Source organism: Corvus kubaryi, unplaced genomic scaffold (assembly GCF_017639235.1).
Source record: "Corvus kubaryi isolate FWS band 111438036 unplaced genomic scaffold, C.kubaryi_AGA036_p1.0 split3-73, whole genome shotgun sequence".
NCBI classification, from domain to species: Eukaryota; Metazoa; Chordata; class Aves; order Passeriformes; family Corvidae; genus Corvus; species Corvus kubaryi.
In genome coordinates this window covers 43,396,514-43,616,810 of record NW_024582091.1, presented here as the reverse complement: position 1 = coordinate 43,616,810, position 220,297 = coordinate 43,396,514, and the positions used below count along the sequence as shown (strand labels likewise).

The 220,297-nt window shown below is 41.9% G+C and overlaps 1 protein-coding gene across 13 annotated transcripts; it reads right to left on the bottom strand.

The window, feature by feature from the left end:
- Window positions 1–18,790: 18,790 nt before the first annotated feature.
- On the bottom strand, window positions 18,791–204,586 carry NHSL1 (NHS like 1). 13 transcript variants are annotated; one of them, XM_042017209.1, is made up of 10 exons: window positions 204,301–204,586; window positions 203,238–203,677; window positions 73,998–74,150; window positions 57,116–57,243; window positions 53,934–54,005; window positions 47,781–47,973; window positions 42,761–42,892; window positions 30,613–34,023; window positions 29,954–30,083; window positions 18,791–26,487 (listed from the first exon to the last, which is right to left on the bottom strand). In XM_042017209.1, exons 2-10 carry the CDS (start codon window positions 203,593–203,595, stop codon window positions 25,764–25,766), a joined length of 5,301 nt encoding a protein of 1,766 aa, XP_041873143.1. In that variant the 5' UTR covers window positions 203,596–203,677; window positions 204,301–204,586; the 3' UTR covers window positions 18,791–25,763. The 13 variants fall into 13 exon arrangements, with proteins under 13 accessions (XP_041873143.1, XP_041873142.1, XP_041873144.1 ...); XM_042017221.1 differs by lacking the exon at window positions 204,301–204,586 and adding an exon at window positions 29,490–29,541 and having other exon boundaries at window positions 26,062–26,487; window positions 203,238–204,245; XM_042017208.1 differs by lacking the exon at window positions 204,301–204,586 and having other exon boundaries at window positions 203,238–204,242.
- Window positions 204,587–220,297: the final 15,711 nt, after the last annotated feature.

The window sequence follows — 220,297 nt, the reverse complement described above, 5'->3', positions numbered from 1 at the left end:
GTCCAGTCATTAATTCTGAATAGCTTTAAGGGCTCTAACATTCTGCATAACATTCTGACTCCATAACATAAGAAACTTGAAATTCACTCTCTGAAATTCAGTCTCTGCTTGTAGAAGGACCAGGCTGATGGTCAACATCTTGGTCACCATCAGAGGGATCATTCGATGAATGATCTGCATTCTGGTCATCATTTGAAGGTTGCCTTGGAGGTTGCCTGTTCTGCCTCTGGTGCTGCAGGTCAGGGTGAACACATCTTGCAGGTAGCCATCGCACCCCAGTATCTGTGGAAACGCAAGCATACCCACGACCCCAAGCAATAAGCTCATGCGGGCCTTCCCACTTCTCAGTGAGGAGGTCCCGTACCCAGACTTTCGCTCGAGGCAGGTGCGTCTCGCCTGCAGACTGCAATGAGAGAAAATGATTCAAAATAACAGGATTGTTTGAATTTAGTGGCACTGTAAGATGATTAATTGTATATAAAGCTTTTTCTAGTCGGCTCTGTGGGGTTTCTCCATGCATTCCCCCTTTTTGTTTCTCCAGAACACACTTCAAAGTACCATGAACGTGTTCAACAATGGCTTGGCCAGTAGGAGAATAAGGAATACCCAAGGTATGATCTACATCCCACAGGTGCAGAAACTGTCGTGTCTTCTGATAGACATAGGCAGGGCCATTATCGGTTTTCACAGAAGAAGGCACGCCCAAAATCACGAAAGTGAGTTTCCTATGGGCGATAACATCATGGCCTTTCTCTCCAGTATGAGCAGATGCCCACATAGCTGAGGAGAATGTGTCAATAGACACATGCACATGCTTAAATCTGCCAAATTCAGGAATGTGTGTTACATCCGAACAGCCAAAGCTGCAAGGCCTGTAGGCCTCTAGGGTTTACCCCTGATGGTGGAGGTGCAGCGAGCCCGTGACCGTCAGCACAAGCACTGACAATGTCCCGAGCCTCAGCTGGCGTCAAATGAAACTGTTTCTGCAGGGTATGCGCACTTTGATGGAAGAAATTGTGCGATGCTTTAGCTTGTGCAATTTTGTCAGGCTGAGGCGCTACTCAGGCAGGGTTAGCTAACCTGTCAGCCCTGGCATTGCCTTCTGTTGTGAAACCTGGCAAATTAGTGTGGCTTTGAATATGCAAAATGTAATATGGATGCACTCGAGCTTGAATTGCACTCCACAAGGCCTTCAATAGTGAAAACAGAGCTGCATTATTCACTTCCTTCAAAAGTGAGCAATCTAAGCACTGAGTTATGTCTGCTACAGAGGCAGAGTCAGTGACCAAATTCAAAGGAACCTGAGAAAACTGCTGAAAAGCCATGGCAACAGCCCTCAGTTCAACCAGCTGGGCTGAGCCTGACTCATGACCTTCCAGCACCTGCCACTCAGATTCTTCCCTCCGGCTAACAACAGGTCTCCCAGTTTTCCCAGACCCATTGGTGAAGGCGGTGGGCCCTTTCACTGGCACCCGACTATTTTTTGGTCGTAAGGTGAAGCTGGTCAATTTTGCCATTCGCAGTATTTTATGGCTGGGTGGATGCTGAGCAATCTGTCCCGAAAAGTTTTGCAGCGCACTTTGCAAAGGAGCACTGTTAGTAAGGCTCCACTCAAAGTGTTCCTGCTGTATCGGAAGAACAATTGTTGCAGGATCCGCTGCCGTTAATTGCAGACACTGTTGGCGGCGTTTGATTATCAAACAAGCAATCAATTCAAACAATGTGGTGCTGTCTCTTTTGGCTGATGTGGCAAGAAGACCCATTCTAGGATATGTAAAGGGTCGGGCCACTCTTTATTCCATTGGCCAATGATACCTGTGGGATGAAGATCTGGAGTGGTAATGAAAACGGTGATATCAATGGAGGGATCCACTCAATGAACCCGATGAGCAGAAACAGCCTGTTGCACCTCCTCCAGCGCTCGTCGCGCTTCAGGAGTCAATTTTAGAGGTGAATTCAACTCAGGGTCCCCCTTTAAAATATTAAAAAGCAGGGCAAGCTGGGCCGTGGTTAGCCCTAAATAAGGACATGACCAATTAATGATACCCAGCAATTTCTGAGCATCATTCAAAGTCTTAATAGAATCCGAGAATTGCACCTCCTGATGTTGTATGGTCTGATCCAGAATTTTGACTCCTAAGTATTTCCAAGGAGGTTGCCGTTGAACTTTCTCCAGAGCCACCTGCAATCCATAAGAATGCAGAGCAGCAAACAGCCGAGGCTGAATCCTCAGCATCTCGTCCTGGGTGGATGCTGCCACCAGGATACCGTTCATGTACTGGTAGCAGTATGCCCCAGGAAACTGCTCACGGACTCCGGACAAAGCTTGAGCGACATACCATTGGCAAATAGTTGGGCTGTTCTTCATGCCCTGAGGTAGAACCTTCCATTGATACCTCTGCGCAGGTAACCGCAGGCATTGTTAACTGCAGGCACAGTAAAAGCAAATTTTGGCTTATCATTAGGATGTAAAGGAATAGTGAAAAAACTATCCTTCAAATCAATGATCAGGATTTCCCACCCTGTTGGGATCATGGTGGGTAAGGGCATACCAGCCTGCAATGCCCCCATACTTTCCATCACTTCATTGACTTCTCGGAGATCCTGTAACAATCTCCATTTCCCTGATTTTTTCTTGATTACAAAACAGGAGTGTTCCAGGGACTAGTAGAAGGCTCAAGATGCCCCTGTTGTAATTGTTCCTGGACTAACTGGCGAAGGGCAACTAATTTCTCTTTTGGTAGGGGCCACTGATGAATCCAGATAGACTTGTGTACTAGCCACCACAAAGGCAGCGTAGGATATACTGCGTCCTTCAGTACAGTAGCCCCCATCAAAAATTTGTCCCAATCCGTACCCCCCAAGCTGCCAACACATCCTGCCCCCAGAGGTTAAGTGGAGCTGTAGTGACATAGGGCCGAACTGTAGCTGTTTGCCCCTCTGCATTTTTCACCAGCACAGGTTGCTCGCTTAAATAGCTCTGTGTGGTTCCTCCCAACCCTGCGATGGCTGACCCCACAGGGGCCAGAGGCCACGTGAGAGGCCATGCAGAGAAGGAGATAATTGTCACATCAGCGCCCATGTCGATCAAACCTCGGAGATGGATCTGGGGTGGATGGGCATTTGGCAGGATTAGGGTACACGTCATCTGAGGCTTTTGGCTGGAGATGTCTGCAGTCCAGAAGACCTGCGGAAGTCCCGTAGAGCCAAAGCTACCATCTCCACGACTTCGTTGTTCTGCCCTAGGAACACAAGACTTAAAAGGGACAAGTTGAGCAATTCTAGTCTTTTCAGGAATAGTAACAGGGGGGGTGGATGTGGAAACCATAGCACAAATCTGGCCTGTAAAATCAGCATCAATAACTCCTGGGTGTACAAAGATCCCCTGAATGGTAACACTAGATCTACCCACAAGCAGTGCGCTGAAGCCTTGACCTAGGGGTCCATAAGCATCAAAGGGAACCTTATAAACACGACTGGAGTCTAAGACAACTGTTACTGCGGTGTACACATCCACCCCGGCTGATCCCCGGGTGCTGGCTGAAAGCCGGCTGAGTAGGCCTGTGTCAGAGGAGCCTGGGGAAACATTTGTATCTGGGCGCAATTCCCCTGTGTGCCCCTCAGCCCATTTTTTCCCAGGCATATCAGGGATTGACCATTGACATGGTAGATAGATTGACAGTAGTCTGAGCTGTTGTTTTATCTCGTGCAAATCTGCCAAGATTTGTTCCCCGAGAGAGTCAGATATTGGGGAGCATGGCCACTGCTGCTTCCTCCCCTGAGCCGAAAAATCCCCAACTGTTGGGACATGTGTATGATAACCAAGGGCTACAGGGCTCGGAGTGGGACAAGAGGACACCGAACACGTGAGTGCGGGTGACCAAGGGTGCTGCACTGAGCCCAGGTACAGGGCTGATGGCGCGGGAGCCGCTTGTGGTGCCAGCGTGGCCGGTTGCACCATCGTAGGCAGCAGTGCCGAGGCGGCAGTCGCCACGACCCCCACCGCCGCTTCCATGGATGGCAACGGCAGGGCCGCAGGGAGGGCAGATCCCACCGTGGCAACTGAAGCAGGGGCTAAAGAGAGGGGGCACCCCGATCCTCCTACGGGTGAGGGATGGATATATTTCCGGGGACAGGGGTACACACCCTTTGTCTTCCTGTGGGAGGGTATCGGGAGCTGGATGACCGAACTTCCCACACTACTCGGGGTCCCAGGGAGGGCAGATCCCACTGCGGTAACTGAAGCAGGGGCTAAAGAGGGGGGGTACCCCGATCCTCCTACCAGTGAGGGATGGATATATTTCAGGGGGCAGGGGTACGCACCTTTCGTCTTCTCCCGAGAAGGTATCGGGAGCTCGACGACCGAACTTCCCGTGCTACTCGGGGTCCCGCCACCCTCAGAGAATTCACCATCCCCATCTGAGCTAGGGAAGCCCCCAGACTCAGATTCATCTGATCCTGGGTTGACTTTTCTGTCTCTGCTTTTTGTCCATTTTTCCATTGCTTCATGTAAAGTCCCCCAGGTACGTATCAAATCAGCTACCCCTGCGTCGCCAGCTGAAAATTCATGGATTAGGGCATCCCCCAGTCCCCTCCAGGTGTCTGGGTTCAAAACATTATCAAAGTCTGCAAAATATCCATGTCCGATGGACCAGGTAGATAACGCAGCGAGCTCCTCCTCGCTTATATTAACTCCTGCGATCTGTATCACAGACTTGAAGGCAGAAAATACCTTGCTTTCTTTGAAGGATTTATGCTCCATGTCTCAGTCTATAGTTTCGTGCAGCCCCAGAGGGGGGCCGGTCGCGGTCTGGCACGTACCTTCTTAGGGGCCGCGGTTGCAGTACACGTCGCGGGGTCACCAGATGTTGCTGTTGTCCGCAGGGACAGCACGAAGAACGACACGGAATTCAGGTCCAGGATAGAATGGAATTATTTAATTAATTACCACTGCATTTATATAACTTGATTCACAAGAGTGGCATAACAACATTGGGTGCTTGACCATCCACCTCCCAGAGTGATTGGCTGAACAGTATAACACCTATTTCAAAATACTTTCTTCAGTGTACCATAACAAGGCCATGCAAAACAAGTTTGCACCTGTGAGATAAAGTCTTGGTTTACAAAATAGCAAACCATTTCTCAGCTAGTTTGCGTGAGAACAAAGACTTTCACAGGAGGCAAGCAGGAAAATTTCTCTGCTAGCTTTTTTAGCATCCATAGTCTGTATTTCAAAATGGCATTATAATCCTTTCCCCCACATCACTAGGGCAAGGTGAGGCTAATTCAAGTGTGTTGGTGGCAGTGGTTCAGAGGGTTTGCATATGCATACTTTCAGACAATGATGTATGCTATCTTTAACTCTTTCTTACAGGGTAGCATTTTCCCTATGTTAATAGATGCTCTTGTTACAGAAGGTGGTTACTACAGATCCTGACAGCCTCAAAAGTTATGTTGGCAAGCCACAGACAAATGCAGTGTCATGGAATAGCTGACACCTGCAAGGAAGAAACTGTCGTAGCAGCTTGTGTGGTCTTGGTGTAACTTACAAACCCAAACGCTGTCCTGACTTGCACGTGGTGATTTCAACAACTGTCAAGAGGCATCAACACCAGCCAGTCCTACTTTATGAACCTAGCACATTCCTTAAAAAAAACCAACAAAAACAACAGAAAGAAAAAATCATCACTGTACAGCAGAAGAAAGGCCACTTTAGAGCTGCAAGGTGGTTAAATTTTGTGTTATGTCAACAGTGACACAATCACAGTAACCAAACAGTTCACATCAAAACTGATGCTCCTATTCATATGTTTCTCTTACAACAAGAAAAGAATATGCCTTTTTTAATTCAGAAAAGGGGCTATTTTCTTGAACTACAAATTTGAGATCATTCTTTTTCTAATGCTCCATTTGGGTTGTCAAACTGAAGCAGCAGATGTTTTGGAAAACTCCAAATTCAATCAACCATTTTTCTTTTCAGATCTGATCTGGGAACCATTCCCAGTATTTGCTCATGTGTTTGAAAGTACCATATTCTACTGCCTCCTTGCATTTTCTTTATCTTCTTAATATTTGGTACATGCAGTTATTTCCAAGGAAAGCTGGAAAAATACAAGAGCCCCAAACAACATAACTGATTACAAAGGTGCAAAGGTTTGAGGTTCAAAGATAAACCACTTCTGCCTCTGGTGTTTGTATATTCCACTAACTTCAGCGGAATTGTATGGATATGCTTGAAAACTCAGACATTGTCATATCAAGCTGGTATATTTTGCCTTAAGAAACCTTAAGAGATCTGCTGTGTTCTGAAATGAGTTATGCTGTTCTTCAGCACAATCTCTTGTTTACCCTTTGCCTGGGTAGAGCCTGATACTCAGCCACTGGGCTCATCATTCTAAACTGCTCTCCAGTTACCTTAGTTAACTACTTAGTAGCAGGTTTTCTTAGTTTTAAGAAAAATTTTGACTGGTATTTCTTGTGATCAAGACTGATATACTTCTATCACTAGTTGGGAATTGTTATTCTCTGCAAGAATATAGAGTCATTGTGTTTCACACAGTATTTATTGGACAACCCTCACAGCCGGCTTTAGACAAATGGTTTCTGACTGTTAGCATTGCTATAGACAATTAAAAACAGACACTTGCTCAACCCAAATTAACGGAAACGGTGCCATGACTTAAATTCTTCTTTCTAGTAAACTGCTTTTTAATCCATCTGGAATTAGTATCCCTTATCTCATTCCAACACAGATTTGCCTAGACTTGTATGTTAATAGTCCCTAGTGGGTTTCAACATAACCAGCATCTCCACTCTTAAATCTCCACCCCAAAGAGAAGGTCCACTAAAAAAAATAGAGGATATTTCTCATGCAAACATACTGAAATTAAATCTCCATTGCCTAGAAGCTGCCTCTGATCCTGTCAGGCTGCAGTGACACACCTCTCAGCAGGCACCGTGTTACTGATGTTAGTGCTACTGATTGTGGAGCAGCTGTCAGGTCCTCTGGGCAAACACCTTGTGCATCAAAGCAGAGAGCTCATGACCTGAAAGGAATTCGTGCCTGGCAATAGAGCAACCACAAACGTAATGGGAAGATCTTTCATTTTCTTAGCTGCAGTAATCTGAAAGGTAAAAGTTTAGAGCACCCCATCAAAAAGGAAGATGTTGGAGTTGAGACCACAAACAAAAAGACTGAGGAGAGACATTAAGTTTTCAATAACATAAATGGTAACTGCAAATAAAGTAAAATAAGGATCCCCCATGCCTGCACCAATCTGAACTGGTACTAGTGATTTTAATCTTGAAGAAAGATTCAATCAGAAAAGAAATTTCTAAAAGTGAAGTGCAATCTGAAAAGGCAGTGAAGCAGTGGCAACACCATCTCTGGACACATTGAAAAGGTAGACAAACATCTGTCTAGAGTGATAAAGGCTCCTGATTGGAGCAGAAAATGGATTAGATGTCTTCTCTGTGTCCTTTTCTGTTCCTACGCCCTAAAGTTATATAAAAGTAAATTTTGTTCATTGTTTCCAAATTGTATGAAATCAGATGTCTGTTTCTTTGAAAATCTCGTACTATGAGATTTCATGTGCATCCAGAAATCACTGTAATATTGGCAGTGGACTTTATAGCCACAAGGTTCTCTTTCTTTTTTGTTTAAATCTTGTATCTGCTAGTACACATACAAAGTCTTACAAATTATGAACTTTGATGTGAAGGGTAATTGCGTTTCAGTTTTCTATTAGGAAAATACTGAGGAACCACAATGAGATTAATTATGTATACACTACCCCTTGTTTCTATTTAGTAGGAAACTATGGAACAATACAGGCCCCCTCATTAAGGAGGCTTCACCAGCGTAGAGGGCAATCTCTGTGCTTGTCTTCCCTGTGAGAGCTGCAGAGTCCCTCACTGACATGGGTCCATTGTTCTGCAGACCCACATGAATACACGTCTTGCACACATGGCAGATTCTTGATCAAAAGACATTTAATGGAAAACAACACAGGTAATTTATACAAAATAGCTCTTCTAAATATCCACTGAAAGTATTCAGCACGCATCTCCAATAATGATACAGTGGTTTCACCTTAATAGAATAGCCTGTCTCTCTCATTTTAGCTGAAGGAAGAAAAGATGACACAGCTCTTTGCAACTACTATGGGAGCTCAGAAACTAACATCTTGGATAAAATTGATTCATGCTTGTGCATAGATTGAGCATCTGGCACCTGATCTTTGCTGAACTTAAAACTAACTCATGACTCACTGGCTTGCACTTGCCAGTGATAAAATGTGTTTTATGAAACAGAATAGTCATTGCTTGGCCTTATGAAGTAACCCTTGGTCTAGGAAAGGCAGAATAAGTGTTTCAGTGCAGATATTTCACTTCAGAGAGATGCTGACCTGCAACGAGTATCTTGACTAGAAATTTAGATCCTGTACTAAAGTGGAAAAAACTTTAAAAAAAAACCAAACACACCCTGACATCAAGTCAGAATATCTTTATGGAAGTTCAATAATATCACAGTGGTCAAGAAAGAACTGCTCCCAAAATAAAACTTCGCTTAACCCATGCTTACAAGGATTTTACTTGGATCCCTATGCCAGCAAAGCCTCCAAATACAGACACACAACTACTTTCACTAGTACAAACTCCACTGGCATGAACTATATATGCTCCAGTAGTGAAAACTCTTACAAATGTAGGTTTTATCAGTATGAGAAAGTGAGTGGGCAGTCTTTTTCTGGCTAGGAGAGTAATTTTATTTGGGTGTGGGGTTTTTTGTTGTTATTGTTTTTTGTTGGGTTTTTTTTACACATTTTCAAGAAGGAACATTGCACAAAAACATCAGATAAGGATGAGCTGAATGCTTATGGCAAATAAATTATTCACCGACTCCTCTCTCAAAAACTGTCATAAGTGAAACAGTTATGAATTTTTAATAATGGAATTTCTTAATTACAGTCTGTTAGTAAATGATCATGTCATGTCATGACTTCCGTTACCAAGTAGCTCTATTCATCACTTGGATAACGAGGTCTTCTGCAGAACAGGAAAGGCATGTGAGTGTGGGGCCTAAGGAAGGTGTCCTCCGTAGTAAAGACAGCCTGCCATTCTCAGCGGTATGGCTAGCAAGGCTGGGCACAGCCAATAAATCAATGCTGCAGATGCATGGCTGCTGATGAAGACAGCAAAACCTCACTGAAGACTCTTGGATACATGACTAGGCTGACAGGAGTGTAAGTGTAGTTTCACACTTTCACAAGCTTTTCATTAAAAAGGTAAAAAAAATGCCAATGTCTTTCATGTTTGTTGAGGGTATGAAAGAATCAAACTTGTCCGTGACTTTGGCTCCATCAGTGGTTTCACTTCTGATTATTCACAGGAATATCGTGTCTATGAGAGTTACCTGTCAGAAATTAAGTTTAAGGAAGAAGCAGCAATCAAAACTGTAGTACTCAGAATTTCATAGAAACAAATCATAGAATCATTGAGGTTGGAAAAGGCCTCTAAGATAAAGCCCAACTTTTAACCCAGCATTGCCATGTTCACTGCTAAACCATGTCTGTAAATGACATATCTACATATTTTTTTAACTCTTCCAGGGATGGTGACACCACCACTTTCCTGGACAGCCTGTTTCAATGTTTGATAACCCTTTCAGTGAAGAAATTTTTCCTAATATCCAATTTAAACCTTCCCTAGTGCAATTTTCCCTCTCTTCTTGTCACTTTTTACTTGGGAGAAGAGACCAACCCTTAGCTCACGACAAACATCCTTTCAAACCAGTTGTGACATTAATACCAGGTTATCTTCTCCAGCCCCTTCTATATTCATTTGTCCCTATAATGTCAGCATTATTTTATTCTCGAATGCTTATTCTTGTTATTTTTTTTCTTGAATGCTTACCTTAGAACTTTTCAAACATTTCCAGCTGTGACAAAAATAAATATTTCAAAGCAAGAGAGCATGGACAGGCAATCCTCTCTAGTCATGTCAAGCACCTTCATAGGTTTATCTTTTATTTTGTAGTGTTTTCGTGTTGGGGTTTTAGTTCTTCTTCTGCTTTTCTTTTTCTCTTAAAGGAATTTTCCCCATACATGTTGCCAAGGGGACAAATTACTGGGTGCTTAAGGAAAACAAAGGACCTGGCCATAGGGGGAGGGGTGCATCTCTTTCACCTGGGTTTGTGGGCAGTCAGTTCCTGGCGTTTGGACAGAGAGAGAGGCTGCTTCTTCGGCTGCCTTCTGTTGGGGAGGATGAAACAGGAAAACCTTGGAAATATGATTGCCTGACAAAAGATTTTGGGAATATGAAAACTACAGGCAACATCGAAATGAAAGCCACTTTTGAAATACCAGGTCTTAGTTACTGAACAACTAGAAAACAATGGTATGGCCACTGAAGTAATCCCCTCTTGATGAAACAATACCCTCTGCTTGCAAACAGGTCCAAGGGTCAGAGCAGACCCTACTAGCTCAGCAGAAGGGGTCCAAAGAGTAGTTTTTAGAAGTTAAGATGTAACACTCTATGGTAATATAAGAACTCTTATAGGCTGTATGTAAATGCTATAGGATTTGTATCTTGTATTAGATTGGTTAGTGACAATTAGAATATTCAGTACAGAAGATGATTTATTGTATTGTAACCAGGACTTCAGACACTTCTCTATTCCTCTCTTCCACTTCTACTCTTACTTCCACTCTTGCTCTTACACCCTCTCTCTCTCTCTCACCTGCTTACTCTCTTGGGCCTGCTCAGAGCTGAGTCTAGCAGCTCTGAGCAGTGCCCCAATACCCACGCCCTTTACAATAAACCGACTGTGTCCCAAGACCTGCCTATAGAGATCTCTCCATCCGTCTCCGTCCCGACCGAACCCGCCCGTAACCTACACCTTCCTTCTACCAGAGAAACCCCAGGATCCCAAACCCGCCTTCCCTGCCCCGCTGGGAGCCGGGCCGTGGCCGGCCTGCCCCCACTGTTGCTTTGAGCCTTCGCTGCTCTGCAGCCCCGCCGTGCCCTGCCCGCCAAGATCTCCGGGGGGTTCCCACCACAGCTCCACAGTTTGGATACATCTCATCTGCCACCCGGGATTTGTGCTCGTCCCTGCTGTTCCAGCCTGCTGTTCCCGAGGGTCCGGCCGGACACCGGGATTGGCTGCCCAGGGGTTTATGAGGCCTTTGTTCCATCCCTTCCCGGGATCCCAGGGCACCGGTGCCGCGTGCTCCCCGAGCTCGCTCCGGAGCGCCCCCTGCAGCCGCGGGGGAACCATCGCACCTGCCCTGCTCACCGGGAGCCGCCAGCGCCCCTGCCGGCTGCGAGCGGAACTGCACCCGAGGGGAAAGTGCCCGACAGCCGAGAAGGCTGGCACTGGGTTTGTGATTGTTTGCTGTTACTGCCATGGTTATTGCTGTTTGTTTGACTGGTTATACACATATAGATATATAATAGTAAAGAACTGTTATTCCTATTCCCCATATCTTTGCCTAAAAGCCCCTTGATTTCAAAATTACAATAATTCGAAGGGAAGGGGAGTTGCATCTGCTGTTCCAAGGGAGGCTCCTGCCTTCCTTAGCAGACACCTGTCTTTCAAACCAAGACATTTGGTTTCTTGTTTTGGTTTGTTTTTTCCAGGTTCAAACTAGGAGAACTGAATGCATGTTGTTTTGGTTCTTTGAGTGCTAATGAACTGAATTGCTTTAGTGGCCTTCCAAGCACAGAGGGCAGGAAGAAAAGCCATACTTTTCCTGCCCTACCTCATCAAGTATCCTAAAGGGAAAGGAATGTGAAAAAGATCATAAATCAGGATGAAAAAAGGTAAGAGAAATGCCCATCCAGAAATAAGCCTCTCACAAATTTGCTTTCTCCTCCCCGACTTCCTATTTTTCACTTTCCTCTCCTTTAGCTTAATTTCAATTTTCTGCCAGCTATAAAAAAGACAACACAGAAAGGAAAACTACCTCCACAGACTGACCCACAGCTGTAAAAAGCAAAACTAAGTGTCATTTATTATGGTCTATTAGTAATCTGGAATATCTTTTTGTCATTATAAAGTGCTTTTTTTTTTTTAAGTGGAAGTCAGTTTCCACTACAGGTAAACCAGACAAATTCAGACATTTCTACAAACACATTTCCCTGGTTATTATTATTTAAATTATTTAAACAGCACAATTAAAAACTCAGTATGTGTTTCAGTTCTGTGGCATTTTTTCTCTCTCTTTTTCTTCCATTTTGGAAAACTCGCAGTTGACAACAGTCTCAGAGGTTAGTACGGCCTAAGGTTCTTCAGAAAGACTGTACACTTATGTTTTAGAAAAATAAATAAACTTGAAGGGAATTAGCTTGTTTATAAACCCTATCTTCAACTAACACTCACCCTTTCTCAATTCTGTTAATGATGCAGAACCTAAACATTTCTATAAATAGCTGATTTCTAGTAGTTTCTAGCAGCAAAACATTGTGGTCATCAGAAACTAAAAAATGCTGCTGTCATATGCAACGAAAGGAAAAAAAAAAAGCAGATCCATTAGCACAACCCTTCAGTGTTTGGCTGCATCAGGAAGATCAAAGCAAACAGAGGACATTAGTTTGGAGACAGAAGAAGCCACGTAAATACAGTCCTGTCTAGCACAATTCTGAAACTATCACAGTGGTTCTTCTCCACAGCATTACCAGAAATCATCACCTGGAGAAGAAGCACAGTGCTGCATGACAGAGGAGCATGGTGCCCTGATGCATGACTGGTGACACCTGAGGCATTGTCATCAATGGGCCCACGTGGTGCCACGCTCCACCATGAGGTCCTGCATCTCTCCAGCAGCCCCAGTCCTGACACTCCCACCCATGAAAAAGAAAGGCTGACTGGTCTCAACCTGCCCAGTAAGACCTCTACTGGAACCAAAATAAAATAATCAAGTTTTAGACCCTTAGAGCATATTTTTATTACAAAAGTAGCAAGTTAATACCCTGCTAACATCTAGACCTTGTGCCAGTTGTTATGGCAGACTCTATAAAATACAGACACAAATTCTACTTTCTTTACCTAAAAGCATGACCTAACATAAACTAGAGCACACGGAAAGAACTAATGTTTGATATTGCATTTTATGCTTTGCAGATCATCCTGCAAGTCAGAGGGCTTATTTTCTAATCTATTATTCTTCATCTAGTTTATGCATACCTTATTTTAAATAAGGTTAATAGATAGTGTAGGGATGGCAGGCAAGCTAAACTATAAGCATGAAGTATGCCTGGATACTGTATCCGAGAGCTCCACATGAACAACTCTCTCTCTTTAGCTAACATCACTCCAAAAAATTATCACCTCCTATGTATTTTCAGTTATCTGGACTCCTTCCACATGCCCACTCCATCTACCAACTGACCACACAGTTGTTGGAAACATTTATGACTTTGGTTTGTCCAGTCTTATTAAATAACAGGTTTTCTGTTTTAGCTGGGACTGAGTTTCAGGAAATATTTAGACTACATGCATTAACTTCCAGTAAATATAATTTTCTAGTTTTGTTAGAAGACAACGAATATTTCCAGAATGGCTTGCATTTAGAGCAATTATACTGATTTTTAAAGAGCTGAAAAGAAATTTTTATGAGAATGACAACCTGCTTCCCTGACCCAAGGTGTGCTGGGCACCACTCCCAGCTACCAGAAGAGGGGAGATCAGCAAGGCCTTCTCTCCATTAGGTAGCTTGCCATCATGTTTAACAGACACTAAGATTAAATTCCCAATTTTTCCAGGCTTCTTTGGTGGAACTGGATACCACCACATCCAACAGCTACTCCAAGGGAGGTTGGATTTCACTGCTGGTGGGCCTTAGAGAGTTTCCAGTGACTCCTGTTCACTGGGGGCCTCTTGCCCCCAGTGCTGTATCAGCCCTTTTAAAAGTTGTATGCCTTTATTTAGTACTTCTCATAAATTACCACAATGGTACCCAACAACACAGACTACTCCAAATGGTATTTTTCCTGCTAACACTGTTTTGAACAATAAATTTTGACAAAATATGTATTATTCTTAACCCTGGGCTTTAGTTCTCAACTGCCTCGCTCCCGGTTTGTGACAGCTGCACAGTAAAGGTTCCTTTCTGCTCATGTCTGCCCAAAGCAGCAAAACAGTTGTCAGTGCCTAAATAATGCCTAGTTCCTTGGGCTGGTACAGGATCAACTGCCCTGAATGGCACCAGGGCTTCTGATGGAGCCTGTCAGGAGACGTTTCCCTGCATCCTCCAAGTTTCTGGAAATAAGAGGGAACTGCCAAAGCTGGACCAAGTGGCAGCTTCATCCAGAGACCCCAGTGACAGTTCAATAGCTCTGCATCGAACCATTAAGTGTCTGGCAAATCAGCACAGTTGTAAATATTTAATACCAGATAGTCTGCTCAGAGTAGACCTGCACTTACTCATATCTGTCTCAGTTTCCTTCCCTAGGCACTCTGCACAGAGAGGACAGACAGATGGCCTCCAAGCCCCATCAGTGTTTGCTCCTGTGTCCCCCTGCCTGCACACTTTCCTCGGGGGGGTGTCTGTGACTGGCAGATACCCTGATGAGGTAACAGCCCGAGCAGGTACAAGGCCTTAACAGATGGAAAAGGGTGAGTAAAGTACATATAGGAGGATTAGGAGTGCTTTTTCTGACACCAAGGGAAGAGCCTGGACACCCTGCCAGATTCCTAGTAAGGGTCACCAAGTACCTGCTGAATTATGAAGGTTGCTTCACATGCACAAGGATCCATCAGCACAAATTACTTTAATTCGCTAAACACAAAACTGCAGCAACCCAGAAGGAGACTCACAGTTCTGGCTTTAGAGCCTTACAGAGAGTGGTAATTGGCAAATATGACACATACTGCTGCCCAATTTTAACCCACATCCTCCATACCTCTGCCAGTCAGGGCACCCTTAATCTAGCTGCTGGTTCGATCAAGGGCGCAGAAGCTAATGGGTAGTAGCAGTCCTTACAGCAGTCAGCTTAAGAACTAGAATGAAAAGCAAAGGCTTTAAAGTCATACCCTGTTCACCAGAAGTGTTTTACATAGCTCCTTCTACTGTCCAACTTCTTCCTCTTAAAGAGGAAGTTTTGCATCCTCTGGTTCCACTACTCACCACTCAGAAAGTTATAATTTCAGATTAAATGCAATTTGTATCAAAGAATAAAAAATGATATGACAATTTCTATACTGTTTAAGGCAATTGAAAATTTGACCTACATTGAAATACTTGATTACAACCATTTTGAGAGGATTTAAATAGCTGTTTTCCATTCTGTACACAGGCTTTCTTCAGTTTTGATATAGCTCCCTGAACAACAAATTTTTCCTGATATGGTATTATGAAGGCAAGGATACTTTCAACAGAGGGAATTCTGTTCTGGGTAACAGTCAATAAAACAGCAATAAATCTTTTAACTCAGTGCATTTAAAAGTATTTAAAAGTACCTATAGCAAACACTGTTGATAAGCCATGGGAAAGCAAGACACAGCCTTACAGACGACTTCAGGTGCAACTACCTCTTTCATTGTGCTTTTCAAAGCTCCCCCCCAAATTAACTTTAACTTGCAATCAGATTTCACCTGTGGCTTGTTTCCTGCAGAGCAATCAAGGGGTTCTCAGGACTTAAAGGAACCCTTAAGAAATCATTATGCAGCCAAAATTTAACTTTCTTGGTTAGTCTGGCTAGCTTCAAATAGGTGCTAGTGCTGCTCCAGACTTTGACTTGGGTGCTACAACCTGGCCTAGTCTTCCCAATCCCACAGGCAGCTGTGGTCTTTTCTTGTGCCCACCCCTGACTAACTTAACACTTTCCAGTTCTCAGTGAGGAGAAAACGACTGAGCTGAATAAAGACCACTTAGGGGTAGGAACATTTGTTTTGTCAGGTCTGCAAAGTGCATGGCCCACAGAGAGCTGCCTCCATTCCCAGCAGGCTTGCTGCAAAACAGTGTTCAGGATTAGTAGTGGTGCTTCAGATGTACTTCCTTGGGAGCTGAGGAAAAAGGGTGTGCTGGGTAGCAAGGTTTCCTCAGAACACTAGTCTAATGTAATGTGATTATGCTGCATGGGTTCTGAGTCTATTCTCTTACTGGCTTTTCTGCCCTGTTAAGGCCTCTCTGTGAAATCTGTATGAAGTCAGGTAATTTCAAAAATATGAAGTTTCTTCAAGTTTCATGGAAACTCAAATTTCAAGGAAAGTGTCTACAACAATGACCTCACTATGGGAAGGACTGTAGTATTCATCTCTTGTAAGACACTGAGGAAAACCCACGTAGAAGAAAGCCTCTGTATATATGGTAAAAATGTTATTGCAGTGAGCCCTCTGCAATGCAGCAGAGAATCCAACAAGTTGTAAAGGTACAGAAAAACTGGCATTTGTACTTTGTTGCCCTCAGAACTACAGCAGAACAACAAAGTTATATTAGATTTATTTGCAGAATTAAAGGAGCAAATGAAGCCACTGAGACAGATGCTTTCTTGAACTCCATGCTCTTTAGCTGATCTGCCTGAGTTTCTGTGCCATTGAGCTGTTTTCACTTACCTGATCTTCTGAAGGGATGAAAATATTGATGGTGCCCCAAGTGAGCCTGGTGCACATCCACTCTGCATCCGCCTTTGCAGTCTTCTCTTAATGCCATTCAAACACAGGATAATGGAATTAATCTCTTGGAATTGGGTATCTTTGCTGAAGAAAGAGGAGAAACATGTGGGTCTGCCAGGTGTGGATTAATTTGTGTGGAGCTGTAAAATGGTTTGTGTCCCTACAATCCAAAGGGAATCTCCAGAATAATAAATTTGGAAAAGGACCTACTTTCCTGCATTAGGGAACTAAGTTTTCATTTTCATCAACCAAATCATGTGCTGCCTGGAGACAAAACCTGGTCTGAATTAGCCTGTAGTACAGGAAGTCATTACCCTCTTACCATAGGCATTCACTGCCTATGAATTCAATTCTCACACAAAAACCTCACATTTTCCTTTTATTCATCTTACGAAGGCCACAAGTTATGCAGATTCTGTCTCACCAGATTATGTATTACTTTCTATAATCACATGCTTTCCCTGCTTGATTGCGTGAGTCAGCACAGGCGAGACACAGGAGCAACCACAAAAACACAAAGATGATGTTCATTTCCCTTACCTCATTGACCAGGAGATCCCCAAAGCAGCACCCAGGCAGAGGCACACAAGTGGGACACAGGCACCACAGAGCTTGGTTCATGCCAGAGGATCACCAAACCTGCTGTCCTTGCCTGTTTGTCAGGGATTCACACAGGTATTTCGCCACTGTGCTTTGATCTTTCCTGAAGCAGAGCAGGAATCTCAAGCATGTCTGATAGGGTGCCTGTAAGTCTCTCACAGGCTTATGTTATCTAAACACAGATGTTCTACTTGTCAAACACACAAGGCTAAACAGCAATTAGTATGATGTATGTGTTTTTCTACACCCCAGCTGCAAGTCACTTCAGTGTGTTTATAATCCTACTCACCAGTCTTCTGCTATTATCCCAAGCCGGTTGTTCATATCACAATAAAAACATTGTGCCACCAGGAGCTAGGGAGGGAGGAAAAACTTGAACACTCTGCAAATGTGAAGGAAACAAATTGAATCCACATTCCAGTATCTCCTCAGAGTTACAGACTGCTAAAAAATGGAATTGAAGACTACCAGGTAAAATTTAAGATTAATTTCTAGTGTTCCCAATTAGGCCCTATTTGATGGAATTCTACTTTTGAGGTAGAGTGTCTCAGGACATCAGGTTCTTAAGAAATGTGAATCAAGATGTGCAGCCAGTTATCTTACCAGTTTACATCACCAGTTTGTTCATTGAAAAGTTGCTTAATATTTGCCATCTTCTGTTCAAAGGCATTTTGGAAACCCAAACATTTGCAGGTGAGGAGAGGCCAGTAAAATAGACTGTAGGCACGAGTCTTGCAAGGTTTAGGCTAACAGACTGCAGGAGAGACCCCCACACTGTGGGCACAAACCACAGCCTGATGTTGGGCGCTGAGAGCAGAGACACCTCCCTCACCACGAGCGCACAGCCAGGAGAGCCTGCCTGTACTGTTACTGCTGGAGTGGTGCCACTGCTGTCTGCAGGCCTTTCATGGCTGCAGGGATGAGGTGGAGTGGCTGAGGACACAGACCTGAGCTTCTCGTTAGAGGGACATGGGTGTGAAATGGGACAGTGAGCGAGAGCTTGGAGGTCAGTGCCAGTCTCTGGAGCTCTGCTGGAGCAGAATGAAAAGGTGGCACCTGGGGCTGGCATTAAGGAAAGCAGGCATTCCAAGAGGCATGTCAAAGATTTGGCAGGTCATGCTAGAAAATGTCAGAGTACCTGCAGGAAACTCTTCTCTGAATCCACAGTTTAGCAAAAAGGTTTTGGCTGTCTGTACCAGCTGAAGAGCCAACAAGGCTGGAGGCCCCTGTGCTGTCAGGTATGCATGTGGACTGGCACAAAAGCAGGAGTTGCTTTGCCTGATGGCATTTTCCCAGAAAGATGAACTTTGGGAAGTCCATGGTCTACAGACTAGGGCATAAAGGACAATCAAGCTCAGATTCCCTTAATATTTATTATTCTTGGCAGGCCTTCCAAAAGATGTATCAATATCACATAGAAAGACTCTTGATGCTAGCAAGATGTTTCAAGCAGGATGAGGAAATACCTGTTGAAAGAGTACTGCTAAGGCACTCTACAGGAATTAATAGATGACATGAGATTTGGCTTATCCAAAGAAGGAAAAGTCCAACAAACAAGAGTAACAACCAGAATGACTTTTGAGAAAGACATTTCAGTTTATTGTCAAGACACTTTCTTCCCTCTTTTCTCAGCAAGTATTCTAGATAATTTCTAACATGGACTTTTAGTTCAAAGAGGTCACTACAATTTCCCAGACACTGGTGATCATTTGAGAGAGCAAGCTTGTGGCACAGAAAATAATTTTTTAGATTCTTTGTTCCCAAAATACAACAGGGCTCCACATGAGGTTGTCACATCATGCAAGAAACTCATCCCATGAATTTGATGACTAAATTGTTGCAGTCAGTCCTGGACTTCAAAGCTGCACTTCAGAAAAAGTTTGCTTGCCTTGGGTTGTGCTTAAGTCTAAAACCAGAGTACTGCTTGTGGTTTTTTAAACTCAGAAATAACCTATCAACTACTTTTCATGTTTCCGCAAGTCACAATCTTAAATTCTGACAAATTTTGCAAGGCAATGCAGTGAATATAGAAATCAGTCTTAGTGTTTGTTGGAATAAATAAAGGGCTGTCTCTTGAATATGACATTGAGGTACACTTTTTTCCTGTATATCACATCACAAGAGACCTTTCTGTGTAATTTAAGTTTGTTTGATGTTTGCCCTAAAGATCCAAGTGTGCTGTGTATGGGGATATGCCAACCTCCTTTGGGATCACCAGTGGTTTGATACTCTGCATCCATGACTTGCAAATAGACTTAAGCTACCTTAGACCCAAACCTTGACTTCTGTGCAACTGCACGACCTCTGCTCACAGCCACATGCTCCCTGTGCACACGTTTCCCTTAAGATCTCCTTTCTGAAATGTACTTGTGTTTTGTATTAGGACTCTATAAAAAAAGTACATACATTAAAATCATTATCACTCCATAGTCTGTGATGGCTGTACTTCCAGGCAGCACACTACAACATCCCGATGAAGGCAAAAAGGATGGGACCATCTTCTACTAAGGCAGCTTCTCAGCTGGTGACCCTGCACTGGGCACCGAATTCTTGTGTCATGGTAATGCTCTTTCACCTGTTTTAAATTGACCTAGAAATCAGGATTTTTTTCCAAATTTAACTCCTAAAGGCAGGAATTTCTGTGTCCATTTTCTGCAACCCAGTGTGAAAGGACTGTCAGAAACAGACAGTAATTTCATTTGGAAAAAGTAAACTGAGTTGATATTTGACTGACTTTTGAAGAAGACATTAGTGCACTACCGAGATGCACATGAGTAACATTCCTCTCCAGATGACAGACAGGTCACTTAGTTTCTTTTATTTCTTCTTTGTTTGTAGGATTTAATCTTGTGGTGTTTTGGGGTTTTGGATTTTTTTGCAGGGTTTTGTTTTGGGTTTGGTTTTGTTTTTGTAATTTACACATTTTGTTCCTCCCAAATTAGTTTTTACTATCCAAACATGGAACTTAAATTTTTACCGTTTTTTTCCAAAGATAGTGAAAATGCAGGAACTTCTGCTACCTTATGTGTCCTGACAGATTTTTTTTTTTTTTCCTTCAGTAGCTAACAATTCTGGTTTTATACTGAAGGTTGGTGCACAAACAGAGCAGTATACTACAGACAGAAGCAACTCATGTACATTTGGATTGGACTTTCTTCTCTATATACCTCCCCCCATGCTTATACACATACATTTTGGATTCACTACTAACAGACAATTTCCTACTAAAAATCGATGACATTTTCCATTAGCATTGTTGGGAGAAGCATTGATTGGCCCTTAAAAGGTTGGTTGCACATTATGTGAAAGAACCCAACTGCAAAGAGCTAAATTTGCAACATAAAATGTACCCAACATTCTGCAGGGGAAGCATTATCAAGGCTTTTACCAAGTTTTTCAGGATAAGATATGACACAGCACATCTTTATCAAACATTGCTGTATTTTTACTCTGTTGAGTGTTAATTAATTCACACCAGTGTAGCCACAGTTACAACCCAGCACTGAATGGTTGCAAGATTTTAATCCTGCACTCTGATTTAAGTTGATAACACCTCTTTAGAAGCAAGAAAATTATCAATTTTGTCAGAAGACTTTTCTAGTCTTAACTATGCAAGAAATCCCTTCTGAAAGTTACTCAGAAAATAAGGTGTAAGGGGGGGAACTCATAAAGCTACCAAGGGCATTATGTGTTCCCTTTGGTGAGTACTGAAGTTATTTTAAATAAAACAGATAAAATGATTCCTCATTGCCACTGTAAGTTACGGAACACACGGTTTTACCGTTGAAGTCCATCCTTTTAATTCTCCCCTATAAAAGCAAACAATGCATCATTTTGAATCACTCAAATGTACTGTGGCAACAGCTTTGTTTGAACAGTAACTGCTGCTATGAATGGCTTTTCCAGAATTTTGGGGTATCCAAAGAATACCTGACAAGATTTATTAACACATTCATCCCTGTGCTGCATGCATCAGTGGCCTCTCTTTGCTTCAGGAAATGACTGAAGGTTTAGCAGGTTATCCCAGTGCAGGTGTCTGGAGATCTGTAGCCAGTCCATTGGGACCAATGGATGCAGAGTTCTTGGTAGAAATTAGACAAGATCAGTCTGAGCTTTGATCTTCCCAATCCCCTTTACTTTTTCTAGACTTCAGGCCTGGTGTTTCTACAGAACTCTCCCAAGAGCCACCTATCCAGTGCTGCCTGAGGTCTCCTAGAGCATTCCTCACTCCAGCCTGTTACTGCTCCTCTAAGCTCACCCAATTTTGCATTTTCCTCCTCTAAATTGTTAGGAGTTTTGGTTTTGGCTTTTTTCCCCTCCATGTTTGACTGTCTTCAGACTTCTGCACCCTTTGAATTAGAATGAAACACACAGACTAAACTTTCCTTTTCCCCTTGCTGTGTTATTCCATTGTTCCTTCACCTTTTTCTCTCTTCTGTACTTGCTGAAACTTCTTTATCATCTAGAATCTGCAGTAGCCTGCCCACCCCATACCTTTTTCTGTGCATTCACTGTACTTCTCAGTAATCTCCTTGCTTCACCTTTTCTGCCAGTGCCTTCTTTCAGGCAGAGCCTTATGCATGAACCAGCATCCCAGTCCTGGTTTCTCAAAATCCTGTCTCCATCATAACCCACTTCTTTCCCAATTCTTTTAACTGATATCCAGTAGCCTTCCAAACCTCCGCTCACCAAGCTATTGCTCCTTGCATAACCTCCATCATTTCAATTAAGGTATTAAGTTCTCCTTTCCAGTATACAAACAGTAGCTGAAGGCTTGTAAATGCCCCAGAGCCTTGTGAACATATTAACAGAATAACTGGAGAGCTCCAATTCACAGGGGGACTGGGGCTGCCTACATCTGACAGCAGAACTTTGAACATAAAGGAATGAAACAAGTTAATATAGGGCAAAATTTAGAAAAAGACTGAAGTTGAAAACCATTCCAAATAAAAGGAAAACCAGAAACTGATCTCACATCGAGCTTCAATAAAGATTCTTGTTTCAGAGGCACACTGCAGACCAGCTGTAAACTCCGAACAAGCCCTGTAACAGTATGATGCATTAAGCATCAGGATGACAAGTCTGCTTTTTCTCTTCAGCACAGCCAAGTTTGCAAGTGTCCTCTCTCCTGCTCTGGATGTCTTTAGCAGAGATTTGCTAAACTTAATCTACAATTGTAGACCAATAAAACCACAACTGCAAAACCTCCCTATGGAGAAACCTTACTGTCTAAGAAAGTAACTTTGAAGTTGTAAGAGTGACAAAATAATTAACCAGTTCTGCCTGCAGGGAGATGACACGGTGACACCTCCGTGAGAAAGTTTCATCACCTACCTAAGTAAATATTATAAGCACCATTAAACACATTTCAGCACATTTACAGTATTTCACTACATCTTGTACTGTGCAAAATGTAGTCATGCAGCAACATCAGTAGGGCTGCATAAACACTGCCTTCTGCATTATCAGCCAAAGCTTGAGCTTCAGCCCAAGTTCACCTTTTATCAGATGGGGGTGTTAGAGGAGCAGACCAGAGGAGCAGGCCAGAGAGGGAGAGAGGAAATTCAGCCCCTGCAACACTCAAGTTTAATCTCATGTATCTGCACTGACAAAATGGTGTGCATTTAGCCTGGCTTTTCCAGAGAGTTCCCCACATAGCCCATAAAAACAACAGGCAGCATCAGCTGGCCAGCACCAGGGAATAAACTGGCTATGCTCCCTCCTACAGGCACTTGATGCATAATGCTGAAAAAGGCTGCAGAAGTTGCAGTCACCAGAGCTATAATTTTCCCCAGTGCATCAATTTTTCACTTAGATGATTTTCCCATTTGTAAACAATAACATAAAGCCTGAGTATTTTTTATTACACATTATCCTGTCAGGATGGTGGCATGAGGACTGGCTAGCATTTAGCATGGCTTTTAAAGGAACAGTACCTGCTGTGAAAAGGACGTAGTCCTTTCATGTTTCATATGATCAGCTGTGGGAGACAGACCAAAGCAACATTCACAAGATGTTTAGCGCAAAACATTCTGCCACTGCTACTCTTTGTAACAGAACATAGTTCAGATCAGTATTAATAATATCTGAAACAACCTACTTTATCCAATTACGTTGTATTTTCATTTTAAAAATCCAATGGTTCTTTAAATATCATTGGCATATAAAAATGGTAGAAAGTTCACTGCGCACCAGTTAATCCCACCCTTGTTCCACTGAGTGCAGCTGCATTCAACTTGTCCATTTCACTTCTCACTCACTCTGCTTATAATCTGGTTCTCCAAGAATTTTAGTTTTCTGGGACAGGTTGCAAGCAGGAGAGAAGTAGTAGAAACACTCACCCGACACTGGAAAAAGCTTAGGATTATTTCAACTTTTTTAGTCTCAGAATTGAGATACCAAAATGGGATGGATGTGTAAGTACACTTTAGTTGTCTCTAAAGTGCATTAGCAAATTTTGCAATGAAGGCTGGAGATTAGTAGCGAGATGTATGGATTATGGCATTCAGTGGGTTGCCATATGCTGTGGGACACATCTTTTGAAGGAGATTTTAATCGACTCAAAAGACAATATGGCAACTGGCAGGCTTTTTCTTTATTGAAGCAAAGTCACAGCATTTTCAGCACTATTCCCCTCTTGTGAAGGGAAGAGTTAAACGAAGGCCCCTGAAATTTACATAACTAACAAGTAAAGGACTGAAGAAAGAGATTACAAGCGTATTTCTCTAAAATAAATAATCTACAAAGAGTGCTTTTTCTTCTTAAAAGCAATCTAAAAATGTAAAAATTCTACGGTAAGGAGATCAAAAGATATTTTAACAACTTTCAATATTTACAAACAATACAAAAACTGCACATGCCATCAAATGATGCAAAATTCATATTAAAAATTAAAAGGTTCATTCCTACCAAGAACCAAAAACTCCAGCCAATATTTCAGTTCTAATTAAATGGTCTTCTTTACAATTGGAAAACCCTTAAATGTTTTTATTATCTGTAAAATATACAATAAAAATGAACCTCACTAAATTATTAAGGTTAAAAAAGAAGACCAATACTGCAGGCAAATCAGAAAGGAAAGTAACTGTAACTTATTCTTTGGTAACCAAAAGTTAGCAAGTATCTGTATTTCAAGTGATGAAAAGTAATAGTCTCCCCATTTTGACAAATGAAAGACAGATTTCTGGCAAAACACAACTCCCAAGTTTCAGTTTTGAAGATGGGCTCCACCTACAGCTTTGTAGTGCAAGTCAACTTTCTAATTCAGAAACACAACTGTCCTGGTTCCGGCCAGGACAGGATTCATTTTTTGCAGTAGCCAGGAGGGGCTGTGGCCAGGACACAGAGGTTATTCTACACCACCTCACAACACTGCTGGGAACAAGGAAGTGGGGCAGCAGGTCACACATTACCGGGCTCTGCTCTGTGTGGTGAGCAGTCACATGTGAACCATTTCTCTTATGTGTGCACTGTAACTATTGTTGCTGTTACTGTCCATTTTCTTATTTCACTGTTGTTTCCAGTAGATTTTTCTTCTATCAGCTCCCAAACTTCACCTTTTGTGCCTCCAACTCTCCTCTCCAGTCACCCGCAGAGGTAAGAGCAGAGGGGAGTGAGTGAGCGGAACATGGCTTGGAGTGTTTTGGTGGGAACACTAAATTGGGGAATACCATTCCTAAACCATGACAGGAACCCTTCCAAATTCTGGCAGTACACTGCTTCATTCATCTCCCATTTTCCTGTTGTCTGCTTGCATCCTCCGCACACATCCAGCTGTTCTAGTTCTCTAAGGGAATACTCCAGCCAAGGAAGCAAATCACTTGGAAATGAGTGTTTCACCAAGCGTATGTGTGTGGCTGCATAGCAGCTAGTAGTGTGTTATAAAATCAGCTCCCTTTTCCACATCAACTACATAGTTCATTTTCCCTCAGGAAAAAGAATTAAAAGTACAGTACCCTGGACCAATCCATAACCTGGTGAGCTCATTGCTCGAGCAGGACACAGTTCATCAAACACGGGGTCATACCCACTAAGGAGCCATGTAATCCCAGCACCAACCCTACCAGCTTCTCTCAGAGGTGAATGTGCCTCATTATGCCTCTCTCTGCTTAACAAATGCACTACACTGCATAACTACAATGCTTCTGAACCAAATGTCCAGCTTGTACCACAGGAGCTTTCCCACTTCAGGCTTATTCCTAAATTTTGCTTGCACAATTGCAGTCTCAAGAAAAAGAAAAACTTCACACCCTGACAGACTCTGAGAAAACTTCCCCACCCCACCCCACAAGAGGACTTCTAAGGCTTTACACAAAAAATTCAACCGTTAACTTTCCTTAAGCCACAGACCACTCATCCAAAGCAAGTGCTCCCCACCCCAACCCAACCATGCAAAACCATCATTGCTTCAGCATTTAAACATACACATGCAGTTCGTGAAATAAATGCTCAGCAAAGTAACCTTGTCCTGGTCTGGGCTTTCTTCTGGAATCTAGTCCCTGTGATTTTCTAGACTAATATCCAAAGCCTTTAGTCACACTGCCTTTTAACTTTCTTCAGCTGAAGAGTTTAGACACTTCCTTGAAGCACCTGGTTGAGTCATTAAGTCTACATGGGCTGGATCCAAGGTCTCCTTGCAGCTTGCCTCCTCAGCATACGGAAAGTCATTCATGTCCATTTCATCACTGTTAAACATATCAAGCTGCCTCTCTTGCTGCTCTTCCAAAGTCCTCCGGACCCTGCCCTCTGACTGTTCCACCACTTCCCCATCTCCTTCACTAATGACAGTCATGGGGCTGCTCTGGATGCGGTTGCGGACATTGTACTTGCTGCTGGCAGCAGATGGGGGTGTCCGTGACCGGCCGTACCTCGTGCCAGAGAAGGACATGCTCCTTGGCATCAGGCCCTCACTCTTGGCCCACTCTTCCTGGGCCCGTTTGCTCTTGCTGGGTGAGCAGCTGGCAGGGATGTCGGAAAGGTCAGGGGAGGCATCTGTCTTTGTCCGGTGGAACCTCGGGTCCGTGTTCTTCAACATCTCTGCTGCGGACATACGGGAACTGGTGTCACAGCGGCTCCCTTTCTTCAGCAGCAGGGCTTTGAAGTTGTCATTGCTGGTGCTGCTCTTGCGAACGCTTCTCTGAATAGATCCGGCTTGTTTGAGGGTAGCTAAATTTGGGGAAGCACCAGTGGGAGTTACGGGGGGCGATGGAGAATGGTTGCGGGTACGGTCGTCTTCAGAATCTTTACGGCCAAGGACTTTCCTTTTGGATCTGAGTTTGAAACACACACAAAAAAGAGGACAACACAAAAATGAAACATTTTACCTCCCCTAAGTAAACTCAGTTTAGAGGGATGACAATGAATTAAGCTAAAGCAGAGACAGGGAAAAGGGAGAAGTGATCTAAATCTAAAGCATGAGTAAGAACACCACCAGAACTGCACAGGCACTAATGCAGGTATTGGAGATATAAGTTTATTACTCTTTTTCTGCAAATCTGGAACAATGAAACTACCAAAACTGGCAATACTGATGTTCAAAACACTTCTGCAAATTTGGTGAATCGGGTTTTCTGGAGTCAGTATTCAACTGCTCAGACTAATGCGCTATAAAGATTTATACACCATGCTGTTCCTCTGTTACTTTGGGGACTTGATTCAAAGTATGTCATCTAGAGTATATGGGTTGTTTTGTTTCATTTTATGATTTCATTTGATACTCTCTGGAGAATTAGAGGTGTCGTTTAGTGCACTTTCCTTTAGAGAAAAGGACGCAGCAATGCACTGCTGCTGAAGATGAAGAAATGGGTGCCACATGTAACAATTCCAGATTAAATGATTTTAAAAAAGAACCTCCCTAATCCAAATATTAAATAAATAGCCAAAAAAACTTCTCCAGCTCCTCTCAAGATGCACAGACAAAATTCACAGTTATGTTGGTGCTCTGTCATTGCAATTTTTGACTAAATGAAGGAGAGACCAACTTCCTGACAAGAAAGTTATCTTTCCAAATGAAAAAGCAGAGTGTTTATCTATTTAAATGCAAAGTGCAGGGATAACACATAAAAAAAAAAATTAAGAAATAACCATGGAACTGGGAATAAGTGGAAACTGGACTTTCATTGCCTCATTTTCACATTACTAGAAATCTTAAAGAAATGTCCATGCCTGGGATCTGCAGCACAGCTGCTTTGTTTCTTTGCTGAGCAAGAATTAATTAAAAAAGATTGTATAAAGCCTAATATGATATTTTTGCACAAACTTGAAACAAGTCGACGGACTTCTTAGAAATATAAAATTATAATGCTATAAAACTCCATATTAATTTTTATCAAGCATGTGTTCAATCCAGACCATTCCCCTTGTAAAACAGATTTCTACTTAATGTGATCTTTAGCTTTACTTTCTTAAAAGCCTTGAGATTCTGCCAAGGCAAGCTCAAATGTGTTCATGCATCACAGCCTACTGATAATTTAAAAACCCCCAAAAACAAAGAAGCAAGATCCATCAGCTGAGTAGATGGCAGCAATGGACACTGCCATAGGCTGTGCCAAGACCTTGGAGTGATCCCATCTCTCCTAAGTGGTGCAGTTTATACATAGCTCACTTGTGATACCCCCAAAGGCAGCTGTACCAGCTGTTATTTACAGCAGCTGCTGCTGCCTCCACCTGTCTTTCTGGAATAAGAATGTAATACCAATGCCCATTCAGCCTGAGGATGAATGGACACCAGAAGACAGCAAAGGGATAAAATGATGACTTCAGAAGAGGCCAATGTACGAACCTCATCTAGATTTAACTGTGTTAGTGTGTAGGCAGCAGATAATTTTGGTGCTTGGATCCTCTGCGAGTCTGTATGTGAACATTTGTGCATTTGTTACAGGGAAAAGATTTTCCTTCCTTAGGGTTTTGGCTACCTATGGCTATCTTTAAACACTGCAATGCTGGGGTTGTATTGCTAGCAAACCCGTAATTAAACTGGAAAAAAAAATTCAATTGCAAAGATCTGCAGGGAAAGGCTTTGTGATCCTAACTTGGAGTGATCCAATAAGACTGCGAATGCAGGGCAGAGCAGTCAGTTTGCTGTCAGCACCTAGCCAGCTTTCCTCAGTATATATTAATTATGGAAGAAACTTGAAATTAAGAACCAAATTTGGTTTCGGTGGCTTTTAAGACACAGACAGGGTATATGTTCAAACAAAACTGTGACTTAAAATTGAGAACTGTTCTTCCTGTCCTTAATGTACATACCACTAAATTTCTTATCTTGCTCCAAAGCACATATTCAAGAGTGCCAATTACTGAAATAATACCTCTTAGGAACAGTGGGGGCAAAACAAAGCCTTTTTTATTAATTAACAACCCAGGAAGATATTGGTTTAAGTCAAAAGCCAGCAAAAGCAAGGTCTTAATAAAAAATGCGTCAAGTCTGTCACATCCAGTTCCACTGTCCATTTCCCTACAGATTCATGAATTAGAGGTATGTGCATATACACAGAGATCCACTCTGTATCTGCATACATAAAGGAGAAAGGCTACTGGCCAGAATATCTCATTCTAAAACCAGATTTGCCACAGTTCTAGCAAGTGCCATGCAACATGAATGCAACAGACCATTTTCAGAATGGCTCCTACAGGTCAAGTCCTAAGGGGTAACAGTAAATTATAAAAAGTCAGTATCACATATATTAAATTTTTGTATTGTCTGGAACGGACTTGTTTTCAAAGACGGAAAAAAAATAGCATTTACATCCAAAATGCTGCAGCCTCCCAGCTTCCAGCTGCTCTCTTCCCGTCCGTCCCTCCCGATGCAGACCTCGGGCAGAGCCGTGCGAACTGACGGCACACCGGGATAAGCCCCGGCTCGCCGGCAGGGAGGCGGCCCCTCTGCGGGTTGCAGTGCGCGGCGCAGCCACGCGATGGCGCCCGCGCCACGCCCAGCCCGGCCCGGGGCGGCTCCGGCCGCGCTGCGGGAGCGCTGCTCGAGGGCAGCGCGCGTTCCCTGCTCTGCCTCTGGGTGCTCCTTTCCTTGGGGCTTTCTTGGGTTTTTTGCTTTTTGACACCTAACGTGAACAACACGTTATCTAGCTGCCATTCGGGACGATTTTGTTTTCAAGGGAAATGAATGATGTCATTAATAATAGGGCCAGTATTGCAGATTTCATTCACGAATCAGTTTGACACAAAACACCCGACCTCAGGCTGGATTATGGCAAACTATAATCCAGCGTTTGCCATATGTTTTGCCATATGACTGACATGTTGTGTTACTTGCCAGTTTCAGCCACGCTTGCCATGAAGCATTAGCGTTGAGCCTCTGTCCCAAACTGCACCATATAAGCAGCGAAGAGAGTAAAAAGAGATGGAGAAGAACGAGAATGAAAACGAAAAGATACACAGAAAAAGCAACAGTAGAGTTAATAGGGCAGATTGAGAACAGTACAATAAATACTAGACGTAACTTGATATTTTAAAGGGCAAGGTATTTATAATATAATTTACATCCATTTAATCAGGTTGGTTTTAGTTCAGAATGGACTAAATACATTTGTAAAACAATAAAATGTAAGTTCTTTTCCTCATCTTTTTCACATATAGGCTTAGTAGAAAGTTGATAAATATATGCTTTCTCTTAAAGCAATGACTGTTGTAATTGGGTGTTTTAGTAAAACAATGTTAAATTTATTTTTCCGAGACCTACCGGACATCACAGTACAGGAAAGGCAGTTTCTGCAGTACCTGTGAATGGCTGCAAAAAGATCCTCAGTAGTCCTTGGTCTCGCTGGTGTTGCCACTCCATCTGTCTCTTCCCCATAGCCACTGCTCGGCAGGAATGAACTGTTGGCTGTGTCTGATTCAAACACCTCCACTGTGCAAACAGAATGAACAACGCAGTCAGTCTGTCATGCTAACGCCACGGGCATGTAATCCTGAAACCAGCCCTCACTGCCACTAAGGAGAAGCATCCAATGGACTGAGTGCAGCGCTGTCATTATGGTGATTTCAGATCAACGCTCGCTTAGGGAACTGCAGTGCATGAAATGCCTGTGCTTGCTCACACACAACAGGCGGAGAACAGTAACAAAAGAAAACTTGTATGGTTTCCACTAAAATACAAAACCAAAATTAACGAATTGTTTTCATAGCATGCTTTAATACTAGCACGGGTAAATAAAGCATCATTTTCTTTCTGTGTCTGCAACAATGCAAAGTCAGAAAAGAACTGCAAGAAAACTCATTAAATATAATCAGATCCCTGCGACGTTTTAGTTGTAAAAATCACAAGAGGTTCTGCCCTCTACAGAATCCCACCTCAATGCTAGGATGGCTATTTCTCACTCCCCACCTTCTCTGAAATAGCTACTGCTACATCTGAGTTAGTCAGGAAAGAGACTCACCACTTTCATTCTCTTGAGATAGGTGCCCGTCAGTGTTACTGCCACTGTCTTGGCTGCTCCCTGAACTGCTTCCTTCATCAAAAGCAGACTGCTCCTCCTGCCTGGGTTCTTCTTGAACTGGTGATGCAGCAGGCTGTACCACAAAGGCATTCGCTCCCACTGTCTCAGAGAAGGTGAATCCAGCAGCTCCTCCCTCAGGAACCAGGCTGCCAGAGTCCATCTCGCTAGAACCGAGTCCATCTGTAAGACAATTTCTCGCCTCCTCACAGTGTGCAAGCACAGCGTCTCTCTTAGTTGGGCTTCTGGCAGTTTCACTCACTTCAGCTGCTTTCTCCACTGTAAGGTCTAACTGTGGAGGTGGTACCAGAAGGAACAGCTTGGGTTTCTTTGATATAGGAGGTGGTTTCTTGCTTGGCAATACAACCAGAGTCTTGTCAGGAGATGTTGGTGACCCCTGAAGTGACACGCCAGAAAGGAGGTCTTCACTCTGCACTGAGGACTCAGGTGTGTCATCAGTGGCTGACCCCAGAGCATCAGCTTCAGGAGACTTCTTCAGACCTACTGCACTCACAGGCTTTTGATCACAGTCAAGTACACGTGTGTTATCAGAGAGAAGGAGAGGAGAACCCCGAGACAGTGTTTGAACTACATTTTTAAATGAAGTGCCTGGAGTTTTCATTTCCTCGTCGCCTAAGCTGCTACTGAGTTTTAGTGAGAGAGATGGCTTTAGCGAAGACTGTGATGATGAATTTGCAGTACCCTTTTCCTGAGAAGTGGTTTCAGAAGCAGATTCAGCTGATGGCTCACCTTCTGTTGATTTTTTCACAGACCTCAACTGCACCATTTGCAGTGCTTTGGTGGTTACTAATGGCATCACAGGTCTCGATGCATCTTGCTTAGTGAGTGGCTGTTTCACTGGACTGTAGCAAGAATCGTCCTGGTTGCGTTTCTTAAAAGAAAACTGCGGGTATATTGTTGCACCTTTTGTTATTTTGGGATCAAGTGGTGGTGCTGGTGGCAGGACAGCTATGGAGCAAGAAGGAGGAGGAGGAACAGGCGAAGAGAATGAACTGATGGAGGCTTCTTGAGGAAACCATGGAACAGTCTGAGCAAAGGAAGAATTTACACTGGCTTCTGGTGGAGGAGGGGGAAACGTGGGAGAGGCAGACAATGGTGACAGATCCATGACTTCTGCTGGAGGAGGAGGAGGGGGAGGAGAAAGTTCAGGGCAATGTGGAGGTGTTGGAAGAGGAGGTGGTGGAGGAGGCGCACCAGAATCCGGAGGAGGGCTCAGAGCAGGGTCCAGTTTCTTCACACTCACACTCCCTTCAGTAGATGTATTTGAAGAAAGAGAAGTGGATGATGAAGACATGGAGACTGAAGACAGAAGAGAGGACTTCCTTTCAGGCACTTTAGGCTTCAGCTTGGATTTCCCACTTCCTGATGATGCAGATTTTACAAGTACAGGCACTGGAGTAAGCGCAGTGGGTGTATTGGACTGGCTGGAGTACCCACTTGATGGTGATGTGACTCGGTGGGATTTCTCTGGAGAAGCACTCTTTGGTTTGGCCAGTCCACTGGGCACTTGTGGCACAGAAGCCCTTGAGCCATCACTGAAGTGGCTGATGCTGTAATCGCTCAGAGCAGATGATGTACTGGCAGAATGGGTCACCGGAGATTTCACCTGGTCGTCTGCCACTGTGGCATAGTCGCTGTAGTAACCCCACTGGTCAGCGTACTCCGACTTTATGCTACTTGTCTCACTCTGGGAGGGAGTGACTGTGCAGATGGAGTACAGGTTTGGAGCAGTGGTGGACATCATGCTGCTGCTCGCACTGACCGAGCTTTGGCTGCGGGAGCGCAACACCCAGGGATCCTCATAATCACTGCAGGGGCTCTGGGAAGGGGAGCTGCCATTTTTGCACTTAAGATTCAGCTGCAGAGAATGCTGGAGCGTGGCAATGAGTGTTTCATCAAGTACCTGTCCATTGGATTGGGCTTTTTTCTTAGGTATCCTTCTGAGTGAGTCTGTTCTGGATGGTGGCAAAGGTGGCTTCTTTGCCTTTTTCAGTGAGATGTTTCTTGCAAGGGATTTGTCACCTTGGCCTGACTGGTCATCCTGATGTTTCTTCTCCTTTCCTTCAAAGACATTTACCACGTTGTCTCTGGGGTTCTCAAAACCATTAGTACTGTTGCATGGAATGTCTGACTTCAGTCTGGAGTCCATATGCATGGGGCCGTAATAGCCATCGTGGTCCAAAGAATACAGGGAAGTCGAATCGTCCCTGACCGACGTCCTCTCCAGGCTGCTGCTGCTCAGGTTGCTGCCGGGCGTGGCACAGCCTGGTGTGGTACAAACCACCTTGCGTGAAGGGGTCTCACTGTTTTCTGAAGACTTGTACAACCAATGCTCTGTGCTGCTCACTGCTGCGTGTGCTCTCTCTCCAGAATAGCTGGATTCACTCCGACAATCGCTGTCCTGGGAAGGGCTTGCTAAAGCAGCAGTGTTCCTACAGCTGTAGCTCATGCTCTGAGACCCAGCCTCTGCATTCCCAGGAGTGCTAAGAGAGACAGCAGAGTCACCAAGAGAAAGCATCATGACAGTGTTAGATGGGATGGTATCTGAAGTCTGTGAGTGACGTGTGGAGCTACTCTCACTCCAGTTACCACTTGAAGAATGGTGATCTTCTTTCCCACTTATTGCACTGCTGGCAGCAGGATTGTCTCTTGGATTTGGGTAGGCAGTGGAGCTGCTAATTTTACTATCCAATGATCCAACACTCTGGGCAGCGTGAATAAGGATAACTTCTGAGGAGGATGACAGTGTTGCATTGGGTATGATGCTCGTTGAGTAGGTGGCATGAGGAGAGACCACACATGCTGGGCTTGAGGACTTCTCGCTATCACAGCTTCTCACCTCTTGGGACTTTGGCCTTGACAGGGTCCCCATCGTGGGATTATTCCTCAGATGCACAACACTATCATCCACTTGCAATTTACTTATCTGGTGGGGTAAAGTGCCAGCAATGTCTTCTGTCTGCCTCAACATCATGCTCTGTGTCTGATCTAGGGACTGCAGAGACACTCTCGCACCAACCCGAGGCAAGCTGTGAAAACCTATGTCGTCGTTTTGGCGGGAAGCAAAAACTGCAGCAGAGTCACTCATCACCGACATGTTTCCAGATGAGCTGGAGAACTGAGACATCTGGGCTGCAATGCCTTGTCCTTTCTGTGCTCGTATTCTTCTCATTGAAGGGGGCACAACTTTAACTTCCTCCGTCTGGCAGCTGGTGTCCTTGGTTTCGGAGCGCTGCATAGCAGAGCGATAGCTGTCTAGTCTCCCTAGCGTGGAACAGTGATCTGGGACATACATCGAATGCCCTCGGAAATCACTTTGGCCAGTACCAACTGCTGGAGTCAAAATAAAATAATTATTTCTTGAAGTGCAAATTCACATTTATCTTCTCACTCATTCAAAAAAAACCCAACCCAGCAAACTGCTCGATCCCCTGCTCCTTCTGAAGAAGAAGAATCTGCAACAATGGATTTTTCAGAGGCATCATCTGTTTTCTGCATTTCTCTTCCCTTTTTCCATATTACCAGGAACCTCCTGCTTACAGAATCGTCTGCGTTCCTGCCGCACATTCGACACATGAAATCCTCTGTTTATGACATGGCAATAATTTCCATAGTAATCAGTTGTGTCAGAAACCAAGTAGTACTATTTGACTTCCAGTAGGCAACGCAGCAGGAACAGACAAAAGCCTGAGAAACGTGAAGTGTGTTCCCATGCTAATGCCTCATGCAATAAAGAAAAGGGGAAGGAAATCTGGAGACTAATACGAATAAAAAATTCTGCTTTTTACAAGCATTACATTTCAGAAAAAAATATTTCAGGAGACACAGATAGCTCTCCAAGTCCTGCAGCTTGTCTGAAAGAATGCTACCACATGGAAACGTGAATTGTTTTACCACAAATAATACATACTTATAACAGCATTTATATAAACATTATCCGACACTGCAAAGAAAACTATTAGATAACGTTTCTCCATACAACTCTATTTTCTATTTACCATAAAGGAAAAATTCTAAGAACTGGGGAAAAGAAACAGCTGGTATTGATGGTTGTGTCATCCTCAGCACCATCAGGAAATAAAAAAATAACCACTTTTTCTAAAAGAAGGAATAATCACATTGGCATAACTCTCCCCACCCCCAACTTTGAAGATAATGGAAAACCAGTTTTAGTTCAAAATATAGTTATCATTGGGTCAACAGAAAGGATTCTAGGGCTCTTTTGTATTTACAGTTTTATTGGTAGTTGCCTTTTAAAATCACAAACCAGAGGACTGCTTTAAAATTAGTCGGTGTAAGGCTGTTGCTTTTGAATTCAGTTGCGTTGCTGTATAAATAGCAAGAGAGAGGCAGGCGTGCTGCTGGAGATGCTGGTAAGGATGCCACACATATGTCACTGTGGGGGAAAACTGGTTATTTCAAGTCTCCGCCTTAGCGAGTCTCAGGAGCAATGAAGTAGCACGCCTGAAAGGAATGTTCTCCTTTCATATTTACTATATGAAACTGCATTGGGAGGATAGGTATTCTTATCATGCAGCTTTAAACACCACTTAAAGGACATTTAATCATCCTGCTGCTTGGCAGGCAAAAGAGGCATTTAGGGTAAGGAAAACAGGGCTCTGAAAAGGCTACAGTTAAAGCAGCACACACAAAAAAGATTGTTTACTTCTTTTCCTCAGGCATGTAAGCAGTCTTTCAGCAGCTTGAAGCCTAGTTAGTTTGCTTTGTGTAAATTCTCTTGCTCTCACAAAAATGCAGCCTCTTTCTGCTTCTGGTAGAGGTTTGCTGCAAAGCTAGATACTCAGATGCTGGCAAATGTCTTGGATAATCGAATACGAGATACTGTCAGAACAGATGGACTACTGCAGCCAACCAAGAGAGGGATTTGCATATTCCGTATACAGTTATTAAGAACTGTACAGTAAGAAAAATAATCTTCCTTTCCAGGTATATTTTTTCTATGTAATCAGTGCACCCCTTTGGTTAAGACAGAGAAAAACAGCAAAGTAGACATTACGAATGTTTCTGGAACCATGACATCACTGATATTAACTGCTGGTCAGTTAAAAATACCTGGTAATAAAGGTCTGCATGCTAAGATATGTAAATAACCAAAGAGAGGGGGTATTTTTCTTCTTCTGCCTCTGTGAAATACACACGTGCACACAAATTCACACACGCAGATGAGACAAAAGGATGGTGCTGGTGGAGAATGAAGCTGGCAGCACTACAGCAAGTATCTAATACTGTCACATACTGACCTGTGGCTGAGAGCACTTCATTTCAGTATGTGGCATGTCTGTATTGTATTCACAGAGGAAGCTAAATGCACCCTTTTTCACAAGTACTGAAATGCAGATGGGTGTTTTATGTCTGTTCAAAATGTTACTGCTAGAGAAGGTAAATGGCAAAGCAGACCAATGCTGGACTTGCTAACCCCACCTTTTCCTTCTTCCAAAACAAGGACTGTTAGAATGCATTTATTGGGACATACAGCTCATGGTAAATGCACAGTGATGTCTGAAACAGAAAATTAATGGCACGGAATAAAGGAGGCCACTGAATAAAAGTGGCCACTGATGGCTATACCAAAATGCCTGGCACGGCAGCTCCTGTCCCATCCCTTGGCACACACACCCCAGCAGAGCCTGGGCACCGCCGGCTGTCCCAGCCAGAACAGTGCCAGAGCAGCACACTAACAAGAGGGCAGCATCAACAACCAACTGCAGGATGCTGCTGAGAACCAGGGCTTACCCTGGGTTTGTTACCAGAATAGATGTAATTTAGGGTCCAGCCTAATATGCTCTGGGAAACCACATAAATTGACTCAACAGCAGTAAATGTTCACAACCTCAATACTGCAGGGAAGCCCATCAGGGCAAGTCTTTGCACTAGGTGTGAGGCCTCTTCTAGTCAGAATGATTCAGAGCCCAAATAAACACAGGATTATGGAGGGCAAGACAGCACAGCTTCAGAAATACAAACTACAGGGCTACATCCTTCAATCATTCTATGGGATATGGTCAGAGAAGGATTTTTTCATGGGTGTTACTATTACAGGAATATAGCTTTGAGGTTTTAAATACTTTTTTTTTGTAGAAATGCAGCATATTCTGAAATTCTTTCCGCTTCGGTTTTGGCTTTACATGTATGGACAATATCATGCAAAGCTGTGAGGATTTACTCATTTTATAGTTCTGTTTTCTGAAGAGGGACGACAGAAATCTGCAGGGAAAATGGTTCAAAAAACCAACCAGAGGAACATTTAAGACTCAGGTATACTGGTAAAATGCTGAGGTGTTTATGATTCTGGTGAAATTCAGAGGAGGGTAGCGAGGAGTATTTTATTTGCAATCTACAAATGCCCTGTAAAACTTGCACCCACTTCTAGAGTAATACTGAAAAGTAAGGATTTTCAAACCCCCTTAAAATCTTTGTTGGTAATGCAGCTAGAAGACAAACAATCCCATTCTAAGGGACAGCTCACACCTTTGACTACTACACTGATAATGCTAGGTTTCTCAGAAAACATCTACTTAAATAAGTAGCAGTCAGAAGATACCTTCTGCCTGCAACACAAAAATTCTTAAACTGAATCAGATCTTTTAAAGAATACCATCCACAAGCCCATCTAGTTGCAGGGACAATGTGTGAGCAGAGGCAAAAAATGTTGCAGAACCAGACATCAGGTTACAGATGCTGAATATCACGAAGTCAGAAGCAGCTGCAAACTGGGTGTGTGATAAATGTGGCTGAAAGTAATGATTGTCCTTTCTGCCTTTTATATTATCCTGTGTCCAGCAGTACTGCCATCAGTGCTATGTCCACCATAGGAGACCTGTATCTACCCTCTTTTCTTCTTCATTACCCTACTATGCTGAAAGTCTCTCTTAGGGCAAATGCTCTTCTCTAACTCACATGTTTAGAGCAGGCTCCAGCAGCAAGTAAAGAACACCCATTCTGTGGACTCTGATAGTCACTGGTGTTGCTCATTAGAGAGGACAGGGATTGAGAATGACAAATTTGGCAAATTTGATGGGGAAGAAAGTGTGTCTGTACATCATCCCTGAGCCCAGGTACTGGCTACTAGCAGTCCCCCTGTGACTCTAGCTGATGTGGTGGCACCAGCAGAGAATCAGATGAAAGGTCCTCTGCATTGAAATGAGCATGGAAAACCGAGGGTCTGAAAAGATAAACAGAGTTTGTGCTGGTGTCACAAAGTACATGCTTGTTTCAACTAGAACAAAGAAGTAGTGTCTCTTACCTTCTGACTAACCAATTCTAATGCAAGCACTTGTCTCTTATGCCATAGGCACATTCCTAAGGTGTGGTACTCTCATTGCATCCTCATGCCTCACCTAGCAATCCTCCTGCCAACCTACTAAACTGGCTAAGTCGCTGTGCAGGCACCACAATTTAGTGTTTCAAAAAATCCCCAGAGACTCTTAATCTGTTTTACCCCAGCACTTACATACTGAGTGATTTTTAACAGACACTCAACAAGAAACAGACAAGTACATTGGGCTTATGACAATTTAAAGGAATTTTCACCGTGCTTCATAAAGAATCTGTAATCTCTCAGAAGGGAGTAAAAATATTGCAGTGAATCCTGTGAAATTTTTCAGTACTGCCAGCTGAAAAATACCCTGAAATATCCTTGCATATATCACTGCCACCCTGAGAGGGAGATTTCTGATGTAAATATTGGGAATTCAAGTTTTGTTGATTCTGTTCATTTCCGTAAACAACCGACCTCTGGTGAAGTTTATATTCCTGCCATCTGTCTTTCCTCCTCCCAGTATCAAAAAAGCAGATTACACCCGCTTTCTAGCACCTGATTTATGGATGGATAGCACTGGAAATGTACAATGTTAAAAAACTACAGGTATAAACCCAGTACTAGTCAAAAGGCACAGTAACTCTGAAACAGAGATATTCTCTCCAAAGAGTGCTAAAGTTGCAAACAGAAGCAGGTGCAGAATTACTTGGCTGGAACAGCTAGGTATTTGTGTGGCATTTCTGTAGGACCAATGGGTATCTGGGACTCTTCTTACCCATGGGACCTGTAACTTGAGTGATTGCTAGCTCTGGAGGGACTAACTGGAGAAGAGTATCAGTTAAGAGGAGTCTTTAATAGAACAGTTGAGTTTCCAGAGATCAGAAGGACTTATCTGCGCCCACGTTGCTGAGATGGAATTGTTTCCTCTCCGGCATGTCAAAGGAGAGCTTCAACAGTCCCAAATAATACCTGAGACACCAAATGGTACCACCAGGGGTCTGAGCTGTCTGGCAAGAAAGCAAATGAAGGACTGACAGTTCAGGTGTCAGTCATACCCATCCCTATGACTGACACGACATCCTACAGGTGACAACTCCTTGTGAGCTACTGAAAAAATACACTTTTCAAAGTATTTTCCCTTTTCAAAGGTAAATAAGCTGAAAAAATGGTACGAGGTCATTCTAACCCTTTCAACCCTTAGGTCAGGAAGGGGGAAAAAATGTACATGGGGCAAAAAAAAATCACAGAACCAAAAAGATGATGACTTTCATCTATAAGATGGGAAAAAAAGCATTTAAATAATCCAAAGGAAGTACACACAAAGCATAAAATCAAAAGACACTTTTGGAGACCAAGAGGACAGAAACTTTCTGTTGGAATTAAAAAAACCATCAAAATGCTTGTCAGAAGAAGGAGGAATCAAAAGGTGGAAAAGTTGAAGATGTTTTCCTCTCCCCTGTTTTGGTGAGGTATGTTTATTAGCAACTGTGGTGGAACTGATACTCAGGTCTGGGACCTGCTCCTCCTGAAAGACAGGGAGGGAGTCTGGGACACCAGAAGCTGCCCACTGGTGTCTGGTGCTGAGCTCTGGAGAAACACTCACAACCAGGTAACTTGGAACCTCCACAAAAACAAATTTAGTCTGAGTCAGACCCTAGAGCACTGACACAAGAAAGGACCATGGAAAGGTGGAAAGCATTTTGCTGCCTTTATTTCATCTGGAGAGTTGGAACACGTGAAGGAAGCTGATGATAACCAAGAGCCAAGAAATGAGCAAGGCCAGTGACAGGTTCTTCTAGAGAGGTGCTCATCTCAACCAAACTTCTCTTTGGGAATCACCTTCTTGTCTGACAGGGGGGAATATAGGTTTGCATCTAAGGTACCATCTGAAGAAAACATCTAGACACAATGGATAATGGCAACACAGAGCAGAGAAACTGAGAGCACTTGAAGTAAAACATTTCCAAGTTTCTTCTCTTTCTGCAGTTTTGATCCAACACTGACTCCCATTAAATATGTATGTAATATTTATGTTCTGTAAGACAAGGAAGGTAATTCAGAAGTATGCAGAACTAATTTTTTTCATTGCTGTGTTTGGCAGAGAGAAGAATGCTTTGCCTTCTCCTATTACTTTGGTGTCACTCTGCTAAATAGTACTGAAAGGGTCCTGCTGTTAAAAAACAACTTCAAAAAGTAACTCCTATCTCTAAACTGGTAGACACCTCACATTCTTACTCTTTCTCAGAATCCCATCTATGATGTTGCATTTTATTTATGCAGAATTTTCTATGCAGAATTTTCCAGTCTACACAGAGAGACTGGTTCATTACTGGAAGACACCTGTGAAAACACAATAGCATTTCAATGCTAAAACGCAGCAATGTTTAAAGATAGCTTAAGCACATGGGTGCAGTTAATGTTTCCTTTCAGTATGTCTGGCTGAATTCTATGAGGGTACCACATCCGCTGAGCTCAGGCCAGAAGCCAGTGCAGGCTTTCTCTTCTGCTTGGTCCCTTATGTTCCAAAGGGCCCGAAGCAGCCAGAGGAGAACCCCAGCAGCCTGGCCCGGCAGAAGTTCTTCCAGGCTCTCTCACAAGAAATGAAAATAGTCCAAAGCCTGGTTGAAGCTTTGAGGTTCTCTCAAGTTTCTGCTTCCTTCTGAAGGATAAACAAGACGTTACAAGAATCTGCTGTATATGTTAGTTATTTAGCCTGCACGCAGCAACTTTGGTGTACCAAGGGATTTTAATCTTTGTGTAAATATTATAGCCATTCACAGCAATGCTTTAGGGGAGAAACAAAGAGATTTATTCAGCTGAAACCACAGGGAGAATGTCAATAGGCATAATGCAATTGCTTGATTTGGAGTTTAGTCCAGATACTTGTTCTGATCAAATGAACTGTGGAATGTTTTAAAACAACTCCTTGCTTGTTTTGGGACAGCGTAAGAGAAATAGGGAATGGACTGCTACAGAAATATTTGGGGAGTGACAGGGGGGGAGGGAGGGGAGAAAAGGCAGAAAGAGCACTGAACAGGGATGGGGGAGACTTGCAGTTATTCCCAGCCTTGTCAGCAGCCTGGTGGCTGACTCTGGCTAAGTCACTTCACTGCAGCATGTCTGGTTTCCTCAGGTGCAAGACAAAGACACTATCACTCTTTTCAAGTGTACTTCATGTCTTGTGATGGAAAGCAATACGCTGACAGGATGGACACTGCCCTCACAGACTTCTCCTGGCACACAATTTGCTCTCTGGAAGACACGCAACCACCACAGAAACAACATGGAGCTCCTCAGACAACTTCTGCCATAGGGCAGATGGCTGAAGCCTTAAGTGCCTGCAGGTTGTGGGCCAGGGAACCATCCCAAGAGAGCTCCTACGGTGGGATACTGCCAGTCCACAACTTAAAACAGAAGCCAAGGAAAGCCTCCAAGCAGTACAACATGAAATGTGCTCAGCACAGAGATGAAAGATGAAAATCAGGGTATAAAACTTGTCACCCTTAGTGAACAGATTGGCAAAAGTCACAAACCTCTTTTAAGGCATTAACTGAAGAATTCTTTTTAGGATAGATGCCAACTGCATTCTCAGTTTACTCCACCAAATAAAACTAAAGTTGATGTTTTCAAGCATGAAACACCTTTTTGAAGTGGCCAAGATGTAACCTCTACGTTTTGTAAATGCTTTCTCGAGGCAGAGGATTCCCATGACAGGGCACTGTTTCATTACAGATGCTGAAGGAGCACAGTTCCACTCACAAACTTCTCTGCATGTAATTGTTTTGTTTCTTGGCTTTCTCTATGCCTGACCCTCTACCTCATTTCAAACCTATCCAGACAAGCTACAAATTTTTGCTTCTGTTTCTGAAAAATCCAGAAAAATAACCAAGAATTGAAGACATAACTAAAAAATAAATAGATGCAAAACACAACGTAGTAAAACTTACTGAAATCATCAATATATGGAGATGATTTCACATGTAAAGCACCAAAATTATGTTCTGCCAGACTATTTTAAAATATATTCCTCCTCTACTGAGAAAAAAAAAAGGGGGGTGGGGAGGAGGGCATACTTTTATCTCTGAAGTTGTAATTTGGAAAAAACTGAATTAATTTTTCAAAAAATAAACTAAACACAATTTAAATCGAAGAGTTCTGCAAAAAGTGTCTGAAAGGTCTGCCAAAATTCAGCTTTGAATTCACATCTGCGGCAAAGTATGAAGGAGGACTGCCTGAAGTAGTGTAAGTGGGACCAAATAGGTAACTTTCCTTTAGAATATATGGAATAGCTAAAAAACCCAGGTAAATTACTGCCAATCAAAACCACAGATATTTAAGGGGTTGCCACAACTGAACTGGAAAATAGGTTTTTAACTCTTGATGCAATCCTTGCCAGATTCAGGAGGTCATCCATGAACTGATTTACTCCACTAAGTAATTACTCATAAGCCAATACGCCTGCTCACTTCAGTTTTGCTTTGGTGAACATCCTGGAGAAGATGACCAAATCTGAAGGAAAGCATTGAAGTCCACAAACTTACATCCCTGCAGATTTTCATTGTACCAGTACACCATTTTCCAAACACCCTGTTCCCTTTAACAGATGGAAGTCAACAGATTAAAGGTCCCAACTTCCCAATGCAAGAGGCGGCAAGGAGGCACACGCATATTTGGAACTGAAATAGGCTATCAGACTGTATTGGTTTCATGAGCACTGGTAATGTTATTAGTTGAGTCATGATAAGCAGTGACAATGAACAGTGGATGGAATACAGTTCTGATGAGCCATACCTAGCTCCTTTTGTATGTTGTCAGGGATTCCTGTAATAGTCTTTCTCCTTTTGACTTTCTTCGGCCGTCTTACCACCGTGTCTGTGTAAATTAGAGACCGCCGAATGCTGGCTTGGCGGTCGAAATTCTCCCCTAATACATGGTAGAACAAGCAAAGCAACATTACTTCCAAGCACACTGACATCATGCACTTTCTTCCACTAGTTTTGTTGTAGAAATGGAAAAAAAGGCATTAATAAATGATGTTAGCTATGTCCTACAATGAAGGTTTACACTGAAGGAAGATACAGCACACTGTCACGGTAAGGCTTTACACACAAATATCCATTACACAGTACTGCATGTTTTAAAAGGAATTTTGGCTTTCTGAGGCCAGTTCATACTTAGTGAGAGGAGCTCTAATTCCACAAGCAAAGAGAATCCTTGCTTTAATTTGGCCCTTTATAGGTTTTTCTGTGGTTTTGTTAATTTATTTTTAAGTAATGAGCTGCAGAAAAAGCAAATCTGCTCATGAAAATGAAAGATCTCAATGGTTTACGCAGGAACAGACATTCCTACTGGCAACAGCTATTATGATGTCTTTGCACAGCTCCATCATTAAGTCACATGAGGCCCTTCTTTTTCATTCCAAGTTGCTCTGAACCTGTCAAGTGTACCACATTTCTGGTGTTGATCTTTTAACACAATACAAATAAGAGCTATGGAGCACGCAGAGATCAAACTGATCTTGTGGACTCATAAATATTTCAGAGTGAAAGCTGCTTAAAATGGAAACTTTACAGATGATTATAAAAATATACCATGGCAAGAGCTGAAAAAATGTGTAAGTGCACTTTGCCAGACAAAGCCTTATGATGACCATGTGCTGTATCATAATGGGACCCAGAAGCACCACTATCATAAAGCAGCTTTTCTTTAGGAATTCACTTTAGTTTAGAGGTTTATAATTTGGCCATTTTACTAGTAGTAAGATAAAAATTGCCCTATAGATCGTGAACTAATTCTCTGTCACTTTAAAATTTTAAGAGCTAACCCCCGTAGCTCATATTAAGTTCCATTTTTAGAAGTTTAAGCATTTTAAAGCACTGCTCAGTGTCCTTTAGATGGCCCATTTAAAACTTAAAGGCAGAAAAACTTTGATATACATTGTACATGTTTTTTTCCACCGTACACTTTTTTGAAAATCGATGACCAAATTATTTACCTCTAAAAAGTGATTAATGCACAGTAACTAATACATCATAAAAATTACCCCTGGCTGACTGCACATCAGTATGATGTGCGTCATGCGAGTAGCGTAGAAAACCTCATTGCCTCTCTAACAGTTAAAGATACAGTCATATATTAAAGTATAGCATGTGGACTTGAGAAAATGCAAGGAAAAAATGTAGCATTTTCATTCACCATGTTGTAAATAGAAAGACTCTGACTCTGTTTGACTGGAGCCTTGACCATGGGCCACACTTGTGCTGAATGGAATTCTTGCAGTTATGAAATGCCGGTTACATCCAACTTTTGGACTGACTGAAATCAGATTAAGGGGAGGAGAGGAAGCCCATGGGAACTACAAAATTTGGAGCTGTGGATCCCACTGGCTTAGTAGAAGTCCTGAAATATTGAGACAGACTATCCACTGCCTCGAGCAGTACCAGTATTAGGATGTTAGGACCCATACGGGGCAAGAGTCAGGACATTAGGTTATCCTGTCATGCAGGATGATAAAAATAATTCCAGCCACATTATAATGAATCCAACAGATTTGAAGGATAAAGTTTTGCATCTCTCATCATATCTTTATCCACTCAAAGGCCAACAATTACGCCTGAGATGGTGATTGCAATGAACTATAATGTAGCCAGATCTGAATGCCCTGGAATAAAATGTTAAGTGATAAGCACAGGGTGCAAACAAGGAGAGAGTCTTTCACATGAAGCCTCAGACAGCACAAACAGGATGGCCATGGGGAAATGTTACTGTGCCAACTGATGCACAGTAACTTGTTCCAAAGGAGCTACCTAAGAGCTAACTCAACCAATCCATCTTTAATGGCTTTTGATACACAAAGGCCACAATGCAAATCCGTAGAATTTCAAAATAACAACTTCAATGAAATCCAACAAGCAAAATCAGAATGTCTCAGTCTTTTCTTTCTTCATTGTCATCTTTTTCATTTTAGAAAATATCAATGTCAATGTGAAGTATATTTTACAGATATAAGGATACTTTTCTCCTTCTCTTACAGGTTTGTAATAAATCATCTGGGTATTCCTTATATACTTTACTCAGTTGTCCCTCATGCAGTATATTCAGTTTCCATGGATTCACAGAAAATATGTAAGTATGTGCTTAAATCTCACTGAAGTCAGTCAAGCTGGACACAAGCAAATGCTTAAATATTTTGCAGGATCCAGCCTGGCACTGATCACCTCCACCATTACCAGACTCCTCCATCTGGAAAGAAAGTTAGTTCCGGAAAACCCACAAGAACAGACACCATTATATATCTTTTAACCCACAGGATATGTAAATGCCAAGACTGGCCACCACTGAAAAATTCAGTCCAACCCCTTCCAGGCCAGAATAAAGCTCAGCCCAGGCACTCTCAGACTTAAACCGCTTCCAAGTCTGGATGTCTAGTCAGCAGTTTGTCAGCCTAATGCAATGCCCCTGCACCTTCAGGCTATCCAACAGATTTTTATGACTACTGTATTAGTTGCAATCTGTTCACCAAAGAGCCCTGAAAGCTGAACTCATGGAGCATTTATTGCACAGCCACGTGAGAGGCCTTTGTAGCAGAATCACTACTAATGCACTGCTGAAAACGTTACCAATTGCCAGCAGTCTCTTCAAAGGTTAACCTTTTATTTCATGCCAGGAGTAATAAAATGGAAGTGTTGTGACCTCTCTTCTGGGAGAGTGAGAAAGAGAGTGTGTGAAGGGAAAAGCCAAATCAAAACAAAACCCCTCAATGGTTTGTTCCATTTTATGTTGAACAAACTGCACAGAATTTCTTGTCAGTTTTTTTCCTGTCTCGTGCAGTAACATAAGGAACTTCACAAAATAAAATTACTCGGTGTGTGGGAGAGCAGAGGAGGGGAGCAGATTGTGACTTTTTAAAGAGGAACAAGGACAGCAGCTTTTTCTGTATGTTGTGAGTGGCTCACCTCGCTTGCCTTGTTTCACAGTAACAATGTAATTATTTCAAGGGAAAGGGAATGGTGGATCCTGGAGACCAGACCACATGGTGCAACAGCAGTCTTCCTCTAATGCCCTCCCTTTTTATCTCTTCCAATTACCATGTTTATAAGGGAGTAAGTGCTTAACCACACACTCCAGAAAGGCGAGGTAAAATATGCACGTGCAGCATTTCAAACAAAAAAGTTGAGAAAGAATCGCAGAGTTTTCCGAGTGCTGTTACTAACAATTTAGTGCTGAACTGAACAACTCAGGGGACACAAGGTTCACTACACCAGTCAAATTATGCAGGTTGAAGTCACAAACATAATTTATCCAAACAAGGTGATGTTCTACATGACGATGAATTAAATCTATGAGTTATTTGATCCCTTTCCCTCATTCTTCTTTCCATCTGTTTACTTCCCCCGTACCTTTTGCAGTATGCAGGGTCATTAAATCAAACAACAGATTACTGTTTCTCCAAGTATACTGTGTTCCTGCTGTCACATCTAAGCCCTACTCAAGCTTATTGATTATGTCAGATTATCCATTGTTGCTGTAACTTGGCCTTCTGCATCTGTATCCTAAATTCCCTAGATGATGCCAACTGCCCTAGTAACATTTCAGCATTGCATATATTTTCCTTCTATTAGTTTTCCAGAGGTGGGGTGTTCATGATTTCATGTTGTCTTCATCTGTTTACTTCAAATATTTTCTGCTGTTTATTTAAGAAATAATTTCTCGTTGATTTCTCAGAGCTTACTAATGTTTGTAACAGATGTCCTGCTCCTATACTAATAGAATATTTAAATAGTATTAAATAATACTAATTAAAATACTAGTTTATAAAAATATAGGTGAAAAAAGCACTGCTAGTCATGCAGGGAAAGAGAACCTAATTTACTTTCAAAACAAAACCAAACATTGCAAGCTATTGATTGTCAGAGTAAGCGCGGAGTCAGAGCATGCCATATGGCATTTTAAATAAATTGGATATTGAGTATCATCCTAGCTTTGGCAGGCAAATGGTCAGTTATTTGAATTAACTAATAACAGACAATCTTGATACTGTGCAGAAAAAAAGGGGTTATTAAACTGAAGCATTAATTCCATCTTCTGCTTTACACACAACAAAGTATCTATTCGGCATTAAGCTTTAATGTAATGTAACTTCCACAGAGTGAGAGTTCTGCAACGGTAAAATCAAAGAGCATTTTCAAAATGAAGAGTTAATACACAGTTCATAACAAGAAAATTTGGACTGTGGTTATGTAAGTGGAGTGTCTTACCTAGAGTACTGCTCAGAAGTGTAGCCTCACTAACTTTTGCTGTTCTAACCCTACTCTCCTTGACACCTAAACCTTTTGTTACTGATAAAAATTAGACCCTAGAGCTTTTTTTCTTGATTTTTGTAACATTTAGTCTTTGGAACACAGAAGTTCCTGACAACCTTCCTTAAATAAAACTCCTAGAAGAAAATCTTGAAATATCATCAACATTGGATAAAACATGATTTTCAATTACATATCCTCAGTGTAGTCCACAGCAAAACATTGCTATTTATCAGTCCTCTTCTTGCATTTCATGAATATCTAATACTGTTTCAAGCCCACATATTTTAACTATCTCCATTAATGATAATTTTAAGGGATTCTGATGTTTTCTAATTAAGTTCAGATTTAGACTATTAAAAGCAAAATGGTTTTCACAGAAAGGTATGGTAAGTAATTTGAAATTCATGCACTGAATATATGAATGTCCAAATACTAGCCAACTGTATGGATCACCTTTCATCTCTGTCCTCCCTCATTGTGTAGTGCAATTACTGAAATTAAAAGCCTACCAGTCACATTAATAGGAACCACATCTGTTTGGACGGCTTGTGCTTGTTGTCGCATTTTCTCTTCTGGCGTTGGCAGTGGAAGAGACTTAGTCCAGTTGGTTTGGGTGTTGATATCTGATAACTCATTTGTAGCTGGACTTTTAGGCCTTTTGATGGTAATAAGCTTTTCTTCTTCAGGGGGAGAGACGGGACACTACAAACAGAAATACATACAACAATGTGAATTTACTACTAAAATATCCGTAGGACTATGGTATTACTAAGGTGCTGCTGCTGTAGTCAGCATGATTGTATGTGGAGCAAAACATCCTCATAAATATCACACTTTAACCTACATAAAGAGCAGTTTTAAAAACACAAATAAACACACAACAAAACACCTAGTTTCTATTTTTCAAGACATTTGATTAGTCTAAGGAATATATACCAATGAAGGGGGGAAAAAAGTGGTCTTGCACATAGCAAAGCACAGTAACTAATTACACCTTACACACTGACATAACTCCTGCAGTGATTAACCCCTGTCTCCCTGCACCGAGCTTTGCCTTCCCTTCCCCTCGCATCTCCCCAGGCTCTACTAGAAGAGGAGATCTGAGCACTGCTTTGCTCCAGGTGCACTACGCTGTACGAATGCGTAAAGTCCCAGCAAGAAGCCTGTTATGAAACGACAGATTTTAGTAGAGCTCAGTAAAAGAACCAATCAGAACACTCCACAAAATCATCAGACATGCATCAGTGAGGTAGCAATTAACTTGGCTTTGGTCTTGGAGAAACTGACCACAATCCAAGGGGTTACTCATTTTTCAGTGATAAAACACTTAATATTATTAGTGCCACAGAGTGGTAATTTTAAAAGTCAGTTCTTCTCAAAGTGGCAGATTTCAACTCCATGAAGTGTTTTACTTAAAAAAAAAACCAACAAAAAAACTCCCCAACCAATGAAACGAAAAACTTTACACACAAGAAAAAGAGATTGCAACAGCATGTGCAAATCCCTCCACCAAAGTTATAAGCCAAAAAAACCATTTCCTTTCAGGAAGCAAATCTGTTTTCATTACAAGGTCCTTGCTTGCATGCCAGTAATGGCAGGGAAAGCCATAGCACAGCTTTTTACTGACAGGACTGTACCTGTCCATGGCAAACACTGAGGGCAGGCAGATTCAGGCCATGCAGAAGACATCACTGAGGCTTCTAGTAGGTGGTCACAAATGCAAGTGAACTTGAGAGAAGCAGCCTTCCCTCCTCCTTACTCCTGCCTGCAAGGCACTCCAACAAATCCCAGAAGCAGGAGAGGAAGGAAGACCCGGAGGAAAATCAACCACAGTCTCCTTCTGCCCCCCACAAAACAAAAAAGAAAAGAGAACATGGAAGAGGAGTTGCATAGTGTTTGCAGCACCAGCAGAGACCTCTCTGCAACCTGTTGACTCTTCTGTTTCAGAGGAGTTTGCTTTGGGACCTTCCTCCCTACCACCAGACCAGAATTACCCCCGTCTTTTCTTTACTCCTCTCTCCCTTTGGAAAGCCAAATACTACTCAGAACAGGGTTGTCAGTACTGCCTCTTCCCCCCCTCCCTGCTGCACACAGGCATGGAATGAAACATCACAGCTCTTTATAACAGATGGATTTTTTTTATTATTGTGGGTGTTCAGTCTAAGTGATCTGTTTTCTCTTAAAGCTGAGTGCTATAAAAAAGACTTGCCCAAACACTGTGCTGCAACCACTGTTTATCATTTCTGATTTTAATTTTCTTCCTGTTACTACGAGGAGTTCCCACTGTTTATAAATAAATAACCATTTATTTATTCTGTTGTGCTTTGACTCTACATCCTTTAGGACAGAGTCCAACATTTTATTAAATAGAAAACAAAAAATAAAAGCAACTTCCAGGCAAAAAGTAAAAGAAAAGTAAAACCTCTTCAGGCAACAGTAAAAAAAACATTTCAGGCAATGAAACTATTACTAATGTCGTTCTGTGGTTTGGAACCACACTTCAGAACGTGGGAGCTTTTCTTCAAGGATATAATCCATTTCTAACAGCCTTGAATTTCTTTCCTAGAGAGGCTGTGGAAGGGACAGATGCTGCTCTGTAGTTAAGGGCTCAGCCCAGTGAAAGCTCAGCAGTTCTATCAATACAATCTTCTTAGAGGACACCAACATTTTTTCAGGCCTCTGCTGTTTCTAAAAAGCTCTAAAACCAAGTAATAATATGACGTGAGTGCTTATCTTTTTTTGAGAGTGTGTCCATACACTATTTATATACATATACAGTGTGGGCACATATATATGTACTTGCAAACACAAGGACTTTCCCACTTCAAATCACCCAAATTCATAAAGACCTTCATTACCTTAAGCAATTTGGGACAGGAATGCCATTGAAGAAGGGAAAGCTGCCTCCAGGCCATGCTTCCCCCCCAGTTAGGTTTAAAAACTGGGCAAGGGAGAAAGGGTTTGTAAGGAACATGACAAGGGGGTGATAGTCCACTTGTCACAGCAGGCATTGTACATGCACTTAAAGGAGTAAGCAAAGGTTGAGGCAAAGAAATACTGCTTTCCCTGTACTACAGTGAGCTTTTCTCCACCTGAATCAGGGAGACCAAGGGAGACACCTCAAGCATAGTTTTGCAGTTTGTCTGGGGTGAGGATGAGCACCAGTGACCTTCAAATACACTGTTTGGTTGATACTGTCAGCATCAGTATGTGTCACCTTCAGACTGTACTGCAGTGTCAGGTCTCAGCTGTCATACAGAAGTCTCTAAGGGCTACTCCACTATGTCAAGTGGCAGAGATACTGGTTACAAAGCCATCCTTCCTTATCAAAGAAATTACCCAAGCCAAGCAGAACAGCTTTTTTGTTAAGAGTATATGAACAGAAAAACTGAAGAAGTGAAGCATCTGCTACAAGGGAACCCTAATTATCCAAAGAATGTGGAACATCCATCAGAAATTTTGCAGAATTAGAAGTTGAGAAAACTGGGGACAGATGGAGTAAGACAGACAGAAATGAATCAGGTTATATGAGCATATAACCAACCAGAAGCAACTGAAAACCCAATGGTGCAGTTGAGTTCAAGGCAGTATCAGTGAGAATGGCTTCCTGCCGCAGGACACACATACGTACTTCTACAAAATAATTCAGTAAGAGTTGGAGGTGGTTTTGGGTGTAAGTGTTCACATTTCAGCTGTAGGTACATTTTCCTGAAGAAACATGACTGTCTCTACTTACAGCCTTTCTTCCAAAGTACTCTCAGTGATAATGGTGTAGGCATGACAAAGCTGTACACAGCTATATTACACACAGAGGAATGCAAGAGCTCATCTTTCAGCCTTCTTCAGACAGAAATTATTTACCCCTATAATTAGGATGAAAATGAGATTTACATATTTTTGGCAAACATTCCCAGATTTACAGCACAGAAGCTTGCTGGAAGATGCAGTGAATTGCTGCTGTGTGGCATGAATGTCTTCTCCAGTCAGGTCTGTTACACCAGAAGTAGAACGAGGCAGTACTTTGAGAATATTTATCTGCTTAGAAAAGCTAATAATAAACTCTATGTCCATAACACAACAGAAGTACTTGTCCCCTTTTTAAAGCATCTCCGAGTCATAATAACTTTACTGCTAGACTTAAATGGCCAAATCTCTGGAATGGGTTGTCACACTCATCTCCACAGGAAAATTTGCTGGAATTCATTCCTTTTCATGGACATGGTAGGAGGTAAAGGTGGGATGTGAAAAGGAGCAGCCTTGGACCTTGCAGTGTTTCCACAAACATGCTCTAGGGATAAAAAACCTGAACCTTCAAAGGGGAGTTAAAATGGAGAATCCAGGAGAAAAATGGCCTATAAATATCCTACACACGTGGCTACATGGCTCAGTGAGCTGGAGCCTCTCCGACAACTTGTTGATATACTGTCCCCCAACCAACTCAGCTGCTGAGATACAACAAAAGGGTTTCACTATCTCAGCACATTCATGCTATTTGAGAGGTCCCAGATGACAAATGAGTTTATGCTATGTATCTCACAGCACTCTCTGCCTAAATAATCTGTTTATTCTAAATCCTTTTTATATAACAGGGGTTTATACGACAGTGTTTAAAAAAAGATTGAGCCTCCAGGAAGAAAACTCAATCCACAAAAATTTTACTTTTCATCAAAGAGACTTCAAACTTCTAGTCATGCCATTTACCCTACTGTCTACTAAAATTACTTCTAAAATCATAATTTATCAGAAAAACAAAATAGAGAAAAAAAAAATCAGTGTTGGAGACAGCAGCCATACCAGTTCAACTGTCTATTGTATTTGCCAACATTCTATTTTTGCTCCAGTGCTTTACTAGATTTGATGGCTTCAAGTGCCACTTTCCCAACAGCAAGGGATCAACACAATCAGTAACAGAGAAAAGAAACCCAAGACCCAACCCTGGCCAACTGAGATTGGCACTTCACATGCCTAATTCAATCCGTGGGGTTTCACACTGTCTCATGGAACACTGCCAAATTATACATTTACATGAATTTACACTTTAGATGAATTAGTCATTAGACTCTATTTGGTGTCCTCTAGACCAAGGTCACCAGTCTAGTTCCCCCAGTCTTCACAGAATATTCCATTTTATTACTTCTACACACAGATCTCCAGTTCCACTAGCCAGTATTGCTATCCTACTAAATTCTTCACTTCATAACCTTCATTAGGTCTCAGTTAGGAAGAACTTTTTTTGTCAGCTGAAATTACTGACTATCAAGCAAATTATCACCTTAGCAAGCACCACAGAAATGTTCTTTTCTTCTTCCTCTACTCTGTGGTAACGGGATAAAAAACACAAGAAGATCTGTACTGCTTGAAACTCTGAAAGCCTGTCTAGTATCTGCCTTAAGATAATGGCTAATCAGTGACATCAAGGTGAAATTCAAATTTGAAGATGCATAGAGCAGATACTTTTTCCTGAATATTCTCTCAGCATTGGATGGAGTCCTCACCCCTCAAGAATGTACCCAGTTGCTTTCTAAACCCGTGTAAACTTTCGGCATCCACAATTCCCACAGCAGCTGCACAGTCTGAGTATGCAATGAGTGAAGAATTACCCTCTTTTCTTTGTTCAAAGATTTTCTGCACACAGCTTCCTTAATGCTTTGGCATTTCATGCATTATGAGCTGCTGGTTTAGTTCAGTAAATGGTGCAGTATTTAAAAAAAACAAACACCTACAAATGGTGTAAAATATGTGTGGTGCTTACAAGAGCAGTGCCATGCAACTGCAGCAGAGGACAGCATCACCCAGAGGTATCTTCGGCTCTGCCAGACCTCATGCCTCAGGATTTTTTAGGCATTCCCACCTCCAAAACTGAAGTGCCCAACTGCTTTACATCCTCTTAACACCAAGTAAAGTTTTGGATTAGACTTCCTCAAATCAGTACAGTTAGTGCACTTGTTTTCACTTAAGATACTGAACAGTTTCTTGCAGATATTGGAGAGGCAACTAACAGTTCAGATGAGCACAGTGACAAAAAATACACTCTCCCACCATCTCCCCCTCCAAATAAGAAAAGTGTTTTTTCACCCAAAGCATCTAGCTTTGTTTCTCAGCAACTATCAAGGCAAAGTTCATAAGCCAAATGACACAACGTAAGGAAAAACACCATGAGTTTTGGGTGCACAAACATTTTCATAAATGGAATAAACAAATAATATATGCAATACTGCATGCTTAGGAGCAGGTATTCTCTGTAGTTCACATTTATCATTCAAGAAAAGTACATTCCTCCAAATTAGTAGAGTTTATCCATGGCTCATCAAAAACCAATGAAGCAGCCAATTAAATAAAACACAGCGTCCATTGGGGGAGGGGTTTCAAAGGAGGCAAATATTAATAGACAAAAAACAGAGTAAAAAATTCTGTAAGTAAATACAGGATACTGTACTGCAGACAAAAAGGAGTACAGAGGAAAAAAAAAAGGAAACAAACCTGGCATGGGACTCTTCCGTTGAGCGGTTGTTTTTTTAACTGCTTTTTATTTTAAGCAGAAAAAAGCAGCAGGTAACGACTGAAGGCTAAGAGCAGAATAAGATTGCATATATGCTAAATGCTACAGGTAACATCAAGCTGCAGATACGGCAGCTGGATGGTCCCATTTGTGGGCAAAGTACCTTGTTGTTCCAGGGAACCAAGTTACAGCAGGCGCTAATGCAAGACTGAGAGATGCAGTTTAACAGACTAGACTGTTGAGTGAGACAAAAAGAAACAAAGAGAATGAGTGGTAAAAAGGGAAAGAAAAAGGAGTAAGAAAAAAACCACACAAAAGACAAATACAGTTAATATACACATGCATACATTTCAGAACATAAGGAGAACTGGAGTTTGAAAGTGACATTTCAAAACATCTTTTACACTGGTAAAACAGAGTAATACTATAGCACAGGAATAGCTCCCAAGATGTGGCACCAACAGCAGCATGTAAGATATGAGAAAGGAGGAGACTGGTCACAGTACTGAGATGTAAAATCCAGGTAAACCAATTTAATCACCAACAAACTCAATTAGGATCAGTACTACACTGGAGTTTGGCCTGTGCTCCATTAATCTAACTTGTAAGAATCAACATTAAAAGGGCAGATCCAAACACTTAATTTTATATCAACTTCCACTCAGAGACTCCAGCTTTCTATGTTTCCTAATTTTGTTCATTCGTTTTTGAGTTGTGACTGCTTCTCCCTAGTGGTTTTCCCTTGGAACAGCACATGTTCTGCTTACCTTAGACATTTCCAAAGACACTGAACCAACGTGCCTGGTGGCGTGACTACTACCCTCTGCTGACAGACACCCATCTCCACAAAACCTGAGAATGCTGGTGGATCTCCTCTTGCATCACCTAACCATGGTTTCATATTGTCTCCAGCATAAACAGACAAGCAGAATATGTGGCTATGGTTTTTATTTTTAGAAGCAGATTAAAAACAACAGGAAAAGCTGGTTTCCTTTGTGAAATCACCCACTCTTTTTTTCTGCAAGTTGGCAATTATATCAACTACAGAGTTTCTCAACAGCAAATAGGTATTCATCCACCCATCATTATTTCACTGTTCTCAAATTTCAATTATTAAGTACTGCATGCACAGAATTTAAATGTCGGCTTTTGCCTTGAATAGACAACAAAGTTATGAGGCTTTCATCTAGTGGTAAGGAGTTCACATTTTGAATCACAGCATTTTTGGTGACCCCAGTTCCACACTGTTACTGAAGAACTCTCCTGACAGTTGAAATATGACTCCCTCAAGGCATAAGACTTCTTAGAATTACTTGGCTCTTTACCAGTAGGGTAATAATTCAAGTTCAGAAATCTGTTACGGTAAACATTAATTTAAAGAAAGATTAAAAATTTACACCCTTGCAAAAAAAAAAAAAAAAGAAAAAAAAAAAAAGAAAAACAAGGGGAAAAGAAAGGAAAAAAAGCCAATTAAACAAAGATACTGGTCAAAAGACTCCACAAAAGAGAGCTATACAAATATGAATGGAGACTCATGCTACAGTTTACAAGAAATTAATGTCTTTGTGAGCTGGAAATAGGAGTGGCAGGGTTAAGGTTAAGCTTCTGAGATAATCAGTAACAGCCAAGACTGTCAGTTTGGCAGCTATCTTTCTCCACAGCTCTGAATCATCCTTTCAGCTACAATATTTAAAGGAACCTATTCCAATTTGAAATGGAAGTGCTATCCTATATTTAAAGCACACTTAGTTGCATTAATTTTCTCCAGAATGCACAGGAATTGTTAGTAACACATTATGTTAACACTGAAAAAACCCTTAACCAAGAAAGGGTGACAGCTCTTAAGTCTCCAAGAATCCTCACCCATGCTTATATACCTTCATTCAAATTGTTTAAGGAAAAATGTATTTATATTTATTAAATGTTACATTAGTTTTACATGTGCAGATGGTTATGCTGCACAGCACTGGCCGGGACAAGCGGATGACATGTATGTATGCATTTATGTGCAATACATTAATAGCAACAAACAAGGTGTTAATACTTTCCCCAGTGGAAATCGTAATTCCACTGATTTCAACATGGTTTTGCAAATTACCATTATAATGCATTCCACAGTATGAATGTGCTTTACATTCTCGGCTTGATGCCAGTACATACCACACACAGCTAAACAAGATGCTCTGACATTCCCTGCCAATACACAGATAAAATGCAATCACCACCTGGATGAGAGACTCTACATATTCCACAACACCTTTTATTATGTGACTAAAACCCATGGAGGATTAAACTGAGAACACAGTACCCTCTGAAGTGCATTCTCAGGGTCTGCACATTTTGCTTATATAGTTATTTGGTCTATACTACAGAGGGATATACGGTTTAGCAACAATTCAAAGAAATTAAACTGTGTTACAATCAAGGACATCCTCCCACTCTCTAAGCAACAGCAGTTTTTGGCAAAGTATTCTAGAATATCTATCTTGAAAATGCCAGGAGCTCTGGCATTTCAGCTTTAGACAGGCACGCTCCAGTGGATCTTGCCATCCACCCCAGCAGTAACATCCCAGACCACAACACCAAAGTCAGCTTTTCCTTCAGAGCCCACAGGCACAACAGGATAAAGTAAAGACAGGGGAGCAGAATTTCTTTTCTTCTTCAGAACAATAATGCAACTTAACAGTACTGTAACTGAAATCTATATAAATTGATGTATAAATAAATATGGCTTCATAACTTTCTTAAAACTTGTGATCAACTGTTCCTTCTCTTTATTTAAATTATTTCTAGATTCTAAGCTAAGCACACTGGGAGTTGAGATGTGGGGATATAAGCAAGAAAATCATGAAGTAAACTGAAAGAAAGGCAATAAACCCAACTCAGTGGGCAATCTTCATTTTCTGGATGCCTTTACCAAACAGTTGCGATGCATTAGGACAAAGCCTCTACCTAACTGAATAACTGCCTGTATTAGCAATTCAAAGTGTGCACCTATCCAAGTTACAATGCAAGTATGCTGATGGCTGCTGAATAGCTCTTCCTGCTACTTGAATGTAAACACTTAGCAGCTACCCTTGCTGGGGTCTTCCCTCCAGAACATTACCAAACCCCTTCCTGCTTTCACTCTCTGAACATGCCAGTGGGAACTTTTTATCAGAGCATGGGTAGAACTGGGATTTTTAAGAGACCATGAAAGTCAGATGATCTACTATCACTGTAATTCAAAGGAATAAACATCTTTGTGGTCCTCTAAAAATCCTGCCTTATTTGAACAGTGTTATGGCAGGCAATTAAACTGCACCAGGCAAGTATTTTTTCCAGTGCTTTGCCCCCCACCATTACCTTTTGTTCAATTTCTTCATAATCATCCTGGTAACTTCCACAGATTGCACTGGAGGACGAGGAGAAGGTGGGGCCCTGAGAGTAATACTGTGAGCTCCGGTAGCCATCCCGCCGCAGCTTGTCACACTCTGCCGAAAAAAAGAGAAACAGGAGGTTAAATCATGGCAAGAGCCATTAGTGTTTATGCTTGGTGTTCAGTGGCACTTAAGTACTGAATGTCTTTCTGAAAATGTTTACCGTGCATTAACATTGTCTGCCCCAAGTGACAGAACCCAAGGGCGCGTTCCTCGTATTTGTTTCTATATTTCCTCCTCCCTCACATGTATGACACACGTAAGCCCACACATAGTGTATTAACCCAGGCGATGGCAAGTGCTTTGGAAAGAAGGGGGAAATAGATTTATTTATTTAAGTGAGGCCTGGCTCCTTGTCTTGACAGATGGCATCATCTTGCAGGATGGGAGACGGATGCATGCGAGTAACTCCAGGGGTCTCATCTGCCAGGCCGGTAGACATCTATTATATGCCTTACACTTGAAATGATGATGATGTTGCTCACTACTCAAGCACCATCTGCTAAATAACTTTGGCACTGACCACTTGTCTTCTCTTCCTGTCCATGGAAGAGACCATTTACTGTGGTTTTAGAGAGAGGAATACAAATCATGGGAATAGCAGAATCTTGCGCTGCTGCACAGCACATGTAGTTTAGCACTAAAGAGTTTCTAAAGTTCAGAAAGAATTCAGAGCAAACATGCATCCCCACTCACAATAGTCAAAATTCCAGTCAGCATCGCATCCCCCTCACCAAGTTTTCCACAATCATCTTCCTGCCTCCTAATTGATATTCAGTGTGATTGTGCTAAAGAATAACAGACGCCAGAGCATAAGGAAAAATTAAATGTTCAAGATGCGGCAACCAAACTCATCAGACCAGTTTAAATTTATTTAATTTAAATTAAATTTCCAAAGAGAGATATCTGAATCTGTTGAAAGATGAAGAAAGCAAGAAGAAAATTAAGTATTTGGTGTATTTCCATTTAAGGAACTGAAATTTCTGCACAATACACAGGCATTATCACGACACAAAGTGCTTTTATCATCACTTGCTGGAGAAAGGCTTTCTGTGATTATATCATCTGTCTGCCTATCTTGATCTTTTGAACAGTCCTTAAAATAGAAAAGATGCAATGTTTATACCAAGGGCAAGGTTTTAGAGAGGCTTTTGCCTGGCAAATGATTAGGTGGAGTTACAATCTGCACCTCCAGCATACATGTCCTCTGTTATGCTCAGATGCTTCTGAGACTGAGGTCTGGAGGACTTGTGCTGACAGGTTAACTGACCTACAGCAAACACACTGTGAGGATTTCATCAGTAAGGACTCCCCTGTGTCTGTACACAGACACTGAGGAGGCAAGCTTACAGTCTGACAACTAGCCACTTCCATCAGTGCCGGACATATGTCCTTGCCTATGTATTCCTATGGCATCAAAAAGGGCAGTATGGCATGAACCTTCCCTTCTCTCTCAATTCAAGGACCAACAGTGGCAGTGTGGGTTTTGAGATCCAAATCAATGGCTACGTCTCAGGAACAGAGGGTTGGTAATCCTGTTTACCCGTTCCGCATGTGTGAGCACGCTGACATTGTGCACATCTGGCAAAGTGCTGCCTTACTTCAGGAGCAGGGTGAAAAACGACTGTCAGCAACCACAGCAAAGCAAATTCCTCCACCACCCTTCCAAATTTGGTACTGGATCCAGCCAGATCCAGCATATAACACTCACAGATGTGAGCACCCTGATGGGCTGTTTGTTGGTTTGAGCTACAAATGAACAGGGATAAGCGGACTATGGCAGAACAAGACAGCCCGAAGACTTGCATCAGCTTGTAGTGTGGGTTAACACGCTAAGCTGTCAATTTAGACACTGCAACTTTTACCTTCAGAGCAATCATTAATCACTGCAAACAAACATGAATACAACCTAAAGGGTGCGTAAGAATGCAGTTATTTTTCCTCCCATTTTTGGAGTAAGGCTTAAAGTCCTGGCTGGCCACTCCTGCAACTCTCCAACATCTGACATCATGGCACACCCCAGAAAAATACCTGCGGTGGTTTGACCTGGGATGGATGCCAGATGCCCACCAAAGCTGCTCTATCGCTCTCTTCCTCTGAAGAGAGCTGGGAAGGAGAGAGAAAATGTAACAAAAGGCTCATGAGTTGAGAAAAGGACAGAGAGAGATCACTCACCAGTTAAAACCACAGGCAAAACAGTTTTGATTTAGGGAGCTTAGTTAAATTTATTACTGATCAAAATCAGAGCAGGATAATGAGAAGTAAAGCAAATCCTAAAAAACACACTTTGCCCCCTCCTCCCCTCATTCGCAGGCTTAACTTTATTCCCAGTTCTCTACCTCCTCCCCATTCAGCAGTGCAGGGAGATGGGGAATGGGGGTTATGGTCAGCTCATCATGTTTCTGCTGCTACTTCCTCTTCAGGGAGGTCATTCCCCTGCTCCAGTGTGGAGTTCCTCCCATGGGAGACAGTCCTGTAAAAACTCTCCAACGTGAGTCCTTCCCACGGGCTACAACTCTCCACAAACTGCTCCAGCAGTGGTTCTCCCACGGGCGCAGTCCTTTAGGAACAGTCTGCTGCAGTGTGGGTTCCCCACACGTACAGAAGTCCTGCCAGCAAATCTGCTCTTCTTGGGCTTCTCCATCCATGGATTCCCAGAGCCTGCCAGGAGCCTGCTCCAGTTTGGGCTTTCCCATGGAGCCACAGTTGTCACAGGACTCTTCTGGAGGCGACAGGCTCTTCTGAAGCATGATAAATGAATGCTCTGATGTTGATTGACCTTATTTATCTTCCTAACCAAGAAGGTGAAGATGATGAACAGTGCACCCCATGAAGCCCAGAAAAGCTCCAAAAACTTAAGGAAATCAACACTGAAGGTGTCAAGTCCATCACAACTTCAGGTAGACTGACAATAACAACCTGTCAGCTTATCAAGCTCACAACCTCCGGCTGTCCACAACACAAAATACATGTAGCTTCAGAAGCTATTTCAGCAACGTTGCTGATGATGCCAAAATTGCTACAAACTGCTAGGTGAAACCAAGAAAAAGGTGATTTGTACCTAAGAACAGCTTTTCTATTAATGTACTGTCACTGTACATTTTGCAGCACAGCCAGAAACACAGTGTGGATGGCACCCTAGGCCAACAAACCTCATCAGGGGCTTTAGGCAGGTATCTTTTACTTCGTGTTGCAACAGCCCACAAGCACAACACAAGGTCACACATTGCACCTGACTGAAGGTACTGTCACTGCCAAACCAAAGGTGGCAACTGCTGTTTAAAAACTGTTCAAGCTGGAGGCTCCTTCCCTCCACCTCCTTACTATTATTAGAGATGCACATGGTCTTCTGTAAGCAATCAGGTTCATCTTTGTCAGCTACAGGGGTTTTATTTTCGTATAAAAAATACCGATGAAGAAGCTAGAGATACTTACTCTAGGAAAATATTCCAGACGCTTACTCTAGGAAAGACTCCCTTCTTCCCAGAGGAGCCATGCGTTGTCCTATTCTGACAACCCCAAACAGAGAAGAGCACTATACACTAAGTGAAAAAGTTCTTACAGTTATTTCAGAGACGTCTGTACTGAAGCTGACTAGGTAACAGAAGGATCCATCCAGCTCCAGTTATTAAAAATCTTCATTTTAAAGAATGACAATACATTAGTGCCAGCTGAATCAGGGACATACACACTCTTGGCTGGACCCAGCAGCAGGGATGCCATTTCCCACATTATACAACATTAAAACTGTGCACAGTGTTTCCATACTTCTGCCAAAGAACTGCCAGGTCGAACCCCAGGACGCTGCATCAGGCAGGACACAAACGCCTGCTCCTGAGGACGCGCTCGCCAGTCCAAATCTGCAGCACACGCTGCAGACAAGCTTGAAGTCACAGTTTTTGCGTGAATCTGATCTGAAATGTGCAACAATATGACTATGCCCTAGATGAAACAATTTTGCTCACACAAACACTAATTCCAGGAAAATCAGGAAAGTGTCTCTGCCTTGGCAATTGCAGTCGGTGGCTGCACTGGGTAGTGCCACAACTCAGAAGTCTGAAGCTACCTCCCCTTCATCTCCTGACTGCTTCTGCGGCCAAGTGCACAGGGACACTGCCTGTCACCTTCTGCTGCTCTGCAAGTGCTTTTCAGGCTAGGTGAAACCATAGATTAGTTCTTATCTTCTTCTATACTAGTGATACATTAAATTTCAGAACCTCCTCTGTATTACGAGCATTGCTTAAAAATGACTGTCATTATATTATATTATATTTCCACTTATGTGGCACAAGTTAGAAAATGAAAATTTTCCTGAAATTTCTCCTTGTGTTTTGCTGTTCACAGGGTGGTTTTAGTTAAGCGTGAAGAAAGTGCATGGGAAATGTAGTCAAAACCCTTTTAAGGGCCCCCTCATCATTTCCACAGTTATTAGAACAGGCTTCAGGAGATACAAACAAAGAAAATGTGTTAAAGCTGTCAGTGCCCAATACAATCATGCCCAAGTCTCTGCTATATACCCAACCACTCATATACTTGCCCAGGATTGCAGTATTGCAGCCTTTGCTAAATCTTGGCATCAGAGAGAAGTGTGCTGGGGACATGTCCTGTGCATCACCCATCTCTGCTCAACAGCTGGGGGACAGGCAGGTACCTGCAGCACCAAACTGAGACCAAAGGTTCAACCAGCCATGTGCAATCCTGCACCAGAGTTTTGATCCACAGGCACTGAATTCAGCACTGTTGCGAATGACTCAACCTCTCCATATAAAAGCTTATGGCCTTTGTGACAGACTGTCAGGCCAAGTGTATGAAAATACCTCCAAGGCCTCTCAGACTAGATCTTTCTCTGTTTCATACAAGGACTTCTATGTGCCCCTGAGCCAGTAACACACAGTACCAAGTCCCACACACAGAGGGAATTTACTGCTTTTCCAACAACTGAAACCATATTCTTGCATGATAATTTGAGCCACAAATCATGGGAGTGAACAGAAGGCACAGCACTGATACCTCAGTAATTCGTCTGACATGGTATTACCATGGTAAAGTAGGATTAACATTTACCTTGTCAGACCTACATGCCACACCGTGCCGCGACAGATGGAAGGCTGAGTTGCTGTGAGGGGACCGGATGCATTGGCTCTTTTCCTCTTCTTTAACCAACTTGGTTGGACCCAGCAGCAGGGATGCCATTTCCCACATTATTACCCAAATATGGTAATGTTTTGTACCTACTGAGCTTCCTACCAGTAAAACTTGTTGCAGCATCTTGAAGTTTATATGATGGAAAATTCATCACCCTGTAAGAAGCAGAACTGGTCAGAGGGAGATGGATTCAGTTATTTTCAGAAGTTGTGCTTAATTTTTTTCTTATTGTAAATGAACTGTGCAAGAGTAAGTGTTATTTTTAACAAGCTTCTTCATAAAGCAATTATTTTGCCTGTCAGTATTAGGGTGCCCCATATATACCTGTCTGTAGGGAGAAAGCCTCCAGGTGCTGGTTTTCAGGGCTAGAGCCCATCTGAGCCTGAGATCTGTCCTTAAGGCACAGCTCCAGTAAGAGCACAGAGCCATAGCCTTATGCCACCACCCTGGACCAGTCCTTCACATCTCAGGCCTGAAAGTACACCCATCACTCACTAAATTAGCCCTAATGAGATTATTCAGATTACTCCTGTAAGCAAACACTGCTCACGTGACTGTTGCAGGATAGGCCTTAAGCTCTGTAGCTGCCTACATCCACATGTACACACCTGGGCACACTCTCACAAGTATATATTGAAGAGTCTAATACTAAAAAACTAAAATCCACATTTCTAAATATTTATTAGTAACCAGCAAAGGCACTGGTTAGAGAATTAAATTACCATGATACGTGGAGATACAGCTAGAAAGCAGAAGTGAGAGCATTGCTAAACTCATGTCAGCAGCGGACATGGTAATGTTGCTAGGCCATAAGCTATGGCAGGCAGTACAGCCTACCACAGAATAGCCAGCGTAAGGGAAAGGCGTGCTTGGTATGTACCTGTGTCAGTTAGTGCTAGCTTCTAGTTTTGCAATGTTATTAAGAAACACAGATATGGTTGTTATAGTGATTGCTGCTTATATAAGAATTTATTTTTAGTAACTGCTGAAAAGGTATAAATACTCAGCTCTGTATCAATAAAAACGGCTTATTGCATCCACGCAATCTGCCCCGTCTCTTTCATTGCCGACCATCTTGTGACAATGATATTCACTAGTACAAACTTAGAAACTTGGCATCAAAGTTATTCAGACATCTAAATAGCTCCAATTTGCTTGGAATAACTACCCATCCCATTGCACGGGTCAAGCAATGAAAGACAGAAAAATCATATCCTGGAAACATCTGAATTTGCCCTGTATGCAAGAACAGGACCTGGAACTCACAACTAATTGCTAAAATCCAAAGAGAAAATGTAAGTCAAACCAGGAGCAGATGCACTGCTCGCCTGGGAGAGCTGCCCAGAGTTGCTGAAACAGAAACTCCCAGGTACAGAGGTAGAAAGGGGAAAGATCAGACAAACATCACTTACTAAATTTTACACCACCTTACTGTCTCCTTGTCAGCAAGAAGGGACATCTGACAAGGTGACAGCTGCATCTGTAAGCTGGAAAAACTATCTCAGCTGAAGTCTGGGTGACTTCTTGGCAGAGCCTTTCATGTTGTAACTTGTATTTTTCTTTTTTTTTTTTTTTTTTAATACAGAAAGCCATTAACTGCTCGAGTCAGCTAAACTGTCAACTACAGAAATAAATCTGCTGACTAGTATATTAAAACACATTTATCCATTCACCGCACATATCACTGGAAAACCACTCTACTCCCCAGGGTCAGAAATCTTTCTTTTTCCAGTCTTCAAACATTGTAGTCAACTTCTTCTGTAAATATCCACAAACCATGTTCCTCCCTAAGTCACAATTACAAACACTGTCTTACAAGTAGCTTTTCAAAATTTCACCTAAACCCAGACAGACTTCAGTATAATATACATTTGTCTTGTAAATGCAAATTGTTTAAAATTACCTCTTATTTTATAGGTTACACCGCACTTTAATAATCAAAGTATCACTGCTTTTGGTTTTAAAAGAATTTACTTTCACCACTAGCAAGTAAATGCATATAATTTTAACTTACTTGATAGATATTTTCAATTTGTTTTTCCAGTTGAGTTAAGACAACTAAGACCTTGTGGGCTTGTGACAGACAGGCGTGGGTGTCGAAGACCTGGATTTCTGAGCTGGCATTGCTGCATCCAAGCAAATCACTTTGGGTTAGATCCAGTCAAGGACTTACACCCTACAGACAGACATGACATGATCTAAATGTCATGTACGTGCCTCCTAAATTCAGAGTCCAAACAGGTATGTACACACAGTCTGCAGCATATGAACACACAGAGAGGCACCTCAGGAAAATTCCAACTACGGAAGAACTCAAGATACCTTAACTCACATCGCCACCACACCAGTAACGACCAGTGCTGGGTCCAGTGCTGCAGGCCCTTCTCATGAGGGGCAAGAGAACCTAACAGGAATATCAACATCTTTACTTCTAAGGATGATGTGCTTTTGCAAGTTAAAGTATTCTGCATTTAGACACAAATTTTAGTTCTTTACAGATGAGGTGAGCACAGGCTGAATCTCCAGCTTCATAATGGTGTACTTTGAACACTAAGCAAAAAGTTGTCACCTGTAATGGCCAGAGTTGTGCTTTGTTTGGGACTGTCATATGGTCTGGTGCTAAGTACTGAAACATACTCTGAGCACAGAACTAGGACCTCTTCAAAGGGTATGGCTGCCTCTCTGCTTGCTCACAGCACTGTGGTAAGACGTGGATAAAACCAAGGTAACACTCGATTACACAGTTAACTGGGGAATTTCAGGGAGGTAACTTTTCAAGATAAAGAGCTTGTTGAGAATTATTATGCCTGGGACCATAATTAAAACAGACACCCTAGTTCAAAGGTTTCTTTGGTTAGTAGATCTAACTAAAATTACTACCTTTCACTCTGCGCCCCTTTATGGTTCCCTCATTTGTAAACTGGGGTTAATGCACAGTTCTCTGTATGTGGATGAGACAGGCTATGTAAAAGCACAGCTGTACAAAGGCAATCTTGTTTCTCACAAATATCTCAAGTTAAATATTACTTCAAAAAAAAGCAGCTCAATTTAATTCCAACACAGCACCTATTTTTGTCCCTGGGATCTAAATATGCAGCAGACAGCTTGCCTCTACCACTTTACATTCCTCCCAAAAATTCACTCAGTTTGGATCATGTCCCATTTTCTTTAAATATATAAATCCCCATATCATCTGCAGAACTTGACTATCACAGAGACTGCTCCTATATCAAAGCTTTAAAATATGTTGTAAAGCCACAGCAATGATGCACTTGTGTAACAACTGAACTGTAACCAATGCTGACTGCAAAGCAAGTTCATGAACTTCAGCTGTGATATATCCAGTGCACCATTTTGTTCAGACTCCCAATTAAACAGGTCAAGGATTTCAACAGATGGAGTTCTGTTGCCACCCAGCTGAAAAAAACTTCTGATCAACAGCTCAATCTAGGTGCTTTGGCTAGTACCAGCCTTTGTCAGTCCAGCCAACTTATTATTCCCGTCCCTTGCCCCAAAATGCAGTTTTATTCTGATACCTCTACGTCTTTTATCACTACATACAGAAAAGCCCAAGACAAGCCCAGACACAGCAAACACTGCTACCAACACATTTCTTCACAAGCACCATTTAAAGTGGCAAGTTTCCAACCCACCAGTAAAACTTAGCTGTTTGCTTCAAAGCCATCTTACTTGATGAGTAAGTAAGTACTTGAAAGGTCCATCAGACTTTTTTAAAGACTATTTCGCATGCTCCCTCTCATTAAAAAGTAGCCAAGCCCAGACACACAGGTAGCTTTTAATGACAGATGCTGTCCAGAGTTACCCAGAAACAAAGATGTCTCGGGCTCCAAGGGGATGAAGGTAATCCTAACAGAGGGCTGCTGGAGTGTGACAGAGATGCTGAATGGGTACTTCAAAGAAGTCTTACTGAAAGTGAGCAAATGTATTTATGTTAGGTCTATTTCCTCCAACACACAAATGTTGGGAAGCATGCCCTGCCATGGTAACTAGAGGCCAGTCAGGCTGGGAAGCCCACCCTTCCAAGCAGCTTCAGGGCTCAGCTGTGCAGACACTTAGAGTAGCACAAAGACAGGGCAAGAAAGTGCAACATTAAAGGAAAGCAAGCAGATATATTTATTTTCAAGTTTAAATCAGATGCAGCTGTTTAAGAAGGATCCAAATTAAAAGGAACTATTCAATGTCAAAATACTGTTAACAGGGTCAAGTAAATGCAAATGCATTGATCATTCCTTTCTTTTCTTGGGGCTTTTAAAAAACAAGTGCATTTAATACCAATCTTTAATTCCCCAGGTGATCTGCATGATTTAGCGATACAGAAAACCCATCTAATGGCACCAAAATGCAACAGCCATGACAAATTATATTTGTTAACAAGCTGTCACTAGGGAGTGCTCAAAATAATTATCACCGTTTGTCTCAAGTTAATTTAAATTTCTGCAAGTGCCTTATACGACTGCATTTAGTGGTGACAAGATGTCTTGAGTTTAACAGTGCATTTGCTTCCTTTTTATCTTTGATGCTTGCATTAAAATAATGCTCCCTGCTTTTTCTCTAGCATTTTTATGGATATTTTTTGTTTCTTAGACAACTGAACACAGCTAATGTAAAAATAGGAAGGGATTTTTCATTATTTTTCCTCCTAGAACATTTTAAATGTAAAAGCTATCTAAAATGCTACCAACAAGCACATAACATCCTAATCTAAGAGAGTAAGGAGGAAGAAAAGCAAAAAGGAAATTAACTGGAAGTTCAATATTCCTTGTGATGGGAATTGCTTTACCTAGCACTTAAATATGCTACAGACAGTTAACAATTCCAACTTATTCTTTCTACTAAAGGCATGGATCTGAAATGGGTTCAATAATCGTTCAGGTATAGCTTCCTAAAAAACCACATTCATCTAGCTCAAGAAAAAAACCCAGTACCATTGGTATTATTTTGAAACAAATTTTATCTTCTTTAAACCTTTTCACTGGAATTTCTTTCACTGCTCATGTGTATCATGCAATCAATCTACATATAACCACTCTTTTATGTTTTTGCACTCAGCACTGCACTACATAAACTAAACCTAAAAATAGGCAACCTAGATGCTTCCAAGTAGTTCAGTTTTGCAGCACAAGACCAGCTTTCAAACACATGCACCGTAGCCTCTTGATCAAATTCTGTTTCATTTGAGTATTTGCTTTTTGAAATTCCTTATTAGAAAGGGTAGTTGGGAGTATGGAACTTGGCCAAAACCATCAACAGATGTACGGTGAATTAATTCAGTAACAGTAAAAAAAGCAGAATACAAGAGCAGAAGCTCTGATAGTAACTTGACAATTGAAACTAAAGTAATTAAAAACAAATTGATTTCCATTTTCTGATTTTATAACTCCAAGGCCTTTCAGGAACACATGGTCTACTCCTAGCCTTTAATGGCCTTTACTTAAGTTTTCCAGTTGGTAGGGAGTTCACATCTTGACATCTCTCTGAACCTGAACCACAGCTATTGTCAGTAAGAAGTGGTTTCCCCCTATTTTGCAGCTCTTTAATGAAACATAAGATTATTTTAAGTCCATAATCTTCTCAGCAGGATTATCGACTAGTAGGTCTGACCCTAATATTGCTCATCTGAACAGTGATCTGGCAGACGCACTGAGAAAACAAAGGCTGAACACATACCTGTCTGGAGGGTCTTGTAGCAAGACATAATAGAGGCTTTATGACTAACTACTTAAATCCGGTTTTATTTGACAATGCTAACCAGATGTCTTCTGGAAAACAAATCAAGTGTTTCAATCACTGCTGCTTAAATACATTCCTTGAATTTGGCCAACAAAGCTAAACAGAAGCTAGAGTCAGCCAAATCCAGCTCTTCTGAAGATGAGATAATAAATGAATCATCGCAGACATTGGAACAACGAGCCCTATATTATGTATGTAGCTTGAATCAACACAATTATCCTGGGGAGGAGGGGGGAGGGTACAAAGTACAGGCAGTTGCGCAGGAAGTTTCAGCAGTTATAGTCTGAAAAGGAGTATGAAAGTCGGCGTGTGGACCGTTCCCACTATTTACAGCAACACCTTCCTCAGTCACATCGAACACTTTGTTACCTGCTGTAAAGGACAACCAGTCTGGACAGTGACCAGCAGTGCGTGACATGACACTGCAGCTCATCTGCAACTTCAAGAGTGCAGAGAGGGTCCACAACACTCTTCAGAAGCTGGATATCTCCTAACAGCCTGGTATCATTTCAGTCTGGCTGTGTTTGACCTTTAACATTAATACACTTATTCCATCTCTGCCCTTTATGCCTGTTGAATCCCAGCTCATGAAGAAATGACAACACACAATGGTGGAGTTTGTACTCCCCCACTTTTTTTTTTTTTTAATCAAAAGTGCTCTGCGTTGCTAATTGCAGGAACTGGAAGACAAGTGCCCCTCGGAAATTCAACTATATATGCCCTGCTCTGGCTCCCATCACTGCAACTGACATATATCCACATTTGAGGGAAAATTTAGAATAGTTCAAAAAAAAAGTAGAAACGAAGAGTTCAGGTACATGGTAAGAATTCCTTTTTCTGTTCCTTCACTTCATCATAATTTGCAAGATTATCCAAGGCCAATGCATTTCAGATTAAACTTTAGGCTTTCCTTTTAGGACATTGGACCTCCACCGGTAACACACTGTTCATGTTGCAAACCTGCTCAGAAGGTAAACAAGGCACACTTTTGATACACCCCAAGCAGTTAAGCAAAGCAACACTACAACAGTGCTGTGCCTCCTCCCCATCTTCACACTTCACACCTTATTGCTTGTCAATTTTAGAGTATAACAGTTCACAAAATGAGGATTAGTCTCAATTTACTTTTACTACCAAGAATTTGTGTCATTGCCATATACTACAGCTGTTCTATCTGAGCTCCCAGCTGAAGACCACTGCACTTCAGAGACTTCCTCAGACACCTTTCTTCAGATAGGGCCATGCAACGAGCCAGATCTGTCAAAGCACTGTGTCAAGGATGGGAGCTGTTTTACAGTGCTACCCTCTTGACTCTGGTTGAACACTCACTGAACCGCTCACCCTCAGACCAAGAACACTGTAAGAAACACTGCAGTAGGTGGCACTGGGCCCTTCAGCACAGATTCAGCAATGCCACTCTGAGCAACACCAAACTCACAGCTGTCCTAGTGCCCAGACCAGACTCAGTGCAAGTCCAGCCACTCAGCAGACATTAGCAACATGAGACTAGACAAGTCTAGTAGTCCTTCAGCCCCAGAGCAGAGCACACAGCAAGGGACAGGACTTGTTTTTGAGGATTTGAGGATCCTGGCCCCATGCAGAGTCTCAGCTCTTCTTTCCCATCTGTTGTCTTCATCTCCTGTTTTCATGACAGGACAAAACAGTGACACAAAGCAAAGAGTCATGTTAAGACTCCTCAGTGGCTAGTATTGTTTCTATCTGAACATCTGTATATTGGGAAACACCTTCCACAAAGTGACCATGAAAACATTATGAAGAGGCCGCATAGGACAGGCTTTCAGGAAAGGCCAGCCAGAGTAGCTTGGCCCTGAGGGCAAGAAAACATGCATCTTGCAAGGCACATGGCACCCCATCTACTTCAGCAAGCACTCTGAGGTGCTGGCTCCTTCCCCAAAGAATAGGAGAGTCTGCTTTATCCAGTGCAAACAAAACACTAAGAAAAAATATAGTATCTACCACCACAACCCAAGAACTGCATCATTTTCCAAACGTTTAAATCAAACTGCAAGGGCACCATGACTGTGAAGTGCAGCTGAAGTTACTCTTCTTCCCAAGCCATCATATTAAGCCACTGAGACCTTTCATTTACAATGAAGTAACACAGCCTGGGCTTAAGATATCAAGCCACTGATTTTAGTCAATAACAACTTTCAATTTTAATATAGGTTACATAAAGCAACTTCAGTTCTCAGGAACAGATAGACTATGCATCCCAAACTTTCCAGGTTCCAGGTGCTTCATTTTCTAATTCAGATTACTGGACAATACTGCTTTTTAAAACTTCAAAGGGCAGCAGAGCACCTGCATGCCTAAAGAAGGATAAGAAGCTCTACCTCACTTATGAACAAATTTCAATGCAAGATCTCACCATTTACACTTGAAAGTAGCTTCATAAAGGAAAAGCACAGTATTTCCCCTTCATTTCAAAAGGATAAAAGGCTAGTTCATAGGTAAAAACCTAAAATATCTTTCTATGCAACATCTACTGTCACATACCACATCCATTTCCACAATGTTGATAAGCAGGGGACATATCAATATATAATATACAAAGTAAAATAATCAACTGCACAAAAACTAATGGCAAAAATCTTTTCCTTCTCCAAACACAACACTGCTTCCTGAAAAAGTATGCAGAGATTAGCAGACGGTGTACTTATTTCTCTCAAGACAGGTTATATACTATTTATTTTAATATCTCTAACTTTTTATTCTTAAACCAATTTAAGTAGCTATTCTTTACTAGCTTCTGCTTCTTACGTGGCACTTAAAAGTTTATTCTAGATAACAGACTTGACTTCACGCAATTTTTTTTTTTTATTAGACCCATGCTGTAAAGAATTTGCTGTTAAAATCGTACCAGAATAAATAGTCTACCTTTGCACTGACTATCTTAAAAGCTAGCCAGGATTCCATCTGGTTACTATTAGATGGGTAAAAATACCCTGATAGAAATACTTTGCTTGAATTATTTTGAAAGATTTTATACATTTGATACTTTTACAGGTGGTTTAAATGTGCTCTACACATCAATTACTATTTGTTACCTAAGTTTTATACTTCCTTTTCCATTCACAGGGGAGCCACGTGTACCAACAAATTAATAGTTTTCAGTCAAGCTGCTATGTACCAGTAACATCAGCTCTCATAATGTGAACAAGAACAGGACTGGAAAACTTTCAAACATGCCTTTTGATGGTCTGAACAATAGCTGCTTACTTAGTCCTCAAGACCCCATTATCAGGTTCAAGGGGATCACCAGAGGTTCTTTCTTCCTTCCCAACCTCCTTGAAAGATAGGATTAAATATACACAAATGATTTTTGAGTAGTGCTTGTCTCACCTATTCTTAAAAACCTTAAAATAGTCCCAAAAATTTATGAAAGGCACTTCAATATCTTTGCCCTCGTATTTCTCCACTTCTGTAACATGTCCACCGCTTCATTTCTGACTTAGCATAAAGGAAAAATTGTATTTGCTTTAGTTCTACTTCCTTCCAGTTTCCCTTTGTGCCACCATTTTTTGGAGACAAAAGAGATTCATCCCACTTCCTGCACAGAGTACAGTGCATTTTGTCATCCAGTGTTACTCCTTCCCCACTGCCCATACAGCATGTTGGGTCACATACAGCTGTCCTACTGCTCCACAGTTTACTTCAAGCAAAGAATCTGAAACACCAGAAGGATGGCAAAATGCAAGCTTTATCATGAGGCCAAGACATGCAGAGCTGAAGTCCCCATGCTAGCCCAATGGTGCTTCTCATGAGGCTACTTCAAGCTCTTCTATGCCAGGGTCACACAGCACTGAATTTCCTTTCTCCCTATTAAGAAGCTTCAGAAAATGTTGTCTTTTCTAAAGAAACAGGTGGAAAAGCAGTTCGGCAGTTGTCAAAATTATGTCACAATTCTGACAGTGCTTTTACACTGAATGAAACTCTGCTCTGGATACAGAACTCTTAACCCAATTCTCCAAGTATAATCAGAAGCACCAGTGCCTTCCTGATTTTACAGTGTTGAAGCAGCAGCAGAGTAAAACTGATAAAACTTTAGTCAGGGCTTCTCTTACTACTACTCATGGCTGTAGCTTCTCAGGACAGTTACAGGGAACAGTAAGGAGTTATTTAAAACTGTACTTAGGGAAAAAAAAAACATGGCTCAAGGAAAGAGCTTGAGGCTAAACAAATAAGTAAATAAATAAGTAACAGAGTTGTGTTCACTAAATCAGCAGTATGAGGTCTGGTGAAGGTATCATCACAGTTTCTTCTCTCAGTTACTACCCTGAAAGCATGAAACTGAAACTCACTTCATTGCTAAGCAGTCCTACATCATGTACACAAGCCAGTTTACTTAACTCAGATGGCTAACTGGAAAATTGTGGTAGTACTGAATAACTTCTTTTTTATAATGAGCAGCACCTCCAGAGAAAAATCCCACCCGACCAAAATAACTCCAGGTGTGTAAGAGGAGGAAGCAGCACATATTACTTGGTTTCACACAAATATATTAGATATAAATTTGTTCAAATAGAACACAAAAATGCAGTAGACAAATTTCTGATAAAACTCAAGAAAATCAGCGCAGCATTTTAGCTTGTGCAGGTTTTCTTTTTAATGACAGTCCAAAACAAGAACAGAAAACAATATTAGAATGAGTGGTTAAGGTTCACAAAAAGCTAACAACAATCAGTATTCTTTTTCATTTATAGCAGGCAAATATTTTTATTTTGTAAAGGACTGGTAAGTGTGCCTGCAAGAGAACAATAAATGTTTCAAGGCTAAGGAACTGCACAAATGTATTAATCCTATAATAAGTATAGAGGACACACAGGCTATCTGCTGAGCCATGCAGGAGCCAATAACACTGGCTGTCAAGACTTCCCTATTAAATGATAACAAAAAGCACCTAGTAAGAGACAGTGAAAATCAATTAACTGGGGAAATGGCAAGAGAAATGAAATATGGCGGTCAAATACTTCTCTATTCAGACATATAAAATGAAGCTTTCTTCAAGTCTAAAAAGCAGTAATGTCATGTTAAACAAATAAAAAATACAATCTTCTTTTAAATCAGGTTAACTTTGCAAGGTATCAAGTACCTGCAGTTCCTGCTGAAACAAAAAGGGACTTGAACGAGTTGGCTCTTTGCAGGGTAACCCCCTTTGTTAAATAGCCAGTGTAAAGAAAAATCTAGGTTAACCGTTTCCAGAACACGAACATTATACTGTTATTTTAAACTTTATGTCTGGCCCAGGGACAGACATTCTGCAGGCCTCCTTGCTGGCTGCCTGTCTTTGTTCTCACGGCTACACTGACACAACACAATGCCTCCCACGACAGACTGCACAGATATAGCCCCCAATGAAGGTACTATGGGTAAAAACTGGGCCTTAAAAATATGCTGAACCCTTCTACAAGAAAGCACTTTTATTACTGGAAGAGTCCTTGTGAGTGCCCTGTTCCCCATGTCCCTTTTCAGTCCTCAGCACTTTTTCCAGCTTCTCACAAGCAGCCACAACCCTGGAAATGACACTGTACAACAACAGAAGAAATCACCAAATGAAACACCTCTGATGCACTTTTTACCCTACAAATGGACTAATTCAGGACTTTCTGAAATTGAAGGTATCATTTTGGAAACACTCCAAAGACTAAATGGAAATGGCCAAGAGATATGCTTTTCTATTTTAGAGTGCTCTGTCAGGTAACATATGTACTTGTCTCTTCATAGCAAAATAATTTTTCCCCTGTCCCCTCATTTGAGTGGGAAAATCCCACTAATGTTCTACACATGCTGCAGAAAAACCAAGTAAGCCTGCAATTTGGATATGTTTGCAAAGACTGTGGCAAAATGTACAGTCCTTTTAGGACATGTCTGTGTCGGTAGCAGTGTCTTACCTCTCAGCACTGACTTGAGGTTCAGCTTGGCTTGTCTGTGCAGGTCCTCCACACAAGGTGGTCTTGAGGAGGGTAGGAAGACATTTTCCTGCTGGTGCCATGGAGCAGTGTAGTGCACAGTCCATCTACTCTCTTCATCTAGGTTGGAAACAGCTGCAGAGAGACATAATAAGAAGAAAATTAAATGTTATTGCAGATAGCTCTATCACGAAATCCCACGTGTAAGTTTCCCACACAACATCTACAAATGAAAGAAGCACTGTTTGCCACTGCAGACCCATCAAAATACTCTCCAGAACCCCACTTCCATGACAGCTAAAAAACCCTTCCTTGCATTTCTACTCTAAAATTATGTTCTGCAGGAAATACCTTTTGCTCTTCCCATTTCTGTAATTGCTGTTTTATTTACTCTAAACTTGCAACTCTGTTTCCCTCCAGCCCTCTAGCTCCCACTCTTCACAAAGGAATCAGTTTTCCATTCCCTGATCATGGAAGGTGCTGTGCAGTGCAGAATAGCTTCCTCTTGGCTCAAAGGTGCCCCTGGGAATATGACAGCCTTCATGAGAGATGACAACAGATTCATCTGTATTGGGAAACAACCTTGTCTGACCTCATGACTGCTCAAACCAGAAAAGAAGATTTCAATGAAACAAATAAATTAGCGACTTTCCCTTGTGGTGAGTGGAAAGCAGATATAACAAAAGCAACTCCGTGGACAAATACTGCTCAGAGCACAAATGCACTGAAGAGGGCTATCTCTGGCCACCTCTTTGCAGTCAATAGACATGTGAAAATAAAACACAGACCTTGTTCAAGTTCAAAGTTCCTTACAGACAGTCTAGCAGTGAAACAGCCAAAGCACATATTGCCAAGATTTGTTTATCATTTATGCTTCCCGAGAGACAGCCACTGCCTTTTGTTTCCAGTTTATCATCAATAAAAACTTCTACAGTTGAACAGCCTTATCCTCTACCCTGCTGTAAACAGAAAAAGGGCAGTTGGGGGTCATATTTTATTGTTCCCCAGCCATCCCTTGGCCAAGCATGCTGCACATCCTTGCTTTTCAGCTCTCCAAAGCAGGAAAAGCAACTACAGATGGTGCTGCCTTCCAAGCACCTGCCCTGCTGCCACAGCTCCACTGCCCCTGGCCTTGCTGTCAGTTCTGCATCTTCCCTTTGCTGCTGCGCTGCCTGCGGCATCACTTTGTGGTTTGTCTGATGCCCTTGTGATAGCAGAGGAGGTATGTAAAACTGAGAAGCAAAAAGTAGGCAACAGCCTCCTGTCATTTGAAAAATTACCCTTTCCTTAACACTACTGTGTATCTGCTGGGATCATTTCAGACGGAAACAATTGGTATTCATTATGGAAAATAAGCTACGCCTCTCACTTCAAAACCTATCTACAGCCTAATGCTCAATGTCTGTTCCTTCCTAAAATGACTTGGGGTAGAGGGCAGCTTCTTATCTGCCTTCCCTCACACTTTTTACATTAGTTTCAGACCTCGAAAAAGGTTTTTAAAGCCTTTCAGTGAGTGTCCGCATCTCTGTGTCTTGGTCCTGCACCCTCTCACAGACTGCAACAAGGCAGATACACATTCAGCCTGTGCCCACTCTTCCTGTTCTTGCTAACCAGCAGTCAAACCTAAATCACAGAAAACGGAGAGGTCATCACCTACCTGGTTACAGCATCAATCACCCCCATCTAACAGAAAAGGTGACACTTAAAGTCAATGAAAGGCACCCACGCCATTCCCTGGCTGAGCCGGCGGATGGGGAGCGGGGCAAGGCTGGAGGAGGAAGAGGAGGAGGAAACACCTGCTGCCAAGCCCACTGTCTGGCTGCAGTTCTGCCACACCAAAATTAAGGTTTACTGCTCGTCAGAGCAATAATGGTCATCAGAACTAGTCAACAGAAGTGCTGTGCACAATTGCCAACTACTCTCTCTAGCGTGATTTGTCTGTCGTTCATGACTTAAAGGAAGATCCACGTGACTTTAAAAGCCACTCTGAAACTAGAGCATCTTTAAAAACAAACCTCGGCTCTGAACAAACTTTTATGTAGATACCTCAGTGATACAAGCCCACAGCCGCATAAGCAGACAGATGTCTGACAAACCATAAGGACAACACGACACACGGGCACACCCTGCCTCGTCACCGAGTTGCCCATTTCACACCGAGAACTTTGGCTCCTTCAAAATCACCGTGACAAAGCACTTCCAAAGCCAGTGTCCCAAAGGAGAGGTCCTAAAGACCCTCACAAGGCTGCCTCCACACACTCCACAATGATAAACAATGAAAAGAGCGAGATAAAAAGAGGCTGCAGGAAGCAGAAGGGACGCCGAAGAGACCTGCACTTTCATTCAGAACTGGGCTGCCTCCTGAAAGAACAGTGAGCACACACAGCTATACTTACTCTTTCTCTTGAAAAGTTTCATGAGAGATTTAAGCTTTGTGTTGATGAAAACCACCATTTTCAAGGTGCTGAACCGTGTTCCTGGAGCTGAAATCCCATAGAAAGGAGGAGCTGCAGAAAGGTGACTGCCAAACCGAACCTGTTCAAACTCTGCACACCAAATTTCTCTTCTCCAGGTTTCTCCCCTCTGCCTTTGTTTTCTGAAATCACTTTAAATATGTCTAGAGCTTTCTGATAGGCGAAATAATTTACAATTCTTTAGCCTGAATTTGTCCTCCTCTCATGTAACCTTGTGGGCTGAAAACAGCCAGATCCAACAAGCAAAACAGGAGAAAAAAGCGCCCCAGCTGTTATTCACGTTTGCGCAGGATGAAAAAGCCTTTCTTGCTGTCCACAGCAGTTACTCAGTTCTTGTTCTCCTCCTTTCCTCCGCTCTCCAAGTTTGGCTGCTCGAGAAAGTCCCGAGCTGGCAGGTGCTTGCTCTCCTTCCCATGGCTCCAGCCGGCAGTGCCGGCGGAGCAGCAGGAGATCCCGGCACCTTCCCTGCCCCCGCCCCCTCCCGCCGCACCTCCCCGGTGCCGCCGGGGGGGCCGGGCAGCCCCGGCCTCCTTCCAGTTGCAAATGAGTGTTGTATTTTCGTGCTAATCAGGATGCTCTGCTTTCCCACCGCTCCCATCCTTCCCCCATCTCCCCCCACCACCCCTTTTTTTTATTTTCACCCTCTTGCTCCCACTTTATTAAGGATCCAGAGCTGCGCCTTAGCTGGCTGCAGCACGCAGTCTCGGCTCTGCATTGCCTCCCCTTCCAGTCCCACTGCTCCCCCCGCAGACACTGCCACTGCCTGAGACATCAGCACACTAATTTTACATATTGAATTTTATTCAGTTACACTCCTAATTTATTCTTATTAGCGTCATTTTAGACCAGATACATGAAAAACGAAATCGAGTTACTTCTGGCTAATAGAGATTCTGTTATTCATCAAACGAAACTTGTGCAGGGAGATGAAATAGCCCAGCTTTTTGAGATGCACATTATATCCTCATGTCTTAAAAAATGTATCTGTACAGAGGTCCACAGGCATCCTTCCTAGGAATGAACTGCAATTTTGCAGAAGTTAAAGAGACAATTCTAAGCACCAAATGAATGTGCTCAGCAGGGCATGCCCTTCGCACAATGTTCAGGCTCAAGAAGCAAGCCCTCCCTCACAAAGCAAGCTTAGGAAACCCCCTCGAGTTAACAATGAAAAGGATTTTTTTCCTCATGAAAAAGAAAAATGCCAGCAGCGGGGGGCTCAGGCTGACCCCAAACCTGCAGCAGGATCCAGCCTCTGGGACCACAGCATGTAAAAAGCAGATGCTCCACAGGAACTTCTAAGTTTCAGCAAACAGTTGAGACGCAGCACTGCAAAGAACAGACTGCAAACGCAGTTGTTCATCATTGTCTGAACACGCTATCATCAACATTTCATCAATATTTTCGAAATCCAGAGTTTTTGCAATTGCAACATGGGCTTCACATCAAAACTACAATGAGCAGCAGGTCTCTCCAGCAGCTGCTGGTCCAAGAGCCATTTTGACTGGCTCAGCTCTGCCAAAGGGAGAGAAGACCATGCTGCCATGGCAGCAATGGCAGGGAAGGCACCTCTGCTTCTTGCATTGATTTCCATCAAGTACCTTACGCAAAAAATTACTCTGGCATCTAAGTCTGATAACAAGGTAACTATTTAGTGCTGTTTTTGAATCAAATACACAGTAATACCCCTGTCAGACATTTGCCATTACCTATAAGTCCACAAACCATAAAACCAGTTTAAATTAGTGCCTGCTGGATACACACTGGAAGTGAGCGCAGAGTGACTCTATTTCTAACTGCAGCTACACTGCCATCTGAAAGAAAAACAAGGAGATGGTAACTCCTTTTCTCTAGTGTGGTGTCGATCTTTTGTATGATGTAGGAAGTGCCTCTTCCTACATGTGCCTCTTCTTCAGCACATAGGAAGGGGAGCACAGGGAAAGGAGACAGTTTCAATCTATAAAATGATGGAGTCTGGGCTGCTGGAAGTGAGACACTCTTCCAAAGGTCAACACAGAACCTCAACAGAGCCTTGCAAGCCCTGGGAAGCAAGACTTCATTACCTTTTCATGGTCAAGACATTGTGAATCAACACGATCCTGGGTACTTTGGGCGGTTCAGAATCCTTTCCATTTTACCCCGGGCTACAATGTGTGCCAAGTGCAGTGTGCTCTTTGTTACTGGATCCTCAACCCACCCTGGAGCATTTCTCCCACCTGGGAACAAGCACTTGACCACTATCCTCTAGCCCTGATCTCAGGCATGGAGGCAGACATTCAAACACAGCAACAAACAATACCTAAATTGATGTCTGCCTTTCATCCCCCTCCCCGCCCCGACTTTGCTTCCACCTTCCCTCAGGTCATGCTGTTAAAGAGGTCAGACATCAAAAATGGCTATCATGAGGGACTACCCTAAAGTAAACACCGTCTGGCTACTCATCTGCACCTCTGAGAGTCTGCACTAGTTCAACAACGAACAAAATCTCTTCCCCACCTGAGACAAACCCACTGACTTCCATAAAATTCATCACGTTGTCTCAACCCAGCTTTTTGTAAACACTTTTTCTGTCTCAAGAAAATGTCACCACATACGGCTTCTAACAGCAGTTCTGAGAACTTAAAAGCATGAAATGCCTGTGCTCCTCTGCGCTTGGCCTCCCTACATTGCGAAGAGAAGGAAAAGATGGGGCAGTTGAGAAAATTTATATTGTAGTCACTATGCAAACAGATAAAGGACATCAGCCTCAAACATTGGCAATACAGCGAACTCACAAACCCCCCCACCAAACAACAAGAAAAAACAACCTAAAATTAACTTGATAGAATGAAATTAAAAAGCCTGTTAAAGCTAGATAAACTCAGCATGAACAGTAGGTGTGTACACTGTGATACCAGTTCTTTAAATGCTAATGGCTCAGAGACAAGTAGACTGGGGAGACTTTGCTCTGTGACACACTTGCTACTCCACCTTGGACAAGTTAATATTAATCCACCGCCTGAGTTACCACATAGAAGCAGGGACCACAGTCGCTGCCACACAGGGATCACAGAAATACAGAGGAAACAGGAATATCACAAGGAATACAGAAAACATGGAGGAGACGTTCAGCAAATAGTAATTTTCACTTCGTACTGGATGGGATTGGTCACAAAGTTTGGCTCAGAAGAAACTCCTTCCTACAAAGTCAGGGACTGGAGCAAAGAAACTGAGAGGCGCAAGATGCAGTGCCAAACAGCATCCTCAAAATCACAACTGTGTAATGAATTCATTAGCAAAGCGCTTTTTTTAGTTCAACTATAATAGTTTTTAATCCCTGAGTGATTAAACTGATTCTAATTTTCTAGTAGAGGCCACATAAATGCAGAAGAGAAGTAAAGAAGAGTGGCTGCTTGCATATGGCATGCCTGAAACGCTGTAGCCATTCCTTCACTCCTCTCCCTGCTCCATCCCCTCTTTAGAGGGGCTTTCCAGCTGACCTGCTCCACGACAGCCATCTGGGGCAGCCACCCCTCCACATTCACGGCTACATAAAACATCGAGGCCTGTGAAACAATCTGGAAATATTAAGCTTCCATAGAAATATTTCCAGCCAGCCCCTGGGGGAGAGGGACTCTCCTGTCTAGCCCCCATTCACAACCCAGTGCCCTGAACCTTAGCACCAGCGCACAAGATCCACTGAAAAAGTTGAAGCTTTATAAAAAGGCAAATGTTGAAAAGTGACACTCTTGGGTCATTTGTAACCACAGCCGGAGCAGCTGCCTGGCAGCAGCCCCAGGGGCAGCTGTCCACAGGGACACTATGGAATCAGTGAAAATCAGCGTTCTCTTCCTAATCACCAGCCCTGCATACATGCAGTAAGAAATTTAGGAAGTGTTTAAGAAAACCAAATAAAACACAAGAATAGCTAAAGCAATGCTTTCCTGCTCCCTCCCACAAATGAAGACAAATTTTACCACTTCATTTTCATGAAGGAGAGGTAAACCCAACACATGATGTATCAAGTTCATTAAGGGAATGATGCATAGAACTACTAAAATGTACCATCATCTCAAAACCTAAACTTCAAGTTGCAGGCCTTAGCAACTTTATCTGGACAATGGAAACATCCTCCATTAAACAACTATGTAGCATTTATGACATTTTCAGAGGAAAGAAAAAGTAAAATCATCCAACTGATCTGGGAACTAACTGCATTGTGAGAGCTCTTCCAGTGAGCCTCTGTTCAATGCACAAAAGGGAAAGTGGAAATGCTGGCAAGCAGATGTACTCAAAACAATTAAATCGATGCCTTTGCATTTACAGACACATCACTCAGCTGCTCTGACTAAGTTTCCACTGTGCCATCCTACAGCAGCTCACGGGATGCATAGGGAAGAAGCTGTTGAAGGGCAGTTGTTTCCAGCACGTCTGCAGGCATGTGTCTGTGTAGGACACGCTCGGGATTGCTCCCTGCCACCCCCACCCACCCATTCTGAGCAGCTGTGGCGTCTGGAGTGGTGCAACTATCGAAGTGACCCCCACGCACCCCCTCCCCAGGCTGCACAGAGCATCCAGGCATCTGCAGGGCAAGCCTGAACCTGAGGAGGGCTATTAAACCCCTTCCTGCAGGTCACAAGGCTCTTGCCTGCCTCAGACCAACACCACCCAGCTTTGAAAGCTGCACTTTTACTTCTAGGTGAGACTTCCATCATGAAGAAACATCAGAAAGTCCAAATGCCTCAAGTATTTTCAAAACTGACGCCCAAGCGTTGTGCCTGTTCTGACCACCTTCACCCATGCTGTTAACCATTTGCTGGTGCCTAAATGGACTCCTTGCAGAGCACAGGAGTCAGTAATTTATGGTCAGAATGGGTTTCTCCCTCCCTGAGACCCTGTCCCGGCTGGCCCTCTCCCGGCATCTTTCAGGAGAACAAAAGTGCTCCCTCCACAAAGGCCGTCCCAGGCGGCACCGCATTCAGCTGCCCTCCAGTCTCCAGCTCCCCTCGCTCACAATGGCCTCTTTCAAGGCAACCTCAGCCTTGGTGAAGCGCAATACTGCCCTGGCTACTGAGAAATTACAATTCATTAAACCTGGGATCAGGAGGAAGAGGAGGAGAATGCACAGGGGAGAGGGAATAAAGAAGAAAAAGTATTTTATCCTAAAGCCACCACAACGACACACCAAGAAGGACCCATGCCCCAGTGCAGGGGCAGGGGAGTCAGGGCTGAGCCCGGGCCTGTGCAGGCTATTATGGGGCAGGTATTGCTTGGAAAGAGGGTACCCGGCTGTGCCCTCCTTTATCCAAGATCATAAAGGATTATGCCTGAAGGCTCTGGGAAAGGGGCTGCCCGGCGGGGGCAGAGGGAAGAGGGAGCAAGATGAGAAGGAGAAGCAACACAACCTAAGCCAGAGAGGACAGAAAAGCAGCAGACTGATTGATCTGATGATCCTATTTAGGTCACAGCACAATAAAGCTAATTCATTCCTTTGACAATTCAAAACATCTTTCCACAGGATCCTCTATCATGCAAACACATCAGCGGGGAGAAAAGGCAGCATTTGGGCAGGGCTGCCGGCAGACAAAGCAGCAGTTTCTTTTGGTTAGAGCATCTCCCCACACAGTAATGGCAGTCAAGAGAACAGAAAACGTTTAGTGAATGTGCAATTTTGTTTTATTTTAAATTGCAGGGCACAATCCTTTTTCCTCTGGCCATTTCTGAACCCCAGTTAAGGCAGCTTCAGCTCTCAGAGAACAGAGCTCTCATTCGCTAGGGAGTAATACCCTTTTAGGATGTCTCCAGGAAATATTTTCAGTTTAAATTCCAAATCCACCTGAATGCTCCTGTGCTACGGCTTGTCCTAAAGAACTGATCAAAACTGGCTGGGGCAAGTAAATTAGTTTACAGAGTCTTGACTCTTACTTGCCCTAATAATGCACAACAGAGAAAATCCTTCTCTTCTGAATTAGTGATAGAAAAAATAGCAGGCGGAGAAGTTTGCAAGTCTCATTAGAATCATCCTGTAGGACTAGGAGCAAAACCAATGAAACCAGACTGCAAAAATTCCATTTCTGAACTTCTGTCCCAAACAATCTCCCTGTAATTCCATCTTTGGCAGCTGTGCACTTGTGCATCCACACTAATAGCCAACAGACATCTTCAACTAATCTCAGTCTGCATTCTCCTTATGGGTGTCCTGAAGGGGACATGCTCCTTACTCATTTCACTTATTTAAAGGTCACAGAAAGAATTTTTGTAGCTTATCTCGGCCTCCCTGCCCAACATTGCTCTTTGGCATACTTTTATTTATATATGGATTATCCTGGTATAAGGGGTTACAGATTCTTCTTTTTTTTTGTCTTTCTGCTGACTCTCAAGAAATTCTGGCTGGGTCTCATTTAAGCTTGGAGGCACAGTCCCTTAAAATTAGGCAAGCATATTCTCTAGTTTGCTAAGAACTTTTACAACCTATAAATGAAAAAGGTTAAGCTCCTTGGAAAATACCAACCTGCAGAATCATACAACTGCTCATGCCAAAATCAAGCATGAAGCACCCATTTACTGTCCTCCACAGCAACTTGAAAAAAGGTTTTGTTTCTTCATTAGAAACCTTTAAAAACTTTACCTGAAAAATATTATCTGCACAATACAATACTAAAATGATGAGTAAGGGTAAAGGCTCACAAATAATAAATGGACTGTAGTGACATTTGCTATCGCTCCTAAAGCACTAAGATTTTTGAAAAAATCTGAAAACCTGCATGTGTTCCATTAAAGAACGACACAATCTGCCTTGAAATAAAATAGTGTACTAACTAAGGCATTGAGTTCCCGTAACAGTGACCTAATAATTATGTTACTGCAGGATTCAGCAACCTGTAGGGAAACAACTGCACCAACATCTGTACCACAGAATCTCCAGAGAATGTCTTTGGCTGGCCATGGGCATGTGGACATGATCAGACATGATCTCAGACATGATCAAATACCAGAAGATTTTGAAAACGATTTTTAAGATTATATTTGTGTGGTCAGCATCTTCTTATTCGAAGTCCTCAATAAAACCAAATGAAAGGACTAATACTGTTAATTGGCTGAAGTTTCAAAATCTGTAACGTGAATACCAACCTAAAATTTTATTAGCACTGGTTTGATTAAAAGTTTCAGAGATCTGTTATTAATCATACACAATATAGAGGCCCAAACCTCACAAGATGCCATGGTAGATCAGCACTAACTACTGCATAACAGCTGTGTTTCTTTGGGTCACTAGCGAAATGCATCTAACAGTTTGAGTGATAAAGGTGCCTTGCCACACAGCATCTTCAGAAAACACTAATGAGCACATTGCCTATTGTGCATTTTAGTATTGTGGCAGTAGTTTCTATAAGTAAGTATGTGTGGGCAGTAGGCAAACAACAGGCACCACCATCTTCTTCATCAAAACGTAATCCACAAAAGATTAAAAAATAGAGATTCTCTCCCCTCCCGCTTTCAGTCTTCAATTTCTGCCTCCATTTCCTGTGAGACAGGGAAGGAGTAGATCCCTTGCTTTTCCTTCAGGATCCCCACTGCAGATACCCACACTCTTTCTCATTTTAGAAAAATTAGTTATTCCTTGCTGTGTTAGTCCTTGTGTGCTTCATAAAACCAACCAAACAGAAAAGCTATAACACAGCAAGGGGTTTAACATACACTATTTAAAATGGAAGATACCCTTTTTAATTGCAAAAAATGTCTCTTTCCATATCTTTGGTTTCCCCACTAAGGACAAAATATAAACTGCAGTAAAGTGTGCATTTTGTTGGAGAGCTGAAGCAGAAGTTGGAAAAGTGTAAATATAAAACCTGAGACAGCTGATGCTAGTTTTAAAATTATTTCTCTGAGTACTTTCACTATTTGTACCTGAAAACCTTTGAAAGTGGGCAGCTATAGCACCATCACAGCCACTTCAGTTCTGAACAGATCACAGGCTGTGTAACCTGACATCATGGCTTCAGAGTAACTTGCTTCCAGTGGTGAACCCTCACTTGAAGAGAACTGAAATGCAAGCCTGCATCCACAGTTCAGATTAGCACCATTTAAACTAAAACTACCAATTTATTTTTGGAAGAGCTTCTGAACGTATCATCCCACTAGTAGGAGGTACACTGCAAATCAGATTTCCAACACTTAACTGGAGACACTACACAAATAAATACAGAGAAAACGATGCAGACTCTAAAAATAAATTTCTGTGCCGAAATACCATGGGTTTTCCCACACAGAAAATAAGCTGAGTAAATTTCATTCCTGAAACTTTCCAGTAGCTCTTAAGACAACAGTAAGAACAAGGCAAAGGAGTATCAGTAGTTTACTACTACTAAGCAAACAATCCTGCCACCTCAAGATAATTGATGAAACTACTGTGTATCCCAGCAGTTGCATTTTTACACTGTGCACAACAATCCACATTCAGCCTTGGGGTACAGATTTGTCCAGAAGACTGTTAATTACCGATATGTGCTATTACAGAATTGAAACAGGAGAGCATTTTTCATTATTAGTTAGTGAGAAAAGGGAAGGAGCCCAGTATTAGAAGTCTGGAAGAATCAGGTGTGAAATTTTATGCCAGCTCCAGGGCAGGGCTGACCCCTGGAGCAGAAGATTCCATTTAAGCATAAAGGAGATAGGAGATCATGGTCAATGTGAGTAAGTTTACACCTTCAGGAAAACCAGTCAATAAAACCACAGCAGTATTTTCCCAAAATTGGTATGCAGTATGCATGAAAAGGCTCTTCCTTTTTCCCATCCTGATGGATAATGACACAAGTAGTCCTAGACTCTGGTACCCTTTTAGGATGCTTTGATGCAGCATTAAAAAACTTTGATCCCAATTCACTAGAGTTAGACACAAGCACCACCTAACAGGATCCCTGCTTTGCCATCACGCAAGGAATTGTCTAAGCTGATGCACACCAAAATTTACATCTTTGTTTTTCAACCATAGTTTGAAGAACATACTTGTAACTAAAGCCATTAAAAGTACCTGACACATCCCACAATGTCTAATATCTGTACAGAGCACACACTCTGCTCCAAGAACAAATACATTAAAACACTGTATTCTTATAAGGCTTTGAAAATACTCCTTTTTAAGTCAGGGCAACTAGCATCTTGCTCCTCTTTGGATTAATTAAACGTATCAGGAAAAGGTTAGCATCACACCCAGGAAAAAAATTGTGCTCACCTTCAGCTACTGGACATAAAGGAGTGTCTTTTTCTTGGATGTTATTAATTATTTACCCTACCATTGCCATCAGCATCTGCTTGGGGACCTGCTTGCTCCTCCCAAACAGCAGCTCACTGTTCCTGGTCTAGCCATAGCATTGTGTTTGCGGCAAATATCTGACAAACAAAAGGAGGGCCAGGTTGGTTAAAAGATACTGAGAACAACTATGAGGGATCATTCAGTTAGGCAGCGTGCCAAACCTGCTTCAGAGATGCTACCCAGCTCCAAGTTTAATTAGCCCTTCCTGAAACACATCACAAAACTGCACAGAAATGCTTTTATAAACTTCTGTTGGTGCCTTTGGGCAATGGCAAATGTGCTCTGCAACCCTTGTGTGGGAAATTTCACTGTTCTTAAATTCCTTGTCAAACCACCTAAAGGACAATGAACAAATGACAGCACTAAACCAGAGGAGGAAAAGTTGCCCCATAGTCATTGTGGCTCAAATCAGAAATCAGTCAGACAGGAGATGAGACCTTTGGGATGAGCAGCACATGGCCACCGACCCCACAGCGAGTGGCTAGCTGAGCACTGCCATAGAAAAGGCATCACAGTCAGATAATCTGTCTTTCAACCACACCATTTACAAGTTTTTTATATCTTCTCCAGCGACATCAGTTCATGCTCAGGTGGTGGGATCAGCCCTCACTGGTAATCTAGTCAGTCCCCAGTACACTGAGATATGGTTTCCAAGCAAATGCCAGGAGCTGCAGCCTGACAGCCACAAGCAGTGCTTTGGGGAATTCAGCCCTTAAATTAGTAATAGTCAGGCCCCAGCCTGCCTGGCCGAGTAGAGAAGACATGGGGAGGCTGATTAAGTACCCTTATGCTGGGACTGGAGAGGTGGCATCGTGGGGTTTCACATTTATTCTCTTCCAATGACTCCAAGTCGAAAGTGGTCAGCTCACAAGTCAGGCACTGTTTCTGTAGCTGCTGTAATGGCAGGCACTGCTTGCAATCCAAAATTCAAGCTGTGCCTTTCCAATCATGCTTTATCCCTATAATCCAGACTCCACACTGCCATTTATTGCAGCACCAATTGAGACAAAATTGCAATGAGCCACCTAAAGCATTTTTCTTATTAAAAAAAAACCACAAGAAAACAACCCCTCTGCCCCAATTTCTGGTTAGGCATCAGAATGTCACCATTATTGTTTGGTTTGCACTGCATATTCTTAGAATAGATCAGACCCAATTTACCTGTCAACTGCTTATTTGCAATTTCTTAACTGTGCAACTCTTTGTGTCTCCTTTTGTGCCTTCCAATACAGTTTGAAAAATGTTTTTTAGGGAGGTTTTTTGCAACAATATGTTAATTAAAACAAAGGCTCTGACCCCCTCCCTTTCCTTTTAACTAGCCAATCTCTCAATCCCAGCTCTTCTGAGAGATACAGGAAATGCAAGCAAAATGCCATCTGTTGGCAGTGAGGTGGGACTAAGCCTTTAACATTGAAATATTCATTTTAGAAAAGCCAAGCAAAAAGATTTAATTGACTGACAAGACTGAGTTCTCTACATCACTGCAGATTCCAGGCCCAGTCCTGCACTTCTTTTCACAGTAGACATATTTCCATTTGATCTGCCATTAACTCTAAGAAAGCAAAGAGCTGCCCTTGGGCCTTTGTCCTACCAAACCTACTGCCCCTTCAGCTTAAAAATTGCAACATGGGTCTTTGCTCTCCCTTCTAAAGAGAAATGAAGGGGAAGCAGAGAAAATAAACTCAAGGTAGACCTTGAGGGCTTTTTTAGGTCTTAGTCCAGTAAGCTTCCTTTGCATGTATCATATAATTTGTTCCTACTGTGCATACCTGCCTGCAGGACAGTGCTGCTCAGAGGCAGGAGACAGCCACCCCACAGCCCTGCAGAAGGAGATGCTCTACAGACCGTGATAAATGTCAGTCTGGGGGTGACAGGACAGAAATCACTTCATGTCTACTCCAGCCAGCACCTGCTGCCCGACAGAACTGCCGCACATCTGCTGAGAGTGGCTGCTGCCTCCACACAGCAAAAAGTAAGAGGAAAAACCAAGAAGTTGAGGGCATTTTTCTCAAGTCTCACTTTCAAGAAGATAAATTAAATATCATTAAATATCCTACTAAGTTAATCTGATGCCAGATAAATGCAGCAGACCAGGCCACTACTGTTTACTTTTTGCTGTAGGTATTTTACACCAGTTAATCCACCTATGTCAAGGTTTTTATTTTTCACTCTAAGAAATCCAGTTCCATTCAAGACTCACCACCATTATCTACAAAGACTACATACTTGGAGCAAAACTGCATAAAACATAAAACCCAGCAAGTTTTGTACTCCTCTTGGATCTTCCAGCCTTGCTCCTATGAGAAGTGATTCCAGGCAGTGCAGGTGCATCCATCGGCACAGCAGGCAGACAAAGGCAGACGGCCACGTGCCAGCAGGGCTGCCTTCTGCAAATTACCAAACAAATTCAATACCAACTTGCATAGTAGTATTTTCACAAATATGCAGTCACCATGCAAGATGCAATCCTTTCTACTCAAATCCCTCTCACTTTTAAATACAGTAATTTAGATGGGGGAAAAAAACCCAGATCGCATGAACAAGCTCCAGGCACCCTATCATTCTAAGATTTGTCCTCTGCAGACACCACTCTGCCAGTTCATTTTCTCTTTTCCATCACTAAGTAGCCTTCACTCTACTCCACTGTCTCCCATATGGTTAACATGAATGTGGCAATTAATATGCAATTAATAAAATGGTGCGATCAACTGCTTTTGTTCACAGCAGCAGCTGGCCTGCATGTTAGAGCGTAATTAGACAAATTAAGACATACCGCTTTTGTTTGCGGATGGACTGACAGCATCACTCACGCTTAAATGTCACTAAGCCTATTGGCATTTGGGTTTATTTTAAACGTGTCTTTCTTTATTAACACTACAAGGTATGAATAAACCAGATTTATATGCTGCCAGCTCCAATGCCAGCGAAGTTCAAGTTTGCTTTACCTCCGAGATGTTTGCACAAGCCAGCTGAGAGCTGAGGAGAGAAGTGATGTATTTCAGAGAATGAGCACCTTTTAAGTATCACAGCCCGTAGGATGGAGCTAGTGGCTCTGGATGGGTGAAAAAACCAGAGCTGATCTACAACTGTGTCCAAGTAGAGGTTTGAAACTCTTGAAAATCAAGCAATATGGGCATTTGTCAATGACGTGTCATTGGATTAGGGCAGGGAAACAATTGAGGGCTAAAAATCTGTTGTAATTATCAGATTTTTTAATGCCATTTCCTTTGAAAGGTGTCAGTTTAGCCTAGGCAGGAGCTGTATGGAAGAAAAGGAGTTTCAGGGACAGTCCTGAGCTCTTTGGGAGCTGAGAGTAGGAGCAAAAGACCCCCCCCTCCCTCCCCCCACTCTGGCAGAGCAGAGGGCCAGGGACCACAGCACCAGCTCCAAGCACCAGCAAATCCACACAACCCTGATGCCCCAGTGGGCAGAGGTGCTGGGGTAGGTGTCAGCGATGCTCTGCCAGCCTGTTCCCCCCACAGGCCTCTCCACAGGAGCTGCCATCCAGGAGCCAGACCCCTTTTCCTCTGCAGGGTCACCCAGCAGAAGCCCATGTCCCCATCACCACCAGTACACTGCATAGCCCATATTTTCCCCTCTGAGTACATAAAGCTCATCAAGACCACCATATAAATGGCAATATGATGTTTTAATCATTTCATTACCACCTACCATGGCCTCTGCAAAAGCAGCATTGGAGGTTACCTACATTCAAATTGGGGCAGCCCATATCATACACAAAGCACTGAACATGATACTTGATAAGTCAAAGTATTTACAAGGCAACATACCTTTCCAAGGGGTCGTATACTGAAGCTTCTAGCTTCCCAGTAGTGGGAAAAAAGCCCAAAACAAGGGAAAGAACACACTCTGTGAGAAGCAGTTGGCACACGAAAAATAAGGTAGTGTCAAAGAAACCTTTGAAGATTTTCCCATTTAGTAGCAGCTAACAAGAAAAGGAGGATTTCAGCTGCAAGAGCACTGCAAATGTGCCAAGCGTCACAGAAGCCCTCTACCACTGCAACCCTGCACACACAGGCACACAACCCAATTCAGGAGATGAGTGGAAGTCACCAACCTGCAGAGTCCTGGAAAATGGGCTCCAGAAGGGATGACACTAGTATCTGCCTTGTTAATCAGAAAATTTTCTTCTCTACTCCTCCAGCTCAAGAGAATACACTTACAGCTATGAAACCTGGTTACCTTTTATCACTTCATCACCATGTGCTGGCCTGGGGGATGGTGGGATGCAAGTAAGAATGGATTTTGATAATGCTCCCATAATCCGTTTCTGATTGTCAGTATGACTCCATTAGCCAGCTTGATAGAGGCCTCCTTTAAAACATTTGTGCCCTTTCTGTGGAGTTTCATATTCTCCTCACCACGTTTCAGCTTTAATATGAGTCTGATTTTCTTACAGCACTCAAAACCATTTCTTGACTTCACAAGCAACTCACAGTAAGATCTGCAAACAGCCTGCACCCAGCATCCATAAACCCCAGAAGGTTTAATCAAATTAAGCACTGAAGAACCTATTCAGTGTACCATTAACCACTATCCTCAGCCACAGGCTTTCCAATCTTACTTGTTCCACATGTGGATTTGCACTTACATTGCTCTAGCTCCTTAACTACAGCAGATGCTCCCTTGCCCCAACTGCAAAAAACACTACACAAAAGATGTCCCTGAACTGTTTTTTCACACTCCTCCAGATGCACTTGGGTGGTGTTAATGAGGTCCATACCAAAACCTCACCACCTCTTCCTTGTGCTCCTGAGTACCACACACAGTTTCTTGTCTGCTCACAGAGAGGAATGTATGAAATGTCCACCACCAGCACCTCCTTGCACATCAAGCTCAGGTTCACACCTAACAGTGAGCAGTCAGACTAGCAAAGCGTTTTCTTTCAGCAAGGAAACTCAGCAAGACCTTCATATTCACGTTAGTGGTTCACTTAAGTGTTTTACAACCCAACATTACCATCTTTTGACTCATCATATTTCAAGTTCTTCTTCATCCCTCCCTTCATCCACAGCACTCTTGCATTTGATGCATGAAAAGACATAGGAGACCAAGCGCTGGACCTCCACGGCCCATCCAGAGAAGGACAGGCAGGGAGGTTTGTCTCCTATAGAACATGCAGAGAATGTGCAGAAAAGTGAGTAAAAAATGCAAGACTCATAGAGAAACACACACCAGAAGAGCTGTTATTTATCCAAGGCCTGAAGTAATTTTGTCCAAATTGAGAAGTTCCCCTGCTTTGCAACATTACCATGGCTTGTTTTAGCCAAATGAACAAAACCTCCAAGAAAGCTCAGCCATAAGACATTAAGAACACATAGAGAAAAGCGGGGGGGCGGGGGGGGGGGGGGGGGAGGGAAAAACCCCCATTTTTTTGTACATGCAATAAAGATGATATCCAATTTACTTTTTCTTTTCAAAACAAACCAGTTCCTGGCTTTATCTGATGCAATCCGACATGGGAGCTGTTACGGTGTGCGCTGCTATGGTATGAGCTGGACGCAGCAGATAAAACTGGCAATGAGGGTGGCCATCACTTGCACGAGGCTCTGTAAGTGGCTGTCCCAGCCATTCACCACACAGACTGAGTCCTTGTGTCACTTAGGGCACGAAAGGCCACAAAGGCTTGCTCAGTGCTCCGCATGGCCCAGAATTTGCAGAGATGGAAAGCCTTTGTTTCACACTGCTAAATGAGAAAGCAAAGAATGAATCTTCACAGTTTGCAAGGATTCTGGCTTTTTTTTTTTTAAGTATAACATGTTTAAATTGGGAAATTTAAATCTCATAGCTATTGGAAGAGAAACCCAGAAAAAAGCCATAGCAAACAGTGGATAATAAAATACCCAGCTTGGTTCACAACATCCAATTAATTTATAAATAGATTTAGTTATTATTTCAAATTTTATGTTTTTCACAAAACACAAATCACACAGACAGGTCTCAGCTTTACAGATAAGACAGAACTGTTGTCCTTAGAGAGAGTAATGAATAAAGAAGAAGAAAGCATTCTTTCATGAGCTAGCAGGCAACAAAACACTGAGAAAAAAAATCCCCATAACTGAAGCTACTGTTTAACAAACATTAGAAGTAATCTGATATTGCCACTGGCTTGCTCCTGCATCTGTAAAAGAAAGAAAAATCTCCCAAAATCTTTATCAAAACTTTATCATCACAAATAGCTGGCAAGAGCATACCACACCTTTAAACTTTGCAAATTTGATAAAATATCAAGTTGCAATGGGAACTGTAAGAGGCAGGTGATGCTCTAACCAGGAGGTGACAGCCTCCCACAGCATCAGCCACTGCCAACAGTGCCTCACTGCCTCACATTTCAATTCAGGAGGCATTTAAACCAAACTAAACCAAGCCCTTGACATTTCTGCCAAACCTGGTCAGTGGTGTATCTCTGCTTAACGTTGCTGCAGGAAAACCAGCTAACAAACACTCAGTAGCCCTGGAGTCTGTCTGTAATGGTGAATGAACATGTGATGGTGACAGCCCCTACACCACTCTAATACTGCTTTTCTGGCAGGCAGACGGGCTGTTAAAGGATGTACTGCTGCACTCTGGCTGATTTTAATCCTACCCGGTCTATTTGCACTCAATCTGGCAGCAAAGAACAGCAGAAGAACAGCATCACAGATGCTGGAACAAGGCTGAGCTGGTAATGCAGAACTTTCACTTCACAATATGACTAATTTAACAGTTTTATCGGAATAGTTGCTAGAGCTTAAAAAAACCTCAAATCCTAAAATGGTAACCTGATTATTATGGCTGCTACATCATACCACAAGTATTTTGATTATTGATTATTTGGTAGCAGGAGCACCAGGACTACTGCTGCAAAATACTGAGATCCCCTCAGTGAGGATGCCCCCCCCGCTCATGAGGCAGTTCAAATAGTTTGACTGTATTATGTTTTCAAACAACCCTAACACTACTGGGAGCATTTTCTGTGGCGTGTATCAGCACTGTGAAACCTCTCCAAGTGCAGTTCTCATGATGCTGGATAAGGACCCCAAAGGGAGGCCTTTATCAACAGAGATAAAGCCCAGCCAATAATCCCCTGCTGTGCTCTGCAGTTATCACTTGACCTGGTCCCAGAAAGCACTTCCACTCTTAAACACTTTTGTTCCTTAAAATAAACATTAACAAAGTTTAAAGTGACAGAGTCTCCCTATGTCAAAGAGAAATAGTACCTGTCCCACCCATAACACTTTTAACTGATGGCTTAATTACTCTGCTATTCTTTTGTTTCTATGGACCGGGAATGAGTAAGAAAGGAGCCAGTGAGGCAGAGCTGGTGTCCCACATGCACACACTTGTACTGTGGTGGGACACCACCACTGAAGCACTAGAGGTTCTCCTAGGAAAAGTCAGGGCAGAAAGCAGGGTGACTGATTTTTGTCATTCACTGTTTCATTGAAAAATTTTCATTGAAAGTCCGATGATTTGGAATTCAAAAAGAACAAATAAAATGTATGGGGTCACACCACACATCAGTGAAACTCAACATAAGGGATACAGCAATAAATTTGGTCTGAAACATGTGAAAGTTCATTGCTATGGACCAAAAATTACATTAAAAAGCTTTGGTAGATCACCAGTCAAAGAATTCAATTGCTTATATAAGTGCTGTACTATAAATCAACGAAATTACACACATGTGTACAATTTTTAAATTATCTTCTGAAAAGTTTTATAATTTTAAGTGCATTTTAGAGAGAAGGGGCACAAAGAGAAAAAGGAGGCAGGCTGCAGTGAGGGAACAAAGATTTCTGAGTACCTTACCCACGCTCCTCAATCCCATTTCCACACTCTGGAGATGCAGATTCAAACAGAGCGGTTGCTCACAATGCTCTGAGCAACACCTCCGAGGGCACTGCGAGAACCAGCCAACGTCACAACTTTGTAGGAATGAACTAACCCCTGTCACCCAGCAAGAAAGACAAATCCCAAATACACATACACACACCCCAGGCTGTCTGGGGCAGGAGGGACCATATTTTCTTCCGTAAGAGCACCCCTGGAGCTGCTTCCTAGTCTCTAACCTCTTCAGGGCTTCCCCAGGTCTGATAGCGACTATATAGTTTTACATAAAGGAAGAATTTTCATTTTCCCTCTGAATGAACCAGAATTGACCCTGTGCTCAAAAATATAAAAATTCTGCAGAAGTCATGGATTTTTCTTTCCATGGATTATATAAAATTACTTCCTCTTGGAAAAGGCCTGAAACAATCATGTAGTAAATCACACTCCTCCCACAGGAGGGGACATCAAATGAAGCTTGTTTAGTAATGAATGGAGAATATGGTAATTCAGAAAACAAAACACAGGTGGTTTTGCTAATCAGTGTTAGCATCATGTGGCAAGATGGGGATTTTTCAATTCCTGGTAATAACGACATTGTCAGATAGTCAGTGTGAGACTAATGAGGAAAAGAAAAATCAATACAGTTGTAAATATACTCATTTACCTTTTTTTTTTTTCTTTTTTTTCAAAAAGACCTGGCACAAGATAGCCAGCCAGCTGGCTTTTGCAGGAAAAGCTTTCTTTGTCTTGTGAAATTTCTCCCTCATCACTCTTAAATAGACTTTTCTGAGCAACCATTCCACAAACAGCTGGGTGCCTTTGCTTAGGTGGTCAGAAAGGAAGGGAAGGCAGGCAATACGGCTAAAAACAAAAGAGCTGAACATTACCACTGTCTGTCCTCTTCTCTCCTTATTTCCCATCTGTATTTGCCAGTGAAACTTGAAACTCTTCAGATTAAAAAAGGAGAGTCATCACAATTCAGGAATTCTTTCTTCTCACATTCAGAGGGAAAATAACCTTAGACCAAAGGTTATTCAAAAGCAGACTGGTTTTTTAAAATAAGTACTCATCAAGTGCATTAAGCACCTTTGGAGACTGTTAGACCTTTTTCTTATTTTTCCTAGCCTTTTTATCCACTGATTGTTCCTATGGCTTTCAATTAGAGTGCTACGTCAACAGCTCCACTCATCTAAAACAATAATTTTGCTGAAAAGGAGCATTATTGAACTGAAAGCGAGTGCTCAAGACCTCTCAAACACAGACATATCACATGCACAAAACAGTACCATCCTGTATCAACTTAGCAGCCCCATCAGATACAATATCTACATACACTGTCCTGAAGGGGAAATACATTATTTTTATAAGAAAGTTGTTCCCAATGCCTTCATCCTTTAAAAGAGCAGTAAGAGTATTTTCCTTGTTTATGTTTGTTTTATTTATTTATTTCCTCAATAATGATAACACAATACTAAATGACCAAAACAGCTAAAGAACAGGAACTGATCTTACTTGGCCAGAAGGAGTTGTTGTCTTTGCTCAGTAACTTTTTCTTGAGGCGCCCAGGCAGCTTGGTGTGAGTGTTGCCCATTTTGCTGGAATACAGCGGGATGAGTTCCTCCTCATCGTTGCAGCTGGGCTGCCACTTGCTCCTGCCGAAGCACCCGACCATGGGGTCAGCGGGCAGGCAGTGCACATAGGCGATCATTGTGAGATGCTGCTCTCAAGGATGTCCCTGCTGTCCCCAATGGCTAGCTCCGAGCAGAAGGGAGTGGCCTGCTCATAACCCTTGAGCGGACGCATTCAAAAGGCTGGGGAGGAAAAGATGTTCTCCTCCTTCGTACTTAGGCAAGCTAAGCTATTTGGATATCCTGAAAACTGTTTGAAATAGGATTCTCTAAATCCTTAAAAAAGAAGGAAAACAACAAAAAAATCAAGCACCTGGTTAAGCAGCTCACTGTAGCTACTGGCTGCCCTGTTCCTGCCCTCCTCCTGCCCGCAGCTCACAGACACAAGCAGGAAAATAGAGGCTGCGGAGAGCTGGGAAACCCAGCCACTTGCCACAGACCTTGGCCTACTCCCTCTCTGCTTCCTCTTCAGTCTGTGGCTTCTCTTAAGCCTTATCCCTGATTATTCACCACTCTCTGAACAACAGGTACTACAGCCACACACAGATGGCCATATCCAAGAAGCTTATTTAAAGCTGAGTTGCTGTAATTGCTGTGACACTGGCAGCTACAGAACAATAACTGGGCAGGCATGTGCCAAGAGGAAGAACACATACCTTCTTCTAGGATGCAAAAGCAGGAAAAAACATACAGACCAAAAAAAAAAAGAGCAAAGTGTTGTGATTCCAGTATTTGGCTTTTATTAAAGAAGCTCCCTTTCAAAGTTCGAACCATAATGACTGTCACCAAGACAGCAGCTTCCAGGTTAGACTACAACACTAAGCATAAGCAGTTATCGGCTTGCCTGCAGTACAGCATAAATACATACATCCTCACAATGCCTCTACAGCATAGCCATTATTCCTGTTTAAAGATGAAGCATAGTCTCAAAGGGATTTAGTAACCTGCCCACAAAGTGGAAAAGCCAGGATTAGAGTCGAGGTATTCTCAGTTCTTTAGCCTCATCCACAAGTCACTAATCCGCGGGACTTCTCCCAAATACTGCACTACTAAGCAAGTTTCCATTCTGCTAATGGTCCCATAGTGTTCTTTTCTGGGATTCAGGAAGCCTGTCCTTCCTAGGCTTTTGAATTGGCTGTAACAGCACAGTCAGATTGGGAGAGCAAGGAAAATGTCACATGAAGAGAGCACTTGGCATAAACTGCTGTCTTCAGCAATTTTTGAAGTTTTATGTTGTTTGAAAGATTACATGGGAGAATATTTGTTTATAAAAATGGGAAGATATCAAAACCCTGAGTAAAGTACAATGAAGAACAATTCTTAGTCTGCTTTCTTAACTGTTCTTTATAAATGCTTTGGTGGCAGCCCATACCATTCATGGAAGTGGCTGCTCTCTATATAGGAGCAAAATGTTAAGTACCTACACATAATAAAAAAGGCTTTATGTGCTATTTCTATTACAGCTGCAATAACCTTTTGGTCAGGAAGAAAAAAAATCCCAAGCCCACTGTTTTAGAAAAACAACACAGAGATGCACATGTCCTCTTTCCCCCTGACACACACACACATCTCCTGCTGCCTCAGTGCTGCTGCTGCCTGCACTGGCAGCTGCAGCCTGGGAGCAGGGTGTACACACCAGCTGCCCACAGGCACTGCACCAGCGTGGCATCAACCTCCAGAGACACAAAACACAGAGCACCATCCAGCACAAACTGTCTGCAACACTGACTCAACAGTGCTGGCAAAGCATAGAAAGTTTACGAAAAACTGGCTAGTTTGGTGAGGGGGTTTTGTTTATTTGGGGTTTTTTGTTTAACATCCTGTTACTCTGCACAGCAATCTGAGCAAATAATTTTCACTATAAAGCATTTCATACACATCTCACATGACTGAATCTCAGCAAACTTGCAAGTAGATGAAAACAGGTCTTACAATGAACTGTGCAGATACGTTTAATAAATAGGGATGAAACAAGCCCTGCCTGCAATTCTACATTTTTTGAGAACAATTTCAAGTATCTGCAAAAATATGGATGGAAAGGGGAAAATGTGCCAAGAGCAAGGGCAATAGCTGTTGGTACCACTGGCTTGTCTGTATAGACAGCAGAAACTCACTGGCAAATGCTGAATGCTGGCAAACAGGCCTTTGAGGCAAATACAAATTTACAAAGCCAAGTACATCTACTCATCAGACTATGAGAAAGACAAACTGTGATTAACATTAACAGAGCTCAATTCACTCATCAACTGCGCTGATATTCTTGTGTCTGCCAGAATAAATGAATGTCTAGACAGTCCTCCTGGGTGGAATGAAACCCCAAGAGTGCTGTCAGTGAACTAGTTCATAAGAAGGCCCTGTTAATGCCTCCCTAATGGGACAGTACCTCTATAACCCACTTGTCTGGTCACTGTGCCTGCTGTCTCACCCTTTCAATTCCCTGTGATTATCAGGGTCCTGGGAAGAGTCACTGTCACAGATACAATGCACAAAACTTCAGAGCAATACCAGGCTATTGATAAAAGTGTGCACTTGGACATGCATTTATTGCTCCTGCAGACAGGAACAGTATCTTTTATTACATAAGAATACAGGTGGATTTCAGTTATGGATTTTTTTTTTACTTTAACAACTCAAAATCACACTATCAGATTACATTTCTAAAGGATACTGGCTGATGTTTGCATGCAGTCTTTCTATCCCTACACAATCATACTGGAGTTACTTGATCTACACACCAAACCAGTATTATCAGGTAACATGGAGTACAAACCCAGGGGCAAGAAGACAAGGGACACCAACAAAATTCAGTGTTCAGCAGACTCCCATGCTCCCAAACACTTATCAAGATGACACAAGATAACATATTGCCCTGGAGTCCCCATGACATTCACCATGCACTTCTCTAGACTACAGACGTACTCAATTATCCATGTTTCCAATGCATGCTCACGAATAAGGCTGATGCACAATAATGGGATCATGGATGAAATCGAGTTTAACAAGTATATTTACCATATGGCAGGCATTAATGTCCCCACAAGTTTTTTACTTGAAGAATAAATCTGCTCTTCCCTGAAGCCTGGAAGACCTTGGTAACATAAATGATAAACAATTTGGTGATGGTTATGGTCTCAGCTATTAGCAAATGTAAAACCATAAAGTGTTGCCAAGATGTACCATGGTCATGTGAGAAAGATACTGTGTACATTGCCTCTTCACCTCCCCCCAAAAATCCTGTAAAAAAACCCAGTTATTTTATGCTATGTCTATATGGAGCAAGAACCTAAGTTTGATAAAGTCAAAATTTTATCACAAAACTTTTGATTAAACTTCGCGTATTCTACTGCAGCTGTAGTGCGGCTTTTTTTTTTTTCAAATACACAAAAGTGAGGCTGTTCATTTTTCACAGCCTTGAGCTATCTTTTATAGAAAGATTTCCCAAAAGTAACATTTTATTTCCTTTATTATTCTTTTTCATGCAGTTTAAAAATGGAACTATTAGTAATGCAAGTATGAATGCTCTGAGCAGGCTGTTAAATGTGCATATTTATCAGCATATTTCGTTTTTGCTAAACCAACTCCTCACACTCAGGCTCTATTAGAGAAAGCTTGAATCATTAGGAATAATTACAGAAAACATTTATTTCCTTATATTGGAAACAATGTTTGGTCTAAACAAAAAAGATCATTAATAGTTTGACAGGACTCACAAAACTGTGACTAACTCAGGTGTGAAAGAAACAAAATTATAAAGAAAAAACAACCAAAGAAAACATTATCCCTTGTATTAGACAAGCATATGTGGTCCTGAGCTCTGAGATCAGCAATGATACTGATGAATATTACACATAGGAGTTTAAAAAATATATAGGATACATCTATTGGGAACTTGGGGGATATGGAATCACAAAGGATTGTAATGTCAGCCCTACTCTGGCATTAAGATAATCTTTATAAATAGGCTACATAAGGAATTATATCATCAGTCTTTATGTACAATTTGTAGATCCTCTGGATAGAAGGCAATATGCACCATGAAGTGAAATAACAGCACTTTTATGGACACCTTGCACAACAAAACCATCAAATGAAGTAATTCCTGATGCAAGCCCAGCAGCCAAACTGGAAATTAAAGACAGCCCGTAGAAATCCACGGGGATAAACTTTGCCCTAATTAGACACTGATTCTATTTTTAGCAGTGATGGATTGATGTATTCTGGGCTTTTTGGATAAGCAGCTGGAGCTTTTAAATTGTACTTAAGTAGTTATTTTTAAAACAAACAGGTAAAAAATAATATTTATATATTAAACATATTTCATCAGACCATATAGCATTAACTAAGCCTTAAAATAATACTCTCAGAGAGAAGTATCCTCCTTTTATAGATGGACAACTCAAGACACAGCAAGAATCAGCACATGTCCTTCATGGTGGAGCACCCAGTATCCTTTGGAACTGGAAATGGCTAGACTGGACATGGGATGTCCTGCTCTCCTGGCCTGTGCACGTACCTTTCCTCTTTCCTGTGCATATAGTGTGTGTGGAGTCTTAACTCATGTTCCTTTAACACAAATACAGCAGATAAAAGCTAAAGAATTTCAAAACAAAGAGAAAAAACCCCCCACCTTGAGGTATTGTAAATTTGCTTTTTAACTGAACACGAAATCTCTCAAACAGGAAGCGAGCAGGAGGTATCAGCTTTACAGTGTTTAAAGCAAGCCCAGCATTTGAAGAGCTTGTACAGTTCTTGCAGACATCAGGGTGCAAGGGACATGAAAGGGACCCAGGGTGGCAGGGATGCACACAAAGCTTTGTGATGTTCCAAAAAGCTCTCTTCATTTGGCCATATTCAGGCTCTCCAGCATTAGTTCTATCCCCTACTACTTTCATGGATGTATTTTTATCCTATGCTCGTGATCACACTGTATCTATGAGCTTTTAGCTCTTTTAAAAATTTTTTTAAGGATATAAGTAATAAGGCATGTGCAGCTTAAAGAGCTTGACTGGCATGGCAGGTAAAAGCAGTCCTAACAAGCAAATATGCTTTGTAAAAAGCTACAGCAAGTGTCCCTGGCAACTGTGTACCTAACAAACTGGAGGCAAATCCCTGAATGATGGGGCATTTGGCTGGCTTAATTCCTGGTACCCAAATAGTCGCTCCCAGCTTCAAGGTGTCATCCTTAGGCAACCTCAGCCCTCTGCAAGGACACTGAATCTGCAAACCACTGGTTATAGCAGGCACCCGTAAAACACAACAAAAACCAACAACAATAAGACCAAATATAATACACAACAATCATAAGGAATCTACGTGCCTGTATTTCCTCTGCTGCACCAACTCTGAACATACCCATTACCCTCTCTTTCATAGCTTAATTTAATTTTTCCTTTGCTGTTATGTAATAGCCCTCTGCAATTATTTTTAATTCAATAAGGAATTTTATACACAGTACATAAGACACTAGACAAGAAAAATATACTTTGTGTTCCATTATTGGCAGTCCTGTACTTTAAAATACACTTCTGTGTTCTAATTATTCATCTCTACTTTCAGTTAGAAAGCCTTCTTAAGAGCAACAAGCAATATTTTATGTTTGATATTAATGCTTGATCACTGCTTTGCAATATTTAAACGAGAAAGCAATTAAAGCCAGCAAGATAAGCAGCAGGTAACTCAGAAATGCCTTCCTATGCCCTTCTGGTTTAGCTCTGCTGCCATAAAAAAAGAAATACAAAGTACTTTGGTCTGTGCACTCTGTGACCCGGACCACCTTTGGGAAGGGGGTGATACATGTTTGGGGCAGAAGACAGGGCTGCGAGTGAAACAGAAGCAATTGGGTATCACTACTGATAGTTACAACAAGCTATTCTTGCTGCCTTACTCTAGCAGTTGGGTCCCACACATCTCTGATCCCTCTGAAAATGCAGAGCAAAAGATGATGCTGCCAGAAGCCGGGGGAGAAGACGGTTTCCAGTCTGGGGCCACAGTGGATGGCAGTGTTGACACTACTGCTATACCCACACACTCTGTGAGCAAAGGAGTCACATCCCACCAGCTTATTTTACAGTTCATATTAAACAGCAACTCAGACAGGGTTGGGTAGGATTACCTGGTTCAGGTCTGCTCATTAAACTTATTACCATGGTAACAGGAAGAGAAAGAAGTCACCTCCCCACTCCTATTATCTCTCACAATTCTTTTTTAATGGATTTAAAAGCCCAAAAAGGGAAGCACCTTCCTGATACAGAGCAGCAGCAACATCTCTGCCACCTGCACAGCTCACTGGAGGAGCTCACGCGCAGTGGGGTTTTCAGTACAAAAACCAAAGCAACCTACACTACTTGATAAAAACCACTGTTAGAAAGCAGCCTCCAGTCAGAAGGCTGCAGCCTCCTTGCCCTCCTCCTTCTGGAGGAAATGGTGTGACCACGCTGCCTTCTGTTCATGTACACCATCACTGCTGTCAAAAATGCAGTGCCACCTCCTGGACACACACATTCCTGGGAAGGCCTGCTTTGGCCAGGTGTGCCATGGAGAGTTAGGAATGCTCTCAAGACTAAAACAACAAAAATGGTAAAAAGAATGCAAACCTGTATTGAGAGAATTCATTATTTTTAGTGAGTACTTCTAAAACATTTTGGTTTTACACGGTCAGTGTTTCAGTAAGTACCTCATACAGAACTGCTTTTAAGCTCTGTGTAAGATGAGGGAAATGTTGTCTCCTTAGACTTCAGTAAAGCCTTTGAGAATTTCCCACAGCATTCTCCTGGAGAAATGGGCAGCCCAGGACTTGGATGGGTACAGTGTTTGCTGGGTAGAAACCTGACTGGATGGCTGGGCCCAGAGAGTGGTGGTGAATGGAGTTACATCCAGCTGGCAGCTGGTTGCTATTGTTGCTCCCCAGGGATCAGTGTTGGGGCCAGTCCTGTTTTAATATCTTTTATCAATGATCAAGGGGACCAAGAGCACCCTAAGTCAGTTTGCAGATGCCAAACTGGGTGGGAGCGTTGATCTGCTGGAGGGCAAGAAAGCTCTGCAGAGGGATCTGGACAGGCTGGATAGGTGGTAAGAGGACAACTGTGAGGTTCAACAAGGCCAAGTGGCAGGTCTTGTCATTGAGTCGCAACAGCTCCAGTCAGCACTAAACGCTGGAGTAAGAGTAGCTGGAAAGCCACCTGGCAAAGAAGGACCTGGAGGTGCTCGTCAACAGTGCCTGAACATGATCCAGCATGTGCTCGGGTGGCCAAGGCAGCCAATGGCATCCCAGCCAGCAGGACCAGGGCAGTGATTGTCCCTCTGTACTCAGCACTGATGAGGTCATACCTCAAGTCCTCCTCACAATAAAGACATTGAGGTGCTGGAGCAAGTCCAGAGAAGGACAACAAAGCTGGTGAAAGGTCTGGAGCCCAAGTCATAAGGATAAGCTGGGGGAGTTGGGGGTGTTTAGCCTGGAGAAAAGGAGGCTCAGGGGACAACTTAGCGCTCTTTACAACTCCCTGAAAAGAGGGTGTAGCCAAGTGATGGTCAGCCTCTTCTCCCAGGTAAAAAGCGACAGGACAAGAGGAAATGGCCTTAGGTTGCACCAGGTGAGGTTTAGATTGGATATTAGGAAAAACTTCTTCACTGAAAGGGCTGTGAAGCATTGGAACATGCTGTCCATGTGGAACTGGTTGAGTCCTCATCACTGAAAGTATTTAAAAGACCTGTAAATGTGACATTTGGGGACATGGTTCAGTGATGGACTTGACAGTGCTGGGTTAACATTGGACTAATGATTTTAGAGGTCCTTTCCAACCTACTTCAGTATATAGTAAAAAAAAAAATCTCAGGATGTCAAAAGATGAGCTGATCCATTTTGCTCATCCATTTTAAATAGAAACTGGCAGGTAGTACTCAGCCCGACAAGGACTGGATTTTCCATTCTGTAGGGCACAACATTCAACACTGAAGAGCCATCGTTCAGTCTGGGCAGAGCATTCATTCATTGTTTTTCAGACAACAGAGCAGCAGCTAATACATCAGGCACACGACAACAGAATGCAACAATATTAAAACATCAGTGAAGGAGCAAGAATGGCAAACCTAATTGTCTAAAAGTAAGAAATTAAATAGTCATGTTTTTCAATTTTCAGCTTGAAGGGGTTTTCCTGTGTATTGGTGTACATTTCAGCCATACATTGGTTCCACTCAGAGATGCTCTTCCACATCCCATGCCACTGGTTTGCATGGCAGGCACAAGGATGTCACACCTACTCCACGCCACAGATCCCTCTCCTGTCATGGTAACTTGCCAGTGTAGACACAGCTTCTCATAATCGTTGCATATGCTTAAGATAAAGTAGTTTTATTATTTTTAAAAGCATAGCCAATGAAAAAAAGTAACCTTGTCACATGCTTCTGTCAGCAGCCTAAGGAATGGTCATAACTCAGCGAAGATAATTAATTACGTTAAAAGAACTAAAACAAAACTTTGTATCAAATATAATCCCATTAACCTGGAATGGTTCAGCAGTAAATTTTTAACTGAAGTGTCACATTTACTTGAAAATCATATCTATGCAAGATAAGCCAGTTAGCACTAGCTTCTTATGAACTATGACTAAATACAGCCCACCTACTTTCTAAGAGGTCACATAAAGGCTTTCTGTAAAGAGTAAGTAAACTCTTGGGTTTACAGATCAGGCTAGAGGAATGCATCAAATTCCATTAGAAAGAATAATGACAAAAATATGTACCCCTTGCCAAAGAAAAGATTAAGTTAATGAGGAGCAGTACAAATTAGCAGTATTTCAATCCAACATGAAGTCACACCCTAGGAAGAGCATTCCTGTCGAGTCCCAGTCAATAAATATATCTGAATGATGTGTGAACTTTTTACTATCAATTACACAGTCTTGATGTTTTTTTAGAGAAAATTCATATTGATTTGTCATTTTTGTATCTTTAACAATAAACTTTCTGGACTGCTTTTTCAGGCAGAATATGAAGTTACCAAGTAAACAGTCAGCTGTTCTTACAGCAACTGATTTTCCAACAAAATGATTGAATGCAGATGCTACAGCTGCTACACAGCCCACCAGGGCTGTTCTTTCTTGTATCTGGAGTTGCTGCTCTGTTAAAAAAAAGTCAAATGGTTGAGCTTCACAAAATGAACTGGAAAGAGCAGCCATCTGTATACAAGACCACAAATTACTAGACCCACTTGTCTATGAGTTTCATTTTCAGTCTGCTTGCTGGCCAAAAAAAAAAAAAAAAAAAAAATTAATCCAGGATTTCCAAGGAATATTATTGAAAAGTCTCCTTTCTGATTATCCTCCCTGCATGCCAACTTTCTGTTAGAGAAGGCTCTTCTGTGCAACAACTCTAACTGAGCAATGCAAAATGCCTTGGTTACGACAAGGCCCATATCAAAGCCACAAATAAAGACATGAAAAATTTATATAATTCTTCAGGTCTATGCTTCAGTTAATTTCAGAATTATGTATTCTTAAAATTCTGTATTTTGACAGACTGTAGGCCACTGAATCAAGATAAATTCGAAGTTGAACAGATTATAAACTTTTTTGTTCTTAAAAAGAATCACTCAGCCTTTATACGTATTTTGCACTAGACTTTTTTTTAAAAATGAGAGTAAAGCCACACAAATTAGCATGATAATTCAAGAACAGGTTCCAAAATTTTAGGAGGAAAGTAAAATTATTTTTAACTGACTTGAAAACAATCCTTTAAGATGAGAAGCAATAAGATGAGAGCAACCTCTACATGGGAGAACAACATAAGAAACCCTTCAAGATCTTTAGAGTGGAGCTAGAAGCTGTATGATCTGACAGAGTGGAACAACTCTCACCACAGCAATCTTCCAGGCAGGACCACTGCCCTAACCAGCAACACTGCTCCAGAGCATGCACTGACTCATGACAATCCACACGGACACACTGAAGATGGAAGAAAAAAAAGGCTTTGAAAATAATAAAAAACTGTCTTCCAAATAGCCATTAGGCAGGAAACACAGTTTTGCATTTTCTTCTGTTCTCTTTATATGTCAGCCACATTTACTCTAGCACTCTGCCTGTAAGGAGAAAAGTTAACACTGACCCTTGCATCCTTCTTCCTCAAGAAGGACTCAGTGTTCCCACCATCTTCTGTTTTCTAGTATGGTTTGCATGAGGAAGGTCACCTCTCCAGAGGGTGCTGCACAAATGATGGCTTCTGGTTGCTAGCAACTACAAAACCCTCCCCGTGATCTTGGATTCATCTGAGATATGAAACCAAGACAAGAAAAAGCAAACCTGAATGACTGAAGAAGGGTCCCTTTGTGCATTCAGATGGTGGAAAGCTTTTCTCCCATTTTAACACAAGTTTCCCTGCAAATTAAACCTTCAGGCAAGAGTTGGCAACTTGTTGCCCTAATAATGAAGGGAGGAAAAAGCTGGGTTTTCCTCATTACTTAAGCATCATGCTTCGTTATCCCATGTAAGCATGTTAAAGATGCAGCAATTCTCTTAAGGCTAAAAGACACACAAAATAATCCAAGACTTTGTGGCTGAGATGCAGAGATGCAGTCAGAAAGCACATTACTGTCATGAAAAGCAGGATCTGCCGGTGCTGGAGATGCCTCTGCTTGAGCACCACAAATGTTAGTCCTTCTCTTAGCTACGGGATGTGGCTAAAATGCCTGGCTTGTATTTCTGTTTAATCACTATTGATGGGTTTAAATTAAAGTGGAGATGCATTAAAAGTCAGAAAGAGAAAGGGGCTGGGATGCTATGCTGCAAAGAGCAGATTTCCAACACATCTCTGGATTTAAAGGTTTCACAGGCCAAGGAAGACCTTGTAACAAGCAGCCTGAAGTGAGACACAGCAGTATCTCACTATGTGAGTAAAAACAGTGCGTCACAAGAAAAGAGCAAGAGAAAACTAAAAGATGTCAGCAAGGTCTGGAGACTTTGAAAGCAGGAAATCTGTAAGATAAAACTTCTAAGGAGAGTGCAGCACATCTGGCACTAGAAAAGAACAGGAAAAGTCCAGCAAACCCAACCAGGCTGAGCTTTTGGGGAAATTTCCACCTCAGCAGTACCTGTTGATGAGTCTAGAGGAAAAAATGGGGTGAGCAGGGCACATCTGTGAGATGGTTTGACGCCATGAGAACCTGCAGCACATCCTGCTCTTTGTCCAGCCTTTTCCTGCAGCCAGCCTCCAGTGAAGCAGAACCAAGAGAAACTTCAGAAGCTGCAACTACATATTTAAAGGGATAATTCTTCCTGGTCTTCACAGGATGACCAACAGAAGCACTTAAACATGGGATGACTACAACGTTTGCAAAGTGCAAACGCAATCCTGTCCCCAAGTTTCCATGTAGCCCTCTGTCACAAAGTTCCCTTACCAGCTCCAGAAACTCTAACTTAAAACTCTCCACAACATTATCAAGAACGATCTTAAAAACATTCTTTGTCCACATTATCCTCTTTGGATGTCTGTTTCACAACTTCCCTCCTCAGATGGTTTGGAACCTTTTAATGTCTGACTTCAATTAATTCAGAACACAGTCATAACCATTTATCTTGTGCCAATACTCTCCTTGGACTTCAACAGGCTTCCTCCCTCCTTGTGGTATTTACCTCCCAAGCTACCAGCTAGACTAAATAACCTATGCTTTTGTAATCTCTGCATATGACCAGCAATTAAGTTTAAAATATTTTAAAGTCTGAAAGTCCAGGTAAGTTATACAAGAGCTTCAAATGCCAAAAACATTTTCTGAATTTTTTTTTAATATAGCTAGAAAAAAGTGGGATGCTCTGGATGACTGGGATAGTATTAGAAAAAGATGCCTGAGGTAATTATAGACTGTTTTGCCAGCCATTAACCACAGGCAAGATCACAGCTGTGACAGGACTCCAAATAAAAGAATTAACGAAATTTCCATTTCTTAAGATCAGGCAAAGTGCTTTCACAGAGAACGGGTCTCCTATTTGACAAAGGTTTATGGCATTTCCTTGGAAGTAACAGCAGCCTTCTGCAAAAATGCTGTTTGGGGGGAGGATGGGACTGGGGGAAAAACCAATGTAGAGAAGTAACAAGCACAGAGAATACAAATCTGGTAACACAATACTTGTACAATGTGCAATCATTACCATGCTTAAAGCACTGAAAAATGCATGAAGATTATTAATAGATTTCGAGTATGTGTATGCTGTCTCAAAGACCACTTCAACACGAAATTCTTTAGTGCTTATTAATCCAATCAGCTGTGCATGCTACTTTTACATCTATTTTAATATTCTCTAGCCTGCACACATTTTACTGCTTAAAATTAAGTGCTGGCTTCTTGCTGCAATTTGACAGAAATTCACTGCCCTGTACTACTGCTTTGCAGAGTGATGGCCAACTTCATTGTACTACAGCCCTCCAGACAATGGAGGAGGTTAACAGATATTGCTTAAAAGCAAACATCAGCAGGTCAAGGAAAACAGCAGATGATCTTTCTACCTATGATTCACTTACCAACAGGCCCTCTTCAGAATTGCAGTGCTGTGTGAATTGTGCAAATGGCTCCTATTGCAGCCTCCAATAAAGAGCCAGATGTGGAACAGAAAGGCAGAGCATGCATTAAATGCACATGTGAAGGAAAAGCTGTGTCTTAATTACACAGTTGTGACAGCAGAGGAGTCAATTTTCATAGTCTTAAAGAACACCACCTGAGTCAACGAAAATACTACAAACATCAAGTATTTTTGTCTGTGTGTGTTTATACTGCACAGTGTTTGAAAAGCACAAGCTGAATTCAAGTACTGAGGGCCAAGCACATACAGTAGTCTGCCCTGACCTCCACATTTCCAATCATCACCTAAAGATTTACTGATGGAGAGCTTTAATACTAACTGATTTCACAGCTGAATCTATCTGGCTTGCCTTGTCACCGTACCACTTCAGGGTGAAAGCCCATGTGCCCTGGGAAAGGCTGGTGTACCTGCCAGAAGAGATTTTTACCTAATGCCTGCATATGCTCACCCTGCTTCACCAACTGCCACTGACCTTCTTAAAAATTCAACGGAAAAAACAGGCACCCACACCCTGTTCTATGACCAAAAAAAGCAAAGCAAAACCACAGCAAACAATAGGCATTCATTCCGCAGGTTCTGTACCCGTGCCATTTGGTGGTCTCCTCAGAGGCAGTCAAATGAAACAGCTCCAAGGAGTGGAACAACATGCTTCCACAATGTGGTGATTAAATATATTTGCAGGCAACCTCTGAACTGCAGAAGCAAGAGCTGGGGTACTCCACTCTCCCCCAGTGGGTCAGCATGGCACAAGTACTCCCTGGGATTTCCATCTGCCCATTCTGCTACAAACAGAGCCAAGAAACATGCAGGGTAGGCACCACAGGCAGGCACCACAGGCATGGCTACAGCTCTGCTATCCAGGCATTCCACTACCTTTGAAAATTCCCTTATATATATATATGCTACCCTCTTCCAATGCACTTAGATTGTAAATGAATCCAAGCAGAAACAGTATTTTGTATTTTAAGTACATTAGACAATAGGACTGTAGCCATAGGTGAAGGACTTGAACAACACTTAAAAGCAGAAGTATATTTATAGTATTTCTGAGCATGGACTAACTTCAGTAAGATTGTTATTACCCAGACCTATAATCTTCCTTTTGTTATGTTCAATTTCATTCCATACTTCCAGGCACAGTTAGAAGCCATTCCCATTCACTGCAGCCTGACAGAGAAAGGCTGCTCCTGTACCAGATACTATTATCCACACTCAGCCATGGACACATCATTCCCCACCTCCACTCCTCTCCTTCCTTCAGTGTGAATTAATAAAGCTGTCATTTAATGAACAAAACCTTCAAACTTTATGCAATCTTAAACAGTAAAATCTTGCCAGCAGCTAAGTGGAAACTGACTTTTTTCCCCCACAGCATGGGAATACAACATGGCTGACAGAGCTCTCCTGGCATGTCCAAGGTTCACACAGGTGTAACTGAACTGAGAAGTAGGGGGTTTTTGTAACTCATAGTCATATGCTTGATACTTAAACATCAGCGTGTACTAATTCTGTCTTTGTTCAAACTGCTTTTATACGTCGAAGAACTGGAGATAGTAAGTGTCCTCAAAGTTACTCACCCTAATAAAATAAAGCATATGATATAAAAAACAACTACAAAAAGAATGGATCCCATTGTGATTATGCATAACTGAAACAAATAAAAAAATTGAAATGAATACAGAGGAAGAAATACCACAAGATCAATCTAGGCTTAAACTAAACTCACTTAATTCTGCCAGGAATCTTCACTTTGACAGATCCCTTCATTTAGATTATTTTAAGTCCCCTTCCTCATTTTGGCCCGGCGTTATACACACAAAAAAGTAAAACTTTAAACAGAAAGAAAAAAGAAAGCAACTTTTACAAATTTTTTCTTGTCTAGTTCAACTTGGAAAACACATTTATTTAAAGACAGAGAAAATCTGTTCCTGATTTCAAACATTGGATATTTCACGAGAAAATTGCCAAGAAAGGAATCCAAGGAATGTCCTTACATACACACAACACGAGACAACTGGTGAGCAGCCTTGTGATCTTTGACAAAAAAAAAAAAAAAAATTAAAAATCAGCATTTCAAGGATGGAACTCTTCTCCAGAGAGCAAGCAGCACATGCCTGGGATTTTTCATGGATAGCTTCTATCATAACTTCTTGCTATTATTAGTATAAAAGACTTCCCTCTCAAATGCACAGCTGTAAGACAAGCAAGGATGGAAAATACTGCCCAAGTGCAGGCAAGCAGCAAGCACACATGCCTGCTTTACAGCATTTCTTGGCACTATTCTTCCTCTACAAAAGCTATGAAGGAAACTCCAGGCAAGTATCACAAAATCATGAGCTCATTTTTCAGCACATGCCAATGAACTGCTCATGACATTGCTAGGAATTAATTTTTTACCAGGGAAATTTATTTCAATATTCCATCTGTACTCCTTCAGTCCCAAAGATCAATAACTAGCATGCACTATTGCCTCTGCTGCAGGTGCCCAACTTAGGTCAAATTCCAATACAACCCATGTTTCTGGCTATGGGGGCACCTGAAGGTTGTGCTGAAGAGCTGAGAGCTGCCCACAGACTGGTGCTGTGTGAGGGCCAGCCTGGATCAGCCTGGGAGCCAGAGACACTGGGTCACCTGCCATGCATGGGCAGAGACACCCAGCTCTGAGCACCTATCTTCCCCTAAAAAGAAAAAATTAGAGGCAGCAGACTTCTAGAGCTCATGGAGGCCAAGTTTTAGAGTGGGGGGATTTCATCACCCATCCTACACACACACCAACAGACTACACTGACTCAGACCTGGGATTCATTTATCAGATGGAGTGTGCTTGACAAATCAGACTGAGCAAACACTGGGAGCTGGCAAGCCAGGGCAGCACCTGAACAACCACACTGCTTCTCCTTGAGCTCTCAGAGCCCAAACAAGCCAGCAGCACCTGAGAGGAAGATGTGCCCTGCTGTTTAAGAGACCTTCTCCCTACACAGGCTACCATCAAGCCAGTAAAAAGGATGGGTGTGTCACAACATTTCTCCTTTGCATGTTGATGTTATCAGTATTAACACTCTGGCTGATTATTTCAGGATCATGATTTTCAGTGCTCAATAATGTAATACACGGTAGCTGCTGATGCTGAAGGTAGGGAGAAGCCTACTCCAAGCTATCAAAATAGAGCAAAGCACAGTGACAGAGTGCATGCAAACAGGAAAGAATCAACACAATGCCAAAATATGCTGCTATGCAGCACAGCTATCCAGTACTTCCACTGCTTTTAAGAGAAGCCCTTAGATGGGGTTTTTGTATCTTGGAACTAGCAATTTATTCACAAATAAAACCTGAAAATGTTGAAAAGTCTTTTCCTATGCATTCTACTTAAGATTTAAAAGAAAAAAGCTAGCGTAATTGAATTTAATTATGCAAGGCAAAAATATTTTGCTTCTGTACAAGCTCATTTGCTGCACATAGGACAATCTCTGAAAATTTCACTCCTTGTTTCATTTTCAGTCAGGTGATCTAGATTACAAAAGTCTCAGACTTTAGCTGCCTCAACAGGCTTGAAAAGCTTTTACCTATTATACTCTTCCTTTAAACGATTTGTCCTGTATCATTAGGTTAATGCTGCAACAAAAGTTTCATCTTTTATTGTTTTGTAATTCCTGTCATCTGCTGAATTGTTGTGAATTGAAAACCTCTTGTGGCGTTAAGAATTTTAAACTGTGTAGGTTTTTTGTATGCAGGAACGATTTTATTTAAGATAAACCACTGCATAGCAAATTGAGTTGTGCAATTCGTTCAGGTTTTCTCTAGGAACACTGGATCACTACTCTGAAATTTGCAGAAAAGGAACTATTTTAATGTCTTTTTAAATTTATGATTGCACCAAGACCCTTTAGTGGGAACTTTGCATAAATAGAAGCTATTAGTAGAATAAAAATAGTCAATGTTTTATAGAATCATAGAATCATTTAGTTTGGAAAAGACCTCTCAGATCATGGAATTCAACTGTTCACTCGGCATTACCAAGTCCACCACTAAACCATGACTCTAACTAACTAAAGAGAGAAAAACACTCTGAGCAAGCACTGATAAGCACTTAAGTAATTAACGTAATTGTTATTCTTTCCCAGGGAAATTGTTTCTTTTTAAGTCCTAAACGCTTCCTTACAACGGCTCTCTGGTGTCAGCTTTCGTCTTACTTCAGTAAGAAAAGTAGTAGTATCAATTTTTAATAAAAACAGAAATATGGGCGTGAAACAAAACCAGTAAGCTTTTCATAGTCTTTTCGTTTCAGAACCACGTGCTGAAGAAGTTTAATTTAAAATATAAAATAAGACTATCTCATTGGACATAAAAACTCTTCTTGTCCCGACGGTCTGCACCATCTCTGAATGAGAGGAAGCATCACCTAGCGTAGCAGTAGAGTTTCTATCAAGCATCTGCAGTAACACAGCGCGACCAGCTAACTCTCTGCTCTTCTTCGGGTGCTCCATGACATCTCACCCGTACTGGGGAAAACCTAAATAAAGGCAAATTCGCCTCTGGTGCGGCGTCACCAGGAGAGATGTTCCACACGCGAAGCCCCGCGGCCGTTCCCGCGCGGCAGCGCACCCGCCCCGGCCCCGCTCCGTGCGCTCGCACCGCGCCAGCCTTTTGTCTGCCGGGCTGCCCGGCACCTTCCCGCAGGACCGCGCCGGGCAGCGATGGCAATCGCCCCAACAACAGGAGCCACAAATCCACGCGCTGTCCCCCAGACCAAGCGGCCCCGCTGCGCACGGCGGCGGCCGCTCCCTGCGGCGCAGCACCCTCACCTTTCAGGCAGAACATCCTGCGGCCCGGCGGGCAGCGGCGAGGCGGGGCCCGGCCTCCCTCCTCCCGCACCGCCCGCCCGGCCCCCGGGCACCCCCGCCCGCCCGGCCCGGGGGAAACGCGAGCGAACGAGCACGGCCACTCACGGGACGGGCCGCCGGGCCTGGGGAGGGTCAGTGCTGCTCATCTGTCAGCATTTGTCATTGCCCTCCTGCAGCTCGTGGGCATCCAGGGGTCAGCGCTAGGGAAGGAAGTCACTGTAATCCCGCTCGCCTGTTCTTACAAATTACTGACTCTGCTCTTTGTGATCGTTCCCCGCCCCCCACACCCCCGTCTGGTCTCTCTTCAGAGAGTGCTTTGAGCAGTTTTCTACTTCATCTATAAATATAGGGTTTATCCATAACCCAGAATCTTTTAAGTGTATCTGAACTGTCAAGATAGAGAAAATGTTTATTTTTGTAATACTGTGTATGCCTGTGTGCTTTATGACTTCTGGCGGATGCCCATCTCTGGAAGTGTTCAAAGGCTAGGTTGGACGGCGCTTTGAGCAACCTGGTCTACTGGCAGGTGCTCCTGGTCAAAGTAGGGAACTACACGGTCTTTAAGGCCCCTTCCAACCCAAGCCATTCTATGATTCCTCTGCTCAGCACCACAGATGTTGCGGCTAAAAAGATTTCTTACATTATTCAGTTTCTGCAGAGGAGATCTACAGGAACAGAAGCACACAATCTTGTAAGCATTTTAATTTATAAGGGTCACAGAGAGCTGCCACCAGCACCGTGCTTAGCCATGGTATTTGAGTCTAAATGAAGCTGAGTTATGTTGACTAACTTTTATAGGGCTTGGCCTTGTACAGCAAAGAAATACAAGAGCCAGGGAACAAAGTAAGGGTCAGGGTAACCTATCTTGCTGAACAAACAAGAATTGCAACTGTCTCCAAAAGCACAAGTCCTAAAATCCTCCATGTAAAGCCAAATGAAAATAAAGAACACATGCAAACATGTTATCTTTACGTGGAGCTCCAGAAAAAAATCTGGCCCTGACACCTTGAAAACAGTAATTCAGACCCCAGATGAAGCAGTGTTAATGAGATGCTGATTATCATTAGCTGGGCTTCAATATTAAAGAATCACATTTCAAGTATCTGTCCTCATGTAAGAAAAGTTACTTCACTTTAGAATGGACTATGAGCAGGCTGCAATGGCAGAAAAATGGAGACATTTCATTGGAATAGCTCAAAATCCAAAAAGAACATTTATATAGCTTAGCCTGTCTTTTCTCTTTCAAATCCTGCTAGAAAGGGTACAGACTAATGTCAAGATTTCCTTATGCTCTAAGAAGCAAAGGGGCCCTTTCCCCTTAATTCCATTTGCTGGTGCTCCAGGCATGCATGTGCTCTTTCCTACCGTAACTTTTCAGAGGGCTCTGGGAATAAACAGTTTATGGAGGCAAAATAAACAAAAACTTATTGTAGCTGGAGGAAGATTATTTGGATACCAGAGGGATTTTAAGGTCCAATCTTGTTAAATCTACTCATTAATTACCTGGAAAGGGAAGTAAGAAGCGCATCAGTGATAATCACCAGGGACTGAGAGCAGCTGCCAACACTCCACTGGGGACTAAGAAAGGACAGAGCAGATTCTAGGGGAATCACAAACACAAGTAGAAAATACAAAAAAAACCCCAAAACAAAACAAGAAAAAAAGAAACAAAACCAACAGTCTGTTCTGCACATGGGCAATGGGGAAAACTGTGTCAATAAAACAAGGAAGAGGAAGCCAACTATGGAACAATAATAGCATCTGAGACATTTTACACAGCTTAGAGACAATAGCTGAAAAGTCCAATTTGCTCTGGGCCATAACACCAGTGGCACATACTTTTCTGGGAAGGTTTGGGCCCTTGGGGAAGAGTATCTTCCTTGGGGGGATACACTCTGTCCTGTTCACCAGCTTCCTCTCCCACCCTCACCAGGAACAGAGCAAAGAAGCGTGAAAGGGATCCCCACTTTCCTGATGTCCGCTGGGAAAAACGGAGTGCTTAAAACAAAGAATAAGTGAAATAAAAATTCACATATTTCGGAAGGGAGCAGAATTATCAAATCCCAGACAGGCATAAAGCAGTTCAGCACCTATTTTAGCTTTGTTAGTGTGTCAGGACTCTATGAGTGATCCAAAGACACATGTGCAGCTTTACAGCAGCGAAACCAAGGAGGCCTGATATCCATCCCCCTGACGGCCTCAGAGGTAGTGGACCTTGACATCTAGGAATCTGGCGGCTCCTTGCCCCAGCTCTTCTCTTGCCTGGCCATTTGCAGTATGAAATCAAACTCCCATCAAGGAACCAGTTCTCCTACACCCTGCATCTCATTTTGCAGTCTGTGACACTAGGGAACAAATTTCCCCATCACACCTGGGTGAACTCTATGGAAATAACATGGAAATATCTTTCAACAGCCGTATTACAAAGCGTGCTGGCTCTGTAAAGCATTACATGTTGTGCTGGATACCAAGAGACAGCTACAAATGTGGAAGAACGTATCCCACCACATCTATCCCATGACAGGAGAAGCACCTCTCCCAGCTGCCATAATGCCACCTGCCATTGCCACCTCTCAGGGGAGCACTGCTCCCACCGAATGGATGCTAAGTGGACTGGCTCCATAGAGGAGACCACAACTGCCATGGAGAACTGTGCATATATATCCATGTTTAATAAGGAATGGTCATGATCTTTTAAAAAGAAATGTTTTAACCACGTGAAGTCAGGAATTTTGAAACACCAAACTGCATCTTTCATCCTCTCCCTTACTCTCAACTCACTGAAATGTCTATCACCTCTCTGACCACAATTAGAAGAAAAGCTGCAGTGCCATTTTTCCCTTGTTGAAACATAACATTGCTAGTGCCATTTCTCTTAGCTGCCCTAATCTGGACATGCAACACGATGGGAGGGAAATAAATTCAAGAAGAATATGTACATACTTGCACCACTTTTTGGACACTAAAGATTGTACCATTAAAACGAGCATGAAAGAAAATCCAGCTCAGACCTGCCCAACTCACAGAAAAAAATGATAAAGGTTTAGGCTTTCTGTCCTGCTTCATGTGTTGCTGCACGTCAAAGTGCATCCCAGTTTGACTGCCAGCTAGCAGGGCTGTTGGGACATCTAATTAAGTCCTGTTTCCTTTTAGAACTAAAGCAATCCTTGGAGACATCCATTTCTGATACCGTGGATGGGTGCCAACTATCATTTTTCTAAAGCCTGAATTCTTCTGACATGTTTGCCTTTCAAGCTGAGCATAACACCAAACCAAGAGCAGCAGAACAAAACAAAAACCCCAGACAAACAAAAAAAACCCACCCTGAAAAACTATCCAAAGAAAGCAGCTGGAGTAAAAATAAAATTTTCAGTGTGAGGGTTGACACAAGGCACACCATCTAGTCTGCAGGCAGCTCAAGCACTAAGGAAAAGACAGACCCAGAACCTACCAAGCCCTGTGGTCTCACTGGTGATAAGAGACAGGAAATAAGGGGAGGTTAGTTCAGCCCCAGCGTATCTTTAAAGAGTCAGCATTGACTCGGAAACCAAGCAATGGAGAAAAAGATATTAACTATTATTTTGATAAGGAAAACCAAATATTCTTACAACTCCAAAGATAGAGAAAAATATTTTGCTATTATCTCTTGCAGTTGATAGCGCATATTATATTACCCATTCTACTTGAGGAGTGAGGGTGGAGTTTCCTCATACAGTGAGGAAGGAAAGAAGTATTTCAAAAATTATTTAAGATTAAGAAAATCGTTTGGAGAAAGTCACAGCAAACATAATGAAACAAGTAACTTACTCAAATGATCAGGCAGAAAGTATGTCCTTTAAAGCAGTAACTCAAATTGCTAAGTATTCACCATAGCAGGAGCTAAAAAGATGTATCCTGTCCTGCAAAAAGTAATGCAGGCAGGTGACTTGTGATGAATGGATCTTTCTAAAATTATCAGTGAAACAACGAGTATAGAGCTACTCTCCCCCTCCCAGATTTGCAGCTACATTTTTGCCATCTTTCAAGACTGGCATGAGGAACAGAATTTTCCAAACCTTCAAACATAGAAGAAAAAATGGAATTTTTTGATACCTTTAAGGAGCAGGAATGAACAGAACCAATATACACATTTGGGGGAAAAAAATGTATGCCCATAATTAGAACAACTTTCTTCCAATAAAACTTCTGAAACTATGTCTAATTGTTTACCTAGAGAATTAAATCTAAAACAATGACTTTTTACTTGAAGGAGGGACACAGTTCCACTTTAGTCCTATGTAAACTCAGGAGCCAAAGTAAAATCCTTTATCTATGTATTTTTTTCATCAAAAGCTGATTTTCAATGAAACAACTTTATTTTTAATCCTACCATAGCTACAGCTATACTGATGGGGTTTTCAATTAGATCCTGCAGACAGCATTTGTGAAATCCTGTTGTGGTTTCTGATTATTGCAAACAAAAAGTTCTGTAATAAACGCAGCAGTGTTTGCAGGTGCAGACACAAAGTGCTTGGCCTTAAAATTACTAAAATAAATGGTTTTAGGAATGGACTGCCTTCTGCCTTAAGCGAGGAAGAAAACAAACACAATGAAGTCATGAATTACTTCACCTTATCTTTTGTTTGCCTTACTCTTCAGACAAAGGGCACAGAAAGGGCAAAATCTTTTAAAGAGCTGCTGTAGGTCAAGAAAGGAATCTGTAACAAACTTCTCCAAATTCATTCAGGAATTTCTTTGCCACAGAATTTGAACAAAGAGGGCATTCCTGGTTGTGCGGGTAGGACCAGAGTGTACAGAGCCTTAATGCATGACCAGAAGAACACTAATTATATGGAAACAGTGACTGATGGTCCCAAATTTAAAGAGAGGCTAGAGCAGAAGTTCTGAAGAAAAAGCCTGGGAAAACAACAGGCAATCCAGTAATTTCAATCTGCTGCTAAAAGATCTGCTTCTCAATAAAAAAAGATTCATTGTTTTGCAAGGGTTGTGTGCCAAATTAGCTTTGATTAATGGATGTAACAGGGCTTTATTGATAATGTTTACTATTAAAACAAAACAAAAATGCCCCTCACGGGCATTTTCATTTGCCCAGTCATCTGTGCACTGCTCCAGAAAACTGCCACAGGCTGGCAAGGGCTTGTTCCCTCAGATTGATGTCGTCAGTGTTTCACTAACCCTGGTAACAACAAGCCACGGAGGAATGCTCTGAGGCCACCTTTGGGTAATCAAGAATACCAAAAGCACAGGCAGCATGAAGGACATATGAATTCCCCCCCATTATCCTGGCATCCAAAGACAGCTGCACCATCCTACAAGGACGAGGAGAAAATAACAGGTTGTTTCCTGAAATATGCACAAAAAGAGCAATGGTCTTGTATCAAAAAAACTCCCCAAGGCTGAAACACATGCCAGAGCAACACAAAACAGCAAAGAGAAAAATCACTTTTTCTTCTGCCCTATGCAGACCCACCATCCGTACTACCTGGGGAGCTGTTTTCATTCACACCATCACAATGCTTACCTAACAAGAACAAATAGGTCACTGAAATACTGAGGTAAAACCAGCAGCACTTTAAGCAGTTCTCTTCTGATTTAAAGCTATGGGCCAAAAAACACTCAAGCCCTTGACAAAGAATTACAAGAATTGGCACTTTAGCATGAGCCGTCCTTGGGCAGCAAACTGGGCCAGTGCTCTTACCAGAAACAGTGCCAGGGCAGGGTGATGGGGCCATTTGTAGGTTGTTACAGCTTCACATGTGTGGTGCAATGGGAACTATTTCTGCATTCCCACCTGTTCTGATTCCTTCCTTGCTACAAACCTGAGACAGCACCGAGGTGTTTTCTGCCATCATCCCTGGGGCAGAAACACAACTGCTTCTTCACTGAGATCCCAGCATGTGAGAAGTGTCAGTGCAGAGCAGCCAGAACGAAACGAGTTACTCCTTATTCGACCTGATCAATTTAATAGATTTGCTACCTTCCTCACAGTCCCAGCTGAACGACAATCTGACAGAGACTGTGCAAGAGCTGCAGCCCCCTTGCTGTTGACAGCTCCACCGTCAGAGCCAGCCAGCACCCCAGTGGAAAGGAGCTGTGCTGCTGAGCACAGGACATCTTCTCTCTTTGCAAAACCAGGTCAAGCTAGCTACAAGTCAAACGCAGAATTTAATATCTGATTCTGCCACTACATGTCACAATACCTCATTTCATTCTGAAATGAAAATGCCGTATTTACCATATATGGCATTACATGCACTACTCAAGGTTAATAAAATTGAGTTAGTAATTCCTGGATGAGAGTTTCCATGTAAGTGTACAGTAGGCTGTAATCAGTCACGCTTACTCATCAGCTCTTTGGCAGTCTGGACTACAAGGGAGAAAGAGATACAAAAGGCTCCGTGGAAATTACAAGCAAGTACAAACAAATTTCAGTTTCTGAAAGGCAACAGCCTCCACCATTCATTAGTTTCTATCCCCATTTCAGGCATTAAAATTAGACATGAATGACAGAATCAAAATTAAGAGGCTGTTTCTTCCAAAGGTCACTCTTTAATTAATGTAGTCATTAGCAAGGTGCCTACAAGAGTGTGATTCATAGTATTAAGCCTAATACATAAACTGTGAGCATCCCTACTGCGTTAGGGAGCAAACACCTGTGTAGGCAAAACAAAGCCATAGGGAAGAAAAAAAAAATCACGTGAAAACAAGCAAAAGGAAAAAGAGGCAGCAGGTGACAGGAGCAGCTCTGATGGGACTTGACTGATAGGGACATGCTGTGAGCAGCCGGGCATACAGTGCCTGGAGGACAAGTGCCCCTCCAAAGCAGTCAGGAGGCCAAGCCGTGCCTCCCTCCAAGAGCTGTTCCTATCAAACCTGACCTGCTAACTGGCAAGCACAGCTTCTTGTACCGTGCTTCATGGACATGGCCCACAGTTCAAGCAAGAAGTGGGAGGAGGTGTGGGCAGAGGCCTCCCCTCTCCCCTCCAATACACACAATATACAGCGGCACTGTTACTATGGGCCTGTGTTACCCTGGAGAAAGTGTGACCAGGGATAACTTCTATTTAACATCCATCCCCACGTGCTACTCTCAAGCAAAATGCAGCCCTGTCACTCCCCTCTGCTTAGGTGTTTGATCTGACAGCTTCTGAGCAGCTTTATGTGACAACCTTCTATGTGCTTCTCAGATCCCTTAGTTTGGAGTGAATGGGTAAGTAAATGATGCACCAGTTGCAAAGCACCTAATTCACAGCCCATAATTGCCTTCCAAACACTACAAGTTCACCACGACTCAATGTCCAGGGAATCCATCTGCTTCAGGGAGATAAAGTGCCAGGCAGAAGCTGCCACGCTGTATGTAAGGGAAGCTCTAGGCTGAGCAGAGGGTGTACATATTAATTACCTTTCCTTGGGATGAAAAATGAGCCATTCTCTTAAGTGTCCAAAATACACACTCACATGCTGAAAATACACCTTGCTTAGGTATCAAAAGCACCTAGGCCTTACATTTTAACAGACCACTTCAGCTCAGGCTTTGGAACAATAAGCTACACATTCAAGTTATAACAGCATTTACACTTCAATTCTCCAGGAAAAAAAAAACCAAAAAAAAACAACACAGAGGTTTCCACTTACAAATGGGAAAGAGAGCCTGGTAGATAAATTGTTTTAATAGACAAGTATATGCAAAAACGAACACACAAACAAAAACCCAAAGCAACCCCCAACAAGCCAGGTAGATGGCAAACCTAGTTTAATTTCTTTATTTTTATTGAAATTCTGCAACTAAAAGACAAGAAGAAAATTTATTTCACAGTTTAAATCACAAACTGTCAAATCCACTCTACTTAATTGTTCCAAATATTATAATAGAAGCTAAATATGCCCTTTCAAAATTCATTAACTTCAGTTATTTAGCCACATTCTTAGCCTTTAACTTCACTTTCTTTTCATTTGTAACAGATTGGAGGAAAAACAAGAAGTTGTCATATTTGCAATGTCCTGCCAGAATGGTGAGCTATGACCATGCTGGAGACAAAGGTCCCCTCAGTTTTAGAGGATAATTCATGAAGCAGTTGGCTAAGAACTGCATAGAAACAGAATTTTTCGTGTACTCTATTACTTGATGAGCAGTGCACAGGAAAGCACATACAGCACGCTGTTTCAGCTCTAACAGTGCATCCAATCACAGGAAAACAACCAGTCTGCTTTATAAAATATAGCTACTTAAGAGTAAAACGTGAAGGTCAGGAGACATCAGTTTTGAGCCCTAGTGAGGGGGAAACATTCGCCCCAAGTTTTCAGCCTAAGGATAAGCTGGACATCAGACACTAGCCTGGGAACAAGAAAAAGTACATAAAGTGTATAGAAGTATAGAGAAGTTTATGTATCATGAAATAAAACTGGAAACCTTTCAAAACAATACACTCTCAGAAGGAAAACCACAGCACCTCGTGTGTTCCTTCATGGCTGCAAAGAAGCAAGCAAAGGAGCGCTGCACCAGTTACCCTGCTAATCCAAACAGCACGGAAACTGCAGGACCAATTGGGTTGCAGTGTCCTTGTCACTTTGGAAACACACGCTTAAGTCAGGTGCTACTCCATTTGTTTGCATTTCCCAACACTTTGGTCTTCTACAGTGCGACCAGCCAAGAGAACTTTGGCTGGAGCTACTCTGTACTTGAAATTCAAGGTGTCCTACTGAAGGCAGTCAGGCTCTCACTTCACAGCAGCACAGAGCTGCCCAGAAGGAACCGGGATCTGCCCTCGGAGTTCTCAAACACCAGGGGTTAACTTCCCATCTGCCTAAGAAAAGCACATTTCTGAGACAGCAGCTCTCATACACGGATTCAGCAACACCACACAAGCCTGTTCTTCCCTTCAGCTCCTCCATCCTAACAAAAAACATTCCACAATCCCCTGAGAGATTTAGACTCTTCAACACAGTAAACTTACATTAGTTATGGCTCTTGGAGTAGGCAGTGAAACCAGCCACAACTCTTCATAAAAAAAATCTACTGGGAAATGTCCTTTAGGACAGACTGATGTTCTCTAGTCACTGCTTCCTGGAGAGGCACGGACATGCTGGGATAGCAACTGGGAAAAAAGGGAGAACTGCAGTAAATTTGTAAGATTATAGAAATTTTTTTTGAATTTCTATTTTTACCTGTGTCATAGGTTAGCAAGCATAGTCCCGGAAGGGACGTCCTTGCTAAGGGGTGCTTACAGTTTCCTCTGGGAACTGACAGAACCTATCAGCTGGCCAGTTTGAATACGGACAATTCTCTAAGCCACTTAAAGTTGTGATCACCTCTGTGATCCACATTTAAGAATAGGCAAACTCCCCCCCCAAGCTCTCTCTCATTTCCGGCGCTGGGACAGGTGGCTGCAGGCCCCGTGTGGGGGCCAGCGGGCCCGGCCAGGCCCTGCTTGGGCCAGGCCAGGCCAGGCCACGGCCATCCTGAAGCCATGGACCTGTTCCAGCCATGGAACCCCCCCCACTGCCTTGCCGTGGGCAGCCGGAGAGGCTCGGCTCTCCCCCCTCTCCACTGCGATAAGAAAAATTCAACATTCCAGCTGTAAAGCTGCAAGGCCGAGGTGAGATTAACCCTTTTTATTGCTGTGAAGTGCTGAAACCCTGAGGGAAGAGAGAGGAGATGCTTAAAGCTGAAAGTCTGTTGTGAAGCTATGATATATCAGAGTATCCTGTTGCAATTTCATGAAGATATGGGGGGTGGAGTGTTCAACTCGTAAGCAAAAGCACCTGCGCTGAGATAGGCAGATGCTGACGCAGCTGTAATTTCATGAGAAGTTTGGACAGGGAGAGATGGAAACGATGAGGACTTTTGCTCCAAACGGGAAAGGAGAAAACCTCAGTCCCTAGAGATGCTCCCAGAGATAGTCCTAAAGATGAAGATGATGAAGACCCTTTGCTCCCAGGGAAGGAGAAGGGCCTCTGTTTTTGTTTCTGAACGGCTCAACCTTAAAATTGTACCCCAAAAATCTTCAAGAGTGGACCCTCGAAAGCAGTTGCGGGAAAAGCTGCAAGTCGGGGGAAAGGACTCACACGCAGGCAGAGAGACTCCTCTTCCTAAATGGACTGAACAATATTTGGAAGTGGGCGGCTGTCTCGTTGTGATACTGTTTTCATAGCATGAGCAAGAAGAGACTTCTCTCTCTAAATGGACTGAACGAGGTTATTATGGAAGTGGTAAACAGACTGAACATCTTAAGGGTTGTCTTTTCACATTGTCAGTGGGAGACGAGAGGAAGGTGGGGGGAGGAGGAGAGTTCTGAAGGTGGTATAATTTTTTTTCTTCTTTTAGGTCTGTTAATAAACTTCTTTATATTCTTTCAAGTTTGGTGCCTGTTTTGCATTTCTCCTAATTCTTATGTCACAGCAGATAAACAGTAATGAGTATTTTGGACCAAACCACTACAACCTGGAACACTGATCAGATAACAAATTTTATTATTTTTAAAGTACTAGATATTTGCACTTTCAAAATAGCAAAGACTTGGAATTTGGCGAGGTTTTAATAGAATAAATAACCCTGATGGCTGGATCCCTGTTTTTTTGATAAAGCAAAAGTAGAGATGTAGGTCTAACCAAATGGTTCTGTGATACCAACACAGATACTCTGTGATACCAACATTTCTTACTTAAACTTGTTTCTGTAGCTTACAAATTTTTGCTTAGCAAACCCACTTTCAAATTCCCATCTGTGGCAATATTTGCCAGAAGACATGGGAAAGACAGCAAAGTTTTGATTAAATTTGTCTTTATGTACAAGCATGCAAAAGTTGCTGCTTCAAGTTATAGTTAAATGCAAGACTTGTGACTGTCCCCAGCTGTTTTACCAGCGTGAAAACTTTGGATTGCCACTGTATATCACAAAAGTTTCACAGAACCCTCTGCTGTGCCATGATACAAATATACTAAGACAAATAGCACATACGTCAGTATTTGAAGTAGTACCTCTGCTCCCGGCTGTGCTTCCATAAAAGCACAACATCCAACAGTCCAACCACAAAAATTTGATATAAACTTGACCAATTGTTACAAATGCACAGAACTATATCCGGTTTTATCTTTGCACACAGAACCTACAACATGTAAATGGTACGACAAGACACAAAGTTGGCTTTTGTATTGAATCTCTCATTTTTTTCCTTTCAAACATTCAGATTTGCATATGTGTGCTTATATATACTAAATAAACATCAATTTCTTTTTAAAAAAACCAAAAAATTCCCCCAGAAAACATACAAAACAAAAACAAACAAACAACACAACCCAAACAAAAAAAAGAAGTCTTTCACAAAAAGGTATATAAAGCATATATTTGGTTTGGACTTATTCCAGTCTCTTACACAAATGCTTTTTGAGGTTTCCATAAATGATTATTTATGGACTTGCCCAAAGCTTCAAGAATCGTTTTTACAGACACACATGCCCCTACACTATAATCCATCACATGTTATGGCTGCTACAAATGCTAACAGCTCCCTTTGGGTTTATGGGCCTTTATCTATGTAGTAACTGACATGACTTTTTCCCCCTTTGAACACAAGATCTTGTGCAAAAACATACAGGAGAAAAAGCCCAATATAATGATTTTACATTGGAATAGCAACAAGAAGTCTGGATTTGGTAATCTTGCTTACAGGAACTTAATAGGTCTTGGTACTCTTACATCTCATTACTAAAAACTCCCTTGTAAACTGTATTCACTACTTAAAAACCTAGAATTTAAAAATTATTTGGACTAAAGAATGATGTGATGGCTGTGGTGCTGCAGTCAGGTAAGATCAGAGTTGCCTATCCCTACCCTGAGTTTCTACAGGAAACACTGAAAATACAAGCTGCAAAGACCAAAAGCTCTTGAGTCCCAAGTCTGCCTCTGGAATGTGAAGAAAAAATCATCTGATAGTATTAAACTTTCATGATGCACATTTAAACCAAGCACAGGTAATACAGGCATAACTAAAGAACATCTTTTTTACTGACATAATAAAGCAGCACCGATACTGCTACTGTGACAATTCAGTAATTGTTCAGTTTATGGAAATCTGACCCCCTGGTAAGTGTGATGCTCTCAGACAACGATAAGCAATTAGGAAGTTAACTGACAGCTTTGGTCAGAGTTGTCATCAGGATGTCAGGATTGCTTCCATCAGACACACTGCAAGGACACAAAAGGCTCAGCCCACAAGTAGTTATTTATGAATTTAAATTACTTTTAGCATTAAAGCAAATTTTCACATTTAGACTGGTTTTGCAAGGAAGAAAAAAAAATTGGGCATTTCACACACTTTGGTATTAAAGCAAACAGCAGAAAGCCAGTGGCTGCCACCTTCTGAACTGAGTTTGATCAGTCCTTGAAACCCAGTAGTTACCTGAGAAACAAGGTTTCTCTGACTAATGACTCTAAGTAAGTTTCCCAGGTAATATAACCTGCAGTAAAAAGCAGCCAAGACTTTTAACTTGAGTGATTCAGAAAGACTGGAAAGCAACCAAGTGAAATGGAGGGAGTGCGTAAAACATTAGAGCAATAAACAGGGACAGGAGCTGGGGGGAGAGCAGGGAAAAGCTCGCTGGGTAACAGCTCCTTCTGATACATTGCCACCTGTGGCCAGACCTGACTGCTAGTTGTGCTTCTCCAGCACCTGGCCAGAAAAGCTCAGTTAAGATGTTCTGGGGCTGCCATGCGACTCATTTCCTTTTCTGTAAAATTAAAGTAAATACAGTGAAGCCTGGGCCATGAACTAACTCGTGTGTTATATCTCTATTCAAAGTTACCTGCTGTGTCATACTCGTGCTAAACAGCACAGGCAAAACACAAACGACTGTCCCATTCTTCCACCCATCAGAAACCCTCTGCAACACACCCAAGCTCCTTTGTTTCAAAGGATACCTCTCTCAGTCATTTTCCAATAAAGTGGACTTTAAAGGAAAAAAATGCTCTGAGCTTCAGTCTGAAAATACATGCTATCCCACAAAGTTAAAACATCTGAATTAAAAATGCTGATTAAAGAAGAAGAAACGTGAGAGTTACAGTGTGCCCTCATTTCAAAGGGCCTCCAGCTGACTTCTGAGGAGGAAGAGGGCTGAGCAAGAAATGTTTCAAACAACAAACCTTTATTTTACTGTCAACTCTCACCATCTCTTCTACTAACAGCTTTATCAAATGTGAAGTCTGATTGCTGCTACCCGTTCCAAAACACTCTGCATCAGTGTACATTTTAAAAAGAAGAACGAAGCAGCAGCCCCACAGGGACAGGCAGGGCTCAGCCACGTAGGGCACCGGGGTGTGCCCCAGGTTCACAGCTACCGTTTACTTTTGTTCCTCTTGCTCATTTCAAACTGAGAAATCCAACCAATCTCTGTGCTCGCTACTATGTGCAAGCTCCGGTTTGCAGCCAAGGCAGATTAGCCACTTTGCTGGTGAAATACCACGCAACACATGCTGCCTTGTGCCTGTCACCCAGCAGCCTCGTGGGAATGCAATCTGAGCCTGGAGGAGCAATGGAGCGGCAAAAGAAGACGTTTAAAAAGACAGGAAGAGAAACAGCTCAGAAAGAACAATAATTCCTTAATTTCCAGCTTCTGTTATTAACACTGCTGCCTTTACACGTACAGTTAGGAGAAGAGCAGCTAGTGATTACCTGAGGAAGAACTGGAGGGAAAACTATTCTGACAGCCGAAAAACTATTAAAATTTCATCTAGCTTAAAACAGTGTGGTTTTGTCTGTAACACTTGCTATCCTGCCAGTCTGCTGTGCCTCTCATTTCTTTCTAGTTTGTGTTAATTTAGTGATGTGGTTAATTTGAGCACCAAAGACAATACTGTTGTTTTGAGCCCTCAGTTTTACAAAGGTTGGCAAGCAGTAATGCAACAGAGCAGTGGAGCAAATTAATTCGAGAACACAAGTGGCCATTTATCACACACGTTTTGCCTTTGAACACAAACCCAAGACAACCACTCTGCCAGGTATGGATACTCAAACTCTTCCAACACCGTGCAAGCCTGATTCACAGCCCAGGGTATAACACCTGCAGCCGTGACGAGTTTCTCCTGCTCCAGTATATAACCCCCCACTCCCTTCTGCCCTGGCAATCCCTGTTAGTCCAGAAGAGGATCCTGGTCACACAGATATGTGGTTAGATTTATGATCCAGGCAGATTTTACAAGTTGAGTCAAATTGTTCCCTGCAAAGAGGAAATAAGCCCTGCATAATCTACACCTCCCTCCACCTTCCCTTCAAAAATGACATATTGTCATCTCCTCTATGGGCAGGCAGGGAGGCTTTCATAGCTTGCTGCCCAATTATGGGAGGAATTCTGCCCTCCCCCTTCAGCCTGTACAATGGGTTCTTTATGTAAATCACTCAGAAAAATTAATACACCATTAATCCACCAGTAAAGCTTCCTTTCCCATCTCTGCCTTGTGGCGTGAGCACGGGCTAAGAAAGGCAGCACGAGAAACTCTATGGGAAGTTATATAGAATCCAGCAGCAGGGCTCAATGGTTCTTCTGATCCATGCAGGATCCCACAGGTGTTAGAAGCATATCCAGCATCACTGTACAATATCAATATACCAACAGTCCAAAGTAAAAACTACTGGTTGCAAATGCAAACTCCCTTTTTAGAAGATTTTCAACAGCAAAGTAGGTTAAAAAACAATCTTCAAAGCACAGATTAAAGTTGTGTCCTAGCGTGCAGGGAGCAAAGCACAAGCATATACATCCTGTGTTTGTGTTCCTGCATACAAACAATTTACCAAAGCCACAATCTGTTCTGACACGGAAGTGAAATTCTGGTCAAGTAGCTATTAACTGCTCCCAGAAATGAAAAGAAATAAAAGGCCCTTTGAAGATCAAATGCCCTTGGAGAGTCTGCCTGCTCTTACAAAAGTGACCTTACAGCAAAACTGAGTCAACCTTACACTTCCTATTAACAAACTACTGCTCTGGCAGCACTAGAGAAATTACAACCAAATCACTCACTTTACGGAATATTTTTAACCTCCCGTGCATGCACACCCCACTGCCTGCCAGCCAGCTACTGGTAACTGTACCTCACCAACTCGCACAAGCAAATTTCTGACATTTGTTTTGATTTATGGCAAATAGGAGGTAATCGGTTATTTAGTGACCTGACAAACTTCATTCAAAAACAGAACACAAAAAATAAACGTACTTTTTAAAGGTCTCATATAAAATATACTCCAGGTTTGAACATTTCAAGGGTTCATTCAGAGTGGCTTATCTCGTATCCTAGATGTCCTTCCTCTCTGTGGAGCAATTCCCATCACTTTCTCATCATCTCTTTTATTTTGCATCTGGGACCTCTTCTCAATCTGCCCTCATAAAACAAAATACACTTAAATTTTTCCCAGCAGGACCATGAGGCAGTCATCCAAGAAAAGCCACCCAGTCATTTAGAAGTGGAGTCTTAAATAGCTTTGGGTTCCACATTTTGAAGAGAGATTCTTGCAGCACCTGCCCAAAGGCTCTGCCACCAGTGACTACTGCCTACAAGAAGCATAAACAAAACTTACCTATGCCCTACACAATCAGTACCCAGATAGGGAATTAAAGGATTTTCCTGTTGATAACTATAAGCTTTCACAGTTTTAACCCCCCAAAAACTTGGCAAGGCAGTGCTGCACCTCGGTTTTTGTGCTGCCTTCCTCCTCCTACCCCACCTGCAGCTCCCGGTGGGACCCGAGCAGCTGGACGGAGCAGCATGGAGCAGGGCTGACACTTCAGCAGCAGTCACAAGGGTTAAAGAGAAAGCAAGTCACCTTTTCTCTGCTGGCTCCTGTAGGTCCAGTTCTCGTCATCCTCATCTACCTGCTGCACGCACATGGAGGAGAGTTCCCCATCGCTGCGAAACAATCTCTTTGTCTGCCTTGACAAGGAGGAGAAATTTATCCAGCTGACAGCACGCGAGAGGGAGCCTGGGTTTTGTTTGAGTTTGAAAGATCTCGAAACACACTCCTTTTTCATTTTCTTTCAAGCCAGCCACTGGCATCAGCTCCAAACAGACCTCTCTGAAATTGTTCCTGTCCCCTTTCTCAGCGGTTTTCGTGGGAGACTAAACAAACTCAATCCAACTTCAGTCCAGGTTTCTTCTCGCTGCCTTTAAACCAGCACCAGCATGGAGGTAGGTGGCTGTGCCAGCGCAGCTCCTCTGAAGCTGCTTTGATACAGCACTTAGGGAGCTGCCAAAGAAAACAAAGAGCAGAAAAGCAGCAGAAAGTAGCACCTTGCAGCAGCTCAGCGGAGCATGTAAGGGCTGAGCAGAGTACAGCACTGAGGCAAGTGTTTTCCCCATTCTCCACTCAACAGCAAAAACTGTAGCTCCGCTCTTCTCCCCGGCATCGCTCCCCAGGAACGGGCATGCAATTCAATCCTCTTCTGGCTCATCAAAAACAGCCCACGAGGAGGGAAGAGCAGGCAGAGATCACGCCCTGGCATGGCACAGCTCATGAGGGACAATAAAGCGACCACACTTCTGCCTCCTCATTCTCAGGCTTCCCTGCTCTCCCTTAGAGAAAAGCCTGGTGAAGGAGCTCCAGGACGGCTTGCCTAACAATAAAACCGACTGCGTGGCTATCGCTTAGGATTAGAGTGAAATATGATAGGCTCGCTCTCCTAAAAGCAAAACTCCTCCTTTCCTCAGCCAGCTCAGTGGCAGCACAAACTTCTGAACTCTGCGTGCAGAAATAGGAAAGCACTTGCCGCACCTCTGCAGGCTTGGAGAGGGGGAAAATAAAATCCTAGAGCTTGTCCACACCAAAAGCATCCTGAACAGTGTGCTGAAAACATTAGTGCCCCCGTAACTGGTGGTACAAAGACACTAAATAAAAGTGTAGAGACAAACAAAATCTGAGCAGATATTTAGTGATCAGACTCTCACTGGGATCACTACAGCTCATAAAACAGGTTTTGCTCCCAGCTCTCTTACGTTCTGCTGCCTTCTCTTTAAACTAGCAGCTAGGAAAAGAACTCCACAGTGTGAAAGTTTTAAGAAGTCAGGCACTACTGAAAGCTGCAGTGCTTGCCCTGCATGCCAGTACCAATGCCGCTCGCTGAAGGGAATAAACCTGCAAGGTGGAGAGGCAAAGGGAGCATTTTAAAGCAGAGAGGAGTTGATTATACCAAGGCACCCCAATACCCATGCGTTTTGCTGGAAGTGGTCGCCAAGACAAAAGTTAACAAAAAAACCCCAGAGCTTCTATCTTGCAGAAAAAAATAGACTTGAATGTGGGAGATAGACAGTAAAATCAGCTCAGTGAATCCCCAAGGAGATGGTGGTAGCGAGGAATCCAGGGGGGAAAAAAAAAGAAAAAGAACACAAAAACATGCCCTTTATCTGAAGAACAAACATTAATGTCTGAACATCCTAACGGCTGCAGATGATGTTATCAAAAGGACAAGGAGCGTAAGAAAACAAGGGTGCAGTGTTCCGGCTCCCAAGCTGGCCGTCAGATTTACACTATTGCAGAACACGCCCCAACCCCCCGGCAGATGCTATCGCAGCCCTCTGGATTGTGCTGCACAGCCTCTTCAAAACCATTAAAAACAAAGGCTCTGGCTTTTTCTGAAACTTATGGCTCTCTGACTCATAATAAGAGGATAAGGTTTAACCCACTGACTGGGAGGCAAAAAGCTAAGTACTGTATCAGATTACTCTATGAATCAACCAGGCACACCAAAGTGACCTTTGGCTCCCACTAACACAGCACAATGGGTTGGCCAACTGTCTTCTGTAAATAATTTAATAGGCTGCATTTAAATTGACCTCACTCCACGAGGTAATGCATATGTACATACACAGGTCTCCCACCACGTCCCAAAGTCAGTGGTGCTGCAGTAGGGTCATGGAGGGAGGGGGGTGCAGGAGTGCTAAGTGTGTGCGAGTGAGTGCGAGTGTGTGCTAAGTGAGTGCGAGTAGGAGCTAACACACTGCTAACACTCGCGTTTCTCACTATGTCATCAAGTCTTTCTAGGTTGGAGGGTTTTGTCTTTGTTAACAGACACCACTCCCCATTCCTGATGAGACAAGAGACCTGTGCAGGGTTAGTAGGATTGTTTTGATTTTCTTCCTTGGACCTTTTGCGTGCAAGACTTGAGAATGTGGAGTGAGGTATCCCTAGATATCCAAACACTGAAATAACAATTTTGGGGCGGCTTATGTACCAATTGTCAGGATTTAATATAAAAATTAAAGAATCAAAGACCATGCTTAAAGTCAATTTATTTCTATTGACAAAGAGCAAACATTTGGAATTGCCAGTACTGAAAAGTACAGAGAACTGTAAACTACCACAGCTATTACTGGCTAAATTATACAGAGCCAGATGTATAAAAACCCTGGTAGGAACAGCAGAATAGTAGTCATCTCCTCTCCACTGTACTACTTAGAAACAGAAGATCAGAGGAACCAACAAGAAGGAAACCCTTTCAGGTTAACCCAAAATGCCAGGGTAAATCCCAAAGACCTGTCCAGAGTCTAGGCAGCAATTTGATTGCAGGAATTTTCCTGACCTGTCTGTACCTCTGCCTTTTTAACACGGTGCTGAGTCACAACTTGGTGATGCAAGGGCAAAAGCACCGTGACTGACCATAACACTTTCATTGTTACTGTAAACAGAGTAGTGCAATGCTTTGCTCAGAGTTTAGTATCATTCCGTTTCATTGCAGGAAAAGATCCATTGCTATCCACTGGAACACTCTTGTTACCACAGAATGCTTATTTCTAGGTGACAAGCTTAGTATCAATATAGTCGTTGTGCATGTGGATCTACAGTAAATTTCCCAAGATGAAGAGAAAACAGCAATTACCATTTGAAAAACAATACATGTTGAGTAGCTGTTGCAGGTTAAACCATTCTTTAATCAGTAGCCAAATGCAAGGCCAAGGAGCTGGAAATTTTAGCATCTGAAACACTGCAGAGGCTTACATTTAATTATGTAAAACACTCTACAAAGCCATTTAAAAGAAACAAGGTACACTTCTAATAAACTCAGCTAATTTTCCAACCTGGCTATTTTCTCCCTTATGAAGATGTCATACAAGTATATAGGCTTCATATTTTCCAGGTTATGTATATAAAGATTAAGGCATTATTTTTGCTACGTTTTTAAAAATACAAATCCATCCCAGTAAAAAACATGAAGGAATCACAGAAGAAGAAACACACGGCTTGAAGTAGAAATCTAAACTGGTTCCTTCCCCTGCCCTTTTTTATTTATTTTTAGAGGTGAATGAGAGCAAATGTGTGTGTGTAGTCTCACATACCATCAGGATTTTTACCATCTATCACAACCTGATTGTCTAAGAATTCTCTAAAAGTTGTAAAGCAAATACACGCACATGGTTCACAGCCACTGTGTTCTCCTAAGGCCAGAAAAAACAGCAAAAAATGTTTCATAGGAAAGGTTTCGGGTCAGTGTAAAAAATCAACAAAGCAGAGAGACAAAAACCCCAAAACGCCACAGACATGCTCCGGTTTTGGTTGGGCTGTGGCTTTTGGCACAACTCACATGTTAATTTAATTCCTACATTTCCTAGTCTATCATTTCTTATGACTCAAGGAGACAGTAGCATGGATGATCACAATTACAGCTTCCTGGGACAGCTCGTGCTCCAACAGCTGAGAGGACACCTCCCTCTCAGGCTTCCTGGGTGTTTTCCTTCAAGTGGTAACAACTCATCTTCAGCCCAGTCATAAAGCCACTTGGATTAAACACGGGCAAAAGCCCATTGAAAACACCTTCCCTGCAGTCTCATCCCATCCTTACAAAGCTCTTGCTGCAGCTCGCAGAAGGAGAGGGGTGCTCCAGCAGCCCTGAGAACCCCTCCATCCCAGAAACTGCCCTAACAATACCAGATCAGCTGCATACGGTCACCTGCCCAGTGTGCTCATTATCTCCCAGGCAGATGTGTGGGAATTTCAGTCAGTTTTGAAACCTTGTCAACATGACCTCCATCAGAGGTCTTTATCTACACTGTGCCTGTTCTTTTAGAGGTACCCTATGAAGTGCTCACATAGCAAACTCACAAAGTAATCCATATTCCGGCATGATTATTTACAGCAAAACAGCCGTGGAGACCATTTTGGTATAAGAGGGCCTCAAAGTTCCAGTTAAGGCTGTGTCCCTTTTTATGTGCAGGGCACATAAGCGAGAAACTCTTTCCCTCTCAGTGTGAATGAATCTGTGAGGGGAAAAAAATAGTAAAGAAAGAAAAGGATCAAAAATGAAGTTACTTGCCCAAGATCACAGAAAGGATAAGCAGCAAAGCTAAGAAAAGAAAGTAGGTCTCCTGGCTACCAGCCTCACGACCTACTTAAGTAGGCCCTGTCTCACACAAAAGCAGTGCCTATTAATTGTTTCTATCACAACCCTTACAGAGCCTTTGAATGCCCTAATTACAAAGAAGAACTTCCTTTCTTGTTTTGCTACCCATTTTACCCTTTTGGTCTTGGGATTTTTTCAGCTTAAAAATACATCATACCAAAACTAAAAGAGGAGGGAGTTTTATACTGTAAGACTGCTTCCAAGCATCCCATCCACATTTCCAACTTTATTAGGTCCACAAGGGAAAAAAAAAAAAAAAAAAATCACACTGGAGACAACTATTTTAATCCTGCAGAGGACAAACTAGCTTTTGGACAGGTCTCTATGATGCATCTGCCACCATTCTCTGTTCCTCCTTTCAGCTTCTGTGCCCCAGAAGGATTCACTGCATCAGGGCGATATTTTCTCTGATTCAACAGCTGCGCTTGCTTTGATAAGGAGATTTTGTAAAAACAGGGATACAGTTTCTATTAGAGTGCTAGGCTAACCTGGAGCTGGTTCTCCCTTCAACACCAGCTGTATGTAGGGATAATGACAGCTCTTACTGAGAGACAGAAATCTAGCAAGGAACACAAACAGTACAATCTGGTTGTTAGCCAAAAAGATATTTGTAAGAGGGGCAGAACCAACACCAGAAGTGCCCAGGAAAAAAATACTGTTTATCTCTAAAATAGTTTGATGCCAAAAGAGCAGTCAAGTTAACTGCGCCTAGAGACACCTACCTGCTTCAACCATATACAAATACATTCACAAGCTTTTGGGTTTCTTCATCAACATAATTCCAGAACTAATGCAAAGCCCAAATTTCATAGAAAATGTGCTTGCAAGTATGCAAGGAGTAGAGCAATTACTGATGGCGGGAGCAGTTTCAAGTACTGAGCTTTGCTAGGTGGGAGTATGATGGATACCCTTACAGTATTTAAAAGACCTGTAGGTGTGACACTTGGGGACATGGTTCAGTGGTGGACTTGGCAGTGCTGGGCTAACAGTTGGACTCAGTGATCTTAGCGCTCCTTTCCAACTTAAATGATTCTATGATATTCTGAGGAGGAAAGGGCTCGAACTGCATTAAGTTTCAGCCTTGCCCACGCACGGACGAGTTTTTTCCTTCGTGAGGTTTGATGCCGTCGTACAGTGTAAGGGGACGAGTAACGAGGCTTTGGTGACTTCGGGCAATGTGCAAATATTTGGGTACTTCACGGGCAACCCTCCCGACCAGCAGCGCAGCCCAAGGACCGCCGGGCCGGGACCGAGCCCGGGTGGGAGGAGGGCAGCGCGTGCCGGCAGGTGGCAGCCGGGATCCAGCCGGGATCCGCGCTCCCACCGCCCGAGGCGGGCCGGGCCTCGCCAGGGACGTCAGCAGCGACACAGTTACGGTGACACACGGCGGTCTGCCTGTAGTAAGCTGTTATTATCTCTGCTTGAACCGTAATTAACAATTTTAGTGGTTTTTGATTCGGGCATGACAACTCACTAATTAAGACAGCTCTGCTAAAAGCTCCCACTAACTGTAGTCACCGCCTCAATTCCTACACACGTTTTCCTGGGTTGAGGGGCTCTTGCTTTCGTAACACAAAATCGTTTTTAAAATCCCCTAACCATAGGGTCACCTCCCTTCCAAAGCTGAGGCTTGGCCACGGAAGTACTCTGCTCACAACTGTTAGCCAACACATCCCAAGTGCTGATAGACCGGGAAGATTAACTATCTAAGTATGGAATTTTTGCAGACAGAGTAAGTTTTCTGTCTGAAGAGAAGGTTGCTGGTTTTTTTTCCCCATGCACTCATCTGTTCACTGAATCACCAGAAGTTATCAACAGCAGCTCTGATCAACACGAGAAGTCACCGAGTCTGGGAGAGAAACTGGGGAGGTGCTCCAGCGGCATTCAGCACCTCGGTACTCTGCCACACTGCACTGACCCTTACTCCACCAGCACCCACCCGCTCCAAGCCGCCGGTACAGCTGGCACAAGGGAGGCTCCGAATGAAACCACTCCGTGTCTCACAGGGCGACTCCAACGCCCCCGAAAAGCTGCGTGCTTTTGTGATATCCTGTATCCACATGTATTCCTCTTTGCTCTGGAACACTCTACAATGAATGTATGAGTTTATAAACTCAACTTGCACTGCTTTAATCTAAATTGTAAGATCAGTTCAGTCTCTCCTACTACTTTACTTAGCATATGCTGTGTTCATACTAAGAAGGGGCTCAAAACACTTTTAATACCTGACTGTGCACAGAAACTGCAACACACCAGTTACATTAGAAATTTAGAAATAGGAGACTTCAGTGAAGCACAAGAAACTTCTACAGAATCATCCAAATTTCCTGTGGAAATGCTAACGGCTGTATTGAAAGTAACTGGAAGCCGGTTAAAAACAAACTATATAAAAAATTAGTTAACATGTAATTGAAGATCGTTCTGCCAGCAGGGAAGTACCCTAAGAACTGAATAAATGTCTATTTCCCACTTCTCTGATTAAGAGGATACCAGCAAGACTGCAGAAGGGATAAAGCTGTTTGCTTTGAGGTGGAAGCCCTCTGCTGGTTAACATAAACTAATTAGCACACTAATCTAAATGTTTTTGTAGATAAGAGAACCGCAAAGAACAAGAAAGGAGACAGTGTCTAAAGAAAAAGCAGAGAAGAACCAACAGCATCTCAGAAATCCTTATTTTTCATATTCTTTACTCTTTTCCTGTTTGTATATACATACACTTTGGATTACAAAATATGCAATTTAATAAACCTTACTAGGTATTTGCAAAAATAAAATGCTAAAAAGGAACTTTATAACACTGTGAGGCACTTGGGCAGACCTGACCATTCAAACACTGAAAACACAGTTCATGTGAGTGTTATAACCAGGTCTCACTGTTTGATGTATAAACCACAGGAAACTATTGCTTCCTATAGATACAAATGCTATTTGAGTACATCTTTTTGTCTTGAATCCTGTATCTTTAAAACACATTTCAAAATTATTTCACAGCCAAACCAGCAAAATTATTTACCTTACTGAAACTGTATATAAGTCTCTTCTAGCCAACCTAAGCATGTGCTGTTTCTGTAAACCATTCATAAATACTGAACTTCAGAAGACAGACAAAGGGCTCACATTTGCATGTGTGCACAGGTATAGGACTGCAGCACTGCTTTTTCAGTTTATTGCCAAGTTTACACGCCAGCTTAGCCTGGCACATGCTAAGTACAGGGGATTGTGTTGCAACTCTGGACAAAATTTGTAAATGAAACCCAGCCCCACCACGCCTGGAAGAATGCTGCAATCTCCTCTCTTCCTGACAACAGGCCCTAGGTTAAAAGAAACTCATTTCTAGGCGGAGGACGAGCACAAGAAATGTTGCTGACACGCAGAGGGTGAGAAGGAAAACGCTGGATTTGTGTCTTAGTTACTGTCCTACATAGTTATATTTAATCCCAATTAAAATAGCTCTGTTAAAAGCTTGATGAAAATGCAAGAGAAAACAAAACTTCTAAAATAATGAACATATGGCCCATGTACGTACTCTCTCTGTATGGAGTGCCTGTGCATGTGCTCACTCTATATAATACACATCCACATATTCAGCAGGAGCACCAACTGTGACCAACAAGATAAATTTTCTCCCTTCCTGCAATTTCCCTGTCTGCCATATACAGGTCTAAAATCAACCTTGATTTCGTCTTTTTTTTTTTTTTTTTTTTTTTTTAAATCTGAAACACTAATATTTTCCCCTACCAACAGAAGTTTCTAGGTGGAAAAAACCCTGAGAATACAAAAGAATAATATGCAGGGTCACAGGTCCTGCAGAGCCTGTGGTCCCCCCTATATAAAACATTTGAGACACACAAAGTGTTCATATTCATCAGCTGCCAAAACAAGGTGAGAACAGGAGGGAAAATTAAAGCCCAAGTTATCCTCAGTAGAAGAGAAGACAGGATAAATAAGGACATTCACTCCAGCAGCAGGAATAATCTGATGCTACCTCCTAACCACTGGCATGTGAAATAATCAGCCTCAACAAAACAGTTGCTTAGTCACAGTTAAAAACTCAAGAGTATCAATTCTTAAATCACAGCACAGAGAAACTAAATCAAGGCTTTGCAATCTTCTGTAATTTGCACCACATCATCTTGTTTATGTATCTAAAGAAAGCTCATCTTCTGGCACTCACTGAATACAGGGTGGGAGAGGTAGAAAGTGAAAGAGAAGTCGAATACTATTGAAATTACAGGTGTAAAAAAATGTTTGTTCATCAGATACTAATCTGTTGAGAGCCCAGTGGATGTCTCCCACAATACTAACACCCCAAACCAACTTCTCCCATGCAGGAGAGTTTAGAAAGCAGACTTACTGCCTCCTCACAGCCAATGCCAACCACCAATCATTATTTCAGGTGGTTTCATCAGGGCAAAAAAGATTCACACCTTGATAGTCGTTGTTAAATGAAGTCATCCAGACATTGCACTGTTAACCAGTAGACTAAATTACAGGCTTAGTCTTCACCTAGTGCTTTTTCCTGCCCACAAGACAACCTGCTTGGATTATCCTGCCAGTCTGAAAGCAACTCTAAGGTCCTCATCACACAGGTTCTTCAACACCTTCCTTTTCAGATGCTTGGAAAGCAAGTATCAATCAATCCTGGTGCATCCTTCAGCTTGACTTCTCCTATGGCCAATGCCAAAATATTGCTCCAATCTACACCATTGGTTTTTTCCTCTTTTGGCACAACTGGCAGCCCACATGCTAAATCGAGTATTTCATGAGGTCTTCCACCTTCTCCTTGGCAGAAACAGGGAACATGGCTCGAGCTGGATACCCAAGCTTCCACACTCGCACCCAAAGAAGTGGAACAGCAAATATACAGGAGAACATGCCCAGGTCCCAGGGCAGCACAGCACCATACCATGGCAATAATATGTCTTTACATCTTTCAGAAGGTGATTGGTGAGAAAAAGAAAGACCCAAATTGGAAGCCAACACTTTTCTTACTGCATTTTCTGTGTAAGTGTAAAGGCCACTAGACATAAAAGGATTTGTTAAATTAATTTAAATGAAACATCTCCCCTAAAAGAAAATATTCAACTCTATACATTAAAAGATTTTTATTGTAATGAAATCAAAATGAAGATTTAACTGCTGTGTTTTTCATGTAATTCTGCATGTAAAGTCAAGCCACCTTCACCAGCAAAAGCACTACATCACTAAATGCAAATGGAAAACAAATTACATTGAGAAGAGATACTTATTATTTCATTTGCAATAGATATTCCTTATTTACAGGCATCTGGAAAATTGCCTGCATTAGAAAGAGATACCATGTAGATATTCTTAAAGAAATAACAATACAGACACATGGGATTAGATATGAAATAAGTTTATGCAGAAATACTTATTATCTAATCATGTGCTCTATCACATACCACATTCTTGTTATGCAACCAAGTTTATTCACCCAGAGGAATCCACCAAAAATGAGAATGCTTCATATGTATTTATTAATCAAATAAAAATAACAATGGTTTCTAGATGGAACTACCATCTTCTTTTGATTCATATGCCTCCCATGTTACCTGTTCTAAACTCATCAAGCTGACAAGATTATCAAGATTGCTTAGAGAGCCAATATTTCTTTGGAGTACTTTTTTTCCCCCCTGACATAGCAAAGTGGAAAATATGCTGGCTCTCCCAGCCAGCTTTGGCATAGAGATAATGCCATGCTCTGTGGTTAACTGCTAGCTCTTCTTCCTCCAAGGCACTGAGTCATCTCTGCTTTCCACAGTGGTGTCTTCCAAACAATTCTGGGTAAAACTCTGCTAGTTCATTCTCACCAAAGACATTGTATGAGAGCACAATTACACAGAAGGGATCACATATTAAACAATTTTTTTAAGCATTCCATTAAAAAATGTGCAAGGCAAATAGTGCAGTAACTATTAATCAAGTCTAAAAATAAATTAAAACTAGCTTCATGAAAGATGCCTGGCCATTTGTCGGCATTTAAAGCTTTCCCTTCAAGCACAAGCACAGTCACAGCAGGATTTGCTGCTCTCATCCAATGGCACCTTTTCCCAGGCTTAGACAAACAGATGTGAGGAGACGCTTTCAATCCCTACTTGCAGACAGTATTGTTTTTTCATTATGACAAAGCGTTGCTGAGCTTGGCAGTAGAAACCACCCACTTTCAGGAACTCCCAATGTAGTTAATATTCCTCTGGTTAACAAAAGATGCCTTGGTCTGAGGCTGTTTCTACAGGCTGTTGTTACAGCACTGCGCCCAACTGACCTTAATTTATGAAGGGCTGCTCTGGTTACAGGATCCTGAGTTATTCTGCTTAGTTTAGGGCCAGAAAAATGCAACATATTGACAGCTCTAAACATCACTCAGGAGAGGAATGAATAAATAAATATATTTTACATACGGGCTAAAATATTTGGTACCTGCCAGCATCCTTCAGCAATGAATGGACCACCTTCAAAGACAGTTTGATTGCCAAGTTAGCATCCTACATGGTTCATCTTAAAAAAAAAAAAAAAAAAAGTGTGCCGCTTTTTAGACACTTAATAAAGAAACTAAATGACAATGCAGTTTCTTTATGGCTCCCAAATTCTGGGCTGCTCTAGGGGTCACTGCAAGCATCTCCAAAAAAACCCCTTACAGCATTCACCAGGAGGTTGCTTGCAGCCCACCCTCCTGCATAGTCAATGGGATCTACCCTGAGGTGAGGGCATTACAAAGCACCTTTTCTCCTGCTCACAAGTAAAGCCAGGAAAGCAAGCTCCTGTCATTCCCGGCCCTCTGGGTGCACTTCAGCTGGGCTCATCCTGTGCAAGCACTGCTGCTTCAGGCACTGCAACCCCGGCATCCCAGAAATACTGGGATTTCATTTAAGTCACTGCAGTGAGCCAACTCATGGCCCCAAAGCTGCTGTGTCAGCACGCCCAGGAACACTGTAACCTGAAGGAGAAGGGTGGACATGAGCACTGAAAGAAGAGGAACTCCTTCTGAAGCAGGGTGTGGGAGGTTAAGCTGCTGTACCCCCAAGGCTACAACTGTCCAGGAGTTCTGCAAACTCTCCAGTTCGCTGGTGAACAAATTCAGAGTATTGATAAGGAAAAGAAGGCCCAAGCACAGTGCTTCCCCTGGATCTCTATTCAGCTTGTACTTCAAAGTAAAAAAAAAAAAAACCAAACCCAAAACAAACCAAACAACCAACTTCGGTTTTCAAACAGAACTCTTCTTTTGGGGGAAAATCTGTTTATAGTGGTGTTTTTGGGTGTGGTTTTTTTTTTTTAAAAGCACTTTATTTTCACTCTGTGTGAGAAAATGATGCCTGAAGTCTTTGGCAGTTTTCAACATGGGAAAAAAAAAAAAAAATCTCCATAGGGGTGAGGTCAGGGTTGAGCAAAGAGAGCACTCAAAACATTCATGTGAATTATATCACCAAAATAGACTCAAAACACTTCATAAAAATGTGTGGAAAATTCACTGAGATGGCAGAAAAGGAATATGGCATCCAGGATCTCCAGAATGTCATTACTGGATGCAGACTTTCTTTTTTTTAGGTTTGGCAATCAGTTTTGCTATGTTGGAAGTTCTCTCCTATGCTAAGAATTATATCCAAAAGCATCTCAGCAACCAGCCAAGACAGGGATCAAGAGAGGGAAACATTATTATGTTCTCCCCAATTCAGGGAAGGATGAAGCCAAGGTAAATAATTTGAGAGCCGTCTTCCGAAGTAAACTTTTCTTTTGGTTCATGAGTTATTTCTACATTGTCAGCCAACTATAAACATTACAATTTGTTAGCCCATTGAAATTAAGTGGAAATGTATTTCCACCTTAATTCCAGAGAAAATTGTTTCCCTTACAAATTTTTTAACTCCAGGCCTCCTTGACAATGCTGTTGCCTGCTACTTGGCTTTCAACGCTTCTTTTGATTTTTCATGGAAACCTTCAGCTTCAGACCATACTGTAGAAAGCCAGTGCAAGACAGGGCCGACAGACATTTCTGTGCTAGAGTGGTAAGCAAGGAGAGAAAAAAACCAAGACGACAAGTCAGTCATGCGAGTGAGGGTAAGACAGGCATCCCTGGCATTCCAGCCCTGATGGAAAAGAGATGTCACTGCCTTGCAGCTGAGGTGTGCACACACAAGCTCACTCCTCAACTAAAAGCACATAACATGCACACACCCCTTCTCGGAAAAAACAGCTCAAGATGCATCCTGAAATACCCTCCCTGCCTTCAGCAGCAGGTCCACTGGGCAGACACTCATCCTTTAGGCACTACCACCTAGTTTTAAGCTTAGAGAGGGCTGTTGCCTTTGCATGCCTTCACCAGAGGTTCATCTGCAGTTGTCCTACAGGTTCTGCCTGTAAAACTGGGTCTGCTGTCTCCTTGCAGGGAGGCTGGCCTCCTTCCTACCTTCCCTTCTCATCCCACAGCTTCTCCGTAATGACTGTTTTCTTCTCCAGACATGGACACTGTTAGTCAGAGCCACACACTGACACATGAGAAAATATCTTTAACCTCATCAAGCATTCTCTCCAATATCACTCCCTCTCCTTGTGCAGCTCCCCAGGATAGCGCAAGTGGGACACTAAGCCAAGGAAGGCAGGATAGCACAGAGCAACCACCGAGCCACTCTGCATGCAGGGTGTGGGGGGAAGCAGCACCCATGTGCACGATTCCCTCATGCCTTTCACAGCACTGCCAAGTCCTGCAAAATTCAGGGTGAATCATATTTGTGCTGCTTCTTCCCACATCCCAGTTCTTGGGAATCACATATCTGGGCAAGAGTCATGTCTTTTATCTTCAAAGGAAAGTGAAAATTTCCAAATTTAATTCAAGGGATGCCGAAATTCACACAACCTAAACATCATAAAAGTTCAAATCCCAGGAGGTATTAACAATGCTTGTTTCCATATTTCATGATTTTTTGGAGGGTAAGCCTGAGATCGTGAATGCTTTGCTTAAACACACTTCTACAGGTGGGAAAATCCAGATTCTCTGCAATGGCAGGAGTTAGACTGCAGGAATGCAGCTAGAGCAGGATAAGGGATGCTTTTCTGAGGAGGGTGCTGAATGCTTGCATACAATAGTTTTAACTCCTGTCAAGGAGTTAAATGCCCCGTCAGGGTGGAAGCAAGAACGAAAATACAGGCTTTTCATTATTGGATAATTGGATGCACGCCCTTAGTAGTGAAAGTAGTTTGTTAAGTAATTCGTCACCTCCCAGCAGCTAGAACGAGAACACTAATAAATATACTGCAAGATCCCAGGCATTAGAAGAGAAGCAAGAGCTGAAGCAGCAGCTGTATGAAAATAAGTAAGAAATCTTTCCATATTGTAAAGGCTTTAGCCAGTACAAACCAACAACACATTATCTTCCCAAAAAAACTGCAGCCAAAAATTAGCACAAGTGGCTAAAATTATTTCGCTCAATAATTGATGAAACTCAAAACCTTATCCTACAATGCTTGTTTTACTCAGAGAGCTTATTGAAAATCTGATCTGTTTTTAAAAAGTTTCATCACTGAGTACACTCAGATTTTATTCAAGCTTAAAAAATACCCCCAAACTTTAAAAATCTTTCATTCTGAAAAGAGCAACTTTTTTGTTAAGCACAAAGTAAGCAACATCCAAGACGACCAGAGTCAGATTGTCACTAGCAAATCCACCTCCCTCCCCTTCTTTACTAGCTCTGTGTAAAATCTCTTTCTCCATCACACGAAGCTGGGTGTGTATAAAGGCGAGCAGGCAGCTCTGGATGGATGCCTCCACCTAGCTATCAATTACTGTCACAAGATTTGTACTTCATCTCTTTTCTGCCTCTCCCATTTCATTTTTCCTGCATTAGCAATGAATTTAGGACAAAAACACAAGACTAAGAACTCAATCACTGACGCCTACTCAAGCCAATTCACCAATAAATGAGCTTACCAATTTTTATATTGCATGATGTGAAAGATTAAACTATAAATTCCTATCGAAAAATTTGTTATTTATATTTCCTTATTTTCTTCTAAGATCCAGGTTACTACTGAGTTCACAGATCAGCTTCCAAAAAAAGCTACTTTATTCTCAGAAAAAGCAAGAAGGGACTGAATTCAACATTTAACACTTTGTATCCAAAGATGAAACATGCCTACTAATTTAGTCAAGTGACCTTTGTTTGCTATACACTGACATTTTCTTTTGTCCTTTCTTAGAGAAAATTACGCCAGTATATTGAGAGGGGTGAGAAAGAAGCAGCAATTAATGACTGACTATATAAATCAGGCAATAGTGAAAAAATTTTAATTGACATTTAATAAACTAAGCCATTAATTGATTTGCCTTGAAAACAAGAGGTGTAGCCCAGATAACTTTTCTGTTATGATCAAGTGAACAGACAGCTGGCAAGAGATAAGTAGTACAGAAGAGTCAGTTATTCAAAACAAATCATAATTCCTTTAAACCAAAATAATGCTTTGGAACTAGAACTAAACAATAGTTTAGAACATTTACAAAAAAAAAAAAAATCACATGCTTATGCCATGCAAAGGAAGACGATGATGAGTGTGCTGGGCAACATAGGAGTCTGCTAATAAAGATTTGAAAGAAAAGAAGATAATCAGCAGAACGAGAGCTGGTGTTTCCATCAGGAGGATGAAGATGATCCCCTGCCCACAGGAAAGATGCCACAATCTGGGGACAGAAAAGATAAGTATTTCCCTCACCCATGTAAGGTGTCTGACCTAAAGCTCCATCATCTTCAAAGATTCTACAAGTGTGGGGCATTTGAACATAGGTTGGTTTTGTTTCAGGACTTTTTTTTTCCTGTTTTGGGTCGTAGGTTTTTTTTGTTTCTTTTGTTGTTGTTGAGGGGTTTTTGAGAACTCAGCACAGCCTTCATATGATGTAAAATGAAAAACTTCTTCTTCCATTTTATTGATCCCTTTCAGTGCTCTGAAACACAAATAATGGGTAAAGAAACACAAGCTGTGCTCTACTGTCAATCTGTTGGTCCACGGCTGAAGCAGTCTGCTACCATCTCCACTATATCTATATTACTGCTTAATTTCCTCTCCTCAATTTTTGGCATTTCTGAATCATCAACACAAAAGACCAAAATAGGGTCCTGGTCCTGGGAATTGGGAAGTTCTCAGGAAACTTGGCAAACAAGAGAAAAGACATACAAGGAAAAATAAACTCCATTTAGTAGGATTATATAGTCAAACTGAAAAATGATTTTTTGATCTGATGTATGGCTTGTTGGCCTTTTGTTAAAGCAGACACACATATGTTGAATGTCTTTTTAAAAGCAGAATACTTCACTAAAATATACTGAAGCCAAAAAAAAATATTTGCAACAGAGACCATGAAAGGGAGAAACCTATGGAATGTGTTATGTTCATCTAGCAAAGCTGTTCCCTAGCAATCAGCAGTTTCAGGCAGCCTATATCAATCCTGCTCTTAGACACAATAGAGCTGAGTCTGAAATACAAGCGTAAACTAAGACAAACCATTAGAAAATTCTCCAGAGATTTCTTCTTTTTTTTTTTTTTTTTTCCTCACATATCTGTGGCAGGAAATCCTGATGGCAAGAAAATCAGGAGTTCAAAGTTTACTGCTCTGACTTTTTAGCAAGAGGATGAAATCAAAACACCTCCCTACACATTGCCCTTTAAAAAAAGGAAAAAAGAAAGAAAGAAAGAAATTTAATAAAAGGAAAACATCTACAGAGGTCTTCATCACAGCGAAAAAATGTCTGGAAACAATTAGGAACTGAAAAATGGAAGAGGAAAAGTAATAAAAATTTTAAAAACCCTTAAAACACTAAGTAGTAAATATTCAATTTTTAAGACTAAAACATCCTAAAAATTGCAGGCATGTAACTTAAAGTTTGATACATGCTTCCACAGAATTTAATGCTGTTCAAAATAAAACCAACCTCTTTAATTATTGACATTCCAAGGCCGTAAACCTACACAGCAAGTTATCAAAGCAAACCATCTGTGCACTGTCCATACATGCAGCGCGTGCTTATGAAACAGAAAGAATGATGTCATTGCAGCCTGGTTTTTATTATATCCCATTTGCTAAATTCTCAGCACTATGGCCCTACCTCTGCCTCTCGGAAACAGCCCAGTGTTGCTTTGCCAGCACTCGGGGCGCATTTACAGGGCAGGACACTTGCAGTGTCCCATGGTCCAAGGGCTCCCTGTCATGAGCTAAAGGAAGATGCTGCACAGTTTCATTTACCTGCCACAGCTGCCAACAAGCCCTTGCCTATAAATGAACCTGAAGTGATACAGATTTTGTTAGCATGCCCCTCGTGCCACCAGTGCAGCCAGCAGCCTGCTCCCCGAACACAGCTGGCCTCCTCTAAAAGTGCTCAAGTCCATGCAAAGGAACACAAACACAACATTAAAACCAAGTTTTTTGTGGAGATAAAATCCACTTTCCAGCAGAAAGCCATTGCAACCAAAGCTGAAATTCTCAGACACCTACTGTCCCCAAGGTTGATATGTCTCGAGCCCACTTGACACAGCAAGGAGGGAACCACATGTGCAAGAGAAAATATCAGAGTCCAAACACTCCATCGCTTTTCCAAGCCAGTTGCACTCTGTCCATCAGCCATCATGCTTCAACCTGTCCCCCTCAGAAACTGCATTTGCACCAGCCTCCTCACCACTGGTTCAAAAACTCTCCCAAACAAGTGTCCATTTTACCACCTGCCAGTCGTTTCTTGAAACCAGCCATTCCCTCCATTCTCTCAGCACTGTTCTCCCTCATCTGTTGCTTCTCCTGAAGATGATCACTCATGTTATCAACACATTTTCTACAGAGACCATAAGCAGGAGAATTACTGCTGCAACCTGCAGAAGCGCTAGAAAGCATGGCTAGGCTAACACAGCACTGTGCTGCATGTTTCTTCCCCTTTGGGGGAACTTAATGTAAATAAAATGAACAGATTCCGGGCCTGGAATATTCCTAGAAACTGTCAACCAGACTGGCTTTTTTTTTTTTAAATATACCATGCTAAAGAGAAAGACGGTGTTGTTGAGCAGAGCATATTGTTTTATAAACTTGGCAATTCATGTCTTGTTTTTACTTATTTGAGAAGGACTAGCACATTTTAATGAGGTCTTTCTAAATGCGGACCCTCGGTAGTTTTGTGGAAGGATACAGAGTACATGTGTTTCTCTCAGGCCAGTTCCAAGAGATGGTGGAAAAAAGCCATTCCCCTTGATTCAAATGAAGTCACTCCTGCTTCTCTTCCAAAAATTACAATAGCACCATGTACAAAACTCATCAGTAACTGGAGAATCTTGGAATTCATTATTTAAACCTGGACTTGATGCAATATGAACGCTTTTTCAAAAACAACTTTTCACATAAAGGCATTAATATAAACGCGATCATATGTTCTGGGGGTTTTTTCACACATACCAACACTTTCTTGTAATACCCTTGGACTGTGTAATATTGGCCTTGCACAGTGCATGTAAAAATAGTCTGTCCTCTTACCAAATAATGGGTTTGAGGAACTCCAGGGATTTTAAATCTGGACAGACTGTAATAGAAACACAGGATCTGCTTGTGGACTCTGAATGGGAAGCAAGTACCTCTGCTAGGGCTGCAGAGGCCAGCCTCCCCACGGGATGGTCCACTTGGCTGCCTCTCCAGCCAGAGTCACTGCAGGCACACTGCCTTCTTTCCATCCCTGTCATCTCTTCTGGCCCTTACCTGGTCTGGTATCAGTGTTACCAAGGCAGCAAATGCATACAGTACCTGGACAAACTGCACAACAATTCTCTTGACCCATGCATGCAGCATGTTAACCCACACATTCATCCAAACTTTCATGAGTGCTGTACTAGTCCTGAAAGGAATACAAATTTTAAAAATTCCCAAACGTAGCAATTTCCTGCTTTAAAATAGTCTTTGCATATAAGGTGACCTAAGCCAGCTAAAATCCAGTCTCTAGTGTCTGAAATTCTCCTGGCTGGAGAACTGAGAGAAGTATTTAATTTTGAAACCCTAAAGTAAATCCCAAAATTCAGGTTTACTCCAAACAAAACCATCAAGTGAAACAGTTACTAGCAACAGATAAGGAACTTAAAATTGCACAATTTTACTAATAGAAATTAAACTGAGAAAGAAAATACTATGGGCACCTTACCATTCCTGTAATTGATGATAAGTTCTTTAATACTCTAAATGTATATGAAAGCTATCAATAGCCAGATGACTTCATTAAAGGCTTTTGATGTTCTATAAAACACATATGGGCACACACACACACAAACCCAGGTGCAAGAATGGAGTGCATTCAGTCAGCATCTTCCCTCTGTAGGAAATTACTCCCATCAGACATCTGCATATATCTATTTATACATATACACAGAGAGATACCCTTTCCATTCCTTTTATGTATTGCAGACTATTTAAATCTACCCAACAGTTAAAGTCCCAAATACAAAGCAGCTAACAAAAAAGGTCATCCAAAAAGAGATGCTGCTCCTGGAACATGTGAAATATTAAATCCCATTTTAAAAGACGTTCTTAGTTATACTTCAATTTATAAAACTCCTCCATCTGGAGTGAAGCAGTATGAGAACACTGACACTCATTTGATTGTATTGTAAATTTGAATTTTGAAGTCTTCCAGGTAAAGGTTCCATTCACCAGTATTGCTTTAAAACCGAGGAGTTGAGAGTCTTTGCCTTTTTTTTTATTATTTCCTTTGTTAAAGCGGTTCAGTGAATTAAGTTTACTCAGCAGCATTCTCTGTTGTTATTTACGCTTGGTTTAAAATGTATTGTGCACTCAAAATGACAAATACTTAGGTTAGAATCTGTGCGCTTGGACTCTGACCTTTTATACACACCAAAATAAACTGTAAAATTTTCATCCATAAACCAAAATGTGGCCTTTAGCTGCATAATTATAAATGCTGCACAGTTTTAATAAAAACCTTCAGTTGCTCCTGCTGTAGTCAACTGTTCTCTTTTAAATATAGAATAATGCCAGGCCTAGACACTCAGGTCACCAGGTAAAGCTTTGCACAGCATAAATCTGTCACCACCTTTGCTCAAAGCATCTCTTTAATCAAAATTCTTTTACTGTGACAGTGAAAAGCAGCCAATTTAGACAGCACAGCCAGATAAATTTGAACCCGTTCATCCTGTTTTCAAAGGAAGGCGATCACAGTGGAAACTCAGAGGAGTCAGCAGAAACTCTAGCAAGTTGTCAGCCTGCCAACTGACCTTTTTATTTTTTTGTTTGTTTACTTAATCATCTTCAAAAATGCATGCTTCATTGCAATCGTTACCAAGCTCCAAAGAAATTTATGTGGCACCAGAAAAAACCCCCATGTTTCTGTTTTACTTCTATGTAACAATTACAGTTATTAGATGTATGGGTAGCCAACCAGTACCACAAATAAGATCATGTATTCCCCATAATTATAAGGGGAAATATTAAGACTAATATTGTTCAATTTTTCCAATGAATATAGTTACCACTGAACCCTAATTTGACTCATCTGTGTCAACATGAAGAGATAATAACAAGTACACTTGTAAAAGGAGGGCATTTCACTTAGTGATGTCTAAGGCATAAATGCATTTGTAGTAAGCAGCTACAGAGTAACTCTACATATTTATGTATTTCTTCCCTCTTTTTTCCTTCATACACATATTTTAAAAAATAATAAATCTACCATTTATCCACAACTAAATGAAGACATTTGCTTTAAAAACAACAGGAGATATTCACTTTTCTAAAGCAATTTACGTTGTACGAGACACAGTGACACTGAGCTTTAACAAAATAATAAAGCTGTGTTCCATCAAGGTCTGTTCAAAGTACATTAAAATATTTAAGTATTCTTATTAAAGTGCAAAGCTGAAAATTTTACTGGAAACGAACATATCCCTACAACTTCAATAAATGCTTCAGTCCAGGCTAACTGGAATAGAGACACAGTGTTAGCACAGCCTCACAGGTTACTGAAATCCAGCCATTCTTGGGGGAAAATGGAATCACACAGTTCCCTATGGCACATCACATGGTTAATGAGGGAGGAATTAGTCAAGCAACGTTATTACATTTAAGTTTTCATTACAAATGGCTTTCTCTAGGGAAGCCCAAACAAATCACGCTGACTGTGAGAGCGGCGCAGGACGCACCAGAGCTGTGGCCTGACGCCTGCGCCCAGCAGCGCCCACCCGCAGCTGCTCCTGCCCGCACCAAGGGCACGGCTGCCCCCGCACACACCCGGCCCCACGAGATGATCCGGCTGAAAAATAACCTCGCCATGTCAAGTAAATCAAATCAAACCTTCTGTGGGCAAGTTTCCATCCTCTCCACCGCCGTCTGATCCCCCGTGCGATCACAAACACACGTGCGCCAGCGCGAGGAGGGCACAACAGCAGGCACTGGGGGCCAAGGGTCTGCTCAAAACAGAGCCCCGAATTGTCTTCACTTCCCAGTGAAGGCCATCAAGAGAAGAATACGACTGACCAGCTGCAGAGATGTAGCTCCAGCTGCAGCACTCCGGGAGCTGCGCTGGCAGTGACCCCCTCGCCAGCCCCAGCAGCTCCTGCCGCAAAGCTCGCTGCAGTCGGAGCGGAGACCGGCTCGTTACAGCTAAGAGATGAAGCAGAAGGAAGCCCCGAGGCCCCTGTTTCGCGCAGCTTAAGCCGATCTAATTGCTGTCTGCCGGCATCCCAGCCCTCCACTCCTGAGCCCATTACCCAACAGAAAATAATCTTTTTTTTTCCTGTTGTGTCATCCCATGGGTTTTGTTTCTGTCTGCTTACTGAAATGGCTCAGCAAAGAATGAAGAGTGGGACCACAGTAGTGGAGGAGACACCATTCAGTTCACAGATTGGTTTTCTTAGGCTGCTGCTGACCTACAGCCTACATTAAATCATTTTGCAGCAATTCCTACTTCAGTCTTCTTTTAGATATAACTCACCATTGCCACAAACCTTTGCATCACCCATACTTCTAATTTAGCTTTGCCTTTGCTCATAGGCTGTACTTTAAAGTAAAGAGATGTTGAAAACACTTTTCATGTCTTTCAGGACTGTAGAACATACAGGTCTCACCGCAGCACTGCTCCACAATGCTGCCACAGCAAGTCATCAAAGGGATGCAAGGGCTGGCTGAAGATTCCTATGGGTCCCATAACTTGCATACTAAATCCCACCTCTGTAAAGCAAAAAATCTATCAGGACTTTCTCCAAACTGCCCTCTTCAAAGCCACAGAGAAGGGCTGTGGTGAGACATGGGGTGGAGTGGCATCTCACCACAGGTTGAGGGAAGTCCTGACTGAAGCCCAACATTTGCAGGCTCACTTAAACTCCCACGACTGACATTCAGGCTCAGTGGAGCTCCCAGGCTGGGCACTGAGCAGGGGGCAGGTTGTACAGCCACTTCTGAGCCTCAGATTCCCAGCAGTGCACCACTGGTGGGATAACCACTGCTATGCCTCGGCACCTTGGTTGATCTTCTCCGACACGAGAGATCCGATGCAACACAGCTAGCACGACCGGTCATCGTTTGCATGTGACAGCGTGGCACTTTTCCACAAGGAAGCACAGCATATACTACTGTGTGAACATGCTGTGAAGGCAGGGCCACGATTCTTTAATTTCCTGCAGTAGGTGGAAAAAATACAAAGAAAAACACCATTGGGATCATCAAGAAGGAGACACCCTTGTCTGAGATCACCATCCAGCTACAGATACCTTAAAAGAATTAATTGGTATCTGCATAAATATACCTTTGTTTAATAAATGAGATTTCTTTCCGCTGCGTTTCCACCAGTGAATTAGTATGTAGGGAGGAGACAACTTTCTTATTTACAAGAGACTCAATAATCTATCTACACACCCACATCATGCTTCAACCAATACAATCAACACTCCATTAGAGATTATTAATACATGAAGCCCCATGACCACCTTATGATTTGTGGTATTATTTCCTCCACTTTACAGAGAAGACTACACAACAGCAGTTATCTCAGATGAATAGGTTATTTAAAAACTCTGTGAGGAAACCCACAATGGAAGACAGTGCATTTCTATGGGGCCCGGATTTTTCTCTAGTCTCTGACCCTGTGCCTGTGCTTTAACTTCACAATTACTACCAAACTTCAGTGAAGCAAAGCTCAAATAATTAAAGAGACATAGCCTGCTTCCACTGAAGCCTGTGGCAAAACTCTCATTATTTTTAACAGAAGCAAGACTAGACTAAGTGTTCATAAAGCAGTTGTGATCACTGGAAGGCACCACTGAGTTCTCGATATTATTAGCTGTGAGACTGCATCTATCTAAGAGCAATTAAAAACCTACCAGGTTTTTAAAAGCTCTTGTTCTTCAGAAGAAGATTACTGAAAAAACACTGAATGGTTATTACTTATATTGAAATTTTTTGTATGAATAATTTAAATGTGTTGCTAAAGCGCATACCAAAGGCCACTTCAGCAAGGGATGGAGTCCCTCTGAGGATTCCCACTTCTTTCATATCTGCTTTTGCCCCTGGTTATAACAGCTTTTCCTTCATTTTCCAATTAAAATAGTATTGTAACGAGATTTGGAAGATTCACCCAGTCAACAAGCTTATTGCTGTATTCACTGAAAAAAAAAATCATTAAATACTTCAAAATGGAGGAAGGAAAGCTTTTCAAATCTTTTAGATCAAGTTCTTAATATGAAATTGTTTGGATTATAAGCCATGGCAGACATACAGAGTTTCTTGCACCTCGCTGACCTGTTTTTTTTTTTAAATAATGAACTTTCCTCTACATAGATAGTGTCCCACTGAAACAAATACATCCTAAAGATCATGAAAGATGGGTTCCCTCCACACTTCCTTGCTCAATTTTAAAACAGAAGTTATATCCTGAGTATGAGATATGCCTAACACAAAGGCATACACAAGTTCTCACCAAACCTTTTGGGCAGAAAATGAGCAAACATGCATTACTTCATTAAGCTTTAACTATGACCAAATCATTGCAGCCAAGGGCCTTCACGTACAGAATTGTGCCAACAGCACCAAAGGACCTGCCTTTATTAAGTGTAAGCAAAAACTACACTGACCAACATGAGTACAACAGCTCTCACAGGAAAGGTCACAGGCAAATGAACTGCTGTGAGCCACACCAGGCAGCAGGGAAGGGTTCAGTACAGCAGCTGAATGACTCTCCCTGCAAGGAAAGTGATAAACAGGAGGGTCTGCTCCACTCTGATCTTGCTATACCTCTCACAGGATTTTAAAGAGAAGGCTTCATTAAGCACCTCTAGAAGCCAGAAATGTGTAGCTAACAGCAGCTAGTTTCACACAGGAGAAAAATGCCACGATTATTGCATCAGAGGATTCTGCAGGAAACAAGGGATGCAACAGCATCCTAAAACCACACACACCTCTATGTCAAATAAATCTCAAACAACAAAATTTTTACATGAGCTTTCCTTGATTTTGTAGCACAGTATAAACATTTGTCATGTGGACAGTAACTGTTGTGTCAGCATAGTTTTTCAGACATACCCTGATTAAAGAGAATGGAAGTGTAAGCCCAGAGTGCTGATGCTTAAAGGAAATTCCAACATTTCAAGTGTTCATAGTTTTCACTAAAAACATGTAAGGCCATGGGAAGGCAAAGTATGCAACTTCAACAAACACTGCTTCTGACTTACCCAAAATCACAGGACAGAATTACAGAAGACTTCAAGCACTTAGAAAAAGCAGCTTAGATTGGTCTTAAACAAGAGTATCTATGAATACTCAAAGCTCTTACTTATTATTTTAAAAGGTATGAAAATATTTTTGCAAATCAGCTTTAAAGACATAAGAATCATCGTTCTTTGCCAGCCTTAGTCTGCAGCTCCTGTGAGCTTACCAGTATAAGGAAGTTTAAGATTTCCACAGTCTTCTTACATGAGTGTTTTTAATAGGGCAATGAATCCTGTCATTCCAGGATTCATTCCAACAAAGTCCCTCACAACTTCCCCACATTGCATTCCTTACTGAAGATAAATCAGTGAATAAATTTATTCACTTAAAGCAAAGAACACACATGTTTCTGTGCAGCACCAGACCTTGTGCATTGTATATGGTTAGACAATTTTTTTTAAACTAGCTTCATTTTCAGAGGAAGAGCAATAGTATTCTCAACAGCAAGGACAACTTGTTCTTTTACAAGCATGAAAGCAAGTCCTTTCTTCTCTTTGGTCAACTAAATGCCAAAAATATAATCCCCTATTTAAATTTACTTGCAGTATGGAGGGACTAGAAATCTGTTTTACATAGAAACAAAATTATTTATTTCACCAACTAGTGCCTGCATCCAGAAATGGCCCTACTTGCCTCCCTTTGACCATCCACTCTCTCCCCAGATTAACTCATAAGAGATTTGCAAACTCAAAACACATTTACAAAAAAGCACAACCTGCTGTCTCCCTGGAGGAACATCATCTAAGTAGCTCCATTTTCCATAAAGGAACCTGAACTGTCTCCATTCTTCACAACACAGGGGCTTCCCATATCACAAGTAAGGATTTCATCATGCTGGTGAGCACAGAGCAATTTCAGGTGCTTAAGCCATCTGTACCACTGGATTTCTTTGTTCAAACTAATCCAATTCAATCTCATTTGTGTCTTTTCAGTCGTCTACATATTTTCATCCTTGCAGATAATTGTACATCCATGCCAACTACTAAATATTAATCACTCACACACTTTCCCTGCTCCCCAGTCCCTCTCTAAATCTCAGACACTAACCAGTTTCACATTACTCCATGATGTGCCAGGTAAGCATTAGTCTCATTTCACAGCTGAAGACACAGATATATAAAAAGGTACTGACCTGGTTAAATGGAGGGGAAAAAGAAAAAAAAAAACAAAACAAAAGACTTGAGTTAACACTTGTGATCAACAGAAACACAGTAAAGGATGAGAACTATTTAAGATGCCGTTAGTACTATACTACTGAAACTTGAAGTTAATACAATACTATCATTATCTTTAGCGAAGTAATATTTTGACAGCACTCATTAAGCCCAACTTTGATCACAAAAAGGCCATATGCTACTAAAGCAGATTTTTAAAATATAAAAAGAGATGCACAGGACTGACATTAATAAACATTCAGAAGGAGTCCACATGTAAAAATAAAGGGGGGGAGGGAAAAAGCCTATAATTTTTCACACGATCTTTTATTCCATTTCAATTGTACTATTAAGCTGTGCTACTAAAGAAGAAGTTGGAAACCTACTTACCAAAAAGGTAATCCTTTGCTTTACATACCCCAAAGCAGATAGGGCAATTAAAGTACATTTAATATTTGATATGAAAAAGAATTGAAGAAGAGAAAAATAAACTGGTACCAGATCTAATTTCACACTCAGGGGATTACAATGTAGAGAATACACACAAGCATTCTTCACTGACAACAGCACTGTGAAATGCTCAGTAGATTGGTGGCACTCCTAGGATTTAAAAGATTTAATGTTCTGCTTCGTTACTTCACAGCATGCAAAAGTTTGGAGGCCACTGGGAGACCAAGCAGCTCTTAGCAAGGAAAAAAAAAACAGAAGAAAAGGGCCTCATCAAACTTACAGGATCTTGATGGACCTTATTTGACAGCATTTTACTTAAATTGTGCTTAAATTGTGAAAATTAAAAACCAGAGTCCTTCTGTTATCTTAGTGTAATCAAGGCCATGTAGTGGGTGCCATTCTGACTGCCCCAAAAGTAGCCTGTACATGTACTGACATCCTATTTTTAATTAACCAAATTAAAAGAAACTTCAGTCCTTTTCTCCTGTAAGGAATAACACCTGCCTCCCTTAAAAAACATAAATACTTGCAAGAAAAAAAAAAAACAAAAAACAAAAAACAAAAAACCCCCAAAACCAAAAAACCAGAAACAAATTGATCAAATTCACACCTGGAGTAGATGAATTAGAGATTTTCTTTATCCCTGAATACAGGTCATCGCTTGTCCTGGATCTCCAGGAGTGTACACTTGGCAAATACTTGCTTTCCCATGGTCAGCACTGGGTTGGACCATTGCTCCTCAATGTAAGAATCATAATTAGGGCAAAGCATCCTCGTGAGCTGCAGTAATTTCCCCCTTTTCTCCCCCGTGCAGCCAAGCAGGAGCAACCCTGCAGGGTAGGTGACAGCACTACAATAGCTAATCCCAACAAGAGAAACTCTGAGCAAGGAAATGTGCTCTGAAAATGCAATATGTATTCTAAGAGGATGAGACTCCTGAGAAAACAGAAGGCCTCAGTAATTAGTCTTTGGGATAAGAAGGTGGCTCTTTTGCCTAAGAAGTCCTTTCAAATCTTGGATATGTAGTTTAGCTCAAAGAAAACAAGCTCTTTTGTTAAACAAATATCTAAGCACCTAGAAATTTTAGAGGCACACACACAACTTCAACAAAAAATAACTTCAAACAACGGAATTCAGTGTTTAAGGTGCCCACTGAATTATCTGCGTAACACAAAAGGGTTTGTGGTTGTTTTTACACCGTTTATGAAGAAACGGGGAAAGGTTTTGTTCCTCTTGTTCTGTTTAGAAAGAGCTTGAGGGGAAAGTCAAAATCCACACAAAATACATCTCCCCTGCCCACCCCTTCTTGTGGTGCCTCCTGGGGCCTGCCATAAGCTCCCCAGTGCTGATGAGCACTGATGGGTCTGATACGCCACAGGCACAGCCTGAATGCCTCAGGGGGACCCCCTACTCTCCTTATGCTTTATTCCCCTGTCTTGGTAACCCATTCACCAAGACCTGCCCTCACATACTTCTTCCTATTTTCATCCCTGAAGAAACCCACCCGGACCAGGAAGAGCCCATCCCAGGAGGAGGTGGCATGGTGGCTCCTCAGGGACCGCACATGGGAAGTGGTTTCTGTCTCATGCATCTTCAAAAGTTACAACCTGTTAGGAGAGAGCTGGTCACCAACCTCACGCGGTCCTGAGCAGTCCCAACTACGTGATGAATCAACCACATGAATTTTGTTAAAAGTGTACACAAATAGCAAAAGCATCTGAAGCCGTGCACAGAAATGTCTGAGCTGGCAGTAAGGACGGGTGGCTGGCGTGCTCTGACACCGTGGCCTCACCACTCAGAGCGAGGGCAGCACTTCAGCTGAACAATTGCCATTCCTCACCACCTCAGCCCTCCCCTCCCTTTCCCCACTAGCTGTACCCAGCAAGGATGTGACACTGACAAAAAAAGCCTGATCCTTTTCCTGTTTTCCTTTTCCATGCCAGCTTACACTTCAGCTCACAGGAGAGCTGCACAGCTTACAGAGCTGCGGTGGCACAGCCAACCCACGGTGTGAGGCCACATGGCCATGTGAGAAAAGGATGTGCCAGATGAAGGGACAGCAGGGGGCAAGGGAAGGACAGCCAACACTTTTGAAACCACCACAGTTACACGATTTTTTGGCGATATAGGCAGCTTCACATGTGCTCTCCCATCATGCCACCATGGCTCTACATAGCACGGAGAGCTCGCGGGGCATGTGTTGACAAATGGAAATTCTGTAGCTGACTTACTAATTGAAAATAATACAGGCTGCATTTCTACCAACAAGATCATGTTCTCTGTGAGTTCATCCACTCCCAAGTCTTACTGAGTGCCATCACCCACCTCCTAACCCTGTCATATTATTTCAAGTACTGGGAAAAGAGACAAGGTTAGCAAAGAGTATTCAGACTCAACAGCTTTCATAGGTAAAACTTGGGAAGCAAAAGGAAGACAGAATTGAAGAAGAAACAAACCAGGATTCCCTAAGCAGTTCTAGTTTGTGCAATGTTTGAAATATCTAGCTCTATTTTATTTTATATCTCATATGAAAATGTTTGTTACAGCAAGTCCAGCACAGCATGTAAGTAATAATTGCTTTAGAAGGAATAGTAATACGCAAGATGAGAATTAGTACTGAGGCCAAGAGAGTCCAGGAAGGCCTCATTTGCAAAAGAAAGATATTTGAATTAAAAAGTGTATATTAGTCAGTAAGGGTCACATCAGCGTATGTATTTTCATCAAGTATAAGGCAGCTCTAAATGCAGTATGAAATAGCTGCTATTTACAGGACGTTACTAGAGCCATACAATATAGTGTTTCATTCTGAAAGCTTACTAAACTTAAACTAGACTGGATAGACAAAATAGAAGGTTACTTATTCTTTAAGCAGCACTCATCTAAAAGGATATTAAGTTTATAGCCCGATGCTGCTTACTCATAACAAAGTCTAATTACGGCCTAGCAAGCACACCCACTGGCTTCAGCGAGACTCGGCAAAGAATAAGACAGGATCCCCTGTACGCCAGGTTTGGCAGCGCCCTGATGAAGTGCTCTAGAGGAAACAAACCATTCGGCCAGTTAATAGAGGAAACTATTTAACACGGAAGCCGGAGAGAAGTGATGCAACTCGCTCACCACCGCAGCAGTCGCTGCCAGGGCCAGAAGCACGGCTTGGGAGCTCTGCAGCTTCCGCGTGTGTGCACAAGACCATCAAATCTCCTCATGGAAAACGATCACCTCCAGCAGATCTTTCATTTCATTGTTTGTTTACAGCTTTGAAAGAAAGTTACTGAATCACTAGCTTTTATTACACTGGTAATTGCAGAGGGACTTAAGTTTTACATATATGTCACTATCTTCTGTTCTATTAGAGGAAAATACTCTTCTGCAGCTGTAATAAAATGCAGAAAGGCAATAAAGGAAAATATCTAGGGAAGAAACTGAGGACTAAGTGACTGTTGTTTGCAAGCTCCACCTCCCATCATGAGACAAACATCAAGTAGTAAATCAGTTCTGCATATCGGCCTGGCATACCACAACACACAAAATACACACCCATCCAACTGGTATCTCTCCTTCAAAACACTGAATATTCAATGCCAGCAATATCAACCTAGACACCAATTTCACTCCAAGAGCTATCTCTTGGTTTTGAGTTGGGCTCTCTGCTTTGCTCTTCAAACTATACTCCACATTGCCTGTAGACTACTCTTGATCATAGTCCCTGCTCAAAGCATCTTAATCCGATCCGACCAGATGAAGTGGCCACCAACAAAGTGGCTGTGAGGTGCCTCTGTTACAGGGTGTCACAGCTGGGACCACTGATCAGGGCAGAACTGTCCTACAGAGAGCATCCTGAAAAGCAATGCTACTAGTAATGCAGGGACTGCAAGACAGTGACACATGGTGGGGAAACTGCGTCACACTGACTAAATGTGGATTCTCTCTTACATAACTTCTGTATTATCTATTTATATTTGTAAAAAAAACCAGACTTTCTTAAGCTGTGCAGACTCAGGTGTGGAGTTGAACCTGACTGCACTTAAGGACTGGCAATGTATAGGGAGAAGTCTTTGTTCTGTTCTTAACAAGCTATGTATAATTTGTTGCAATGGTAGAACCATGGCCTAGATAAAGTGAATATCCACAGCAGTTGTGTTCCTGATGTATCACAGTGCTTGCAGAGTCTCAAAAGATCTAGGGGGCCAAATGCCTGAGTTTCTGAAAAATAACGAAGAGACATCATGGAAGGAGGAAGGCATGGATGTGAGAGTAGAGCACAGCACATGTCTCCACTGAAAAAATTACAGCTTATATCTCTCCATTAAAACATTCAAACCAACTACATCAATGATACTCATTTGATCTATCACAAACACACATGTGCTTTTGAAATGCCTTGGAAGCCAGTTTATCAAAGCAGAGCAGCCCAGCAAGCCATACCCACGTGGTTCTCCCACACTGGAGCTTGCCCCAGAGCCTACCACCCGGCTGCAGTAAGCAGAAGGATAATGATGAACCATTGCAGGCATCAGCCATGGTGCAGGCAAGGGGCAGCAGTGGCTCCCTGCACACAGCACGCTTCCCATCCTTTTTGCCAAGTCTTCTGAAATGCTTGATCTCCATGCATTAAGCACAGGGGAAATTGCAATCATGCATATACAAAATAAGCCAAAGCCTAACATGACAATTTTGGATATGTACTAACTGGTGAATCAGACATTTTTCCACCTCTCATCTCTTTCCTCTGTTAACTGACAAGTCAAACTAATTCCTCCCCTTTGAAACGGTAATACTCAGATCAGAAGTGTAAAAGCAGACTTGGTCTTTAATTCTAAATTCTACATGTATTTTGGTTACAGTCTTAATAAGGGCATGCTACAGGCCCTTCAGTCGCTTCCTTTCCTCTTGATTTTATCTCATTTCATTCAAATTACTATGCACAACTTCATACAATTTAGCTGCTTCAAGCATTGAAACCTGCATGCAGTAACAATGAGACCAAATCCTAAGGCCTCCCCAACAAACATGGGCAACCTGCAATTTCTTTTGCATGCCAGTCCTAGCACTGCTGCAGGTGTCTCTGCATGGTTTCAGGCATGCATTTATGTGCTTCTCCTCAGTGAGCTGGGAGGAGGAGAAGGAATGAAGGAAAAGGATAAAAAACCAGAGTGGCCATTATGTCACCGCATCCATTTTTCAGGATGTGGTCCTGAGGAAATGCTCTTGGGTTCACATATCAGCAGGAACAGCCAGTTGGGATTCCTGCCTTACTCAAGAGGAAGAACTTCAAAAAGCACACACAACTGGTTCTCAGGCTCTTCAAAGAGCTCTAGAAGCAGGAAAATACCAGACTACAACATATTCAAAACCCAATAATAACAGTGGCAGCTTCTGCCATCTTCTCACATTAGAGATGTATCTGCAACCAACCCCAGCAGTGAACAGAGATAACAAGCCAGTATAATCAGCCCACAGGAGAAAATGGAAGTCAGGAAGAGGGAAGATGGAGGCGTATCTCAAAATATTTAAATTTAGCTATTTTGGTCAACTACTGCACTGGAAGTTTTAAAGATTAACTTGAGGGGAGGTAGAGGTTAGGGTAGAAGTAGAAAAGGGAAGAAGTAGAAAAATGCTTAATTTTGATCAGTGTTGTCAGATGTGCTCTTCAAGTTTTACTTCTGCTTCCTTGGTGTAGAAGAAAGTGAGCTATAAAGGGGTTGCCAAGCTTCGAAGCAGAAAAAAAAAAGGAAAATAAGCAAGCAGGTAAATGTCTCAAAGACACAGCTTCAAAAGGAACTGACAGTGCCAAAACCATTAACTGGGGAGACTGCCTGCATAAATCCATCCATATTTGAATGCGTTAATTTTCCCAAAGCTTACAACTGAATCAAAGGCTATTTCATACTTCAAGGAAAGAGAAAGAGTCTGAATGAAGCAGGGAAAGAAAACCAAAAATCAGCATGACTGTGCCAGTGAGAAGAGCACAGGCTGACCCCCGCACTGACGTGCTGCAAGCTCATGATATGATTTCTGCCACGGTAGAGCCTGACTGAAGTGCTGCTGCCTGCCCCTACAGCGATGCCAGCACGCCAGTTTACACAGCCACACTGAGAATCAGATCTGGCTTCACCGTGCAAAACAAAAACCACAAAACACGTCGGGCTTTTTTGCATTTTCAAGCCAGATCCAGTCCCTGTTCTGGGTCACATGAGAGTTGTATGGCTGTGCCAGAACAACCGGTGTGCATGTGTGCACAGGGCTGAAACAGGGGATGAGAATTCATCTCGTAAAAACACAGTTAAAGCCAGCTCTCCCTGCCAGGGACAGATTTATCTAGGCTTAGAGGAATTTATAAATGAGCAAGTAAAACCTATCCACGTAAGTCTTTCTGGAGAAAAAGCTACATCTCATGCATTACCGTATTGTGTATCCAACAGGCATTTTCAGGGGATGAATAAATCACACCATGTTCCAAAGATGCTGGCTCCCTGTCACTGTCAATGTCTGCTGTCACTAGACTGCAGAATGGAGTTCCCTACAGAGTGTAAGACATAAGCCACCTGCTGAAGGAACTGCCTGTGGCTGGCAAGCCCAGGCTACAGCCCTGATTTTAAGTTACAAAAGGACAAACTGTGATATGGCATCCCAAGAGAGGCAACTGTCCAAGGCTTGTCACCTGTGCTCCTGAACAGCCACATGCAAGAAAATGCACACAGAAAAGCTTTACTTGCAAACCCCAAAGCTCTTGTGTTCTAGTGCATGTAATGCTGACATTCAAACAGAGCTCTGAATCCAAGGGGAAAATGCAGTTGCTGTAACACCTGTATTACAAGCAGGGTTCTGAGCGCAGTTAAATGCCTGTTTCTTTTATTCCATTTCAATTTCAAATCCCCTCAACTCAATTTACTTCAACCTTTAAAGAGATAAAATTCCTCACTTAACTTGCATTGCTTTTGCAATCTCTATGTTTTATTTCATTCATACATCCACAACTGCTTAAACGATCTTTGATTTGAGAAGCTGAATTCTCATTTGCAAGGCAAACAGCGTTCATGCCCAAGGAAAATAAAATACTCATCACTTTTATTAAAATAAAAATACCTTTCCACTTTTTCAAATGCTTGATTCCTGTTCCCCTGAGTTTTAAGTCTTCTGCAGAGTTATTACAGCACATTCCAAGAGACCTTTTCCACCACTAGAGTGAGAAAACACTTAGATGTGAACTCTTGCTTTGAAACAGAACAGAAAATCCTGGCAGGCTTCTGCGGAATGTAAAAGAAGCCTTATGTGCAGTAAATATCGCATGTGCAACAATGCAGAGGAGAAAAGTAGCAAGAGTAATTGGTCTGACTAATTCTTGCACAGATAAACTTTGGAGAATAAAATAACCATATAGAAAACCCTTATACACTGAAAAAAGCAGTTTGAGAAAGGTATCAGGGCTCATTTTTTGTCTCCCCTCCATCCCAGCAAGCCTCACAATTACTTAGAAAAGGTATTTTATGCCTTTTATTAACAGAAATTCCCAGATCCATGTAATCCGTATAATCCATATTCCATGCATAATCCCAGCATCCATGTAATCCACATTCCACTTACTTTTCTAAGTTACTAATTCGGAAAATTAATATATACAGAACTGAAAGTTTAACCAAAGAGCAACTCCATGAAGTGTCTTAACCAAAAGTAGTACTAACACACAGAAGCTTTCAGCTCACTGAGAAATTAAGTTGCAAATCTCGATCTGTAGCTCTTCAGGTCTCTGGCACTACACCATGGTATGCAGCTGAAAAAAAATCATCAAGATTTGGAAGCACATCCTAATGATGTTTATTTATGTGAAAACTGGTGCAAGTAGTCAAACTCACACAAAATATATTTTATCAATTCTCCCAGCTACCTTACTCAGGTTTACTTCGGTTTAACAGCTATTTTCTTCTTATTTGAATATTTCATTAAAAGCCCCCAAAAGAAGATTGTAAGTTTCTAATACTGCATTTTTTTTTCAGCTCTGACAGCAGTGTGAGAACCTTTGGCTCCCTGGAATGACACCAGCACAAAAATACACCATGGGTGCGGCAAGAAACTTCTGCTGCTCACTAAATCTTCTCAGAGTGTACTGCACACACCATGTTTGGAGCAGTTACTGTGCTTTCCTAGAAAGATGCATTTGATGTACATCTAACAAAACTGATTGTAGCAGTTGGAAAACAAAAAGAATGTAACAATAAGGTTATTTTTCTCCCATTTCTTAGACACCATGGCCTGACAAAATGCCATCTCTAAGGAAACCTTGCTTATCTGGTAAAAAGTGTTAGCATTAGAAAATTCCCTATTGTGAGGATGCAAACTCCAAAAGTTTGATCAAGAGTTGTATGACAGATACACATTGATAAAGCCACCATTTCCAGCTTTACAGCCAATAATACTCATGTTTCTTTCTGCACTAAGTTTTGGCTGAGTATGTGGCCTCTGTGAGTCCTTTTGTGCTGTCTCTTGAAATGATGCAAATAAATTGCAAATTCAACATTTCCATACACATAGGACTATATAAGTAATGCCAGGACAACCCAGGCTTACAAAAAAAAAATATATTACTCATGTTCAAATATTTTGTAGTTATTTTTTTCACTACTGAAAAGAACTTAAATTTATATTTTTCACATATGTTGCAGAGTACAAACTCTTAGGTGAGAGAAACACACTTCAAAGTATACCTTCAGAATACTTCTCTTAGAATGAAAAATATTTTTGTCTTTTATAACTTTTAGTTGTCAAACATATTTCTAAGAAAGATGATCAGCTCAGACACACGTTACTGAGCCTGGTAGAGAGATTATTGGATAAAATTCTAGGAGCTGTGCAGGCCTGACTAAGCATTGCTCTGTAAAAGCTTGGTATGAAGCTACAGACTTGAGCAGAACAGAGAAACAGGCTACTCCAATTTTGCACCCAGGTCATAATTTGGATCTTAGGCTCATCCTAAAACTGGCCCTACCTCTTTACTTTAATGTTGGTGCCAGAACTGCTGTCTTTCACCTGTGTCACTCCCATGGAAAACTCCCATTGCCTACACTAAGAGACTCCAACCCGAGCTGTACGCCCAATAAAAGACCTTTTCTCAAAGTCATTTAAAGCCTTGAGAGAAAGTAAAACAAATGGGAATAACAAACAAATGTCAAGGTTGATGGACAGAAGGAATGGAAATAGAGAAAAGAAACAATAGTACTGTGAAGCTGTACGTCAAGTGTGGTTAATTGGAAAGAAGCCTATGGATTTGTACTGTTTATTTTGAGCTACAAAATATAAATAAAATACTGCAACAACTATTTCCTTACTCATTAGACTCAGGTATGTATTAAGCCTTTATATATTAAAATGATGAATAATTCTGCATATATCACTCAGTAAAAGCTCATGCATGCTATATGACATGAAAGAAAAATAAAGCAACAAGCAGGGAAAGACATTCAATGACTAAGCATCAGAACTGGCAAGGACAACAGTGAAGTAATCACTGCACTGACAGGTAGAGTTAATACACAATGCTGACAAGGTGGGCCAAACTTCTTGTGCCTCAGAAGGCAGCAAAGCCTGGAAGAACAAGATAATAGCAAATAATTGGAAAGACTGACATGCCTACTGCTTCCCGCTGAAGAGCGGTGGTGGCAAGAGCACTGCTGCGCAAGGAGCTATGGTTGGCTTCTTCCCTCTTCCCTGGCCTGCCAGCTCTGCAGCAGGACTGCAAGGAAACAGCACAGGCAAAAGCACAGCAGACATGATTATCTAGCCAAAGCTCACTCTTTTTAAAACAATTGTCTCTCTAAAAAATCTTTCTGAATAGTCATCTTGATGGAAGTGGAGAGGGATTTTTTTACAAGGGCATACCGTGATAGGACAAGGGGTAAATGGCTTAAAACTGAAATAGGGCAGGTTTAGATTGGGCATTAGGAAGAAATTCTTTACTGTGAAGGTGGTAAGGCACTGGAACAGGTTGTCCACTGAAGTTGTGGATTCCCCATCCCTGGAAGTGTTCAAGGCCAGGTTGGATGGGGCTCTGAGCAACCTCATCTTGTACAAGGTGTCCCTGCCCATGGCAGGAGGGTTGGAACTGGATGGTGCCCTTAACGTCACTCCCAGCCCAACCCATTCTATGCTCCTATGAAATCCAAGTGTGCAAAACCCTTAAGTACCTGCAGTGTAGTAAAGCAGTCAGTCAAAACTGCAAAAGTTTAGGCACATGCTAATTATGAAATAGGAATATAGCAATATGGACAGTTTTAATGCTTTTAAGGAAATCAGATACCCTCTGGAGAGGGCAAATTTCCAAGAGTCACACGATATCTGGTTTGAATTTTTACTGTCTTGCCATTTAGTATAATAAATTGTGGTTAAGAATTTGTGTAAAAATTGGAGCAGGTTACAGCGAAGTAAACTATTTCTGAATTTATAAAATGAGCATGAAAATGTTCTGCCCTATTTACATCTCTATTATAGTGAAACCTCAAAGTAGATTGAGGGTACTTTTAAAGGAGTTTCATGATAAAGCAGCACTTGATAGATAAGCTTTGGAAAAATCTTGCTGTCGGGGCACTAATCTGCAGCTGAGAGTTCAAGGCAGGAACTCCCTAAACTTTGCGGTAGTTCCTTCCTCAGACACCAAAACTCACATCAGGTCTCTGACAGATTTGTAGCAGTTGGTAAAAGTCAGACAAGTAAAGTAGCTACTATCTCCACCCCCACACCCTGTCCCAAGGCAAAGGTTCCCAGTTTGCACATGGAGTAGCTTGGGAACCAATGTAGTTTTCCTCCCAGAAACCAGAGTCTGTTTACCTTGGTATATGCCCAGGTAAAATGTGTAGATTTCTACACAGGAGCAAGTGGAATTGCTTGCCAGTTGTAGCCTCTCCCTGAAACACTGCTTTTGGCTTCCATATCGTTTCCCATCACAAGAGCCAGACAACCCCACTAGGAAATGGCTCCAATAGACCCAAGAATGAATGGGATATGAACGTACTCATCAAACCAGGTTCTGGCTGCACAGGCTACGGTCAACTGCTCCTTGCTGCTGTATCCCACAACTCAGCATAAGGAAGTGTCCAACCAAAGGACCATCTTTTACTTGGCGGGTAACCTGGTAAAATTATAACCTTGACTTCTAAAGGATATTCTACTATAGCTTCAATGTCATGCTGCACTGCTTCCAACACGACATCTCCTAGTAAAATTGCTTTTATGTCAGTTAATTCGCATTTCAAATCTGCTCACATAATACCAGTCTGTGTAACATTCAAATAATGTTATGGATTAACATTAATATTTTATTTTGGCTCTAAAGACACACAGAGAAAATTACCCTAGTAGGAGAAATATGAAGGAAACCTCTAACTAGACAGGAACTGTGAACATCACAATTAAATGCAACAACCAGTTATAAACAAAATTCTTCAGCCAAAACCAACTTCCAAATTATTTGTTACCATGAAAGCAACTTCCATTGTTCTTCCCAAGCCAACCTGTCTGTATGGGACTATGAGCACCGAAGGATATCAATCTCAGTGATAGTCTTCCAGAACTCTTACCACAAATTTTACATCACATCCAAATTTAGCATTTACCAAAAACATCACAAATATTTTCCTATGTTCACTGCAACGTACATTCAAGATTTATGCAAAACTGGCATTTACTCCAATGGAATTTATTTTGATGAATGATGGCAAGACACACGACACACCTGACAAATAATAAGTCTGGTATGGGGAAGCATGAATATCAGCAAGCTCTCAATCTTCAATTTATTGTTTTCATCAACCTAACCCCAGCTCTAATTTGGGAACATTTTATTTTGGTCAAAGAGCTCATCTAGTAGAACAAGTCATACTTTGTTTAGTTCTTGCCCAGGGGATAGGTGTGTTTCTCAAATTATACTCTCACAGACTAGGAATAAAGAGGATAGGTTGGGAAAGAAAATCATTATTGGAGCTGAGCTTCAATTTAGTTGGAGACAGTAGAAAAGAACATACTGACAAGATTTTAGCACACTTGGATTTTTTTCATACAGTGAAATATTGGAAAAAAAATTCAGCAAATGTAACTCTTAAAATATTTTTAATGCACCTTATTGCATTAAAAATACCCTATTTCACTTCATGTTTCACCCACTAACATTATGACCCTGTGTCCTGAACAGCTTTTGTATTTTGTACATGTATTTTCTCTTTGGCAAATATCTACTCTATGAAGGCAAATTTTATATTAAAACTACCAGAATTTAATTCTCGAGTGCTACTGGAGATGCGTTTTTTTTTAATAATCCTGAAAATTTGTGGATATTACAGTATTTCACATTTTAAGGAAAATTGCTGCAATTGACATCTTAGTTTTGAGTAAATTAATTACTGCTCATGAGAAGGCGCCAGGTTAATAACTCTGGAGAAACTTGTCTATTTTTGTTCCATTTAGATCTGTAAAAAGTCTGAATTTTTGTATTAGAAATGCAGATCCTGTCTAGCTTGGAAGATCAAGAGTTTGCGAAACAGTGACACTGCAAGAGTAACAAAATCAAGTTCAGACAACAAAAAAGCCAATCTCATTTGGGCCTCCCACAAGTTTTTTAACCCTTTTGAAGAAATAAAGCAACAGAAGTAATTTGCCAGTTAACAGAAAATAGAACTTCATTCATTTTGGTCAACAGGTCAGCACAGTTGTTTCATGTAAATCACAGAGAGGGTCAGGAGCATTTCTGCATGGCACACAGAAGGCACAAGGCCCTCAAGGCATGCTGCTTCTGAATTACCCACAGGCAAATTAGGAGGATCTGAAATAGAGAAGTGTAAGTTTCAGCTCTGGCCTGTCCTATCCCAAACAAAACAGATGGAAAGAACACAATTGATAAAAACTCTAAATACAACTTTGCAGTTCAGTTTAACCTTGTAATGTTTTTAGTTTACACTGCTTTCCCTTTGCCTACATTTTTTTAGAGGAAAGAGACAAAAATGTGTAAAAATTATTTAGCTATTGAATTAAAATATCTATAAACAATTACATAAACAACTTGACTGCAGTTTACTTGAGCTCTACAACCATATGAGCAGCATCTTTAAATGTAATTTCTGAGTGACTTCAGTTCCTCTATCATCTATTGCCTGTGAATTCGGCACTTCTGGGCAGTATACATATTTATAATCTTAAGTTAAAAAAAAAAAGAAAAAAACCCCATTACTATCAAATCTACTAACATCAAATAATGTGTTCTTTTCCTCAAAATTTTTCAGACCGTAGCCGACACACAGTAAGTAGAGGCACATTTGTGCATTCATGCTTTTCCAAATAAAATAACCACCTGTAACTTCTCCCAGTGGGTAGCATCAATTTAAAAACAATCAGGAAAAGCTTGACAAACTAGCAGTGAACAAAAGATGTTTCTGGTGTCATGACGAAGCCAACACTGACACAGCAGAGTTAGCAGGGCATTGTATTCCTCTTGAGCAGCTTCTGCAAGCTTCAGCAAATGGAAAGACCAGCATCATGATTCGATCACAGTGTATTTCTGAGTTCAGATCAAAGTGCCAGGCTGACAGATTTCTGCCAGCTAAAAACCAGGTACAGTCCCTTTGTCAGGAAAAAAAAGTAATTAGATGGAGGACTAATGTGAAAACGAAGAGTAAGTTTCATTTCTGCCCTGGTTGCCTCCTCAGTGCTAAGCCAGCAGGCACATCCCCACACCAGGGACTGCTACTTTATGACCAAGTGCATCGGCAAGTGCATCTGGGTCGAGCCCCTGTGCAGAGGCTCAGAGATGTGGAGATTCCAGCACTGGTGGGGAATAACCAGAGCCCAGAGCAGGCACAAAGGCTGCCAGCAGCCATCACGGAAGCTGCAGGGGCAGGCGAGAGCACCAAGAGCTGCAATCCTGCTCTTCACACCATTAACATTAGAGACAAGGATGCAACCAGTGCCTATTACTTAAAATATGGCAGAGAAAACCAGAGTGGATTTACATATCACAGGACAAAAATGAAAGCAAGTTAACATTTAAGCCTTCCCGTATACTAAAGTTGTCACTGTGGTTTTCCAAAGCTTCCTTTATCCCGACAAGATTAAAAAACTGACACAAAGAAGCAAAGGGACATAGCACACACAATTCTTTACCAGATAATAATAAAACAGCAGGTTTTATAGAACCTAAGAGGAGGAGAGACGCCAACACTGGGTGATGGGCTTAATCAGCGTGCTGCCGCAGTGGACAGGTGCCGTGGCACAAGGCTGCTCACCATCCAGTGGAAAAGGAGCAAAAAATGGAAGAGAATACCTGCAAACAACCACCTTGTGATTCACAGTTTCCTAGGAGGATTAAGGAAGCACATGTTTCATTGTGACAAAGCAGCAGCCCAATTTCATCAGCTTAAACAAGTATTAAATTCACCTGGCCAGCCGTAAGAGAATGAATTTAAAGCTACTGACTGTATAGCCATGAAGAAACTCTTCTTTCAGTAAATGAAGTTTTATTAATTTAGTTACGTATTCCGCATGTAAGCAAACAAAAAATTAAATGTGCTCTGGAAATGATTTTATTGGTACTTTTCCCTCCAGTCTTTTACACATCTCCAGCTATTTACAGAGTACTTCTGTGTACCTGGCATTCACGTATTTCAATTCGATAAATGAAAGCAATGAATGCTGGAACTGCAGCAATAACACATCTCAGATGTGGAGATTCCCGCACCAGTAGGGAATAACCTGGATTAGTGACATTCTGCAGGGAAACCATGCACCTCTCAGTACAAGGGGCAATGATTTAAAGGTCAGATCCCAGTGCTGACAATCCCACCTCGCTCAGCAGTGATTCGGCCAGAACAGAGCACCTTGGCTGGGTACCGCGGCACCGCTCCAATTCTCTATTTATGGCAGCACAGGAGTGCAGGGGTGCAGAGCTGGCACAGCCATCAGCCTTACTTCACTCATCAGGGAGCTGCAACCCTGCAGCTAGCAGCAGCACTGCTGGCTACATCCAGAGCCACAACACAGCATTTCCCCTCAGCATCTCACTTTTCTGATATTTTGCATCTCTGCTGCCAGTTACACTCCCTTTGTTCTAGCCCACTATGTGATGCCATAAGTCACATGTTAAATTTCTGTGATTCGGGAGAAAAAGACACTGCATTCTTATTGCACTCTCTCCAGCTGTCCCCCTCTGTGCTGCCCTAACTGCTGCATCTGTCCTCACCTCATATTCCCTCACCCTCCGCCTGGGACACCCGGCTCAGGACCTGGCTCCCCAGTTCCATCTCTTCCTTCACAGGCTTTTTGCACATTAAGGTGTCCAGAAATATCCAGGACTGCTGGCTCTCCCTTGTTATAATGTCTGCCTTGCTGATATTTTATTTTTAAGAGAACCATATGAAAGTCAGCGTGACAATGAAGCAGGGCCAAGCCACTAATCAGAAACCATTCGAAATTAATTTCCATAAAAACATAAAATATAAACACTTGCACAGTAGGAAGAGGAACAAAAGCTCTCCAACATCAAAATGAAAACTTTTTTTCCCTTTTTTTAAAGTATGATATCATTGTAGCACCTCTAGATTTTTAGAAGCAAGTAATTTTTTAAAATATCCTTTGGTGTTAAAAAATAAAAAGAGAGAGTGAGCTTGTAAAAGAGAAACAAAAAGAAAGAAACAAATTGGGGTTTTCCACCTTAGAAATGATACAGAAACATACCTGAGATAAAACACAAAAACACCAGCTACCTATATATCTTAAAAACATTTAAATGCATAAAAATATTTTGGACAACTTATTTTTTTAATATTTAATTCTGCAAAGGCTTATGCATTTGATTGACTACGTGAGCAGTTCCCTTTAGGTAGCGCAAGAAAAAAAAATGTACATATCTGTGGAATTGTGCCCTAAGAACTGCATTAATTCCTAAAATACAAACAAGGATTCTAGAAACAAATCAGAAAAGTTCCTTTGGAGCACTCTTATCTAATTTCAGTATTTGATATGGCACTAACTGAGCAGAAAAACCTTTAATAAATTAAAAGTGCAAAGAATGCAAGATGCAGTGCACAGACTTTTATATATCCTTTTCATCCATACCTACAGATTTTTGTGCAATCTTCTCCCAGAACTTAGCACTCTGTACCCATAATTTCAGGCTTTTCTACATTTTTTTTCCTATTTCACCAAGGCAGGCATTCCAAATACTCTTTTTTTGGTAGCTCCTCGTCAGTTCATGCTATTTAGCTTTGTGGTGCCTATAAAGTCAGATTTCACAGAAGACCCTTGTTCACTATCAGATGATGTTACTATCCTACACATTTTTGTAGGATTTTTATGTTTTCAGAAATAACAGAAACCAAAAATCTTCCTTTGTTATCACAGCACTATTCTGCAAACAAGATTTTTTTTTCTCTATGCAGTTTGTCTCTTTTCTATATGTTTACAGCCATGGGATTTTGTTGGTATCCAGAGCTCTATACAGTACTGTGACCTCATCCACATGCAATCAGAGCCATAAAACATGTGCTGGACCTGAATAAAATCAATATCTCTAAATACAACGACATAAGTAGAAGACTCATATTTACCATTCGGCTCAGAATATTCTGCGTCCATCATCAGGTGTCAGCAGGGACAAAGCGAAGCGTCTCGGAGCACCAGCAAATGGGCTGCTTCCACTGAATAGTTTGGACGTGGTTTGACAATGAAAACACTTTTTAAAACAGAAAACAAGCAGGCAACGGCAAGCTGAATAGTGGGTGGAAAGCTCTAGTAAGCGCATTCTGTGGCACAGGCAGCTGCAAATCACAACAGGCCATCCCGCCCGTTTGTCAAGGGATCGCTAGGAGTTAACACAACTTACAAACAATAAATATCATTCTGGCCACTCGTAAAGACCCATTAATTTTGTCCACGTTTATCAGAGACTGTATCTCAATTCATACAACTCTGTGTATAAAAGAGCCTGTCCTCCAAAACAAATTACACCAGCTCCTCATTAGTAAATATCTTTGGAAACAAAACAGGAGTCAAAGTTTTCACAGTTTGAAAGGCACAAATAAAAACAGTAGTTTTAAATTGACTCTGAATGAAAGCATGGTAGAGTGAAACAGCTATATTCCCAGCATTTGTACCAGGCAAAACACCCATGCAGATGGTTTGCTCAATATCACTTTTTTTGTGACAGAAGAATCCATGTTGCCCATTTGCATTAGAACAGCCAGACAAAATCTCTGTGTGTGATAATTTGCTGTAGCTAGAGAGAATTTGCAATGAGAGCTTGAAAGTTTTCATAGCAACCCCCAATGTCCCTGTGTGCATGAGGGATTAGAAAGGAGATGGATGCTTCCTTTGCTGGCTGCTCAAAACCAGTGACACAGGGCACAATCCCAATGCCACACACCTTGAGCTTCAGCTAGGCTGAGCTCCAAACTTCCTGACCTTTCCTTCAGTGTTTTTAGTTATTCATCATCGTCCTCTTGCCTAAACACCCTGCTTTCTCTTCCCCCTCTTTTCCAGCTCTCCATTTGAAGCTGCTAATGCAGGTCATTCCAATTCTGACAATCGATAGGTGCTTTTTCGGGTTGAGCTGTACAGTTTGGCTCTAATTTCTTTTTTTTAATAAGTCATCTGAATGAAAGGCAGTTCTTACACACTAAGGCTTATACAGATTAGTGACACTGTACACACATACAATTTTTAACACACAAACACTATAATTGATTGACAAAAAATTATTTTATACCTCGATGCTTTTATGCAATAAAACTCAAGAAGAAGTTAAATAGAAAATCCTCGATGTAAGAAATGGTTTATGACATGCATCAGGAACTGGAAGCATTTAACTTGATATAGTTTACAAGGAAAAATGCCTGCCCAGCAAAATCAACAGATTGCAAGGCCAGTAGGTCTTGCAATAGATAGGTCCCTGGTAGAACTGGAGTTTTCATTAGTACCTGAAATTCTTGAAAGGCTATAAAAAGAAAATGTAAGCATCAAAGATAGTACAGATATTTTCTAGAACTCTTCTGGCTGCTTCCTGCAAGGGCATATGATAATGCACAGGTAGATACAAACCACAGCTACCACAGTGCTCTCACTCAATTCCTTGAGAGTCTAAAGAAAGCAGATTCCATTAGGAAACAAGAGTACTTCAGCTAACTGCAGGGCTTATTACCATGCAAAGCTTTTCCAGAATAGATGGAAAAACTCCATGGTGTGCCAAACTCTCGTTCAAACTAGCTTAACTCACAAACTATAAATGTGTAGTAATAATATACACAGTGAATTTTTAATGTCAGGTATGCTTAGCTAAGAAGGAAGCCCTTTAACAGCTGCATAAAAAAGGCAAAATGAAAGAAAAAGTTTTGAGAATTACCTATTAAGAGAATAAAATATGCAAGTCTGTGCTGGAGATCAGAAATCTTACTTTACAATACGCAGTGAGAGGGAAATAGTTAAACAACATCAGATAACATGATATCCCTGGAGAAACACTGGAGAAAAACTAACTTGCCTAACTTCAGAAACAGAGAAACAAAGTAGCAAAAAAATTGAAGGTCTGTGTTTGGCTAATTTATTTCACCATTTAAATTTTATCCTTTAATACCATAAAGATGGCCACCGTTATTTAAAAAGCAGAAAAATACAGAATAACGCGAGGCCCTTACAGACTCAATAAAGATACAAACTGAATGAATTACTGTTGTTAAATGTCACTAATATCTTCCACAGACAGAGCAGATTTTGTAGGATACACGGTCACAACAAGAAGTCCTTCATCAGTCTTTAGTGACAGTTACCTTTATTGTCTCAAAACAACCCAAGCTGGAGAAAAACCTTGCTACTGTAGCCTCAGAGAGCCCTTCACCATATTATCCGCTACATAAATGTAGTATGGTGGCTTTGAATTCCCTTATGATTAAGAGTAGGGCATGAATCAATTGCTCACCCTTTACCTCATCCCAAGCAGTACAAAAAGGTGAGCCAATTGTTGTGTTTACTGCATTTGATAAAATACACAATGTACCCAAGAGCATGCCTGTGGTACCCGGCCTGGGATGCCAGCAGGTATGCTGACGGGGCCCTGGGTTTTCCTGCTGCAGAGCGAGGTCTTCCCAACAAGTAGGAGCATTTCCAGAAGCCCCTGAAAGGAACAGCATTTTAAAATGCCTTTTCCCTATTTCCATGGCCTCTGAGGTTTTTCAGTCTCTTGACAGGATTGGTTTCTCTTTCCTCTTACTCCAGGTAACAGCCTGTCACAGAGGGAGTGATATAGGGCAGAAAATACAGCTGCTTGCCACCAACCACAGCTGCCCCTCTTCAGGGACCAAAGGGAAGATGAAGAGTTACCATAAAAGCATGAAACACAAAAGGCTGAGAAGCAATGGCAAGAGCCTGAATGGCTGGTGGCTGCACTCATTAAAAGAAAAGAAAAATTAAGTGAAAAATAGAGGGAAATGTGCCTAGTCATATTAACAGCATTTGGAATTGTTTAACTAAACCTGACTCTAATATGTGTGTCCATTAGGAGACTTGCAGCAAGCGGGTACAAATCTCCACCTTAGAAGTACTCACAAAAAGTAAGTGACCATCCCAATTTCAGCCAGAATAAAAGTTGTTTTGTCTTGTTGATAAATCATGTAACATGCAAGCATCTTTCCTTTTGTGAATAACAGGCATCACTTACAAACCTTAACGCATTTCATCTGTAACATTGCTTCCTGTTCCTGATAGGGAAAGGAAAATTCATGAGGCAAATATTTAGCTCCAGGCAACAGGCCAGTATAGCAACAGAAAGTTTTACACGTGTGCCAAGATTTCTTGGTTTCCTTTTAAAATGAAAATCGTGACAATTATCTTGATGCTCTCTGATGAATCAGATCTGTCTATATGAAAAAAAGACTTTTTTTTGTTTCCAACACACTATTATACAAGCTTATTCACTTTCTTTAAAAAAAAGCAGCTTATGTACCAACTTAAAAGCTAATGTGCTTGCATGAAAACATTTGTAACCAGTCAAGCCACAGAGATTTTCAGTCAGTAAACCTGAAATGTGAATTGAAAGAGGTACAGAATCTCTCCAAGGGGATGAATTTAAAGACACTTTTCAAAAAAATAGTTACTGTCCGCTGTGTTCAACATTTTCCAGTCCTCACTATAAATCTGACTGACTTGTACTGTCAACCCTTGGTAATGTCAGCATTTCAAAACTTATGCACCACAAATTAAAGCTTCAGTTGAACTTGAGAAAAACCCAAGTACTTCACATCCATGCCCATGCTGCTTTACCACCACAATTCTAAATTTAAGATTATTATTCCGATTCTTTGTCTCATACATGCTTGATTTGTTCTGAGGTCTTCTCAACACTACTCTTGGGTTGTTTTCCCACCAAGCATGGAAAGCGTCCATTGATTTGCAGGTAGGAATATGAACTCTGCTTGTTTTTAATCCCTGTTTTAACTGTGGTCTCACACTGAGCAATTTAAGAAAGGCTAAGGTCATTCCAGTTTGCAAAAAGTTCTGGCTCATTTCCAGTAGGTTTTCTAAAGCCTAAGTTATCCTGTTATTTTTCAATTTGCTAAGATTCAGGAATCTAATCTGTTGCTAATGTGTATTTGTTTCCATTGCCTTTGCAGCTCTTCCCCCAGAAATCTCCTCCTGGCTCTCATGAACGTGCTTCTTGACCAGCACCTAATTGCTCCCACTGGTAAAGCTGAATCCAAGAGTACTACAGGTACAAAAGTTCACAGCAGAGAACAGCATCTACATTCGGGCAAGAACTTACCATTTCCTGGAGTTCTGCCTCTCCCTCCTTCTCCCCTGCCCAGCAGAGCAGCAACTTCTCTTTCTGCTCCCAACAGAAGGGGCACACAAGCATATTTGCTACGAGCAAACTCTTGTTAAACCCAATGTCATACGCAGAGTTCAAATCCCATCACGCACAGAACCCAATTCTTTTGCCAGTCAATTTTCCCCACTGTGAATTACCAAAATTCATTACTGTCAGGAAGGGAGCATAAAATAAGGTAAGTAAATAAATAAGAGACAACTTGACAATAACCAGGGAATCCCTCACTGTCACCCAGCAGGTTCTCAGCAGTCAACCTGCCCCACTGCTGTAGACACGACAGATCTCCTCCACCACTCTCTGCTTACACTGTTGCTAAACAGAAACATTATTTTCTGTATAGGCAGAAAGACCCTGAAACCAGATACTCTGCAGGTCTTCAATCAGTGCTTGTAATTCTTTACAGTCCATCCCCCAAGACAGAGAACAGCACACAGAAGAAGCATTTCAAGCCCATTTCAAAAGGAATCATACATTATGCAAAGCTCCTTTCACAACAGATACCAGGACTAGAGATCCATGGTAGGAAGCCAGTAGACCTATGAATAAAATACAAAACCAGGACTCATTGCATTGGATTCTGTGCTTCCCTCAGCCATTCACTTTCTGTATTATCCAAACCCGAATCTCCTGCCCTTAATAACCCTGTGGTCAGACGTGCCCCTCTGCGCCATACGGTGTTCACATGATTACATACCTGAGATACTTGTAGACATGATGACAGTACCTAATTTTAATTGTTAGATCTTTATCCATGAGTTCACTTTATTTTCTTAATACATCTGGTATTAGTCCAATGATTGCAAAACTACTCCAGTTGAGAGCTTCCTTTTTACTGGAAAAGCTTCCATTGATTGTAATTAATTGTAGTTAATTAAACTGAATTCTAGAGGTTAAAACTGACTCTTTTTGGATTTCCTTGGTAAAAACTACCTCAAATCAGTTTTGCCCAACCAGAGCTTTAGACCTGAGAGAAGAGGAATCCTTGCATTCTTTTAAGCACACCCCATCAAAATCTCGTGGTAAAAACCACTGCTCTGAACATGCTCCATCTGGAGTTGTACAGGATCAATGCCCAAAACCAAACTACCAGGGACGATGCACAGGGAAGAATATAAAAAAAAAGCCAACCAAACAACCAGAATATAGTGTATTATTACGCCTGCGGCATTATATTATTTGTGGCTGAGTTCTATTTCTGTTAGCTTTTAAGTGGGCTCAGTTAAGTATAATTTCTATATTTGACCTCCCCTGAGATGGCCTATTATGATTTTATGAAGTTAGTGTACATTCCAAATAGCAGCTAAAAGTGGAGAAAGTGGAGAAAAGCAAACCCTTGAGGAAAAACAAGCCAGAGGATACTTCCACAGACACTGCGCTAGAGAATGCAGGGATTGCCTTTTCTTTTTAGTATTCTTTTTTCCCCTGATCCCACTCATTGTTTCATGGAAAAGATGGAACCTATGTTTTGGTATGAATATGCAAATCTTAAAAATAAAAATGCATGGCTATTCCTCTCAAAGCATATAGCAACCATTATTGGGCAAGGGCAATGAGCAAGGTTGGGCATGCTAAAGTAAACAAATTGTATTTCAATCTTTGGAAGTTAAACAGTCATTCAGAAGGGGCAGGAATCAAACATTTCATCATGAATGAATTATACATTGGTTTTACTTTCTTCTGCAAGATCTTAACCAACCTCAGGCATGATAAGGAATGAGAAGGGCAGCAGAGAAATGCTCTGGTAGCAAGAGAGACATACCCATGCACAGCAGAACATCTGCTTTTTCTGAAATGCCACATTCCAAGCCTAAACCATGAATCTCTGCAGTATTTGCTATAAGTATCAGGTTTTGTACAGAAGAATGCAGGCACTAGTTCCCATGCTTACAAGCACAGTAGCTGATACACCCACCCAGTCTTAACTAGGCTCCAAGATTCAGTTTCTCTCTCCACAAAGGCCACTTCATGGCAGGTGTTCCACCTGGTTGTTTAAAAATAAACAAAAAACAATACTCTCCTCTTCCTTCTCTTACTCTTGCTACTTAAATCAGATCTCTTCTGTTATCATTTCTCCTCACGTACCCTTCCTGCACCCCCAGCGCTGGCCTGCCCTCTCTTTTGTATCTCTTTGTGTCACTTGAGGCCTCCTTCCCTTCAAGCTTCCCTCTGCTCCATCAGACCCTCCTGCCAAGCCTCCCTGCCTGCATGGTATAAGATCACAGGAGAGTGCTGCCTACAGGTGTTTATGTAAGACATGGGCTTTTGCCTTACTATTTCTTCTGCGGTACGCCACACTTAAAATTCCAATTCGGGACATGATGAAATATGTAACAGCAAGAGAAGCAGCTGATGCCCCAAGGTCAGCTGAATCCAGCACTCCTAAATAAAAATGTGGCCCCCATCCTTCCCCATTGCCCTGCTTGCCATGATTTAACTCTTGCTCTTGGACAGGCAAAGGGAAGTGCTGGGCAGGAAACGCCCCGATGGAGGAGGATGCACCAACCTCCTCCTCATCCCATCTTTGCCTTCAGCCACAGCAAAGAGATGCAAGTTGCAACACTGGCTTAGGAGGGGTTATTAATGGTAACAGGACTAAAACAGGAACTGGAGAGAGGCCTTGATTTCAACAGGAAGAGCTGAAGAAATGCACTCTTCACTGGATTGTTCAGTGCTTCCTATTAGCTCACTTGAATTAGACTTCCTAGTAAATATAAGGACATGGGAACAGTTTATCCCTGTTCATGTTAGCGATTAATGATAGAGCAGGAATTAGGAGACCAAGCCTACTCCAGGAGTCTACTCCAGTGCTCAACCAAGTGGACAATGTTATATATGCCAATGTAAAACAGCTTTCAATAGCATGCTGCTCTGCTGCTTACAAAATGCCCATCTCTTTTAGTTAGTTGTATTCAGAAAAAGCCACAGAGAGGAATAAAAACTGTAGCAACAGAAGGCAAGGTTAAAAGAAAAACCTGAGTGCCAAAACCAGAGCTCTCTGCATTTTTGGGTCTGCACTCACATAGGCAAAACTCTACTTCACATTAAGAGACTAAGTATCACTATCACCGTGAAACCCTTAACAGCCCTCCTTCCACGCAGTGCTCACAGGCAACCAACAAATGCATTTTCCAGAAGCCAAAGGGCACAAGGAATGTGACCCACGCGTCGGCCAGTAGTGGAGCACCGGTTCACATCCAGTATGGATCACTAATGGTCAAACTGCTGTAACACAGCAGCTAGCTCATTTTGTGGAGGCAGTATTTGATCAACTCATTCACTGGTATTGGGACTGTAATGACAGACTGGACAAGCACAGTAAATTCACACTTGCGCAGCAGATGCAAAAAGATCTACTGTCCTTTGACAACACTGGTATCAAAACCAGAAGTCCATGCCATGCTAAACTCCAAGAAATCAAGCAACATTGCAGAGAATCTACAATCTGAGTACTCGGATAAATGTTAGGAATGACAAGGCATTAGGAATGGGGAAAAGAACCACCATTCTTTTTAAGCATTTCCTTTGAATGAAGTTTTCTATTAGTGACATGAAAAATGAAATAAAAACTTCAGTGTTTTGATTGTGGTTTGGGCATGACTTTTAGACAGGTAGTCTTCTGAGGAGACAAAATTCCAAAAAGTGACCACAACCCAAAACATCCCAGATATACAGCCTGTGGAGTGGCACCAGCTTCCCAGTCATCAGACAGCTTCCCAAGATGCTTAAGACTGGCCTAAGAAATTAACACAGGTGGAACCAGTTTAAAAAACAACTCTAATGAAAAGCAATTAAGCAGTAATTGTACACAGGGCAGTAAATAGCTACCCACCAATATGCCTACTCCTACCAGCACGTCTACTAGCTATTCTATAGAGTGTTCCCAGCTAAACTCCCTATATAGCCATGCCTCCAAACATAGTCAGGTGAAAGTGTGCTGAGTCATAATCTCCCCCATCCCAAGGGGAATTTCAAAATCAGGCCCCATGTGCACCCTACATAGAAGACAGGTAGTATTAAAGGGCATGCTTTTTAGAACACTAACTTGTCCTAACAGGAGAGGTTTTTGGGAAGCATCAATACCAAAGGAAAATGTACAGAACATATGAAAACCGTAGAGATGTGCAAGGGAGGAGGGGTGGAGGAAACAAGCAGGAAGAGGAAACTTGATTTTAATGCAAAAAGAGATGTGACACCGCTGAACGCGGCAGACAGGGTTGAACTCAGAGAAGGAGAACTCCTCCCATCCTGGCTCCCAGAAAAGCAGGATTATTGGGACAAACTAAAAGCCCTGGATTTCCAGCAAAACAGAACAAATCAAAAACATGACAAGCACAGACCTGTCTGCCTGGTCATTCACGCTAGTTTCTGGTTGAATTAAACCCACCAATTGTGAATAACCATATTAAAAAAAACTTCTTCAATTCCTATTAAAGCAGCTGCAAACAGGAAGGAATACCCTGTCTTCTGCCTGTTTAGTATCTGAGAGGCAGCTGCTGTCCCCTTAATTCCAAACCAACTACCCTCTGCTACTGCAACACAAGTCACAGACAGTTGTGCCAGGCTGGGAAGTTCAGTGACTCAGGTTTTTCAAGACTTAGGCATTTTTAATTAGTGAGTTGTAATGTAGACTAACGTTGAGCAAAACTGGTTTAATTTGCATTTAATTGCAGCAGTAGATCAAGCAACACAGGTCTGGCATCGATTTCAATAGAGGAAACTAATGAATACTCAAGGTATGCAAGACAAACAGGAATTTCAGCTAAGCAAAAATTCCAGTCCCTACAGACTAAGACAAGAGATGGGGAGAGAGCAGGGAGGCATACTCAAGAGAAATACAGGAAGCAAAGCTTTCCATTTTGACATGCCAAAAATACTTGGTCCTCTAGGTAAAGGAATTAGATTTATAAATTATGTGGAATCAAGAACACAGACCTGGATACACAGAACTTTTAATTATTAATCATTGCCTTATTATTAATCAGAGACATGAATAAGGAAAAAAAAACATTGCTGGACTAAAGCAGAAGAAAACTCCCAGTGTGCAGACCAAAACCCACATCAATCTAAACCAGCCAACAGCCCCAAGTCCCAGACTACAAAGCCTGCGAGACCTCTTTTCCAGTTTTGTCCTTTCTGGTCCTGTTACCATCAGTTCAGCAGGAGGGATAGAAAGGGCTCCTATTTCACACCAGCCCAGCGACTGAAGCTCCTGCACTCTTAACTGCCTTTAGTCTGAAGAGATCACCTAATGAAAAAAACCCATCATTGTCCTTAAAGAAGTAAAAAAAACCAAAAAAACACACCAAAGCTAACAAACCAAGGAGATGGGTATCAACTGAGTTTAGGCATTCAGGGTTACCATGCAAGGTAAGTTACTGGACAGGAAATCCAGGCTCCCGGGTCAAGCAACCTCCCAAGAAAATGCTTACTCATGAATGGTTGTAAAGTAAGAAAATGCTGGATAAAGAGCTCCTACCAGGTTCTTTTACGTCTTCACAGTTACCTCCGGTTGGCTTATTTCTGTGATCACTTTGGTGCTGATCTGGCACACTGGAGAGAGGGCAGAAGCTGTTAAGGTGGGCACTGCTGAAGTGAATGAACCATGACGCCTCCAGCACGGACATTACTCCTATTACAGTAAAACGGTTGTCCCTTCTGCCAGAAAGCTTGCCCTTGGGTTAGCAGGCTGAATTAGCACTGCACCTTCACTGGATCTGGCCCAAGGAGCCTGCAGCAAGAGCAGGAGGAGAGGACAAAGGGTGGCAGCAACCTGCAGCTACAAAGATCAGGTGTGGTGGGCTAAGCCCTGCCAACAGCTTGTTACCACCGTCAAAGGGGGCATTACAATTCTTCTACATATTCTTGGGGTCATAATGCAGCTGAAAGAGGCCTGAAACATTTCATTGGTGCTTTGTTACTGCCACCTCAAATACATGCCCCGCACCAAGCTCTTCTGGTGTATTAGCTATGATTGGGCAGGTTATGCCAGGGCACAGTGTAGATGTTCCAACAGATAAAACTTACTGAAAAGACACAGAAGCCAAAATCAGCACAGACTGAAGTGCACTGTAGCTTTATGCAGAGCATCATTCCAACAGCTAAGCACACATGCTGCACACAGCAGGGAAGACCTGTTCATGAATTATGGTGTAAAATAAGCATTCTGTATGGGAACAGGCAGCAACCATACCCCTCATACATTACCTCAAAACAGTAAGAGCTGCAATATAAATCCCTCTCCCAATCACTACACAAATCCTCCTGGTTACTGCTCTAAAAATCCCAACTCAATCTTATGCACTTGTTAGATCCTTGCAGGCAGCTCAGGAGACACTGCTGACACCTGTGTAGTGACAACTCGCAGCCTGGTGTCTGAGAGCAGCAGGCACTACCTCCCACAGCCTTGCCACAGCGCTGGAGCCCCTCTGGGCTCCCCATGACCCTGCACAGCAGAGAGTAAAGTGAAAAGCTCTCCAGGGAAAAGCTTGGTAAGGTTGGTAACAGCCATGGCTGTAAAATAACACAACAAAAATATGACACCACAGGTAGAGGAAAGAAAAAGCAAAACCAAGAATTTTCAAAGCTTTCTACTAATACATGCATAAACTAAAAATAATCAAAGCACCTGCAAGCAGCAGGCGCAGACTTCATTTAACAGGTGATGAAAGACACTTATATTATTTGTATGAAGGTACAAGGCTTCCATGGCAGCAAAGAAACCAGAAATAGAACATTTGTTATCAATTCTGTGCTCTAAACTAATACCTCATTGTTTTTATCCCTGCTATATTTTTTTCTTACTGGCTTCTTTTTAAACAAGATATAATGAGTAACAGATGCTACAGCAGTGCAGGCCTCAATGAAAGGGTAATTAACAGATGAAAGTTCAGCAGTTGTTTCTAGTTACAATCAGATGAGCTGTATACTCCTCATCCCCTAAGTGAAGGGCAGGGATGAGCAAGCCAACCTCTGCCTTCATTCCTTACTGTAAAATGGTACAAAGCAGTACCTATCAAGTGGGACTTGGAGGTACTGAGATAAAAAACCTGAGTGGTCCAGGTTTGGTTTAGGTGTTGCCTCCAGAATTTAAGAATTGCAAATACTTACAATATTAGCTTCGCCAAAATTTTAAGAATATTCACTGCATATAGTAAAGCTGATTAAATAATCAGTCCTAGACATCTATTTTGACCAGTGAGAAATATGTATTACACAGATTCATTGCTAGTTAATCATAAAAACCTGTGCTTTTTCTACTGTAAATAAAGCTTATGAGGAAATAACTCCTGGAGCTCTGCTGATCTTCCAAATGTAAACAAATGAACGGAACTACTTGAAGAATGTGGAGGAAATGCAACATTTCAATGAATGAATGCCATGTATGGCTTCAAATAACTCTAACCCAGTGTAGTTGCTACTTGTTTAACTCCGTTGGGCAGAGCATGGTGCTGATAACACCAAGGTTGTGGATTCAATCCCCATCTGGACCATTCACTTAAGAGCTGGTCTTGATGATCCTTGGGATCCCTTTCAACTCAGAATACTCTGTGATCTGACTTAGTAGATTGCTTAGTTTCATTGCTGCTTAGCTAACCTTAGAAATATGTCAGTTTGGGCTTGGTTGCCATTTCTGCTTCAGGGTTTTGATGTCAAATACTTAAACTGCAACCATAAAAACAAGCAAACAAGGCATAAAATAAGGACAGCTTGGTTAGTCCTCATAATTATTCAGCTGAACTTCAATTCCTACGAGAGTAAGACCAAGTACCTCAAAAGATTACAAATGAAGCATCTTTCCATAAGTGTAAACTACAGAAACACTGATACAGTTGAAAATATCAGTGATGAGTGATGAGACACACAGTGTTTCAGAAATAAAACAACATTTCTTTGGGGAATTGTATTTCCCGGAACAAATTTCACCTGGCAGTAACATGAATGACTCCATATCAGAGATCAGGCCACACATGCTTATAGGTAGCATGGGAAGTGGGTTAATGAAACTCAATCTGTAATTTCTGAATTACTTTTGATAAAAAAATAATGGTTTACAACATTTTCTTTTGGGGAAGGCAGGGCTTGGGAGAGAGTGAAGCATGTTTTGTTCTAAGGACTGTGAGGAAAACTTTAAAAAAAACCAAAACCACAATACCCTAAAAAGAAAAGAAACCCTAAAACCATCCCCAGTATACCTTTGATACTAAAGACAATAAATTACTACCTAATGGTATTTAATTCAAAACCCCCTATTTTAGATTAATACATGTATAAACAGATAGCAATTATTTTTTTCCTCTAAACAACAGGCTACCAAACCCACAAGCTGAACAAAACTCCTGAAAAACATACTTATACCATTAACTGCTCTACAGCTTTAAAAATAGTTCAGGACAATTTACTCAAAACCATTTACTAAAGAAAATATGTAGCCTTATATTTAAACACTTCAGTATTTATTGTATCCTCTGGGAGTGGTTATGGAGAGCTGAACTACATACCAGCTTATAGCAAAATAACTAAATCTGTTTTCATTTCACACTTTGTGCTAATTTTCAGGAAATCTGCATGTGCACATTTATTTTGGAATCAGATGCTTTTTCAAAATGTTGCCACTGGCATTGAAGAGGTGGAAAGAGGCACTGCCAACACCAAGTGGTTATAAAGCAATGGAGGGCTAGCCAGCAAAGTACCACAGCTGGCTCCTGTTTGATGTTATTTTCTTGAGTACCATCAAAATCAAGGGCTGCTCTAACTCCTATTTATAGGCAGTATATGGCCATGCTTGCTCAAATCATTCCCCCCATTTGCTCATCACAAGTTGCAAGATGCCCCGTGCATGTCCCATGCTGCCTCTCTGCCAGCCAGTGATGTTGTCCATCCCCCTGTGGAGTATGGGAGCACCTACTTGGGATCATTGCTGCTTTTTCATCTGTTGTTGTTGTTGTTATGTGCACACCAATACAGAAGAATGCAAAGTCAATGACTTTTTAAATGAATGCAATTGTGAACTAATGTCTCTTTCTTTCCTCAACATTAAAAAAACCAAACGTGTGATTTTCAGAGTTTCATAAACTCCAGTTCCGTATAGCATTTCCTTTCTTGAAATCCAAACCTGTTTAAATGTCTTGACTTAAAGCTGGAGGCTGGTGGAACTACTACTGCTGCTTCATCACTGCAACGAGGGTGCTTTCCTCCTTGCTTCTCAGTACTCCCCTGCGTCAGGTTCTGATCTGGGCCAGCTATGGACCAAGTAAAATACTACAGCAGGAAGTTACTGGTCACCAGCTGAACCATTTCAAAAGATCAGGCTCCTCCTACAACAGAAAGGGCAGTGCTGCCCTGCATGGTGGGCCGCAGATGTGGGCATCCCTACAGAAACAGCACCAAACACACAAAAATGCTGCACTACATTCTTACATAAGCAAAAATTCTCTTCTTTTTATTTTTAATAACTATTCAAGTCCCATTGCTACATCACCCTGGTATCTCAAGGTCTGTACTATGGCCCTCTAAGGAAAACTGAACACCAGCAAATCAATCAGCTGTGCTCAACACTGGTCATATTTGTCAGCTCAACACAAACAGATATGGGCTGATTTTATTTTGGTTTGCTCCAACACCAAGATCTTCCCAGCATCCAAGAAGAAACCAGTCTGTAACCAAAGTGAGAGTGGTCACACCAGTACCCTACTGGACAAGCCTGAACTGCCACTTCTTGGGGGGAGAGTGAGGGGGCTGCTGTAAGCTGTCATCACGGAGCTGCCACTGACACAGCATGGATGGGTCAAACCTCTCCTGCCACAGATGGGCGCAATTAAGACCTGAAAGCCACTACTGCCATGTGCACAGGTCCAAAAACACAGCTGGCATGATACCACTCAAAAAGTTGACTGAGGAGTGCTAGACAAAGCCCAGCACCAGGAAACACAACTGTGGTAGTGCAAATCATAGGTGAAAACATGAGTGCATCAGCAACCTCATCATTGAAACCTGCTTTTGAGGCAGTAGTGGGTGCAAACAACGAACAACACAGGCAAGATAAGCACAGGCTGTCTGCCTATCTGGATTGGAGATCTCACACTTTCATGTGTTGAAGTATGCTTTCCTTTACCACAACAGATGTTTCATGATATTTCCTTTACACCTAAGTACAGAAACTGTTTGTTTTCCCCATCCCCTGCATGCAGCAGGCACAGGACTCCCACAACAATGCTGATCTCAGCATTCCAGCACAAGGCATGTCCCTGTCCTGCCCCCAAACTCCTCAGAAAGGCTATGCCCTGGCAAAGAAAACTCATGATCTTCAGGTATTAGTACAGGTATTGTGAACGCCGAAATTTAATTTTATATATATATTGAAAACTACTACATGTTCAGCTCAGTGTTTGTCCATTTCCCAATTCTGGGTTGCCAGCAAAAACCACTCTGAAAAATTTAGGACTTCCTATAACGAAGAAAAATTGTTGATCATCCTGCTGCCAAAAAAAACCATCTTTATTCAGGTATTTAGAAATAGCACCCTATCATACCATGTGAAGTGTATTACAGCAGATTTTCACAGGCAGCAGTTGGAATTAAGTACATACCTTTCCATTTGGTATTTTTCACTGTGCAGCCTTAGCCTAATTTCTTTGAAGACACTCAACTATTGTTCTGGCAGAAGCATAAGGAACAATTTATAGCAAAGCCTCAAAATTTTAAGTCAGTGGGAGTTAAACACAAGGCCTTAAAAAATTCTAGACCCTATCTCAGAAGCTATGTAAAATATTTTTCCCATTAGCACTTTTCACATCTAAAATTTCAAAAGCCACTGCAGACATTTACATCTACCATTCACAAACTTTTTACTGGGAATCCTCCTGAGATTCATATTACATAACTCAGCTGGGATAAGTATTTGAGAGCAATTAATCACTAGGGATATTGCATAGACATCTTCAGTGAAATTTACTTAACCAAAGTCAAAAAAGGCATTTGACCCTTTGCACAGGAATCCTCAGATGTACCTCATAAAGTAATTTTAGTATGTACATCACCATACTTTACCAATTTATGTGGTAAATCCATTCTTCAATTTGTTTGCAAGGGGTTGCTAGAATTAATCAAAGCAGGGATTCTTGAGGAAGGCTTTTCAGGACTGTTAAAGCAGAAGGAAAGATTTCAGCCCAGGCATTAACCAGCAGACTAGCAAGAAGGCAAGCTGGATTTGAAGGAGCAAGCATGAACCACAGTGCTGCAGAGTGTGTCTCTGGGCATGCACACAGCCAAGCAGATGAACAGGAAATCCAAGACATTTTTGGGCCACTGCAATATTGATCATTAGAGAAGGTACTTTTGTGGTAGATTTCCTACAGCACCAAAATAATAGAAATACTAACTTCATACAATGCTGGGGTAAGAATCAATGCCTTGTATTTAAAGGTCTATGGAATGTTACAGGAAATAATGACATTATTTTCCTTTATTTATTAAAGTCATCTTAATCATCACAATTATCCCAAGTCTGCAAAATACCAGGCACTCCTACTGCCTTCCTCCTCAGATCTGGTGGAGATATTTGGCCCTATGCATCAAAGCCAAACAGATCAAAGTGCAGTTCAACAGGAGGTAAGCCAATTCCAGCCAGATCTTGTGCAACCTATGAACTGGAAGGTAGCTTAATCCATTGGGATCTCCTGTTTCACCAGTGCTGAGATGCAGGCTCTGATACTGGTTTGTATGGATGTGGCAGTTGACCTTTGAGTTTTCTTTGGTTAACTGTAAAATGGGAATTCTGCCATCCTCAAAGCCCTTTTGAAAATTATGAGTGAGAACATCTTTAGCTATAGGTATGGCCACATCGCAACGGCCCCATCCATGCTGTGGCTCCCGTTGAAACATCAGCCTTCCAGGAAGGGATGTTGCTCTTCCATTTAAGGATGGCAGTGGTATTTTCATACAGAGGTTTCTCACTTTGTGCATCAGCCCATTATTCTGCACCCACAAATTCAGTACTTCCAGTTTCCAAAATCAAGGTCTGTCTCTACAAGATTTGCAGAGGAAGATCTCTGATATTCAAGCAAGCCTAAATCATCCTAAAGGAGAGTTTGCAAGGTTACAGTACAAGACTGCTATAATCTCTATAATTATTAGAGATCTCATAGGGATGCTGGCAACCATGAGCACTCTCAGCATCTGCGGTGCTCATAGGATTTAATCCACAGCATTTTAACATCTGTTGATTTTTCACATTCATTTTGGTTTTTCCCTAAAATTCCCTCTAGGAAAACAAGTGACATACTCCTCCCCTTCTCTGTTTATTTTTCCTTCAGAAACAAACCAGCCCCCCACTGGCAACACTAAGACAGCACATGCGACAGTCTAACTTGCCTTCAAAATGAGTGCAGAAGACAGAACTTCTTAGTTCAATGGGACTGATGCCTGCCTTATCCTAATTTTGTTTCTTTTCAGTCCATCCCTTTCCATTTGTGCCATCTGCTCTTGTAACCACTTTACTTTTTCCATCCACAGCAAAACAGATTAATTAATTAAACACAAAGGAGGCAGCTAGATGAACTTTAAAGGTCCCTTCCAACGTAGACTAGTTTATAATATGACAGCACAGGTAGCCACGTTCCCCCACTTTGTCATCTCAGGTCTCCCCAGGCCACTGGCAGAAGCCCAGCTGGGAGCCACACTGCCAGCCCAACAGGGCACTGCTACAGCTCTGCAGGAGTCCTGCTCTTACACCACACTCAGTACTGAATATTAATGAAGTTTGATTAAAAACACAAGGGAAATCCTGAGTTTGGGGGAACTCTGTTTTCAGATTTCAATATTGCAAAATAGGGCCTCCAGAGTGTGTTCCTGGATATATCACTGCTCAGGTTGCTACTTCCACTGCTGCTAATTCTCTCTCCCCCCAAAACAACACCCTCTCCATTTTTATAGCATTTCAGTGAAGAAGATTCTCAGCAATTTTGACAAAAAGCAAACTTGTGATAGCTAGAGGTACTGAAGTAAATGGGGGAAAGCTAGAGGGTAATAGGGCTCAAAAAGGGTTTTTCCATAAAAAAGTAATTTTTAAAAAACGTACCACAATCCACACAAAGCAAGCTGTTCGCAGAGAGAAGACAAAAGGAATACAAGAGCATTTCCTATGCAATAGATAGGCAAGATGTTTATCTAAAACAATTACCTCATTAGGAAACACTGGGGGATATCCTCTCCCTGAAAGAAAAAATTAGAAAAAACCCCCAAAACTTACCTACACACTTTTGACTTCTCTCTCTCTCCTACATCTTCACTATTATAAACAGACTCCCAAAGTGCCAGCCTCAGCATTTTTATCTCCTGAAGCAGCAGACTCTTGCCTATGAAGGCAGCGCTTCAGCGTAAGGATGCACTGAGCTCTGAGGATGTGAGCATGGGGGAGGGAAGCTTCAATATTACAACCCATCCATCAACCACTTCTATAAAGCTCTTTTGTTCCAAGTTCATACTTAGCAACTCAAGGTCAAAACCAATGTTGGAAAATGCAAATCGTAAGTCAACCCAGACTTTCACCCCATGTGTCTTCCTGACCTCAAATGCAAACAAGAAACAGGCAAAAAGAAGTTTCAGCTACACTATTTATATAAAAATGGGTATTGAGGAATATTAACAAATGGGTATTGAGGAATATTAACAAATTAAAAATTACTGTGGGTTAATCTACACTACTACTGATACAGATTAAAAAGACAAAATCAGAATATATGCATTTAGGATTAGCAGGCCTTTACTTTTTTGGGTTTCTTACAGTTTGGGCAAAGTCAATCAGTTGATCTCACCTGGTAGGGGCTTTTCTGTTTGGTTTTTTTTTTATCGTATATTGGGATTTGATTTTTAGTTTTGAGTTGTTTTTTTTCTTTTCTTTGAGAGAGAGAGACACACACACAAGGTTTGATTGAAAGCACCACAGGGAAAACTAACTGGTTTAAAAAACCACAACCTTTTCCTCTCTGGTACAAAACAAAGGAACACATCTCTATTAGCCTTTGTCTTTAAGAAGTCCTGGGTCAGATGTTGGCAGCCTTCACAAAGAAGAAAAATAGTAGGTATTACCAATAAAAAGCAAGGCTTTCATTGCAGCCGAGAAAACAGGATGTATTCCACAGGCTATAACTATTCTCCTCAGAAACACAATACAGGGGGGAAAAAAAAATCATTCATTATGCTGAAATACTTAAGAGCAGACTTTTCAGTGAACCCCATTTTTGCAGGATTCCACAGCAGAAAGCAACAGAGGTGCCAAATACCAGAGATTACAAGCTTATCCAGTGGATATTTCCCAGAGGTACTGTAACAAAAATCAATTTACATGGACAATAGAAAGACAGTGTAAGACAAGAGAACTCTGACACAGAACTCTGATCCAGTATTTAAAATCTCTTAATTTCAGATGATCTGGCAGTCTTTAGAATTGTCATCACAAAACTTCTTAGAGTTTTATTCCAACAGCTTACATATAACATCTTTCATATGGGAAAAGTCCTGCCAAGAACTTTAAATATAGCTGTATTGAATGCCAGTTTGGCTTCCTCCATGTGAATTTGGACAACTTTAACAAGAGTTTATGAACTTGCATTGGGAAACAAATGAATGTATAATGATAGTTTGCCATCCATGTATGTAAGATATCAGTTATGTAAAATACCAGATGATATTGCAGTCTAACAAAAACATTTTAAAATAAAACTATTTCTCTCCAATAGCTTTGATTTGGCCCTTAAATCACAACTTTCTTCTAAAGCACCATCACACAGTCCTGGCAATTAAGTCAATCTAAAGGGTTGCTTACTTAGGGGAAGGACAGGAAAATGTGTTTAATTAGCAGCAACTCAGGCTACTGAGGAACTGCTTTATTTGATCAACTGCTGCTGTGGATGATCTTGTAATTCTCATTGGAGTTTGCCTGCTTGCCCCAAGCAAGATGAAGAACAGAACTATATGGTATGTTTTCCATCCTGCTTAATAAAGCTCCCATCAACAAGCAAAAAATAGGGTACTGTAGTAACGTAACCTAGATCCTAGATAGTTTCCAAAAACCCAGCCAAGGATCTTTGTCAGAATTTCAAAGAGAAGCCGCTGCTGAAATTCTTAAGCATGCGGAAGGGTTGTTCAGGACTCCTCCTGCGAACAGTGGATGCTTTTCAATTCCTAAGAGATTACTGCCAACAGTATCTGTAAGGTGAGACACTGGAAACAGTTTCCACTTTCTCCACTGGAGACAGTTTCCATCTTTCTGAGATCCAGTTTATCACCTTGCCTGTCAACAGAAACAGTAGGTATTTTTATGGAGAGTATTAAAGCTCTTCCCAAGAAGCGCTGCAAGGTCAGAAGTCCTCAAGTAAATAATTATATATAAAAATAAACAATATTAATTATAATTCTTAGAATGTGATTTTTGGGTCCCAGCTTTATTACTCCATTAACTAACGCCTTCCCTTGCCCATCCTTTTCCAAATAAATGTGAAACAGTCATGGTTTAGGAATGGTATTTTCCAATTTAGTACTCCTGTTAAAACCATGCTACCACTCGCTCCCCCCCACTCCAACTGGAGGCACAGGTGGAGATAAGAACAAATTACTGGAAACAGCAATGACATAAGAAAACAAACAGCAGCAATATTAATAACAAAAGGTGTAAGACAAAAACGATTTACAAGGAAAGCCCACAACAATAAGCAAATACCAGATGGCTTCCCTGGCCACCTTTTCTTAACTGGGGAAACCCCTTCTCCCCAGAAGAGAGAGAGAGTGAATCCCTTTCCCCCCTGCCTGCAGCAATGACCTGAGGTGGTACAGAATAACATCTTCGTCCTGGCCACATCCCCTCCCATATAAAACTTAACCCTGTCCTGGCCAAAACGAGGACAGACATTTACTGAAGGCCACAGAGTACCCCAGCTCTCTTGATCAGGTTGTCCACCTTGGGTCCCATCAGCACTCCCCTTGGACAGCCTCCCAGTAAGAAGAGTGTATTAGTGCTCCTGGTTACAAGGCTTTGACAAGACACAATGAGAACAAACTGTAAAACAAGAAATTCCATTTAAGCATATGGAAGAACATTTTTACTGTGAGGGTTGTGATTGCTCCATCTCTGGAGATATTCAAAACCTGATTGCACACAGCCCTCAGCACCTGGCTCCCATTCAGCCTATCCTGAGTAGGGGGTTGGGTGGCCACAGTCAGAAGGTAGTGACCAATAACTCAATGTCCAGATGGGGATCAGTGACAAGTGTGGCCCCTCAGGCGTCCGTCTGTACTGGGACCAGTTCCGTTTAATGTCATCAATAACGTAGATGAAGGGATCAAGTGCACCCTCAGCAACTTTGCAGATGACACCAAGTGGAGTGACACGCCTGAGGGTGCGGGATGCCATGCAGAGGGATCTGGATAAGCACAACACATAGGCCCATGGGAACACTATGAGGTTTACCCATTCAGTTGCAATGCTCTCAAGACAGGACCTTTGGTGACTAGACAAGCAGCCTCAAGAACTTTTCCTTGAAAAGTTTCATTCCATTCAAACTCACTGTCTCAGCTTCAACAACAGCCACCAAGGTAGGGGGAGAAAGGTACTGCAGCACAGGGCACACAGTTAAAGTATCTTTTATAACACCCTGCAAGTGGAGGCTGTGCTCTAGGGCTGATCATGCAGAGCTTTCAGGCTGACAGTGAGAAAGACTCTGCTCCCTTCAGTGTTCACATACAGAGTTCATACCCGTGCTTGCTATTTGGTGCTATCTGCCTTTTGTTGGTCAGCCATTTTTCCAATTGGCTGTTTCTGTCAAAAGCAGAGATATTCTGGGGTTCTCCCTAGAAAGTTCAAACTTGCACTAGAGGTATACCCACGCTTTCATTTGTCTTTGGGATTAGGTTTATTCATATTTTTATAAGCCACTAATAATAATCTAAAATAGAAATACCATATGTGCACAGATGTAACTAGTGATAAAACCAGTGGAGCACAAACACACCAAGTTGACGGGAGCTCAAATGAAGACAAGCTTTTGTCTATCATGACCTAATTCATTTTTCTACCAGTTGCACTACAATGCATTTAAATCATTTAAATATTTGATGTGTTAACCTGCAGCAGATTCTCTCTACATACAATGCTAACTTACCCACTCTTCATCATACCTTTTACAAGCTCCAGCTATTTCCAGACTGCAGCAAGTTTCACAATTAGTCAGCAAGGTTACTAACAGTAAAAAAATGTTTTGTAAAGAAAAAGCTACTGTATTTTGTATGTTGGGAAAAGGAGTGGGAGAGGAAAACATGCTCAGTTAGAGCAACAGGGTCAAAACAACATGCCTTGAAGAGCACTCCCCTCCCATGTTACATACCACACTCTTCAGAGGGGACATCACAAATTACAGAATTCAAACCAAACTCTGCAATGAGTGGGAGCAGGCAAGATAATAAGCACTGCAGATGGTTTTAGTCTTCATTACCATCCAGTAGACACAATGTCTCTGTAACAGATATGGACAAACAGAGGCTTTTGTAGCATGACAAGCTAAAAAGCACCAAGAGGTCTATGTTTTTGTGGTATTTTTCACCTCAGGCAAGAACTCTGTGGATTTCTAATTACCTGCTCTTCCTCTAGACCTCAAAAAAGCCCATAACTGTTGTGAAACAGACCTTTTTAAGCCACACTTAACTAAATTACCATCTTCTGGATTCACTTGTATGTGTTATGACTAGACTTTCTCAGGGCAAAGAGCCTTCTAACTCAACTTAAATCTGCATTGTGGCTGTGCTGTGTAAGTGCTTCCTAATGTTTTAAGGAAATTTGTTATCACAAACAGGCCAACACTGCAGTTTAACCTTCCTTCAGGACAAGCGAGCACTGCCTCTCTCCTCTCCATGCGGATTTGGCGAAGGGTAGCCTTGTCCTACTGCTGACCATCAAGACAAGGCAGGGCAAGATAACTGACTCACACTTGTCTTGTTTTCTCCAGCTTTCCTATATTTCCTGAAGGTAAAGATCACGATTATAGATTACAATTCCACATATTTCATAATTATTATATAATTATAACTGCAACAGTAATTTCAAAATCAACTGCAATAAAGTATTTACATTGAAACCACCCTTGTTATGATCACGCTTGCCTACCCAGGACAAGGCAAACCCTGTGCGATGCTACCCAGGATTTCAGAAGTGCAGAGGCAGAGCCACTTCAGCTCATGTTGCACAACCAGGGCTGAGCCCAGCTACAGCCCAACGGGGTCAGGGCCCCCCCTCCATGGGACTGCTCCCTGAAGGGCTCAGGCTGCCCCAGCCTGCCCAACAGGACTGCACATGCTCCCCACTGCAAGGGCAGCAGCCAGAGATACCGGGAAGGGTGTTGGCCCCGTGGAGATCGGTTGCCGTACCAGTTTCCCATATCTTGGTTTCCAACAAGGTCACGAATGCAACTGGTACAAAACCTTTCAGTTCTGGCCCCATTAATCACCCTTCTAGTTCCTAGCATAGCCATTCCCTACGGCATGCATTCAGCCATGCAGAATGAGTTTATGGTAAGTATGCTTATGCCTTAAAATACTCGATCTTCTATCACACGTTATTAAAATAAAGTTAGCAGGAGGAACCACACAGTGACTACCCACCTTTACTGTAATAGAACAAGGGAATAGCTCAACAAACAAATTGTAGAAAACTGCATCTAAGCTAACACACCGAGACATTTATGAACGTTACTGTGTTTTCATTCTTTCTTCCTCATAACAAATCTAGAACAAACTTCTTTCTCATATTTAAAAATCTTGACGTTCTCATAAGAGGGCCTCCATGTTTCCCACACTACAAATCAAAATAGTATAAAGGAGGCTATAAGCATGTACTTAATTGCATTGTTGTTCATATACACATGAACATATATCTTTGATCTTACAGAGTGGTCATTTTCAGAAATTCTTGGGTTCTTGGACTTCTGCAAAGAAATATTTTTCAGTGTCTAGGACATATATTGGAGGGAGGAAAAATAATTCAAAATTTGAGTAGGAAGGATTTTATTTGGATCATGTCCACAATAACGGGTGATGGGTCTTGCTGTGTTATCAATCAAGCTTTGCTTGTGCTATCTTTCTTCTAAATTGAAAATCAAATACCGCAATTAATGAAAAGTTTTGTAAAAGCTTGTTCCGATTTCCTGGTAGTTGGTTTCTTTTTTCTACTTCAAAATGTTTTAAGCATCTCTAAGGACAAGGTGGGTAACAACATTTTGAGATTTTCATTTTAACTTCTAATGATACTGCATTAGCCAACCATCATTTGGTTTCTCAATCCTCCCAAGCAGATTCAGTTACCATGAACGAGATACCGAACAGGAAGGGAAAGACAACACCATTTGCTTGGGAGCTCTTCCCTCCCATACAGCAGGAACAAAAGGTGCCACTAGAGATAACCCACAAAGCACTCATCTCGGGTGCTGCTGAGCTTCCTGCAAGCAAACTCCATCTCCTGCCAAAAGCTAAAACTTGCTAAAGTAGAAAACAAAAGATAGATACCCATTTGCAAGGAGAAAGACTGAGCTTGCTTTCTAACTCAAACCCAAGATTTTGAGAAACTTTATGAATGTAACAGCCAGATACAAAGAATGTATATAAGCAAGCAATATTTATCCCACCACATAAAAGCTGATGAGAGCTCTTCTGTAGCCAGCATTTTGACCCTAAAAAAAAATTTAAAAATTGAGAGGAGCAAGAAGAAAGAAGAACATGCAAGTACCACACATTACCACTTAAAACATACTGTAGAAGCCTCTTGTCTTCATTTTCCAATTGGTTGCTCAACCAGAAAAAAAAAAGAGAAATCCCACCATTGTCACTATTACTCAATATGCTTGAAATTGCCATAATTTTCCCATTAAGATTAACATTTGCATTTAGTGCTAGTAGAAAAAAATAAGTTCTGTTCTTCAGATATCATCCATAGTTCCGATATACTTCAGGAGGCAGCTGTTCTAGTCCTAATCTCTGAAAAGTAGGAGCTAAGTTAATTTAAAAATTACAATCTTAGATTAATCAAAATTTGGTTAGCTAGGCTACAGCCTGATTACAGTAAAAGGAATGTCCAATCAACTAACTTAACAGATCTACTTGTTATCAAGATGCCAAATTTCAAATTAAAACAGAGCTGCTGCTCACATTAGGGAAATTAAACCTACTGAAACATTAAAATGTCCTTTAAGTTCAAAAGTTATAAGAACTCAGCCACAGACACACATTAAAGTCAGTTCCTTTGAGGAATTTTTTATTTCAAGTAATACCTTGATAGTCTCACTTCCACCATTGTAATGGTGTAAATGGTTTTGCTCTTGATTTATACTCCTATAGCAGAGCAATAGACATATTTGGAAGGGAAGCAATAAAAATGAAGAAAAGGGCATGCTCAGACAGTTATTATGGTGTTATCCACTGTGCCACAACCCCAGCCAGCAAGGCCTTACACAGGAGCTAACACCAAGGAGTTACAAAATAGAGGGGTTGTCATGAGAAAGCCAGAATCTCCATCAAATTTCACCCTTCCCTGTCTCTGCCTCCTATCTCCTCACCTCCTTCCTCACTAATCCAACCAACAGGCCTGCAGAGAGTGTTGTGTTTGAGGAAGGGGAAATGCTGAGTTTTAACAAGTGACATGGGTGGCAAGATGCAGAGCAGACACTGAAACTGTCACACCTCAGAACAGGCAGGGCTGGAGATGGAGAGGCAGCTCAGAGCATACCTGGAGTAAGTGAGGAGTCTAAACTACTAAAGAAAATGAGGAGGAGAAAATAAGAGGAAGGAAATAAAAAAATTAATCAGGTCTTAACCTAAAAACTGTGTAGTCCAGTGGCTTCAACAGGGTAGCTACCAAGAGGAGTGATAGCAAAGCAATTATTTGGTTCTGCCTCTCTGCAGGAGTAACAACCCTGCCTTCAGATTGCTTAGTGCCCTAAGCTCAGTCACATTCATTGGACCTTAAACATTTATATTCTAACTACTCCTAGTTTTTAAATGGCAATGAAATCTCATATGCACAATGCTGATTAAAGGACAAGAGGCCAATAAATAAATAAATAAAAACAACCTAACTTAAACCACCATAATTTACAAATGACAAAGAGGTAAAACCCATGACAGCCTGAAGCCAGAAGCAGCCCTGCCCAACTAAAATATGGTAGGATATAAGTACAAACAACTTGCAAAGTCCACCCACATTAATCTGTGCTAAACCCACAGGTAGCAAAATATTTTTTTTCTAGTCTCTTAAGTAGCATGTCATCCAGGCTTTCTGGAGACTGCCATCCAACCAGCAGGTTTCCTATCCAACCTACAGCCAAGAACAACATTTAATTAGCATGTTTAATTGATCTTGTTAACTGTTAGGGTGGACAGCTTTGATCTCGCCTGCTGATAGCTAGTTTAGGACTACAAAAGAAACTGGGGCTTGCATAATTGCCAAGCTTTCGATGTGTGTCTTTTAATTCCTTCTATTTCCTAATCCCCCTTTCTGTTTCTGCTGCACTAGTGCTCTGGATAACAGGAAGCAAAGCACATGCCCTCATTTATTATATCATTTATTTGAGCATGCAGGCAAAAAAAAAGGAAGATGAGGAAAGGGAAATTGCTGCTCCTTCACCCAGAAATACAGAAAAAAGCCAGGAATTACCACAGTGAATCTGGCCTGGGCAACATTAAGTGAAGTACCCCACAGATGAGAGCAGCCAGCACCAAACACTTCAGTGGAAGATGCAAGAATCGCTAAGCACATGAGGGGTAATCTGCTCCCAACACCCCTTGAAAGCCTCTTGTCACTTTCTGTTGATTAGAGGCCGGTTTAAATTCCAGGACAGAGGGTTTGAGGAACTTCAGTGGCTTTCCACTGTGTTGTTTTATGTTTGTTAATAGGTTCATCCAAAAAACTGTTCTTCTGCTGGAGATTCATATCAGCTTAGAGAGAAGCCTGCAAGACCAAGATTACTAGCTTGCACTCAACCAATACGAGACTGTGCCAGTACTAATAGGAAGAGAAACTTCTGAGGACATTTTAGTGTATCCTGAAATATCAAGCAACCTTCAAAATAGATCCTAATTGAAAACAACTAAATGCAAGTATGTTTAATTCATTAACTACCTCTCCTAAACACTGTTTTCCTGAATGATCAAGCCAGTCATAAGTTCTACGGAAATAAATGTTCGTAGGTGGTGTATAATAGGTTCCGAGCAATGTACAAAGCAGCTCTACATTTCAGCCAAAGAGTGTCAACTGTTTTCAGAACAGCAAGCCAAACCCTCATCAAACTGAATTCAGCTGGAGCTTTGCCACTCAGCAGGACAACGACTTGGCCCACCATCCCCATGGGAAATCTTTTTCTAACTCAGACTTTCTTCCTGCTTATTTCAAGTGAAACCTCCCTTGGATCAGGTTGAATTTCCACAGATAATTAGTCTTGCACTAGCTAAATAAAACAAGAGTTGTATTGCTTCTGAGCAGCAAACTGAATAATTACAACAGGGTTAAAGAGAAAATTTCTTCTTTTCTTTCCCAAGGGGGACTTAGGAATTAACTGTTTAACATGGTTGAACTTTGCTGTTGAATCTTCGTATTGCACAGCAACAGAGAGAAATTCCACAGTGCAGTCACCTCAAGCATCTGCAATCATAGATGAACTGTAGCTCCCAAATAGTGCTAGAACAGAGTTCTTCACCTAAAAGCCTGTCTTTTCTCACCAAAGCTTTCTCAACAGCACACCGTGGTTTTGGTGGTTAGTTTGGGGATTTTGGTTGTGGTGTGTTTTGTTTTCTTTTGTGGGGGTGTGTGTTGTTTGGCTTTTTTTTCCCCTAAACCTTTTCCTAAACAAGGTTTCTCCTTGTTGTTGCAGGATGATGAATATCTTGTATTCTCTGTCCTTACACCAGAAACTATAGAAAGCCAGCCAGCCCCTTCATCTCCTGCCCACTGCTGATACTGTCTCAAATAATGCTCACTTTTGGTGGCTTGGGATGGAGGAGGGGTTTCCCTAGGAATAAGCTGAATAAAGCTTCCTGTTCAGCTAAAGCAGGAAATGTGCTCCAGTACTGCCTTGCACACAAAGCGTGGAAAATACTTACTAAACAAAATAGCAGGAGATGAAGTGTAAACTGGATTGTCCTTCCATCATGCAGACAAATAGAAAGCCATACTCCCCACCCCCCCAGCTCTCTTGCATTAATGTGCTTAAACTTGAGGGGGTGGGGGGGTGGGGGGAAGAAAAACATACCTATGTATAGATGTTGGGCATCAAAATCAAATTATTATGCTGTGCCTTTAAAATCAAACACTGAAGGATTTTAAACAACACTAATTAGGACGTAGCATTTCCGCTCTCCCACAGAATCGGTTTCTTCTTGTTAAAACAGGAGGTGCAACTGGCCAAACCCCATCCTGCTACTGCAGACACTGAACCAGAAGTTGTCTTTAGGTTAACCTCTCAGCACCTCTCTCAAATCATCTCTTCAGAAAGACTTCAAAATAAATAGCAGAGAAGATGGAAGGGACAGCCTTCCAGTCTGTCGAAACATTGTGATTTACAGGGTTAGGGTTAACATTAATTTTTGCATAAATAACAGCAGATGGCAGAAGACAAATATTAACGGAAAAAATGTTGTTCTTCATGCCCTACAAAAACAATGACTGTTTAAGGCCCCACAGCATTTCCCAAGAGCTGGCCTTGTAATTTATGTAAGATTTCTCTGCTGCCATCATGTGCCTTCTGAGGAGCCATGATCACTTCAAAGAGGCACTTGTCCTCATCCACCCTGACGTTTAAGAATCGAAAGTGATGAAAAACTACATCACCTGATGCTAGGTCACAGCTACAGATGCACACTGCTAGAAAATAAAAAGCTGTTAGGCAAGTCTCATGGTGTAAAACACATTATGGCAGCTGGATGCTGGAAACATATGACAAAACATCATGCAAAACAGCAACACACATAAGCTTAATGAAAACCTGATGAAAGACTGTTAAAAAGGTACTGAATCCAATTAATTCTCTAGACGTGGCTAGTGCAGCTGAACTAAGGTCACAAGTACTGCATATTACACTTGAATTTTACAAACTGCCTTGAGCCATTAGTGCCTCCCACCACCATGAGTTATAAACCAGTCATCAGCCCATAGGGACGTGTCTCATCATATTTTGATGTCCCTTCTTGTGGCACAACACCCTGCTCATTATGCAAAGCTCAAATACATGTCGGGAAAGCATTTTACTAAGTGGCCTTAAAAATATCCTTGTATTGAAATCAAGTCAAGCACAAGTTTCTCAGCTGGGGGGATATAACGAGAAACTTCTCTACCACTCTAAACAAAAAGTTAGAGAGCTAAACCAAACCAGAGAAAGCAGAGTTTATTCTAGTGAACCCCTGAAAACTCAACCATCACCAAGACTGCATGCATCTGAAAGCTACCTTCAAAATCCTGAAGCAGACATGAAATTAAACTCCCCGAGTATGTAGGGCATACGAGTACAAAACCCTCTGAAAGGAGGCCTTCCAGCTGAAGGGCATGGCAGAATTCCAGCCACTCTTGAGAGATGGGGAAGTCTACCCCCAGTAAGGGTTGCAGACATAGCACCCACTGTACTACAGCACATCCTTAACCAGTTTGCCACATCTGAAAGTTCTCTCCCATGTGGAGCAATGAATGGATGGAACTAATGCATTCACTACAGAATACCAGGGAGTATATAACAGAAGAGAAACAGCAGAGATCATCTGAGACACAGTTACCTATTCATACTCTAATATCTAGATCTAGGAGCATATGGATCCTCCACACACACAAGGACACACTGTACAGACAGACCAGCAAGCACAGTCAATGACTGCAGAGAGTGACTAACTGAAGACAAAAAGCTTTGTTCTGCCTGCTTTCCCTCCCTCACACCCCTGCCCATGCTCAGCAAGGAACAAACACTAATGGACCCCTGTTATCTGAAGGGTACTGCATGTAAACTTTACTTTGAAACAAAACTTTGATAGTGCAAAAATAAAAAAACCCTGCAACTTTGGTATGTACTTTCCCAAGCACCATAGACACAAATAGCATATCTTTTACCAGCTGCCAGTCTGCAGCTACTTCCCAAGAAGTGGTTGTGACCCAGATTTGAAGCTTCCTAGTCCTCTTCTGGTCCTTCCCATACAACATCATTCTGGGATCTCCGAAGTCATTCTGGGACCTTCAGTTGAAAGAGGAAATTATTGTCCAGGCCCCACAAAGAGAACAAAAGGCAATTATTCAAGTAGAAATTAGCCATGATTTGAAAAGCAGGTGTACAATGTCCTATCCCCTCATCCTGAATGCAAGAGCAAATTACTCCAGTCATCTGACACAATGTCATGCTGTACCTGTGTACTTCTGCACCACAAGAGGTGCAGTAGTTCACAATATCTGCCCCACAAAAAAAAAAAGTTTATGATTAGTAAAAATCTAGTAAATGGGAAAGTAATTATACAATCCTTGTTGTTCTTACAATCCTGCACCAGCAAACAACTTTTTCCATGAGGCTTCAAAAATGGGAAGGAAAAATCCCCCTTGCTGTTGTTCCCAAACAAAGACAGTATTATTAAACCATTGCCTTTGTTTTCCATATACTTCCCTTTGATATCAGGAACAGGGTTAAACTTGCAGACAAGCCTTGATGGCGTGTATCACAGAGATGTTCATGATTCTAACTGCAATGGAGCATCCTAACTGATCTCCTTGGCCAGATTGCAGTATCTAGAAAGCCTATAAGAATTGTCATGGCTTTATGTGCAACTTCGTGTCAATATGCTTCGCCTACACATCAATTCCTAGTGACTGAATAGGTAAATAAAATAACCTTCCTTTACAAACAAAACAAAAAACCACCTCGAAACAACACCCCAACAACAAAAAATCCAAACAAAAAAACCTAAAAAAAATTAGAAAGAAATAATCATTAATTCTCTTAGACTTCAGTGAACGAGATCTTTGAAAAGTAAATATTGGCAGCAGCAATGCAGCTTTCAAGTAGCAAAACTGAATGGGCAGAGATGGCAGAGATGCCACTTAGCAAAGAATTTAAAACCAAATAGAAAAAGCCAAACATAAGAATTGCATCCAGTTTTGAGCATCACAATAACAAGAGCAAAGACCATCAAATTAAAAGCAATAACAGGCTTAGCCTAAAGAACCGAGTTGTAACAACAACAAAAATTCATGAATATACAACTTGTGCAAAACGATGACTAAGAAAGAAGACAACCACTAAGAGTCTGACACATAGAATTTCGGGGTTCGTACAGGGCAGCAGACGCTTATTTCACCCTAGCCTTTATATACTTTGCATCAGTGTATGGTAATTATTTATTTAAACTAAGATAAATAAGTACTGCTTCCTATCAGGCAATCAATTTAATACACCACTATACTGCAGGTATCGCCAGCAATAACACACTCACATTTCAAATGTGACTGCACCATGCCACGCCAAATTAACATAACTATATTGGCAGAAAAGGTTATACTTGTCTTGGTCAGGAAGAAATGGCCCTCAGTTTATCATACAGTTATAAAGCACCTAAAAAAGTAAAACTGGTTAGCACAAAACTTTAGCCTCACATTTAAAAACCACAAGGTTTGGTAAGGATGGCGAAGGTGTCCTCCTTTGGAGAAACCACATACTCAAGCATACCATAAGGAATAACTCTGCAATGAAACAGGTAAGTCACCCATACAGGGCTCATACGCTTTAAATCTTATTTGTGAAAGGCCTTCCTTATCAATTTTGCTCATAAGTGTGCCATATGCAAAGTAAGCTTTCTACTTCCATTTAAAATAAAACTGTCGGTGGTGTCTGAGCAGCAACCCTATTTAGGCTGAGCTTACGCCTTATACAGCTGCCACAAAAGTTGCAACACAATTCTTTGGGTTCCTGAATGTTTCCAGCACATTGAGAAAGCTACGCTGATGTTGCAAGTTATCTCCCACACTGTCTGTGGGGAGCTTGGTCACACATAAACAAAACTTCATGTACCAGATGCAATTTTTACTGGATCCTTTCTCCAAAGTTGGGCCAAGCTCAGAAGAAAAACGAACCTTTTCCTATAGCTCTGTGTAAGGTGTACAATTAGTCCCTTCTGAGGGCCACTTTACAGACTCTGAAAGAAACTTAAGAACCGTCTCCCCATGCTGCCACTAATTAGGAAGATAAGGCCGATTCTGCATCTTGCTGCTTGGGCTCTGTATGAAGTTGAAATTTCAAGTTTTCAAGTGCACAATGAACAGAAGCTCGAGAGAACCGAGAGACACAAAACCAGCTGCTAAGTACATGCAGGTTTCTATTTACTGAGGTCTTCCCATGCACATACAAAAGAATTAATCAGGCATGTGGGCTGAACTGTCAGAACCTCGGCTGATCCCAAGTCTAGCGCAAACCCGGCATAAACACATAAACAAACTCCCCCGGCATCACAGCGCTATCAGCTCCCGGCGCTGGCGGCCCCCCGCCCCCGGCCAGCCCGCTGCCCGCCCTGCGGACACGCTCTCCCCGGTGAGTGAGGGTTCCGCCGCACAGAAGCACCGGGGAAACACTCGCAGCCACCGGCCCCACTCGCTGACACCGCCCCTCCCGCCCGGGCCAGCGACATCCAGGGCCGGAGCCGCTGGGACGGAGCCCGGGGCCGGGGTCTCCCGGAGGGGGATGAGCAGCGCCGCGCTACAGCCCGTGGGCACCGGCGGGGCCCGGGAGGAGCCGCGGCGGGACGGGGGGCGGCCGCCTCCACCTGAGCACGGGAAAAGCGAGACGGGGATGCTTAAGTTTCCCTCTTTCCTTTTCTTCTTTTTTTTTTTTTTTTTTAAATAAATCACAAACTAGAGCCCAGCCTGCCGTGCCAACAGCCCCGCCAGCGGGCGGCCGCTCTCCGGCCGGTCCTCCCGCTCCCCAAGTCACCCCGCCACGGTCCCAGACGAGCTCGCAGCGCCGGGGAAGGGTGGTACTCACGGATCTTGACTTTGCGATGGTCGAGGCGGGCGAGGAGCTCCTCCAGGGCGCCGAGGCGGCGCTGGAGCCGGGCGTTGCGGTGGCACAAGGAGTCCGCTTCGCTGAGGATCCCGCCGAAGATGTCGCCGGCGCAGCGGGAGAGGTCGGAGAGCTGCATCAGCAGCGACACCAGCGCGTACGAGCTGACCTGCTCCAGCGACCCGAAGAGCGGCACCGCGCCGCGGCGGCGCCCGCCGCCCCCCTCCGTCGCCCCGGCGTGGTCCCCCGGCGCCGGGCCGCCCCGCTCCGCGCCATCCCCGCCGGCCTCTTCCAACCTGCACAGCTTCAGCGGCTCCAGGGTCCGCAGGGGAAACGGCATCGCGGCCGGGGACGGGGGGCAGCGCGGGGCACGGCAGCGGGAGGGGTGGCGGGGAGAGCTAGGCGTCCCCGGCGTGAAAAGTCTTCATCCGCGCAGCGGCCGCGGTGACAAAAGTTCAGAGAGAGGAGAGGGAGGGAGAGAGGGAGAACAGCACAACAACAACAAATGAATCGGGGCGGGAGGGCGGCTGGGCTACGCGCTCCGGGGCCGGGGGGGAGCCGCCGCCGCCTCGGTGCAGGGGGAGCCCCGCGCGGCGCCCATGTGCGGGAGTGGCCCCCGGAGGCGGGAGCGGCCCCGGGAGGAGGGAGGGGATGGGAGGGGAGCGCAGCGGAGCGGGGCGCAGCACCGCCGCACGGCGGGCGCGGTGAGAGCCCGGGGCGGCCGGGAGACAGGAAAGAGCCCGGCTTTCTCTCCCCGAAGTGAGGATGAGGCGGGGAGGGAGGGAGGGAGGGAGGGAAAGAGGAAGCGTGGGAGGGGGACTGAAGCGCCCTGGATGCGGCCACAAAGGAGGAAAGCCAGCCAGAGGAGGAAGGGAGAGAAAGCCGGGACCAGCTCCACCTGGGGAGTCCCGCGCCGTTGCAGGCACTTTTCTGAACGCACCAAACACCCAACCCGGAAAGCGAGAGCTGGAAAAAGAGGAGGAGGGAATGGAAGGGGAAAAAAAAACCTCCACGAACCTGGGAAAAGCAAGAGGCCGCCGCCTACCTGTGGCTCCCCGAACTGGAGCCTCACCCTTCCCGGCCAGCCAACAGCCAAGGTAGCTGCTCCCGGCCCGGCCCCGCGGCGCTCGGTCCAGCAGGGCTCCCCAGGGAGAAGCCAGCCTCTCCGGCCTCCCCTGCTCGGCGAAAGGGGCCGAGCAAGAGAGGGGGCAGGTCTCGCCTCAGCCCTTTCCCGTGCCGCGCTGTGGGTCAGGCCGGAGGTGTTGCTCCGAGGCAGGGGAAGAAGAGCAGCCCGTCTGGGAACGGCATGTTCTCTGTGGTTCATTTTTAGTAAGATTGACACTAAGGTAGGAAAAGCAAAGTCGGACCCATGACATCGACTGTAGGAGCACCAAATGTTGCATATAATGCTGGTGTGGACCGAAGGCAGGTTCCAGCCTTGGAAGCCCCCGCACTTTGCCCGCGTAGGATACAATCAGCTCTTCATGGAGATGACGGCTCTAATGAGCTATTCCCCACAGAACCAATTTAGCCCACAAGCAACTGTCAACAGCTGCTATTTAATTTTAATTGGACAATGCCCTACTGGCTGTGGCTCCTGCTATATGATAAAGAGAGGAACCCAAGCACTCTCTTCTTGTGGGAAAGGGCCCTGGGGAAAAGTGGTTGTATAGTCCCTTCCTGCCTCATAGCTTGTTCTGGCTCCTGCTGCAGCTGATGAATCTGTGTGATGAAAGAAAGAGAATCAGTTGGAGAGAGAAAGGTCCGGGGACATATCCAAGTTCATTAGCATCTTGAGGACACACAATTTATGTAACAAAATATTCTGCACCATAGTATGTATCATCCGAAGCTTTAGCATTCGTTACTTAAGGGAAACCTGAAGAAAACCATTCCACCGGTAGTGTTTCAGAAATTCCTTGGTGCATGGAGAAGCATGGGGGCAAGGCTGCAGACAGAGGAATACAAACCCAAGGCTTGGTGGCACACTCGAGAGTTAAGATTCACAGGAAATGCTTGGGAGGGTGATAGTCATAGTAAAAAGTGCAAGTCACTAATTCTTCTCTTACATTAATCAAGGAAAGTTTCATCTTCAAGTTTTCCCTGGGGGGTGGGGGGAGGAAGCAATGCCATCTAGTGTTAAAAAATAAAGAACAAAGCCTTCTTTCTTCACACCTCTGTCCAAACAGGTTACCAATGAATAACTTTGCAACTTGGAATGCTCTCCCTGGTTTTGTGTTACAGACAGTACCACTGACTGCACGTGTGCAATATATATAGAAACTGATGAGAAGAACATGGTGCAAACAGGCAAAATGGTTTTTAATCAGGGGTTTAAGCACATAAAGAATCCAAAGAAATAGTGTTGTGATGGGGAAGCTGTCAGGATTGATTGTCAGAGGATGGAAAGCAGTCATTTTGTCATATTGAACTCTCCTGCTTTTATTTTGGGACATAATGTCTTCTTTAGTTCTTAGATGTGTTTGTTTGCGGTAGTCAATTGATAAAAAAATGTGTCCTGTTCACCAGCATGTTTGAATGGAGAGGAGTGATTCTTTGTATGCTTTGTTTAAACTACAGGAGTACCACAAATGAGGTGGATTTCAGTATAAAACACAGTAGGAAGAAAGTGAGCGAAGAGGTCAGTTCAGGTGTCAGCTGAAAAGAACCCACAGCAACACATCTGCCAGTGTAGATACCATAAGGCTGTGAGTGTGTCTGATTGGAAATTACTAATTTTTAAGTTTAGTAATAGGTACTTTCAAAAAGGTACATTTACCAGTCTAAACTTTTTTCTGAAAATGCAGATCACATCCTGATATTGCAAATACTTTTGTATGTTCTTATCTGTAAGCAGGAGAAGATACTTAGAACAGATCTAAGCACAGTAAGAATAATAGCCAGGAATCAAAGCCTTAGACAACCTAATGCAGTAAAGAGCCTTAGCTACTGTGAGTGAGTGGGATTTCCCTGCCAGTGAAGTCTACTTTACATATTTCACTGGGTCATATGTTTGCCAACTGTAAAATAAATTACTTATTTATATTATAGCTTGAATATTTCTGATGGGAATAATGTATCATAAAAAATAAGGCATTTTTAGGACTGCCAGTTAAAACCAAGTTAAGAAATAAATTTGAATTTTAAATGCACCGATGTTCTTGAAATATTCAAAGCCTCTGTGTTTATTCCAGAACAATACTTTTTTTTCCTCATTAATATATATGGTCTATTTTTCTGGGATGGTTTGTTACCACATGGAATACTCAGGAAAAAACAGGTGTAAAATAAATGTAAATATTGAGCGACTGAAATGTGAAGATTGGTTAACTGAAACCAGTAAAGGGTGGTCTCAAGCTTGTTTCTTTCTGTGCTAAAGGAAGTGACATAGGAAAGAAAATGAAGCTTAAATACTTACAGAGTTGGAGATTTAAAGTATTCATCATGCTGAAAAGGAAGCATTTAAAATTTCTACATTCAGCAGAAGTACAGACTTTCTTAGGGACACCCCATCTCCCTCAGGTAGCCGTGCACATTGTCTGTGTTCAGAGGTTATGACTGGAAAATGTTTCCTTTTCTGGCAGAGCTGTGAGGATGCTCCTGACCCTTTTAAATACTCCTGCAGGCCCAGGGGGACACTGAGTTAAGGCAGGCACCACTGGCCAGGGGGTGACAGCCCCGGTGCTATCCCTGCTGTCTGGCAGGATGCTGCCCTCAGGTGAGCCATCCCTGCCCTTGGGTGAGCTCATCATGACCCTGCATATTCACACAGTGTCATTTTTTGGCAATTGTGATGTATAACTGGTGGGAGCAAGAGGCTGCTTTCCATGTAGCTGCATCCGCTGGAGAAGGAGGTCTGTGAGCTCAGTGGCCAGCAGTCACTTCCACTTGCACAGCTAGAGCTGGCAGACCTGTGACCCAGTGTTCTGGATCTCACACCTCCAAATACTCTCAGTCAGGAGTGGGAGATCCTCTCAGAAGAGGAACAGAGCCTAGAAATATGAGAGATAAAGGAGAAAGGTAGGCAAAAGGACAGCAGAGACTTCACTAAATATTTCAAGCCAATATTAATTGCATTTTTAATCAAAGTTCAAGTTCACTGGAAAGTTCATTATGTCTGAATTGTAGCTTTCATCCTTCAGCATTTTAAGCCTCAAGTTAAATTACCAAATTAAAGACCTAATAACTTTCATGCTCTACTTCAAGAAACAGAAGAAAAGTCTTGTGGGACTTAACTCATCACCCAGTGCAGAATGAACTCTTCCCTCAGCTTGCTTCTGCAATCCTTTTGGGCTCTCAGAAGCAAGTGGTGAGCAGTAGTACAAAAGCCACGTGGCCAAACACATAACATCAGACAGCTCCTCCTGAAATTGTACTTATGTGCCAAGAGGGTAGTTTAGATGTAGTCAGCTGGGATCTCCAAGCTCATCCATTGTATTTTAGCCCACAGATTGAAGATATTTGCCTGCCTAGGCTAGGAAAACCCAACCAAATGGAGACACAGCAATACAACAAGTACAACTTGGAGGGATGGAGGAGGACATTACTTCGTCATTCTCAGAGCAGCTCTAATGAGCTCTTGTTTGTAGTGGAGAAAGCAAGCTCAATGTCCTGGACACATAGCAGCTTATGTATTTTTGACTTACTTTAGCTGTTGAGCTGTAGAAGTTGGTGTAAGCTTAAAACAGAGACAATTCTGCAAGAAAAGTATGTTTTCTGACATTTTACTCTTTCTTGGTTAACCAAAAATATGTGGATGCTTTCAGTCTTATTGGGCCACTGGGCTCTTTTAATCATCATGCAGTTAATTTCTGCGTTAGTAGAAAACCTTTTCCAAGGAAAGCTGCATAAGACAGGTAACAAATGGGAATAGATATGACTCCTGACTAAGTTAAATGGCACTGGAATTTTTTCTGTCCCTCATGACTACATACTTTTTGTGCATGATATAAATATCAAATTATAAAATTAATTACCACTAAAAAAATTATAGCTGTTTTGCTGGGTTTCTCTAAACTTCTACACTACTACATTAGGCCACAGATCAGCTTTGCTTGACTATGCAGCAGAACTGTCAATCCTCACTTTTCTTCCACCTTACCAATATCAGGGACTGGTATTTTTGTGTGCTTGAGTTCATACCCAGCATGGCCCAAAAGACCTTCCTTGTCCAGAAATGGAACCTTGGATATTCTTTTAAAACTAATAGCAGAACTTCTCTGATGATGACAGGTTTCTCTCTGACACGGGTTATTTACAAGGTCCTGTTTCCCTGAACATTCATTATCTCCAACTTCTGTAAACCCCAAGTTCTCCTTGTCTGACATATCCCAGGATCATGCATCTGCTTGAAGCCTGGAACTGAGCTGCATTTTCTGTTTCATTCTGCAATATTTTTTTCTGATTTTCCTCACCATGTTATTGTCACCGTTAAACAAAGGCAGTAGCGTAATTCCAACACCTTCACCCCTGTTACTCAAAGACCTGAGTAGATGTATTCACACTTTCAAGGTAGATGAGTTCAGTATTTTCTTGAGCACTCTCTTTAAGATTAGTGGTTTGTTGCACCAGCCCCAATGATTTTCTCTCTTTTCTCAGTCCTAGCATTAAGCTGAAACTTATTCTTTGAGTCTGCCCAACTTGTGGTTTAGACCTTGAGTTGCTCTGCTTAGCTGGCCCCTGAGCTTTTCTGAGCTGCAGTGCTCTGCCTACCTACACAAGTGTGACAGTCAGCACACTGTGTTCTGCCAGCTTATAACCTCTCAAACCCTTTCTCATTTTTCTATCTATACAGAGTTGTCTTTGGAAAAAAGCCATACTACTAGTGGTGCAGTGGAACAATCAAAGCTAACTGCAGTGGGAATGACACCATGGAGGAAGCGGTAGTTGTGATGGCCTAAGGATATGATTCAACAGCACACCAACGACACATAACAGCTCTTTGCCTCTAAAAGAGGAGCTCTCCCACCCTTGCTTCCTTCCTTCCATTCCTGCTCACGGATGCATGATCTGAAGCTTGCTCTGCAAACATCTGAAGTCATCAGTGTAGAACTGTCACAGCTCTGCTTCATAAAAAGAGGCAGCTGACATGCTGTGAAAAAAATTGCAGGAAAATGTCCTCTTTGCATTTTGAGACACAGCAGTATGTTGGATCATTCTCAGGGAGCTGAACAGTGGAGGCAATAGAGGCTGTGAATAGAAACACATGCAAGAGATCATAGAGCCTAGGAAAATACAACTGTAGCAGAACAGCCCCCTTGGAACTCAAGTGATCATCAGAGGTTTTTGGTCCTGGTGTTCCATTGAGTAGAGTGCAAAAAAAAGACTGCCAGTCACCATGGTTCTGTGGCATTCAGAGACAACCTGCCTTTAAGACTCCAATCCTTGGAAAATTGAAACAATCCCAATCTGTATCTCCCCAAAGAGAAACCAAGTTGCTGAGAAATTATCTCAATGGATCAATAATAGTACTCCCGAAGTTGTCATAGTAATTTTCTTCATTTGGTTGAGGCATATCTGTGTCTCTTAACGAAGTGCATTCTGTGCTTCCACTTCCTCCATGTCAGAAAAAATTCTGATATATTTGGTTTTTTAATTGATAAAGTGGAAACACTTTCCACTAGACCAGGTTTCTCAAAGCCCCATGCAGCCTGACCTTCACAACTTCCAGGGATGGGGTGTCCATGGCTTCTCTGTTCCAGTGCCCCAGCACCTTCACCATGAAAAAATTCCTCCTTATATCTAATCTAAGTTATGTATATATTCATTATTACTGAGTTACATAGCTACAGGTATGCAAACAGCAAGTGACTGTACATCAGGAATATGGATGCTACGATTTGTGCAAGAAAACATTCATCTGGAAAAACAAAAGCTGCAGAAATTATCGGCTGAAAATCAGAATAAACATACGGAGATTTCATAAATGCTGACCAAAGTATTTTGCTGCTGTCCTTAGCTTTAATGACAACAGATCATGTTGAAAGCTTGTGTAAGATCTGTATATAATTTTCATTTATCTGGGACACTGATCACATTTATGTCTTCTCTAATTGTATTGTATGTGGTCTCCTTTGAAGCAATTACACAGTTTACATTTTGATTCACTAACTAAATATTGTAACAAAAAAGTCTAAAACAATTTGAAAAAACGTTCCATCAAACAAGACGAATTTGTATTCTTTTAACAAAGCTGATTATCTTCTCAAACGAATGCCTCAGGACTCAGGGTAAACAATACATCCAATGGACAAAAGCCTCTTAATTGCATCCCAAACATGCAGACTGTGCTGGTCACTAAAGCAGAACTGAATTTCTCCTTAGGTATTAGCTTCCTACCACCAGGTACTACAGCTGCAGTGAAGTACTTCTTTAAACTGTATATATATAACATTTTTTTAAAAAGACGCCACCCTGTTTCATTTCAGTTATGAACACAGATGGATGGTGTGCCAATCAATCATGAATGAGTTTTGATACATTGTAGCAGCTCCTGCCCCATAAACAAAATGCAGAGTTTGGTCACTGAAAAAATGCAGGCCGTGATTGTGAGTGAGTTGCACTCACTTGTGAGTGAGCATGGCTTGTCACTGAGATCTCCACCATGGATTAAACAGTCACCAGTGAAATTACAGTGGATGTGTGTGCAGCAATCTGCGACTCCACCAGTCTAAACTCCCCTCTCCATTTTCAGATTTAAAAAAAAAGACAAAATATTTCCTAAATATATTTAGCATACTATCCATTTTCTGGATATTTACAGGATGCCAGAAAAATTCTTTTTGTTTTAAGCTGACATCAAAAAATATTCATTTGGAAAGAATTTGCCACTGTGGTAGATCATTAAAGGTCTCTGGCTGCCTTGTTTATTTTCCTTCGCATAATTTCATCTACTTGGTGACTGCTTGTGATGAGATACAATGTTTCTGTGCTGCAAAGCTCAGTGTTTTTGTTTATATGTAAAGTCAGTCTCAAAGACTGGCATATTGCTAATAAAGTAGAATAAAATATTTTCAAATTCCAAAATAATCACTAGAAACTCTGATGGTATTATGGCTATCTAGAAATTACACCAAGTAGTAAAGTCTATGCTACATGGAGTAACAGCTGAGGATTGCTCAAAGCAATACCTGTGACAAGTGGCACCTTTGTATTTTCTATGACCTATGCAATGGCAGCACCACTCTTTACAACTGGTGCAAATGATCTGAATTACTGTTGTTGCAGAATCATTACTATTAAAATATCTAACTTACACAAACAAAAGCCTTACATTACAGATAAAATAAATTGAGAGTAACAGAGAGGGTAAAGTAAATTAGGATTTTTAGCACATACTTCTCTTTGAATATTCCCAGAAGTTTGGGAGTGCCAAATATGTGATTATGCAATCACTGTAATAAATGCAGCTGTGTTTATTTACTGCATGGACCCAACAAACTGTACAAGCTAAGCATCAGTGACTTGTTCATAAGTCAGTACAAAAAAATGTAGCACAGTATGCAAGATATACTCAGACCTTCCTTCTGTTCCAAGTGTTTTCAGATTTGGCAGAGTATGCATTCTTTAGAGGACTATGAACATGCCCAGTTTTAATAATTTCTAGCAAAATACATTTTTAGTTCAAGAAAAAACATATGAATGCTTTGCTTAATAGCAAATAGAAATAGCATAGAAATCAACTTTTAAATGTAGTGAAATCCAGCTAAGGAAGTTCTGTTTAGTCTTTCTTAGAAATGTGGTGAAAGAAAGTGTAAACAATTTCAGTGTATTTCAGGAATAGGAAAAAAAAAAGTTGACTGTATTTAGCTTCCTTCCAGGACTCGCCCTTATGGTGTCTTTCCAGAAGTTTGAAAATTTAATCCCTGGTTGTACATACACAGAAAAAGGAAAGAAAACCCAAACAAAACCAAAAAAACAGTGTTACAATGATTCCAATTTGTCTCTTTTCTGTGTCAGTTTTTCTGTGATTTGGATTTAATGACAGCTGCAACTGCAGTTTTGAATACTAACACAAACACTGTGATCCACAACCAATACATCGAAGTCATATAGTCAGTAATTTTCCACTGAAGTCTATAACTCTTTACCATGCTATGCAAATAGTTGTTAATAATCTTTATTAACATACCTTCTAAAAGGAGGTCTCATTTAAACCAACTATTCTATTACTATTAATTTAAGGAAACCTTAAAATAGAGGTCTTCTGACTAATATCTACTGTACCATACTACAATGAACTATTAGTCTGGATACAATTGCCTTCAGTGAAACAGTGCTGCTTGCATGCCCTCTGTATTCCATCACTGATTTATTTTAAAAGCTCATATTTAAGCCTTAAACCATTTTCACCAAAGGCCCTCTTTATTCTAGAGCACTATGGTGCCCACTGTTACAGGTGTCCTGTTTGGAGCTGAGAACTCTAGCTGCTATTCCTCTTTAGTATTTCCAATGCAAAGGAAAATGCTTCAAATGTTTAATTTTTCCTTTGCTAATTAGAGTTACTAGAGTAAAATCATATTAAAAAGAAAACTTTAGAATACTGTTTAGTGTCTGCATTGCTTGGAAACTGTTTTCTGTACAGATATTTCTGTGTACACTTATTCTCTTTAGGGAATGGATTTGTGTTTGTTTTCAGTTCTGTATTTGTATATGTCTAACAAAACAGAGTCTAAAATTACAAACATGCTTCCCAATGTCTGTTTGAGAAAACAGACATTTAGTCAGTGGAACTTCTCAGCAATACATCTTCTAGCCTGGAAAAAAATAGTCACTTGATGCTCTTAAAACATCAAAGCAGTTGTATTTGAACTAAGCCACCAAGCTATAGAGGGGGAATGGAATTAAATTTTCCAAACAACACAGAGAAATGACTCAAGGCCAACTACAACTCTGACCAGGAAAAATTGCAGACTGCAAATAACTCACAGTCCTACTTTGATATTAAGATAACAATCTGAGTTATATTTCTAGAATATAAGTTTATTTCTATAACTGTAGATATGAGAGCTATATTTCATGCTCTTAGCACATTCAGTGAAGGAAACCTAGCTGCTTGCCTTCACAGATCTTGCAGGCATAATCTTCACAGATCTCACTTAGAAAAATTACTGGATTTTCTTGAGTTGAAGTGTCCAAATAAGGCTCATCATTTTGCATATGGAGTTTACCATTAGGAAAAAAAAAAAAGCATATTTGAGATTGTTTTATATTGTGTTGCTTAAAAAGAAAATAATAAGTTTGACCAGTTTTCTTTCAAGCAAAATGATCCATCAAAAAAAAAATGACCTACAAATTCTTTCCTGTATGCTGTGAATTTGTCATTACTCATGATGCCAGCAGAACCTTTGGCATGGTAGATCATGTAGATGCAGGTTATCTAATTGTTTCCTTTCTCCGCTTTTGTCTTGTATCCATCTGTTTTATCGTTCATGTGATGGGAATTGCATTTATTTGCTCCCTGAGTTTGTAGAGTCTCACACCACTGGGATTCTTGCCCATGACATTCAGAGGTGCGTACAGGTGATTACGTCCACAAGCCCATGTTTGTGCACAGTAGAGGTGAGGCTGAAATTGCTTTGAAAAGTTAAAACTTATTTACTCAACCTTCCCTGGCATGCCTGGGTTACTCTGTTCTAGTAATACTGTTCAGTGGCATCTCACAGAGACAATATGAATAGAAGTTTCTCCTACTGACATGGAGTGTAAACACTGGCAAAGAAAATAAACCCACTTTTGTAGGCACTTAGCCAAACTATTAAAACAACTGAGCAAATATTTTATTTCAATTGTGACCTTAAGACTGTTGTTGGTTTTTTCCCTGCAAGGTCTTACTCCATTATCGTCCTCTTGTGATAAATTACTGCACAGTTTAAAAAAAAGGCTACAGAAAACAAAGGATGCGTGTTGGTTCTTTGTGATATGAGCTGCATGTTCTATCTTGTACTAAATTAATCATAAATGTTATTCAATATTTAAAAGGGGAAAAGAGCAGGTGCCTGCCAAGAACAGGTGTTACCAATTTTAGCTTAAGCAAAATCCAACAATCCTTTCCACATATTACTCCTATAAGATGCATCAGAATGCATACCTAGCACTAATACATCTCCAGCGGTAGAGAAGAAGGTTTTGACACACGTTTCCTGATCTGGTCTTGTTTCTAGAATTTACTTCCCATTTTGGTTCACAAGGTTTCAGTTTTGCTGACTTTCATGGAATTCTGTAAACATGATGCTAATCTTAGGGTGATTGTAATCATTGTTACATTTACAGTGAGTAGCCCAGTGAGTACCTGCAAAAATAATTCAGCAGTCTGCCCAAGGGCGAAGAGTTTGCTGAAGGTTTATTTTGATTTATTTTAAAAGCTCATATGAAGTTCATCGTTGTCAACTACTGAATATGCATGCAGGAGTGATGCCATCTTATCCCAGCGTTTTCTCATGTCTATCAACGGGTTGAGTCCTGTGGAAAAGGTTATTTATGATAAAATTAGTGAAACAGTTTGGTAGATTGAATCATTTGATTATAATGTATTTTAACATGTAAACAAGCATTGTCCAAGCAAGACAGTGGTGTGAGATGGAAATTAGCTATCATCCTTATCCTTCAGAAAACTCTACTCTTTTTACAACATGCCAGCATCTAAAACCATGGAAACAATTTTGAAATAATTCTAATGGAGAACACATTATGCACTAGGGAACCACCATTGCATTTATGGATAATCTTAGTTTTACATCCCTGTTAGAGTCCGAAAAATTGTGTTAGGTTTGGGACTGTACCTGAAATACTGGTTGTGCTGGCAGAGCCAATGACAGACTTGTTGCTTTTCCAGCTGGAGGATCGGGATTGCTGAAACAACTAGAGTACAGTTCTAAAGTGCTTTTCACTGGGGATCTTAATGCATATTACAATTAGTTAAACTAAATATTTAGAGGAAGGCAGATGTAACTGTACAATAGCTTCTATATCTACTAAACACATACAAAACATTAGCGTGTTTTCACATAACTAAAAATCGTATAAGGAAAAACTTCTTCACTAGGATAGTAATGCACTACTGGAACAAGTTGTCTGCAGGGGTTGTAGAGTTTCCATTCTTGAAGGGTTCAAGGCCTGGCCAGACAAAGACACACCTGGCCTGATGTGGCAGTAGCGCTGCTCTGAGGAGGAGGCTGTGGTAGAGGACATTTGTGCAGATTTCATCCTGGAAATTTTTCAAGAGAGGCTGGATAAAGCCCTGGGAACCTGGTCTATGCACACAGCTGACCTACTTTGACTCGTACCTCATGATGTCTCTTACAAACTTAATTGGCCCATGATGCTATGATCTCGAGAAGTGCTTCCCAACTATTACTTCCATGATACTGTGAATGTGAAATCCAGATTCACTAGTGGATATATTAATAACATCATTTAAAAATAATTTTCCAGGGGTCCATCCAGGAGCTGAAGAGAGAGCTGAAGACCCTTAGCTTAGGCAGGAATTGAAGGCCTTGGGCTGAGCTGAAGTGGGGCTCCTGGACTCCTGGGCAGTGGGGCAGGGGACAGGTAGGGCTGTCCAGGGACATTCGGGCCCTAGAGGCCTAGTTCTTGGTGCTTTCCAAGGGATTCAGCAGGTCCCTTCTGTTCTCCCTCCTTCCTTCCTTCATCACTATGTCCTGGGTGCCCAAATCACCACACTGCTGGCCCAAAGAGATAGTTTATTCTTCATCCACATTCAGGTAAAAGATTTGTTTAGTTCTTAAGCAGGTCATGTATTTAATGTCTTGATAGCTAATCAAGTATTGATTTTTTGCAATAACAACACTTTATAAGCACACAATACTGGTGGAGGTTATAAACTGCTTGCTCTTGTGTAACAACACTGATTTCAATGGACTATTCATGCTAGAGATGTGGAAACTGATCAGTAATAATACATAAGTCCAGATATTTCTATATGATCATATTCCTCCACTTAGCACAATGACAGTGTGGGGAGAGAGAAATACAATGTAAGTATATATGTTGACACATTTTCAGTCACATATCTTGAGGACATATCCGTCACCAATCTGTAAAGAGTACATGTGTCTAACCCACGCAAATCTACATCCATATTAATCTAGTGCTAATTAATTAGATGTATAATTTTAACTTTGCTGCTTTGTCCTGCACGTTTATCTGGCTGATAGATATATACACACCTTGTTATGCAGCTCCTCACAAACCTACAATAAGTACTTTCCTTCCTATGAACAGATATGTCCCAGACCATGCTCTTTTTTGGAAGGTGATGCTACAGCAATGTCAGGATTCCATGAATACAAGGTGCCAACCTGTGAAATACACCTAAAATTAATTATAGAAGCTAAAGAACCCAGTGCTTTCATCAGTGTCTTGGAAGCCTTTAGAAACTACTTGCCATCTCATGTTAACTGAAAAGAGTTTTCAGAAACAAGAATCTGATTTTATTTGCATGCCTATCTCAATACAAAGTACAGACTTAACTTCTTTGAAGTTCTTCTTCAAAGCATCTTCAAAGGTGGGCCTCTAGTTTGTAAGGAGATATACATGTAAATAAAATCAGATTCAATTAACTTTTTAATTTGCTGCTTTAACAATAACATTGTTGCCACTAAAACACTGTTACCTTTGGAGCATTTCAGTCAACAAGTATATACAAATGCTACCACTGTAGTGCGTGGTGGAGTTGTCAGAAAAAAAGCCTTTTAAAGGAAGAAAAAAGCCTTTTCTGGACTGTGAATCATTATCACAATACAAAATTATGCAAAAGCTCAGACAGAGGTACTCCAAAACATGCCTTTTTTCTCTGTCAAACTTTATTTGATTCTAGGCAACAGTGTTATCTGATAGGATTTCTAGTATCAAATCAAGACCATGCTACCTTTGATTCTTTGCTCTTACTATTATCTTTTAAAACAAATTCATTATTCACTATAAAATCACTTTATGAAAACAAAGTCTGATGCTTTCCAATTATCTGCCCTTGTAGGCTCTGCTAAATCAGATATAAAAATAACAGAGGCACCTTAAAAATAATTCTAATGTGATGTAGTGTGCAGTGATAAGAAACTCACTTGGAGCAAAATATTACCTGCATGCTAAAATTGATTGTCTTTTCTGTAGCATTTGACCCCTCCTACTGAGAGACACTAAACTGAAGCAGGGTTAACTGTGGAATCTAACTGCTTCCTGAATATGAAAGTAATTTTATTTTAAAATTTCTTAGTGATGGAAAAATTTCCCCTTTATTTAAAAACAGACCATAAATCATTCTATTTCAACTGCTTTGGTGGAAACAAAGGACACCCAGTCACCTTCCATCCAAACTGTCAAACAGAACACCTTTAATCACACAGGGAAAAACAAACCACACCTCTATATACCAACTGCAAGGTGAGTACATTTGCTTGCTCATATAGCATGTCAGAAATGAGCTAAATGAACACAAACATTTCCAAAGTTACCATGGAGAAGCAGTATTTATCTCATACAAATTTCCCAAATGGCAGCAGAAATCTGCCTGTAAGTCTCAATTCGTCCACTTTTTGTAGCCCCCTATATATTTATGTATACAAGTATATGTATCTGTGCAAATGAGGATTTTACTTGGGCAGCCCTGCGACTGAGAATTTGTGTCTGGCTCACAGCCTGTGTGACTTTTGCTAGCTCTTGTTTCCCTGTAACGCATGCCAAACCAGGTATCAGAAGCCCTTTGTATTATAGAACCAACTGTTTCAGCTTCTCTACCTGTCCCTTAAGTCTTGTACCACTGCCTTTTTGTGTAATGCATCTCCAGAGTTACAGGGATTGATTTCTTTCTTCTCAGTTGCTTACAGGCAAACACCCGTAGGCTGTTTATTCCCACAGGTGAACTGTCAGTGTATCACTGGTCCATCACAGACCTCTTGCAACAACACCGGGTGTAAATGTATCAGAACTGATTGAGCTCCTCAGACCCAAACTGTGTCCTGCTGCAAGAATTACTTTCACTATAGGATGACCTTCAGTGGACATTGGTCCCTGTTGTTCGCCTGAGAATCAAATGCAATCTCCCTTTGACAGTGCCCCTTTTTGGCCTCAAAGTGGCTACTGAGTCTCACAACTGTAATGTCCCGTGCAAGTCTTGATGAGGCACTGCTATTTAATAGCTCTTCAGGTCTAACCCAAGGTCCAGGATCAGGATCAGGATACAACTGAAAAATCATTCTCTTGGTATCATGTAAAGTTGAGACAGAGGTAGGGATGCATTCTAGGTGCTGCACACCTATTAAACCATGAGGTAGCTTCATACTGAGACACACACTTGCAACACCAGTAAAGCTTTTGGTCAATGTTTTCACTGTGGGTGATGAAGATTATACCACCCTTCACAGCTGGTGTGTGAATAATGTCTGAGAGTCTTCATCAGAAAACACACAGGTATGAACATCATGCTTCTCAAGTAAAACATAAGATCTCGCTGCAGGTGGAAGAAATGCAAACTGACAAGTTGTAGAGATAGTTGATAAGTTCATTTCTCTAGGCAATAAACTACTGTTAGATGGGGGAAAAAAGCTCAGGCTACCAGTCATGGGCAGGAAAGATGCGCCGGCCATTCAAGTCCACAAAGCCATCATTGACAGGGATCACTGAGGTGAGAAGTGATGACCAGCAATGCAATAGCGACGGCACCAGGAAATAGCCTTGGTGGGGCTGAACTCGATAATTACTCAGGCTAGGTAGGCACACCCTGCTAATTACACTGCCTGCCCTGAAAATTAAGTTACTGCAAGCCAACGATTCAGGACTGAAATCCAGGTCGGAAATGACACAGCTGCATCCAACTCAGCGTGGCAGCGGGGTTCCTCGTTTAACTGGGATCGATAGCCGTTCCGGGCACATCTGTCGCAGGAATGACAACGGGTCCTCCTTGTCCATGAGACCCGTTCCTCCCGCTCGGTGCCTCCGCAGGGAGAGCCGGGAAAGGAGCGGCCGCCGGGAGCCCCGGAGCCGGGGAGGTGCTGCCCTCTCCGGGCGGGGACCGGCACTGCCGGGGCCCGTCCCGCCCGTGTCGCTGCGGGTGACACCGACACGGCCCCGAGTCCCCCGGGCACGGCCCGCGCTGCCGCCGGGGCTGACGGCCCCTCTGCCGCCCGCTTTGTGAGATCTCCTCCCAGCCTTCACCCTCCAGGGCTACGGAATCACAGAAACAATGCGGTTGGAAAAGACCTCTGAGATTATCGAATTCAATCTGGGACCGAACACCACCTTGTCAACCAGACCTTGGCACTCAGTGCCGTGTCCAGTCTCACCAACCTCCAGGGACGGTGACTCCATCGCCTTCCAGGGCAGTCCGTTCCAATGTCTAATCACCCTTTGTGTAAAGAAATTCCTCCTAATGTGCAACCTAAACCTGCCCTGGCTCAGCTTAATACTATGTCCTCTTGTCATCTGGAGCGTGCTGTTCCACCAGTGGCATTCCTAGACCATATAGCTCCATGTGAACATACTGAGTTCTTCCAGCGTGTCCTCTTGGAGAGAATTCCTATTGCTGACCCTATCTGGAGATAGCGATGCCTTGCAACATCTGAGGATACTTTTCCAGCGGGCTCAGTTGCCGCATGTATAAGCACAGTTCAACTGGCTATAAACTTATGCCAGTAAACTCAGGTAACAAAGGCTATAAACGAGTCAGGTCCCTGATTAGGGCTCCACAAAGTCAAACAAGATGTTTCACCTCAACACGAGGCAGAGCACTGGAAGAGGCTGCCCAGGGAGGCCGTGGAGTCTCTCTCTGGAGACATTCAAACCCCACCTGCACGCGTTCCTGTGTCACCTGCTCTGGGTGACCCTTCCTCGGCAGAGGGCTGTACGAGATGATCTCCAGAGGTCCCTTCCAACCCTAATGACTCTGTAATTTTCCATACAGTGTAAAACAATCATTTGAGGCGCCCGGTGCTCAGGGTAGTCCTAAAAATCAAAAGCAGCTGAGGCCTGCTCAGTATCGAGCAGGTTGTGGCTGGAGTGCAATTACAGACAGGAGATCGAGTGAGCAG

Bases quoted from the DNA above. Each gene is read 5' to 3' on its own strand.
- NHSL1 (XM_042017209.1), bottom strand. From the start codon at position 203,595: ATGCCGTTTCCCCTGCGGACCCTGGAGCCGCTGAAGCTGTGCAGGTTG. The intron at 74,151-203,237 runs GTGAGTACCACC...GTCTCTCTGCAG, and splicing joins CCATCGCAAAGTCAAGATCC to CTGTTTCCAACCTAGATGAA. The intron at 30,084-30,612 runs GTGAGTCTCTTT...CTGTTTGCACAG, and splicing joins ATCTCAAGAGAATGAAAGTG to TGGAGGTGTTTGAATCAGAC.